Here is a 247,231-nt window from a genome sequence, read left to right as displayed (position 1 = left end):
ATGCAAAGTTGTTTGCAAATGAGCGAACGGGGAATCCTGGGGCACGCCAGGCATTTTATTTCCAGCTTTTGTTCAAAACGTGGCTGTGATAGCAGAAGAAATATGGTCAGCCATCTAGCCCCGCTTTTTTCCCCCCCCCACAACAATGAAATGTCACCCACCGATTGTATGGAGTTAAATCAGCATTATCTGCACATCTCCCCGGCACTGTCACTCAAAGGAAGCCCGGGTAAGCCACACTGTGACACCAGCATCCTGTGTGTTTCATTCGGGCCCATCAGTCCATTTGTTGCTTAAAGCCAAAGGGCATGGATTGAGTGAAAGCGGGTTATAAATTACGTTTTTATTTTAGCCTGACTGTATATTGGTCATTGTGATTCAAAGCTGTATCTGTATATATATTGCTGCGCTAATATGTTTACCGTACACTATAGATTGATTTGTTGACTTGGAAATCTTAATGCATATTTTTCATGCTATTGCACTGATAAAATCCATGCCGCATGGAATACTGATAGCTTTGTATATACAAGGAAAGGTTTCAGATATTCACTAAGACCTGTATTGATTCACAGCTTAGTGTAAACAGCAATAAACAGATGGTGTAGGTAATCCGCTAAGCTTTAAAACAGGCGTTGTTCGATTCTTGCTTAAGGGAAAAAAATAACTCAAAGTCTCTAGAAATAACATTGTGAAGTAGTGGTTGGCTTGTGTGGACATAACGTACTGAACTGTTTATTACATTGTACGTGGTTGCATAATTGTTTTTACAAAATAACAGTACTGTACACAGTACAGACTTGGTGAAAATGATGTGCAGTGTATCGTGCTTAAATGTAGTGTACTGTAGAACTGCATACATAAAATTATCCGTGTTGAAATCGGGGGACCATATCGTGCTTCCTGTAATCCGCATTTCACCGCGGAAGTTAGTTCTGTCATACGCTAACATTTCATAGATTACGGGGGAAACGGGATACATGACTAATAGCGAAATTAATCTGCAATAAGTTCACAGATGATTAATTATTCTAAACCCAAATGGTGCAAATTTGCCGTAAGGGTCTATGTTGAAGAATGTTGAATTATTTTAAACTGGATATCCATGTAAAAAAATGCACCATTATTTTCTACTGAACAATTGTTTGCTGATGCAGGTCCACGTTAGTCCTGCCCACGTTGGGAGTCTGTAGAATCGCGGTGTGCCGCGGATTACGGGAGCAGATGCAAACCCCAAAACAATCCACGAATTAATATCAAGTATTGCGGTTTGTTTGATCGATAATTATTTGATTGCTGTTGTATGGCGACACTCCTCTTATCTTTGGCGGTGTGGCGGCGCTCTGAGCATAAACTAATCGCAGAATTCTGCAGACATGTATTGTCTTGTCTGTGCAGCTACTCACGGCTAAATGTGATTAGGATCAATTTACCACCACTTTTGAGTCACTCCTATCCGCATACATTCATGGATAATAGTCTGAGTTTGGCGGTTTTGCAGGGCCACTTTAAGTGTTGTATAATCCGCAGATAAGCGCAATTGGATGAATTTAGGGCTTGCACGTGACTCATCCGCAGATACCTGCGGACCTTCAGAAGATAGTTCTGATACTCTGGTTACTCTTGCCCACAGATAAACAATGCCAAAAGGAGGATTCGATGCAGATAAATTGGACTTTTGCACTGTTCAATCAGGACAACGGATAATGGCAATTGTGGGTAATAAAATAAGTTTGGTTTACACTTTACAGGATGCTGTGCTCACTCTGAACTCAAACAATCTGGCCATAGGGTTGCCACAATTTTCCACAGAACAAACCCAGACATATTTCTCAATCGGCCTGGGTCTATCAGAACTGTGCAATAAACTGCAATAAAGTTCAACACAATACCGGTACCAGATCTCAGTAGATATCAACCCCTGCCACCCGAGCACAGATGCCACTTTCCAGACAGGTGGCAAACTCGTTATTTTAACGACGACAATGGCCATCACCTGTGAATTGTATGCTTTTATGCCACGATAAATAGCATCTCAAATTACTTTTTATTGGTGAGATTGTTATATTACCTTTTAAAAAATCGACATTGGAAATGGTTTGTGTTGTCATCCCATGACGCATAAAGCAATCCAATATTATGTAGGTCTGCACGCATGAGATCGTGTACTGTACAGTACTGCAGTCGGTCAACAGTAACCCACTCCTCTGAACCCTGACTTTGCAGTTCACATCCAATCACCCACTTGCAGGGCCATGGGTGGAAAAAACCAGATTTTTCCAGCGGCAGGCATCGGGTTTTTCCTTTAATACAATTAAACCCGATTTCGGGGAATTAAAACCTGGTTTAATGAATACGAAACTCTGATCCCAGGCTTAGGCTGCTTCCTCGTCGGTGCTGCTATCGTACTCGGGGGGCCGTCGGGCACGGGGTAGTCGTAGAATGCGGCGGGCAGGTTGGTCTTGATGAACACGAGCTTCTCCTGCACAATCGTGGGCGCCAGTGAGTTCCTTGGCTTGGAATGGATGAAGCCCATCGTTGAGAAGTTGGCGAAGTGCGGTTCTGCAATTAGAACCAATTAAACCGGATTTCTTCCAATCTCAGATGATTGGGTGTAATATAAAAAAGACAATTAAACCCGATTGTAAAAAACCCGACTGTGCCACCCTTGTGCTGGGCCACATCCCTGTCCCCGTGGCTTAAATCAGCGCGTGTGCAGGTGCCAGTTGGATTCTTACATCGGAGGATCGTGAGATATGTATATATGTATGTATGTTGAACGTATTTCGCACCGTACGGAGCCAATCGTGCTCATCGGAGATGGCAACAACTTGCAAAGGACCTTCATCCAGCAGTGGATTGATCACGGCTGCTGATAATGGCAATGCCGATTTCACCATTCACCACTGCTCTACGCCGAACCCCCTGGCTATGGCGTTCACAGCCAGCCATTCATTTTGTGAGAGCGCGGAGTTGGGAAGCGATGAGAGCAAAGATGAGGCCTCCCACTTCCGACCTAATCAATGGGCAGACGACTCACAGAGACGGGGGGGGGGGCATCTCCTCTGCAAGAGAAAGGAGGGCCCTCTCCGGGAGAGAATTTTGTATGAAGTGGGTGGGAGAGCATTATCGGGCTTTGAGTCGGGTTGAGGGACAATCTCCAATCACAAATGGGCCACGAATGGCGCTTCAGCTGCGGCACAAGGCGAGCCCTCCGCACGGAGGAAATGGAGGATCGGGCCATGTCGTTGTTGATGGCGAATGCATCGGTTTTGAAGTACTGTAATCAATATGCAATGGAAAAATATGTAAGTGGATAATTGAATTTTTTTCATTAAAGCTAAGATATAAATACAAGTGATTGAAGTCGGATACGATCTGTACGTTTACATTATACGTGCATAAGAATGGAGGATGCTGCTGTGGTTTATTTTAGTAACACATGTCGCCGGTTTTGATCTCCAGACATTTGAAATAATGAGATGATATTCTTGGTTAATTCGGTAAAGTCACGTAGAAGGGAAATAATAAAATAATAAAAATAAAACAATAAAATTCTCACGACGTTTCGATTGCAACACAAGCAATCATCAACAGGTGTCGTGAGAATTTTATTGTTTTATTCTTATTATTTTATTATTTTCCTTCTACGTGACTTTACCGAAAGAACCAAGAATATGAATCCCTGCAGTGACGAAAGCTTTAAATCGAAATATAATTAGATGATTCATAAGAACTCACCCGGCAGTATAAATGGGACGACTGGCCGATCTTGAGGTCTTGGCTTTCAAGTTTATTTTGTTTTTAACCAGGTGAGAACTCAGGAGACCAGGATAGTATCGTTTGCGAGAGTGGCCTGATGAAGTATTCTGCCAGTAGGGCACTCGATATAGAATCCCAATTGAGCATTTTTTATAAGAATTTGACGCATTTGCACCCTGACGCCAGCACACAAAAGGCCATCTCCTGCGAATGACGTCAGGGAATCTTCAACACGACAATGTGAAGCAGACAGTGCGCAGTATCAGTTGTGGTAAAATTATTACGGTGGTAGGATGCCACGGTGGCGAAGTGTTAACTATCTCGCCCTGGTATACAGGAAATCGTGGGGTCTTATCCTGACCCTGTCGCCTGTATATTTGCAGTTTGCGTTTAGAGTATTTGGCCACGAGAAATGTCCACGTGATAAGCCATTAAGTTGAGCTATCATTTGATGGCCAGGTCGCTTCTGGAAAAAAAATAGATACATACAATAGCTCAGTGGGCCTTACCTGGTTCAAAAAAAATGTTTTGGTTTAATTGCAATCAGAGCGGCCTCCGGATTCGAACCGTGAAGCTGATTGCGATCAGCTGGAACGAACACGCTGCCCCACCGCTGGGACCACATCATCGCCACCCGGGTGACGTGGGACGAGCGGTGGAGGGCGGGCAGCAGTGGCGCTAAGCGAGGCACGTTTCGAGGGCTGCGCCTTCATCGCCCTTTCCCCGCTTTGTGCTGCATTAGCTTTTGTTGCAACTGAACAGGTGACGGCAATGAACTCAGTTGTGGTGAAAATGTAACTCCAGCGCAGGACAACAACGGTGACCTTAACTGTGGATGTTTCCAACAATCATTGCGCACATTTTATTGCGTCAAATAAAATGCTCGCGGAATGTAGACTCATTTTAAAGCATCCCATCGCCTTAATGCACTCCGGCAATTATATAATCGTGTAATATAACATTTATGTTGAAACCAGGAATATAATGCGTCGCATTCTTAACGTGGTTTACGTGCCCTTGTGGAGTGTATATTTTAAGCTGTCGTTGAAAAAGTAACATTTTTTACGGTTTATTAACCTCACATATTTAGTCATTAATACAGTACACATGATTTACGTTTCCCCCGTTTAAGTCGTTTTGCAAATACGTCGTCACTTTACTTGACACCGCCACCTGATTTGCGTCGCCTCCACCACCAAACCCTTCGATTTTCGTCGTCGCACATGTCAGGAACACATCTCCGACGTAAACCGGGGTATTGCGGTATTAAGCAATGGACACGATTACATCCCCCACCACCAGATTTGAAGCTTTCGTGACTGCAAGGATTCATATTCTTAGGTTTTGTCGGTAAAGTCACGTAGCTATCGTGCTGTGACTGTTCCACCTGAAGACGGAAGCTTGTGTTGCTTCCGAAACGTCGTGATTTTTATTTCTTTTTTATTTTACTTTTATGAATTTTTATTTTTTACCTCCGTGACTTTACCAAAAAAACCTAAAAATATCCCCCACCACCCCCATCCATCCCTTCCTCTGCCCACCACGCACTTGAAATGGGTGCTTACACGGTGCGTGTGGGTCCTCCCACCTCTTCAAAGACGTCTGGCCATCACGAGTAAGACAAATACCCGCTAAGGGGCCCCTCTAGAGCTCCCTCAAGTAGAGGTCCTTTCCACCAGCATTGACGCGAGCAAGCAGATTGCAGGGCTGCGCGCCTGTACCATTCCCACTGCCGTATTCATTGAGAAATATGACTTTGGTAGAGGTACGTGCGTGTCTTGGAACGGGACACAGATTCTGCACGTGCTCTGTTTTATTTTCCAGGCTAAAGCACGTGGCATTTGAAGCAGAGTCGTGCGCTCCATTGTAAAATCGTTAATGGGAATGCGAAGACGTTTTTTTTTTCAAATCTGGTGCCAAAAGCCCCTCGACCACAATCCACAATGCAATAGCCCCATCTAATGGCTCTCGCTCTTAATGCACCGAGTACGGTCTTAATCTGGGCCCTCTGCCTGCAGCCGATGCCCTATCGCTGTCAAACCTCGTAGCCGTCATCACTCTCTGTCACAGCCTTCTTCATCGCAAGGGGTCACTTGGCGGCACCTGGTGGCCTTAATGCACCCCCCCACCCTCCTCGCCCGCACCCCCGAACAATACACAAAATGTGAATACACCCTCCCATCATCATCATCGTCGTCGTGCCGCTGCTGCTGTCAAAACCCCAGTGGTTTCACACCGATACTGTGTTATGGTCGAAAGTGCCACCCTCCGCCGGCCCTCTCCTCTGCAAATGAGTGAAGAGCACTGCGAGATCGCGCTCCACGCCGTTACCAGAGCGCGCACACGACCATCGCTCGCCGCGGTTGGCTACGTACGGCGCGAAAGAAGTTCAGCGTCGCTGCTGTGTGCGCCTTTACGACTCGGGGGGGGGGGGTGGGTGGGTTGGTGGTGGTGGAGCCTTGAACCTCGCTGGCAGTCAACGACTGTCGTAACAGGCGCGATAATGTCAATCGGCAGAGCAAACATTTACATTTTGCTTTTAAGCATGCGGGCAATAACGGTGTCTCTTATCTAAACACATAACCCGAGCGATGTGCAAAGATGACTCTTGCAGTAAACTCGCCTCCTTTACGGGCTAAGTTATTGTGCGGTGCACTTTTAAAGGCTGAGGCTGCGCCCACCCTTCCTCCACGTGTCACCAGGTGGAGAGATTCTACGGCTGAAACCGCGTCGGTCTGACTTCAGACACAATGATTTGGTGACGCTGCGTTGGCAGTGCTGCACAAACAACAACAACAACATCTCAACACATCCGTCAATAGCACTTTGGTCTTTAAAGAAAACGTAAGTGTATCATGGGCGACGTTTCGGGCAGTGACCCTTCTTCAGAGCAAATAAAGCGGCCGGAGAGATGAAGCCAAATGTCTCCTGTAGGGGCTAAAATCGTTTTTTGTTGCTCCAATACCGGTAACCGAGTGAAAAAAAGACGGTAAGATAGCGGTTACCGGTTTGCAGCACGCGCGCCTAAAGCAACGCGCTATAACGTGCTTTTTGCCGCGTTCACCGAGAAACGGAGGGAGTTGAGCGCAGTGCCACGCATGGCTCGAACACTGGACTCGCAGCCCACACGGGTCGCCGGCTTGATCTCTACCTCCCGGCGCGGCAGTCGGAACAATGGGGCACTTTGTTTTAAATCCCTTCCACCCCTCGCGCCCGCACCCCCCCTCCGCCTCCCCCTCCCACCGTCCACCCAGCAGTGCCACTTGGTAACTCCACAGTCCGTGCGTGGTGGGCCAAATCGTGGGTACCCTCCCCCCTCCACCACCTCCTCTCTTCCAAGACGTCTGGGCCAGCGTGTAAAAGTAGGCCAAATGTCCTCTATTGCGGTAATCTCGAGCTCCCTTGAGACGGTGGCCCTTCTGGCAGCAGTGGCGTCAGCGATTGGTTGCAGGGCTGCGCCTGTATCTCCACGGACGTATGCGGCATTGTGCCGTGCTGATCACGGTCATCCCCCGGATCATGGAGATCATTCGGTACGGAACTTCCCCCAGCCAGGATGGCCATAGAATTTTGATGCGACTTGAATCTTGTCTTGTAATAGCTTTGCCGCACTCAGCTTTTAAGTCTCATTGTTGAGGCTCATCTATTACAGGGAATGAAAAATGATTTTCTCCATGGCTCTGTCACCGCGAATCAATGAAAGATAAAATTGCCTTTTATCAGCAGCTGCTTTAGATTATGCATCTTCTGATGGGCAAAGCCACGGAAATTGAGCTGAATTACTTTTTATCAAAATGTCCAACGAGTTGGAAGAGCGTATTAATTTACATCACACCTTTCATGCACTCATATACCAACAACCACCTATGTCCGTGAGACTCGTATTGTGCTACATTTGAACGTCTCAAACCAATGGGATAAATTAATTATGGCTATACGACGAAAAAAAATGCGTGGAGCGGAGGCAGCGCAGTTGTTAGTGCACCGCACTATGAACCCAGCGACCCGAGTTCCATTCCCAGCCGCGGCTAACATCGGGTGTCGATTGAAATCTGAACCGACGCTGGCAGATCTTGCCCTCACCCACCCACAGTGCCCTGCATGGTTAAAGGACTGTTGAGCAGCCTTCACGAACGATACGACGGCGGTGTCGGGAGACCACTATCCAGCAGTGGATTGTCAAAGCGGCTATGAATCGTTTTAATTACGAGAAAGATATACGTTAGTCTTTGAATAATGGATAGGACGTGGATCAATACAGTGACACCAACCATTTGTCCACGTTGATGTGGGAGGCGTCTTATAGCTGATCCGAATATCTGCGCCAGCCTGTGAATGGAACTCCAGATACCTGTTGTGGTTACAAATAAAGACAGAGGTGTGGGGCAAGGAGGGTGTGTGTGTGTGTGTGGCGCTGCTGGGCCAGAGTCGTGGACAATTAAAATAAAATATAACTGACCCCCCCACAATGACAAAACATCCCAATTGTCTCTTAGGACAATTTGGACTAATACTTGTTTGCGCCGCATAATGATACTGGGAATGCACATGTTTATATCGCATACACTACGATTAAAGTAATAATATATCTTTTTTATAACGTCATTCATTCGAATTGCATCTCAAAACGCTGAAGAATGTGTAACACACGCACACACTTTTAGCAGCACAGATGTGTATGAAACCATACACAGACCAGGCGTCCACAATTTCCCAAGCTCAGTGTTCCGATATTTGGATGTTTGTCCAACTCCACGAAAGATTATACAGGATAATATCCAGCTGTGATCATAGCCAATCACATGGTGTCAATGAGCGTATAAATGTGTCCGCTAGTGTGTTCCAACAGACGGTGAAGCTTGAGTGGCCTTCGACTATCACAGCCGAGATGGTGGCGAAAACCTCGGACTCTTAGACACCGATGTGATGTGGTTCACCAACGGCAAGAGTGGACACGTGGAGGCTTAGAGGGATGAGGCTCACATTAATATGATCCTCACATTACCCAAGTGCCCGTGTAGAATTTCATTGGCATAGCTCACACCGGCGCCTCATTACAGTTATTTAACAATGTCTATAATGCGGCACCTGCATGGAGGGATGCTGTCGTGGTGTCGTGGTTAGGACACCGGACTTTGAATACAGAAGTTGCCAGGTTGATTCGATCTCCCGGTGTGGCAGTTGAGACAATGGGCACGTTTATACCCCCCCCCCCAGCCTCTATCCACCCAGTTCGCCGATTGGTTGGTGGCGTGTGGTGTGGTAAAGTGTGGGTACTCTGACCTTCTCTAACATATCTGGCTAGCGTGGAATAGAAAAGGCCAAATGCCCTCAAACGGGGCTGCCAGGAACTCCATCGAGTGAAGGCCCTTCCACCCAGCAGTGACGTCAGCAGGTAATTGCAGGGACCGCACCTTTACCTTTACACATTGACAGACTCTCTGTGCGTGCTGTAGGACGCGAGCGATGTTCAAAGTTAATTTATAAACGCACCGTGGAGCCTTGCGCAGGCAACGTTGTGATTCATAATAGAAATGTGGGTCAGATCACGTCAGAAAAATGCCAATGTGTCGTATACCCAATTCCCGCACCTCCGATTAGCACGGTTGGCTACGCTACGCGAACGAAGTTCAACATACACACATACCCTCCTTTGCCCAACCCAGACAAATAAATAAAATTGTCACGTGAACAAATGGGCCCATTTATATTGCTGGAGTGCACCGGTGTGTGTGTGTGTGTGCGTTGAAGAGTGATCCACAAATTGAACAATTCGGTACGACGTTTCGCAGCATCAGACGATTGCCAGAATTGAAGTTCTCCAGTCTAAAACCGCTGCTCTGCCGTTAGCAAGCACATATGACCCAATGGCCCTGCAACGACAATGCTCAATTTGAGTTGAGACAACAGGTTGGGCGCTTTATGTATTCAGGCAGCTTCCAACCAACGATCCCTACAAGCCATGGACAAAACCGGCCCCTCTACTTGTAAACACCGCAGCAGGGATGCAAGCTTAATTGCCAACAATCCTGGTTAAGATGCGTTCCTCGTTTCACTGCCGTTGCCCAACGATGCACAACAATATTATATCCTCTAACCCAGCGGTCCCCAACCTTTTTGGCACCAGGGACCGGTTTCGTGGAAGACAATTTTTTCACGGACCAGGGTGGGGGGGGTTCATCATTGGGTCGTTCCCCCTTTTCAAAGAAGCTCTCCAGCGACGTTTGTTTTTGACTCATGTTGGCTACTAGGGGTTAGCAGCTTGTGGTCTTACCAAAACTGTGACTGAGACAAGTGCGCAGTGCGGGAAAAAGGCGCGGACGGAAGTGGTCAATAAAATAATGGGCGGGCCACACGCGGACTCACCGCTCTCACCTCCTGCTGCTGTGCGGCCCGGTTCCTAACAGGCCACGCGGACCGATACCGGTCGGCGGCCCGGGGGTTGGGGACCCCTGCTCTAATCGGCCGAGTGGCTCAACAGTTGAGCGAGATGGCTGCCACTTGGGAGGCTACGAAGTTTAAATCTCGGGCTGGGTTTTGACTCAGCCCATCGTTCCCCTCCGGAGTCGGTAAAATAACGACCATTTTTGTTGGGGGACATCAACAGTGATTGCCCTGGAGAATAAACTCGTCGCCGGCATAGCAATGTGGAATTTCCACCATTGACTCAGTGCTGTAAACGGGAGATAAACACTGCCTCAATGCTCATTTGAGCAGGGAATCACTTCGAATCTTTGTTTTGTATGTTTATTTTCTCAATGGTAATGTTTATTTATTTTTTACTTAGTTTTTTTTTATCAAACTTAATTTTTTGTATCTACTTATAGTTTAAAAAAATAACACTTGACAAAAAATTTGGAATCGAACGCATCCGAGAGTGCGCCTGCCGGGGAGATGGAGCGATGAAATCTAGCTGATTGTACGGATGCTGGGTAGATTATGACATTCACTGCGGGATCGTGAACAGGTGGCGGCAGATGGGGGGAGGTATTCATCCAGCAGTGGATTGACCAGGGTTGATGATGACGGTGGTGGTGATGATGATGTTGATCAGCAATAATCATCGATCAGTGCAAATAGCCACAAACATAAACTGGGTCACAAAAATTGCAAAACACAATTGCATTGACCTAAAGCTGCACTTTATTTTAAGCATCTGCTGAAATACAAGTCCAGTACAGCGGACGCGCACATTTGAAGCAACATTTTTAAAAGGATGGGGCCCGGTTGAATTTACCAAACGAGGCATTTCTCGCCAAATGCATTATTTTTTTTTATCACAATCCGGCCATGCGCGCTCCTCCACTGAACCTATTTTGCTTACAAAGTCACAATTCAAATGGCGCATGCTGGCACTCGGAGTGAGCATGCCTTTCTGGCATCCAGCAGAGCCCAATGAAGCGCTTCGTGCTCGTCGCTTTGGAGATTTTGCTTTATCCATACTTTGACGTTGCGGAGATTTGCAAAAAAAAAATTATAATGTATCAGCCGGAATAAAAAATAATCTTCCGATTCCTTACTCTCTAGCTCCCTCTGATTCTCTTTCTCCCCTCACTGCCCAGAATATCCCCCAGCCGTGCCGCTTGCGTGGCTGTAAATGAGCCAATCTGGGTAATGTGGCAGATATCTGCAGAATGCCATGAATCCGCCCGGGGAAAGGGTAGTTTATCAACCCCGCGTGTATCCTCCACTGTCTGCTGCTGTTTAATCACGAGTCCCCGAGGCCCCAATCACGCAGCAGAGATGAGCAGAGACTAATTTAACTTGGCAAAGCCAAATCCCTTCCTGCCAACCTTGCAGCCGGATTTGTTAATGACAATGACGCTTTGTTAGCTTTGTTAATTAAGCTGTTAAAACATGTGAGGAACAGCATTGAGGGAGGGTAAGGTTTTTTTCCTTCCTTGATTCATACGATTTTTTTTTTGCTGGAGCAATTTCAAGGCTGATTTTTTTTTTTTACGAGTGAGGCTGTTTTGCATAATAACTCTGATCAGCAAATATTAGGCAAAATGTTAATTGCTTGCTGATGAAGGCATCGTAATTAACCAAGGTTGAGTAATTAACCAGCCTCGCTAATTAGTGTTCCTTCTTTTAGAATGACTTCTGACATGTTTGGTTTTTCCACTTCGAGCCTTGGCCATCTGTCTCTTTAAGACTTTAACACAACCGCGCGAATATATTTTCTTTGGCGTGCATTTTTTCGTTTTCTCCTTTTAAACCGGCACTGATGCCAACTTTTGCTCATCTGCATTTCAAAAGAAAAAGTTCCTTCGTGGGTCTTTAGAAGCAATAAAAAAAGTTAAACACGTAAAACGTAAATAAATAAATAAACACATTTCAATAAGTGTTCTTCCAAAAGTGCATTACAACGATGTTACATTGCCACACGTGGACGACTTAAAGGACGTTATGACTGACCTTTAACCTTCTCTTTAAATATATGAAGTTGCTACTACGACGACTACCACTGCTATGTGACGCACAGCAGTGAAATAATTTACACGCAGATATACACCCGTGTTGATAATGAGCATCGCAGCATCTCTCTGCTATGTATGCCACTTATCATCAGATGCGCTTCTGCGGCCATCTGGAACGCCCTTCGTTCCCATATTGGGAAGCCACTGGAGCTATGCACTTTTAAATCTAGGCTCAAATCCCATTTCGTTTCAACTGCTTTTTGTGTTTAGTTTGTTGTCCTTCCCCCCACACTTCTGATTATCACGGATTGGCTACGTTGGGGGCGAAAGCAGTTCAACATTTATACATTCTACCTTACGGGTGGATGTATTGGAATGGGTTTCATCGATGTATGACACGTCGTCTTTCGCGACTAATGCAATCGATAATAAAGGTTTTTTGGGGTTAAATCGCAAAAATGTAAAAGTGTCGTTAACCCCACCACCACCCAACGCGGCCAATTAGTAAGGTTTGTCACGTGAACAAATCGTGCCAATTAGATACGACTTCGCTGGCTGTAATCACCAGTGGAACGTCGTTGTAAATGCTGTGGGTTTACTCTCCAACACACCGGTGGTGCTGAAGTTGTAAACCATTGGCACGTTTGGCTTCGGTGACAACCCTTACTAACTGACTGTGTCGGATGCTGGTGGCGGGTTAACGACACATTCACATTTACGAGATCCCCCCCCCCACCCCCTTTATTATGCATCATCGATGCATGGTGGCAATGGCGAAGAAGGAATCCGTCGCACAAAGCCGGACAACCCCCCCGCCCCCCCCCCCCCCCCCCGGGGTGGGTTCGTGCCACGGCCGCCGTGCGCCGCTGCGTGACGCAAAGGCTCCGCTTGACAAATCTCAGCCTGTCCGAGGCTGAGAATAAAATTTTTTGTGTGTGTGCTCGAGTGACATCCCGCCTCTGTCCCCGTTGCGGACACGGTCACTCTTCCCCTTTTGTGTCGGCTCGCACCGCGGTTCGCTTCTGTCGGCGGGGAGGGAGAGGGCGGACACCCCGACAACGCGCGTTTCATTTCCATTGACTGCCCTGCCCGTACTCTCTGCCTTTCGTGCGCATCATACGAGGGCTGTCCATGAGGGTGCAATGTCCGTGAATGTACAATTTATGCATTAAGTAGTTATATAACCGGAGAGCGGTTGGAGCGATGTCGATAAGACTTTGCAAAGACAACGATTCCCCGTTTTGCCTTAACAGACTGTTTGGGGGCAAGGACTGTGAGCGACCACCTATGAAGGTGGGCGGAGCACACGAGGTGGTGGGGTGGTCAGCACCACGCCCGGCTGCCTTTGTCTCCCTAGTGCTGGTGCGTTTAATACACTTGTGCACTCACTTAAGGCTGAGTTTGACCTTTCGTGAGGCCCAGGACCGGTGGAAATATTCGCCGCTGATATCGCTGGTTACCGGGGAATCGAACTGGGGTCGCCGGGTTCGTAGCCTGATGCGTTTACCGCTACACTACCGCTCCCCACAGTCGCCGCACCGCCCCCCCCCCCCACACACACACACAGATTATGTGAGGACCCCCACGTGTTCTCCGTGGCGTTGGTGACACGCGTCGTGGGGAGAGTTTGGGGGGAGTGTACGGAATGTTGACCGTGCCGAATGCTTCTGCGAGATCCACTCATAAACGCATCGTTATTATTTGAACACGGAGGCTTTCGCGACCGATATTATCCACAATAGAGTGTTTTTTGGGTTAAGTCGCGTACATATAAAGTGTGTCATTAAGCCCGCCACCACCTGTCGCAGCCAATTAGCAAGGGTTGTCACGTAAAGAAGACATGCCAATTTACGACCGAAACAGGAGAAGGATTTCTCCACAACTCTGGCTGTCGCCTGATGAGGCTGGTTGTAATGACCGGCGAAACGTTACGGTTTTCGAATGGTAAACACTGTGGGTTTTACTCTCCAACATACAACCCGGTGGTGCTGAACTAGTAATGAATCGGCACGTTTTAGTTTACGTGACAAACCTTCCTAATTGGCCGTGTCGGGTGGTGGCGGGTTTAACGACACACTTATTTTTACGCGATCTAACCCCCAAAAACCCTCCTTTGTGCATTGTTATTAGTTGGCGACGCCACTCCGTTGGCGGTGGTGCACAAAAATAACGAAGAAAATAAAACCAAAAGTAATGAAAAAAAATTCTTCACGCACGTTAATTATATGTGAGGCTGTGGTACTTTAAAATGAAACAGTTTGTAATAGGCGACTTTCCGGGCAAAGGCCCCATCTTGGACATTTCAGAATGCGTAATGAATCACGGCCGTTGCCTCAAACGTCGACTATGACGTGCTTTTCTTTTTAATGCAAAGTTATTGACGAATGTGTTTACGGTTTTTTTTTTAAGCCCACTTCAATTTTTTGTTCATACAAACAAAGATAAACTTGATATCGTGAGTCATATTTTCCCAAAATTTCCACTCCGCGGCTCAAACCTCGAATTATAATTCTTTAAATTTCTCGACGATAACTTTTAGGAGCTGCCCGTAACATGTGTTCCAAGCAGTTGCTTCACCCAAACGAAAAACATTCAATAAAGTGCACACGCGTATATATTGTACACAAATGTGTTACTTTCTAGATGAGTTTATACGAATAGTGACTTGCTGTCTGCCGTGTGATTTTCGCGACATCGTCCTCGCAGCCACACGGACTACATCTTACACCGTGACCATTATAAAGCTTCTCAGGCTGTGCTAATGAGCCTCTAATTAGTTACATGGCAATAGCCATCAGCTGCATCGTGCCCGTGGCACAGAGTCCCCTAATCCCCTGCGCTTAGATCCAGACAGTGACGAATACAAATTGGCAAGTGGTCCGCGCAGCCATGTGACGACAGGGTCTCATGCAGCCGTTTTTTGCAGATAAACACGTTTGGCTGTATTCGACCTCAATCCTTTATAATGATAAATGACTTGCTCTGATAATGACCTAAAGGACTCACACTGCACCGTGTATGTTATCAAAGAAAGATGCGGGGTAATTGTGTTCTGTGGCAATAACGCGCACCCACTGCATTACTCGGGCTATTTTGTACTTTTTCATGCATTCATGTCAGGTTGTGTATGTCGTTTTAATGACTCTAATGAGCGTAATTACTTGTTTTGTTTGCAGGGAGGAGGTTTGCTGCCAACTCTAAATTACGTTATGCCTCTTGTAACCACAACAACTGGCAAAATGTCGGTTCAAAGAGCCACTCTTACAGATGCTCAACCACGCACAGTTTGGACTATATCAGATCATCGTTATGATGATGGTGATCATCATCATAAGCCATGACCATTCCACTGCTGGATAAAAGCGTGCCCAAAGCCGTCGCCATCTCTCACGACGCTGCGACGTAATACTCCACTTCGCTCCTGCACACACGAGGTGGTATCCACGCTCATGATACTTTTAATACAGATCGTGAGGTTTTTTTTTTCTCTTGCCAATTGTTAACCTTCAATTTAAGGACAGGGGCCGTTGAAATAAACGTTACTGTCGACCAAAAAAATAAAGAGAGAGGTCGGTTGAGGATGGGAACAGAGGTCTCTAATTGTGCAAAAAAAAATATAAAAGACTCTGTCACATGACCCATCTGACCCAGAGGTCAAAACCTTTCCCATGGTTTACAGCGCAAAGCCTGCCCACGGGACAAAGGCATCATTGTGGCACGTCTGCCATCTGTCCACAGTCGCAGCTCGCTCCAACGCGGGTTCCTGGACCTCGCCACACCTGCAGACACCCACTGATTTGCGAGGCTCCTTCTGTTTAACAGGAATGGACTTTAAATAACAACGTGTCTGTTGGCCTGGCGAGAATGTCTCACTGTCGTTAATAAATCCCCCCCAGCCCCCGAATGTGGTGCACGTGGAGGCAGAAAGACACGAGAGGGCCTTTTGTGAGCACGTGGAAAATAATGCATTCTGTGTTTACCAAAAAACATTTCTTGAATTTTTTCGTTTTTTGTTATTTCTCTGAAATACAGCAGATGTGTTTTGGACCCTGTGCGAATGAAGTTATTCCCGTTTGCTGCTGGACTGCACGCAAGTTTCATGCAGGTGTGGCGAAGAGTATGAGTAATGGCCAAGCCAAATGTAATAATAGTGGCTTCACTACCCTTCTTCCTCACTCACTCACACTCTCCCTTCCGAGTGAAAAAAACCTACAATAAAAATTGTGATGTTCTCTCTCCCTCTCTCTGTTGAAAATGTTTTTTTTTAAATGGCTGTAAAGGGAATTAAACCTACATAGTCTGCCGCAAAATAAATGGAAAAGTATCAGTGCATGCAGGCCACCCGTCCGGGATGGTAATCTGGCGAGCGCAGAAGGCAGAGCGTGAGCGGATTATTCCTTCGCAGAGTCCCTCGATTGATTTGGCACAAAGACGGGGGGAGGGCGGTCTGTGGGAGGTGTGTGACAAGTTGGAGGTTGGTTGGAAGGCTGGGCCCGGGGGTGGCGGTGGTGGTGGTGGTTACGGTGGCTGGGCCGGCATGACTGGCAGCTGGCCCCCAGAGACACGCTGTACCCTAATGCGTGTAATCGGGGACAAACACAGCAATTAATTTGCGCGCTGGCTGTGCGAGCGACTTCTCCCAGTGGAATGGGCGGCCAGGCAGATGGCACCGGGCACCATAAACGCCTCCACCGCCACTAAACTGCTCTTTTTGGGGGGGGTGGGGGTAGGGATGATTTCTATTTTCCGGGGTCTTTTATTTGACATTGTTGGCGATATAAATATATTTACTTTGAATAGCATGTATATGGAATAAAACATATATGATGGCGACGACGACGACGATGATTATGTGATGATATGATAATTATTTGTTATTATTTTCATCGTGGGGGGACACGGATGCAGGATTGACCCGAGCCCCATTTCACTCGAAATGATCATTCCGAAATATGCAGTCCAAAAAAAATTCGCACGCCAAAACTTTTGCACAGTCACGAAGGCATTGCTGCGCTGCCAAGGGCTACTGAAGAGACGAGCCTTTGAGACTCGCGCAGTTTTTTGGGGGCTTTGTTAAACTAGACATTACGTTATTCACATATTGTTTGTTTATACCTTACTCCATGCAGGATTAAAAAAATAATCCTAAATGCATCCCTCGCCACCTGTCTCAATTCTTGACTTCACCGCCCTTATCTGTATTTGTCAGGCCTTTGTTAATCCACTGCTGGATGAGGGGGGCTTCCCATACCATGTCGGCCATCGTGGGGATTGCCTGGCCATACTTCACCGCACTGGTTAGTGAGGGTTTGTGAAAGGGGGGAGGGTGGGGGGGGGGGGTGCAGGAGGAATGGTTCAGCGATCACTCGCCACTGACGTTAACCGTGGATGGGAATCAAACTGAGAATCGGTCCAGATATCATCATGGTGTGCACACACACAAACATGTACAGGGTTCCCTCGCTTTATGCGGTATGTATGTATGCGTTTTGAGCTTCATTCGCATCGTACGTAGTAGTAGATGTGTTACAAAACAAGCCAAGTAGCGCGCACAATACACGGATTACACACACAGTACACAGAGGACACACACAGTACACAGAGTAAAACACAGTACACACACAGTACAAACAGTACACACAACAAGTATACCCACAATCCACACACAGGGTACATACAAAGTACACACACAGTACACAGGGCACACACACACAGTACAGACACACGCAGTACACAGGGCACACACACAGTACACACACCGTACACACACAACGTTGCCTGACGTCCGACCGCATAGCCGCGCGTATAATAATAATATGGGTAGAAATAAAGTTCGCCGCATATACTGCATGCGAAATCGCCCGAACCGAAGCCGCATCGATCTCGCTGGGAACTTGTGTTGTTCAAGATGTGGTGTTGCATTCTCCTGTTCTCGGCGCAGCAGCTCCAGGGAGCTTAGCTCGGATTGATGGACGCGTGACAATCACTCCCCGTGGTAGGCTTGGGTTCGGGGACTCAATGGGGAGGAGATACGGAAAGTTGTTCCGTGGCCTTGACCTTTCTCTCTTTCCTCCAGGTGCGCTCGCCTCCGGAGGATTAGATGATGATGATGATGCTTCCTCCCGTGCCGTTGAACTGAACCCTCCCATCGATGCGCTTCGTTCTCTTGAGAGAAGCATGCGGGCAAAGTCCCAGCGTGGACACGGCGTCGGCGAACGGGGGCAAAAGTGTCAACTGCATGGCCCCAGCATCACCCTCGACGGTGGCTTAAGACGAAACGTGGGTGCGGTGATTTGCGTGTAACGGTCAAGCGCGTGAGATGACGCTTCGAAATGCACGCGTGGTTTATGGTTTATATATCGACGGGCATTTTTGTTTTAATTTATCTGCATTATTTTACACTGTCATCCTCCTAAGGGGGCCATCCATTTAGTGGGTACGCAAAAATCTGCCAAAACTTGACCCCCCCCCCTCTCCCTGTACGTACGCGGACTTCTTACACCCCCCCTCCCACCTGCGTACGTACGCTTGACGCACACCCCGCCCCCCCTCCGAATCCTATAGAACAGCCGATATTTAATCCACGCAAAAACGATCAAGGATGAATACTTTGAATGTATTTAAATAAACAGATAGTCCACCCCCGGCTGAATTAAATAATTAAAGTCGCGTAACTTGGCCACTGATGTTGCTGAGCTGCGTGATAGCTGCAGTCAGGGGCACGGTGGCACACGAGTGACACCTCTCCCACAGTCCCACTTCTCCCGGTAGTACTTGGTCTGACAGCTGAAGAAACTGAACTGTGGCTCATTTGAAGGTCAATGTCGACAAATTATTATCGAGGCTTCACCTCCCCCCCGTTTCCTATGCGTACATTGTCAGTAGACCCCCCCCCCCCTCCATACGCAAGCGGACGCATTTGGGTTAACCCCCCCTCCCCCCTCCATACGTACGTACTGAATAGATGGCCCCTGATGACCTCTTTGTCATCATATTTCACGAGCCATTAATGTCAGTTTAACACGTAGCCTTTTGCGACCAATACCATCCGTAATATAGTTTTTTTTTAGGTTAGATCGCGTAAATATAAATGTATCGTGAAACCCGTAATGACCCAACACAGCCAATTAGTAAGGTTTGTCACGTAAACAGAACATGCCAAATCGTTATTAGTACAGCACACCAGTGTGTTGGAAAGGAAATCCACAATGTTGTGGATTTGCGATCTAACCCCCTCCACAAAAAAATACCTATATTATGGGCCATATATGTAGATGTGTGTACATATATACGTGTACATTTTTAGAAAATGTTTTATTTACTTCTACCGAGTACGTCACACAGGGATGTACCATTCCGGCCGTGGTGCTGACCACCCACCCCCTCGTGCGCTGCGCCGGCCTTCATAGGTGCTCGCTAACAGCACTTGCCCCTAGCAGTCTGTTAAGGCTATATGGGGGATCTTTGTCTGATCCACTTGATCTTCTCTCTGTTTCTCAGTTAAATTCCCAGCGTGCGTCTCTCCAAGCGTCTTTGCACACTTTTCAACGTATTTATTTTCTTGTATTCGATGTCATATAGCAGCGTATAGCGTACTTTTTCCCTAGATATAAATATATCGGCCAACGTTCAAAATTATTAACCATTTTAAACTCTTTGTTGATCCACCCGTGAGTAAAAGGCCTCCTCTCATGGTGGGGGTGGGGGGCTTTGTCATACTTCACCACAACGGTCGCACGGCTTACGAAATTGGGAGAGGTCCACTACTGATCAGATACAAAGTGCCAATGATGTGTTAGCCGTGGTCGGAAAATTTAACTCAGGTGGCCATATACGACTAAACTAAAACTAACTAAGCTTTTTTATTTTACCAGCTAGGGGCCCACTGAGCCATATAGCTGTTTTTCAGAAGGGGCCTGGTCACAAATGATAGCTCAGCGAAGTGGCTTATCTAGTGGACATTTATAGCCGCCAAATACTCTAAACGCATGTTGATTATAAATGGGGAGGGAAAAACCGGAGGTCCCGGATAAAAAAAACCCACGCGACCACGGGAAAAGAGAGAATACGAACTCCAAATATGCAGGCGTCAGGGTCAGGACCGAACCCACGACCTTCTGCATACCAAGCGAGGTAGTGAACATTCATAGCGCAGCGTGTGAACCGCCGTGTCGTTACTCCCACCGCTACCGCTCCAGCACAATCCGGCTGCGAAGACCAAATGCCGATTCCTGCACCGTCCGAGTATTGAACACAGACCGCGCGCGCCGTGTCTACTTGAAGTGTTTCACACAGAAACGTGGCTTTGTCTTCGCCCCGTCTTAACCGGGGCACCACTCACGCCAACCACGGGGGTATGCTTGATCACGGCGAGTCGATGGCCACAGAGTGCAACTCCCCCCCCACCACTCCCCCCTCCTGTTCGCAGAAAGAAGGGTCCACGTCGACATTTGAAGCTGTGAACGGGCCAGAGGCCACAGTGGTGACCATCGGTCACTACCCAGCACCATGGCCCACAAAAAGCACCACCCGTGAACAGTCCCATTGTAGAGGGGGGGGGGGGCAGCAGTGGGGCAGAGCGACCCGATAACCCCCCCCCCCCTTCAGAACCCCCCCCCCCCCCGTGACCCTTCCCCTGGCCACCCGTCCCAATTCTCTCTCTGGCCCTTTGTGCGGCCTCTGTTCCTGTGAATACATAATGGAGTAGTGGGGACTTCATTTTATGCGCCGGGTGGATTTGCATTTGCATGGGACGATCCGAACGAGGAGAGAGTTAGTGGGGGGAACGGATGGGGTTGTTTGTGTGCATGAGAGTTGTAGAAGCGAGAGGAGGAGGAGGTGATGGTGGTTGTTGGGGAGGAGGAGTAGGAGGAGTAGTGGACAGTTGTTGTTGGGGTGGGTGGATCGGCGTGCTGGCGTGCTGCGGAGAGGCGGTTTGGAGGTTTTGGGCTGGAAGTGACCCGTGAAGGTGGCCCGTTAGTGGGAGGCCTCCACTCCGTCATTCATGGCCCCCAGCATCACTGCCCCTGGTAACTGTTATTTGTCACTGAAACCACCACTTATCGCGGCTCCTCCCGAGTCCCAACCACCACCACCCCCCCACGCCACCGCATGCGTGACAATTACACGCGAATTAAACGGCCGCGGCAGGAGCGCGCGCCTCTCACGAGACACTCCGTCGGTTCATTAGAAGGCCGTGAATTTATTGAAATGGCCATCATCTGCATACACGGAAGAACCCCCCCCCCCCCCACACACACACAATGCCGCATGCGAAGCGAGTGCCGACCGCAGTGGAGATGTATGCAGAGAGCGGGAGGGGGGGGGGTGATGTTTTTGTTTGTTGTTGTTGTTGTTGTTGGCGTGAGTCCGAGATATTTTTTTGATGCACGATCAACAATGCCAGAGCAGGTGTGGGTGGTTGGGGGGGCGCCGCGGATTGGCCACAAAAAAAAAACGAAATAAGGCGACCGACAAAACAAAAAACACCAAAAAAAAGTCTTGGGCAGAGAGGAAAATGACTGATGTTCGTCTTTATGCACATTTCATCTTTGAAGTTTAGTTTGCAGCCGCTAATCTTTGAAAATGAAAGGCGGTTGGCTCATACAATTTTTTCACCACCCTCCCCCCCCCCCCCCAATGCTTAAAAAAAAGGGAATTTTTCAGTCGAGTGATTTCTTAGTCTCGGCAAAGGAGATAACTTCACTTGTGTTTGATTCCGTCATAAAAGCAAATCCTTTTTATATGAAGATTTCGGCTGCCCTGCTGGCCTCGGTCGACTCAGATACTCTTGCAAGTTCTCCGAGATGAAACGGCCGCAATAGTTTCCGGTCAAAGCCCCCTTCCTTTATCGCCTTGCCACCAATGGGAGGGGGGTAGGGGGGGGGGGAGACGGACTCCCGACTCCTAGCGATGCGGGCAGGGGGCTTCGGGAACGAGGAAGGGGACGGTGGAGACGGTGGGGGGAGTAAGGAGAAGGAGGTTTGCCGAGGCGTGAATTGAAAGTGGGGCGCCTTAGAAACGCGGCCGCTGCTCCCGTGGCTTTGCCGTGGGTCCAGGGGAAGAGTCGGAGACGACGAGAGGGGAGGTTGGGTTAGAGGAGCTGTGTGGAATCGAGGCATTGGTGCTGTGTGTAGGGGGGTGTAGAGAGGGCTGGGGGGGGGGGGAATTGGGGGAGGAGACCTGGCCGCTTTTATGTGGCAGCTGTCAGCACATTTGCAATGCTGATCGCACTGCATGAAGGGGTCAGAGACTGAACACGCACAAATTAGGTTAATCCCCGATGAAATCAGAGCGCAGTTTTGGAGGGTTCGGCGGTCGACAAAAAGGGCCGTCCGCCTCGAGTCACCGTGACCACGGGCACGGATCAGAGTCGAAGTTGTCGTCGTCCGCACGGCCACCCGCTCTGCCCGGTCTCACGACTTGTGTGGGCCCCCTTTTGGCACAAACCGCCGGCCTAGCGAATCTCGATCTAATACCACCGCCACTACTAACTACACTACTACCACCGCTAACAATAATAATACAAAATGTAACACCGGCTTGTTTTGAGTAAAGTGAAAAATCAACAACGAAAAACAACGGCAACATGAAATGATGAATCGTGATACTGAGTTGGCGGTGACCTTTCTTGCAGGGGTCACGGAGAGCTGCGATGAAGGAGGGGTGCCGTTGCCCGAAACGTCGCCAGTTACTTACGCGTCGTTCTTTTTCTCCTTTGATCGGGGGGGGGGGGGGGGTGATGTTGTTGATGAGTGCGTTGAGTGTCGAGGTTGTTTTGAGCGAGTTGGTTTAAATGATCAGCACCAGAGTGTAGCTGCGACATTGCGCGCTATGAGCGTAGGTGCTTGCTAACAGCACTTGCGCGAACAGTTTGTTGAATGCGACATGGGGGGGATCTTAGTTTTTGTGACGAGCCAAAAGTTGTCCCTTAGTTTATAGTAAACACATTTAGCTTGTGAACCTTTTTCAAGGCGGCTATCGTTATTTAAAACAAAACAAAAATCCAACGGGAAGTGAACTGCTTGTAGAAAGTAGGAGCCTCATTTAACACGACGTAATTTTTTCCCCAAAATTTATTTTTACGCATTCAATCATTCCCATTATGATGATGTATTTTTTTGGAAATCAGGCGTTACATTCTTTGGTTCTTTTCGGTTAAATCACGTCTAAAAGTAAAATAAAATAATAAATAACATATTACGACGTTTCGATTGCAACACAAGCAATCATCATCAGGCATAAAAGAAACAGCAACAAAAAATCTAACTAGAAAACTCTAGACAGACATGTATGTCTGTCTAGAGTTTTCTAGCTAGATTTTTTCTCTAGACAGAGATGTATGTCTGTCTAGAGTTTTCTAGTTAGATTTTTTGTTGCCGTTTCTTTTATGCCTGATGATGATTGCTTGTGTTGCAATCGAAACGTCGTAATATGTTATTTATTATTTTATTTTACTTTTAGACGTGACTTAACCGAAAAGAACCAAAGAATAATTCCTGCAGTCACGAAAGCTCCTAAATCAGGCGTTACATGTTTGTATCTACACACATGATCTTTTAATCAGTACAGTGGGTTCGCGAACTGTGCTGTGTAACCAGTGGCGTGCGTGTGATTCCGGCACACGGTCAACATCAGTGTCGAGTGATATCTGAACTGATGATGTGGATAACCCCCTTCACCAGTCCACACTCACCACCGGTGTGGAGAAGTATGCACAAACAACTCCCGTGACTGACACCTTCATCCAACAAGCGGATGCGCTTCAGCGGCCGTCTGGAACGTTCTTCCTTCCGATATTGGGAAGCCACTGGAGCTATCCACTTCTAAATCATCTAGATTGACAAACGCATTTATTTTAAACTGCTTTTTTGTGTTTAATTTGTTGTCTTTCCCACGCACGGTTGGCTACGTACGGTGAGATAGAAGTTCAACATACGTACATTTGCAAACAGCTCCACATTATATTTTAAACAGTTGTACAGTGCGCGAACCACTCTAATTACCACCGCTCTCCCCAAAACAATATCATTAACATACCGTCAATAATAAAAAAAAAACACAATATCTGTTCAATATTTTAACCTAACACGTTCTATACTATATATATACATGTGCGTTCATTCAGTATGTATCGAATACTACGCGTGATGCACACAATTGTAATAACAATAATGAGAGTAGCGTTACATTACAATCTTTTCAAACATAGGCATATATATAGTGAGTGTGTGTGTCTTTAAAAAGAGAATCCATTAGGTTGATTTTTTCCTCCATGAAGCCCACCTCCGTGGCCCGGGTCAATAGTGGGCCAGATCGCTTATCATCATCACCCCAGCCCCATTATTTCTCCCGGGCAGCCTCCCTGCCATCCCGGGGTACCATTTAGCCACTGTGACAGATGCACCTAAGAACCGGCACATCTGTATTTCAAAGTGGGCCCCCCCCCCCATGCCCACAGAGACGGCACCAGCAGCTTTGTGCACAGCTCCCAGGCCACCGTTCACCCCCACAACCCCTGACAACCCAGAGCCCCCCATCCCTCCAAACCATGCCCCCCCCCCTCTCCTCTTACCCCTACTGGTGTTTGATATGCTATGGCCAATTAGAGGTAATGAGGAGTGGACCGATTCGGCCGTGCTGGAGACCCCGCGTGTGTGTGTGTGCCTGGCCGTGAGACGCGCTGCATGCAAATGAAGAGCGATTTTTTTCTCCCTCTCTCTCTCTTTCTTTTTGTTTTGCAGTCGCCGAGCGCTCCGCTTGTGGCTGGGAGCTGCATCAGCTTGCAAAAAGTGCAATGGCTCACACACGAGACAATGGGGAAGGGGGGGGGGGGCGTTTGCACTGACGGCCACGTTGAGTTGTCCGTCGCTTGGACTTTGTCGAATTGCCCCGCGTTGTTAGCCATGGTCTGCAGCATTGTGCAACACCGTTAGCCATGGTCTATCCGCTGCTGGACGATAAAGGCTTCTTCCAAGTCGTCGCCATCTGTACGGGCTCCACGGTGGAACGATTCAGTCCAGCGAGGTAGCATGCCCCTCACACGAGATTATTTCCCATCGCTCCATATCCTCGGCTGGTGGATGGGACGACTTTGTGGAATCCGTTCCATTCGTTGGCTCGCGACTCCGTCCATATTCTTGACCAGCTGCCATCTCTGCAGATATGTGGTCCACAATATAAAGAGATGCCATTCACGATTTGTAGTTATCCAAAGATTTAAAACATTCAGAGGTTTTTGTTTTTACATCCATTACCTATAATGGTTACGTTCCCATTGGAACCTCCTTTGCCAGTAGCAAAATATGATAATTGTTTTTTTACCCTTTTATCTGGCAACAAAACTGACACCTTTTTTACAAGGCGTCATGCTTGCATTGACCACAATACCTGCGGTCGGAATGCAAACAAAACACACAACTCTGATAATGTATGCACTGTTCTTGAAGTTGATTGGTCCACACCCGAGACAGCTTTTCTTAGAGCCTAGTCTCACATGGTGTTGGACCAGATGACGCCAAAAGGCGCACGTTCCAATAAAAATATAAATACGCTTCTGAGCTTGTGTGTGAATCTCTGTCAGCGGTGACGAAGCCGTTATTGGCACAACTCCGCCAGAAGCCAGCCAACCTGAGTTCGATTCCCGGCCACGGCCATAACCCGTGGCGATTGGGGGTGTAAAAAAAATCGTAGAACCGGTCCTGAGCCTTGCCAGCTTCACCAAACTCCACGGTGAAGTATTGCCAAATGAATCCCCACACACACTCATGGGGATTCATTTGACTATACTTCACCACGGTTGGACGGACAGTGCGGGGTTTGGTGAAGCTGGCAAGGCTCAGGACCGGTTCTACGATTTAATTTTTCCCCAATCGCCACGGATTATGGCCGTGATCGGGAATCGAACTCAGGTGGCCGGGCTTCTGTCGGAGTTGTGCCAATATCAGCTTCGTCACCGCTGCAGGGGGGGCTGGTGCTGTTGGGGCCGGCTGGGTGGGTGGATGAACACATCTGTCTATACCTATACCTGTGTTAGTGTGTACCCGCAGTCATTAAAGGAGGCAATTAACTCGACTGCTCGTTGTGCAGGAGGCAGCAAAGCCCCGCGTAGTTCTATGACCACCAGCCCCCCACCACCACCACAAAATTAATTACACGGACACACACGGCAGGCTCGCGGAAATATCGTGCTATAGGAGCATAGCAGGCAGGTATGTAGGAGGCAGCGTACCAGCGCCAGATGCGAGATAACATTGAGCCTGCTTCCACGAACAATCCTTTACACAGGGAAATTGATCTGTCATTCAAATGACTCCAAAATGTCACGCTATCACCCTGCTGGCGAGGGAAGGGAGGGCCGAGATGGGCTGGTGTGGGCTGTTCGGGCAGACACTGCTTGTTAAACATTCCCAGCGACTCGCGATAACAATTCTAATTTGCCGGGAGGAACTTCACCGGAGCGATTTCTCGCTTTGACATTTAATGAATTGGATTTCACAGATCACTGGCCTCATTTCCATCCAGCCCTCGGCAATGCGCCGTCTCGGATGCAATTTGATGTCCGGCCGGAGGTGGTAACTCGGTATTTTTTTGGCCTCGGCTGATAGCAGAATTAGGGATGAAACATTTCAAACGGAGAAGAATATCAAAGTGTGCCTCCGGCTAGGGCTGCTATCTCTTACACCCGTATAATTTCGTTTTTCAGCTTGCGGGATATATTTTTTTTTTAATCGCTGAATTGGTTTGGTCTTCAGGAAGATTAAAATACGGCTTGTTTGTCGCAGTGCTTAGATATACGCGCTCGTGGATGGAGAGGAACTTGGAGCTGACTATTATAGTTTTTTTTTACTTAAGTTTTACCGTCCTTATCAACCACTAACACTGAATATTATCTAAAGGCTCAGCTCAATCGCAGTTTAAAGTTGTCAGGACATTAATGGTAATCCGTGACGACTCAGCCCCTGATGGCAACACGGCAGAGAGGCAGAACGACGGGGCCTATGAAGTTGGGGAGTTTAAAAAGTGGCGAAATTTCTCCACGTGACTTTATTTCACTTAAAATGAGAATGCATTGGTGTGATTGATTTTATTTATATTGCAAATGGTGTACAGCTCAAAAAATATGATTTGCTTTTATTCCTCCCGTTAAGTGGGTATGTTGTTAGTGGTGGGTATATTGTCAGTAAATGAATTGTCAGTAAGCAGTGAGTATATAGTCATTATATATTCTCAGTGAGTATATAGTCAGTATATATAGTCAATTAGTGTATAGACAGTGTGTAGTGTATAGACAGTGTGTAGTGTATAGACAGTGAGTAGTATATAGACAGTGTGTAGTGTATAGACAGTGTGTAGTGTATAGACAGTGAGTAGTGTATAGACAGTGTGTAGTATATAGACAGTGAGTAGTATATAGACAGTGTGTAGTGTATAGACAGTGAGTAGTGTATAGACAGCATGTAGTATATAGACAGTGTGTAGTATATAGACAGTGTGTAGTGTATATACAGTGTGTAGTGTATATACAGTGTGTAGTATAGACAGTGAGTAGTGAATAGACAGTGTGTCGTATATAGACAGTGTATAGTGTATAGACAGTGTGTAGTATATAGACAGTGAGTAGTGTGTAGACAGTGTGTAGTGTATAGACAGTGAGTAGTGTATAGACAGTGAGTAGTGTATAGACAGTGTGTAGTGTATAGACAGTGTATAGTATATAGACAGTGAGTAGTATATAGACAGTGTGTAGTGTATAGACAGTGTATAGTGTATAGACAGTGTGTAGTATATAGACAGTGTGTAGTGTATAGACAGTGAGTAGTGTATAGACAGTGTGTAGTGTATAGACAGTGTGTAGTATATAGACAGTGTGTAGTGTATAGACAGTGTGTAGTGTATAGACAGTGAGTAGTGAATAGACAGTGTGTCGTATATAGACAGTGTATAGTGTATAGACAGTGTGTAGTATATAGACAGTGAGTAGTGTGTAGACAGTGTGTAGTGTATAGACAGTGAGTAGTGTATAGACAGTGTGTAGTGTATAGACAGTGTGTAGTATATAGACAGTGAGTAGTGTATAGACAGTGTGTAGTGTATAGACAATGAGTAGTGTATAGACAGTGTGTAGTGTATAGACAGTGTGTAGTATATAGACAGTGTGTAGTGTATAGACAGTGAGTAGTGTATAGACAGTGTGTAGTGTATAGACAGTGAGTAGTGTATAGACAGTGTGTAGTGTATAGACAGTGAGTAGTGTATAGACAATGAGTAGTATATAGACAGTGTGTAGTGTATAGACAGTGTGTAGTGTATAGACAGTGAGTAGTGTATAGACAGTGTGTAGTGTATAGACAGTGTGTAGTGTATAGACAGTGTGTAGTATATACACAGTGTGTAGTATATAGACAATGAGTAGTATATAGGCAATGAGTAGTGTATAGACAGTGTGTAGTGTATAGACAGTGAGTAGTGTATAGACAGCAGAGGTGTGGACTCGAGTCATGTGACTTGGACTCGAGTCAGACTCGAGTCATGAATTTGATGACTTGCGACTCGACTTGGACTTGCATAACAATGACTTTGTCCCACCTATGAGATGTGGACTCGAGTCATGTGACTTGGACTCGAGTCAGACTCGAGTCATGAATTTGATGACTTGCGACTCGACTTGGACTTGCATAACAATGACTTTGTCCCACCTATGAGATGTGGACTCGAGTCATGTGACTTGGACTCGAGTCAGACTCGAGTCATGAATTTGATGACTTGCGACTCGACTTGGACTTGCATAACAATGACTTTGTCCCACCTATGAGATGTGGACTCGAGTCATGTGACTTGGACTCGAGTCAGACTCGAGTCATGAATTTGATGACTTGCGACTCGACTTGGACTTGCATAACAATGACTTTGTCCCACCTCTGGTATATAGACAGTGTGTAGTATATAGACAATGAGTAGTATATAGGCAATGAGTAGTGTATAGACAGTGTGTAGTGTATAGACAGTGAGTAGTGTATAGACAGTGTGTAGTGTATAGACAGTGTTTAGTGTATAGACAGCAGAGGTGGGACAAAGTCATTGTTATGCAAGTCCAAGTCGAGTCGCAAGTCATCAAATTCATGACTCGAGTCTGACTCGAGTCCAAGTCACATGACTCGAGTCCACATCTCATAGGTGGGACAAAGTCATTGTTATGCAAGTCCAAGTCGAGTCGCAAGTCATCAAATTCATGACTCGAGTCTGACTCGAGTCCAAGTCACATGACTCGAGTCCACACCTATGATAGACAGTGTGTAGTGTATAGACAGTGTGTAGTGTATAGACAGTGTGTAGTATATAGACAGTGAGTAGTATATAGACAGTGTGTAGTAAGTGGTTCACATCTGTGTGGTCAAAGTGTAGTCGGCGTTGATTGAACCCATTCGAGTGTTGCGGTGTGAGTCGTCGTGGTGTTCCCCGTCATTATCTGATTGAGCTTCGTTAATATCCCAATAAAATTCTGGACACACACCGCTAGCCCCCCCTCATCCTTCTCGCCCCCTCCTCTCTCTTGAATTAGCATGCAGAAAATGCGCCCACGAGTAGGGAGAGAGAAAGATCGCGCATTTAAGTATCGCGTTTATCCAAAAACGCGTTTTCACCGTGTCACATAATGCAAGAAAAATTACGGGTTTTCAGAGTTTAATGGCCCATGCTAAATGGCAGCATTACAATAACACCACCCACCCCCATCACCACCACCACCCCAACCGCGTGGGCCCGACTGGCCACCCACCACCACGCCAACCACGTGGGTCCCACTGGCCACCACCACCGCCACCAAAACGTCTCGACATTTGCCGCAGTGCAAACAGCGGCGCCCTAACGAAGCGGGCCAGCAAGCAAACCCTGTCGAGGGAGAAGAAGAAAAAACACACGGAGTAATCAAAATCTGTGGCCGACGCCTCTGGCTCGCAGGCTTTAGTGTTCCAGGAATCGTCCTGCTAAAAAAAAGCAGCCGCGTCGGATGTTCGTGCGTGCGTGTTCGCGCGCACAAATATTTGCTGTACTGAAGATTTTATGATGTGGCAGTGCCATGCAGAGCGAGGGAAGGTGGTGGTGGTGGTGTTGGTGGTGGTGGGGGCGGCAGGGAACCCTGGCAAGGGCACCTCTCGTTTTATCGTTCTGCATTTATTCAGCTACATTGGCTATTTTGTGGCCGCTTGTAAAAAAAAAGGAACATTGCCCGGGAAAAAAAAAGAAAGAGAGGCAGGTATCTTCAAAAGGGCAATTTCCTGGGCTCAGGAGCACTTAGCTAAAGGGAAAGAAAGTCCTCACCGCACCTCTCCTGCTTCCCAGCCCACTCTCGCAAACCTGCCAGCTGCAGCGAGTTCATTGCAAGGGCCCTGTAATGCGTGCACACACACGCAGAGCAAATACAGGCTGGCTCGTGGAGTATTCGTTCTTGTCGATCGGCAGGATGCTCGTGATGGGGTCAAGTGTGTTGTACACTCCTACCTCTTCCCGGAGATCTGGCCAGCGTGGAAGGCTCTCCAGAGATCCATCTCGTGGATGCCCTTCTGCCAAGCAGTGGCGTGAACAGTTCGTGGCTGCACCTTGACCCTGTTTAGTAGCATATTGGAAGTGGCACAATGTCAGGGTTTGTTGGTCGTTTTGGTAAGAATGTGGCAGCAACATTTATAGATTTCGTTTGTTGGTCGTGAAGGTTGTTTAGAAAACCCAAATGCATGCCCTTGATTGTTAAGATGCTCAAGCTATTGTTTATACACGAGTTAACTGATTAACCTGCTTGAAAACCTTCCCGTCACAATAATCGGCCAATGGCTGAAGGTCTTAAGATTCTGCGGCCCTCTTTGCAAGCTCATGCATACCCTAGTACGATTGGGATGTGGTTTTAGCTACAGTCACTCAATCCATCCTCCCTATCCTCGAGGCTTTAAAGAATGCCACCTATTACACATATGTTCTATTTAGTGCAGTATTATGCGTTGCAATATTGTTATCAATCTCGCTGACGCAATTCTCAACAACCAAAGATACTCCAACTTTTCACCGAGTGATATTACCCACGCAATATTATGAATAATATTATTATCATCCTCAATATTAAGCCTTTTCGACATTCTTGATTATTTCTTGCAGCGCCCCTTTCGCTCTTGACCTCGGGGTTGAACGATACCGATGTTTACAAAGGCCTTGACCCCCCTACCCCCCTTCGGAGTTCGAACACTGTGAATTTCGGACGCACACGAAACGCGCTCGGCTTGAGACCGTGTGCAGGTCAAGAGGGGGGGGGGGGGTGCTTGAGTTTTTCGCCACGCTGACGCAAAGCCAAGGAGGCAGGAACCCCCCTCTTGTCCTAATCTCATAATGGGTGGCGTTCAAATTGCTTGACTGGACTCTTCACAGTTACTTAAATCTCGGTAACGATGGGAATGAAAAAAATATGAAAATATTTATTCCCACCTGCGATGGAAATATTCTCAGAACCGATGGGAATGAATACGTGTGAAGGAGGTGCTACTTTTTCTACCGCGTTTTTATTTAGTACCTTCCATGAAAATAAGTGGGAAGTTTTTTTTAGATATATATTTAGTTGATTATTTTTTGTTCACGCAAAATGGCGGATGTACAGTGTGCATGGATTGGCCCCAGTCGTGTTAATAAAAAAAAATATCGTCGCAAAAACATATATATATATCGCCTTCTCTTGCAAAAAAATTACTACAGCGAGTCAAAATATTGATCTACATTTTGGCCAATAGTCGCCATATTTTTATATAAATAAAAACGTAAGTTAAATTAGATTTATCTCTGATTCATCCCAACCATGTACACGTTACAAAGTTACCCATTCGGGTGCCGCGCAGAGCAATGCAACCGTTGAGCTCCAAGAATGGCCCACGGAATTGGCTATTATAGAGCGACCTCCGAGATAATTTCAATTTAACCGATGAGAGGCGGCCAGGTGGATAAGGATTTACATGTATAGGGCGCTTTCTTTAAATCACCTCAGCAACTCAAAGCACCTCAGGTCACTTGCTCCAATGCTGTAGTCTCGGCAAGGGACCCCCCAGTGGTAGCCGTCCCTGTGTTCACAAGTTGTGCTGTGGTACCGGCGCGCAAATAACCGTGAGTCTGCCAGCGGTGGAAGATGTTGCTACGCGAGCTTCCTCAGATCAGTAATTAGGAAATAGTTTATAAAGTTGGTTTATAAAATTTGGAGCATGACTGTTAACACCACGTCACACAGCACGCTGGGACAGCTATCATACTAAAAAACAATCGTTATTAACATTTATTATTTCAGTTTTAAAAAATTAAATATTTCAGTTTAATTAGCACGTGAAAAAAATGTTAATTTCAGGGCATATAAATGGTGCACGTCTGGTTTGGATGACGTAGTTCCGTGACGTCTTCTTTGCAGGGCCATTCTCATACATACGACGGTGACGTGACAACGATTGCACAATCGTACGTATGTTGAACTTCTTTCACACCGTACGTAGCCCACCGTGCGAACTGGAGTCATAATTGCGACTGTACGGTTCAATCAGCCGAAGAGCACCAAGATTGCTGACTACCATAGCCAGCACTTTGGTCATCAAGCAAGCAAAGGAACATTCGTAGGCAGCTTGTTTATTTATCGATGGTTAACAGTGATGTACTGAGAATAAAAACATGTGTGTATATTTTTTCTATCATTCCCCCCCCCCCCCGCCAGTGACGATTGTGCTGTCGCCTCGTGTGACAAAAGAACCCATTCGGATACCTCGCAGAGCAACCCTTGAGTTCAGAAAATTGGCCCACGGAATTGGCTATCACGGAGCCACCTCCGAGATCCCTTCGAGCGACCTTCCCAAAGAAAAAAGAAAAAAACCAAATCAATTCTGGGTGAGACTGTGAGTCATACATCCAGCGTTCTTTCTTTCCCCCCATTTTCTTCACTTCAGTCTGGTGGCCTTTGACCCCGGCACAATGTGAGCGTACTCGAGACGCGCAATCCCCCCCCCTCAGCCTCCTCTCCCACACACACAGACACCTGCTTCGTTTCGCCAGACCGGGAGGTTCGGCCGCATTGTAGGCGAATTTTCTATACTTGTGCCAATGCCGGCCGGCCGAACGGCCCTCCGTCAAATCTCGCCGGACAAAGACGCGGTGGACGAGCCAAAGGAAGGAAACAGCCACGCAGCCTCCGCCGCCGCCGCCGCCACCGCACGGGCAGTGAAGTGGCGCTTAACCGAGCGTCTCGTTTGCGGTGTGGCATTATTATTATTATTAACCTTGCACTCGTATCAAGACCAGGGCCAATGGGTGGCTTTTATAATGACTGACCTGTTTTAATAACATGCTGTTTGTGAATTAATGCGGGATGAATGTCTATGCCGTGCATATTTATTGCTGTTTTATTTTGATGGTTTAACTGCTCTTCGTGTTTACGTTATTTCGGCTGAAGACGTTTCTGGCGAACGGCAATTAACGCGAGCCAAGAATTTGGAAGACGAATTTCTACAGCTGCAATGCTTGCTTGTATAGTAACGGTGTTGTTGAGCAATTGTGTAAATATTGACAGTGAATACTCTGGATAATTCGTCTACGTTCGACGGATACCTATGGTACTTTACACATTGCCATGGCTGGGTTTTGAATGATTATTATATCTGTCTTCAGAAGTATAAGCTATGATTTATCTGATTAGCATAGTTGGCTACATGTGGTGCGAAAGAAGTTCAACGTACATACATACATCCACTGCTGAATTAAGGGATTCCTATGCCATCGCCATCCCTCATGGGTCCTGTGATGCCACAAATACGCAGTGGACATGCTTTAGAACGCGTCCCATCCTTTAGCTTTGATTCATCACTCAGCCTCGCCCATCGGCCATCATCTCTGAGAGCGACGTTTCCTGCCCAAGTCCAATTTACTTTCCTTAGCGGCCAAAATTACATTTCTAATTTGCAACTAAAGTTGGTTATTTAATGAAATAAGATTAGTAAATTTTCAGAATTTACTAACAACTAAAAATATTTGGAATTGTAATTAAAATGCAATATTTCTGGTATACTCCATATATTTAGCTTTTTGGACTGGCTTCAACATCATTATTATGATTATTAAACGTATGTGTCATGGTATGAACTGTGAATGCAGGTTAAAAGGTTTTCAGCGGGCGTGCGGTCGTGTATACAATAGCATAAATCCCACTAAAAATTCCCCCAAAACAATTATTATCAGCAATAACCACTTCCTCCGAGGCATTTATGGATTTTATTTGGGCTTGTGAATGAATGTATGTATGAGTTTGCGCTCCCAATTTCTCCGGTAATTCTTCGTGGGCTATTGTGACGGGGGTGTCAGAGAAGGAATCAGGTGGTCAATAAGTATGACCAATCCAAATCCCGCTCGACGACACACCGGGCCTAAAATGTCAATTGCCAGCGATGTGTCACGCCGCCGTATATTGTTTATAGCCCGTTGCGCAAATGACTGTGTATTTTAACGCACGCGGGACTTATGCATTATTCATGCGTGAAACAACTAAATAGTAATTTTAACCATCTCGCTGTTCAATCTCACCTTGGAGTTTCATTGGGGGGGGCGGGGAAGGGGTTCCTTTTTTTTCTTTCTCCAGCCTTTTACTAGCATCGTCGGCAAGGTGTAATTCACACGCGTTACAACACTCACAGATAGCGGCGACGCACGAGGCTGCTTCTTGTTTGCCCAGCGAGTATGGCGTGACCCCAGCATGTCGATGCGGGTCACGGAACCGCGCCCGCGTGTTTGCCTGTCATCATTTGGTCACTCATCATCACAACCATCACGGTGGGGAAGGAAGGGTTGGGGTGGGGGGGGGAGTTTGCAGTCAACGGAAGATCCCCCTAATACACTGTTGACCCGTGTGACTTTCAGACTGGTGCTGTAGTCAAGCTGACGTGACAGTGAGTGGCTCCCAATAGAAGAAGGTGTGTTTGGCTGTGGGCCCACATAATGAAAAATACGGAAAGGTTTCCAGATAAAGTGTGGCATTTTTTATTTGCACGGTTCAACGTGACGGATGAGTAAATAAACAAATAAAACCATGCCCCCCCCTCCACACCGTGTCGTTTAAATCATTGCCAGAGTATGGAGAAAGTGCATATGCCACAACGGTGGATTTTCAAATTGACCGCAGTATATAGTGTAGTCAAAACCCACTCCCTATCTCTGCCACTACTGCCATCATCATCATCACTGCTCGTGTATTACGAATAAATACGAAAGCAAAATGTGCTGTATTATTATAAAAACAAATTTTCGAGAGAAACACAAAATATTATTTTGGTAGTGTCATATTCATGTCAGGATTACGTGGCAATAAAAACAAGAGCAAGAATAAAGATCTGCATAAATGTGTGGGCCCATAATCCTGACTGCGATTTAATCTGAGTGTGGATGAAGGAGGTTTGGGGGGTGGGGGTCATTGTTTTGTTTGGCGTGGTGATGAGGTTTGAATGCAGCCGTAACATCGTTCACACTCTCGCTGTAAAGACGGCGAACCCCGGTCCCCTTCAGGACCACGTCTGCGATGGCAGCCGGAGAAGGAAGGCCAGGCAGGCTCCGGCAGGGTGAAGGATAATTAGCACAGTTGGTGCATTCCTTGCAATCTCACACCCACCGATTATATACCGCCCCAGCAAGCGCAGGCCAACCAACACTCATTATAAAGCTCCACACCAAGTCAGTGGCAGGGGTGACGGGAACAGGAGGGATTGATACGCTTTATATACACACACACACACAAATATATATATATAAAAACATCGCTGGATGACTTCTGTTCATATTTCTCACGCCTAACACAAAGACAAATATCCCCCGAATAGCCTGGACAGACTGCTGGGGCAAGTGCTGTTAGCGAACAGCACCTATGAAGGCTGGCAAGGCACCACGAGGAAGGTGGTGGTTGGCCAGCAGAACGCCCGGCCGCCTTTGTCTCCCACGTGGCGATGTTTACACATCGCACCGGGCACTCATTTGAGGCTGAGTCGACCATAAGGGGAGGCCCAGGACCGGTTCAGATAATCGTCACCGGTGTTGGTCCGTGAGCGAAAATTGAACTCGGGTCGCCTAGTTAATCGCTACACTACCGCTCCACACACACACCACACACCATACACACCACACACACCACACACAACACCACACATAACACCACACACCACACACAGACCACACACACCACACAGACCACACACACCACGCACACACCACACACACACCACACACACCACGCACACACCACACACACCACACACACACCACGCACACACCACACGCACCACACACACAAACCACGCACACACCACACCACACAAACACCACACACACCACGCACACCCCACACCACACACCACATACACCACAAACCAGACACACACCACACACACACCACAACAGACACACCACACATACCACGCACACACCACACCACACACCCCACACCACACACCCAACACACCACACACACCACACCACAACAGACACACCACACCACACACACCACACGTGCGCGCGCAGTCATTCATTCCCATCCCATCACGCGGCATTTACGACCACAGAGAGGCAGAGTATGTTAATCACCACCCGCCCCCGCCCCCGTTCGAGCCATGAACGTCGTCTTCCACCCAGAAAAAAAAACTCCGTCGTTCATTAGGGCTGAATGGTCATTGCCGGTGGTCCGTTTGCGAGCCCTAACGAGATAATGACAAAGCTGGCGCATGCGAATCAGTTAGGCGAAGGAGGGGGGGGGGTGACAGTAAAAGGCGAGAAGGGCGGTGTGGGTGGTGGTGGTGTTGGTGGGCAGGTCACGGCTGGGGAGATTATTCGGTAATCAACAAGGCCGCCCCCTTTCCCGCCCCCAAGACTAATTACAAGCCACTGAGACATCAATCAAAAAGCTTCGCTCGAAGGGCGCGCGGCCGAGTTGCGCGCGTTTAAGCGGAATAAGCTGTCGGCAGACTGCACACTTTTACGCTTGTTTTTCTTGCAATTTGTTATCGAGTGTCATTTTGAGGTTGTTGCGTTTTTGTGTGTGTGTGTGAAAGCATCAGCATCTATAGGCAGTGGGAGGGAGAGATCGTGGAGAGGGAGAGAGAAAAAAACCAATAAAACATCAGCAGCGTTTTTCCTGCGTGTGTGTGGCTTTTTTTTATTCTTCCATCCTCAAAAAGCCATTAAAAGTGAATGTGAAATGAGTGGGGCCGAACCCTCTGCCGAGTAAAATACATCCATTCCATGCTAACGGTGATGCTATTTTCACGTTCGGAATATTTTGACAACTCGCTGACGCCTCACCTCGTTGGTAATCATTACGCTGCTGCTGCTGTTGCTGCTGCTACTACTACTGATGAGGATTGCGGTTACAAGAAACACCATTCAAATAGTCTTAATAGGGCACACGTAACAATGTGAATAACATCTCATTATATGCAATTATATCTAGATTTTTAAAGACCGTGCAAAAAAAAAACGAATGTGTCAAAATTACAATATTCACAAAAAAAATTGTTGGGTGGATTTTTGAGCCATGCAGTTAAATGCACAAAATGATACAAAAGTGTGATTTTATCATTATTAGCGGCTGTGAATGCACAAAAGTTGCAGGTGAATTGCGCGAGGCTGTGGGACTCTCACATTTGGGTTCTATCCCAGACACCGCAGCATGGACGAAAAGATCGGTTATTGATTGAAAGGTAGCAGCGGTTCACAGCTCCCATAAAACGGCCCTGGTGGCCAATTACGCGACACGCCGTTGTATAAGAGGGCAGGCAGCCCCAATACTTTGTTGACAAAGGGCAGTTGGCCATATGCTGTCGGTCATAAAAGGAGATCGATACACTCAGCAATAATTTAACGAATTTTTAAAAAAATATATAATCTTTCTAAGTCAGCCTTAATAGCAAGCGCTACGTGGAAAATGTCTTCCCCTTGCCAAAATCTCAATGCAAATGCGCGGCGATGTTTATGTGTTCGCTGCTCCGCCTGATAAGCAGTGAAAATCGAGCCTAGGGAAGCCCGGCATTATTGACTGCAGTCTGTTGTCATGTTCCCTGAGGATTAATTATCGGGCAGCTTATATAATCACACGCCCGCCCGCGTGGCATGTATAAACACGGCCGGCTGAAACTTGTTTTAGCTGTCAATCTCTGTACATGAGCGTGGTGGTGGTGGAGGAGGATGGGGGAGGGGGTAGTGGATTTAAGCGGTGTGTGTGTGTGTGCACACACACAACGCTGGTTGAGACACAGTTAATCTGGACAAGGATAATGAATACATGTTGGGTAATTGATAACCGTCTAGGAGCAGAATCGCCGAGGCACGGTCCAGTGTTAGTCGCGGCGCTGTGCAATGACAGGGAGACAATGGGAAACCCCAGGAACTGTGCTCATTGTTAACAATGAGCACATTACAGCCGGCGCTATTCGTGGCGGTGAGGTGGGGGAGGCAGCAATTAAAATAAAGCAATGTCGTGTATGAATAGTGTGCACGGTCTATTTGAGAAATGTAACAGAGAGAGAGGGAAAGCAAGCGGCTCTGGGCAGCAGGGAACGGAAGGGAACGGGTTCTAATGGAATGGCTGTCAGTGTAAGAGATGCCACGCAAAGAGAGACACGGGGTCGATACGTGTGCGTGTGATTTATTGAACCAGAATTCATTCGGCGAGGTTTTTCTTCCAATGGTTGAGTAAAAACACCTTGCCCGCCGATGATGAGAAGTGATGATGCATGTTGAATTTCTTTCGCACCGTACGTAACCAACCGTGCTAATTCCGAGGATAATTAAATGAGTGGTAATGGTGACTGTTAAGGGTTGATGGTGATAGAGACGACACGATCTCCATCATGGAGTTGTGCAGAAACATGATATTGTCAGCATTGACAATTCTACTGTGGCCATCGCAAAACAATGTTTACTTTTAATGGAATCGAATGTCAACGTTCCTGTCACTAATTGGGAGTGATGGCAAACATACATAAATTCATGTAAAAAAATGTTTGGTTAAGCGATGTAAAAGATGTCAGACAACTGTCAATCATATAAATGAGTAATATTTGAGAATAGGTTTTCCCCTTTTTTCTGGCAACAAACAGTTGTGTTAATATGTTAAAGCACCAAACTGAAACCTTTTACAAGGAATCATGTCTGCATTAACCACAATGCTTGTGGTCAGAATGCAAACAAAAAACACACTGATAATAAATGCATTGTCTTTGAAACTGATTGGTCCACACCACGCCATTTGGTGTCCTCTGGTCTTACACCGTTTTGAGACTAGGCTCAAAAGAAAGCTGTCTCTGGTGTGGACCAATCAGTTTCAAAGACAATGCATATATTATCAGAGTGTGTTTTTTGTTTGCATTCTGACCACAAGTATTGTGGTTAATGCAGACATGATTCATTGTAAAAGGTTTCAGTTTGGTATTTTAACATCTTAACACCTGTTTTGTTGCCAGAAAAAAGGGGAAAACCTATTCTTATATTTTGGTACTGGCAAAGGAGGTCCCATGATGAGTAATAGTTGTTAATGAATCACTGTGTAGATTTTCTATAATATTAGCTCGTTTTCACGGGTTACCTGGCCACACATGATAGCTCATCGAAGTGGCTTCATCATCACACGCGGGAATTTATAGTAAGCAGCCAAATGACCTAAGCGCGTGTTTCTAAATGTGGAGGTCAAAACCGGAGGTGACCCTGAGAACAATCCACGCGACCACGGTGAGAGAGAACATGCCTAACTCCAAATACACGACAGGCAATCGTCAGGGTCCGGGATCGAACCCACGTCCGTCCTTCCTGCATTGCAAGCGAGGGAGGTAACATTTCCCTCGCCACCATTATTTCGCACAGCTGATTTTGCAGGTTTCAGTCATCGGCGAAGACGTCATTCGCGAGTGTATGTCGCCCTCTCCTGGCCAGCGCCTCTCTGCTTCACAGCGGACGCTAAACATCTCGTGAATAATATTATTCCCCTTCTTCTTCTTCGGAAAAGGCAATGCGTGTCGGCGTCATGAACCACATTTTTAGCAAAATAAAAAAAGAAAATGAAACCACGCTCGATTGAGAAAACATCATTATCGGCTTGAATTGCAAGAAAAAAAAAAGAACAGGTTCCTCCTGAGAAGAAAAAAAGCATTGCGACCTCAGTGAGGTGAGCCTTTTTCAGCTTAAATAGACGCTCCAAGCCTAGGACGTGTCATTCAGACTCTGTCTAATCGAAAGACCTGTTCTTCACCTGAGGACGGCTGCTTGCGTTGTGGCCGAAACGTCGTGATAATTAATTTAATATGTGTTGTTTTTATTATTTTATTATTTCCATTCTATGTGACTATACCGAAAGAACCAAGAAGAAGATAAATAATTGTTCTTCGAATCAATCCAGTAGGTAACGGAGGACATCCTACGGAAAGTGAACCTGGATTGTTAAGCAGTGCCGTGGCGTTGCTGGCTTGGGTGGCGGTGCAAATCGTAAAATGGGGCCTCCTGTCCACCTTCCTCTCTCTTAGTAGCTCCTCACCTGGGCCCTGACGGCCCGTGGGTCCCAGTGCAGCTGCACCGCCTGTATCCCCGATAGCTACGCCACTGGGTTATCGAATTTACTTACCCATGTACCTCCCTGCCTCTGTCAGCACTCCCACACCGATACCGCGGTCAACTGTTTCCACATTCACTCAATCTTCTCCCAATCAAATGCAAATCAGGCCGCTGCACATGGCACGCATCTGAATATTGGCAAAACGTAAAAAAAAATACCGTGATTGACGGAGCATGAGAAATACAATTTCAGAAACCGTGCATGAAGTCCAAAGCGAATTCTTTTTTTTTACAAAAATGTCCTAGACCCGACTGTAGTCGTGGGGATAAAAGGGTGGAGTGCTAATTGAGATCGACACTGCGGAGTGTGCGCACGCCGTTCCACGCGACGCGAGCGGCGTTCATCGCTTAGCGCGTCGCGTGGGACGTCTTTAACAATCCTTCGGGCGCGTGCAATCAGAGGTGCTCGCGCACAACACTTGCCCTCAAAAGCCTCTTGAGGCTATACGAGAGGGTTTTTGCCTTTGTGTGCAAACATTCCGCGGAGTCCTATCTCGATACCATACCGCGCTAGTGCGTACTTAGTCGCTGATCAACATTAGCATACACGCGTTTAAGTGAACGTTAAAGCCTCGCTGTAACTGAATCTTTTCATTATGGCCCCTTGTCCGTCTTGTTAGTTCAGCCATGGCCGATTCCTTCACCACTTTCCTTTATCCAAATTGTTGCTAAATACTGATGCGCATATGTACATAAAAAAAAAAACTTAGCATCCAAGCAATGACATGCGATGACAACGTGGGCTAACCTGTGCAGCGTCAATCCCCTCCTGGAACAAATATCATTGCTATATTTTGAGTGGAAGAAGCGCCTGTGGTATTGTTGGACGCGGAGGAAGAGGGGAGGGTATCTCAGTTTAACACGTGTAGGCTTTCACGACCAATATTCATAATCAACGTTTTTGGGTTAGATCGCGTTATTTATAAATGTGTCCTAACCCTCCAACACCCGACACGGCAAATCAGCAAAAAATTGTCACGTTAACAAAAGACAAATAGTTCACTGCTTGTGGTTGTGAAACCACAATATTTACAATTTTTGATTACTGAAAATTTTTTGAGTACTCAAAAATTGTAAATGTTGTGGTTTCACGCTTCAACACACCGGTGGGCTAAAGCAGTGAACTATTTGTCTTTTGTCAACGTGACACTTTTTTTGCTGATTGGCCGTGTCGGGTGGTGGAGGGTTACGACACATTTATAAATAACGCGATCTAACCCAAAAACGTTGATTATGAAGGGGGGTATCTGTTGCGAATATCGGATAAGGTTTGGCTTTTTTAATCCCCCACTCCCCTCGCCCCCCACATCGACCAACTCGTACCAGCCCGTCTGGCACAAGTGGTTCTCTCTCAGTTGCGCGACGACTCTCTCACGGTACATTTAAAGAAGCTCGTTGCGACCTGTAAATTGCTGCTTCACTGGATTGACTCTTTAGGAGTGACTTCTTTTTTTATTTTTACCCGCTGTCACGCTAAACTTTGTTCGTACGAATGCGTTTTTTTTGCATCGCCTGCAATTGAAGCAGTTTAATGCAATTCACTCCGATAAGCTTTCACATCAAACTGCCGTTACCTCCCAGAATAAAGGCGACTCACATTTTATCAGCTCGGTTTTATCAGTCGGGATGATGAGCGCAGCAGCCTTTTTTATTTTAGCAATTACATTTTCACTCGCGCGCTCTCCCACACTCTGTCCCTCTCTCTCTCCACAAGGGAGCTTGGCTTTTTGTCTGTGGAGGATGCTTTATCAATGTCGTGTCAGTGTTTGTGGGGGGGGTGGAAAGTCTGAAGGTCAGCCTGATAGAGCCGCACATATAACCATTGTGACCTGTTAGTCCCACGATTGCTCCATCTTCACTCTCATAAAGTCATAAAAAGCTCTTCAAGAACACTTGAAACACAGGACCTGCTCTGTCCTCCATTTTAATTCTTCACCTACGATGAGGTCAAAGGTCAAGCGTGAGAGTGAAACGCGACTGGTTAATGCCGCCTATGGATTAGATCGCTACACGATTTTATGAAATCACAAAATAGGGCTTTCAAAATGTTTTTTTCTTTACCATTTGCATTTGGTGCTTCAGTAGTAGCTGAAGGTTCAAATCAAAGAAGGAACGCTTATTCCTAGAGGATTAGAAATGGGAAGTTGGGTTTGTAGTTATTTTCTATATGAAGATGTTTTGTTAGACGTAATCTATAACATAAAAGGGAACGCTTTGTTTAATTATATGGGTAAATCAGACAAATGCCTCTCGTTTTAATTTGTAATGTCTTTGACCAGATGAGAACCAACGTTATTCATGAGATGTTTTACATCATAAACAATAATTTTAACAATTGCCATTCGTTTTCATAAACAATACTGGATGGCGTACAGTCTCTGGTTCCACATTAAAAGTTATGATGTCACACCGTTTGTAAAGCCCACCTCATAGCCAACAGCGTACATTGGTAACTGAGTTATCATTTAACTTACCTATTGAACTACAGACTTGATGCAAACCGATCCCGTGAGCAGTTAGGTTTAACCGTTTGACTTTTCATTCCATAAAAAATAATCGCACCAGGTGTGACGAAAGACATAGATATACAAGTCAGCGCATCTGTTCCAAAAAAGTAATAAACGCACAGGCCTAACATCGGATGGCAATTATGATGTTATTGAAGGATCTATTTTTTTCACGTAAAAATGCTGGCAATTAAATTGGTGGCATTAAAAACAAAAGCAATGTCGTGTCACGTGACAACCGTTATTGAAATTATTTTCGCAATTGTGAATTTAAAAGTAACATAAAAAAATAAATCAGCGTTAGAGTACCCTGATGGATGCTTTGTGTTGTGTTTAGTAGCATCGCACGTACACGCAATTTTTTTTGTTATCTTTTGTAAATCGGATAGAAAAAAATGCTTCTGACAAATATGTGGTAAAAAGAAATACATGCATTTAGTGGCCGTAATGCCCAATGGATGTCCTTCGTAAATATTTTGGTACAGTATAAGCACCCATTGTATGTTTAACTTATTTTGCACCGTACGTAGTCAACCTTGCTAATCGGAGATGCAAATAAAATCTAAACACACTCTACAACGCTGCCTTAAAAATAAACATACAGCGTGGCCCAAAAGTCAGGACACATGGGGTTATTGCATTTATTGTAAAACTGACATTACGAAATGTTAATAGTTAGATTTAATTTAATATTTTATCTCTTATTATCGATGTTTCTTCTTCTTCCTGTGGGCTCACCTGAAATCCGTCCTTTTACAAAACTCGACCAAGAACCCGAAATGAATTGAAACAAAACAATTGGTGGATATTCAACAATTACACCTGTAAACTTAAAAAGTCCTCATTTTCATTTCAAAAGATAATTTATGCATCGTGCATTACTGTTAATGGAAGTCAGTTTGAACATTTGTTAAAATAAAGTTAATTACCTTATGTGAATAAATATAATAACCCTGGGCCACCCTGTATATTCGGAGACGTTTCGGGCCCACGGCCCTTCTTCAACAGCAGCCCATCGCGAATGAGACCACCCACCCGCAGAGTGTGCGATGGACATTTGTAATGAGATTATCACCCCACTAGGCATTCTAAACCACTTCAGATATGGGCTAACGACCACGGGTCACAGCCCATGACCTTTGAGTTGGTGGGGATTTTTCTCGGCTCAATCCCCTTTTACAAACCTGCTTCAATCTCACGAGATGGCCCCGTCACAAATGTGTGTTCAGCCTACGGAGGGGCAAACACAGAGAGACCCCCCCCCACTCCATCCCTACTGCCGGCCAGACAGAGGGACAAACCTTCCCCAACCGTTTTGCTGACATCAACTTGCATTTTCCCCGGAGCGATGGCTGTTCTACCGTGGCGTCTGTTTGCAAAGGTGCCAGGCAAGCGGAGATCCCTCTCTTCAGAAGACATCTGCCTCTTCACGATAGTGCACTGGCCTGGCCCATCATCATCATCATCAATGAGGGGTGTTGTACCCGCGGATTAAAATATTTACCCACTTGATCTCTCGCAGCCAGCTCGAGGCGGGCACGGTGCTCCCATTGGCACACTTGTTAAAGTGCAAAGATCTACGTTGTAAACCTCTATATATATTTATCCAGTACGTTTGCATGAAACGGATCTGTGGGAAGCGTGCGTGACTGTTACAAAGAGCATCATCATTATATGGCCTCTGATAAGTTTCGCAATCACCTCTTATAAAAGCCACTTGCAAAAACGTGTTTTTGTTCCCTCGTGAAAACCTCTTGTGCTGATAAAGGACCAGAGCTATGGGGCGATAAGACATTATCCACGAAGCAAAGTTTTAAGTTAATGACTGTTGTACTGCCACCACAATATAGTTCGTGGTTCACGTTAATCGATCGCTCTTCTCACAACAGCAACGGCATTGCAAAGAATAATAACTCTATCGATGTTGAATGTGTACAAAACTGAAAACTAAATGTAAAGCAGGCTAAAATAGACATATGGTGGGGGGTAGCGGTGGCACAGTGGTTAGCACACTGCACCAGAGGTGGGACAAAGTCATTGTTATGCAAGTCCAAGTCGAGTCGCAAGTCATCAAATTCATGACTCGAGTCTGACTCGAGTCCAAGTCACATGACTCGAGTCCACATCTCATAGGTGGGACAAAGTCATTGTTATGCAAGTCCAAGTCGAGTCGCAAGTCATCAAATTCATGACTCGAGTCTGACTCGAGTCCAAGTCACATGACTCGAGTCCACATCTCATAGGTGGGACAAAGTCATTGTTATGCAAGTCCAAGTCGAGTCGCAAGTCATCAAATTCATGACTCGAGTCTGACTCGAGTCCAAGTCACATGACTCGAGTCCACATCTCATAGGTGGGACAAAGTCATTGTTATGCAAGTCCAAGTCGAGTCGCAAGTCATCAAATTCATGACTCGAGTCTGACTCGAGTCCAAGTCACATGACTCGAGTCCACACCTCTGCACTGCACGGTGTGCTAACTACCTAAGTTCAATTCCTGACCATGGCTGACATCAGTAGCGAGTGATATCTGAGCCAGACCTGGGAACCCACAGGGCCGAAGCCAACTCCCACTCCACCGACCCACCGCACAGACCAGCGTTGCAAAGGGAGGTTCAGCAGCAACCCCTATGACTGACACTGCATTGAGAAGGTTTCATCCAGCAGTGGATTGAGAGAGGGATGCACATTATTATTGCTTCATTATTCTTTACTTGAAGAGGCATCGACAGGAGATACAATAGAGTATTGTATGTCTGTATCCGGTGGTGATTTCCGGTCCAACTTAACATTGTTCATCTTCCGTTTGAAGCCCTGGTGCAGTGGTGGAAATTACACGTTCCTGGGGCAGAGGCGAGTCTATCCATAGAATAACTACGGTTTGACTTTATCTAGTAGTGGTGATGATGATCAAATCATGAATAGTACTAACATGCTCAGATATCAATACTTTTTTTTAACAGTGTATATGCTGTAAATTGCATTTCAATTTAACGTTGTAACATTCCAACCCAAAGCAACCTAATAATGTGGACGGTCATCTCAGCTGTCTTCAAAACGCATTCTCTCGTAACGTGATAATAATTGACAGCACTTCAATTGCCAATCCACTGATGGATGAAGGCATCCCCAAGCCGTGTCTGTCGGTCGTGGGGGTTGTTTGACCATACTTCACCACGTTGGTCAGTACGAGTTGGAGAAGAGTCTGGGGGTGCGGGGGGTAGGGGTTGGTTCAGCTATCACTCAGCACAGATGTTATCTGTGACCAGGAACAAAACGCAGGTCTCCAACTACACAGTGCAGTGTGCTAAGCACTGCGCCACTGCTCCCCCACCAACGTGATCACTGTTTTGTACTGTCCATGTATTCGATATGCGGATCTCTGCTGCCCCCCTATGGCTCATATCTTTCACTGCACGTGTGTGAGTGCCAAACTAAACAATTTTTTATTTTATTTTAACAAGTTAAAGGCGCAACTGAGCTATGTAGCTCTTTTTCAGAAGCGACCTGGCCACAAGTGATAGGCCAACGAAGTGGCTTAGCATCACGTGGACATTTATAGCAGCCAAATACTCTCAACGCACGTTTCTACTCACAACACAACAACTCTGGGCCTAGAGACGGTAAATCGTCGAATCACAAATTAATTACGGGAACGTAAGCACCAACTGCTTTGTTTCCTCAAACCCTATGTGTTTATTAACATAAAAACAATTACGACGTAGAATCAGAGAGATGCAACGCTGCAGTCAAAGTTTAAGAACCACTGGCACACAGAGTATAAATGGACACGTTATAGGACAGATGCACAACACATTGCAGGACGTTTGACGTCATAGGGTCGTGCCATTGAGATGCAAACGAGGGCCCGGAAACAATGGAAACCATCAGTGGGCACTTGCCACGCTCAGCTGTTTTCATTGACAAGTTAACTGATGTTTGTGTCACATATAAACCCCAAGTCGTTTCGCAATTGCTAAAATGCACGGGCATGAGACCTAACACTGGCGTAAGGTGAATTGCAGAGTAAACATCACCCCCTGAAGGAGCTGGTCACGGTTCATTGAAATCGACAGTGATTTTAGCGCCCCGATTGATGCAATTTCAAAAGGCTGTAGACCCTTTTGGCATGGTGGGCTAAGCAGTTCAGTTGCAACTCGCGTTGGATGGGTCACGATCGAAGTCTGAGCTCAGCTCCATTTGACCGGTTCAGGAAAACCCGGCCAGCCTGGTTAAAAGTGCTCGTACTGTACTACATTGCGACTGAATTTTTTTTTTTAAACAAATATTTAGGTGGCTCAGAGGTCAGACGGCTCGGAGCTGGTACAGATGGACTCCTGGGTTTGAATCCGAACCAGGGTGCTCGTGACGAATCAAACCGGGTGCTCGGGTGTAGGGAATTGACGGTCTCAACCTCAGCCCGTAATGGATAAAATTGAAGGTCTGAGAATTCAAAACACTGCATCGGTTTGACCTTGAAAAAAACATTTACTCCGTAGCAGGATTGGCGGGGAGACTGCCCTCTAGTGATGGGGAGATGTCGCGTGAGTGAACCTCAGAAGTAGAGCTATGATATCTGCTTCTGTGGCCCATTCCCGAGCACGTGGTGATTCGCCGGTCTGCGATTGTTCCGAATGTGCTCTTCATCTGACGACAACACGCCGATAACGCAACAATGATAAGACGAGGGAACGCTGGAGAACGCCTTGAAATTTGCCAAGATTAAATACGCTATTTGCTCGCTGAAACATTATGTTCCAACATCAGAATCAATCGTGCAGTGACTCAAATGAAAATTTTAAAGACATACCGTATCGCCATATGCATATCTTTCATGGTGGAGCAATGTTATCAGTTCCTGTGCAGGAGTGAGATGGATTGAAGCACCAGTGGATTGTGAGAGATGCCTACAGCATGCAGAGGCCTTCATCCAGCAGTGGATAAACAATGGGTGATAATGATTTGCATGCATTGCTCCTCGGCATTTGCATGAATGTGTGCCAGCAAGCGTAGTGCATTTGGTTTTAAAGGTTGCGAGGACTCATCCTGATAAGCCTGATGAAGGGTTTGCAAAAGCAGAGGTTAAAAAGTGTTTCTAAACATTGCTTAGCAATGAAAGGGCAACGCTGATTTAATGTTACCTAAGAAGCCTTCAGCTAGCTTCTACTGTACTTTTAATTTTCTAGAATTGATGCTCTATGCGGTGTATTGGTCAGCACACTGGACTTGCAATCTAAAGTTCGCCTGTTTGATTTCCCGGCACGGCGGCTGAAACGAACACTTTTCTTAAATACGTCGTCTGTCCACCCAGCACGGTAAGCTGGTACAACTACAGTCGATGGACAGATCACTTGAGGTGGGGTCAAGTGTGGGTATCCCCAACTATTGCCTGGCCAGCGTGGTCTAGTCGGCTTAAATACCCTCCCGATGGAGTGTCTAGAGGTCATTCAAGTTAAGACCCTTCTGCCAGGAAGGCAGAAGGAATCACAGGGTTGCACTTTTTTCCCCTTTATCTTAATAAAGCAGTTTACATGTGTGTGTGTGTGTGATCAAAGGTGTGAGCTGCATCCCAATGCCCTCCCGAGCCTGGAGGCAAAATACAACGGGGGGCTTGGAGTGTGTTTGCCTGCCAGGGGTAAGCAGATCAGGGCATCAATAAATGATGGAGGAGATGAAATGACAGGTCGTGGATCGAATTTCAGAACACATGGGTGCATTGTGTATAAATAAACTAACACAGGAGGGTTGGCAAACGCAGAGGGCTGCACAAGTACGGTGCATCAAGTACATGTGCAGCCCTTTTGTCAATCACCTGCTGGAATAGAGGCTCCCCACGCCGTGGGGGTCATGGGGGACACATTGGAACTTCACAAGCGGGTTGGTGGTGCAGGTTGGTTCAAGGTCGGGGAGCATAGTCCCGGGGACAAATAAGTAAGTATAACAGTTAATTTTGATCGAGCCCCAGTTGTGTGTGGTGGCCGCTCGTCTAAACACTATCCAGGCTGGACACCCGAGTTTAAGCTTCCAATATCTGATGTAAGATCGGGTTCGTTCAAGGGAACTTCGGGCATAGGCATGGTGTAAGTACTTACGCAATGTTTTGACTTGCCCTCGCTCCAGATACACCAATGTTATCGTACACCCGCTTGGCATTTGATATTTCAAACAATATCATGAGCTGCTTTGTTGAACGTCAGTATCATCAGCCCTGATATATCCGCTGCAGGATGAAGGCCTCCCCACGCTGACGCATCCCCTTACAGGGTCTTGCGATGCCACAACCAATCTAATCCCATCGCTATACATCTCTACGGCCGGTGGTGGTCTTCTCGGGCGTGTTCACTCAGTTTGGCTGGCATTTTGTCACCAGTTATCCACAAATCCATCAGCCACAATGCAGGGGGTCGGCACACCAAAATAACACGAAGTGACATTTAGTCGAATTCGGTAAAAAAAAAACCTCAATATCTCAAGAGCCGCAATGCACTGCGTGGTGAATACGAGAGGGTGGTTCCTTCACGAATGACGTCACAAAGCAGCCGTCATTATTGAGCCACCGCATGCGGATCCGGAGCCCGCAGGTTGCCGATCCCTGCTCAAAAGCGGTGTCCTGCGTTAGGGGCCGTCCATAAATGACGTCACGTACCTAGGGCGGGGGGGGGGGTCAGACATTTGTGACGATGTGTGACGAGGGGGGGGGATTTGAGAAATGTGACGTCACATCAAAATGCGCAACTTTAAATAAATATAGACAACACGTTCCACTTAATAAAATCTACTTTTTTAAAAATGTTTTCTCCTACAACATCAGAGTGCAGTGCCACATTAAATACGCACTACAATGACAGTAGTTTAAAGCGATTTGAAGCATGTTTTATTTTGTTTGGGGGGAAAGAGCTTTGTGACGTCATATTTGAGGGGGGGTCTGACTTTTTGTAACGCCGTGTGACGAAGGGGGGGGGGTCAAAATCGTCAAAAATCGTGTGATGTCATTTATGGACGGCCCCTTAGCAAAATAAATGTATTTACAATGAATACGGTGCCTCTAATGAACTTTTTTTCTGATTAACGTATGCTTTGTCCAGACCTTATCTGGCCTGTAATTCTTCAAATTTGTCTCCCTTTTTGAACAAAAAAAACGATAAATTTTACGACGTTAAGGCATTTAAATTTTGTCATTATTAACGACATTTGCCTTATTATTTGGTTCTTTCAGTTAAGTCACGTCTAAAGATACAATAATAAATTAAATAATAGAATACGACGTTTCTTGCTGTGCCATCGTACTTGCAGCACCACGTTTTGTTGACCACTCATTGATATGCTAATTTTTTTCTCTAACCCCCCTCCCTCTCTCTGCCTCCGCCCCCCCTCTGTCTATTTAAGGCCACCCCACAGAGACGATCACCCCTCTCTGTTACCTGTGTTGCTCTCGCTATGTATGTATCTTGGTGATATCTGTCTGCTAATATGTCTGTCTATAGTTTTCTGGTTAGATATTATGTCGCTATTTCATTATACCTGATGATGATTGCTTGTGTTGCAATCGAAACGTCGTATTCTATTATTTAATTTAATTTATTATTTTATCTTTAGACGTGACTTAACCGAAAGAACCAAATAATAGTTCCTGCAGTCACGAAAGTTCTAAAATTAAGACATTTGCCTTTTGCCCGTCAAAGGACGGGTGTATTGCAGTAAATCTGAGACTTGCAAGCGAAAAGCAGACCGCGACGTGATATATTAATTGCATCAAATCGCGTGCCATTGGTAAGGCCGCGGTGACACAGACCTATTTCATTTGAAGGTTATAATCCATTGTTCATCATGACGTCCTTTTTACTTCGATGTCTCAACAGCGTGACGGAGATCACGTGACGTGAGGGTTCTGCCTTTGTAGTGAGGGTTGTAAGTTGACGCCGAGGAGGGGAAGACGTCACATCTTCATGATTATTAATGAGGGGGGGGGGGTGCTACATGTGGAGTGACGTCAGCCGCTCATGATTATTAATGAGGGGGGGGGGGGGTCCACGTGGAGGACGTCACCTGTTCATGATTATTAATTAGGGGAGCTGGCCGACGTGGAGTGACGTCACGCGCAGGACACACAGACATTCTTGGCTCATTATCGTAAATATTTGCAGTTCCGTGTGCGGCCAAAAGATGACAGTAAAATACCACTATCAGCATGGAAATCCGCTTTGAGCACATCATTACACAGTAACGCAATATTGTCACAAAGCATAATCACGCGTCTCGAAATCAATTTATATACGGCTGGCTGGGCTTTGTGGGTCGCTAATTCGTAAGGTTTGGTGCAACACTTGCCATTTGAAGGTCAACAGATTAATTTAAGTACAGTACCGTATATATACTTACACAATAGTGTGCATAGTGCTGTATATATACGGTACTGTACTTTTCACTCATTTCATCCTACGTACAAATACCATCACGACACAATTTTAATGAATGTGCAAGTTTAAATTCCTTAACATTTTCATTTTTCAAAATGCTGAAACATTGAATCAACCACCCACTTCGATGGCAATGTTGCATATCCAATACATTAAAGTCTGGAGTAAATGTATTATAAACGATAACTTCTGTACTATTGAGTTATTTCATTCTTAAAAGCTTGAGTTTATGATGTCTAGAAATGTAGCGAATGATGTCAGGATTATACTCTACATTTCTTTCGTTATTAACCAATACCTTTGTTTTTTTATATTCTTTGGGTCTTTCGGTAAAGCCACACCTTTGTTATGGCAGATTTGCCTGAATGCATCAGTGTCCAGATAAATATGTACACAAGCCCAAGTGGAATCGCTTTTACAGGATGGAATCCGGCTTTTGAACCACTGGTCATGTTAATTTGATATTAATTCTTAACGATAAGTTGAGATGCTACACGCATTTTTGGGGAACTGCAGTGAGTATGCTCTTTGAAATCGTTTGTATAAATTTGTAATCAATAGATCACTAAAAAACACGGCATAAATTTTTATATACGATCCAATATTGTAGATGTAGGTTAATCGTGACTTGGTCATGAGATATTGCCCGTCATTTACCCCCCTCCCCGCCTGGTCAGCTACAGTCTCCACACTTGCAGAGTGTGGCATGCCCCATCGTTTCATGGCAACAATTTGGGTGGTTTTTCGCAGTGGTGACGAGGAGCCATGTGAAGGGGAAACGATTGATAGCACAAGGACAGGATGCCAGAAGGAAAGTGGGCTGTGGTGCATGCATGACCCCATAACGCAGGCGTGGTGACCCAACCCATTTCCTTAGGGGCTGTCCATAAATGACGTCACGCGATTTTGGACGATTTTTTACCCCCCCTCCCCTTCGTCACACAGCGTCACAAAAAGTCAGACCCGCCCTCAAATATGACGTCACAAAGCTCTGCCCCCCCCCCCCTCAAATAAAACATGCTTAAAATCGCTTTAAACTATTGTCATTGTAGTGCGTATTTAACGTGGCGCTGCACTCTGATGATGTAGGAGAAAACATTTATCAAAAAGTCTATTTAATTAAGTAGAACGTGTTGTCTATATTTATTTAAAGTTGCGCATTTTGATGTGACGTCACATTTCTCAACCCCCCCCCCCAGGTGTGTGACGTAATTTATGGACGGCCCCTTACCGAGTACCGAATAGGACTTTAAAACACGTTTGGCGGGCCAACAACAAACAGCCGCCATTCCCCAACTAAGTGACAGCGACGCCGCCGCGGCACATTGTGACAGGCTAGGTGCACCTTGAGACCTCTCATGAAATCACAGGTCAGATCCAGGTGAAATGTGTTGTCCGAGTGTGCCAACTCGCTGCGTTTTAGCCGCACAACGTTCCGTCCGAAGTCGTCCTGGGGTCGTTCCTCCTGCCCTCTGATGTTTGCTGGAGGGAAACGTCCTCTACCGACTGCTCAGTAATCACGAGCCTACTCCACGATAGGCCCTACCTTGACACTGCTGGCACTCGTCATTGGCAAGTCCATCCAGCTCCACAATCCTTGTGTAATACTGCGTCTGTCGATTTCGTCTCCAGCCCGTGCCGAGCCCGTTTAAGCCCCCTCTTATCCGGCCAAACAGAAGATGTTTGGGCATGCGGTGGCTGGGTCTCAGTCGATTACGTTACTGCCAGAGGCCATTTCAGTTGCAAACGTGACTGAGCGAGCGAAAATGTGCATCGTAGAGTCGTTGATCATTAAGGGTTTTTTTTGGGTTTGATCGCGTAAATATATAAATGTGTCGTTAAACCCGCCACCACCCGACACAGCCAACTAGTAAGGGTTGTCCCGTAAACAGAACGTGCCAATTCGTCACTAGTACAGCAGTCAACCGGTGTGTTGCCAGGTCAGAAATAGTCCCCTCTTGTACCAGATTAGCGCGGCTAAGATGTTTGCAGTGACGGATGATGTACATTTGCTGGTCGTTTCGAAGTGATTGAGGTCCTCTCGAGTGGCCACGAATGTTATGAAACACAGTCGCGGCTCCGTGGCGCCCGCGTGCCGCACAGCCCTCATCTAACAAGACGAAATCCGCGTGCCACACATTCCCCCATCTTAACCTCCCATCACTCTCCATCGCATACTCAGCACAAGACAAAGATCCCCCGTACAGCCATTACGGGCTGTTGGGGCAAGTGCTGTTAGCGAGCATCCGTGAAGGCCGGGACGACATACCGGGGGGCAGGTGGCCAGCACCACGCCCGACCGCCTTTGTCTACCCAGTGGCGATGTTTAAACGCCGCACCAGGTACTCATTCGAGGCTGAGTCGACCTAGGGGAGATCTAGGATGGGTTCAGATAATCGTCACCGGTGTAGACCGAACCCGTAGCTCAGGGCACTAATCGCTACGCCACCGCTCTTTACTCAGCACACACACAAGACTGGAGTTTTTCTCCTGTTAAATCGTATTTTTCGAGGGTCCTTTGAAGGTCCAGTTAAACGAAACGATGACGCAGGTCGCCTCAATATAGCCAACGATCACTGGGTGGCATCACAGCACCCAAGCTCTGCGAACCCGGAAAGGGATGATGCAAACGAGAGCAGCCTCTAAGCACAGACGTTGTCATCCATTCCGTATACACCGTTGGAGCAGAAATCCTTTTAAGGTCAACATTGCACGCACTGGGAAGGTTGGGATCAGAATTCAGCCCGCACCGCATTTTCTCTCCAGCCCTGTGCTGGTGTAAACTCTGCTGAGTGGCCCATAAGTCAAGGACACATTGGGTTGATTTGATTAATGTTAAAACTGGCGTAAAAATTTTTGTATTGCTTTTTCTTTAATACTAAGGGGCCGTCCATAAATGACGTCACGCACCTAGGGGGGGGGGTCAGACATTTGTGACGATGTGTGACGATGGGGGGGGGGGGGGGGTTAAGAAATGTGACATCACATGAAAATGCACAACTTTAAATAAATATAGACAACACATTCTCCTTAATTAAATAGACAGTTTTTAATAAATGTTTCTCCTACAACATCAGAGTGCAGCGCCATATTAAATACGCACTACAATGACAATAGTTTAAAGCGATTTGAGGCATATTTTATTTTTGGGGGGGGCGGGGGCAGAGCTTTGTGACGTCATATTTGAGGGGGGTCTGACTTTTTGTGACGCCATGTGACGGCCAGGAAAGTCACGGGAAAAAAAATGCTCGCGAACGACGCATTTAAGCAAGCACCCGATGCTCCATTTTGAAGTTTTAAAATGAAACAGCTTTGAATTGTATTATGTTTTGAATTAGATTATTTTATTTCTTCATTAAAAGCTTATATAATTTTACATCTAGAAAACTTCATTGAAAACGACATTTCGTGTGAATTTTCTCTCGTCGTTAAGTAGATGGCCTTGCTGGGGGTTCGGTTCGATGCGGACTTTCACCTCTTTGGGATTACGGGATCGAGATAAGGCGACACAGAGCTGCTGGCCGTGCGAGAAGACCGCCGCCGTCTGCAGATCGATTCCAACGTGATCGAACGTCTGTCCCTGCGCCTCCGTCGTTCATGCAGGGGGCGCGTAGGTTTTGCAGCGCCCCCTGCATGAAAACGACGGAAAGTGCAGGGTTCATCACAGATAGATAAAGTTGTGCGCTTATATAAGAGTATCATAGCAATTATCATTATTTATATATTTTCTTATTCTCCATTTTCAGATGACATTTAAACGTGAAAAGAACATTGCCTCAAGACGAACGAGTTCAATTAGTTTTTTTTTACGTACGCTAAAGAAGGCAGCTGTAATCTTACAAAAGAAAGTCCTACATTCATTAAAATATATATAAAATGCATGCTTGCGTTAATTTTAATGGGTGTCAGATTGAAAATTGAGAAAAAAATAACCAAATGTGATTTGTTAACAAAAAATAAATATAACCCTTTGTGTCCTGACTTCTGGGCCACTCCCTGCATGCACCGCACGAGGGCGGTCCCCGTTGCTCGTTGCACAGAAGTTCGGGATTCGATTCTAGACGTCGCCCTGATTGATTCTGCAGGTGCGTCAACCACAAATAGGCACTGCCGTCTGCTGCACGGTGGACGTTCAGATCGCCTGACGTCGTCATTCGCAGGAGTAGGCCACGTTTTTGGTGTGCTGGCGTCAAGACGTCCACATGTGCGTACTCGCACAAATGATTCGTGCAGGATGACACTTGTACGGAGAGCAATCATCGCCTCCCCGCTGGCACGCTAGCGCACACTCTTGCAAATGAGGTCTCTCGTGTATTCTTCAGTTCTCATTTGGCTAAATAAAATACAAATTTGAATTCAAAGATTTAGAATTCTGACAGGAAAGATTTTGAATTCTGAAAGCAATTGCCACTGGTGTGGTTGGTTCATGGCCAAGGGGCCGTCCATAAATGACGTCATGCACCTAGGGGGGGGGGGTCAGACATTTGTGACGATGTGTGACGAGGGGGGGGGGGTGAGAATTGTGACGTCACATAAAAATGCGCAACTTTAAATGTAGACAACACATTCTACTTAATTAAATTTACTTTTTAGTAAATGTTTTCTCCTACAACATGAGAGTGCAGCGCCACATTAAACACGCACTACAATGACAATAGTTTCAAGCCTTGTGAAGCATGTTTTATTTTGGGGGGGGGGTGCAGAGCTATGTGACGTCATATTTGAGGAGGGGTCTGACTTTTTGTGACGCCGTGTGACGAAGGGGGGGAGGGTCAAAAAGCGTCAAAAATCGCGTGACGTCATTTATGGACGGCCCCCAACACAACATCGCCTCGTAGCAGTCGATAGCACCTGTTATGCACGATTAGTAGTCGCTCATCTAAGCACCATCCTGGCATTCAGGCTTAACCCTGCCGGGTTCGCGTGCGAATACCTCGTGGCGGCGTGAACACGCAACAGCAGCCACCATTCGCCACTATTCGTGGCGTGTTAACACACGAGCTGTGGTGACGTCACAGTCACTTAAAGTAACTGTGACGTCACCACAGGTCGTACCAGGCTCGGTGCACTTTTGAGGCCACGTGAGGTGTCCAAGGTTCGCTGGCACGTCACGGGTGGGTTTATAGGGGGGGGGGTAGGGGAATGGGGGGGAAGTCGGCAATGTTGACCAGAAGCACCAAACAAAGTTTCACGACTTTGTCACGCACGTGCTGCTGTGTGCTTGCACGTTGCCATTCGGTAAAGTCATGTAGAAGGGAAATAATAAAAATAAAACACTATTATTTCCCTTCTTATTCTTGGTTCTTTCGGTAAAGTCACGTAGAAGGGAAATAATAAAATAATAAAAATAAAACACTATTATTTCCCTTCAAACGTGACTTTACCGAAAGAAACAAGAATATGAATCGCTGCAGTCACCAAAGCTTTAAATCGAAACAGAACACATGCTTATAGCACGCCACGTGACCGCGAGGGGGGGCGGGGCAGTGAATTAGGGGGTGGAGCTAACTCCCCCCCTGATACAACCCCGCCCCCTTTCATTCAGACCACGCCCACAAAATATCCGTCCGTTTTCAAATCGAAACCGCGTGCCCCTTCGATCTGTCTTCATCTTTCATTTGGGCATTTTGGGGGGATTGCAACAGATTACAAATTGATGTCGACATCTTGATATCCATTCGACTGCTTCAGGAGTAGCCGCGTGGATTTGTTTCATATCGCCGTTGAAAAATCTGATTGGGTGGTCGTTCACTGCACACTATACACGGCTAACAACACTCTGCCTAACATGCCTTGCAGTCACGAAAGCTTCAAATCTAGAATTAATGCCTCTCTCTCTCTGCCACGTGTCTCCGTGTGTTAACACGCTGCACGCTGGTCGCCGATGTGTCTACACTATACGCTACAGGACTTCATGAGACCTCCTTTGCCAGTATTACATTATGATAATATGGTTTTCCCCTTTCTGGCAAAGGAGGTCTAATGATGTAGATGCTCACCCCGAGCCCTCATTACTTTGATAGTGAATTGTCTTTGAGATGTACGCCTTTTAGCATCCTCTGGTCTAGCACCAATTCAAGTTCAAGTTCATTTATTAGGTATAGCCCTGTGAGCCATTCGGCTTTTGACTCGGGTGCAACTGCAACAAACAAAAAACAAACTCATGAACAAGAAAACATCTTAAAGTGAATATGTGACTAAGTGCAAACAGAAAATCCAAGAAAAGACAGCAAAATATTGCAGAAAAAACACCGTACACCAACGCTGTGTGCAAAAATTGAGACCAGGCTCAAAAGAAAGCCGTCTCTGGTGTGGACCAATCAGTTTCAAGGACAATTAATATATTAACATGATTCCTTGTACAAAGGCTTCAGTTTTGTCGCCAGAAAAAAAGGGGAAAAATCCTGTTATTATAATAATAATGTTAATAGGTTAAAACCAAACTGAAACCTTTACAAGGAATCATGTGTGCATTAACCAAAAAACATACTTCGATCATATGTGCATTGTCTTTGCAACTTATTGATCCACAGCTTTCTTTAGAGCTTAGTCTCAAACGTTGTTAGACCAGAGGACGCCAAAAGGCGAACAGCACAAAGACAACGCTACTATCAGGACATTGAGAGCTCGGGGTGAGCGGCTACATCATGATATCTCCTTTGCCAGTATTACTACTACACTATACACTACACAATTATACACAACAATACACTACGTTATACACTATAGTGACTATACCATACGCACTACTACACTATAAACTACACAACTATACACAACACTACATACTGCACTACACAACTATACACGACTATACACTACTACAATATACACTACGTTATACACTACACTATAATGGTAACTCAGCCCTTCGTTTTAAGGAGACTACGCCCAGTTTGTTGTTGGTCGAAGCCCCGCACTGTTTCCACAGAAACCTCGCCCCGTGCCATTGTGGCAATAGATAATATAATAAAACAACTTAAACAAATTTCGTAAAAAAAGGCTGCCTTGAAAATTAACCTATATACGTAGTCGGCTACGTTACGGGGCAAACAACCAACCCTTATTTTTTCCCAGAACATCGGCCAATTATATAATTTTCATTTTAAGGCCACACATTGGTTGACGTCATTATTGAGGTGTATTTTGTTGTTCCAGGGACTCCTCTATTTACAAACGAGTTAGGTTCCAGAGGTCTGTTCGTAAGTAGATTTGTTCGTAAAGTTCAACTACTCCTAAACACGGGACTGGTTTCAAAATAGTTGTATAATCATCCGTAGAAATCGATGCCACCGGTTCTTCACGTTCTGCAGATACAGATACCACCACCGCCGCCATTGATTGCGCGTCGGTTGAACTTACGTACATCGAATGTTGTTAAGTAAAGGGGTCCCTGCACTTGTGTAAGTTCTTAAGTCAACAGTTCGTAAGTAGAGGAGTCCCTGCACTTGTTAAAATTCGTAAGTTGGATGTTCGTAAGTAGAGGAGTTCCTGCACTTGTATAAGTTCGTAAGTTGGATGTTCGTAAGTGGAGGAGTACCTGTACTTGTGCTAGTTCGTAAGTTGGACGTTCGTAAGTGGAGGAGTCCCTGCACTTGTGTAAGTTCGTAATTCGGATCTCTGTTAGTAAAGCAGCCCCTGCACTTATGCAAGTTCGTAAGTCGAGTGTTCGTAAGTCGAAGAGTCCGTATAATCGTGCTTGTTGCACCACTGTCAACGCTTCAGCAGCAGCAGCGTGCGGCATCATCAGATGAAAGCGTTCCGTGCAGGCCACAGCGCGTCGCCATGGAAACCAACCCTCTCAAAGCCCTCATTTACATAAACCCCGCCCAGTATTTCAAAGACTCCGCCCCCTCGACGGCGAGGCCACGCCCCTCGCCCCTCCCACTTCTTCCTCTCCCGTGGCACTCCACTCCTCCTACTCCCTCCGAGGTCCGTCCCCTGCGTCTCCCCCGTGTTGTTACCCGGCTCGGTAGGGCCCGGCTGGGCTTTGCCGGAGCCGCTGTCCTCGCCGTGTGCCGCTGCCTAGGACGGGCAAGCAGACAGGGGGTGGTGGTGGGGGACACGACAGACGGGACAGACGGGACAGACGAGGCAGGCAAGATCGACACTCGCGTAAGCTGCGAGAGACGCGCACGCACTCAGGCAGGCAGGAACACAAGGGCAAGGCAGTGGTGGCGTAGGGGGTTTCGGGGTAAGATTTTGACACAGAGAAACACACACACACGCTAACAGACAGGCAGGCAACACTCACTTCGTCAGATAGATTGACGACATTCGGCAAGGCAGTTGTTGGCACGCACGCACACGCACCCAACCAAGCAGGCACAGGGGCAACACAGAAGCGTTCGGCAACCGGACAGGCAGGCAGGAAAGCAGGCAGGTTTTTACACCAGGCACACCCGTGCACAGGCAAGCAGACAGGAAGACAGAGAGAGAGAGAGGGATAGGTCGTAAGAAGGACGGGAAGACGTGGTTCGACAGGCAGGCAAGATCGTTTAGAGAAGGGAATCAAGTGCGTGGGACAATCAGACAGGTAAGCAGGTAGTGCACTGTACAGGCAGGCAGCTATCCCACACGCAGGGGCTCAAGCAGAGGCACAGGTGAGCAAGCAGGCGATCGTACAGGGCACTCACAAGTCGACAGGTATCTTGAGGTGGGTAGATAAGGCACTGGGACACACATACAGTAACTGGGACACACAGCCGGGTACTGGGACACACAGACAGACACTGGGTCACAGAGACAGGTACTGGGACACACAGACAGACACTGGGACACACAGCCAGACACTGGGACACACAGACACTGGGACACACAGACAGACACTGGGACACATAGACAGGCACTGGGACACACAGACAGACACTGGGACACACAGCCAGACACTGGGACACACAGATACTGGGACACACAGACAGACACTGGGACACACAGACAGGCACTGGGGCACAGACAGGCACTGGGACACACAGACAGGCACTGGGACACACAGACAGACACTGGGACACACAGACAGACACTGGGACACAGACAGACACTGGGACACACAGACACTGGGACACACAGACAGACACTGGGACACACAGACGGGCACTGGGACACACAGACAGACACTGGGACACACAGACAGACACTGGGACACACAGACGGGTACTGGGACACACAGACAGGCACTGGGACACACAGACAGGCACTGGGACACACAGACAGACACTGGGACACACAGACAGGCACTGGGACACACAGACAGACACTGGGACACACAGACAGGCACTGGGACACACAGACAGAAACTGGGACACACAGACAGAAACTGGGACACACAGACAGACACTGGGACACAGACGGGCACTGGGACACACAGACAGGAACTGGGACACACAGCCAGGTACTGGGACACACAGACAGACACTGGGACACACAGACAGACACTGGGACACACAGACAGACACTGGGACACACAGACAGGCACTGGGACACACAGACAGAAACTGGGACACACAGGCACTTGGAGAAAGGCAGAGAGAGGAAGTATAACACGCCATGGAGTTTGGCAATATCACTGCGGTTGCTTAAGCCTTTATACAGTAGTCGTGTGTAGTGTTATACATCGGTGCAAATACACAGCAGCAGTTGAGTAAAATATAGCTTGTCAGAACACTGCACCCGCTGCTCTTGTGCAATGCCACCGTCACAACACAATACTCTCGTGGTAAATGTAGTAAGCAGTTGTTCGCGTACTATTGGAATTTAGCGAATTGTCATTTTAAGCACACTGAGTTCCATTGGGGAATATCTTCGTGTTGTAACGGAGGTAGTGCGTGAATACACGGGTAGTCGCACAGCTGCCGTGGGAGATCGACAAAGTCGCACACGGACAGACGGCGGCTCAAAGGACCAGAGAGAGATTTTAAGAAAGGAGAGAGAATTCTGTGAGCACGCAGATATACAGCCACTGTAGGGAAACGTGGCAGGCAGAGGGTGCACACACACACACAACTGCAAGGCAGAGCCATCATGTTCTCCAAGAAGACTCATGGCGATGCCAAGAAGTCTGCACAGAAGCTGCTGGACATCAAGAAGGACGCGATGACCCGACTCAAGCACCTGCGGGTCGTGTTGGCAGGTGAGGAGAGTTTCCAGTGGTCCAGACCACGTGCATGGGCCAGACCATGTGTATTACAAAGGTGAGGTTCAGTAGTTCATGGACATACGTTGAGTAGTCCAGTCCATGTTTATTCCATTGGTATGTCTAGCAGGCCAATCTATTATTACAAAGGTAAATCCAGTAGTCCGGTCCATGTTTATTCCTTTGGTATGTCTAGTAGTTAAACATATAGTACGTAGGTAAATGCAGTAATCTAGGCCATGTGTATTACGGTGATGTCTAATAGTCTAATATATATTACATAGGTATAGGTAATATAGTCGTCCAGTCCATATTTATTTCATTGGTTAGTCCAGTTCATGTGCAGGACACAGTTACCTCCTACTCCTTTACATGTGTAGTCTCGTTGAGATGAACTTACATTGAAATGCTTAATAAATAGTCTTGGTTATTTCGGTAAAGTCACGTAGATAGGAGAAAAAAATGAAATAAAAATAATTAAATACAAATAAAAAATTGCAAATAATAAAAGCAAAAAAAAAACTATGTAAAAAAATGGTAAAATTAAATAATACATTTAAAATAATAAAAGCAAAAAGCCCACGACGTTTCGATCGCAACACAAGCAGTCTTCATCAGGCGGAGATGAAGACCGTCAGTGGACATAACCTAACTTATGTTCATTGGCAGATACACTGGCCATTATACTGAGCAGTACACATGGTGGTATACTGCCAGGAAGCATTAAAGCAGGTATATTGACAGGTACACTGACCTATATCCTAACTCGTAGACTGGTCAGTATCGAGTACTAGCAGGTACATTGATTGATAGGTACATTGGCCAGTTTTCTGGCAGGTAGACTGGCCGGTATGCTGTGACTGGTAACTTGATGCTTTTTGGCAGCTACAGTGACCAGTGTATGTGAAGGAACACACGACAGTCCTGTATACTTGCAGTATTCCAACAGATATTCTAACAGGTACACTTTCTTATATACTGATAGATATACTAAATTGCTGGTACTTTTACCGGCAGGTATACTGCGAGGTACACGTGTTTGCATACTGTTTGTTATACTGGCGGTACATTGCCAGATGTTCACACCTACCTGCATCTACATCATGGGACCTCCTTTGCCAGTACCAAAATATGAGAATAGGTTTTCCCCTTTTTTCTGGCAACAAAACAGGTGTTAGAATGTTAAAACACCAAACTGAAACCATTAATAAGAAATCATATCTGCATTAACCACAATACTTGCGGTCAGAATGCAAACAAAAACATACTCTGATAATATATGAATTGTCTTTGAAACTGATTGGTCCACACCAGAGATAATGCATATATTATCATATATTACATCTTATCATATATTATTGGAGTTTGTTTGCATTCTGACCACAAGTATTGTGGTTAATGCAGACATGATTCCCTGTAAAAGGTTTCAGTTTGGTGTTTTAACATCTTAACACCTGTTTTGTTGCCAGAAAAAAGGGGAAAACCTATTCTCATATTTTGGTACTGGCAATGAGGTCCCATGATGTAGATCCTCACCCCGAGCTCTCATTACTCTGATAGTGCATTGTCTTTGAGCTGCACGCCTTTTGGCATCCTCTGGTCTAACCGTTTGAGACTAGGCTCGAAAGAAAGCTGTCTCTGGTGTGGACCAATCAGTTTCAAAGACAATGCATATATTAGTAGAGTATGTTTTTTGTTTGCATTCTGACCGCAAGTATTGTGGTTAATACAGACATGATTCCTTATTAATGGTTTTACTTTGGTGTTTTAACATCTTAATACCTGTTTTGTTGCCAGAAAAAAGGGAAAAACCTATTCTCACCTCCTCTTTGGTTCTTTCGGTAAAGTCACGTAGTTAGAAATAAAACAAATCACGAAGTTTCGATCGCTTGTGTTGCCACCCATCCACTATGCGGTCATAGTGGATGGGTGGCTGGGTCCACAGTTCAACCAGGCAGGTGCAGAGGGGGTGGTCAGCAATCACATGTTAAAGGTGAGAAGTTAGGGGTTACACGGTTGGTCAGTTTACCGGAATAAGTTGACTTATTCCAAGTTGACTTCTTTTAAGTTGACTTATTCTGGTAAGTTGTGTGACTTCTCTGCATAATTTTGGCTCCGTACCATTGTGCGTCTTCTCTACTGCAGGCCCCAAGTGGTTATTGTGCTTGTTGACAAGCGGTCGGTTTTACACAGAGTCGACAGCTCAACTCCTGCCTCCTCCTCCGCTTGTAATTCATCCTGGGATATACAAAAGCTTGTCCCGTCTACTCTATAGTGAATTTACAGTTGCAGTCACCCGTGATTAACCTGGGGGTTTCGAGTGTATAGTGAGCGGATGGTCTCAGCCTGATCATGAATGGGCTCGACGAAAAAAAAAACAACCTTAAATTTTTTTGCCACTCAATTTGGGATGTTTTCCCAGCTCCCGATAACAATTAAACAAAATCTTAGTTTGACTGCCGTGGGAAGAACCACCTCTGCAGCAGGACCTGTGAGTACCGGACTTTAGGTCATGACACCATCAAGTCCAGAAGGTAGGATGCAATTCAAGGAACCTCAAAAAATGATATCCTGTTTCCAAATCGTATTTCAGTGGTATTGATCACTGCGAAAAAACACTAGTTTATGAAATTGGGCAAGCAAAGGACCACAGATATTGGGGCAATTGGTGGTGCCGGTTCTGGCCATGTTTCCGCTTTCTGTGGTTTCCCATGAAATCTGCATGCGTTAAAAAAAAGTCTACATCTTCTTGACATGCAATTTTTTTTTATGAATGACGTTAAATTAGCATAGTTTGAAAGACGAAGTGCATTGCATAAAAGAGAATGCCTTCGAGATGACGCAGCAAATTCCCTACACCAATGTTGAGCAGTGTGGGATGCTGCCGTGGTCTAATGGTTGGCAGACTGAATGAACAATCCAGAGGTTTGCCAGTTCAATCTCCCGGCACGGCAGTTGAAGCGATGGGAAAGTGTATTTCATCCCCTCCAGGCGCTGACCTCCCCAGAAGTTAGTCAATTGGCAGGTCACGTGTGTGAGTTACAGCAACGGTTATCCTACATTTTCCAAGGCTTCTGGCCAGCATAGAAGAGTAGGCCAAATACAGCCCTCTCTAGAGTTCCCTCTCTAAAGTTTTCTTTAGAACAGACCCTTCTGCCAGCAGTGGTGTCCATAAGCTATTGCAGTGCTGCACCTTTGAACCTTTATATTGTGTAGTGTGTTTACAGTGCATATGCATTTTTAAATGTATTCGTGGTTCAGCTCGCTTATTCATGGAATGTCCTCTCACGCATTTAGATGAAATGATAGGTGCTGTCGAGGGGACAACACAGTTGTGTAACAGCGCAGGGTACATTTTTACAAAGATCTGCTGTAGCACCACAAGTTGGATTAGGGTTCGGATTGATTGGCAAGTGTACGGCAATGTTGCTGGCAAGCAAGTTGCTCCTGCTGCCAGTTCGAAATTAGGCATGATTGCATGCCTCTTAAAAATATGATCGGCAATTTCGTGGGTGCTCATTCAACCCAAGGGCATCGCCCTATGCTTCCCAATGCTATTGCAGTAGGTGTTTTTACATTCGTACGCATTGCGTAACAATGCCATTCATAACGCCAGAATTATAGCCACAAAGTGATGTGCTACTGAACCGTGCAAAATTCATTTTATTTGGTTATGCCTCCTTGGTAGGAAGTATGTGTTTTTTTTTGTAAGTTCGAGATTGTTAATCTGTTATCTAAAATGTAATTCCGTTTAATAAGTAACACATAATTATAACGGAAGACGCTGTCCCTTGGAATGTTAAGATTTTTGCAAGCGCTAAACCATTAACTTCTGCATTGATTTTAACATTGGCAAGGTAATACAGCACTCTCGGTCTTTACACATTAATCAGAATGGCTTACTTGTTCGCCGCGGCTCACCGTGGCCAATATAGTTTAGTTCACATAGCCTGTATATATAAAGAACCGTAGTGGTCTGCTGGTGAGGGTATATAAGGAGGTTGACTATGAACTTCAGACTGTGGCGTGAAGTAAATCAGTCTGGGTTTTGTGGTCCAGAATTCCAATTCAACGTGGCCTGGCAGGAGTTTTGTGGCAAACAACAATCCATTGACAACAACGTTGTGGGACATAATTCACGTATTGCTTAAACATCACGTGCCTTTGTCCTCTGCTCTTTGTGGTTAGCGTGAAATATAATTTGCCTACACATTTCCTGATCCCCAGTCAACAAGGCATATGTGGTTGTGGTGAAGAGAAAAAAAAAGCCCTAATGCTTTTGCAGTAACTTTTATTGCATTAGGGCAGTTTGCCAAATGGCTATAATTTGAATAGTTTTGTTGTTTATGTGCTTGTTTAATTACGCCTTACATGGCTCATAGCAAGCTGAAATAAGTTTATATATGATAATCATATGCCGCGTAATTTGATGGACCACTGATTAAATGGGATTATTCAAACACCGCTTGCCTTATCAGTAGACCGCACTCTAGGAGTTCGTTAATGAAACCAGACGAAGTTATACCCTCCTTAAATGTGGTTCTCCATGCTCAATACCGTACTCAAAACAGGGATTCAATTTTCCAACGTCTCAATTTAGCGGTGTATCTTTCTCGTGGAGGGGAGCAGTAGCGCAGTGGTTTAACGCACTGCGATGAACTCGACAACCCGAGTTCGATATCCGACCATGGCTAACACTGGGGGCTGTAAGTGATATCTGAAACAGTCCAAGGTGCTTTATATTCACGAACCCGTTTTGAGCATCATGGCGAAGTATTGTAAAACAACAACCCCCCCATTACAGTCATGGCATGGGGTGGCATTCACACAGCAGTGGATTGACAAAGGACTGTAAATAAAAATAAAATTACCCTTCCAATGTGTTCTCATGTGTGTTGCTGTGCGGCGAGAAATTAGTGTAATTACCCAGCATACGGAGTATTTGTTGAACTGTGGATATTTAATTTCAAAATCTTTACACAATATTCATTAGTCATAGCCCCCCCAAACACTGCAACTTGAAATGCGGCCAATCTCGGAAGCTGAGCAGGACCGCAAGCCTGCTTACACGTGGATGGGTGGCTTTTGGGGCTCGATAGGTATTGTGGGCATGGTGCAGCAAGGTGGCCAGGGAGTTGTGCGTGTTGCCCTCATTGTGTGCGTTGGGTCTTATCCGGGTTCTCTTATTTCCTCCCACATAAAGCCAAACACTCATTAATGTCATTGGCCAAACATCCCAATGCAGAACGCTCGTGAGAGAGTCTGGATACTCAGTGTGGCTCTCACAGGTAAATAAGTGGTAGTATTTTGCTGCGGAGTTTGAGATGTTTAATATACAGAGACATGAGCTAAACTTTGTACATCTGCTCAGCATCGTATACCCTGTAACTAATTCATCTTGTCGTATGCGTCTATAACTATAAAATCCCTCTTTTGAGTACTGTATTGAGCATAGAGAAGCCCATTTAAAGAGGGTATAACTTCATGCTGTGAATTCTGACGATCAACAGTAGGCATAACATCTGGCCGGCTACCATTTCTAATTCATACTGGAGTACATTCTCCCACGTGTATTGATAGCAAACAATATACAGCACTTTGCAGCAACTACCTACAAGCAAACCAACATTAAATTCATGCACTTGGCATTGAATTAATATGGTTGTTATATGAAGCCGCAATAAAGATGTTTGCAATACCTATTGCACCTGGGCATCCTGGGGAAAGCGGGCAGCATTATCATATTATAAGGAGAAGTAAATAATAATTTGCAGAGGACTGTAGAATAGCAAATGTATTGAGCCTGGACTTGAAGCAGGGACAGTGAGTGAGCTGGCAGAAACAGATGGCTGGAGGAACCAGACTGTGTAGGGGCAGCAGGTGAGAAGGATTGATGTCCCACTGAGTGAAGGATGACCGGGAGCTTTAGCATTCGGTGAGTGTGCACAGAGCAGAGGTCGCAAACGGGTTTTGATTCCTTACCCGTACCCGGCCGCACCAGGGTCGCAAACGGGTACCCGTACCCGGCCGGGTACGGGTAGCTGGGTATCGGGTAGGGTACGGGTATCGGGTACCCGGTTGCGACCTTTGGCGCAGAGGGGAGTAGCATGAGACGAGAGACGGGAGCTAGCCAGGGGTATGTTTGTGGATGACCTTGACGACGGTGAGTTGCGATTTTGAAATCGATTCGGGTTTGGTTTGGGGAGCCGTTGGGAAGGAGGGATCACTAGATAGGGGCGATGCCGTCATATTAATGGGTGCAGAGGCAAAAGTCTGGCAAGTGATTTTTGAAATTACGTGGAGTTTGGAGATGAGGGATTTATTTGGAGGATACTGTAAGGGAAGGACAGAGTTGCAGAAGGTGTGGATGGGGGTCTCGGTGGGAGTTGGTGCCAGGAAGTAGCGGTTGTGGGAGATTCTTTGCAGATGGAGGTAAGAGGCCCCTTGCAGAGTCGATGTATTTTGGAACAGAGAAAGAGTTCTGGATCGGTGACAACTCTTGAGGTTTTGCACCCTCTTTGCCAGTGTAATGTTAGATCAGAAGGCGCACGCTCATACATGAGTCTTTACGGGGAGTGGACTTTTGCCCATGAGGAGCCCTTCCGTTTTGCCAACATTTAGCTGGAGAAAGTAAGAGCCTTTCCAAGGCGAGACCTCGTCAAAGATGCGACAGTGGAAAGTGATTGTGGGTTTAAAGTATTTTGAGATCTATTGCAAATGTGAATATGTCAGCACATAACTTGTATTGTAGACATGTTTTTATTTAAATGCAACTTGACTCCTTTCACGGTTTCTGGGCATGCGTGTTATTTGTCCAGATTTCTGCCAAGAAGCGTCACCGCTAATGCAGCTGTGTTTAGTATCTTGCTCAAGAGGACAGTTTTGTATGCATGAATAACAATCGCTGGTTATGGCTTGTGATCAGAGAGCCGTCTTGATGTTTATTAATACCATTTGTGGTGCAGTGCGCAGTGTTTCGTGTATCGGCGAGCGTCATTGTAATTTATTGTATAAAAAAGCACGTGGTTTGCATATGCATATTATTGCATTTGTGTTGTTTTGCATATGCAAAATTGGCTTCACTCAAAATACAACGCCGGTTGTTAAAAGCAAATCTCATTCAAGTAAAGCTTTAATGGGGCTCTTATAGAGCCATATTAGCGAGTGGGCGGCAGGGTCGTGCAGTGGTAACCCTCGAGCCGAGAAGCCAGAAGGACCTGGGTTCAATTCCCGACTCGGGTGCCTTTCTGCGTGGAGTTTGTTTATTTTCTCCCCATATTTTTTTCCGCATGAGTTTCCTCTGGTTTCTTTGGATTTCTCCCATAGGTAAAAGCATACCTTGTAATGAAGAACTGCTTTTTGTGTTCAGTGTGTTGTACTCTCCCCCCACCTCCAATTAGCACGGTTGCCTACGTGCGGTGCGAAAGAAGTTCAATATACATACATTTATACAAAATTGGTGTTAGCCAAACATCCCAATGCAGCATCCTCCTTGAAATGAGTCTTCAGATTTAGTGTGGGGGTTCTGAGTTAAACAAATGAAAATAAAAATAATCACATAGGTTTTTTTAATGTTTCATTGTTATGAAGGGAAAACATGCTTCTGTCAAGTTTGTTGTAATTAATGTAATTCCTCAATAGGATAGCTCAGATACTCTGCGGCAATGAATGTCACATTGTGCAAAACTTTTGGCTCTCTTGTTTGTAATCTATCTTTTTTTTTACTTGGCAAGGTACGCGCACGTCTTTGACTCGCTGTTATTTTGGATGCCCAAAAATTATTGTTATTCAAACCAACCCATTTTGAAAACTAAACTTTTTGTTTTACCAGGTAAGGCCCACTGAGCTACATAGATCTTTTTCAGAAGCGATCTGGCCACAAATGATAGCCCAATGAAGTGGCTTATCATGTGGAAATGTATATCAGCCAAATACTCTAAGCGCTTGCTTTCTAAATGTGGAGGAAAGAATCGGAGCACCAGGAGAAGAATCCACGCGGCCACGTGAAGAACATGCAAACTCCAAATATGCAGACGTCAGTGTCGGGATCGAACCCACGACCTCCTGTATACTGGGCGTGGCAGTTAACATCTCGCTACCGTGCCACTCGTACATATGGTTTGGTATTTATCACGTGCATGCGGTTTGGTGTGAACCAAAATCAATCCATATACTGTAGTGTAGCCCTAATCAAGGACTATTCCATGCAGCTTTAATATCACAAGGACAAAGCAGCAAGTCTATTTATCATCATCATCATCACCAGCAGCAGCAGCAGCCATGCTGTAGCCAATGCTCGATATCTCATCACCACTCCATATGATCTTGCGAAGCCTCGGTTCATCTCGCTCCCACGCATGACCCAATCTTTCTTCGCTCTCTCTGGCGCTCATCCTCGCAGGCGCCAGATCTCTTCTCCTCCCTCCTCCTCCCTCCTCCTCCCCTGGCTGCAGCCCCCCCCCCCCACCTGCTAGCGGCGTCCACCGGTGATGTTTCCCTGCCTTGGGCCACTTTCCTATACAGTCGCGACAATGTCACAACACGGCTTGCTCGCAACAACATTATAGGGTGTTAAAATCAAAAAGCTTTGATTGGAGAAACGAAGGCAGGATTGTCAAATGGCGAAAGTATTAATCATCTCAAGATTTCTGATGACAGTCACTCAACCGGCCAATGGAAATTAATGACGGGATATTATTGAAGAACCGCACGATGAAGGATGCAAGAAATTGCAGATTCCCAGCATGCATCTCAACAACGCTTATTTTTGTTTATAAAAAAAAGTAACGAATTATTCTCGATACAAATCATGACTCCCGAGTCATGACGGTCATGGAATCGCAGGAAGGGGAGAGGAGGCGGGGGGGTGAATCATTACACGTCTCGGAAACACTGGTGCAGGATGTGGAGGAAGTTCATACACGGACACATGCCCTGTGAAAGTGGGGATGCAATAGATTCAGTAAAACCACTGTAAACACCCGAGAGTTAAAGTAATTCCCCGTATTATTGTACACGCACGGATCCTTTTGTCGATCCACAGCTGCATGAGGGCCTCCTCATGCCGTGCGGGTCATGGGGATTGTTTGACCATACTTCACCACAGCTGGTCATTGCGGGCTCGTGAAGGCGAGGAGCGTAGACGTATGAGCATTTGAGTACAGGGCGACAATGGATTTTGCTGTACTAGCTCGGATGCCCACCACACAGCCCCGCAGCCTATAACATGTGTGATGCATAGTGGTCACCCATCCGAGCACAATGTAGGCTCAAGCGTGCTTAAATGCCGAGATTTGATGAGACGCATTCCGAGTGATTTGGCCATACATTAATTAACAACCTTGATTTATTTTGCTTTGCATTCGACAGTCAATTAAGATCGGAATTGAATTCAAGTGAACATCAACCTCTTAAAAATTGACAGCGCTGTTTTGATTTTAAAACACCTTTATGAGGGTGCAAGTGTTTAGTTTGATGTAACACTTACAATTAAACTGTATCATTGATGTGAAACCGCAGCATTATTATCTTGTTCCCAGAGCACGGTAATGAGCCGTTAATGCTTGCATCTTCTCCGTAAGGCTTTGCGACAGTCTTAAATAATTACTGCAGTGCTGTGTTAATGTTCATGACTTGAAGGTAAAATCAAGCAATTGCCAGAGAGAGAGAGAACAAACGTCATGTTAAATTGTTAGTTCCCTCCGTGCATCATGAGGAAAGTGGATATAGCGCGCACTGCCAAACGCAGTGCCAAGACCGAATTTCTGTCCTACGCGGCTTTCCATCCATCCTACTGCAATTTGACCTCTATTTGCATCTTTGATCCTGCGCAAGCTGAATACACGAGTTGGCTTAGAGGACAGCGCGTGTCACGTGGGCGAATGTGGCTCACGGCCAGATGGGTTTACTTCCCTTTCCTTCCATTTCCTTCCCTTTCCTTCCCCTTCCTTCCCCGCTTCTGTCTTCCTGCCACGACTCAAGGAAAGCTGCTGGGGACAAGTGCCCGCATGTCCCGTGCCCACGTTGGGAGAACCGGGGGTGGAGGCATGCTGGTGGCATAGGCCCAAACATGCCCTCTGTTTTAACGCTGTGCCTTTGTAGTTGTACGGGCGCCATGATGCATCCAAGCAAGTACTTTGATTTTTAAAAAATTTTCTTTTTGAATCCTTCAAACGTAGAACTGCCTTGACGGTGCACAGAGGCTTGAGGGCTGTGTTGACTGGATAGGGGCATCCATATCGGTCAGATACTCGGCGAGAGACGAGACAAAATGATCAAACCATTTCAAAAGTCCTGGTTATGAGATATAATTTGCATTGGGAATGGTACAATGTGAGCTGCGCTGATTCTGAGTGTAATGGTTACAATTTGTAAGCGAGCGCTGGTCTTGATAGAGTGTAGGTCACTGTGTGCTACTATTTTTGTGGTCGCTGTGCTGGCAAATCTGTAAGTCTTCCCGGGACATTCAAGGTCCACCTAGTTTTTTGTCAGTTGCATAATAATACAGCACTCAAGATAATGCATTTACATGTTGTTTTCTCCTTCATCAATATTGGGACATTCTTATTCCCATGACATGCCTTGGTTTTTCTGTATCTCACCATCCCAATAAGAGGTGGAAATACTAAAGAAGAGGGCTACGTTTGCCCTGTGCTGCGATCGACTTGCAGACATTATTGATCCAATGTCAGATCGCATGCCAGTGTTCTTAGCATTAAAAATGACCAAATATCCTGTTCTCAATGCTGCTTAATCCAATACCGTAAAAAAACAGCAGTCGTATAAGTCAATTCCAGTGCTGCAAGGAGGCTTCGCACACCTTTCAGACATGTGTGGGTCGTCATTTGACCATTATATATAAAAAAAAGGAGGAACACTTTCTATAAATCCTATAACGTGCATGCAGCATTATGGGTCATTTGATGACACATGACCACGATGCTCAGTGTGGATTGGCGATGGGATGGGGGAGAGGGGTTCTCGACACCGGTTGAGATATCACTCACTACCGATGTTAGCTGCGGCTGGGATTCGAACTCGGGTCGTTGTGTTCAGAGCGTGTACGTGGAACTTCTTTCGCACCTTACGTAACCAGCCGTGCTAATCGGAGGTGGTGCATTCACCGCCACGCCAGCGTTGGACCCGATACTGTCGTGTAGGAATTGAATACGATTAGCAATGGACTTGTTAATATTTTACTCTAATGAAAATGCTGTACTTTTGTTTATGTAGTGGAGTGATTAATATTTAAAACTGTGCATAGTGAAGATTATGGTGCATATTGAATTATATTATTTATGTTCACCCGCAAGTTGAAACTACAGTGCTGCATTGTTTCTTAAATTCTATTGTTATACTTTGTTCAACGTGACCATTTCTGCCAATAACGTTCATTTCCGCTCACATGACACCAGATACAATTGTGGATTGTGAATCGTCGATTGACTTTTTTTTAGTCTTTAAAGTTACACAATTACATAAGTGACCATGTTGTTTGCCTTTGAGTAGTTTACGTTGGTGGAGTCGTTGGCATGCTGCGCTCTAAACTCTGACCTCAGTTTAGATCCTGCCCATGGCTAACGTCACCCTTGGCGATATCTCAACCGCTCCTGTGTTTCCCCCCCACTATCTCCCCCCCCCACTATCTCCCCCCACTATCTCCCCCCCCCCCACTATATCCCCCCCCCTCCTTCACCAACCAGTGTGGTGAAGTATGGCCAAAAAAACCCCACGACCAAAATGGCGTGGGGAAACCTTCACGTAGCAGTGGCTTGACAATGAATATAATTCACATAAAAAATACGATATGTCATAGATTATACCACTTCACGCATTCATATTGCCCAATAAACTATGGCAGTGCGGTTATTTACAAGCATCAGTTTTGACTGCATTATATATTTTTATTAAAATGCATCTTCTCATTTTGTCAGTGGAATATTGATTGGATATTGAATGTCAGCTTGAAACGCATTACGTTCGCGTTAATCACGCCTGTGCATAAAACAATATTAAACATTGACTGATGCATAAAATGCAATCACAATGCTTTTTTTTTTTTTAAGAAATCATGTTAACAATGTAAATACAATTCCTGTAACGGTTCACAGCCCCAACGATTTGGTGCTACACGTGCGTTACGTTACTGGCTCATGAATCAATTCCAGAGTCGTTTTTTTTTGGAAACATGGTAGCATCTCGAGTGGCTGCAGAGGTCACATTAATTGCGTGCAGCAAATACAAATTACCAATAATCGATTCTCACACTCGCGCTTCGACGTTTAATTATGCCGTGAGCGTAATAATCGGTTCGAATCGATGAATCGACGCATCATTGGAGCCCTTGAAAATGCACCGTTTACATTCTCAGCATGTATGTACCTTGAACTTGTTTCATAATTGTCCTGAACATCATCGTCATCATTTACGATTTATACCGCGCCTTCCCATGCCCAGAACAAAGGGGGCGTTTGAGATGATATCACGAGAAACACTCGGTAAGGAAGTGATTGCAGACTAAATACAAACACACTGTTACAAAACCAATGCAGTATAGACAAAACACACAAACACACAAACCAAAATAAACTAAACTAAGACGGTAAACTGTGCCCGAGACTATTCTCCATTGTGTCCACTTCATAAGAGCGATTCGTACACTGCCTTAAAATAACGTCTTGAACCTTGTCTTAAATCAATTCATTTCGTCATATGTCTGAGTAATCCTTTCAACAACTTCAGTGCCAAGGTACTTCATAGTCATAACTGTGTTCTAGAGCCGATTGTTGAACTCTGGCTTCCAGTGCTTATTCATTTCTTAGGTGCCAAACGTACCTTTGTCATCGCTGCCTTAATGCAATGCATAGCACTGCGGCATTGTCTCGCTCAGTCAGGCGTCGCACGCAGTGGCAGCTAAACGCCGGTGCTCCGGTCGGGGGTCGGGTCACCAAAACCTAAAGCGTGCAACGTTACGTACGCCCAGATCAAGTGAGAAAGGGTCGTATAACAACCCAACCCACGTCCTTGCGAAGTGTAGTCGGCCCAGTTCATTTCAATGCTGCGTTACTCTTAATGTTGTTCTTACGGCAGTGCGAGGTCACACATCCGATCATCGCAGTGTCCGCTCTGTCCAGTAGATCACAAATTCAACCTTTTTCTCACATGGCAATGCCTTCTTGATATCGCGCATATTTGCGGGCTTGCATAACACATTGAAGCACTTTTCCTACATTTAAAGCCCCCCCCCCGCCTAACAGAGGTCGCAACCGGGTACCCGATACCCGTACCCTACCCGATACCCGGCTACCCGTACCCGGCCGGGTACGGGTACCCGTTTGCGACCCTGGTGCGGCCGGGTACGGGTACGGGTAGACCGTGAGTCACTGGTGAGTAACTGTTTGTCACTCATTTCCCAACGTCTTGTCTCTTCTCACAATTCAAGTTCCTAGAATCAACCCACCTACGCCTGCAACATGGTTTCATCCCAGAGGTCGCAATCAGGTACCCGATACCCGTACCCTACCCGTACCCGGCCGGGTACAGGTAGGGTACGGGTACGGCCGGGTACGGATACCCGTTTGCGACCCTGGTGCAGCCGGGTACGGGTACGGGTAAGGAATCAAAACCCGTTTGCGACCTCTGCCGCCTAAGCACAATCTCACGCTCCCAAGCTCTGCAGTCCACTTTATATGAAGGTGTTATCGGCGAATTGATGAGTGGTTTACGTGTGGGATAATACCTGGGGCCCGGAGAAATCCAACTCGCGCAAGGGGGCGACGCTATCCATACAGAAGGGACAGGTGGAGTCCACACTTGCTGCACTGCCTTCTCGCGAGCCGGAGAGCATTGCTAGCAGCTCGACGCCCACACTAAAGGAGTCTCACGACCTTTTTGTGATCCACCAACCTTCGCCTCCGCAGTGCCGGACTACAGGCGTGCATGACCACCCCTGCCTGCTCAGAAGAGTGATGTTCAGTCGAACATTTTTGTAAAAAAAAAAGTCTACATTCGAGCTGAATTCAAATATGACATGCGTTCGATTGCTGCCCACGGCTAACATCAGTTGCGAGTGATATTCCGACCCAGGTCCTCTGCACCCTTTCACCAACTCGCACTAGCCAGCGTGGTGAAATATAGTCAGACCACCTCTGTGACCGATACAATGTGTAGAGACCTCACACCAGCAGTGAATTGCTAAGTGGGGCTTCAATTCATTATAATTTTGTACGATTATGTTTTTCTTCTGTTAATATTAGGATAATGATTTAAGCATTTGTGTGTTACTTGACACCGCTTCTGAGTCACGCAAGTCATGGTTGTGTGAGCTTGTGATAGGATGTCTCCGAGTCTAATGCGTGCTTTTTCAAGATAACCGGGCTGAAAACAAAGTAGAGTTTTAATCAGTACAGGGCGGCACTCAGGAAACACGGCTTTTTGTGGGGAAGATTTTCCACTTCATACACTGGTTCCTCCCAATTTTTATTTGAATGCACGTATTGTTGGACTTCAGAACAAATATAGGTCTGACAAATGAGATCAGTGGCCATGAATTCAAAGTCTTAACTTTTGTAAGTGAGCAAAATACAATCAACTCCACTTCATACGAACTCGTACGACCCCGATGAATTCAATAGCGCTATGTATAGAGCGGTGGCACGGCGGTTAACGCACTCTGCTGTGCGTGCGGCGTCCTAAGTTTAATTCCCATGCAGGGCTACCATCAGCGGCGAGTGATACCTGAACTGGTCCTCTTAAGTCGATCGGCGTGTTGCGTGTGGCGGGGGTAAAGTGTGGCTGCTCCCACCTCGGCCAAGACACGTGGCCAGCAGAGAAGAGTAGGCCAACTACCCTCGAGAGGGGTCTCTCCTTCAATGTCCATACGTCATTACCCGTGAAGTAGTCTTGACTATTATAGGGTATTATTTTCACTTGAAGTAGATTGCATGATTTTAAATGGAAAGGGTGTTGTCGTGGATCTCTGGTACTATCAGCACTTGTGGGATTGTGCGCGTGTGTGTTCTTTAGATAAAGATTTGGGCAGCTTTCTTTCCTCGGCCACGGCCCGGGAGTAATTGTCCCGAGCTCGTGGATCGCAGTGTTTGTTTTGGCAGTTGCTGTGCGTCCTGTTGTGTGGGAGGTGTGGATCTTGCTGCTGCTGCTGCTCCTCGTGATTGGCAGCTCAGGCAGGCGTGGTTGTTTCCTTCAATGCTTTTTTTCTTCAATGCACGCCCTATCGGGTGAAGGACCTCTCGGTTACGTTGCTTGGAATGTTCACAACAACAAAAAATCGGCATGTTAATTTTACAATTGACGATGCCTTTTCATCACCATCATCAGCCACGATCAATCCCACTCCTGGATGAATGCCTTCCCAAATCATTGGCACCTATCGCCATCCTGCACTGCAGCAAGCGGATTTCAAAAGGCAAAAATGTGTACGTGCGCACTCAGCTCTTGAGCTGGTGGTCTCGACAAGGCTGGGAACGTTGCACATGCAATGTTGGTGGTCGTGTGACGTGCATTGCAAGGCATGATGGGAGTCCTGCCTTCCTGCTGTTAGTGAGCAGCACACCTTTGTGTGTTTAAAAATGTGTTTGTTTCCAGCCTGCACGCATTTCCATGTAACAATCCACCCAAAAATTGCAAACAAGCTGAAATCATTGCTCTATCTCTGCGTTGGATGTCCTCTAAGATGCGTTCAATTCCTTTTCTTAACCGATGGCCACCTTCTCTTTCTGACTGCAATGCTTTTTTATGACTAAAAAAAATTCCAGGACGGGGGTTACTGTAAGGTCTGGTTGTGAACACAAATGTTCCAAGAATAAAAAAAAGAAAGCCGCCTCTTACGTTTGTAATGCATCATTTAGGACGAGACTTATGCAGAGAATTTTTGGAATGTCATTGTGCTTACCCCTTGTGTATACATGCGTCGAATATGAACGCTCGCCACTACAAGTTTGGGCAAAGCAGCCTTTTATTTAACAAGTGAGATGCACGGACGACAGCAATCACACGAAGGCCATCATCCCAAAATTCCCCACCGTCATGCAGGGCCAATGCGGGCCCCAGATCCCTAAAAGGCTTGTTGTGCCTGACCTTGGAGTTTTACTAATGTTTATCATAATTTGTAAAAAAAAATAATATGCACACGCGTGTATATTTTGTAACGCTTTCCAAAACACGTTTGTCATCTTGAGCGTTTAATTAGCAGGACGGAAATTGACATTTGCGTATTTACAAATGCCATTGTCCTATTTGCTGTAGATTGTGTCTCCGACCTTTGCGGAAACCCTTTGATTTATCAAGTTTTTAATACGGTGAGTCCCCAATAGCAAAAAAAACACTTTATACTGGAGTTTAGTTCATATTGGATCGTCTGTACGCAAGTTCTAGAGCTCTCTCCCCTCATTACAGACGGACAGGGATAACCCATTAATACCTTCAGCCTTTGTTTGAAAGCGTTAACAAAACTCACGGTGAAAAATTGATGAATCCTTTTTCAACAAGACCCAACTAAGGGCAATCTGCATTCATAAAAAAATCGAAGTAAACATTGACATCTACCGCATAAAGTGAGGGAAACCTGTAATCGCATGACTGTAGCCGTAGAATGTTGAATATAATTGTTTATTTGATGCACTTTCACTTGACGCCAAAAACACCGGCGTCAACGACTGCCTGACAGCTTTAGATACGATGGTTATCCTAGTCCACCCACACGCAATGTTCCACTAAAGGGTACGTGCCTCTCACCCTTTAGTCACATCAGGCTTGCTCATCGTTGGGATGGCACACAGCAATGTCACGCCTGGAAGAAGGAGCTGAGAAGATGTCACTACAAAGAGACATAATTGCTTCTCCAGTGTCCTATGAAAGATAATGACTCAGACTTTTTAATGCTATCTTAATTACAGCTACCGGCTTAAGGGAAGCCGCGTATTACTTTTGTCACGTGTATGCTAATAATGTGAATAATAATATAATAATTTAACGCCCGCATGTTGCAATGGTTTGAAATCCAGCGGTCGTTGGTTTGACTGCAATCAAAGGTCGCTGATTCAGATTAATTTTTCTGGTGCGGCAGTTGAAGCAATTGGGGGGCTCGTTTCCTGATTGCCTCCGCCTCTGTCCACCACGGTCGTGTGTGTCTACACCGCGGTCAGCCGGCAGGTTGCGTGCGGTGGGGTAAAGTGCGGGTACTCGCACGCTCCGTCGGCAGTGGCTCGAACGCAACATTTTACAGGGCCTTAACCTTTACCCTTCCGAGTGCCCTCGCATTTTGAATAGACGCACACAGTGACACACGCCTTCCCCTCTGCAACACTTGTGGTGCCCATATTGGGGGAGGTTTTACCGTGAATGTGTGAACTTTTTCTTTGGCAAAAGGAATGCTGTTTATCTTTTTTAAAATTGTATTTATATTTTTTGTCTTAGAGTGATAGTTGATCTGCTTGGCAACTAAATGTAGCCCTGGTGCACATTTCATACATGTACAGCCACAAATATTTGCTCTGAGTGAGCCACGAAGGATGTGCAAACCTCGCTGCCGTTGTGTTCACTCAACTCACAGTGGATGACATGTAAGTTCAGAAAGGAACCGTGGGACCCATCCAAAGCAAACATGGTGACTTCGGTTAAACATAACTGAAACTCTCATGAAGGTTTGTTGTTAACGTTATTCCGAATTAATGTAAGTGCTGTCCTAGGAAACCAATTTGCGAATGCTAAACATGAATTATAACCTGTAAGTGACGAGGAACCCCATCAAAATGGAAATCCTAATTATTGTATGTTTTGCACAGTTTAAATTACTGCACAACCTAGTGACTACATTAATAAACAGACTACACTTCAGTTTTATATCTGTCCTCCCACCAAAAAAATGTCAAGTTTTTTTAACACACCCACCAGCCACTACAGCCTTTTGACGGTGCATAATTTCAGCAGCATTGGTTCAACAGAAGCAAACCTTGGATCAGTCTAATCAGCAGCGTCACGCTTGCTGGACCCAGATAGTTGTAGGCAAGGACCCTCTTGCAAGCTATGGGTTCTCGTTCGACGTAACACACAGCGATCGTGCACGCTGTTGTAAAAACGTTCTTGTCTCCACAAAGATGCTAATGGTTATTTTGTTTTATGTATTTAAAAATTAAGTGGTGACTTCTAGTTTAACCATTAACCATCTGTTAAAATGTCTCTTTTTAAGTTACTGGTTTAAAATTTGCCAACAACTGAGCAAATTGAGAAACTGTATTGAGATATGGCTATGTCAGTCTATTAATAAAAGAGTGTACTTCATAATACAGCGATATAAAGGCATATTTTGAGGTTTAATTAATTTAAAGTTGAACGTGAATGCTTGCTAGAGTTACAGAGTAATCTCGAGTGCAATTGCTTACTGTTTAATAAGTTTACCATCATTGAAATTAATCTGTAATGGAAATTTTAAGTGCCTACACTTTACTTTGTCTTTGGCATACCCATTAATTTCCTTTCATGTGTTGAGTTATTTGATGATGTGGTTTTGCATTCAACTAGGACCGGTATCTAATAGAGACAAAGAGTCCTTGCTTTTAAACATCTGGCAATTGCCCAGCGTTTGTTTTAGCAAGCCTGACTGCTGATGAGAGACTGAATGTCGAATCGTGTCCAGAGTTTTGCTTGTGCTGGACCAATGCTTCTGAAACTATACACTCCCACAAGGCTGTGTGGGTGATGGGATGGGTAGAAAAAAAAGTAACGTTTTTTTACATGGCGTGACAGATAAGGGAAGGAGGAGACATTGTGTGCTTATGCATTTCATTCCCTTTCATATAATGCTCAACATGTGCCAACTGGTGTCTTTGTTCGTCTGTTTGTTATTTGTAGAAAACACTGACACGGCGGATTTGAAGTTGTTCTTCGACACCAACTATTCCCAAATCTACTTTGTGTTCTTCGAGAACTTTGTCAGCATCGAGGCCAACCTGAAGCAGAAAGGTAAGGGGGAGCATTCCAGTGACACGGGCCAAGGTCATTATCGTACACATTCTTAGTGGACAAAAACCATCTCATTCCAGGCATACCAGCAGTCTTACAGTCTGATCTCACCCAGCAGGCTTCTTGCGTGCGTACAGCAGGGACCGAATTAATCTTCGGTAAATGTATCGCATCGTGTTCGGTGATGGATGCTGCCGCCACGGTGGTGTAATGGTTAGCGCGCCGGACTTGCAATCCAGAGGTCACTACTTCTATTCTATCTCCCGGCGCGGCAGTTACATTGGTGAGCTTCTTGAATTTCAACCCGCCCCCCACTATGCTACTGTCCATCCAGCAGTGTAAATTAATTAACCAACTAGACTTTTTCTTTGACCAGGTAAGGCCAACTGAGATATACAGCTCTTTTTCATAAGTGGCTTGGCCACAAATGATGGCGCAACAAAGTGGCTTATCATGCGTAAATCTATAGCAGCCAAAACTTTAAACGCACGTTGATTCTAAATGTGGAGGGAAAACCCGGAGTACCCGGTGAAGAATCTACATGGCCACGGGGAGAACATGCAAACTCCAAATATACAGGTGTCAGTGTCAGGATCGAACCCACAACTTTCTGTATACCAGGCGAGGGAGTTAACATCTCTCCTCCGTGGCACAAATAGGTACCACCACAGTCGATCGGAAGGTCGATTGTGGTGGGGCAAAGTGTGGGCACTCCCATCTCTTCCAAGGCATCTGGCCAGAATGGAAGAGTAGGCCAAATACCCTCTAGGTGCTCTCTAGAGCTCCATCTCGTGGAGGGCCTCTTGCCTTGAGTGGCTTGAGCCAGCAATTGCAGGGCTGCACCTTTATCTCTGTGATTATAGTTAATGACAAAGGAAAACAAAAGTGCATTATTTTGTTGGGTAATTTGTTGAGAATGCCTGATTGAAACTTCGATTGAAATGTAATTTGCCTGTTCTATTTGCAAAGAGAAAACAATAATTAAAAACGGTAATTAAAGCTAAATAATAAATTGTAGCCTCTGAGCGATGAGCTTCATGTATAATATTTCAGGATTGGGTAATTTATAAGCAATTGATTTTGAAGTGTACATTTGGAAAGCTTTTAATTAATTAACATGTAAACTGCATGAGCGTATTCAAGTTAACTGCATAGCTGTATACATGATTGACAATCGGCAATGTAATTGTCAATCATTCACATAGCTTTTACCATTAACGCTTGGTTATCTGTGGGCAGATTATCCAGGTTGTGTATTCACCGTACTTGCAATGAAAGAAATACAAATGATAAAATAGCGAATTCAAAGGTGAACTCTTAATTTTTACACGAGCTGCTTCTAACCAATTACTGTAAAAAGCAATCAAAACATGACACATTTTGTGAAAAATAAATGAATTCATAACCAAATTGGCAAATGTTTTTTCACAATCTGTTGTTGTATTATCCCCGTGACCCCCTCCTCCCGCCCTCATCCAATTACCCCAGATAATTGATTTTTTTGTAGATATAACATAGTTGACATTGCTTCTTATTGATCAATAACAAATGATGTTAACATTGCCATTTTCACAGCCAAGTTGTGTTTTTTGCATCGATTGAAGTCATCGCGGGCATTCACTTTCCCATTAAATGTAACCACGCTCTTTGCTGTAACTTCCCGTGCCGGTATTTGTGTTTAATCTCGTTTGTGGTTTCCCCTTTTCAGCACACAAGTCTCAGAGGGAAGAGTTGGAGTCGATTCTCTTCATATTCGAAGTAAGTTGTTATCCACTTGATACAGCTATCGTGCTGTGACTGTTCCACCTGAAGACGGAAGCTTGTGTTGCCTCCGAAACGTCATGATTTTGATTTTATTTTTATTTTACTTTTATTAATTAAAAAATTTTACCTACGTGACTTTACCGAAAAAACCTAAGAATATGAATCCTTGCAGTCACGAAAGCTTCAAATCTAGAATTGTTATCCAGTGTTCACAATATCCAGCGGGGGAAAAAGAGCACGTCTTCCCGAATAAAAACACGTGTTTTGAGAGTTGGACAACATTGCCTTGTATCGTCTGTCTGCCCAACAGCAGTCCCATTTTGCAACAAATAATAATGACTGCAGTTACTCTTCCCCCCCCCCTCCATTGCATTACACCATATAACCGTTCGAGTGTGAAATACATACTTAATAAGGCAATTATGCATCATCTGAGCAGCGTGAGTGAACATAATGAGTCGTATCTCTCACACATTAACAACGGTTGCATGTTTTGTTTGACCAAGTTATTATTTTAAAAACGTAAATGGCTTCCAGGTCACTTGACTTTTTGCAACAAAACGGGCGCTCACGGTTTTACGGGTGCCTTTTTTTACTGTCCTTACATGTGCAGCGGCGTCATGCAAAACATAACCATTACTTAAATTACTCATTAATATACACTACTGTGTGCGTGTTTTTTGTTGTCAAAGTACCAATCGCCCAAGATGAGCTTTTCGAAGCGGTCTCAAAAAATTCTTAATCTGGATTTCTGTCATAACCCCCGATAACTTTTACGGACTATTGGGGCATCTTCTAATTTGGTTGATAGTCGCACAAATCGCTGTATATTACAATATCACTTGCATCCAGCCGGAGAGGTGAAACCAACATTGAAAGGTGGCAACACCCCCTGTTTGTCGTGATACAGCCGGCCTCGGTGCACACGTGTGTGCCGTACTCTGCCCGGGGAGTCCATTTTACACACAAGTGAGATAATCCTGCCACATGACCGGTGGCCATCTATTATTTACCGAAGGCATATTTCCTGACCCATGTGTAAATAATTACGAGCTCCCTCATTGTCACAAGAAAGCTATGGGAGGCTTGCATTTGTTTGCATTCTCTGTTTTTTTTTCCTGGCCTCTCATACAGTGGGTGCCTTGGGGGAAGCTCTGAACTCTCTTTTGCATGTTTGTAATCAAGGGTGCAGCAGATGTTTAAAAACTACAGTTCGAGAGATTAATGTTAATACTTCACCATAGCGTGCTTTACCAAGAGTGCATATTTTTTAAATAATTTTTTTAGTTTCCCCAAAATCAAGATGCCATTTCCCTTTTGAGTTACAGCGGAGGCCTGAATGTGTGTAGGCAGTGGTGTAGCTAACATGTGTGTGTGCAGGCGGTGCAACTGCACCGGGGGGGGGGGGGGCCAGGTAACCGGGTTGTACCAAGAGGGGCGGGGGGGGGGTGCCGCCATTTCATTTTCTTGCACCACGACCCGTGATGAATATGCTACGCCACTGGGTGCAAGTAACCATGGGAGTTGATGCCCACAGTGAATTCCTTCTTGCTGTAATGCACATTATTATTAGAGGTGGTTGCGTGGCTCGGGAGGGCTAATGACCTTGTCAGAGTCAGTGCAATGCTGATCCGGCACCACTGAAACCCTGGGTTTTGAGTCCCATGTGACTGTCCAATATTTAAGTGGTGTATCCTTTGCATTTGGCTTGATGAGCTCGACCTTTTCACCGATGATTTCACCCCCAATTTTGAGAGTGTAAAATTGGCCGATTGATGCATGGGGAGCCATTCATGTGCACAGGTTAAGGGCCCAGTCCCGCCTTGAAGATGTCGTTTTGTGATCGCAGAAGAGATTTGGATATCAACATCAGAAGTAGTTCTGTAAAGTTGACATCACAAGTAACTCTGGGATGTCTGAACCAATGGTTTGGCTTCGGACGGTGTAGAACGCTGCTAGAATCGCAATTTAAGTTCCGCGAATGTTTGCAAACACATTGTAGAAGAGTGGTGTTATACAAGCAATAACAAAAGCAGGATAAAACATCTAATATGCCCTCTGCAACAATTGTGAATAGGCGAAGAGCTAAAGCCTTGCAATAGCTTGCCCATGACACTTCTGGAAGAAGGGGTCTCATCTGGAGAGAGCTTTAAACAGCCCCTCTAGAAGATAATGTGGGCTACTCTTCCGCAGTGGCCACATCTTGGAAGAGGTGGTAGTACCCACACTTTACCCCACCGCACAAGACCTGCCCATCGACTCTGTGGTATTCCCATTCACACTGTTGGATGTACACAGTCGGGGGAGGGGGGGGGGTTTAAGAAGCTTTTCACCATTGTGGCGTCTGGATTGTGAGTGCGGTGTGCTGCTAACCACTGCACCATGGCAGCATCCCTTGATGACTCCACTTCAGTGTTAAAATATCCCTGGGTTTGATCTTCCACGAAGCTCATGGACCACCCTAAACCACATCCACTGCGCAGACCATGGCAGATGCGAATATCTGAACGCACAAATGTAAAATAAAATAAAACTCTCCGGTGTACGACTGTGGTCGTCCAGAACACACCGTACAACTTATAGCGACGCAATGCTCCGATCCACAAATACGAAGCAAACATCACAGCGATACAAGTCCGCTGCTCCCGATGCGGTTATCTGGTGTGACCACCTGAATGTGAAATTGAAAGTTGTTGCTCTGCATCTGCCATCGGCCGTACAAAAGAAGAAGAATGTTCAAATGTGGCTTGCGCGAGCGAGTGGCTTGAACGTGATCTTAATGGCGCGCGTCAAGAGGGAGAGGTCAAATTGTTATTTTTCAATCCAGTCTCGAGGTTGGATCGGCCACATTGAGAGCTAACGTCGAGCCAGCGTATTGCGAACGTTCCTTCCAATTTCATTCCGTCAAAAGGACTGAAAGTGTCTTAGGAGAAAAACAGAACCCCCCTCTGCGTTCGCACATTAACAGGAGCAGAATTGCCAAAAAAATCCTGGCACCACTTCAGCAATGTTGCGCTGGTGTGTGTGTGTATTTTTTTCCCTGAGTTAAATGCGTTGGCTTGCATGATTTAAGTGATACGGGCCAGAGGGCAGCAACATTTCTCACAAGAAACTGAGCTTGTTGTGCTTCCAAATTTTTTGGAACATCCAGATTTAAAATATAGTTCACAGGGGCATAGAGAATTCTGGCAGAATTCTGTGCGTTATTCCGCTGTGGTGCACTGTTTTCTGGCAAACTTTATTGCTTCACAGACAATTGATATAATGCTTAAAACATTATATTCAACGTGGTATGAAGATTGATTAATTCACTTTTATGTGTCACCTTTGCCATCGTCATCATCATCGTCTTCACGATCGTGGTGCCAGCTTCACTAGTATTACCCTCATCACTATCGTTTCCATGGCTATTGTTGTACTGTACTACGCTCCCAACGGTTATGCTCCCTGCCATAAATCTACCTTCGCAGACCAACGTGCTGAAGTATGGTAAAATAGCCCCCAATACTCGCCTGCATGGGTTGAGGAGGCCCTTATCCAGCAGTGCGTTGACAAAACTGGCTGTGCACGTCCTTGTGATAGGTAAATATGATATCCTTTTCAAAACCAGATGAAGCAGTTTAAGCCAAACGCCGTCGTACGTTGATGTCAGATTCAGTCGTGCACAGTCTTAAGCCGCCGGCAAGGAGCTTTATCAGTCAGAATTTAATCAATTCTTGGGCACGTGCAAATAATATGTTTTGTAAACCCTGGCAAATCTTGTCGGGTGTTGTAGGGTTACAGACAAGAATTTTGGCATTAAACTACGTCGTGGCCTAACCCCAGAAATTAATTTGGATCAAGACAGCGTCTCGCCAAAGTCACATTAATTCTGTAACAATTTTTGTAACAGTGGAATCCTTTTACTGGTAGCAACCTCCTGGTTACACCAGCCCACAGGGGATTATTGTGTCCGTCCGTCGTGCATCCAAAAATGGGAGGGGTGGGGCTGGGTGGAGAGGGGAGGGTGGGGAGGGGCTGGGTGGGGAGGGTGGGGAGGGGCTGGTCACCCCGTGGTGCCCTTATAAAACTCAACGTTTAACCTACTCACGCCGGCTTGTGCCAGCCCTCACAGTCGGCCATATTTGCGGAATACACCACGCCGCCGTTGACCCTGGCCATTGACCGAGCAACCCAACGTTCCTACCAGCTCCCTCGGCAGGAATGTGTTTAGTTTCATATCGCATTGGGTCATGCAAATTTCACATCTGGACGCTGAGGAACCACAGACAAGATGGAAGAAGGCAACCGCGCGGTGAATTCGTGACAACAATTGCCAAAGCTCTGCAGTTTTATCTGTATATATTACAGTGATTTTAGCCAGCTAATGAGTATTTACACTTGTGGGGGGGGGGGGGGGACCAGAGCGGCGGGAGAATACCAACGCATGCGAGGGAGCAACACTCTATCACATACAGAAGGACAGTGCAGTGCCTCGATGGCAACGGGAAAGAGAGTTTTGGTGGCATTTGTGCGGTCCGCCAACCCTCGCCTCCACAGTGCTGGAGATTACAGACAAGCGTAGCCACCGCCGGCCCGCCATCGCCAGCAAATGACCCCTCTGCCTTTTCTCCCCGTGTGACTTTTTCCACGTCATGTGACCTTGGGAACGCTCCCTCGTTGATACAGAGCTTACGTGAATAGCCCGGGAAAGATGCTATATTAAATTATCTCACACAACATATGCCAGCTCTAATTCATCAAAGAATGTCACTGTTGGCACATGAACCATGAAATGTCAGCAGAAGCAGGCAGCCTGTTTGTTTGCTTTTGTGTCAGGGAAAACGAAAATGTAGTGAATCATAGAATTTTGATGTTGACGGATATAATTTACAAACCATAATGGCGTGTAACCCCCCCCCCCTCCACCGACACAAAATAATAAATAGCTGGCGTTGTGCAACGTTGCAAGCAGTTTGCTTCATTAATCAGCGGGCACCCCTTTTGAATAGCAAAATGTGCTGCTGAAATAAATCCAAAGTGGCTAAGTATAGGTCTGATTCTGTGAGCGTGACCTTGAAATGCACGTTATGTAAATGCGTCAAATGCGCATTCCCTAACAACCGAGACCCCCCCCTCCCCGCGATACAAAGGGCAGTCGGGGTGAAGTAACAGGCGCAATTGCCGTATCACCGAAATCATCATCGAGTCTTATTTTCTTATTTGCCGTCCGAAACGGTGGCGGTGGTGATTTCCAAAAAACAATGGAATCTCTCCGTTATGCCACGCAGTGAAATCTACGATCTCCTGGTATGGGGAAGTTGAAGCTTTTAGCGGCTTTGCCCTTGGTCTGTCACAGGAGGATTAATGGTGAGACACCGCTTTCTTACTTAAGATGTCTCTTCGTAGTCGTAGTAGTAATAATAAGGGGGTCTCCTTTGAGCCAGCATGACGTGGTTGCGTTCTGCCCCGTTTTCGATCCATTAAAAAGTAGTGCGCGGTTCAAAGTACGTCGCTCTTGTGCACGGTGACCGCCTCGGTGTGTTTTTGTGGCGGTCCTATGAAAGGCTTCGTGTGTACGAGGGGTACACCAGCAAGGGTGCAGGTGTCATTGGCAAGACCACGATCGTTCTAGTCGTTCTCCAAGCCATGAAAAAAAAATCACATCACCGAGTACGAAGGGCATGTTTACAACATTGTGATGCATTTTACTTAAATGTCAACTTCCCGGTCACGGTGACGTCTAATGAAGGTATGTATACGTCAGAGGTATGTGTTAGTCTAGTCTTGATGAGTATGCGTTCATAAGAACAAGCTCGCTCAGGAGTTGATATACATTGATAACACTATGGAACATAATTTTTGTTCCTGGGTACTAAGTGTTATTTTTTAATTGCGTATGCCTCAAAAGTATCGAAAATGCCTATTATTCCCCACAAACGTTGCTTTTGTGACCAGGACTTTATGTGAACGTTTGACACAAATACAAACATTTTCTCATTGAAAATAGGTCAATTTCAAAGTATCACTGTCTTGTTCACAAAAGCAAAGTTTGTTGGGGAATCATAGCCATTTTCTGGTCTTTTGAGGCATAAGCAATTAGGAAATAACACTTACTACCCAGGGACAACATTTTTTTTTCTGTTACACAGTTTAATTATCGTCATTAGCCTTGATCGATCTCCTGCTGGATGAAGGCTCCCCCAAGCTGTCACAATCTCACAACACTGGCAATGGAGGAATTTCTAAAAAAATTACAAATGAACACTCTTTTTAGAAATATCATAATTCCTACACCGATTCCCCTGTCATCAGTACTGGTGGCCGGCAAGGAAAAACATGTGGACCTACAAACTGAGATGTCTATTGACCAGAGGGCAAAGCATCGTCGTGTTTTCTAAGATCACATTTCGTGTGTATTTCGGAGTAGATTGTGGCCATATCACGTGTTAGCACACGATTTTGGACTTACTGATATTTAGACATCCTTGTAAAGGAGCTTTGTTGCTCATCGGATTCCTCCAGTATAAATAAATATTCTGATTCTGACAAATATATTTGAAGTCATTATTCATAATCAACGTTTTTGGGTTAGATCGCGTTATTTATAAATGTGTCGTAACCCTCCACCACCCGACACGGCCAATCAGCAAAAAAGTGTCACGTTGACAAAATCCAAATAGTTAACTACTTTCGCCCACCGGTGTGTTGAAGCGTGAAACCACAACATTAAACATTTTATAGTATGACGTTTCGCTGGTAATTGCATCCAGCATCATCGGGCAATTCGCCAGAATGGTGAGGCTCTGCTCTTGCTCCCGGTGGAGGGTTACGACACATTTACAAATAACACGATCTAACCCAAAAACGTTGATTATGAATAATATTGGTCGCGAAAGCCTACACGTGTTAAACTGAAGTCATCACGTCGTTCTGTCGCGAGAGGACATGAGAACGTTTTCAGATGGACTAGTGATGTTGGTTTCGGTATTGTCAGTTCCAGACCCCGAACAATCCCCACTTCTTATGACCACAGTACAGTTAGGTGTGTGTGTCATCAGACCCACCTTTAAACCGCGGGGAGGTTAATAATTGATCTTCTTAGAACAGTTCCTGTGTGTTATCAGAGCCATACATGTTGCCTGCCTTCAAAGTGTTTGATGAATACGGCGATCGCAACCTCTGCGGTTGTTCCTGCTAGGAGACCGCTACGCTCCATGTACTCATTTAAAAACGTGCTGCATGAGTGACGGTGCCGAAATTGAACCGCGGTTTTTCGTGAAAATATTGGTTTTATTGACCGATGCAGTTGTAAGCAACTCCAACTGTCCTGTGGAGTAGTTGGGGAAGAAAATATATTGATGTTAAATGCCAACGGACTTCTGATGTAAAGTTTGGTGAACGGAGAATTGGAAAACCTCAACAGAAAGAATTGACGACTTAGCTTTGGATTATTTTGATGTGCAGTCGTCGTACACTTAACTCTTACTTGAACACAGTTTTTTTTTACTTGCGGCCCATGGGCCACTTTGGGCCCAAGGAGGCTCTAGCAGTGGCCTGCTGAGCTGTGGCCCACCAAGATGTACGAATCACCGAGACGTAGAGAGATTCAGATGTGGTGAGATGAAAGTGAGATGAACAAGAGAGCTGTAAACGAGAGGTGCGGGTTCGTGCTCTCGTCTAAAGGCGCGATGATGTCACAACGCCATGTGGCGTCATAACATTTGATGTCACGGCACCCGCCAGCAACATGTGAATTTTATTTTGTGGCCCACCAGAAAATGCCATTTTTATATGACATACACCACAGCATTTGTTGTTTTCAGTTGAATTTTCATCAAGATTGAGATAGTACCGCGTGTCGTTTGGTACGATGTCCGCCCGGGAGAGTTTCAGTTCTTGAAGAGGCTGCCAGCGCGTGGAGTGGCAACGTCCGACGTTTCGCTCCACGTCCCGCGAGCAAAACGTCGCCCGTTGTACCGAGCAACACAGCACAACGGCGAAGTCGACGCCGTGGTTTCCGTCGAGTATTAAGTGTTGTAAGAGCAGAGCCCGAGGTGTGTGTGTGCGCGTGCAACTGTCGCCTAAATTATCGCCATATGCGCCTACATGGTGTATATAAAGCTGTCTGCACTGTGTGTTTCATTGGACGGAGAAGTGGTCTTGGCAACAGCTGATATTGAATGTCTTTTGCGTTCCAGAAAATACTGCAACTCCTGCCCGAGAGAATCCAGAACAAATGGCAGTTTCACAGCATAGGTAAATATACGGCGTTCCGGGGCACCAACTCTTGCGGTGGCGTGAACGCGTTTAAAGGTGCAGGCGAGGCATTTAAAAACTCGGGGGTGGGGTGGGGGGGATGGCAACGGGGGGCGCGGAGGGGGGGTTGCCCGGCATGGACGACACGACACAGCCAATGTGAAGCAAGGTTTAAAATAAATCATAGACGCTAAATACAGCGAGTAACGGTGCGATCTGTTTTTGTCTGTCTGGTGCGTTCCGCTCGGGCTCTCGCCCCCCACCGCCTGTGCATATGATGGAACGGTTGTGACGCCAGCAAATTAATTCGGCTAATTCTGGCTTTTTAGCTCAGCCCCCCTTCCCGACTGCCGCGTACGGTATCATCTGGAGCTCGCAAATCCCATCAGCCGGTGTGTGTATGTAATGAGCGATCGTTACGAACGTGTGGAATACTGCACTCACGCCGCCATAGAAATATCGAATTTCCCCCACTGCCTCAGGGCTGTGAACGGGGAGATGAGCAACGCCCCAATGCTCATTTGCGAAAGAAGTCCATGACATTTTTGTGAAAGTCATTTATAATTGGAGGTGGGGGGGGGGCAAAGCATTTCGCCAGGGTGGCTAAGACCCCTCGAGCTTCCTCCTCCCCCACCCTCACCCAATGCTGTGGGGGTTGTCGTGTCGACTCCCCCTTTGATCCCTTATCTCACCGGGACGTCTGCAAAGCCCCGCAAGGAATCCCGAATATGTGTGTATGTTTTAATCCGATTTAAAGCTGCTAATGTGATTTAATGCCGGAGTCGCAACGCCTCCTCGGAGTCCGAACTGGAAACACATTTCTGTACGCTGACCTTACCGCGCCCTTGATCTGGTGCAGGGTTAAAAATGTTTAAGCGGCTGCTAACGGCTTGGAGTAATTAGTCAAAAGGGAAACTGAAGAGCAGTGCAGATTTGATGACGCGCGCGCACGGCGTTGCTCTCTGATGCGTTTTCGGGCCGTACCACGCTGCGCGGTACTGCAGCGATGTCTGGACGTTTCGCTTCGTGGGCTGGGACCTTCCTCGGGAACTGAACACTGCTGATGAGTGGTCACGTTCGGCTCCTGAGGAATCTGCCGGCACGCGGAGCGAAGCGATGGACGCCGACATGCCATGTGGCACGCGGCGCGACCAGCAATCGCATCGGAGAGCCACCACGAGCAGCAGGGTGGCGCGGTGATAGCGTGTACAGTTGGTAACCACCGGGGCCTCGCAGCAAGAAGGCCTTGGGTTCGACTCCCAACTCAGGCACCTTTCTGTGTGGAGTGCGTACATTCTCTGCATGGGTTTCCTCCGTTCTCTCCAGTTTCCTCCCGTAGGTAAAATAAAAACATAAACGGTGTAACTGGTAGGTGCCAAAACATCAAAATGCTGACAAAGTCACCTGCAAACTATTCAAATGGGATCGCACACACAGCAACATTGCCCCCTACTGCAAAGATTTGGCAAGGTCTTCCTGAGACTCATTGAGGCTTCGCTGGGTGAACAAGCATTGACAATGGATAATCAAACAATAAATACCACTACAATGAAAAACTACTGGTAGTTTCACAAGCACACACACTATTGCTACAGATTTGGAAAGGTTAATTCAGATATACACATCGCGTTCAAATATTCATAACGTCTAACAGCACAGCAATGTGTTATCTGAACAATATGACCAACAACGACAAAATAGGAAAGTGTTAGATTTTGCGACCGTCAATTTGAGTTTGTGTGCATGTGAACAAGTGCTGCAAATGCTCACAATTGGACAATTTCACAGCCATGTATTGTTACTATGTCACTTGCTGAGTTATCGATTACAGATTTCAAATTGACAAAATACGTTGTGGTTTAAGCACAAGTGATAAGTGGTGTTTAAGAAATATATTAATCGTTCCGGATGTGTACATTTACCAGTTTTTATTTCTATTAAAATTTTCTCCTGCTTCCCATTTTGTGTAATTTCTCTCCTTTTGCCGACAGGGTTAATCTTAAAGAAGCTACTGCACACCGGAAATTCCATCAAGGTATTGCAATACATACAGCAGCACAGCATCAGCAATCCCTGCATGCTTTGCATCGCAGTGATGACATGGCTATCGTTTCATTGTAATGCATGGACGTTGCTAACAAATTGCTCGCCCTTTTGTTCAGCGTTACAATACTTTTTTTCAATTATCATTTTTGTAAACTAGCGGTCCCAGGTGGCTATAGCGGTCACGCAAACCGACGTCATGCACATGATACCACGAATCAAAGACGTCCTTTCTTACATTTGCGATTCGATGCATGTACCCTGAGCTTAAGAATGAATGTGATTTGACGAATTGATGCATTTCTACACCCCTCCAATAGATCAGAGCTCTTTTATAATGACGATTGCCTTGGGCAATTTTAATTTTGATTGGCAACTCATTTTCATAAAATTAACGAGGTTGGACAAATCATGCTTACGGATGAATTCTGTAACACTTTCCAACATGTTTGTTCTTTGGGATATGTATTTAGCAGTCATCAAACTGACAGGGAGTAATTGTCAGGAGAAAGAGCATTTCAATATTCTTAAAATGTCCTTTTCTGTTCTGGGTTTGAGTCACCAAGTGATCAATTTGGGCCAATTTTATATGGGATATGTTCCTAATGTGACAGCTCATTTTTACAGGAAGGTTTAATTTACATTGGATACTTATTACAAATACTATCGTGTGCCCATGCTACGGACGAGGCAAACAGAGGGACAAGGCAAACGGAGGGACAGACAGACGGACAGAGATAAATCGATAAATGCTTTCAATCTTCGTTGGAAAGCACAATACAATTTTTTTTTTAAACAAACACGACTTTGTAATGACGCAATATCTGGCCGTTCCTGTAGGGATATTTCTTGTCATTGTTTTCAAGTCAATGAAAATATTTGCTTCTAATAATTCCAAACAATGCAAAGGCAATTGTGCTGTTTAATGTTTTACTTAACCCGTGGGGTATTGTGCCTGGGAAGAGCGATTTAGAGAAAGAATTTGGGTTTAATTCAAGGCTACATTCCAACCTTTCACTCCCTTGACACATTCCACTCAGTTGGTGTAGATATACCGTGATCTTGCTTCATAAGTTCAACGAACGTTAAATCAAAGCTCGAACGCGACACTCGATTTAACAAAAAAAAGTAGTCTCCTTTGGCTGGATTGTATTCCGTAGTTAAGAATATATATTTTTATGATGATGTCCACTTCTAAAAATATTCTTTCGAACAAATCTATAGAACACTAATTACTTAATAAATACATAATATTTTAATTGATTTTAAAAATATATGTTGTTTCGTTGTAATTTACTACTGAATAATAATGAGCAGGCTTGGGGGCAGGAGGCATCGGTGGGAAGCGATGATGGCCGGTGGTCGAGACTAACGATGGAGTGGCAGCAGAAGGGAGGCCATGCGCCTGAGCGGTCACCAGTCCGTGGAGATGGAGTGATGGAATCGGCTCGTGCGCAAGAGTTGCGATGCAAATTTCGATTTAAAGCTTTCGTGACTGCAGGGATTCATCTAGTTGGTTATTTCGGTAAAGTCACGTAGAATGGAAATAATAAAATAATAAAAATAAAACATAATAAAATAATTCTCACGACGTTTCGGCCACAACGCAAGCAGCCGTCCTCAGGTGTAAAACAGGTCTGTCGAGAAGACAGAGTCATTTCAGACTCATTTCAGACTCTGTCTTCTCGACAGACCTGTTCTACATCTGAGGACGGCTGCTTCCGTTGTGGCCGAAACGTCGTGAGAATTATTTTATTATGTTTTATTTTTATTATTTTATTTTTTCCATTCTACGTGACTTTACCGAAAGAACCAAGAAAAAGTTGTGATGCAGTTTTTGCATCGCAAGGACCGCGCGACAGTTGGAGAAGACGGAGACCTTCATCTAGCAGTGGATAGACCCCCCCTCCCCCATGGCCGACGAGAATGGCTGAGAACGGTAGCTCGTGCGTAGTGACTTTTTTTGTGTGTTTAGTTTGTTGTCCTTCCGCCGCACCTCCGATTAGCACGGTTGGCTCCGTGCGGCGCGAAAGAACTTCAGTTCGACGTGGGGCAGAGGTGTAATGACTCCGGTGAATGCAGCGACCTCTCTGAATATACCCGACGTGATTCCTGCGACCGATGTCCAATCGGCGGCAGTACATACGCTGCAGCGCTGCAAATTTATTTTACAGTTTTTCAATTCTGATCAAAGGGCTTCTGAGAGAATGAGTGAACACTCTACAACATAGCAGCACGAGTGCGAAGAGGCATGCATGTCGAGCAGTTTGAATGATTTGATTTCAAATGGCACCGTGTACACTGATAGGCTTCCAATCTCACCTTGAACAAGTTATTGCTTTTTACAGGTATTATAATAAATGAAAAGTCCGTGTTTTTTTTTTTGTTACGATTGAGAAAGGATTTGGTAGATAAGCAAGCTGGGCGGTGTGGATGGGGACGTGTGGAGCACTGCTGCAATTTCATTTTTGAAGTATGATGTTTCCGGCAATCATTCATCATACAAAGCTTGGATTTCCCTCGACCGTTACTGCGTACCAGTGTTGGAGTCGTAGCTTGTGTTTGCAGCTATCTGTTTTTTTTACTTTTTAATTTACAAAATATCCGGCCCCAGCTCACAGTGACAAGCGATATCCAAACGAGTCCAGGTAACACCGTCCAACCCATACTGACCAAAGTGATGAAGTATGGTCAGACAACTCCTCCCCGTGCCCGACACCGCATGGGGAGGCCTTCTCCGGTTTTTCCCTCCGCATTTAGAAACGCGCGTTTGGAGTATTTGACTGCTATACATTTACACATGATACGCCGCATCGGTGAGCTATCGTGTGTGGCCAGGTCGCTTCTGAAAAAGAGCTATATTGCTCAGTGGGCCTTACCAGGTAAAATTTAAAAAAATCTTTTTTTAAGTTGATGATTTGGGGTTGTTTGAACATACTTCACGCTGGTCAGTGTGGGGTGTTGAAGGGTACTGCCCGGTTCAGATATCACTCACCGCTAATATTAGCACTGGCTGGGGATGCAACTCGGGTAGAAGGGTTCATATCGCAGCGTTTAACTACTATATGCCACCACTCCACCCCATTATATTAAATATTCTAAGCATTCTCATGGAACATTTTAGAGTGGACAATTGCCCAATGCTCCTGGCCCGAGTGAGAGCAGTTACACATCACTGCTCAGGTCATGGATTCGAGGACGTTAGGTCAACAGTTTTCGCATGTGGAGAATACGACGATGATGATGATGATCTCAAGCCCAGTTACGAAGGACTGCTCATCCGCACCTCCGATTAACACGGTTGGCTACGTACAGTGCGAAAGAAGTTCAACGAACATACATACATACATAAACCCAGCATTGGGAACAATACGGCATTGCCACACAACAGTCTTCTCCCCGAGCTCTGACGACTTTGCGAGCAGATATCTAGAGCAAACCACTTGCTCATTCTCGCAGCTCAAACATTCAGCATGCATCGGTAGTTGCCTTAAAGATCGGACCCATTGAAGACTATCGGGCAGAGGCCAAGGTATTGTTTGTTTTTGTATATAATGCCACTCTTGACACGTCGTCCTCTTCATTACGGCTGACCTAATCCAAAGTGCTTAATGACGACCCAGGAATGCAATGTCACGTATTCTGCCTATTGTTTGTTTCCTTTTAGTAAAACGGTCCAGGGTCACGGAGGGCCAGGTCGTGCCATGGCTGATGCCTCGTTTGCTGACAGCGATGCCATTTGTGTGTCATTCTTTGTCATGAAGGCGAAACCCTCCAGTGCACGTAGAGATTAAACAAAGGGTGCATGTATACATGCATTATTTTGGTGCAATAAACCAAGGCGGCTCGCAGGAGATGTTGTACCCTTGTGGTCGTAATCCATCAGTTCCTAAACAGGCCTGAATGTTTATTCACGAGGAGAGTTGAATATAAATATGCAATCATAATGTGTAGCCCTTTGTCAGTCCACTGATGGATGGAGACCTCCGTATATTTTTTTCTGTTGTGCGGTTCGTTGGACCATACTTCACCACGCCGGTCGGTGGGAGATTGGTGAAGGCGGGGAAGGCGCAAGGACTGGTTCGGATATCGCTCGCTACCAACTTTAAACCCCGACAGGGGAATCGAGCTCAGGTCGCCGGCTTTGTAACCCATTGCGCCGACCACTGCGCCACCACTCCCTCCGAGATTTGTTTAAATTCCTTAAACCGGTTGTGGCAATGAAGACTGTTGTGCACGTTCTGGTGTACAGTATTCTCAATCAAACTGGCTATCCTGTAGGGCCCACCCATGTAGATGTTGGCTGTCAGCCAGCAGCAGAAAATACAGGGATTTGTGCAGTAAATTAACGCTGCGCACTAATCAGAGTAACGTGCCGCCTTAAAATGTATTGGTGGTTTCACACGTAACAGCGCACGCTCGGGATTATATGAAGGCTATTTTTCATGCACGCGGTAAAATAATTCAGTTGTGGCCACCCGTGGGTTGTTGATGGATGTGGTGGCCACCAGCACATTGAGGCAGCAGCCCATTTCACACCCTGGACTCAACGTGTGTTACCACTCGTACTGGGTAAGTGAATATGCATCGTTATCTGCTGTATCCCAAAAAACTCAATGTATTTGTACACACTCTGTAATGTCACTTGCTTCAACAATGCCCACATCTTAAGGGTTTCTACATTTTTTCCTCGAGGAAGTATCCAAATGTCCCAATTCAGGAGGCTGCAAAAAATAAAAGTCTTGAGCAAGGCTTTGCCTGCTTCTTCTTCAAGATTACTTATCCTTTTCCTTCGTCGGGGGCGCGACCGTTTCCTTCACCCGATATTTCTTTCCTGTGGGCTCGCCACTTCTGTCTCTGCCCGCCGCTGCGTCTTTCAACGGCGACAGCTTCCGTCCGGTCCGGTGTTTGACGTTTTGACATCCACTCAAATCATGGGTAGTCCTCTTCTCCTAGCACAGGGGTGGCCAAGCTGTCACGGACCAAGAGCCAAAAGTTCCCGTGAGTTTTGTAAAGAGCCAGGTGGATATGTATAAGTGTATATATATTGACAGTTTTCGGCACAGCACAGGAGGCATTCATGCGTCTTTGCTGCCGTAATAGTACGTTCTACGGTTATGCCCCCTTCGATAGAAGCCGCATGTGGTGGATTAAAGAGCCGCATGCGGCTCTGGAGACGCCGTTTAGCCACCGCTGGCCTCGCGCATTCCGGCGGTTCCCTCCTTCGCCCGATGCGTTGCAGCCGGTCACCGTTCTTGCTGTGGTGACTTGTCTATAACATCGCCTTGAGCCAACTCGGTGACCTTCTTCATTCTGTGTCTGTGTTTATTCTTCCCAGGGACTTCCTTGTTTTGTTGCACGCTTTTTTTTAATTGAAAGAATACTTCTAGAAGGTTTTTATTTTGAGGCTTTTTGTGGACCAAGGGAGGAATATTCAAGAAACTTTTGTAATGTCTCCTTGAGGCTGCTTGTGGTCAGGACAAAGTGACTTTGCCATATTCCGGATTTCTGAGATGAACAAATTAATAACAGATGCTCATTTGGCTTTAATTCTGGTAGAAAGCAATGGAATGTTTTTACAGTTACATATTTTGAACTATATATCTTAATATATAAAAGGCAAAGTTGTGCTTATGTGTGTCTGTTCAAAATGTTTAGTGTATTTCCCGACATGCAACAAACTTGAAATTTGCCATGTGGGTACTTTCCAGACTGTACACCATGCAAAAATTTTAAAAATACACTTTTTTTGGGGGGGGGGGGTGGGTAGTTCAGTGATGCATATATTTTTTGCATGGCAAGTGAGCTGTGACGTCAAATCTGTCACGTGACCCGCGCATGTGGAAGCGTAACGCATTGTCGTGTCGTGGTTAGCGCGCTGCGCTACGAACCCGGCCACCCGAGTTCAATTCCCGCTCACGGCCACCGCCGGTGACGATTATTTGAACCGGTCCTGGGCCTCCCCTAGGTCGACTCAGCCTCAAACGAGTAAGTCGTGTGGTGTGTCAACATCGCCACTGGGGAGACAAAGGCGGCCCGGTCGTGGTGAATCCAAGCCCCGGGCAAAGCCGGGTAGTAAAGCTAGTATCTTAATAAAAATGAAACTTGTTTGGAATAAAAAAAAATCTGCTTAATAATCAGTAATAATTATAATATATTTATCCAGACCACACAAATCTTAGCAGTAACAACTTGTGGCCTATCAACAGCTGGGCACAATTTGTTTTCTGGGTGTAATAACAATAATATTGTTTTGAGTTTTGATCTTAGAACAAGTCATCATTTTGCTTCAATAATTTTTTTAAATGTATTACTCACCCCCCCTACCCCCCCCCCCCCGAAGAATTATCTGCAGTCAATTTGCTTCATGTCCTATTATTTGGCTGTCATAGCGCATTGTTAGATCAACAGGACTTTGTTTTCACTGTTAGCCCAGGAATGTCTTGACATACGCGAGTATTTTGTTTGACATTCTTGCCTGTTTTTACAGCACTTCGCCAAACTTGAATACACACGGAAGAGTTTTCTATTCAATAGAGCGCCGTTTAAAGCTTTAAGGTGATTTGGCACTTGTGAGGCCAAACCGCAATGCGAGTTTGTTTTCACTCCGATAAATACGTGTAGCGTGTATGCTGCTGCAGCTACGCAACTATAAATTTAGAACTATAACTATGCTTATTTTATATCAGGTGAGGCCCACTGAGTTTTATATAGCCTTTTTCAGATGTGACCTGGCCACAAATGATAGCTCAACAAAGTGGAAATTTATCAGAGCCAAATACTCGAAATGCGTGTTTCTCAATGTGGGGGGAAAAGCCAGAGAACCCGGAAAAATTCCACGTGACCACGTTGAGAACTTGCAAACTTCAAATATACAGCAAGGGTTGGAGTCGGGGTCGAACCCACGACCGTATACCAGGCGAGGTAGTTAATATCTCGCCACCGTGGGTCCCTTTCACAATCTTTCAATAACAGATGCTCCTTTGGCTTTGGGTGCAGTTGTGTACGGCATGGACAAGCCGCTGCAGCCCCCGAGTGCGAGTGTCGTGATTTTTGTCGTGTTGATGGTGCAGCACTGAGTGTGCTTTGCAGAGGCGAAGGCAATTCAAACATTTATTGACCATTCCAACGTCGTGACCCTCGGCGTGAAAGCGTGTCTCACGCCAAGTTTGACGACCCCTTGTGTATTTTAAAACTCGCCATTCCCAGCTTCGTTGACTTAAAGAGAAACCCCTTCCTCGAGTCGCGTAGAAAGTTTTGGAATTTGAATTAGCAAACACATTTTACAACCGCTCACGAATCACTGGGGGATTACATCTCTTGACTTACATTCCCCCCCCCCCGCGCGGCGGTGACCGATTTTAGAATGGTATTTTTACTCTTGAAAATGTCCACTCTTGGCTTTGTGTTATTTGCTTGCCTGGGTGGAACCATCATTGGTAGTTCATGCAAACTGAGAAACTCGAGTGAGTTCTGTGATTGGTAGTCTTGGGGAAAGGAGATATAAATTTGAAACCCTGTGTATTTATGAATGACAGTTAATTCAATTCTACAAATACTCAAAGACCTGACTTTAGTAAGCTCTGCAGCACAGTATCAATAAACCCCAGCAAACGGTAAGACTCGTGCCAAAAAACGGATCACTTTAGCGAGGAGCGCTATTTCCATTATTTACAGCCTCGTTCCCTTTCGCCCATTTTTCATTGCATTCTTCTGCAACAATCAATAACAGTGAACCCGACGAGTGTTCTGAAGATGCATGTGGCGAGACCACTGTTATTCAAATTCCATGCGAGATGGAGCACCATGGCACACGCTTTTTGAAAGCTAGCGTTTTTGAAGATACGCCCCGAAGACAACATGTGCGTGTGGTATGCGCGGCGCCTCTGGTTCTGGCTTCCGGGGTCAGTTGCGGTGGCAGACACGAGCAGCTGGTTGTCGTCCGATTTCAATCGCAATATCTCGGCCATGAATATGATTTAGGTTCAATCGGCCGAGTTTTGCCGCACTCTTTGTACACCGTTAGGCTTTTCCCCTCCGTGTTAGTTATCGTTCATCGTGCTCGTGGGTCGTATCTCTCGGCTGACGTATCTCTTTCTCCTTCGGGCACATCGGCGTGCCCGCTTCTCGTGATCAATTTCAGCTGTCTAAAAGTTCTCCGTCTCATTCGTACTTTTCTTATTTCTTTTTGACCTTGATCTGCCTTTGCGCAGGCAGTAGTGCAGTGGTGACACCTGTGCCTCTCAGTAAAAAAATCCTGGGTTCGATTCCCGATGCGTGCACCTTTCTGTGTGGCATTTGTATGTTTTCCCCGTGGACTGCATGGGTGTACTCCGGTTTCTTCCCATAGCTGAAACAAAAATAACCCATTGGGTATAATTGGTATTGGCCACAACATCCCCGATGCTGTTAAACGACTCGCATTATTACTTGCAAATGACTCAATGGGAATCGTACATTGCAACATCGCCCCCCTTACCGCGAGAACCTTCCCCGTCGTGTCAACTGCCGCGCCGGCCGGGAGGTCGAACCGGCGACCACTGGACCCGCGAGTGCAGCACGCCGACTTGTTACACCGCGTCCTCCGTCTCGCCGAACCTCAACTGGGCGCTCGGTTGCCTCCGCTCGCCCCGACGGTCTGCGCGGGAAAACCGATCGCGCGACAAGGGTGACCGCTGTCCCTCTGCGCGTGTGTGTCCCCGCCGAACAGCTCCGTCGAGAGGGCGTTCGACTCTTCCTGCTGTGGATGCAGGCGCTGCAGCACAACTGCTCGGACGAGCTGCTGCTCATGTACGCGTGCCTCATTCCGGGCTTCCCCTTGCCCGCCGGCGAGCAGGGCGGCCGCTCGCTCGACAGCCTCATCAACCCCTGCCTGGCGACGGCAGAAGGTGCTGCTTCTCTTCTTTCCGCAAGCCTGCTCTGGCCGCTCTCGCCTGCTTTCCTAGGTAGCCGCTGCACTGAGAGACACTGGGTACAGTCGTCGCGGTTTTGTGCGAGGCTACGGGCGGGCGGCCACGAGCATTTGTTTGGCTCCTTCCTCCCCCACCTCCACGTTGCTTTTATTTTGTCAGAAGTTAATTTGTTTTGCCGTTTAATGATGATGATAATTGTAATGATAATCTTATTTATATCATGAAGCGCCTTTCGTCAAAGATCTCAAAGCGCTGTACAAGACACGGCAAGATGCTCGACGTGCCAGTGGCTCGCTGAACGAACAACTGAGGAGTGGCAAAAATAATGAAAAAACTAATTTCTAAAAGCCATTTAGCGAAAATAAATAATGGTGTATTAGTACGTTTTAAGGCTCCGACATCCCTCTTCAGAGTTCAATGCTTGTGTGTATGTTTGTTGAAGTAAATTAATTTGCGCCTGTCGTTATATTTCCATATTTTGCTCTCCTTGTACTTAATGTAACAAGCTCAGGAGAGCCTCCTCGCCTATGAATATTTTATTTCTCCTTAATTTGTTGCCACAATAATTAGGGAGTGTTTCATGTTTAAATCTGCACAGCTTAACTGTCAATCCGTAGGGTGGCAGAGTGGCAGGGTGTCTCAGTGGTGCAACACCAGTGGCTCACTCAAAGAAGGGTCTGAGTACAATGCCTGACTCAGGCAACTTTCTATGCGAAGTTGGTATGTTATCCCCCTATTGTGCAGGAGTTTCCTCCGGGGTTCCTCAGCTTCCCCCCCCATCGTTAAAAAACAAACAAACCATACAATATCACTGGCATTGGCCATACACCCTAATGCTGACAAATTATCTGCAAATTACTCAAATGAGATCACACAACAGCAGCAGCAACACCCCCCCCCCCCCCCGACTGCGAAAACTTAGCAAGGCCCCTCCCGAGGCTTTCCTGGCTAAACAAGCCTACTCATAAAACAATAACGGCAATAGTCACAATGGGCGGGGGGGGGTTAGTAACAGTAACAGGTTGACGTTGACCCCATGGCATCGCACTTCTCTGCTGTTCAGGGCCGGTGTGTGCAGAGGAGATCACTCCTCTGGTGTCTCCGCAGTCCAATGAGCAGATACCGGAGGACCTCACCTGTTACCTGCTGGAAGTGATGCTGAAATACATGGTAATCCAGGTGGAGTATTTTTGTTTACTAACTCACACTAACAAAACCTCAGTGGGTGGATCCCTTGTTGTGGATGGATTTTTTTTTTAGATATACATGAAAATTAAACATTTAATGAATTTACGATGCAATATCATTAGGATTTTTATAGCGTCCATATGCCTTTGTTGCTAGAAGGGAAAGTGCGTGGAGGTGGGAGTCGAGTGAGACGAGAGGGGAGAGGTGGGGGAGAGTGCGGGGAGGTGGAAGAGTGAGTTGTAAATTTCCATACCACTTGAACAATTTAGCATTGAGAATTGGAAGGTACACATATTTAGTATCGGTCGCTGGTGTTCTCTGCTTTACCTGGCGTTACTGCCCATTAAGCATCATCGTGAATTGTATCGCTGACATTTTTTTCTGTGGGGTGTGATCAATTTGGGACACGTACCCTTTGTTTAAGTTCTATTTATAGTCAAACAGGTGTTGAAACATTGTTTTGACTGTGGCCAGCAAGCCCATGTTGTATAAACCTTGGGGCGAGTGTTAGCAGGGTGCGTGTGTGTGCACGTGTGTTTGTCCTCCAGAGGAGTGGGGAGCAGTGGTGCAGCGGTTAGCGCGTTGCGTTTTGAACCCAGCGAACCGAGTTTGATTCCCGTTCACGGTCAACGCCAGTGACTATTATTTCAACCGGTTCTGGACTTCCCCTAGGTCGACTCAGCCTCAAATACGTACTTGGTACGGTGTGTGAACATCGCCATTGGGGAGACAAAGGCGGTCGGGCATGGTGCTGCCCCCCCACCCCCTCGTGTACCGTGCTGGCGTTTATAGGTGCTCACTAACAGCACTCGCCCCAACATTATTTTAAGGCTACAAAGGGGATCTTTGTCTTTGTTTCGTCCTCTACTCCCTGTCCCGGGGTGTGTGTGTGTGAATTAACAAACCTTGCCTTACTCTTTGGTTCTTTCGGTAAAGTCACATAGGAATAAAATAAAATAAATCGCGACGTTTCGATCATGTGCTCTCCCGCCCTCCTCTCTCTCTCTTTCCCCATGGGCCAGAGAGCAAAGATTTTTTTACAAAAGTGAGGGCACAGCCCAGTGGTGTTTGAGCAACACTGCATTGTGCACGTGTGCAGCTTGTACAACAGCAACTAACATGCCCCCACTGAAAGAGAACTGTTTCGAGTGAAAACAAACGTTGGTCTCGATCGCAAATCAACCACTTTCTCACTGACGTGTTTTGTTTGCTGTGGTAATAACGTTCTGTGTTGGACGTTCCTATAACGTGCATGTCAGCTTTTCTTCCGATGACGTACACGTCATCTGAACGTGTACGTGCTTAGAACGTAATTGTAAGAATAAAATTATGGCGTACACGTACGGTCATCCGAGTCGGAAAGGGTTAATGTTTGTTGTTATATTCGATCGTCGTTTGTACAGGCCAGAGGCTTGGAGTGGAAGAACAAGGAAAACCATGAGAAGGGGTTTGCCTTCCTGCTCAACATCTTCAAGAAGTACTACCTCCCTTTCATCTTCCCCTCCTTCTGCAAGGAGACCAGCTTGTACAGTCCCAACCTAGGTATGGTACTTTTGTATGTTATGTGTTTCATGCGCACGTACGTTTTTTTTTTTACTGAAAATCACAAACAATTAATTACGCAAGGAAAACAGATTTTAATTTCAACCAGCCACCCAAATATGCTGTGGAAGTGACTGTTCGTCCCACCCTCTTGCCAGCCAGCAAAGCTTGCTCAGCCTCATAGAGGGTGGCCTGACTACTTTCTTTTAAGAATGTTTTTTACGTCATCACCTTTGGCCAAATTTAGCGAAGGATTCTCACCACCATTATCTGCCTGAGCTATAAAAAGGAGCACTTAATGTGTGGGTGTGGCGCCTAAAGTACAGAGTTTGGTATTTAGCATAAGGGGTGTGAGCCATACCTTTTGGGGCTGGGTGGATAATCTTTGGGGAGTGGTGTTACCCTCATTTCTACACTCCCAGACATGAGCTTACATTGTTGTATACAGATTTTTCTCAGCCACAAGAGACCAGGAGTGAATCATTTGTATGACGGTTTTTTTTTCCTACATTACAGTGGCATGTGTAACGATATACCAGATGTGCTTTGTAACCCATAATTTAAACGGTGGTGGAGATGTTAACTTCCTCGCCTGGTATACAAGAGGTCGTGGGTTCAAGCCCGACCCTGATGCCTGTATATATGGTTTTTGCATGTTCTCCACTTGGTAGCGTGGATTTTTCTCCGGGTCCTCTGGTTTTTTCCCTCCATATTTAGAACCAACATACTTTTAGAGTAATTGCCTGCTGCTATGAATGTTTCCGTGATGATAAGCCACTTCATGGAGCTATCGTTTGTGGCCAATTCGCTTCTGAAAAACAGCTATATAGCTCAGTGGGCCTTAACTGGTAAAATAAAAAATATAGTTTGGTAGTTGAAAAGAAAACAATAGCTTTTTCCACTGGAGAACCTGACCTCTGCCGCCTATGTCGCATGCAATGGACGGGTCGAGTCGAGTGTGTACCTCTGACACCACAAACGACCAAGATTATTAACCCCGCCCCTGATCGACCCCATTTTATCCGGAGTCAGATTCAGTGTGCGGTCAGAGTTTCACGGATTGGTTCTGGCTCGGCCCAGCAGATAGCCTGTGAAAAAACCCACCCGTACCGCGAGGGTTCCACTCCCGGGCACGGCTCTGACGTCGCAATGAAACGTGGGTGGATGTTCCATAATCACGAGGGCAGAGAGTTGCTACACTGAGTGCTCTTGTGACTCGGGCTTTGCAAACGGGTGGCCTTCCCGCGTAGCCCCACTCGCCTGCTTTGCTCCGTCATTGCCCCCTGCAGAGGTGCCGCTGCTGCGGGCGAAGCCGCAGTACGTGCAGGTGGGCCGTGATGCGCAGTTCAACGAGCCGAGCTACAGCACGCGTGAGCCCTTGCTGTCCGCCCGCGTGGTTCTTATCAAGTGGCTCGTCAACTTCTGGCTGGAGGTGAAGCCGTCGCTGCTGTGTCCCGCCGTGCCGGAGGCCGAGGGCGAGTCCGTGCCAAAAATCATCCAGGTGTGAGAAGCGTGTAGAGCGAAGCGGATGTTTGTTTTTATTTGTCGAGGGTTAAAACCGTCATAATCGTCACAATGATGATCATCGTATGAATGTTAAATGAGTCCGCGTGAGTTTTATTCGACACTCGTTAAAGCATTGGATATTTAAGTTGCATTTGAAGGCATGCTGCACGTCTTGATTAACTCTTGTCTGGGTGTAATTCGAAACATTGGAATTTATTTGCGTGATAAAATTGACAGCGGTTTTACAGACAATCGCAGTTTGTCATTTGCGGCTACTGCCAACACGACACTTCACTTGTTGATGCGAAGGTTTCACGTTAGTCTGTCATTGGAATTAATGTCTTAATCAAGGGCAGCACATGCATGGGTAGCAGGGCTCACAATCGATAGAGCTATAGATGAGTCTATTAACCTCTCAAATCAATCCGTGTTTATTTTGTATGTTTTACAGCGGACTATGAAATGTGTGTAAATATTGATGAGCTCCGTGAGTGCCGTTAGGCAGTGGATGAGTCTGTTGCACAATGGGGTGCTTTTAATTTAGTCCCGCACCCATGCACGTTTATTGCTTGCATTGCTTTGTAGAGCACATCACCGCCGGTCGTTTTATAGTTCTCATGCAGAAGAAGCAAATCGAATAAATAAAACACTTTGCGTGCTTTATTCGCATTTGTACTCCACAAGGTGGGTGAACAGAATTCGTTCACCCACAAGCTGGCATGGCAATGGAACGATATCTTGTACGTGTCACACCCGCCTGGTTTTACGCAAACATTTGGAGGATATAGAAATCCCAAAACGATATATGAAGGTAAAGGTGCAGCCCTGCAATTACTTGCTCATATCACCCGGAGAAAAATCCACTCCAACCACGGGGAGGACATCCAAACTCGAAATATACAACAGGTCGTCAGGGTCGGGATCGAACCCAAGACCTCCTGCATACCAGGCGAGGCAGTTAACATCTCGCCGCCGCGGCGCCCCCATGCCGCACGTACGATATGCAGTGAGGACACTGCAGAGGTGTTGGGTCGGAGGGGAGAGAAAAATCTCCGCTCTCGTACCTTCCCTTGCGACAGAGGGTGGCGGCTGGCCTGGCCGGGCGAGTCGGCGGAGAGAGCTCTGCCGGCGTGAGCGGCGGCAGCGGCGGAGGCGGCGCAACAGGGACCGGTGCCGGCATCGCAGGCAAGGTGGAGACGGACAGCGCGGGCGAAGCAGAGCCCGGCAACTCGAACACGAGCACGCTGACGGAGCGCACGCCCAGCGTGTCGAGCCTGAGCAGCGCCACGGGCGCCGACGAGAGCCTCAGCGACTCGGAGGTGGCACGCAGCGTCCTCTGCTCGTCGCGCGAGAACGCCAACTTCGTCAGCGAAGTGTTCCGCCAGGTACGTTGGAGAGCATTCAGCGAAGACTTTTGCCGTGTATATATATACGCACCATTATTTAAATGTCAGCTGTCGTAGCCCATAGCATCTCACCTGTGGTTGCTTAATGTGCCCAGTGGCTGTCCAGCGCCCGACAGCACAGCCTGCGCAGCGTGGAGGGGAATGTGATAAGAGCGTGCTTTTCTGCAGCGTTAGCTTAGCCTCACTAAATAATAATACCGTGATAATGAATGTGGTAATATGCTGCTCCACATGAATTATATATTGCACGGCACATTTTAAACTAAATGCGCGTTAATGTATAAAATATTTACGCAGAATTGTTTAAGACCCCAAAGGGGCAATGATTTATGCCGCCCAAATTGCTCCAGTTTGGAGCAGTTAAGCACAAACCTAGAGTTACAGTGAGTACGGTGTTTGTTATCACTGGTATGTTATACACTGATAATATAATATCGGCTGTATACTTGCCACTTGTGCTGGGCTATGGGATTAGTTACGTATTCGATTACAGTACCGATTATAATCTGTAATTATCAGTTGAATTGATAATTATCAGTTGAATTGCAAGACTAATCTGATAGCACCAGTCCGGTTGGGGAAGAAAAACGGCTGGTCTATTTTTTCTGTATCTGTCGCTGGACGGGAGGTGATGGGTGAAGCCTGGTGACACCATTGGCATCGACATCTGCTTCACGCTGGGCATGACCTCTAGGAGGTTTCTTGCCTTCGGGAGGTTTGGCAGTGGTGGGGGGGGGGGAGTGCGGCTGATACCCGACGAATGAGTCTTTAGTCGATCGATCGACCGATTTACTCATCATCACGCTCACCGCGCCGCTCACCGCCACGCGCGTCACCCCGCCGTAGGCCTTCCTGCTGCCCTTCACCGAGGCCGCAGCCACACGCCGCGTGGTCAAGGTGTACCAGGAGTGGATCCAATCCCAGGAGAAGCCGGCGTTCATGCGTGAGCCGGCGGTCTCCGCGCAGCCCAAGGAGGATGCGGCGGCAGCGACCGGTGCGGCCGGCGCGGCCGGCGTGGCCGGGGAGGTGGAGCGATCGCCGTGCGGTGGCAACAAGACGGCGGAACGGGAGGAACAGCAGGTCGGCGACGCAGTGCCCCTCTCGCGAGTGCGGAGGCGAATGTCGCGTTTGGTTGAACCTCGAAAGATGGTCGCCGCGCCGCGGCACACTTTCAGATGCGCTTCCGCGGCCGTCCGGAACGCTCTACCTTTCGAGAATTTTGAAGCCATTGGAGCTGTGAACTTTTAAATCTATATTGAAAACTAATTTCTACGGAGCAAATTTTAATGTTTGTTGTCCTTCCCCCGCACCTCCAATTAGCACGGTTGGTTACGTACGGTGCGAAATAAGTTAAACATATATACGTATATATATACGTAACAAGCAATCATAATCAACAAATCCACTCTATTACTTGTATTTTCTCACTCTCCAGGTCAGGTTACGCATTCAGAAATGCAACTTGTATTTTACATCGCACAACAATATCTTCTCGTGTGTGTATTGCTCTTCCTCGTACCGCTATCGCTTCTCGATTTATACACAAAATAAGGAAACGGGCGTCTTAAATTGTCGCGTGGTGTGTGCCACCGCTTTGCGCGAACGTTGACCGGATACGGCGCGTGCGGCCCTGTCCGCAGGCGAAGCAGCCGCGGGCAATGGGGCACGAGCGCACCCCGAGCTGGACTCGAACGAACTCGTACCAGAACGCCATCAACCGGCTTGAGGAGGGCGGCAGCGTACACGCCGGCATGCAGCCCACTCTGCAGGTGAGGCCGTCGGCTAGGTCGATCGGCCTTTGACACGAGCTAGGCCGCATCAACGTTGTGGCCAGGACCAGTCGGTCCCTGGTTTGCACGTGTCTTGGGTTTAAAGGTAAAGGTGCAGCCCTGCAATTGCTTGCTCATGCCACTGCTAGAAGGAGGGTTTACACTAGATGGAGCTCTAGAGAGAGCCTCTTGACAGAGTATTTGGCCTACTCTTCCATGCTGGCCAAAAATCTTTGAAGATGTGGAAGTACCCGAACTTTGTCAATTACGACGACATGATAGATAGATATATTTAACCTGTTATGAACCTAGAGTTGGAATATAGATGGCAAAAGAGGTGCCACACTTCGGCTGCAGAGTCATACAAATATTTTTCTGAAGCTCACGTTGACAAAGATGTAACCATTTGAAGTGTTGTGACCCTACGCATTAATGTGACCGACACAACACGTAGTTATTTCCGCATCCGATATTACAATTCATCATAGATTTTTGGGTCAGGACACCTAATAATCCTAACAAATTTGCGTCGTTAATAACCCTCCACCACCTGACGCGGCCAAACAAATTGATGGGCCACGCGGCATGCATGCATTGACCGACGCGCCGGTGATTATTGTTTTAGTTCGCCGGTAGATCACAGAACATTCCCCGCAACCAAATATAGCAATTGGAATACGACTTTTCATTCGATGCTACATCGAACATCGTCAGGATAAGTTCCACTAAAGTGAGGGCAACGATGCCAACGGTATTCCTACGCGACGGTGGGCGAACGCTCGCATTTCTCCCCGGCTTCAGGTTTTCCTGACGCACTCGGTCAACGTGTTCCTGTTGGAGCCGTCCTGTGAGATCTCCAGGCTGATGAGCGAGCAGGTGGACTTGTGCAAGAGGGTCCTCAATATCTACCGCCACATGGTGATGTACGTCTCCATGGAGAAGAGGACCTGGTGAGTGACCTGGGCGCGATTGGTCAACGATCGATCGGTTGTTGGCCGCGTCGTGTTTGTCTACCGCTCGTCTCTCTCATACGTTGCTGCTGCGGTGCCGGTGGTGCACAAGCGAAAATAATAATGAGAAAAAACTCAACGCATACGTTGGTAACACTGCCTTAAAATTACAAATGTTTAATTTGTGATGCTTCGGGCAATGCTAGCTCCTTCATAGCGCATACATTAATTAGGTGTACCGTTGGATTTATTGATCAAAGAGTACTACTGCAATAGGTTATTAAAAGTATACGTGAAGCTTTGCTTGTTAACTTTACTTTTCAATGAGATAACAGCTAAGTAATCGTACAAATTTGCTCAAATGTGCAAAATATGCCAAACGTAATATTACGTGACTATTATTTATGTAATACTAGCTTTACTAGCCGGCTTCGCCCGAGACTTAGATTCTTGTCTTGGATTAATACACGGCCTACGCGGAGGGTGGGGGGGATGCGTGACATCAGCAGGCACACTGCGTGACGCTGCCGCATATCCATTATTGTGCCCCCCCCTCCCCCAAAATGCAAAAGTCTATTTGTATACTTTTTGCATTGTGTACAGTCTGGAAACTACCCACATGCCAAATTTGAAGTTTGTTGCATGTCGGGAAGTATGCTAAACATTTCGAACAGACACACATACTCACAAATTTCCCTTTTTTATATATATAGAAGGTTATTTATCTTGATAATAAAATCGTGGTTCTCGCTCGTATAAGTAAAGGCATTTAATAGCAGTGGGCTGATTTTTTGCTACCAATGTTCTTACCTTTGCATCTCATGTCAACGGTCGGGAGCCTTTAAGCCTCTTAAGTGGGCCCTTAAATATTGCCGTTCCCTCTGTGTTTATATATCAGGGAACAGCTTTTACAGGTTCTGCTGAGGATCACGGAGAGCATTTTTCAGTCCATTCCTCCGCAAGGATTGCGACAGCGCACCCTAGCCGGGCGGCTGGCTGGCCCAGTTTTTCAGGTATGGACGATGTAGCCCTTCCCAAGTCCCCTTACAAGGCGTTAGCTCCCACCGCAGATGCTCTGACCTTGAATGCACTGAAGCATGCGTAAAAGGCACGTAATAACGTCATCGGATTATTTTTAAGTGCTTGATATCGCCGAGCCGGAATCTAAGCGTATCGTCATCCACAACAAAGTGTCTTTTATTAATTCACATAGCTCGCCCGTTTGGCTTCTTATGCACGTTTGTGTGTTCAGGCTTGTAAATGCAGTAGCGTGCGTTCATATGTTTTTCACGAACATTGAATTAATTCTATGCAAGTTAAAAAATAACCTTCACCCACTCCCACTGACCATTGCGGTGAAGTATGGCCAAAACAACAGCCTTCACTTTCACGGCACGCGGCGGGGGGGAGGCCTTCGTACAGTCGTGGATTAACACAATTCTGCAAATTGCGGAATTAATTCAGTACAAAGTAACTCGCACAGCTGTCTGCACAATGATGCAAATGCGTAACTTCAAGGACAGAAAGGGCCCCACTGTGGTTTCAATCGCTTTTGCCCGACGCGTGTTTTTTGGGGCAGACGCTGATCGTGGCGTGGATCAAAGCGAGCTTAAGCGTGCAAGTCTCGCGGGAGCTGTGGGACCGGCTGCTGGAAGCCCTCTCGGGCCTCACGCGCTGGCCCGAGCTCGTGGCCGAGTGGGCCAAGACCATGGAGACGCTGACCAAGGTGCTGGCTCGCCAGGTCTACGGCCTCGATCTCGCCGACCTCCCGCTGGACAAACTCAGCGAGCAGAAGCTGAAGAAGCATCGGGGACGAGGTGCGGTTCCGGGGGAGAGGGGGAGGGTATTTGGGGGGGAGACCCAGGGAGGGCAGTGAATTGACCCGGAAATCAAGTTACAATCATCCTGACACGTTGGTCCGTGACGATGCTTGGAAGAGGAGAGATTTATGTGAATGATGACGATTCGGGCAGTGGCCCTCTTTTTCACAGAATCTCTCTGCTCTCAAGAAAAAGGCTCTTGCCTGAAACGGGCAGCGTCGTTGTTGACGAACGTTAAGAAATTATAGCTTGATTACACTACTACATATAACAATAAATGGTCATGTTGTGGCTCTTATGAGCAATGAGGGATACGAGATGCACATGCAGAATCCATGAATTGCTATCCCTGCTTTACCTTGTAGGTATATAGCACCTACGCTTCCAATAAATCAATTTAATATCCCTTGGTAAACACGTTTTTAGAACAAGCGAGCGGCAAAAAGCATTGAGTTGCAATTTTGTTTGCTGTATCTCGTTTGACGTGATCGTAAATGCACTCCAAAATCAGCCTGCGGTCGTTCACCGTCGACTGCTGAGAAACCACGTTTTGGAGTTCGTTTCTGGGTGTGCCAAAAAGTGTAACCTAGTAGAAGAACCGCATTATCGCGACAAACCGTTGTGTGAAAACGCATTAAGCGAGGAACTTGCATTGCATTTTATGGGCGTCGGGTTTGTTGTTGTTGTTAAGTCTTTCTATATATATGTACGTCGAACTTATCTCGCACCGTATTGTAGCCAGCCGTGCTAACCGTCGCTGGCGCCACTGCTGCCCTGTGGGTGCGCGTCATGGCAGGTGCTGGCCCCGAGGCCAAGAAGGCGACGGTCGACCGCTCCTTCTCCCGGAGTTGGAGCCGCGATCAGTTCCCGGCTGGGTTCGCTCGCCGGCGAAGCGTGACCACCAGCGGAGCGTCTCCTGGCGGGCCAGGCAAGATGAGCGGCGGCTACCACCCCAAAACCACGGGTGAGCGCCGCTAGAGGCAGCGTCCGGTATTCGCTTGCAAACTTAAGGGCCCTCTCTCTCTCTCTGTGGGAAACGTGGATGACTTGCGTAACCTTCAGTCAAAAGCACAATTGGAATAAAATAGCAAAAAGAGGCTAAACAAACTTTATAAAGTCTAACAGTGCCATGAAGTAAATTGGAAGGTCTTCTTTACAGTTATCAGAGTGAATTTTCATACTTCATAAACGTGATATTACGTGGCATCATTGTTCCCACGCATCGCCGAGCACAAAACCTCGCCTTTATTTTTAGCAGTGTGCTTTCCTGAGATGTGCTGCCTTCCTTCCTTCCGCTCCCCCCCCCCCCGACCCCTTCCCCACCTCTGCATTGATGTGCTGCTGCTGCTGTTGTGCTGTCCTGGAGGCCTGCCCAGCCGCCTCCCCGGCCTTGGAAACGGCGTGCCACCTTCACACGGCATCCGCAGCGTTAAGAGCGCTCCTGTTCTCTTCTTCACTTTCACCCCTTTCTTCCCTGACTTCTTCCGAAACCCCTTCTGCGGAAGCCTCCGAGGTACCCCACTTGTGCCGACTTTCAAATCCTCCCTTTGTTTTCCTTCCATACGCAAACCTTCTTCTTACCCTGGTGTTTGTGCCGTATATTTTTGCTCCGGGCCCTCCTGTTATTTTTTCCCCCCTCATTTAGAAACGTGCTTTTAGAGTATTTGGTTGCTGCTATAAATTTCAACGTGACGATAAGCCACTCTTCGTTGAGCTATCATTTGTGGCCAGGTCGCTTCTGAAAAAGAGCTAAATAGCTGAGTGGACCATACCTGGTAAAATAAAAATAGTTTAGTTAAGTTTCATACGAAGACAAATATATCCCCCGTGTACCCTTCTAAGACTGTTGAGGCAAGTGCTTTTAGCGAGCCCCTATGAAGGCCAGCATGGCACACGAGAGGGTGGGTGGCTCGCACCACGCCCGGGCCGCTTTTGTCTTCCTAGTGGCGATGTTTACACATTGCACCAGATACTGATTTGAGGCCGAGTCGACCTATATATATACACACACACGCATATATATTCATTTAGCGGATGAGAAATGTCAACCTTCCGCCACCACTGGTGATTCAATAAATTGCCAAGGTTTAGCGCTGCAATTTAATTCAAGAATCGGTTATGATTGTAAACAATGCAATGAATGGTAGTAGTGGTGGCACGAGACCTTAGAAAACTTAGCAAAAGTATAGGGCCCTGAACGGCTCATGGGGGCCCTGGATTTATGAAAAAAATAGGGGTACAACAAGTATACAATGGGCTAAAATTCATATCCTTGTGATAATAAAAAAGCTCAGCTTTCCCAAGTAACAATTTTACAACTATTGTAATTTTAATTTTTTATTTCACACCAAGGCTATGCTATTTAGCATCCAATGTTCATGGTCATGTGACTTAAAAACGAATTCTGCTAAGGTTCTGCAGTGTGTTGCCGCCACCACTGAATGGTGGTGCCTCTCGTGGCTGCAGGGGTTACGTGACTCATTACATAAAACATGTAGGGGTTGAAAACACCAATTATTACACACACACACAATTAGATGCATATATTGTGAGATCAAGAATTCATATTAATCAATTAATAGATGCATCCTTCCACCGCTATAATAATGCATTCACTGATTTTGTGTGATATATTTACCCAGCAGAGGGCACCACGGTTATGTCTATGGGACCCCTTTTTGCCATTTTCAAAAAGAAACCCTTGTAATAGGTGTCTATTCGGTGTTTGAACATCTTAACCTCTGTTTTATTGGCACCATGGTCACATTTGTTTTATGTATAAAAAAAAACTTTACTTTGTAATGTAATATCATCCACTCCCCTCTAACCAAAATGAGTGCATCAATACATGGAACTCGCAATTAAAACACATCTGCATTGTTTAAGCAGCTGGGTTAATCGTGGCTGCATAATGTATAGGAGCCTATAATCTTATCACCCAGAATGCACCAGATCTCGTCAGATCCCGGGAGACAAGCAGCCTGTATAGTTGCATGGACGAGCAACCACCTTGCATTCAAGGGTAAATCAGGCTACGGGGCTACGTTGCTCTCAGCAGAGGGTGGTGCAACAAAACAAAATGTTGTGCTGCGCTTCTATGCTCCCCCCATACCTGCTCTCTTCTTCCAACCCACACTAACCAGCGTGGTGAAGTTTAGTCAAACGAACCCCCACGACTCGCGCTGCATAAGGAGGCCCATACGTGTACACGGTACAGTGTGAGTAAAGATTTGCAGGTTTATGATGCTGCTTTAATTGTCTCAGCAACTCAAAACGACCTCCGTCATGATCATCTCAACAGTTTCAATGCCTTGCTTCAGTCTAGGCAAGGTGTGCACCCCCAGCGGCAGCTGTCCCCGTGCAGAACAAGGTGTACGCGGCACAGTCCTGCAAAATGGGCTTCGGCCTGCCAGTAGGGGATGGAAGTTGCCGTGTTTGTTTTTTACTTTTTCTCCCAATGAAGTCATTCATCCCGGTTGTCATGGATCGGTTTCCCTCTGCAGACGTGCCGGAGATGGAGTCTCCCGGAACCGGCACGCGCGCACGCCACCACTCGCAGGGCGAGGACCGCCTCGCCGGGCAGCTGGGCACCGTGCAGGAGAACTCGCTCGTCCGCAGCAGCAGCGCCATCAACATCGCCACGCAGGCGCACAGCACAGGTATCCGGGGGCCATGCCAGTCTGTGCATCTGCCGGTCATGCCAGTCAGTCAACCCATGGCACCTGGTTATGTCCCGTAACCTCCTGCCAGCGGGGCCTTCGACACTTGACGTGGCCTCAGAGTGCACCTAGCATGGCACAAGTGCCGTGGTGACGTTACCACCACTTAGTGGTGAACAACGTTTGTTGTTGTGTGTGCGTGTGGTGAGCGGTAGTGCAGCGGCTAGCGCTCCACTACGAACCCAGTGACCCGGGTTCAATTCCCACTCACGGTCACTACCAGTGACGATTATCTGAACCAATCCTGGGCCTCCTGGCAAGATTAATGCGGGCTGGCGTGGTGCTGACCATGCCACCTTCTGGTGCACTGGGGCAGCTTGAATGGGTGGACACTAACAGCACTTGCCCCAGCAGTCTATAAACGAAATGGGAAATCGTTGCCTTTAAGGTTTAGGATATGGGCTCGTAATCAAAGTGGTCACCCTGATTTGTCACCGAGACAGTTTTCATGGTGCCACAGGTCCCTCGGGGATGTTTTTTTATTTTTTTTATAATTCATTTCCAAACTCAACTGTCTGATGGAAATTTTACATTATAGTCATTGTGTCACATTGTTCTCAGGACAATGCCATTTTTTTGGACAATTACTCACAATTAATCTCGCAATAAAATCTGGTCTGCCTCAGTGGTTGGTTTTCACTGAGAAAACTACATCACATGCCATTTGATCTATACAAAATAACGTCTTCTATTCAGTTCATCACGTGCCTGCAGTGCAAATGTTCAGGCCTCACGTACACAACTTTGTTTGGCGACGTTGGACACTTAAATCAACGAGTGTGGATATATAACACGTGTGCGTTTTCTCTACATTCAGAACGATTCTTGATTTTGGAACGAGAGTTTTAGAGTACAATAACTTTAGAGTGCATTACTTTGCACGGTACAATAATCATCGTCAATAAAATTACATTTTATCTGTTGCTTGTTCTACCACTGAACATACTTTTTTTTATTCCCATCGACACATAAGGTGGGGTGGGGCAGGGGAAGTGGCGGCACATTTTGCCCTCTTGCCGATTATCTGTGACGCAAGCAGTTTTCCTGGCATGCTGCCTGCGCTCTTTCTAGGTCCCAATATAGCACCGCCGCCGCAAGATGAAAAGTGGAACAATGGGGCATTCTAAATCCTTAAAATGCAAAACAATGGGGGTAACAGCTGAGCTTAAGCCGAGCTTTTAATAATTGAACGGGTCACACCGGCGCACGCTCTCCCGAGCCACGGGCAGCGGCCGCGCAATGTCGAGAGGCTCCGCTGTGGCTGCGGGGAGAGACGCGCGATGCTGAGCGGCGTGCGATGCTGTTCCCAGCCCAGCAGGAGGAGAAGCATTCTCATTCGCGCTCACGGAGTGCCGAGAGCCCCAGCGGACGGGAGGCGGGCAGGGCCCGCGAGTCGGAGACAAAGAGCCTCTTGGACTGCCACCACGAGGTGAGCCAACGGAGGAGCAGAATGTTCTCATCCTGAAGGGGGTTCATTACCATTTTAAATATTCACCACACCCCCCCCACCAAATGCTGGGATGTTTCGCCAAAACTGGTGGGTGCGGCGAGTTTTTTCCCGCACTGCGCTGTGCGACCGCCACCCCCACCTCTCGCCACCCCCCCTCCCGCCACCTGGCGTTATAAATTCGATTCCCAGCCATGGTGAATGTCAGTGGTGAGAGATTTTAGAACTGGCCACATTATCGTGAGTGTGCTTTGCTGTACTTTCAGTACCCGTAAAGATTGTTTAAAAGTTCGTCGAAACTGCAGGTCCGCTCAACGCAAATCGAGCCATACATATTTTAAGCATTGCCACTTTAAAATTTATCCTGCTGATGAAGGACATACTTGCAGTTGCAGTAAAATTGTATTAAACTGTGACGTGAACTATGACAGCGATGACGTCTCACTCATCCTGTGAACCTTACTCCTTGGTTCCCCCATCCATGTTGAGGAGTCGGTCGAGCAGACTGATAATTTTCTCTCACCATGCCGTTCAACCATCACACTGCAATCATAAACATAATAACGTTTAGTATTTCTATATATCTATAGCGTTGTTCATGCAAATTGCATCTCACTATCGCTGGAGAACCAAAGACAAGCTGAAAGGTAGCCAAGCGATGAGCCGCCCATAACAATTTTCCAAGCTTTGCGTTTCTCTATATGTAAAAAAAATCTGCCAATAAATTGTAGAGGAAACCAGAGAGCCTGGAGAAAACACAAGCATGCTAGGGGGAGGGGATACACTCTATCCCATACAGAAGAAGATTATATGAGTCCATGCTTTGCTATATTGCATCTCCTGGTGGCCAGGATATTCTACCTCGACGCCCACGGCAAGGGAGTTTAAGAATGCTCTATCTGTTTGATACTGGCCGTTTGACTTCTTGGCGCCTTTGGGCCTGTGCTCGGTAACTCTGTGTAATTTTTTAAATATATAATAATAGTACGATCGCCAATTTGCGGCACCCCATCGTTTCCCCTCGCAACATTTACTACTTGCCGCGTTGTATGTCTGTGTGCATGCTCAACTTCCTTCACACCATATGTTTCCGACTGCTAATCGGAGGTGCGAAGGAAGGACAGCAAACTTAAGACAAAACGCAGTTCTAAAGAAATTAGTTTTCACTCTAGATTTTAAAGTGCACAGCTCCAGTGGCTTCCTAGTATCAGAAGGAAGAGCGTTCCAGACGGCTCCGGAAGCACGTCCAAAAGCGCGCGATGCCGTGACCGTCCTTGTTCGGTGGCTATCCAAAATCCACTGAACAAGGCGTTTACCCGGGAGAGCCTCGATGAGTCTCAGGAATCGTCTGTCAAGAGTTTTGCCGAATTCCTTCCAGATACATATGTGAGTGGTGGGGGGGGAACTGTGGCACAGTGGGTTGCGCATTGCCGTGTGAACTCGGCCACCCGAGTTCAATTCCCAGCCGCAGCTTACGTCGTTGGCGAGCGAGATACGCGTACGCCGCGTGTCCTCAACTCATCCGTCGGCTCGTGCGCACGCAGGGGAAGCCGAGTGAAGCCAGCCCCTCGCGATCGCCCGCCGCTGCTGCTGCCGGTGCCGCTGCTGGGGAGATGGGGGACGGGCACGTGGAAGGGGCAGCGTTGAGGGCGGCGGGCTACCCCCCGCCGTACGACCGCCACTCGTTCTTCGAAGAGGGAGAACACGCCGTCTCCGAGACGCTACCTCCTGACCACCTCATCCAGTTCCCTACGAAAGGTGCTTTACACCTCGACCACGTTTTGTATAGGGGTGCTGTTCACCTTCCACCCCCCGCTCCCCCTCCTCTCTTTGTTTAAAGCCCAGACTAAAGAACTCCTTCGTTTCCCTCTGCCAGCCATTGAGTGTTCGTCCGCGTCCGAGGACTCGGGGTGGTTGCGTGTGATCGCACCTCCCATTAGCACGGTTGGCTACGTACGGTGTGAGAGACGTTTAACGTACATACATCGTCGGTAAATGTTAAGTAGGTTCCCCCTTGTGGGATAAGGATTATGTGGCTGTGCGAATGGGGTCTTTCGGTTTTCAATTTTTTATCCCAATTTAACCCGATTTCATTTCACTCTTTAATACTTTGTGTACTTGGTCACCGTGGTGAGATTGTACGATTTATTTGATGTTTCCCACGTGTTATTTGACAGACACACGTGTTATTGTACAGCTGATATTGGGATGCAATATAACTACGATTTATTATTATAAGCGACAGAAGGTGAACCGTGGTTGCGCTTAACTGTACGTTGCTGAATATAAATCACTGTTGAGCCAGCCTTCTTTTAACTCACTTAATGTATGAATGTTGAACTTCTTTCGCACCGTACGTAAAGTTACTGGCATGTAACATAACAGCGTGTGAAAATATTATATGACTGAACTATATATGACATGAAAAGACACACATCGTTCAGAAATATGGCATTGACAATGGTGGGACAGAAACATAAATTCTGAGGAGTGCCCAAAGAGGCATGCAAAGATGCGTGCTCCGTATCGCACCTGCAGACAGAAGAAAGTGCACGCGGACACATCGATTGTGGAACGTAGGCAGGCTAATGACGGAATTTAGACTCTTGAGAAGAGGAAGTGGGCTTGGGCAGGACGTGTCGTGACAGCGGATGGTCAAGAATAAGGAGAGAGTCGCAGCCGAGGAACGGAGCACGCGTGATGGAATCAGCTTGTGTAGCAGGTACTCGATGGATGATGATTATTATTATTACATCGCAAGGTCATGAGAGATGGTGGAGGATTGGGGAGACCTTCATCCAGTAGTGGATTGGGCCATTGATGATGATGATCAAAGTCAACATGACTCTCTAACACTTCAGTATTTCTCAAGAGATGAAGGTTGATTCGTTTTATTTTTCCTGAATGCAGCAGGAGCACCATTGTGGTGATAACCTACTTGCATCTGTCACAGCAGTTAATGTATTATAGACACGTTCAACTCTTACTGCGTAGCACCTATGAAAAAGAAGAGTTGAATATGTAATCTAGGCAGCTAAACTAAATACAGCATGTGACTATGCAGACAATATTCATGCGTGGTACTGTTACATCGCTTTCTACTGTCCACAGGTATCTGTTTTTAAGTCCCTGGGTCTTTAGAGTTTGTGGGTCTCTTGGTCATTTATGGGTTTCTCACTCTGAGACATCTTTTAATGACGTGAAGCACACTGTAGATATAACAGAATGTCGATTGATTGATATGTATCCAGTATTTTTGGTGCCAATTTGATGTCTTTGTTTATTTTCTCCCCGTGATCCAGATTACAGCTTTGCAGGTGATGGCTCTCCCCTTGAAGTGTCCTGTGCTGGGGATGGCCTGGAGGAGGACAGAGCCAGCCTGAACACCATGAACATCGACTCAGAAACGAGCAGCCTGGGCCAGCAGAACCCAGCTGAGGCTGTGGCCTTCACGGGTATGCCGGCCCCAATCATCCATCACCATCGTTGGGCACTCCAACCTGGTATCTCTGAAAAACCTAGGGGAGGACCGATGCATTGATTCTTCGACTCATGTTGTTACTTCAATTCATTTCAAAACATGTACATGTGGTGTCCACGCCATTCTTCTAGCGCAAGGCTGCCAAGAAGGCGCTACGTTTCAGAGACGATTACCGTCTTCCGTAGTTTTACAGTGAGGGTCGATGTTGCTCCGTGGCTTTTACCCGGTTAGGTAAAGAGTGTCAGTACGTCCCACACCTTCGAAAATGCCTGTCTAGCGTGGAAGAGTAGGCCAAACTCCTTCTATGGGGACGGGGGGGGGGGGGCGACTCTCGAAAGCTCGCTCGAGTGAAGGAGGCCCGACCACTCCCGACAGTGGGCACAAGCAAGGGACTGCAGGCTCCAACTTGACTTTTGAGGACGGACTTCCCCAATGTGACGCGGTTTTACCCTTTCTGCCAATAAAACAGGTTGTAAGAGGTTCAAACGCCAAATAGATACCTTTTGCAAGGCATGAAGAAAATGCAAACAAACATGCTCTGTTAATATTTGCGCTGTCTTTGAGACTCATCTCAAGGCCATAAAGAAGGCGGTCTCTGGTGTAGTCCAATCAGTTTCAAAGACATTTCATACATTATCAGAGCATGTTTGCTTGCATTATTTGCCACAAGTACCTGTGGTTAATCCAGACTTGATGCCTTGCAAAAGGTCTCCATTTGGTGTTTGAACATCTTAATACCTCCTGTTTTATTGCCAGAAAGGGTAAAGCCTATTCCTATTTTTCATAATTTTGGACACTGGCAAAAGAATGTCCCCATAGATGTGACGTGGTTTGTCTCGCAGGCTCTGAGAGCACGTCGCTGACTAACTCGGGCTCGTGCTCACGGTCGCACACACCGTCGCCCTCCCCCGACACGGAGCCCTGCGAATCCAAGGACTCTCCCCCTGCTCTGGACGAGGGGCTCCACAATTCCGTCCTGCAGCTCAATGGAGAACTGGGTAGGCGTGCGTCGCACACGCGCGAGAGCAACGCCGGCACTCAGTCCCCGATGTCCGACGGTTTTTTTTCGCCGCACGTTCGCGTACCGGGAAGGCCGCTTCCACGAGCTGAACAACGCCGTGCGAAACGGTTTGAGCGCAACGTCGGACGTCGTGCTGAAGAGCACCCAGCGCAACACTTTGAGAGCATTTGGCTGCAATTAATTTCCACGCGGTAAGCCACTCAATTGAGCCATTATTTGTGGCCAAGTTGCTTCTGAAAAAGAGCTGTCTCCTATAGCTCAGTGGGACTTACCTGGTTAGATGAAAAGTAGTTTATTTTTAGTTTAACATGTATACTTTCGTGACCAATATTATTAAATTGTGGCAAATTTTGGCAAATCGCCCTATGAAGCTGGTTGTAATCACCAGCGAAATATCATACTCAGTTGTTAATGTTGTGAGTTTAGTCTCCAACGCACCGGTGTGCTTGAAGTAGCAACTAATTGGCACGTTTTGCTTACGTGACTAACCTTACTAATTGTCTGTGTTGGGTGGTGGTGGTGGGTTAACGACACATTTATATTCACGCGTTTGATTTTAGTCTTTCCCTGTACCTGTGCGTCTGTCTTGACTCGCTCGCGCGCGGCAGACGACAGCGAGCTGGAAGACTGCAGCGTCATCGCGGGAGGCACCATGACGGGCTGGCATGCTGACGTCGCCACCGTGCTGTGGCGGCGCATGCTGGGCGCCCTGGGAGACATCAACGCCATTCCCGACCCCGATATCCACGCCCAGGTGCTCGACTACCTGTGCGAGCTCTGGGACTCGCTGGCCAAGGCACGTAGCGACGCGTCGGCTCTTCGCGATTACTAACGATCGCCGCGCTCGCGACACACCCATCGAATTACGCGGAAGCATCGACGATTTTCTTCTGTTGGCGTATGCTGTGCATGATCGGTTCACGTGATCGTCGCCTGCAGTCACTAGAGGCGGCTGGGTACTTTGCGATGTTGAGCAAAGTGCACAACCAACTTTGGTGCGGTGATTTTCACGGGCAAGTCATTGATTGCCAGGCTGAGATCATCAATTGTCTGCACTTGAGAATTCTCAAGTGAAGCGAATTGATGGTTTCAGCCCTCGTCACCATTGATTGCACACAACAACAAAATCAATTCGGTCCCTGCACTTAATTCATCGAAATTCCAGTTCTGAGAATTAAATTACTGGATTGAATGTCACGCGACAAAACTCGCTCTCCTGCGGGGCCGAGTGGGTGTGAAAGTTTTGCTCGCTATTGTGTGGACCAGACGTCAGCTTTATAGGCACTCGCAGGTAGTTCTGTGATACCCACTTCCGCGGGCCATTCTCTAACCCGGCGGAGTTGATACTGCTCGTCTCGGGACATGATGGCGAATGCCAAGAATAGAAAATAAAAATATTGATTCTTAGGCTCATTTAATTCATCAAATCACTTTGTGAAAAAAAATATTATTTCCATGTACATTGTGCCATCGGTTCACATGATTCCTGCAGTCACTGGAGGTGCCACATTTTACTACAGTGTAAAAAAAAAACATTCTCAAATCGAATCTTGACCCCAAATAATGAAAATCATCGAATTGCAAGGGAAAAATAATTGTAGGGTTGATGCCTAACTACCCCAGCAATGGAGAAGAATCCAGTTTTTCTCAGAAAGTGAATCCGCTTGCTCTGGATCGTATCATCCACATCTGGCAAAATTGTACATTACATCTTACACATATACTGCAAAATCGGTCAATAGTTTTGTGGTTTTACAAACGAAACTAATGAATTAAAGAATAACATTTGTTGCTCAAGTCCCATACCTCTTATGTTCTAGAAATGTACGGGTTTTTTTGGGAAAAATATTTTATTCACCTAAAAACTAAGTGAAATTATTTATAACCCACGAACTTGGGTGGGGTTGAGCAGTGGTTTTGTGTACTTCACTGTGTCGCAACCTCCGATTAGCACGGTCGGCTACGTACGCTGCGAAAGAAGTTCAACATACACACATACATGTCAAGTCTATTCTTTGGTTAACACGTGAGGCGCCTTTTTGCCACAAATCTGCCACCCAAAGCGCCACCCTGGCAAACTCTTCAACCAACCCGCAATGACCAGCGTGGTGAAGTATGGTCAGTGTGGGGAGGCCTTCGTCCAGAAGTGGAGTCATACAGAGGTGTAAATTATTATCTCTTATTTCGTGACAGACCGACAAAGTTTGTTAATGTCAAATATCTTACCTTCTGGGTTTAAGTCACTGTCTGCCAGTTGCATAGCCATATAAATCTCTCCATGGTCCTGCCTCACCTTATTTTGCTGCTCTCATATCTTACTACTCTGTCCCATCCCGTCCTCTACGCTGCCAATCTCTACCGTCCCTCTCTTTGCCTCGCCTCACCCTGCGTCCAGTCACCCTCTCGTTCATTTTCACTTCTTGCTCCCCTTCGCTTGAACCAACTCCCGCTGGCAGAACTCAAAACCATCACCTTCACTAACCTGCTCCCGTTCATCCCTTAAAATCCATATCTTCTTCAGAGCATGTCCTGCTACTGCTACTCCCAGCCCACGCCCCCCAACTGCGACCAGACCTGCCCCAACCCCTATCCCTACCCCTATCACTAACCCTACCCCTCCTTAACCTCTCCCACCTCTTCCCCTAGCTGTCACCATAACTACGCCACCCCTTGAAATAATCTCACTCTTTATATTCTTGGATCTTTCAGTAAAGTCACGTAGAAGGGAAATAATAAAATAATATATAAAAACCCATTTTATTTTATTATTTCCCTTCTACGTGACTTTACCAAAAGATCCAAGAATATGAATCTCTGCAGTCACGAAAGCTTTAAATCGAAACTCACTCTTTATCTCAATCGATATCATCTTATCTGCAATTTTATAATTGTTGTAAAAAGTTTTGGAATAAAGGGCTACATGAATCTATTTAAGATACAACATTGAACCCATTCCTAAATCTTGGTGCCGAGCTGGGAAAAATTGTCTTTCTAGGCCACAAATGGCGCATAGAAATGCTTACGTATGAATAACGATGTGCGTGTAAAATGTTTTTTTCGCGCAGATACGCGACAATCTGGGGATAAGCCTGGACAACCAGTGTACGCCAGAACCTCCGGATCTGATCCCTCCTCTAACGATCCTCACCCCGTGGCTCTTCAAGGTATAGAGAGCTCCGGCGTGCGTGTCTCTCGCCCGCACGGCAGTCGTCACATGGTGCCGCCGAGTGGGACATTCTCACGCCAGGCGACGCGGACACGAGCCTGCGTGCAATTGGGTGACTCGAAAAAGATTGCTTCTAGGACTCGTCACCAGTAGCTACCTTGAGGGGATATATTAATTTACAAGCAATAGATTTCCATTTCCCATAGAATCCCTGGTGGTGGCGTTTGTATACAAGAAGGCCATGTTTACGCTTGTTGAGACCTGCGTATTGAATTAGCACAAGTGAGCCAAGGTAATTGCTATAAATGTGCCTCGTGCCTGTGTTCTTTGTTGGTGTGTGAAATTAGCACCGTGTATTTATTTTTTTTGGTCTAGAAATTCCGCATGCAAGGAAATCAGAAGTAAATAAAATGTTATCCAGTTTTTGTTTCGTTTAAATAGGCTATAATGTGTTTTGCATTTGGTTGAAACAATGGGCACACATTTCTGAAATCGCCCCCCCCCCCACACCACCTCTGCCAACCGAGCGGTATAAATAGTTACCCTGCGGTCAGTCGATCGACATGCAACGTGTGGTAGGGTAGAACGAGTGGCTGCGCCCACCTCTTCCAAACCGCATGGCCAGCTCATACTTATGTTGAACTTTTTTCGCACCGTACCTAGCCAACCGCGCCAATCGGAGTAGCGCCAAAGACGCCTTCTTGGTGGGGGCATCTCCAGAGACACTCCCACCTAGCGGAGGCCCCTTCCGGCAGCAGTGGCGCCAGCGCCGAATTGCAGGGCTGCACCTTTAACCCTTCTTTACCTTTTTAGGGCAGTCATTTGTTTTCTTTTTATTTACATGGCGGAGGGGTGAGGGGTAAAAGGTCAGCGCGGCCTGCGCAGCTGCAGCCTTTCCAACTAACGCTAATTAAGATTCGATAAACACGGTAGCTGGTGCTGGCAAGCCCAGCAGGCCCTCGCTGTGACTCAGAAGCCAGCTGCTGTAAGCCAATATGGGGGGCTACGGACGCAGGCAGCAGCCAGCACACACACACACACAATCTAATTACTCGGCCTAAATGGCAGCGATTTCCAGGCTGGAAAGACAATTTTTTTTTTGACAGACCCCCAGTGTGTACCTTCCCTATGTAATTGTATGCCAGAGCCTTGTTCTTCAGAGATGGGACCTGATAGTGTGTCACAGCTGCCATGCGTGTGTGCGCGCGTGTGTTTATGGTCTAAGGTTACCTTTCTGATGTAAAATACGTGTGAACGGTACATGGTGCAATTTAGATATTGCCTATTCAGTTTCGATGTTGCCTATTCAGTACAGTCCACCTTTAGGCGAGGAACATCACACCTTGTATCCATGCCAATGTGTGCGCGCGCGTGTCTGAGTGAATGTTCTATAATGCTGGTTCAATGTGCCCTTTGAAATGTTTTGTTGGTTACCTGTGGCACCGCCAAGGTTGCGAGATAATGTTGAAGGTTCTAAATGTTAAGAAGTGAGTTTCGCTTTGTTCGCAATCGCATTATATGTCAAAGTGGCACGTAATATAATTGTGCTAGAGTCAACAGAATATACAGTGCATGCTTGACATTCAGTCCACTCGAAACACTTATTGCGGCCAATAATGTGTTCATATAGCCATTTTGACCACTCATTTTAATCGCTGAATGTCGCATTATATTTTAAAGCGCTGCGTGATTATGATTAATACGTTTTGCATTTGTTCTCGTAACACAAAGCAACAATTGTTTTGTAACGGCTCTGGTCAATCTAGCACAGATTGTCCCGGCCCTGTGGACATCGTCATCATCGTCATCATCATCATCATCAGTCCCCTAAACCATAGGGGCAGTTGGGACGCCAATTCTGCAATGACAATCTAGCAGGGCGAGCGGCGGCGCTAATTCCAATTTAATTTCCTAGTGATGTCAGTGGGTACCCGGGGGACACAGAGTCACCTCATCATCTAGATTGTAAACTCGTTTCTTCGAGATTGAAAACCCAATTCTTCAGCACTGCTTTTTGTGTTTCGCTTGTTGTCCTTCCGCCGTACCTCCGATTAGCATGGTCGGCTACGTACGGCGCGAAAGAAAATAAAACTGCAAAACGGGGCTCTTTTTTCTTTTTTATCAGGCCACGACGCTGCCCGATCAGTACAAGCAGGGCAAGCTGCACGCCTACAGACTGATCTGTAAGATCATGATGCGGCGGCAGGAGCTGCACCCTAGCACCGACTTTCTGGTCCACTTTTATGGCGTCATCCACTCCGCACTGCTCAGCTCCGACCAGGTGAGTTGTCTGCTGCCGTGCTCACCACGTGCCTCACTGGGACGGCTGCCATCGGAGGGTGGCGGAAGGGGGGTGCCCCTTCCGCACGGCGTTAATATTGAGTGGTGGTGATGGTGGTGAGTGACTTGTGCGTCTCACCTTGTATCAACCCCCTTTCTTGGTATGCACTTGATAAATGTTGTCTCGTCCCCCAAGCTTATCCCGATTGTGATATCGGTGTCACGCCATGTGACTCAGGATCCACTGGGATATCTTGCAGAGCGGTGGAGTGTATCGCGTCGTATTGTGCGAGTAAACGGCCCCATGAAAGTGGCTATCACAGGGCTGCCTCTGAAACCTCTGGTTCACACAGGAGGGGGAAGCAGAGCAATACGTGTAAAATGAAGTCATCCTGATATTTTTCATTCTCAGAGCAGGAATTTAGCTAAATTCAGCGTGGAATCAAATTCTGTGATTTATTTTTGTGTGCGGTCATTGGTGACTGGGCCGAGACCAACTCTCTACACTTTAGAACCCTGTGTAATCACAGGCAGCCACACCTCTGATTAGCACAGTTGGCTACATACGTTGCGAAATAAGTTCAACATGCATACGACCCACCCGGCCACGTCTAAATTTTTCCCCCAATTTAAAGCATTCCTGCCATACATTATTCTCAAACTACACTTTAGCACAGTTTATTTTCACCACATTTGTTTGGGTATTATTACCCATATGGCTGGTTAGTGGATACTTAGTAAGGTTAACACTATCACTGAGGTTGCAGCGTAGGCAGGAGGCATGCGATGATATTTCTATTTATCGTGTTGAATCAATTCTTATGCTCACGGTACGCTCTTGAAGTGCATCGAATCGTGCTCACGTGTTTCCACGTGATCGACTCGCCTGACCCGTGCAGCCACTAGGGGCGCTACAGTCGTGACCCCGGATTGTGACATTTCATTCAGTCGTGATGAGGATAAAGCAATGCATGCCCAGCTGCCTCTGTCTCCGCAGTACTGACGTTTACAGCCACACAGCACCTTGTGGTAATTGAATGTTCCATGAATCGACAGGGGGGCCCAGACCAAGTTCAGATGCCTCCAGCCGCTGATATACATGGCCGGGAATCAAACCTCCGGGAACCTCTAGGCTGTAGTGCAGTTTTGCTTGACCGCTGGTTTTCCCATTGCCTCTCATTTCCGGCAGTAGATGCACCCTTGGTCTTTGACTCGTATTTACTCTTAGATGTATAGAGGCGAAAGGAATACCGGGCAAGCGTGTTTTATTTATTAATTTGTTAAATTGATGAAGTGGAAATTCCACACGCCGACTGTTTACGAATGCTTGCGATCGTTACACGTGCTCGCGCGCAGACGGTGTCGCTCGTCCGCCGCGTTATTGCTGCCGTCCCTCTCATCAGAGGATATCCTCGGATGACTTCGTGTTAATCACGTGCTGGAGTGTCCTCGTGAAGCAAAATCCATGCGCGGAGACATGTCCGACCGTTAACGAGATGTTGCCTCTCGCTCCGCGAGGAGTGCGACGGAAGAGTGCCCCTCGACGTTTGTGCTCGCGCGCAAAGTGCGTGCGCGGTAAAGTTTCGGCGCTCGCTACTATTTGGCCAGACGGCACCGGCTTCCCCTCGCTGTGTGCGGGTTTGGGTTGTGCGAGTTCGTGGATGTTGCGGCTAACCTATTTCTACCAACAAAGTCGCGATATTTGTGCGGCTTAAATTCACTCGCATGCGGCTATGCGGTCGGACGTGGAACAACATGGTGCGTCTACTGTGTGTACCATGAGTGTACTGTGCGTGCACTGTATTTGCTACTGCGTAAAGTGAGGGAAACCTGAATTCTCTTAGTAGCTGGGGTGCTGCCGTGGTGCAGCGACGAATAGCGCACTAGATTTGTGAAACAGGTCGCGGGTTCAGTCTCCCGGTGAGGCACTTGAAACAATGGTGCATATTTCTAAAATCTCCCCACCGCTTCTGGTCACCCAGCAGTAGAAATCTGTGGCACTGCGGTTTGTCGATGGGTGGCACCGCAGTTTGTCGATGGGTGGCACTGCGGTTTGACGATGGGTGTCACCGCGGTTTATCGATGGGTGGCACTGCAGTTTGACGATGGGTGGCACCGCAGTTTGTCGATGGGTGGCACTGCGGTTTGACGATCAGTGGGTCGTCGGTGGTGAGGTAAAGTGTGGGCACGCAAATCTTTGTCAAGATGAATGCCCAGCGTGGAAGAGTCGGCCACACGCCCTCTGGAGGGACTCTCTACAGCTCCCTCTAGTGGAGGTTCTTTCTGCCAACTGCGATGTGAACATGCAGTTACGGGGGCTGCACCTTTGCCTTTGTACCTTTTTAATATTTCGATTATGTCCAAATGGCATTTGTTTAAACAAAGTGGGAAATATTTTACTAAACTAGTTAAGGGTTTCCTAATTCACGTTTGTTTAATTTCAAAGGTTTTAGCAACATGCCTTGCTAACAAGTACAAACTCCAAACACTCAGCATTGAACTCATGGGTCGAGGTGCAATTCCATACGATTGCGATGGTGGAATTGTGTGTGCCAACATCCGCCTTGGGTAACTGTGTGTGTTTGTGTGTGTATATAAAGCATTTGAACTCTCATATTAATTCGGCATGTGTATTGTTTTAATGTTTACGATCGTTTGGATTCACAATCATTGTTTTTTTTACAGTCGGAGAATCACCTATTATAATTGTCTATATTATTGTCGTTATATATATAGGTTTTCTTATGGCTGCCAAGATGGACTAATACTTGTTTCTGGTTATCGACAGGGAAATATATTACATGAATGTGGTGTATAAGCGGTGAATCAAGGCACACAGTCAATTTATAATTGTATATGTATGTACGAGGTCCCTCCGAGTTGCCTTCCCATTTAGAGCAGTGTAAAGCTAGATTTGGTTAAAAAAAAAAGATCGCTGAAAACAAAAGGTGGTTTACAATATACAGCTTTCACGCCACTTATGAGAAATTTCTTCAGCTATTCTATTCACACATACGGAGAAGGGCGGTGGGGGTGAGGGTGATGAGGATTGTGGGAGTGCTAACACAATGAATAGGAGGAAATGAAGAGGAAACATATTTCATCAACCTGGCCCTTTTTTCAGCATTCACAAAGTAGTCTATTTTGCATCAAGCGCGCCGTTTGCTCTGTACGATGCAGATAAGCATTAGCGGTAAGCACGCTTTGTTGAGTTTAATCATGGGAACAGAGCATATCCTTTGACTTTTCCATAGAAGCGCAGGCACGAAGCCCTCCACGTTCCCACCGTTAACAAATCTAATGTCTGAGCGGGCTCCCAGGGTACAGATAAGGCCGTGAATACGTGGGATGCAAGGGCTCGCTTTGTGCAGGGGGGGGGGGGTGCTTTTGATCGGCCGATGACGCCCTTGGGGATAATAATTTGTTTGGCTTCACATGCCCACTCCATTGTGTAAATCGTGTATAGGCCATGATCAGATACTAATGACTGTAAATTACCCAGCAAACAAGTGCGACGAAAAGGCCCAGAGGGAGCCCCCTTTCAAATTAAAATGGCAAATTCCAAAACAGAACTTGTCGCATTCAGGCAATGAAAAATGCAATAAACATGTTGGAAGGGACGAAGCCGGTTTTCATTGTCCCCTTCCTCTTTTCCCATCGGCCCTGCTTTGTGTGCGCGTGCGCACGCACCCCAGGCTCGATCGTTGCCATTATTAAACAAATCATTTGGTGAGGCTACACTGGCAGTGGTGCGCGGGGCACAAAACAACTTTCTCGACACAATTGGTCAATAACACTGCTGCCATAGAAGGAATAGTTATGTGTGTGTATAATAGTTGACAATTTTTAGCAATGGCCCTTCTTCATAGCACTATTTAAGAATGCAAAGTCCTTCTTTGAAATTCTACTTACATATCTAATGTGTGTTACTGTATGTAACTCTTCACGCACAATAAACGTGCAACATTATTATTTTTATGTATTTATAAACAAAGATTTAGTTCAAATTAATCGAAATAAATAATGATTGAAATTGTACCATGTGTGTTGTTGAGTGCATTCTATCGTGTAGAGTATCCAATATATTATGGCCTGCCGTTACACAGCAGTTGATATCATGAGCTCGGCTCTGAGCTGCAATAGAATGCTGTGGTGCTGAAGCGATGAATTTAACCAAACTGCTCCTTTGTGACCGCAAGGATTTGAGCAGCTGGCAGAGACAGAAAACATTGCGTTTGAGCCATTGCGAGTCATGGCTTTACCGGAGAGGATTAGCCCGATGAATGTCAAAAATAGCCATTGCCAAATAGCCAATGCCAAAAATGTCCGATAATCTTGTGTAATCCAGAATGACAGTCATTTATGAATTTTCAAAAATATTAAATATAAAAAAACCCGGTAACAAACGAAGCCAAATAAAGCTGGCAAACAAATATTAATTTGAAAATAATGAAATGGGCACGTGATGATAATAATAACAATAATCAAATAAAGGATAACCACGCTGCACATTCTCTCGCCCGTTTGCCATTAACGCAACCGAAGGGAGGCTATTGCCGAATAAAGAGCTCTGGTTATTCATGTATTTATTTATTTTATTACTCGGCACTGACTCCTTTCAATTAGCGGTGTGATGCTTCCATTCAACGCGGTTCCTTGTCTCGGCGTCACTGCAGTGCACGAGTCGGTTTATGTAAAACAGGTGTGTTGGGCAGATGGCCGCTCTCGCTGCCTCTTGTATTCTTCCTGTGCTTTGTATTTTTTTTATGTGGAGGCCTCTGTAGAGAGAAGGCCGTTTTTGTGTTCGGTGGCATACCCTGATTGGGCTGCCAAAAAATACAAGTATTTCCAGCAAAGGTTCAGCAGAAAGGAAAAGAAATGCTGCTGATATGCCATCTCTGTAAAATCGCCAAGAGATCGAGGAAAACAAACGCGGATACTTTGACAGGAATTTGTCATTTGCAGCTGCGCGTTATATATTGCTCGCGTCTATTTCGCTGATGGTCGTTTATTTCCGCGCTCGCTGTTAATGCTGTGTAGTTGGCCGTTCTGTAAGCCCTTTGTGGTGAATGCTTGTGCCGCTGACCTGCATTGTGCCCTGGTCACTGGGTGGTCTTAGGTTCACTCTTCATGGGCTACTGGGCATTCCCTTAAGTGAGTGACCATCAACGTTAACATCTGAACATGACAAGCAGTTAAGTGAGCCGATAAAGAGCGAGGAAGAAAAAAAACACCTGACATGGTTAAGGCTCTGTTCACTCAATGATTGCAATAAGATTCATACAGAGACCTTCATGAAAACAATACAACCATGAGGGTCACAAGCTATTTGAAAAGCATTGTATCTCTACTCGGGGCTTCGTTTCTCACTCATTTTCCAGGCCGCTAGAGGCATACAGTGAGCCATACTTGATGTGGTATGCTGGGTGCAGATAATAATCGTCAGGGTCGCTCTGTAGACTTGGTGTAGCCACGTGACAAGCAGTAGCCACAGCCATAGTCAGAGGTACATTGGATGTGGTGTTCTGGGCACAGCAACATTGTCAGGGTCGCTGGATACCATGTGGTCCAGATGTCTTGTGACCGCCAACGAATTGATCACTTAACATTTTTTTTCTTCTGCCTATTTATGACCGCACCCCATTGCTCTACAAAAAATATGACGTTTTAAGAAAATTAAACGGGAGTCACAATACATCCGGACCACGCCGTAGAATGGGAGTTGACGGCACGTGACGAGGAGTAACCCCGGCCGCAGCGATGTGGTGTGCCGGGTGTAGAAATATTCTAGCACGGGTCAAAGCGACCCTGCGCTCAAATATTAAAATGAGGCCCTGCCTGCCACTGCTCAGAGGGACGCGTAAACATGGCTCTCGGTCGGCAGCGTCCGCCTCTGTAGCGGCAACCACGTGCTTGCACCTGCTGGAACCAAGTGGGGGGGGGGGCTTTTACCGCTGCTGTCCCTATCTGCCTCGTGTTCTGTTTGCACAATTGCCAAAGGTTTCTCTGTTTAAACAGAACGTAACCAGGGACTGTTTACCCACTTTAAAGAATCTTTTTTTTTTATAAAGCTTAGATTTATCGCCACTGTGCTCGGGGCCTCAGCTGTTCCCTGCCAGGGCTCGCTGCCACCGCCAGCGAGCTCGGTTTCCCTTCGGCAAACGGGGCGGAATGGTGGCGCAGCAGGGTCGTGAGCACACCACGCCACGAACCCGGACACATCCCGAGTTAGATTCCCGGCACAGGGGCTAACGTTGGTGGCGAGCGATATCTGAAAAGGGGTCCCGGTCCCACCCCCGCCCTTCACCGACCCGCACTTGTGTAATACATTTACGTAACGGGGAATTTATTATTTGACATTTATCTATGTTTGTGCAATGTTCTAGATTTCTCATGTGATAGGGTTGTGTTTGCCCTGATTTCTTTTCGCTTCAACGCTGTACTTTATTTGTTTTCCATTTGTCACACTCATCCCGGTCTCTGCGAGTTCTCATCAGCTTACACAAATGAACTCTCCTCGACTTACTGGCCACGCAACTTCCGTGATTGGCAGGGCAAAGGGAAGGCTTCGTCCAGCAGTGGATTAACCCAAGGGCTGTAAATTATCAGTACCTTGTACGGAATTTTCAAAACCCTCAATTTCACACGGTGGACTTGTACACTTGATGCGCATATGCAGCTCCTTGCATTATCTATTTCCGTAAACGCAGTGTGCCGACAACGAGGATATACATTCGCGAGGCCTCGTTTGATTGAGGGCTGTTTTCTTAACAAATGAGACAAGTCGCCCTCTTTTGCCCACCCTTTCCCTGCGATTTCAAATGCTGCCCTCAAAATGCGTACGACAACCAAAAACAATGGTTAGATTATGAGTAGCTGCACAAGTATGCTGACGACGGAGACGGCTCGAGATGAATCGCGGGGGCCACTGCCGTGACATAAACGCGGGCGGGTAAATAACAATAGTCGTCAAGAGAGAGCCCGGAGCACCGGGTGCTATTTGCAGAGCAGCTGTCGCAATTATTCGCTTCCCCCAAGAATACGTGCGCACGTATTCAAATGCGCGATGTCTCAAGCACGGCCCCCATACGAAGCGATTTGACTTGGGCCAAGGCAGGACAAATCTGGCCAAAAACCCACCCCCCCCCCTCGCGGACCCCCCACAACTACCCTCTCCCCCCCCCCCTTTTGTCTCTCTTTTCATCGGCTCTCCTACGTGTTTTGCGTTGCGGTTTTGTTTTCAAAAGAACAGCAGCACGGTATAGGTGTGTGCCTCACACGTAGCCATCACCAATGGCCCAATGTCGTTATCATGGAATGTGCTCATTCCATGCAGGAAGTTACATCGGAGCGTCGCGGGAAGTGCTGTAACATCTGTTTCTTTCTTCATGCCTCTGTTCATTGAGTCTCGTTTTGTTCTGGCGGCGATCGGAGTGGGTTGCCGCTTTAGATTGGGCAGCAACTCATGTGTCCGCCGTTCGGTTCAACCAGATTGTGAAAAGCAGCTCGCCAATTGGTCCCAAAAGCGAATGTTCTCCATCAATGCGTATCGTATGCCGTGGCACAAGCGGATCACAAGCGTGGATGTTGACCTAGAAAAACGGAGCCAAAGCTGAACGAGTGCATTAAAAGCCGTCGAGTGGAGACGATATGTGACTTGGGTGACACTGTTGGCCGTTAAAAAGCTAACGGGCTTGGGCAGGATGCGTCACTTGAAGGGCCGATGGCTGTTGGTCGAGACTAACGATGGAGTGGCAGCCAAAGGAGGAGCGATTGAATCATCTTTTAATAATTGAATATTCTCGCGCACAGGGGTTGGATGAATCGTGAAACCGCGAGAGTTGTCGACGGCTTGGGTGGGTGGGATCACGGCTGACGGATGATGGGTGGCGACGACGATGGTTTCGTCGCTGTTAATTTTTTTGTGTGGACCAGACTCGACGTGCCTTCTCTTTGGCCCCTCCCGCAGGACGTGCTGAGCGTGGTGATGAGGAACTGCTCGCCGCACTTCTTCTCCCTGGGGCTGCCGGGCTCCTCCATGCTGCTGTGGGACTTTTTGCTCGCTGCCAGCCGTATCGCGACCTCCCAGTCCTCCCAGGTAAACGCCTGCCTCTCTCTCATCTGCTGGATTTCAGCGCTGCTTTTTGGTGTGTTCTGTTTGTTGACCTTCCCCCACACCTCCGATGAGCACGTTCGGTGCGAAAGACTGAGATACGGTGTAAAAAAAAAAAACACGATAGAATGCACTCAACAACACCCATGGTAATTTTTTTAATAATTGTTTATTTCAATTAATTTGCACGCATACATTAAAAATCTACTAAGGTGGCTAGGCTACAGGACGTTGCAAACAAAGACTAACACAAAGATCTCCCCTGTAGCGCCTTGACAGACTGTTGGGGCAAGTGCTGTTAGTGAGCACGTATGAAGGCCGGCACGGCACAGGATATTGCACCACCCCAACCACACACGAGCCGTATGAGAAACTTGCGATCCCAGAACCCCAACGAACACTCGAGTGTCAAAAAAAATGAAAAAAGGTTCGTCTGAATGACACGTCCTGCTGATGGCAGGAATAATTCTATTCTCTCGGCATTACCCTCACCTGCACTGCAGCACTCCCTATTGTAATTGAAGTGGCAGCGTTTTGCTGTGAGACACCAATTGCTCATCTGGTAGTAGAGTGTAGCCTGCCTTCCATTATTCCACTAGTTTGCCACGACATAGCGGTGATGATGATGATGATGATTTTGTATGGCCAATGAAGAGCAACTCTTAAGAGGCTTGGTTCGACCGAATGTGAGTCATCAACCTCGAGTACGTAGTGAAGACACACATACCATGGTGTGGATCGGTGAGAAGTGCGCTGCACTGTGTGAACCCAGTGACGGGAGTGTGATTCCAGGCCACGGCTATCATCAATGGCAAAGCGATACCTGAACACATCTTACACCTCGCATAGGTCAACTCAGCATGAAATTAGTAACTGGTACATTGTGTAGGGTTGGGATTACTTATATTTTGCATAAGCAATCAATTAATATTCATTCTTAAGCTCGGGCAACGTGCATCGAAACAGGTGTAGAGTAATTATTTATATATATTTTTTCAGATGTCGGTTGTCATGGATTCTCGTGACCCATGCAAGCCACTAGAGGCGCTACCATTCACGACAGTATTTTAAAATATATATATTTTTTAAGTCGGTTGGTGACCTTGAATCGCGACAATTCATCAAAACGCTGGTGGGGGAGGGGGGGCGGAGGGGGGGGTAAGGCTCGGGGAGGTTGGGAGTGGCGGATCTTTCCAACACTTAATTTTTTATTCGCACTACAACACAACGGATTAAAACGAAGGAACGTGTATTTCCCCGCCGTGTTTTCGTTTGTCAAGGCCCCCAGGGCGGAGACGCAAAGCCTGCTCGGCTCTCTGGTGTGCTTCCCCAACCTGTATGGGGAGATGCCAGCGCTCCACCCAACCCTCCATGACATCACCCCGACCGACTGCGAGGGCCTCAAGGTATATATATTCACACTCTCGGTTTCGTTCGCAGCTCCGTGTCTTTTATTTTATTTTCGTTCGTTGGGACGTGTGGGCGTCACCGATGGACCAACATTTATTGCCCTTGCCGATCTGCCCTGAGCAGGTGCTGGCCAGTAGGCTGGAGCTCTTCTCCATGAATTGTTGCAGTCCTCGTGTTGATCGTGTTCCCTCCCCCCCCCCATCACGACGCTCTTCGCTGGAGAGTTCCACGATGTTGTCCCGGCGACGATGAGTGAGCGCCGCCGATGCGTGTGTCCCACAAGTCAGGGCTGTGTGCGGCTGTCGAAGGGGGAATTTTAGAGGCGGACACAAAACCAACCCTCTCTTGCTGCACGTAGCGTCAACCGCCGCGGCGTTTGCAGATTCCGCTGAATGCAATAACACCGGGTATTGAGGTTAACAGTAATTATTGGCGGTTGGGAGATTCATTTAACTGTCCATTAAAGTCCGAGCTGAAAATATCACCCTGTCTTTGGGCTGAAATGTTTATTCTTTTAATTGTGACGGCGAGAGAATATCTGCGTGCCGTGCAATGATATTAAATGACAATTGTTCTGTACGTAAAACAAAAAAATGTATTAAGAAACTTTAGTTCCACACTTAGTAATGTCTCCTCCCATCGTGTACTGGATGGCATTTTAGAAAATTTTTGTGGAATCTATGAAAAAGTTGTCGTTTTTTTGTTGTTGCTGCTCCATCACTTCTTTTGCCTTGTCAGCTTTTTGAAATGTTAAGAATGCTGCTGGGTTCTTCTTCCATTAGGAACAGCTCGTGAAGCTCATCCTTAATGGAGCAAAAGAGGAACCATCAGAAACGGCCAGGCAAGTGCTCATCGAGTAGCTTGTTAACGCAGGTGCCCTATCAACAACCGGCATCCTTCCGCGCACAGTCGGCAGTATCGATTTGAAAAAAACAAGATATTCTCAAAATGCCTTCTGATGTCAGTGAAGTGCCCATGCAGATCAATTTCAGTTAATGGATTATTCTATTCATGTGAGTAGTGGTGGGGGGCGGTTCCTTTTTTTGGTGTGTGAAGTGAACGAAGTTTTACTTATAAAAATAAGCAAATTGTCTTATTCGTTAAATGTAATAGCTTCAGGGGTCCATTTGGCTTATGCTTCAAACTACTTCCACGTTGTGATTTTATGCTGCTATCTATTTGAAGTACGTTTCCTGCCGTTGCTCATACTCGCTCCGCAGATGTATCGCGCTGTGCAGTTTGGGAATCTGGATATGCGAGGAGCTGGTGCATTGTACACGGCATCCACTGGTGACAGATGCCATCCATGTCATCTGTGCTACTCTGAAGGTATATACATCGTGTTGTTGTTCGATTGGCATCGAATAATTGAAATTAGTTTTGGCAACAAACAGAACGATAATTTATGCACGTGTACAGTGCTTTGTCAATCTACTGCTGGATGAAGGCCTCGCATTGCCACTGCAGATTGTGGGCAGGGAGCGTGGTTTATTCGACCAGACTTGACCACGCTGGTCAGGCTGGGAGAAATCATGTGAGGGAATAGAAGAATTGTACAACAATGTATTTTTCTGCACCGCCCTCTGCTGTGCTCCGCGTAGCTCCGCTACTGAAAATTTGAGTGTATTTTCATTAAATAATGTCGTTTTTCTGGAACTTAGTGTTCGTACGTAAAAAAAATATTGCGCAAAGGTACGTACTTATTCAATCAGTTGATTGTGAGTAGATTTGCAATTGGGTAAGCAGTAGATTCTGGGTCGTGTGCTTAAGCTGCGGCTGGTCCCTTTTGTACTTGACATGGGCTTCCTCTCAGTTTCCAACTGAACCGAAAATTGAGTGGCTGCTTCAGTACATCAACAGGTAGTCGCACGTAATGCTGGCTAACGTCCTGTGCTGTGGTCCATCTTCAAGAAGCAGCTGGCTTGCAGTAACACTTTGATTTAGCTGGTAATTGAAGGGATGCCCTTGTAACGATTTGATAACACGCATATATAGATAACAAATTGGTAAACAAAATATGTAATATATCAGTCTCTATACACAATAACATTACGGTATTGCTCACACAGCTCTTTTATGTGCAGAAAGAGATACATAGAGGAGACGTATTGTCTGCTTATCTTGTTATTTATATTCTCACATCACTCTTTATAATTTTGTGTTACATAGATAACCCATTTTGGCTTCATTGGAATTCTTTGCAATCCACTTTTGAAAGTGTTTTAATATATCATAACCCCACAGATGGACACACAAAGAATTTAATCATTTACATTTTCATCCGCGTAATCCGCCTGCTCTCAATTAAAAGCCTACTTCCAGGAGATTTTGTTTGCTAATTGGGTATTTTTCAGGACACGCCTCCATTGAGCGTCTGACGATTCACTCCCTCCTCGTGAAACTATGAATTGAGACAATTTCAGGTCAAGACTGGATTTAAAAATAAATATTATGTATTGTTTCGGGTTTATTTCGACCCAATTATACCATTTGTGTTCATTCCTTTTGCGTAATTGTAAGGTTAGATTACACTTTGCATACCGTATTCATAAATAATGAATAATTGGTTCTTGCACGCATAATTCGATAGGCGTGCCCTGAGCGAAATATTTTAGTGGGATCGTTGAATGGTTTCCAGGCTTATGAACAATGCAATCTCTAGAGGGGCCTTCTCTTGTCAAGGCCCTTACACCAGCAGTCGCATGAGCTAGTAGTTGCAGGCTTGTACCTTTACCTACCACCCAGTAATATACTGCAAAAGTAATATACTTTTTAAAGCAGTGTTGTTGACAAATGTGTCCAAGTCTTTGTTCTTGTTGCCTGCTAATGGGATGCTTGTGCGTGTCTGTATCGTCGCTTTTTTTAGTTTTCTCACAGGTCCGTGGCTCAGGTTAGCTGCGACATGCTGACCGTGCTTGCAATGTACGCCGACGATTTGCAGCAACACAGCGAAGAGCTGCCCTCTGTCATCGTGCAGGTTGGAGTCTCAAGTCGTCTATGTGCAGTGTATATTCTCAACAAAAACTGTTTGTCATTTAATTAGCTAATGCCCACTGAGCTATATAGCTCTTTTTCAGAAGCTCGCTGGCCACAAATGAAAGCTCAACGGATTTGGATTATCACGTGGAAATTTGTAGTAGCCAAATACTGTAAACTCGTGTTGCTGAATGTGGAGTGAAACACTGTATACCAGGCGAAGTAGTTCACATCTCGCCACAGTGGCGCCCATATTCAGAGGCGGAGTGAGCCATCTCAGTCATCCGAAACATTACAGAATCGATGATTTCATGGCTACATTGCTATGGCGACTGTTGAGGCTTCTCTTGGCTGCTTTTGGTGATGTGAACAGCATATGATGTATATACACACTTTTCAACGCACGTGCGTGAGTTTACATCATCAATAAAATATATGGGGTGTTATTTGGAAGGTGGTTATGGTTTTGGTAAAATATGGACTAAGTCGATTGTTTTGCGCGTACATTAAACTGAATGCACCATCGCCACCTGAGCAGAGTGGATGATTACTCGTGACACCGTGGTATTCCATGAGCATTTGTCTCCTCTCAAGAAAATTGGACAAATTATATCTCTATGAATTACAGTCCTAATTGGTTGATATGCTATGCCCAAGTGAAAAAGCCACTTTATCATTATACTAATGATTACTCACATCGTTAAAGTGTCGCAAATGTACATCCGAAATCGTGGCATTGCCCATTACGCGCAGACAATGGTCTTTGTGTGGTGATAAATTGACAGCAACATTTAAATTAAATTTGGACGTGAGTGCTCAGGGCAATGTTTTAAAATCGTTATCCTCAATGTGCAGTCAATTGCAAATTGGAGGGGCATTAAAATTTGCCAGCATTTAAAATAAAAATGTCACGATGCCCTTGCTTCCACTGCTGTACGCACGGTGGTGGGCTGGAGTAAACATGTCCTCCTGTGTCTTTGTTGTGTGTTTGCAGGCTCTGGTTTCCACGATCACGCAGCTGTTGCCCATCACTGAAACTTCTAGCCAAGAGGAGGAAAAAAAGGTAACTCGGAATACAAATTTCACTTCCTTATAAAAAATGCAATCAATTTCCGCGACGCTTTCACAAGAGGCAGAGTGTTTCATTTACAACCGAGTGTGTCTGTCTGTGTGTGTGTGGTCGACTCAGACCCAAATGAGTACCTGGTACGGTGTGTAAACATCGTCACTGGGGAGACAAAGGCAGCGGGGCGTGGTGCTGGCAAATCCACCCCTTTGCATGCCCCAACAGTCTGTTAAGGCTATACGGGGGATCTTTGTCTTTGTGTGCGTCTCTGAGACATTGGCTTTCTCATTATGAATATTCTATGCGTCTGTTTGAGTGCATAGCCCAGACAGAAAGAAGAACATTCTACCAAAATCATGTCCAGCAATTCCATTGTGATGACTTCAATTCCGTTGATGGTAATGTTAAGGTGTCTTGATGCATAGTGTTAAGGGATTTTCATTCCCATTAGTGACACCATTTCATAGGTTCACAAGGACATGCATATTTGGTTTATTGATTTTCCAGAATGACCCTGAAACAGCTGAGCCCCATCCCCTCCTCTGCAGCTATTGGAATCCTAATTGCTTTGGAGATTCTTGCAATAGCTTAGCTTAACTATCCAGCTAAAAAGCAAGTTCACACGACTGGTAACTTGGTTTGACTCAACATGTTGCAGTGGTTGTCTGGCGTTTTCCGCGTTCACTTTAGCCAAAGGAAGGTGTGAGAGGGAGAGTCAATGAGAGGGTAAATTCATTGTTCTGTGCTTGTGTCATTGTGCTGGTGCAGGCATCTCCTATTGAGACATCTGTTTATGTAATTCCACCAGGGATCGATTTACAGCTGCAGAAACTTGATTTACTACACATCTGTCGACACGACTCCCAAACACATTTGAACAGATTCGGTCTGGTCTCCGATGTGACTTGCCGTGGAGCTTTTAATATTCTCAAATGTTTTTTGTGGATTTTTTTTTTTAGCCATTGAACCCTGCTAAATATGGCCGAAAAGAAAGGAAAAACGCACCGGCAAATGACGTTTCTGCTGTTTCGACTGTCTACGGGAAAAATAGTGTCCGATTTACGACGGGCTTTCCCGGAACGCATTGTAACGTCGTAAAAGTGGAGACCGCCCGGAACCCCGTATATGATAAGCACGACTCGGGATAATAATGCTGCTGCTGCCGTGGTGCAGAGGTCGGCACCCACTGGACCTAAAATCCAAGGGTCACCAGCTCACTTCAGTCTCCCGGCGCGGCAGTTGAAAACAACGGCACGAGTTTCTTAAATCCCCACCGCCGCCCGTGTCCACCCAGCGGTGTCGATGGCTACACCCCACAGTTGGCCGATCCGCAGGTCCCGTGTGGCGGGGTACAGCGTGTGCACTCCCACGTCTTCTTGCACGACGTGTACGAGCCAGCGTGGAAGAGCAGGCCAAAGATACCCGCTAGAGGGGCTGTCTAGAGCGCCCTCGAGTGGAGGTCCTTCCTCCAGCAGTGGTGTGAGCGATTGTAATTGCAGAGCTTCGCCCTCTCCTCTTGTCTATGAGGAGCCACAATGGGTGAAAATCCTGGCAGATAAATTAAATGCTGTTGTTCTCCTTGCTCTGACACCGGTAATGTGATGTTAACACTTGTGAAATTGTCCGAGGTTTCTCTGATAAATTTACGATCTTGCCCCTATTTCAGTGGTGAGGTGTTTTGTCGCTACCATTTTTGGCTTTGGCCTGCTCGCCGCTGGGAGTTTTTAAATCAGTGGAGTCGGAGAGCGATTCTTGTTTAGCCTCGATGTCACTCATTGGTGAGAAAAAAGGCAGCGATTGCACGGCTGCGCACCTCCTTACCTTTTGTTTTACCGCGCAACCAATTAACGCACCCTCTGCCATTTTTTGTCCATTGCCTTGCTCCTCTTTTTTTTGTTTGGCATGAGCCGACCTTCCAGCGCATGGTGTCTCTGCTGCTGTGCTTGCTGGACTGGTGCATGGTGCTGACGTTGCCAGCTCTGCTGCAGCCGCCGGCTGCGTGCGGAAGAGACCCCGGCGAGAAGCGGCCCTCGCTGCTCAGCTCCGTGTTCAAGGTGCGTCGGAGGCCACCTTCACAAAGGCCGTGCCGCTCACGATGGCGTTAGGCTTCAGCAAGTCAGGCACAGGCTTTGGGCCCCAAGTATCTCAAGGGGCCCTTCCCAGATTAATACAAAAATAGATATACCCTAAATAATAGCTCGGACTCAGATTCTTACATATGTAATGTAGCTCTCAGAGACACCGTCTTATTCTTTGATATATTTTTATTATGAATGAAGTCCGCTGACAACTTAACGAGTAACCGCGAGTGACTATATACACTTGGGTAATTCAGATAACTCTATTCTGAGACAACGTAACTCCAGCCCTTGAAGACTACACGGTGATGATGAAGACGACCCGTTCCAAGGCGGCGACTGCGATTCCCGACAACAACAGCCGCGAGTTCCGGTCCGCGCCGGCTCTTATCCCTCTCACGACCCGCCCACGGCCCTATTCCCGAACTCTCGCTCACCGCACCTGGGCCTGTCTCTCTCTCTCTCTGCCCTTATTACAATTGACGACCGTTGGGTCCCGTGCTTCCCCTCACGCGACCCTGTCAACGCTTGTCCCATCAAATCATTATTAGCAACCATTTAGGTCCCACATTACCCTAACGTGTGACCCTGTCTGTTCCGTTACGTTAGTTAGTAACCATGGTCCCGGGGAGACGTACTGTCCCTCTATCACCCCGTACTGTCCCTCTATCACCCCGTACTGTCTTTACACATATAAAAAATTATCTATCGTAATAAAAACGTGGTGAAGGTACAGTCCTGCAATTGCTGGCTAATTCGACCGCTGGAGAAAGGGGCCTCCACGAGAGAGTGAGCTTTAGAGAGCCCCTCCGGGAGGGTATTTCGGCCCACTTTTGGAAGCTGGGCAGGCGTTTCGTAATTGGTGTGAGAACCCACACTTTACCCCACCATACGCCACCTGCCGATCGAGTAGTGTGAAAATAATATTAAAAGAACTTTAAAATATCGAATGAGTCTGTTGGTATAGTTATTTCGTGCAGCACGTAGATTGACTATCATATAACGTCTGGAATCGGGTGAGGCACCCAAAGATTTGTTTCTGTTTAGGGCCCCGAAATGGGCTAACTCAAGAGACACTGCCTTCTGGTGCCAATGTTCAACGTGCTCGGCTAAAAAGGGCTACGAATTAATCATACCAAAACAATTACAGCTATTATGTTTATAATATATCCTTTTTGATTTGGGTCGCTTATCCGCACACGTGGTTTTTATGCCATTTCATAGAATAAATACGCAATTTTTAGATCAAATTATGGGATTGTATAGCTGTGTGGGAGTATCCGGAGATTATTTTGTGTAATGGGAAGATGATTTTGCCGATTACACACCTGACCTTTACTGCGGTCTTCGCTTATTTTCTCCTCACAAAAGCCATCAACGATAATTCGACCGCGTGGCATTCGTCGGCAAATGATTGAAGAAAGGGAAGGAGGTGCTGGATGTGTTTTGGCCGTCTTCTTTTGAGAAGGGAACCAGGGGTGCACGCATAATAAGGATTTCAGATTATGTCCATCGCGTGCGGCTTCCCGTTCGTCCCGGGAGCTCAACCTCGAAAAAGTATTCCTGTTGCTCTCGCGCCAGAGGTCGCAAACGGGTTTTGATTCCTTACCTGTACCCGTACCCGGCCGCACCAGGGTCGCAAACGGTGTACCCGTACCCGTACCTGGCCGGGTACGGGTATCGGGTACCTGATTGCGACCTCTGTCCCGCGCGTGACGACGGGAGTCGTCGCGCCGCTCTCTGCGTGGGTGTTGGCGGTCGCGTCGCACGGCGGCTCTGAGTGCGCGACGTTTCTCCTCCGCGTCGTGACAGTAGCTTCTTCCAGAACGTCGGGCGGCATCGTGCCGAGACAAGGCGCGGTTTCCGAACCGGGCAACTGCTCGAGGAGCTCGTTGCAACTGCTCGGGGAGCTCTTTGCAACTGGCTGGTTTTTTTCGCCAGAGCAGTGTCCTTCTAAATAGTTGCAGTCAATTCCACTCGGGGGAAACTCACAAATGGGCTTTGCAGGTGCACTTGAGTAAAATGTGAAGCGTCTGTTGCCATGGAGATGCTTGTGCTGGTTTTTTTTACCAGTTGCTATAGCTGTGTTTGCTCTGCAAACTGGCATTTAAGTAATATTTTACATAAACAAGGACCAAGTGATAAATGCTGCAATGTTGAGTATAAACAAAAAAGCTTCCACTGATAGAGCTTGTAAAAAATAAAAAATCAGATATGGAGATTCGTTTTTCTGTTCCCCCGTTATTCACAATAGGCGAAAAAAAAAAACAGTCGGAGCTAATTGATTAATTCGTTCAACTGTCAGTCTTCGCCCACTAATAAGGTAGGTGCATCTTTAAACCTGAGAGGTATGCCATCTCTAATGTCCTTGTCTGTCTGCTCTTGTTTCTATAGAGAAAGTTTTTTTATTTGTTTTACCACTGCTGCTTAGTGATGCCGCCATGCCAATGATTATAATTAACATTCAGCATAACTGAGATACTCCCTTCAGTGTGCGCCACCAAGAAGAAAAGCCATTGAGATCGGCTCTGTTCCATGATTCCGCTCGTCTCCTGCGCTTTGGTCCGGGGAATGAAATGAAATATTTCAACTCTCATTGCGTGCTCTGCGTTCAGCAGCCCAGACAAAAGTAGGCTGGTGAGATGTTAACTACCTCGCCTCGTGTGCAGGAGGTCGTGCATTCGATCCCGACCCTTGACGCCTGCTGTATATTTGGAGTTTTCATAATCTGTCTTCCCGTGGTGGTGTGGATTTTTTTCCGGGTCCTCTGGTTTTTCCCTCCACATTTAGAAACATGCGCTTCGAGTATTTGTCTGCTATTTATGTCAACATAAGGCACTTCGTAGAGCTATCATTTGTGGCTAGGTCACTTCGGAAAAAGAGCTGTATAGCTCAGTGGGCCTAACCTGGTAAAAGAAATCATTAAAAATAAAGAATACGCAATTTGGCATTTTTTGCACGATAAATAATTGAGCATAATTTAAAACCTTTTGTCAGTTCTCCTTGCGGGATAAAGGCTTTCCTCCAATGTACCAGTCGTTGGGGGGGGGTGGGGGTTGGGTTGGTTTGTTCAACCCTACCTCACCGTGCTGGTTCATGTGGATTGAAGAAGGTGGAAGTTGGGGAGGGGCAGCCAGGACTGGTTCAGCTATTAATTTCCACTGATGGTAGCTGTGGGCTGGGAATCGAACTGTTACGACACTACCTCGGTGTTCAAACTACGGAACTTGTGACGGCGCAAACACACCGGAGCCGATGGGCACCGATAGAGATGGAGCGATCTGAGATGGATGGATGGGTGTTTGCATCGCAGGACCGTGAGAGATGGCGATGGCTCGCGGCAGTCTTCATCCGGCAGTCGATAGACGATGGCAGATGATGGTTTAATGTGACATTCTGTGCAAATAAAATAAGGGCATCGGTTATCGTTAACGATACGCAAATTGAAAAAATGATTTAATACAACATAACTCCTTAAATAGGATGTCCACTGAGGCAGTGGAGGCCCTCATCCAGCAGTGCATTGATAAACGGGCGATGCGCGTGCATAGCGGCACGTGGTGCTGGCCACCCGCCCTCTCGTGTGCCCTGCCGGCCTTCGTAGGTGTTCACCAATAGCACTTGCCCCCAAAAGTCTGTTGAGGCTACACGAAGGATCCTTTGATTGTGTCCGCGCGTGCTGACGTGCCGCTTTCTCCCACAGGTGCTGCACGGCTGCGTTCACGGATCGGCGGCGTTCGCTCAGCCCGGCTACGCTCCCCTGGGACCGGCAGAGGCGCCAGCCTCGGCAGGGCATGACGCTCAGGCCTCGCCGGAAGACCGCAAGGATCGCTCCGAGGGTCTGGCCGAGCAGTCTGCGTCCGTTGCCTGCGCCCCAGGTAATGATGCCGGGTGATCGTGGTAGAAGCGCGACGGCGTTCTGCCTCCGTTGGCTGAATCGCCGACAGGGGTAGGATGTCGTTAGACTTCGGAGGGAAGCTGAGCAGGCTTCAGCCTGGATTGGCTTTGATGTATGTGCATTGAACCTCTGTAGCACCGTACGTAGCCAACCGTGCTAATCGGAGGTGTGGGGGAAAGGACAACAACTAAACCCAAAAAGCCGTTTTAAGGAAATGAGTTTTCAATCTAGATTTAAAAATGCATAGCTCCCAGTGGCTTCTTAATATCGGAAGGAAGAGCTTTCCAGATGGCCGCAGAAGCTCATTTGAAAGCGCGCGATGCGGTGGATGGGCGAGCATCATGCGCGGCAGGTTGTCACAGACTGCTGCTGGGCTACATGGTGAACGGCAGACGGGCGGTAAAGCAACAACCATTGTTGTGCCGTACTTCTATGCTCCCCACCTTCACCAACCCGCGCTTGGTGTATGGTCAAATTATCTCCCGCAAAGCTTGGGAAGGTCCCCATCCAGCAGTGGATTGACCAAGGGCACCAAATGTAACACGTGTTAATGCCAATTTCTTCCTGGAAGTCTTCCTATGCTGATATCATTATCTATTTCTCTTTGGTTATAACACGTTACTCAATCATTTTTGAACACATAGCGTCCAAGAATGCATTAAACTATAGCAAAAAAATGTATGTTGCTCATAATCCCTCCGTTAAACGTGCCAACCCACAACGACTCGTGTACCAAGTTCTGGTTAAATAACTCTCATGACTAAACATCGCCTACATCTAGCGGTGGATTTAGGAAGTACTCTGTGTAATATTGTGCTCATTAGCGTATATTTCTTAAGGTTGAAGGATTCTGTACAAATGTGTGTGGAGTTGATTGAGCCAATTTAAGGCACCTTGACTTGAGCCATGTTGTTTCACAAGGCAGCAAGGATTGCAAACGTGTAACACTCTTCAGTTTGTGAGTAGATTAAGGATAGTGCCACTCTCTCCATAGTCACAATATCGGTGATATGGCCCAGTGGTAGCGTGCATTCATCATTTGTTGTAGACGTCCGTGGTTCGAGTCCGGCAGGCCATCCTGGTAAATGCTCCGGGGGTATTCATTATGCCGTCTGCTTTACGGTGGACGTTAACGATCCTGTGAGGTCGTTCGACATGAACATACCTTTGCGTGCCCGGATCAGGCTCCAGATTTACATTTGAAACAAAATGAGTTAATTGGGATGACAGGTTGCATCGTCGCTCCATACCGGAAGACTATGTTCGTCCCGTACATGGCACATGGCGCCATTGTAATAGCCCTGGACTGCGAGAATTTTGTGCGAATACCAATTGTAAATCATTATTTTTGTTATAATTAACTGAAAGTGATTGTTCTTATGAAGCAACAAAAACCTCAAATGTTTTTGTGGTGATATATTTATTACCGTCGTCATTATAACCTTGCAACTCAGATTTATTTCATGGAACTACATTGTAAGTAAGCGATATCTTCTTTGTTAGCATTTCACACTCGGCGGTCTGCTTACATGTTGTATTGTGTTCTGTAAATATCAGTGTTTTGTTTAGAATTAAATGACATGTTGCAACGTGTACGGCAATGCATTAATTAATTTGTAGGAAGATTTAGCTAATATCTTATGTCATGGTTGTACATCCACCTAATAGTCCCCAATTTCATTTTCAGGATTTTGATCTCAGTTTGTTCATCTTCAGTAACACCTCGTTATTTCGGTATTTGATCATTCATAATTGGGGATAATTCAGCACGGCTGTGCTTTTGGTACTTATACAGTATTAGTCATTCGCCATAAGCCGAATTGCCGTACCGTATGGTCCATTTTCGGCATGCACGTGGAGCGACGCCACGCGCCACAACCAAAACAAAGACTCGGTCTCGAGGCGGGCCGCGTGGTGAGCGCGAGTTCAGACACGTTGCTTTGGACTTTACCTCGTTTATGCACTTTGTGCAAGCCAACCCACTCAGACATGTCATCTATAACCCACATCAAGAAGTGGTTGAAAGGGACTGAAGTATAAATCCATTAGTCTGCAAGACACATCCAAAGTTTTGGATAGAATTGATGCAGGGTGTGTGTCAATGTGTATGGTGTGTGAAGAGTTTGGAAAATAAATTTGGAGAAAAAAATTATTGGGGCGGGAGCCACTGGGGAATGCCATTGTACATAATTATGAATATTGGATAATTCGGAAAAGCCAGAGCCCCGAATGTGTCGAATTAACAAGGGTTTTACTGTATTGTGGAAACAATGTTGCTTTAACAACAACAACAAAAACACCTCCGGTTCATATGTAATGTTATGATCATGTGAAGAATTTACCGGTGACACGGGTCAGTGAAGTGTCCCAGCGGTTGTTGCAGAGGTATGTGGTTCGACCCAGGCAGGCCTCCCCGGTCAATACTGCTAGCGTATTACCGCCTACAACGTTCGTCGTCTGCTTCACAGTGGACGTTAAAGATCCCGTAACATTTGAAGAAGTCGACCTTTGTGTGCCGCCGGCGTCAAGGTCTAAATGTGGAAAATAACTTGCAAATTAATCAATTGGGATTACACGCAGCAACATCGCCCCCTGCTGTCAAATGACTGTAGAGCGTCAGTGTAAAAATAGCGCCTTCCTTTACGAAACAATAATAATTTTATGCTATCACATGAAGCACATTTACATAACAATCGGTTCCTGAAGTGGAGATGCAATCCTTTGGCTGGGCATCTAAACATCCGAATCAGAATCTGTATTTATCCTGGAGGAATCCGATGAGCTACAGAGCTCAGCATGGGCTGGGTCAGCGAGTTACGTCAATCGACAATCTGACACGTAGTTTGATGGCATTTACAAATATTTATATACGAGTACAACAAAAAATGTGTGCAATTTTTTTCAAAATATATGTGTACAAAACATTTGTAAAATATATACGTGCAGAAAAATAATTAAAAAAATATATTGTACATCAATTTTTTAAATATATACATGGACAAAAAAATAGTAAAATAGATATGGATGAGAATAATATCACTGCAGGGGAGGGTGGAGGTGCAAAAGGCCTAAGTAAAAAAAAGCGTGTGGGATTTGGATTTATTTATTTGTTTATCCCTCGCACAAAGCTTCCCCACACAAACATCACCTGCCGCCTGCCTCTAATCCTATTTCTGGGTCAACATCAAATCCCAGACCCATAAACAAGGAACCTTTTAATGTTAAAAGGAGACCAAGCCTTGCAGTTGTGATTGCCAACGTAAACCCCACTTTCGCCATTGGCCTTTGTCTGCTCGTGATCGAGCTTCTAATTGTGAAGAAATGGATGGAAGAAGGCGGGGGGGGGGGGAAAGTGGCATTGGGCTGAAATGCAATTAAGCAACATTCACTGGATGCAGGCTCGGTTTTAAAAACCCTTTTACGGCGAGGCTAATGGTAAAGGGACGCAAAGTGGGAGACAATGCCGCGCATGGAAGGTTACCGAGAGTTTGAAAACTCGTCTCCGGTCATTAAAAGGACTTAACCTCATTCGCAGCAATGACAAGTGCTGGCGGCTGCAGGCCTGCCTTTGTGCGTGGTGTAGGTGTGCGCTGAAAGGGACGCCGAGGGAAGGCGCGCGCGCGGCGCGGTGTAAAATGCACGGCGAGTCTCTAGACGTCCACAGCTGTATGTAAAATTACCTCCCCCTTAATACCTATGCATTATCTCCGAGCTTATGACTCACCTGGAGGTTTTTGTTTTGGGGGGGCGGGGGTGGGGTTCTTTGGGCGCACAGTTGGCTTCTTTCCCATGGTGTTGTTATCCCTGTGTCTGGTGATCCCAGGATTAAAATCAACATGACTCACCGTTTTTCGCCCCCTTTGTTGTTCGTGGTCACTGCTTTGCATGTTTGCGAATGTGAAGCCGCGCGGCCGATTTAAAAAAAAAATCACGGGGAATCGCGCTTCGTTCGCATTGCCGAAAAAATAATCCCGCGTGCGTGATGTTGAATCGATAATTGCAATGTGATCAATTATTAAAATAGGTCAATCCTGGTATAAACGCTTTTGCTCGTCAGCCATGCTGCTGGGGTATTTTATTAAGTGTTTACTCACTTTTATTTTACATTTTTATTCTTAATTGCGAATGTAGACTGATGATTACTTACTTTACAGACTATGTTCACTTTGATTTGGAAAGGTTTGAATTTTCAATGTCGGAAAAAATATAGATGAATTTAGCTTTTGCAAAGGTGTAACTGTTTTTTTTTATAAACTGTCACGTACTTGAACTTGTGAGTTGTCCCCCCCTCCCTCCAATGCTGTCAAAGTATCATGCTGCACGTGATAAAATATATATGTGTGCGTGTGTTTTCTTTCTATTAAAAAAACCTTTTCACCAACACATTTTACCCTAAGATGCAGCCCTGGGTCAAAGAGAGCTGTCATCACATGTTGCAGGCTCTTGCACCGCCTTGTAGAAGACTTTTAGAATGTTTTTTTTAATATCATGGAATCAGACGGAACCACTGGACCAGTGCCTAGTATTTCAAGGGCTGGATCCCAGTGTTAATCATCAATGACAACTCATTCTTTATTTACAAATATGTTTTTTTTAAACCATCAACCAATTGGCTTTCCTGACCAATATTACCAAGCAGCATTTGTTTCGACCACCTGGGTCTCATCAGCAGTCAGACTTATTTAACAAATGCTGCCGGATTACGGGATTTTATTGGGTAGAGCACTCCATATAAACCATGGGACCCCTTTCAACGCACAAAGCAACACCGTACACGAGTAATTACGTATCGTGCAATTGTTGAGACACATTCGCATTAAAGCGGCGTCTGTCATTTATTCTCAGGCTCCGAGGGCAGCGAGCATGACCCCGTGCCCCTGGCGGCTTGGACCGTCATGGTGCACCTGCTGACTCACCTGGGCCACTACCCCATGGGCGGCGGTCCCGCACTGCTGGCCAGCCTGCTGACCGAGGGCCATGACAACCCCTGCGTGAGCGGCGCCGCCGGCGCCGGCGGCGACGACTGCATCGGCCCCGAGCTCTTCTCAAGCCCCAACCTGCAGCTCTTCGTCCTGTCGCACGCCGACAGCGGCGGCAGCGACTCCCTCCTGTCATTCGTCCAGTTGCCGCTCTCTCCGGGCAGGAGCTCGGAGCTGGCGGGGCTGCAAACCCCGGCCTGCGACGTGCGCTTCATCGCGCGCGACGTCTCCGGGAAGTACACGTGGGACAGCACGCTCCTGTACGGCGTCGCCCAGCCCGACGGCGGCCTTGCCGAAGGTGCGTTTGGAGGCGCGCCTCCTGCGGGCGGCGACTGGACCATTCGGGATCCAGCGCCTGGAGGTTCCGAAGCGAACGGTGGGCAAAGCGAGCGTGCGCCTGCGAGCGGCGGAAACCGCTTGCCGACGTACGACGCCCTGGAAGGTGGAGAAGATGCCCTGGACAGTTTGCTTCGCTACGTGGGACAGAGCAGCCCCGAGTGTTTGCCCGGACCCGGGCTGCCGCTTCACGTGCCCTCCGTCGACCCGCCCGCACCCCTCGCCGAGCCTGGGGACGAGACGCTGTTTATGGAGTGCCTGCGGAGGCAGAGCCAGGCAGAGAGGGCACACCTGGCTGGGGAGGGCCAGCTGACGGTCTCCTCTTGCTCTGCAAATGCAGCCGCTCCACAGACGGAGCCCGAGCCCACGGAGCCGTCCTCCACTTTCTACTATTGCCGCCTGCTGCTCAACGACCTTGGCCTCCTCTCGTGGGATAAGAGGTACACAGCCTGCTCCCCCACTCCCCCCCACCCCTCCCCCCCCGTCAGCCTCGTCTCTTGGAAATGCAACGGGGAATATTGAAATCGAATCAAACCGTTCGTTCAGTCTGGTTTTCACGTCAGTCGACTAGCGCAAAGCTCTCGCGGACAAAAGGCATGCGTTTCGCAGACAATTACAGTCCGCAGTAGTTCCACAGTAGGGGGCGATGTTGCTCTGTGGCTTCATCCAATCAGGTAATTTGTGAGTCATCATCAAAGTAGGGCCTTTGACGCCGGCACACGTGGCCTACTCTTTTTCGGATGACGTCTCGCGATCTTTAGCGCCCGCCGTGAAGCGGACGGCACGTGTGTTTCGGTTAAAATTCAGTAAATCGGCTCCAGTGCGCGGCATTAACCAGGGCGGCCGCCCGCCACCGAACCACAAAGGTCTGTAAGCAAGACTTTGTCACGACTCAATTCAAACATCACCACGTCAAATTCACTCGTGAAAAGTTCGAAGCCCCCTGCGAGGAGGAGGTTCATTGGCAGGAATTTAATCGATACGTTGGCCACTTCTAAAACACATTCCTGCGGAGGGAGCTGGTAGGAACGTTTGGTTGCTCGGTCAATGGCCAGGGTCAACGGCGGCGTGGTGTATTCCGCAAATATGCCCGACTGTGAGGGCGGGCACAAGCCGGCGTGAGTAGGTTAAACGTTGAGTTTTATAAGGGTACCACGGGGTGACCAGCCCCTCCCCACCCAGCCCCACCCCCTCCCACCACCCACCCAGCCCTACCCTCCCCACCCTCCCCTCTCCACCCAGCCCGACCCCTCCCATTTTTGGATGCACAACGGACGGACACAATAATCCCCTGTGGGCTGGTGGAACCAGGTGGTTCCTACCAGTATAATATATTTGTTAAAACGTGACAACCTTGTCGGGTTGTGGAGGGTTAATGATGTGAATTTTTTGGCCTTAAAACTACCACGTGGCCTAACCCTCCCAAAGAAAAACCCATGGGTCGATGTGGTAAGCGTGCTCACAATTCTTCTGAAAATAGTTCCAGGAATTGTTGCGATCTGTCGTCATGATCTTGTTGGCATGATTTGTGATCTTGATTTGATTCCAGAATCTGTTTATTTGTTGTTATTTTACCCTCCTGTTTGTATTCGTTTCTCTTTTTTTGGTCACATTTTGTTCGTCCAGTTTTCATTTGTTCCATTAGCGTAAATATAACAGTCGCGTATGTGTTGCTTGAATGGTAAATAATTCATGATCTCGTGCCCTTCTCCATGCCTGTATCGGAATTGATTTGAATCGATGAGGCCTTGCATGCCTCTCATGTAGTGATCAGGGAGGGGGCAGGGGTGGGTTGGGGGGGGGCGAGGGGGGGATGTGACATTCACTTGTGGATTCTGGACGTCTGTAACCCCATGAACCCACGGTGTATGAGTGGACCTTCACAGATGAAGCAGCACTGGGTAGTTATCTATTTTGCGAGGGGGGATTGGTGGAGGGTCATCTTGTATTTATTATTTACACCTGGTCTTTTCAGTGGGATCGGAGGCCCGCACAAGAGTCCCTAACAGCCCGCCTCTGCGCACTTGCGATAAATCGGCTCCCAAGCATGTGGCAGAAAATTGTGCTCAATATTCATCGATTTATCGATGACCTCGTGGATCATTGACGGTGTGGTTTTGATCATCGTCATCGCATTCATCCACAGGGGTGGTGCAGCGAATCTGAAAGTGAATATTGTATAAATTTGGTTTCTCTTTTGCATCTCCAAAAAGAGCAGATTTATATAAATTCTACACAGTTTAGATCGGAGTGTTTTTTTGAGTGTATTAAATTCTCAGGAACAATATATTAATGCGACGAGCATTCCTGCAGAAGATATGAGCATAGCGTCTAAGGATCTCGAAGACACCATTATGTTTGAGTGTAGGCAGTGACAAAGCGCACCATTTTGTGGTACAGTATGTCATTGTATGCTTTTTAAAGATAGCATTTGCAACAGGTAGCCCGTGTTTAAACGTTTCCATTGCACGTTTTCCTTTCACCGCATTGCATTTTGGTGGGATTCACTCTTCCATGACATCCAAAGGAGTGGGATGCGTTTTTTGCCTACGTGTAATCGCGCGGCGTGTCGTAGCGCTGCAATTAGGTACACCTGCCACTTGTAAAGAAATACACCGATAAATACTACCGTAGAAAATGTATACACATGTCAATATTTAAGGTGCCCACGTCCATATGACGCATTCAGGTTTGTAATAGGAGAATGTTAGGGCTGTGGCAATTCATGCCCATAATGAAAATTATAAGTTAAATTGTCACGATTTGCCATCGTGATTCGAATACAAAACATCGATTATTATTTTTTCTCCTTTTTTTTTACCTTCTCGTTTGTCCATAATGGAGGGGTTTTTTTTGGGTTATATCACGTAAATATATAAATGTGTCATTAAAACCCGCCACCACCCGACACAGCCAACTAGTAAGGGTTGTCATGTAAACAGAACGTGGCCAATTCGTCACTAGTACAGCACACCGGTGTGTTGGAGAGCCAAGCCACAACATTTACAATCTGAGTACGACGTTTCGACAGTAATTACAACTAGCTTCATCAGGCGACAGCCAGATTTGTGGATGATATTGGTCGCGACAGCCTACGTGTTAAACTTCTCGTTTGTATTGTGCCACATTTTTTTCCGTCTCTTCTACAGTTTTCTCCCCTCCATTCGTCAAAATGTAGCTCGAGCATTACGTCCGCGCGTGAATACAATTGTAGACAATGGGGGGAGTGTTCGTGCACGTGAGATTAAATGCTTGTATAGTGAGCCTAAGAGCCGATTGTAATTAATAAATCGACGCATCGCAATGCGAATTGTGATGCCGGTTTTCATTTGTGCGTGACTGTGTGTGTGCGCGCGCATGTGTGGTCATGTGCGTGTGTGCATTTGCAGAGGAAGCTTTGACCTGTTGAAAAAGAATGAAAAGCTTTTAAGGGAATTGAAAAACTTGGATTCTCAATACTGGTACGTTCTACATGAAGTGAAATATGCATTTAACTATACATTAATGAATTGCGTAACTAATACAAACTTGAAAAAGTGGCGGTTTTTTCTTAATGTTAGCACCACGGACAGCAACTGGAGGTTGTTCAGACGGACGATTCCATCTATGCTCGGAACGTGTCGAGCATAGATGGACTCGTCTATGCCGTCTGAACACCCGCCAGTTGCTGTCCGTGGTGCTAACGTTAAGAAAAATGCCACTTTTTTCAAATTTTCTTGCTGTGGTTTTCACACCTGATGTTGATTGCTTGTGTTGCAATCGATACGTCGTGAGAATTTTATTGTTTTATTTATTTTATTTTATTATTTCCCTTCTACTTGACTTTACCGAAAGAATCAAGAATATGAATCCCTGCAGTCACGAAAGCTTTAAATCGAAATTTAATACCAAACTGTTTAATAATACAACAAACTAATTGGTATTGCGGAAAGCGTAACGTCTATTGCATAACACTCGTCATGGAAATAACCATAAACAATCTCGGATCATTTCCAATGTAGTCCGGACTTCGTATTTATGCACACATCGTTGTGAAGTAATTTACCATTATTGAACGCGTCGCAGATCATTGAACTCATTCTCAGTTTATCAGAAAACGGTTTCGGCTGTAGATCTCTCTGCGATGTTTTCTGGTCGCACCGCGTATCGTTCGGCAAGATGCCCCGCAACATTTCGCTCAACACCTGTGAAAAAGAGCTTCATAGCTCATCGGATTTCTCCAGGATAAATAAAGATTCCGATTCTGAATGCAATTTCGCACAACCCTACGCGGTGAAATCCGAACGAACGTCGATCTCTTACAGTGCAATTGTATATTTTTTTTGTCGTTAACAAAACAAAATGGTAAGCAACGAACGAACGCAGTCCCGCAAGGCTAATCGAGCGTACACCGGTCTGTGTGTCCCCCCCCCCTTGCTCCCGCCAGCCGAGAGACGCACAAAATCGCCGTGTTGTTCGTCGCGGAGGGACAGGAAGACAAACACTCCATCCTGTCGAACGCCGGCGGGAGCCAGTCCTATGAAGACTTCCTCGCCGGACTGGGCTGGGAGGTGAGAACGGTGGGGGCTCCGCCGGCCATTGCTGTGACCTACGGTGACCCTTTGCAATGTCCGTTCCCAGCAGAGTGCCTCGGTTGCGAGCGGCAAATGAACGTCGGCCGCATCGGAGGCGCCCGCTCGTGCTGTTTGAACGAGAACTTTGCGGCAGCAACGTCGCGCTCGCGTTTTTTGTTGTTGTTTACGAAAGTTGTACGCAGCGTAAGCCGTGACGCTCTTTGCCTTTGCCTCTATTGCTCGGACTCTTAAGCACCGAAAGAGCGATGAAATAAGGTTTGCTCTAATTGGCAGTAATTTACAGTACAACCAGACGTTTTTTTATCTAGTATTCCTTGACGGTTTATTCACGATGTAGCCAATAAGCAACGAGATCAAAGCAACGCGTAACAAGTAGATAATGCACCAATATGGCACGCTGAATGATGGAAACAGGAAGGCAAAATGACAAATCAATCCTACCAAGGAATTGTTATTGATGAAGAGAGATGGCCAATTGTGAAGGACATGATACATTTTCAAGTGGGCAGCAACATGTACCATGTGAAGTATCATTGTACAAATCTATGCTTTTTGTAAGATGCTACGCTGCATTGGGCTTGTTACAGCTTGGACCCTTGGGGTTGGGATGCGGGTTACGACGCGTGAAAGAGCATTGCCTACTGCGTATGTGGATGCTCCCCGAGTTTTGAGGACCCATTTAAATTCTTAGAATTCGAGAGTCAGGGAAGAAGTGGGATGCAGGGGGGAGGGTTGTTTTTTTAATTTGTAATTTGTGTAGGTAGTTTTTGTGTGGTGGTTGCGGTGGACACTACTGTATATTTCGTGTTCAACAACCATTGAGTGTTTTTTTCCCCCCTGGTAGCTGAAATAAGTGAGCTCTCTCTCAGAGACTGAAACTTAAGTTTTTTTATGCAACGAGCCCCTTTTCCACTTAGCTCATCATGAGACCCCCCTTCTCCCAGTCATCCTCAGCATCCCCATGACGACAAGGCGAGCATCTATGTGTCAGCCGACACCACTGGCTGAGTGCTTTTTTGACAGCAGCCACCACAAGGTCTCTGCCACCTGGGTTTCATCGACCTGCGTTTCTTTATCTCCTTGGGGGGGGCAGCGGGGCGGGGGGGGGGCAGCAGGGGGGCGGTAGTGCAGACCATTGGTCGAGTAGGGACTCTGGTCGGCAGGATTCAGTCGAGGAGCAGTGTCGCTGGGGTAAAGTGTGGGCAAATACTCTCTAGGGTGGCGTGATCAAGCGATTGCAGGGCTGCACCTTTGCCATTATATCTCAGTTTTCATGTTTGAGAATGAGGCGCAATGCAAATAAAATTTATTCTCAGGAACTAAGGTTACTGAAGTTTTGCTGGAATACCACATCTTGGCATGCCGCATAGTGTTCATTAAGGCACCTTGAATTGGATTAAGAGCTTCGAATTGCCTTCTCGTCTGTCGCCAGGTGGATCTGACGAGACACTGCGGCTTTCTCGGGGGGCTACAGAGGAATGGCAGCAATGGGCTCACTGCTCCATACTACGCCACCTCCACCGTGGAGGTCATCTATCACGTGTCGACGCGCATGCCCTCCGACACGGACGACGCGCTCACGAAGAAGGTAATGGACCAGCGATGGGCTGGGCGACTTGGCACAAATGAACCACAATATCTTGCTAATTTCGTCAAGGAGCATAAACCATCACGCGAATTCCGGTCATCCTGGCTGGCCATCGAACAAAGGTGGTCACTGCAAAGCACGGCGCTTTCAGATGCGCACTTCTGCGGCTGTCTGGAACGCTCTTCCTTCCAATATTAGAAAACCACTGGAGCTGTGCGCTTTTAAATCCAGATTGAAAACTCACTTCTTTAGAATTGCTTTTTGTGTTTAGTTTGTTGTCCTATTTCCCGCACCTCCGGTTAGCAAGGTTGGCTACGCACGGTGCGACAGAAGTTCAACATGCAGAGGTCAGAGGGCTGGTTGCGAATCCAGGTGGCCGCCCACCGTGATAAAGGCAGATTCTGAAGCAAGCAGAGTTGATGGCCTCAGCTCAGTCGCCAATGACTCAATCAATAAATGTTTACTTTGTGTGCCAATATCGCCCTCAATAAAGTAGGCGTCCGTGCACAATGCAGCAGAAAGGGAACGCTGCTGGGGGCATATAGCAACAGGAATAAAAATTACTCTATCAATTGGCTGAAAACATCTTGTAATTAAAACCCATCTTGGCGAGGACCCTCTTAAAAGAGAGAGCTATGATTCGGCGTGGCTTTCCCGGATAAATAATTAAAACAAAATACGTTTTATAATACTATCAAATGCATGTTATGTATCTACTGTTAAATTAACAAAAAAACGCACTGCCAGCAGCTTGAATCGATAATCTATGTGTGAACACGACAAACATTTCCCCTAATGCACATTATTTATCATCACGCCTTTCAATATCGCTCTCCAAGAAGGGGGCTGTTACTGTAATTGCCTGGTAATTTGTTTTTGTGGAAAATAACTAACATCGACTGGTAAATCGGTAATAAATCATGTTAATTGATAATAGCGGTGTGTGAATAGTCGATTGTATGTCGACTTTGGTTGCTGACAGAATCACACGCGAGCTTTATTTTGACCTGTTATTGAAATCATTTTTGAAGTTCAACCTACTGGTTTGCAGTTGTTTAATGTGACATTTGACACGTTTAAATGCCGACACCAACATAATGAGATGCACCGCTGTGTTATGCCTTTCACAAAGGTCACACGGAAGAGAGTTGTGCATTTTTCCTCCTTTTGCGTTGTTGTCGCTCAAATCAACCGAGGTACAGAACCATTCACACCCCGCACCCACGCCGTGTCACTCGCAGGGGTTTATTGACCATACTTCACCACGCTGGTCAATATGGGTTGGTGAAGTGGGGGCGAGGCCAAGAACCGTTGTGGTAATCACTCGCCACTGATGTTTGCCGTGGCCGGCAATCGAACTAAGGTCCTCGGGTTCCGAGCACTGCTTGCTAGCCACTATACCACCACCTGCTCCATACATTGTATAGGAAGCAAACAAACATGTATATTCATCAACGTGATGTTTTATCGACGTGCGTTAAATGTTGCCCGCATCCCTTGCCGTCGCCGCCGCGTTTGTCGCCGTCCTTGCTGGTGGTCATCACAGCAACGGACCGTCTCACGCGACTCTCCCGTGTGTCGCTCGTTCACCCCCCCCGTCCCCCGTCCCCGTCCCCACCGCCCCGGGGCCATCTCCACCGTCGCCTCGCAGCTCCGCCACTTGGGCAACGACGAGGTGCACGTGGTGTGGTGCGAGCACACGCGGGAGTATCGGCGAGACATCATCCCCACCGAATTCAGAGACGTCCTCATCGTGATCTACCCACTCCGTGGCCACACGTTCAGAATATGCATCATGAAGAAGACGGAGGTATTTTAAACTGACTGCATCGTCATCATCATCATCATCATCACGATCTATGGGAAGATAGCCCCGTAGGTGTCCACTGCATATTTTGTCACTTGTTTCCACTTTCCTCTGCCTCGTACCAATACGCTCAAGTAGTGCACATCTTCCTGGCATGCAAACTCCTAATATACAAGAGGCGTCGTCGACGTCGGGATCGAACACTCGGCCTGCTGTATACCAGGCGAGGTAGTGAACATCTCGCCACCGTGGCACCCACTGGACTTGATTTCAGCCAAAAGGCGGAGAAGCAAAGGTCTCTGACCTGTCGCAGGCGATCACGCCACGGCACTTGGCTTCTCCGCGCGCACCGGCACAAAGCAATGCTCTCCGCTCGCTAACACTCACGAGCACGTCGGTTTAACACGAAGGCTTTCACGACCAATGTCATCCATGATACAGGTTGTTTTTTTGGGTCAGATCGCATAAATGTTTCAAAGTGTCGTTAAACCCGCCACCACCCGACACAGTTGGCTGTGTACGGTGCGAAAGTAGTTCAACATATGTGCGTTGACATGCTGCGTTGTTGTCTGCCGACAGAGTGACCTTTTGAAAAAGGGGTTCTAAGCTCAATGGGCTTATTCTTGGGAAATAAACGTCTCGATTCTGACGAGGGGGACCGCGATGTGATATACCACTATATGGTATGGTATTGCAATTCACGAGGTGATCATTATCGCTATATCAGCATGCCAGAAGCTAGTAATTCAGATTTTGTATTTTTTCAATTTATTACTTTGCCGTACCTCCAATAAAAGTGAGAAAAAAAAACACTTTTATATTTCTATACAACAGTTTGTTAAATATTTTGCCGAAATCAAGTGAGTGACGATAACCGTGATATAAATATGGACTATATGATTATCTTTACGTTATATCATCCAAAATATCGTAGTATCGCCACGTCTCACCGACCCTTCTCTCTGAACGCCCACAAACCAGGCTGCAAAGATGATTACTCGTGCATTGTACCGCTTAATTTGCCTGCAGATAATCACTGCAGCTTCATTCAAATAATTTAACAAGAGTCGTTTCTCCCTTGGCACCATTTATAGCTGGCGCTGGCAATATGGATCGGTCGAACATTCATACTGCTCAGTATCCGGTGGTGCAGTACCTGTGTTAATTAAACAAGAAATTAAATACCCAGTCCTTTGTGCAGCTGCTCCGCCGCGTTAATCATTAAGCAAACAAGGGACCGTATGTTGGTAGTTTGTTTTCTTGGCTTAGGATCGTTTAATGCCAATTGGCCCACACATCATTAATTCCAGGTGCTTCTTGTCACTTGTTTCGTTGGACCCCTTTTTTTGACTTTGAGTGAAAGTTCCCTTGAGCAAGACAAGTTATTGGGCAAAACATTATTATTATTTAGCAAAATTAGTGAGCAAAACAGACGTAGTTCCTAAAGGTATCTATATACTTTTTTTTATCAATTGCCTTATCCGTGTCTTCGCGGTTATAATTGCGCAGCTCTGATGCGTTTTTGGGTTGTATCCGCGTGCGGTTTGGCACGACGTTTCTGCTCCACCGTGCTGGGAGCTTCTTCAGAAACTGAAGCTGCTGTTCTTTAAGGAGCCCGAAGCTCCCGGCACGTGGGGCGGAATGTCGGACATCGCGTAGAACAACATGCAGTACAACCTGGACAACGCATCGGAGAGGGCTCTCCGTGTCTCATTCCTGTTGCGTGCTTTGTGTCGGATGACAGTTTATGGTTTGCGTGCTGTGCACTTTTAAATTTAGATTGAAAACTAATTTCTTTAGAACTGCTTTTTGTGTTTAGTTTGTTGTACTTCCCCCGCACCTCCTATTATGCACGGGTGGCTATACGGGTGGCTACATACGGTGCGAAATAAGTTCAACGTTCATGCATACAGATGTCGGTTTCATCTTCCTGGTTCTTTCGATAAAGTCATGTAGAAGGGAAATAATAAAATAATATAAGTAAAACATAATAAAATAATTATCACGACGTTTCGGCCACAACGCAAGCAGCCGTCCTCAGGTCCTCCCGACAGACCTGTTCTTCACCTGAGGACGGCTGCTTGCGTTGTGGCCGAAACGTCGTGAGAATTGTATTTTATCACGTTTTATTTTTATTATTTTATTATTTCCCTTCTACGTGACTTTACCGAAAGAACCAAGAAGATGAATCCCTGCAGTCACGAAAGCTTTAAATCGAAAGATGTCGGTTTGTCGACACGCAGGTGCCATTTTTCGGGCCCCTGTTTGACGGCGCGATCGTGGGCAAGAAGCTGCTACCGGGCCTGGTCAGAGCGACGGCCATCAATGCCAGCCGAGCACTCAAGCGACGCCTCCCTCTCTACCGGAGCTTGTATCCTTTGTCTTTTTTTTATCCTGAGAGGGGTCTTTGCAAGTGCCACAGCCAAGGGGGGCAGAGGAGCGGAAAGGTAAGGCACCTGTACCACATGAATATAATAATTTTTCGTTTGACGTTGGACTGCTCATGCTGTTTATTCTCTTTTTTATTGTCTGTTGGGGTGGGTGGGGGGATGGAGGCAGGGAGGGTTTCCATTTGCACAAGAACGGAGTAAATATTGCGGAGGACTTTGCAAGGTCCCTGCTTCGGTATTGTCTCAATTACTCGTGTGTATTTGCGTTACAGAGTTTTGCGCAAAACCTTGCACAAAGACAGCAGGTTCCTGAATGTCACCTTGGTCGGGCACTGCATCATGTGTGTCTGATTGCAGGTAGATATTGATTGTCTTCGAATTAGGTTTGCGCTGAAAAGGCTTACAGGCCAGTTTTACTGAAAGCGGCTTCAAGCTTTTAGTCTAATTGTCTAAAAGAAAAACCCTCCCCACTTAGCATTACACATATAACCCCCATTCATTCTCATAAAGATTTGTGGTAAAATGGATCATACATACACGTTGCTTCCAGTGCTAGGGAGAACTTTGACAAGTAATTACCAGCACTCGCAGACTGATTTTCAGAATGCAACTTTATAAGGTTTCTGTTACAAGCTACTATTTGTGTTAATACGTATTATATTATTTAAAACGTGCTCTACAACCATGTAGCTTCAACGGATATCGGTTTTCTTTGCTAGATAATGTTATTTATCCCTCCTTTAAGGCATGAACACTCTCGTTGGGTTTTCACCAGGTGGCAAATTGTGGTGTCATTCATTCACTCATTCATTCACTCATTCATTCGCTCATTCACTCACTCATTCATTCACTCATTCACTCACTCATTCACTCATTCATTCACTCATTCATTCACTCACTCATTCACTCATTAATTCACTCATTCATTCTACAGCAGTCTCGTTGTAAAAAAAACCCATGAATTAATATACCACATTGGTTGTAGTTTATATTTCGTTCAGAACAATTGTCCTCAAAACAACTTTGCAAGTGGATTTACACAGAGGCCAGTCTCAACGTTGCTGTGTGCCACAGAGGCAGTGTTAATTTACGACGGCTTCAGTTTAATCCGATATTTCACAAACATTTGATCCAAAGCCAGGTGCTGATCCACCCTCACTTCATTCATTGCCTCAAGCAGCCAGTGCCACGGTCCTTCCAGAGCCTTAGCCTGTGTGGGGATGGTGGCGGGGTGGGGGGGATGGGGTTGTCTTTTATAGAGTGCTGCTGACCTATGGGCAAGAGTGTAACGAGCAGGATTCGTCATAATTAACCCTCGCGGGGGGTTGGCCGCAGTGAGACCGGGAGAATTGTGAGCTCGAACGTAGAAGTGCACTTGTAATTAAGAGTTTAATTGCAAGGCAGTTCGTTTAAGGTAGTGTGACCTTTCTCATGCTTACTCACAGGGGGATGATTGCCATGCCGTATCTTGTCAAAGGGCGTAATGCTCTTGCACAACAAATTCCCTTTCCGGTGGCAATTAAAGGCGTTACTTTTTGTTGGTTGTTTAAGCCTTCGAATATCAAGCCCCTGTTTTGAATGCAAGCGCAAGATGGCCCGCGTGGCGGCACTTGAGATTTTAGCGAGCGAGGTTAAGGGACGTCTCATTCATTCCGTTTTTGTTTCACTTGTGTACAACGGTTTTGAACATTTATCTCGAGCAGGTGTTTGCATGCTAATGACTTCATGTTGTATATGTAATTGTATAGATTTATATATATGGCTAATGGTAAAAATATGGGTATTGTATATACATTTGTTTTTTTTTTGTATCACATATATTCAATATTAAGAAATTAATATTAGAGAGCACCGGTAGGATTAACTAGAATGCTACAACTAGTATTTAAAAATATTTACCTAGACTGTTTTATGTGGACAAAAAACACATCATTTTATATGCTTATATTTCGTGAATCGATCATGCTTTCGAACAGCATGTTGCAGCATAATCTGCAAAATCAAATAAATAATTAAGTCGGCACTTCATTTTATCAAACATCGAAGACGTTCATTGCAAAGCGGTATCATGCCACTTCTTGGAAAATTACTCAAAAAAACACTTTTTTTTTTCAATTACATTCTGCGGGGGGGGGGGGGGTGAGGCTATTTCGTTTTTATTCTTTTAAAGGCAAATCTCGTGTTGTGAGAATGCCGCTCAGCTCGGAGAAGCTCTGCGAGTGAGTCATTGTGGAGGACTTTCTATGAGGGTAGGAGCGCAAATTAGGGGCTAAAATTACATCGATTAAAGCGCTCTCTATTTTTTTGGGCACTTTCTGGCACTCGTTTTCCCGTGATTTCTGAGATGGGGCTCGCTCCCGTCCCGGCCAGCGGCAGCTTCTTTTTTTCTTCTCACAGCGGCTTTCTGCGGCTCCTTTTTCTCCAGTCGAGCGTGAAAATTTCAATTAGCGCAGCGCTGGTTTTGCTCGGAATTAACGGGTGCTTTCAGCTCGCTGCTACTCACACAGATGTTCTTTCAAGCCTCAACGCATCACCGGCCGGGCCTGGGGCCGGGGGTGGTGTGGGCGGCGGGGGGGGGGGGGGTTGGCGGGGTGGAGGCAGCAGTGGTAGCGGCGGGGCGTGTTACGCGGAGCGGTGGTGGTGCTGTGGATGGGTGGATTTGGAGGGTACGAGGGAAAGAGGGTGGGGGGGGGGCACTATCTGGAGCATTGTCTTGTTGGCTCTTGTTCCGTGGCAGGGATTCGTACGGCTTTTGTTGTGCCGGGCGGCGGTGCGCATGGAGATAAGAGAATGCTCGGGTATGAGCAGGCTGAGAGCAACAATGTGACGGAGGTTATCAGCTGTGCGCAGAGCCTTGTAATGTACGAGTTACCTTGAGGCTTTCTTACAAATGGGCCCGCCGAGCGCGCTTTAATAACACTAACACAAATAACACCATTGAAATGTGGGATAAATTACACCATTTAAAATATGAATTAATTAGCATTCTTCACTGACATAAAAGACTTTTGGCTATCCGCTGTATGATGTTCATCTCAAAAGCTGCTTTTGAAATCCGATGCCCAAAGCTAAATGCTTTTTGTGAGTAGAAAGCAGGATACATTGATTTTAAATGTGTGTATATATATACTTATACCTAAAGGATATGTCACGATTGCATGTCCTTGTTCAAATACTGAAGCAATTGGTGTTTATTCATCTACTTTTGTTTTATGAAGGTTTCGTTCTGTAACAATATTAAATTCTTTACAGCTTTTGTTTGTCATGCTTGCAGCATTGCTAAACATCACAACAATAGACAACATTTATGAGTGATATTTTTGTGAGGTTATTGTTAAACGTATTTCTATTTTAAATGTATTCATTTGCAAGTCCATTACGAGTGATGCGGCGGGGAGGGGTGGGGTCACCTACACCCATAAAACCCCAAGAACATTTGTCCAAACTCTGTGTGCTATCCGCCGACTCACGTTCTGGGGTCGCTGCCGTGCGTTGTTCGGCACGCGTGCCGAACAACGCACGGCAGCGACCCTATTAACGAGAGCGTGCGGAGCCGTACGCGGGCGCTACTACGAAAACCGACGCGGAAAGTACAGTGCCGGGCGTTGTTGTTATGGTGCCGCCCTCGTGTAATCCGGCACTGTGGAGGTGCAGGTTTGAGTCTCGCAGTCGTGTATAGATTGCAAGACTCAAACCCACCCCCTTCCCCCCGTGGGTTGTGAGCTTGTTAGGAGAGACAACCACAATAAGTGTGTGTGAACCTATGTGTGCAGACTTTTGAGCATCATCACCTATCCTGATTTATTCCTGTTAACTCATCTTGCAAAACCTTATAAGTGTCCCAAAGCTGGGCTCTCACGAAACGATCTTGAATCTCAGTCTGCTTATGATATTGTGTGCTTATTTTGTGACTTGTATTCTTTACAATGACGCGCATTGTTATTTTGAGACACGGCGAGGCCTCTGTGGACAACTAAATGTCATGATTATCATGATTATTAAATGCACCCCACGTACGGATCAAAAATGTTACGTCTATATGAAATGGCAGAACCAACGTGTGTGGTATGTGTACAGGATTGGAGAGGTCTCCTGCAGTGATGTCATTTTACACCTTTCCACATCAGAGGGAAAGCATTTGCAAGAGACTGACCTTAATTTCTGGGTCAGGTGGTCTTTTATTTCCTATCCACTTGTTGACGCTGTCAATTTCTTTTTTTTCCCCCCCCAAACTCGTCATGAAATGTGCTCTGGCGACAGTTTGCCTACTGGTAAGAGGCGGCATCAGCCGCTCGCTCCCCGTCAACGCGCTCCCATTTACCTACTCGTAAATGTGTTTTTTTCCTCTCTGAAAGCACTCCCGTAGCACTTGGAAGAGCAGACGGCGACTGCCTCAGACATTACTTGCTTAAGCGAGGACGTTCATTGAGCGAAAACTTGAATCTGGATTGTTTTGCAATGCAAGGCAATATCTCTCCCAACCCTTTGTACCTGCACCCTAATGCACCGTACAACTTGCGCCGTATTTCCCAGCAGTTATATTCTTTCGACATCACATCAAACCCCCGCAACCTTTCACCAGCCTGCGCTGACCAGACTGGTGACGTGTGGTCAAAAATCGCCTTGCGGGCCCACTAAGCGTGGTGAGGCCCTCATCCAGCAGTGGATTAAGAACCCAGGCCGTGCCTGTACAAAAACATTGTTTTAGCGTTGCAGTTTTTTTATTATTTTATCACTCGTTTGTTGTGACCCATGCTTTGCTAAAGCACGTCCAGCCCTCCTATTTCTAGACTCTTATGATAATCTTTCTTATTCAGAGTGCAAGAATCTGATGAGCTATGAAGATATTTTTGACAGTTGTCCAAAAGGGGGCGGATCAGCATGTTACAACAAACAGACTGGCGAAAAAGGAAGGAAGTTGCTTAAAATAAATAAATAAACGATACAAATTGCATGAGTACATAAATACCTGCCGATTTTTTGACACAAAAGGCAAGCTTGGACAAAGGCAACAAAAAACAACATTCAGAACAGTCCTAGACCACGCCAAGACAACACACACAGTAGTCCCTCAATAAAATTGCACATTAAAATTGAACGTATCGATACACAGGTAAGGATCAAAGTTTCAAATCACGTTGGCTAATGTGGTTGTATCCAGAACTAATCTTGTGGCAAAATGTCGTACTCGAATTGTAAATGTTGTGGGTTTACTCTCCAACAAACCGGTGTGCTGAACTTGTAACGAACTGGCATGTTTTGTTTTACGTGACAAACCTTACTAATTGGCTGTATCGGGTGGTGGCAGGTTTAACGACGCATTTATATTTACGCGATCCAACCCAAAACCCTCTATTATGAACTAATCTTCTCCTTCAGGATGTTTTTCGAGGGAAGATTTACGATGCTTGGAGGGAGAACACGTGTTTCTGAAGAGTCGATTTGGCACGGCACTGTAATTGACAAAATGCCGCTTCCATAAATGTACAAAAGCACCGAGCAGAGCCGCTTTTTTTGTGTCCTTCTCGAAGCTCCAGGTGGCTGAACCTCAACGTTCCCCATCAACGCCCTCCCATGCATTCTGTGCACTTCTATCCGGCATGCTGCTCTACACTGGATGGGCCGATCAATGGATTTAATTCACACACACGTTCATGCTGATAATGTTCCACTCGTTTGTGGCAAGGATTTTTTTTTATATATATGTATGTATAGGGAATGAAGAGAGATTTGGTCTGAGCCGAAAAGTAACATTTTGCGTTTGTCAGATTGAGTAAGGAAAATATCATTTGCAGAATTTGCATGAATTGATTCACAGTTTCATCGCTCGTTACGTTTGACAACCTCGAAAGACAAACGCGTGAAGGGACTGAGCAGAATAATAAGGACGCAACAAAGATAATAGAACTAGTGTCTAAAATAAGTGCATACGCACTTTCACGCTGTTTTGAAATGTCAAAACAATATCATTTAAATAACTTCTAAAAGCTGGAAAGAGTTTTTTTTGCGTCCTGAAAACCGTTATGCGTTTGGTTATTATTTAATGAGGGAAATTCTGCATCTTGCAACACGGTAATCAAAGCCAAACTTTTAATTTACCTTAGTTTTTTTATATAAACTCTGCTACACATTAGTCACTTATCCCTGACATTTGAAGCTGGAATGTCTGTTTTAATTGGAAATACATCCATAAAAATTCATCGGCATAATATACACTATTTTTGGAGTGCATTGCCACGCAGGTTTGGTTTTTGCAAAGTATATATTTAAATTTCTATAAAAATATATATATATATAACGAGGACAATTATTCACTTCCACATTTGTAAGTGAATGAAATTGTAGTTTCACTGGTCATATTCAGTCATCGGCTAGTCTTTGTTTAAGGCACTTGCCCCAACAGTCTTTTTTTGGCACGATACAAAGAATCACTGCTGTGTTGCACTGAATTTTCACAATTGGGGTCAAACTTAGATTCACGAATCAGTTCTATTTTATCCCCTTTGTTACCGTCTCATTTATATTGTTTATTATTGTTTATCTCTATCTCGTAATCTTTTAAAACCCCCCTTTAACCTAAATGCAACACTACTATATAATTTGCATACACTTTACATGCATTGTAAATAATTGATTATCTCACGTGCGCACACAACTTGGTGCATTTATCACGAGTTCAAACATTCACTTTGATTTGTGCATTGTTACTTGCCACGTCAGTGGGTACAATGCAGTGGCACCGACTACCATTCTATCCCATCGCAGAACACTGTCCTAGGTGCTGAATCTGCACCTATGGATTGTCATCTCTGTTTTGTACTGGGGGAAACATTTATATTTAGTCAATGTGTTTTAATAATTAGCATTATTGTGCAGTGGTTCCATTTCTATGCCACCCCTGATATGTTTCTTAACAAAGGCTGCATATAGTTGAATATTAAAGTGGTCATTTGTGCTTTTAGTTGCTATTTTGCAAACATGTATATGAAAGAAAAATTTTCAGAAATGTCTGATAAGGCATTTTTGTGTACTTGGAATGCAGAGTACTGAAATAGTTTTTGACTTCAGCTCTGCGTTTTGCATTCAGCAAAGTATAAAGCTGAATCTTTGTGCTCCACTTTGTACAAACATCAACAACCTTGCTAAGTGTAATGCAGGCAGAGCTGGTAGCCCAAAGCTTTAATTTTTCAAATATAATTATATATTATTTCAACCTGCTAAAATAAATGCCAGAAAAATTCCCTTGAGCAAAAACTAGGTATTCAGAATTGGTGTGTTTACATCAATTATGCATTGCAATATGAACTGATTAAATCCACATGTATTAAATTAAAGTAAAAATTGTCTGCAAATGTGTCCACCAAAAATATCTCATAGGTTTATTTTGTGCCAATACACGATTTGTAGGTTGGTGCGAATAATATCAGTGAGGTCTCTTGTTAAAATTTTTAGCTCGGGTACAAATCAACACGAAAGGGCTCTGCCGACACGACATAATAAGAAGATAAGAATGTCTCATCGGAGATGTTTCTTGTTGTGAGTGTGCTGAAAGCGACGGTCATGTGCATCTTCATGCTTTCCAAGCCAATTAGTTTCTGAGGATAATGCCCACAATTCCAAAAAGAGAGGGGGATAGAAGAAAAAAACCCCTCCAGCGGCGTTCCATTCCCAGCCACAATCCATCGCCCTTCGTTTGTCAAATGGCATTAATGGCATATACAGAGCAGCAGCCAGTAATTAATGTTTAAAGCTGTAAACAGATTTTGTGCTGCTGATGGTTATTGTGCTGCCGCTGGCTTTGTTGCTTGCTTTGACTGCCATCCACTGCTGTTACATGGCTGGAGAAAGTCATTAAAATTTCATACCAGCTGACGGCACCTTTTTCCAGGCCCCGCTTCCCCATCTGCTACTTCAGATTAGTCGGTTGGGGGAGTTGCGGAGGTTGGGAGGGGGAAGCACAGCGCTCGCTCCGTCGCTCGCTCGCTCGCTCACTCGGGCGGGCGGGCGGGTAGGGTAGGGGGGTTCGCGTGGAACATTTTTTTTCCCCCACGTCTGCTAAGCGCTCGGGACGGGCGGGCCTGGGCCCGGTGCTTCGGCTTCTCGCGGAGGGGAAGGTTTTCACATGGGAGCTGCTTCGCCCCTCGGCGTCTGACTCTGGGCTGATAACCGCGCCACAAAGGCCCGCGGCCAAGCCATGACATATGGCGGGGCCTGATTGCGGGGCTTGGGACGCCCAGCGGCTCCTCCTGCGTTGTACCCCCCGCCCCCCCCCCTTGTTCGGGGGGGGGGGTAGAAGTCGGGGTGGCGGTGGCATGGGCACGGTTTTAGAGGGGTGCACCCCCTCGTTATTGTCTCCGCGCGGGGGGACCCATTCTTTGGGAGTACGAAATGGATCGCTGTCCGTGTGAGAATGTGCACGAGGGGCTCTTCACAGTCCGCGCTTGTAGTTGGACACGGAGGACAATGGAGTGGCCGCTGGCAACATTAATTGCCTCTGTTGAGTTTTTTTTGTAGCTCTTTTTTTTCAAGGACGGCGTCCCTTTTATTCCCCCCTTTGCATCGCTACTCTTTTGCCTTGCTGGCTCCGCACATTGTCATTGAACTGAGAAATGTGAGGTCTAATATGATTTGGAGCCTCTTTCACGGATGCTGCGTATTCTTTGTAAAGCCGGGTTTTTGTTTTTTGTTCACACACATTTCAAATGTACCCGCATTAGTCTCTGTTCTTCGCGTGCGATCGCTTTCGTGCAAAAAAATAACTGAGGGCTAGTAACAAACCGAAAAAGTGTCTTTTGTTTTCACTCAATAAGTGAATATAACATGTGAAGCCATATATTATATGTATTACAGTGGTCGTCGCCCAGCAATGGGTTGATCATGGCTGATGATGACGATGAGGATGATATTACTGCAAAGAGCATAGTCAATTGACAGGGCAGGACACCTTTACAAATAACACCTCTTTATTAGGCTATCATAAATATACAAAAAATTTGAATGCTTAAAGATTACATATGTTCAATTCAAGTATTTTTTTGTGTGGTATCAATGAAAATATTACATCTAGATGTTACACCCATGTGTACTGTGTCCAGTATGAAGTACGCACACGTGCTCTCAAATGCACACGTATCACGTGGCCAAGGGCTATTTACATTCAAACGACCATAGAGTTTCACTCATCGCCTGATTATCACGCCAAATCATTTTCTAAAATTCCGCAAATCTATGTTGTGGGAGTAAAAATCGAAGGCACAGCCACTGTTGACTTCCCACAAAGGTATCTTCATTGTATCTACCTCAGAGTGGAATCAGAATCGGAATCTTTCTGAATCTTTGTTCATCCTCGGAGAAACCCAATGAGTTTTGGAGCTCTTTTTCACAGATGCCAAGTAGGGGTGGGTCAAAAAGTTACAACAATGAACAATGCACAAAACGATAGGAGTGTAAAGTATCGGAAAGGTAAGCAAATCACTAAAAGAAAATAAGTAAAGTAGAAAAAAGTATGTAACCTCAAATTGCATGAGTACAAGCTTGGGCAAGACTACAAAACAACAGCAAGAACAGTCCCAGACCACACCACGACAACACACACAGTCCCTCAAAATTGCACATAAAATTTCCACTATCGATACATGAGTAAGGACGAAAGTTACAAATCACATTTTGCAAATACAGTTGTGTCCAGCACTAACCGAAGGGTTTTAGTCAGCCGCAATCATGGATTTGAACTGACAACCCCCACATTGTGAGTCACGGCCTCTGACCTCTGACCGTTGCTCCTCACCCAGCTGGATGCAACGTCACACGCGGGGACACCACCGCCGCTCTTTGTGCACAGATACCACGGGCAACCACCTGATACCCACCGGTGCCTTGTTTGCTGAAGCCGTCGGTAACCAGCTGCAGTGTGGTGAACTGTGCGTGCTGTATGGTAGCACTGCTGACGTCTTTTTCAAGTGGTCGATAGATATTTTATTTTATTGCCCGCTTGCTTGCCCTGTATGCCATGAAAATTCTCGTTAGGTGACGTTGTCTACCGTGCCTTTTTTTTTATTACGAAAAAGAGAACGCCATTTCTCTGCCGTGTCATTTCGGTTCCCATGGAGTCCCATGTAATCCGACCGATTGCATGCGGCCTTAGAGAATGGCACGGTGTATGCTGTCAGGTGCTTTACACCCACAAAGAAAAAAGGGCCTTGAGAGGTGTTGGACGTGTGGATACACAAACACCTGTAAAGCCTTATGATGATTATTATTCGCGTTTTAAATAGCCAACCTCCTTTGGAGTGCGTGTTGAAATTAGGTTCACATCGTTGATTGCATGCGTGAATGTTTTGATAAGCGTTGCCTTATGTTACTGTGTGCTCATATTTCTTGATCGTAAAGCCTTAGCAGGCTGTTGGTGCAAGTACTGTTCATGAGTAACACCTATGAAGGCCAGCACGGCACACGAGGGGGTGGGTGGCCAGCACCATGCCCGACTGCCTTTGTCTTCCCAGTGACGATGTTTACTACACACCGTGCCAGGTAATTATTTGAGACCGAGTCAATCTAGGGAAGGCCCAGGACCATTTCAGATAATCGTCGCCGGTGTTGGTCGTGAGCGTGAATCAATCTCTGGTTGCCAGGTTCGTAGCGCAGCGCGCTAACCGCCACATAATCAGTTACTTGTTCACACACGTCAGTGTCATTGGAAATGTCAATGCACATGTTACACTGGCACTTAACAAGGAATAGGTCTTTCAAATATTTCACAGGTGTAAATGTTACATTTCATTTTTTTATTGTAGCATTTACACTTAATCTCGGGATAAACTTTTCATATCAATGTCCATCAAAGCACTGTCGCGGACTCAAAATCCTGCTTAGCTTCTGAGATTTTATCAGACGGGATGCATTCAGAGGAATTTAGTTACACGTGGTGACTGGCAGCTTGTGTATGGAATCCCACTTGCACGATTCCATGCACTTACCATAAGCTGGAATATTCAACATCGATCGATTCATGCGCGCATGACGAAACCACTATTTAACATTGAGGCGGGATTACTTGCATTCATATTGCAGTTTTTATTTCACGTTTCGTTATCTCTGCTTTTCTACATGATGATACGCATGGTTGCAGTTGAAATTAGGCAACTTCATAGTCACAATGTCATTCATTCTAACCATACAAACGGAAAATATCACGTCGAAGGTAATTTCCCATAGCTGAGCAATAAATAGCAGGGCCTGCGCTCCTCACATTTTCCCCACGTCTTCTCTAAAGCGTCTTGAGATGCGCGTCCTTAACATCACGGCACTGCCCAGTAGCCCGAGCGAACGCTTCCATCGCTTCTACGTGATATTCGAAGCCGATCATCGCTCCCTTGGCTGGCTGGCCGGCTGGCTCGCTTGCTCACATTAGCCAGCTGAGCAGTCGCACAGATCTGCACTGCCCTCTGTGTCCAATGCAGGGTGCTGGAGAAGGACTGGGCCCCGCATTGTGAATCTCTGAGTAAATTCACAGCAATTACTCTTGACATCAAACGTGGTGCTAATAACCACGTACATTATTCCCAGCTATTGTTTCTCTCTTTGTGTTTACTCAAGATGCCCCTCTAAAATGACACCTGCCACAGTGTTTTTTTTACTCTGGCTAAGCTAAGGCAATTTTTTTTTATAATCATGGTTGTAGAGCTCTCGGTTCAAAGGCCCAATCACCAAGTGACCAGCATTACAACAGCACTATTGAAGGCAAAAGAGATAAGCAGGATTACCTTTCTTAGTCAGTGTAGGTGATGGGCAGCAATGCCAAAGTGGGGGCAGTATAAAGGACTGAGTGTTGTGTCCTGTATTGTGGTGGTTTAATACAGTATGGACAAGACGAAACGGTGATTTAACAGCCGTGCTATGGTACCCTGCTTAACAGAGGCGTAACAATGCATCACTTGATCAATCAATGTCTCTCGATGATATATGCATCGAATCACTCGTGTAAGAATTTACGTATTTTCATTTGCATGTTGTGTGTGAATCCCAGCACCAACTTGTGCCGCCTACATTCACCACGCTGTCACCATCATCATCACTGTCAGCCATGATCAATCCACTGCTGGATCGCAAGCTTCCCAAGCCTCTGTCATCCTTCATTGTCCAGCAATGTCACCACATTGTAAGAAAAAAAGAGATATATTCTTGAATCGAATATTCACCCAGAGTTGCTACAATTTATTGAATCACCCAGGTGGGTGGGAGGGGAGGTGGTGGTGGAGGGGGGGGGGGATGTTAACCACTTGGCTCACAGTGTTAGTATTTAAATGCTCAATATTTGTTGTTATTGGATCACACAATTCCCTGCACAATATGGGTTTCTGTATCAGCTCTCTGGTAATATTGTACCCCACTCGGCTTTTCTGAACCTCTCCGGTGCGTTTCATGGTGTCGGACTGCGTGTTGCTCGACACGATGTCCTGACGTTTCGCTCCACGCACTGGAAGCTTCTTTAGGAAGTGAGTAATGAAGACATTTCCTGAAGAAGCTGCCGGCACGTGGGAGCGAAACGTCGGACGCCGTGCCGAGCAGCACGTGGTATGACCCAGAAAGCGCATCGGAGAGCTGTGTACAGCACAACCGTCAACAGCACCTGTAAAAAGCCGGGCTGTAATCAGAGAACAGAAATGAGAGCTTTGAAAGTAGATTTCTCTGCGAAAGATTGTAAACCTTTCAAGGCAGACATTGATAATATAATATAATCGATACTTGTGTCTATATTTCACAATGTCTGCGTGTTTCCTCGTGATTTGTAACCCGGTTTTATGTTTTACTTGTTTGGCTCATTCTGAAGTTCCTGCAAACAAGATTAAGGCTGCATTAGACACAAACTCCTAACCAAAGATCTTCCCATTGTCCAAAAAACTTTTATATATTCTTTTTTTTTTGCTGGAGAGTCTCATTCGTGGCATAGAAATTGCAATGGAATAGACGAATGAAATGGGAACGCATTACACTTCGTGGCACATCGAGGCCAAACGGAATAATAAAAAGCATCTAGTTTCAACTATAAGATGTTGCCCACCTGCTTGCAATTATTTTTGTCTGTCAAAAGTAGTAAGTGCCCTTGTTAAACAAAGTGGATGCTTTGCCAATATGATATTTTGATGTAAATGTTGTCCTGTATGAGCTTTCATTGGAAACGGGATCTTATTTCACTGCGTGTAAGTGGTAATTTGAGGGATTCGTCAAGTCCCAGATGCTTCAGAGGTGTGTGTGTGTGTGTGCGTGCGTGTGCGGCCATAAGAATTAGCATTGGCTGAAAGGAGGTTGGTAAAATTTGCAATGTGTTGAATACCTGGGATGAAAGAGAGAAGGTCGCTTGCCTCTTGATGAGGCTTTTTGAAATGCTAAACGCGCCGTGTCGTGCTGCGAATGAATAACTCACGCACATGTGTGATAACATTTTCATTTAAATTTTAATTTGTCGCAGATGCCTTCCGGTAATTTTTTTGTAACATTTTGGTCTAAGTGGTCAGTAGTCGGGCTCTTTACAAATTATGGTTGTATTTTTTCTGTATTCTTTTCCCCCCAACCATAGGCTTTCAAAAGATTTATTTTATACTGCCTAATACAATTACGGGTTTTGTGGATAAATATATAATTTAGTAGTGAGCCTAGATAGGATTGCCCTCGGAGGGAAATTAAACACTCTGCATTTTTTTTTGTAAATTGCCACTGCCTAGGATGAAATATTCTATTAGTTTTGAGACAAAAGCTGATAGATCCATTGGACGTCGACTGATATGTCACTCATTACGAGCCGTATGTGCAGGCTATTTGGAATGTGCTATGAGAGCATGTGCCCTTTTGAAAATGAAGGTATAAAGGGACCGTTCCAATCCAAAGGCATTTATAGGAATACGTTGCAGCTGTGACTCAGAAGTAGTATTGAAATAAAAACGAGAACTCTGTTTCAGGCACGTCGTTAGGAATGAAGTAGACCAAATCACGCAAACTTGCGCGACCATGACGATAGGTCTAAGGCAGTGGTTCTTAACCTGGGGTGCACGCAGCCCCTGGGGGTGCGAGACACAGACAGATTTGTGTCGAAGGTAAATCATCGAATCACAAATTGAGCACGGGCACGTAAGTACACAGCTACTTTGTTTCACCAACCCCGATCCATTCATGAACATTATACAATTATTTTACGACTGAGAAGCTAAGGGGTGCACAGCTGCAGTAAAGGTTAAGAACCACTGCTCTAAACGCACACAATTGTTTATCGATAGAGGTCCGTTTTACCCAATCCGATATTACCTTCATGAATCTTCTTGGTTCTTTCGGTAAAGTCACGTAGAAGGGAAATAATAAAATAATAAAAATAAAACATAATAAAATAATTCTCACCATTCGGGTGAGAGTGATTATGTTTTATTTTTATTATTTTATTAAATAATTCTCACCATCCAGGTGAGATTTAGAATGTTTTATTTTTATTATTTTATTATTTCCCTTCTACGTGACTTTACCGAAAGAACAAAGAAGATGAATCCCTGCAGTCACGAAAAGCTTTCAATCGAAAGATACCTTCATGAACTTGACTGTCGGCGCCAATTTCACCGATCGGCGGGTCGCTTCTGTGGGACAACGCCCGAGCACGATTCGAGCCCGAGACGCGGCGCGAGGCGCCGTATTACCACACTTGCACGCTCGCTCGTGTAATCCGTTAAAGCTTTTACCTCGTTACGGCGGGAGCACCCGTCGTCATCGCCGCCGCCGTCGCCCTCGTGGTGGTGGTGGTGGTTGTGTAATCGCAGACACACCGGCAGAGCTGGAGAGAGAGGCGAGACACCGAGAACTTTGTCAACAACCACCACCACCTGTCGATTTCTCCCTCCTGGATCGTGGAGGAATCTCACGTTACACCGGCCGTCCGACCTCAGCCGCTGGTCGGACGTTCAACTGATTGCCTTTTTGGTACTTGCAGATCCTCCTCGCCCTGAGGGTGATTGGAACGACTTTATTAAGGGGGACTGGTGGGGGGGGGGGGAGGGTGTTCAGAGGCCCGGGTAACGAGTGGCTTTTCAAATTGTGTCTACCTTCCGTGTCCATGGCTCGTTGGCTGAGTTGCTGTTCTGAAGACGTCACTTAGGAAGACGCACGCATGCACTGGATGTGACAACCAAGCTTTGAATGACCTAAATCCTGGGTGCAGGGGGGTTGCGGGGGGGGGTTGACTCTCAGCCCATCATTTCTCTGGTGACGATACAATGAGTACCACTTTGTGGGGAGGTCGCCAGTGGTTTTCCTGGGGATGGACTTGCCCCCACCATAGGAATGAGGAATTTCCACCACAGGCTTAGGACTGTATGCAGGAGCTGAGCGTCGTACTCAATGCTCATTTGAACAAAACATCGCTTAGACTTTTTCTCTGTATTGCAAACTATGATTTTTCTTATGAAAGTGTGACTCCCAAAAATAGTTGGAGTAAATGAAAACAAATTTGAGGAAAATATGTTTGCTGTTACCAGGCTCGCGACAACTGTTGTGGCAGCAGTTATTCCGGCGCTCTTGAAGAACGACCCCAGTGAGACCCTCGAATCGATCTCTGCTCCCTGACGACGCAGCGAGCGGGATCTAACGAACGGCCCCCTCTCTCGTTTGTGACCCTTCTCTTGTCCACCACGGTTGGATTCGTTTTGCGCAAGCGGTTTTTGTTCGTGCCGAACTAATGTAGCCTTCAGACGATTAGCTCACAGAACGCTTCACCATCACGAAAAAATAAATAAAACGCTCGACACAATCGTCAAGAACACTGTGGCCTTAAAATAACAAAAATATAAATAGGCGACGCTTTGGGCATTGGCCCTTCTCCAAAGCGTATAAACATCACCGTCACGTCTGTGATATCATAAAGTGTCTGCACAGCGCTAAATAGATGGTAAATAATTGGCTGTTTGAGAATTTAATATCTAGTTCCTGGCTATTGGGAAGAGTAACGGGACTGCCCTCACTGGCTCCGCCAGTGGGGGGGGGGGGGGGGGTGGCACGTGCCCCCCCAATGATCCGATCGAAATCCCTAATTTCGATCGAATCATTGGGGTTTATTAGTAATACATCGGCATTTTACGACTCCCACTGCCACTGTGTAGCATATTATGTGCCAGGGTTTCTATGAGATATTAGGACAAAAATCGGAGTAAATAATTGGCAATAGGTAACGGCAAAGCAGTTATAAGTGACTCGCATAATTGTGCGCAGTTGCGTATACAGTACACAGGCCAACACCTTCAGCGAGCATGATGACGATCACACACGGTTTGAATTCGACCCTCGATCGATGGCTGCGCCATCGCCGCACGCGTCGAATGAAAAGCAAGGGACAAGTCCTTACTAACAACTCCTATCATTTTTCATTGCTGGAGGGGTTGCCCCCTTAACCGAAAATCCTGGCTCCGCCATTGACTGTCCCATGACGTTTGAGTGGACGTGCAGTGCAGAGCACAGTGCGAGGTGTTGGGTTGTGGATGCGTTCTCTTGCAGCGTTTCATAAGGACCACTGACCTAAACCATTCGGATGTGGCCTTATTAATAAGCGATGCGCCTCCAGCAATCCTCAGGTGAACTACACCCTATTTATAGAAACTATACTTTGGTTTCAGGGCTGCCCATTGTCCTTTGCCTTTGGAGTTGCGAGTATTTTGCTTCAGGAGGAACGGTTAATGTGTTCAAATACTTTCCATTGTCCCTTTTCGACAAACGTACAAAGGAAAAAAATGGTCCGCTCTGAAAATAATTTCTATATCAAATTTCAGCGAGTGTCTTAATTGAAATGGTACTCGCCTTATTATTTTCAAAGTTGGAGTTCTGAACTGATGCTAAATGTGCCAGCATTAATATGGAAATCCATCTAGAGTCGTCTATGGCTTGAATATTCTATTAATTTTGAACACTTTTATACATGCCCTTTATGGGCCTTACTCGTTAATGGGTTGTATTCATTGTAAGAAGAAATGGCAATTAAAAGTTGGCCGTCAGTGTTGCAAAACGTTTATAATTGTTCCAACTTGTGAATACTGAGGTGTCTTTATGAAGTGTCATCACACCGAGACAGAAATTATCTTCTATTGACCATCAACAGCCATGATCAATCCACTGCTGGATGAGAGCCTCCCCATCGCTAAACTCATCGCTGCATCTCCGTGATGGGCATGCTGTCTGGCGTGTTCCCCTTCGTTCGGTTTGCCATTCCGTTTTCCGTCTCGCCCTTGCCGCGGCCATCGTAGCGAGGTGTTCCTGTAGAGGACTGCTTACATTTCTTACGTCGCTGCGATCCAACGTGTTCCTCTTTCTTTCTCTCTCTCTCTCATTGTAATTCCCAGTATTTGTCACCTGATGTGCCTTTGCATTTTTCGATTTTTATTTGTTACATTTTCTTTGGCAACGTCAGGGTTGCTTGATCCATGTTCATTGCAGGTCTTTGTGCACCGATGTACAATGATTTAATTGAACGGAGTGGTGGCGTAGCGCTTTGCGCGCTGCCTATAAACCTCGAGTTCCCCAAGTTCCACTGCATGGCTGACGTCGGTGGCGAGTGATATCTGAACCGGTCCTGGGGTCCCCCCCTCCCTATCTATCCCCCTTCCATTAACCCACCCACTTTGTTCAGCATGTCGAAGTGTGGTCAAACCGCCCCGCCCGTGACCGACATAGCATGGGGATACCTCCATCCAGCCGTTGATCCACAGCGAGCTGTAAACAAATATATGCTTATTTGATGGAAAACCCACAATAAAAAATATAAAGAATGTAAAAATTGCACATTGACATTACATTTTGTTCCCATTTTTGCACACAATGCAAAACCACTTATCGGCCTCAGTCTAGCTAAAGCACTAATTTCAAATTCGACATTTTACTTGTAAAACATTGTTACCGCGTGTTTCGTTTGTCATAGATTTTTCTCCGGGGAAAGGGAAGAAAGAAAATCTATGCGGATAATTCTTCACAGCCGCGACGGTTAGCACTCACACTGGGTCTGGAGGACTTTCTGGACCGCGTTCCAATTACTTTCATGCCGTTGTTAAGAATAACTGTTGTAATTGCCCACCTGGCTCCGCAAAGCACACACGCAGCATGAAAGCCCATGCCTTGGGTAGGGGGATGGAAGTGGGGGCCAGTTTGGGGGGGTGGGTTGGGAGGTGGTGCCCAGCAACTCAGACCCCCCCCCCCCTGCCGCAACCTCCGCCTTACTCCCCACGCTAATCACTCACCTACGTCCCCACGGCCCAATTAACGGCGGCTCTGTGGCGCTGTGACCGGCCAGACCCGGCGGCACGCCCTTCGCACCCCCCGCCCGTCCGCCCGTCCGCCTCCGTCGGCGCGGCCGGGCGCTGTAGGAATTATCCCGCAGATTGGAATCCATTAACCTTTGCCGCTCTTTGCGTGCCACGGTGAGGATGATTGGGCTGGGTGGGGGCATTGCATGGAAAGGTGCATTCTCCTGGAGGAGGGATGGTACATTTTTGGAAGATTTTTCTCGCACACTATTTTTTTTTAGTCGTTCAAGCGGTAGTCGTAGCCTATTAATAATGAATTCCTCGGAAAATGACCAAGTGCCAAAATGGACTGATGTGTGGGATTGGTAATGGATAACAGAAGCATGTTTGAGGGGGGGGGGGGTTTTGACTGGGGGGAGGAAAGATTAATCCTAAGAATATTCTCATTTGTAAAAGAAAAAATATTGTGCGTATGAGAGAATTTTAAAAATGTAAGTAATGCAAAACCACGATATATCTTACGAGCTCCGCGTAGGGGCGGATGGGGGGGGGGACCACCGCTGTAAATATTGTAACGGCAATAGTGATGCTGACCCGAGTAACAATGATGAGAATTTGTTCATCTCCCAAGGCTGTGAAAAAGCCAGATTTTTTTTTCTTCCTTTCAGTTGCCGGTGCTGTTTGCTTTCCGCTAACCGAATGTTTGCAATTTAGGATAAAAGGACACCTGCCAGTGTTTACCTGTCCTGTTAAGCAGCCAGTGCCTCGTCCGCTGTACCGTACAAAAACAGATGTTACTATTTGCCTATGCGATGGAAACATTTACTCCGATGACGCTTGTATAATTTTGAAGGCATTAAAACCCTTTGGAAACCTTCCTTTTCCATTAAAACGAATGTGGGCGGCGCTTGGTTAAATCGGTGCATTAGGACGTGTGGATGTTCTTTTTTTTGTTTTAAACGTCATATTATTTTACAATTCAGCATCATCGGCCATGGTCAATCCACTGCTGGATGACTGCCTCCTCAAGCTGCGGCTTAATGTAAATTATAGAATGTTTTTTTGCCGTGCGTGTCTTTTTGGCTTGTATAAATAGTCTGTAGAAATTTGTTTTGATTTTTTTTTCTCGATGGCAAATGAAGCCGTAACTAATTGTGTTAAATTTCAATTTGTTGATTTGTGGATTTTTTTTCTTTCTTTCGGTGTTTAATCACCAGATATTTTGGCAACATAAAGGTTTTGTTTATCGTTCATTAACATTGTAAAATTACAATTTTCTAATTTTTTGAAAACATTTACAAAGCCTTTGTTTGCAAAAGTCGGGTGCTCCCTGGTTACAGATGCACTATTTCAACAACTATTTCACGAAAGATAATTCCAACGACATTTCCTCTGTTGCAAATGCATTTAAATTGTAGGAGTGTATTGGAAACAAAAAAGGTTATGGCACTAATATAACATTTCGTGCCATTCCTAATGTTCTCCGTAATGCGGCCCACACACTGGTCAGTAACGCATGCGCTGTGCGTATTTATGAATTTTAAAAAAACACGGTACACAATAATGAATTTTTTTTGCCTATAAAGTGTAGGGTTTTTTTTGCGGTTGAATCTGCGCGCAGCAGCGCAGCTTATTTAACTACATTCACTCGCGATTGTATTGCGTGATTAAGCCCTCCCACCTCCGTACGAGAGAATAAGCTTAAGGTGGCAAGAACGTCGAATCCGTTTGGTGTGTGTGTGTACGTACGTGCGTGCGTGTGTGCGTGCGCCATTGTGCGGGCGAATTCACACTTGGGTGAGTCACTTACCAGGGCGGAAATTACCAGGCACAGCGGAGGGGAGCGAGCAGCAAAAAAAAACAGCAACGGGGAGAGAGTTAAAAAAAAACAACCACCCCCAAGACTTGTTTGCACAGGGGAGTGTGCACGCGGCACACGAGGGGGGGGGGGGTATGAGATTACTCGCAGCCCCTCGTGTCTGACAGTCTGTCCCCAGAGCTGTTCCGTTCATCCTGGCGCGTGCGCGAGAGGACGATTTGCGTGCGTGCGAGCTTTCTTGGTGTGCCGTGCCGTAGGCTTTTATATCGCAAGTTAGGAGCTCATTCGACGAGAGATCTCTCTGATCTTCGGGCTCCGTGAAGTGGGAAAGCGCGGGGAGGGCTGTCTCGCAGTTCTTACTCGTTGTTTGCTTGTATCGCGACACGTTCATCTATAATTTGATGCAAAGTAACCGGTGTTCTGTCCACACCCGTCCGCGCCCCCCCAATGTGCGTGTGTAATGCTGTATTGTTCCCTGGCATATTAATGATAACATTTGCATAGCAAAGCGGATGAGTGCTGCGAAAACGCTGTCGAGTAAAACAAAAAACAGTAAACAAAGATGACCGGTTCTTTGTCTTCTCAGTAGCCTCACGTTTCCGGATGTGAAATGTTCTAAACGTATTGTGAGAGAACGTATTGTCCAGTTATTTTATTTGACGTTCAATTGTGAACGTTTGTTATTTCAGTGAATGGGCATGATTCAGATCAATACAGTTATGAACAAAAAAGTGTTCCTATATAAATGGGACTTTGGCAGTAAACTAATTTATTTCATGCATATAGTTGTTCACAATTTTCGCAGATCCCCAGATGTTTTGTATGAAATTATTGCGGCACAAATATTTGGTGGAGAGCGCTCGCGCAGTGGTTAGGGCACTGCTATAAAAACGGGTGCCATGGTGGTGAGATGTTAACTACCTCGCCTGGCATGCAGGAGGGCATGGATTTGATCCCAATCCTGACACCTGTATATTTGGAGTTTGCATGTTCTCCCCGTGGTCGTGTGTATTTTTCACCGGCTCCAATTTTTTCATTCACATTTATAATCATGCGTTTAGAGCAGGGGTGGGGAACGTCCGGCCCGCGGGCCGTATAAGGCCCGCAAAATCATTTGGTCTGGCCCTGCCAAGGCAACCGCAGGCGGGACTCGAAATCAATAAATCTAGGAGCAAACCTGGAAAAGCAGTTGCGAGTAGCAACATCATCAATACAAGCGAACATCACACGCCTCACCAAAGAGAAGCAGTTCCAGCCATCACATTTGGGGTGAGTTAATTAAATGTTTGACCAAATATAACAGGCTAATTTTTAAGTTGATAATTTTGCATGGCCCGCGAATGATGTTATAAATATCCAAATGGCCCTTGGCAGAAAAAAGGTTCCCCACCCCTGGTTTAGAGTATTTGGGTGCTATATAAATTTCCACGCGATAAGCCACTTCGTTGAGCTATCCTTTGTGACCAGGTCGCTTCTGAAAAAGAGCTATATAGCTTAGTGGGCCTCACCTGGTAAAAACATAAATAAGCACCTGAGCTTGAGTCCAAACCACGGTCCTCCACCTCACCAACCCGCACTGGTGAAGTATAGTCAGACAACCCCTGTGACTGACGTGGCATGGGGAGGCCTTCGTTCAGCGTATTTTGGCTGGCCATCGAACAAGGATGGTCACTGAATAGCGCCCTTTCAGATGCGCTTGTGTGGCCGTCTGGAACGCTCTCCCTTTCCGATATTAGGAAGCCACTGGAGTTGTGCACTTTTAAATCATCTCGATTGAAAACGAATTTCTTTAGAACTGCCTTTTTGCGTTTAGTTTGTTGTCCTTCCCCTGCACCTCCCGGCGAGCACGGTTGGCTGCGTACGGTGCGAAAGAAGTTCAACGTACAGTACATTTAGCAGTGGATTGGAAACGTATTATTCTGAACATTTTGAGCATACCGAGGCATTCCTATATATATTGAGATGGTGACATCAATTGTTTTTAAATGGTGGAACTGCGTTTTCGCGTTGGTGTCACTGCTTTGCTGACTCGATTATTTTCTCGTGTTTATGGATGTCCCTACTTTATATTGTTCATTGCATCGTGCTTCCTGCTCGCTCCTGCAAATGGGGAAACATTAGACAGGCCTCGTTAGCCTTGGGATGCCTAACAACCTTTTTAGCTACTAGCACGATTCGGCAAATGCGCCGCCGCTGCCATCGTGTGTAAAGTAATTTTTTTATCATCGTGAGGTTCATTGTGTTTGGGCTTATTGTTTGTGGAACATTAACCGATTAACACGTGTTAGTTTTCTCCCAATATTGATTTGTTTTTTTTTCTCTTAGGCAAGATGTACCTGTGTAAACTCTGCGGCATAGGATGAATTTGTAAATGTCTTCTTTAATGTGGAATTCGATATGTAAACGTGGGATGGTTTAGTGTTTCCAAGACTCGCATTTTGTCGGTTGTGCCCTCCGACAGTAAATCATTTCGGACTGCGTGCTCAAACGCACTCGCTGGACCAGATGCAATGTGGCCTAAAGCGACATAGCAGAATAAAAGGAGCTAATAAATTAATGATTATATTTTAACGGCAGTACGCCATGAGCACTGATGTGAAAGTCTATTAATAAATAAAGTAATTGCTTAGCAAAGGAAACATGTTGATTGAATGACCTCCGTTTAAATACTGCTAAAAAAAATTTGTTCAATCACAATTTTAGAATCGCCATTAAAGCTATATGTCATTTTGTGTACAAATGCATTATGCGTTGGTGTGAAGCATCAATGGCGATTCATATATGAGCAGAACTCTTCCGTCTCCACATGTACTCGAAAACCTATATTCTAGTCCATCAACCGATTGCCAATGCAGAGCAATATGTTTAAGCCTGACTGCTGATAGAACCCAGAAAGTGAAAATCGGTCCATAGTTTGCTCGCCTAGAAAAATGCTGCTGGATAATATTTGTCTGCAAAGCCATTAGGCCGAAGGAGTAAAACATAATCGTTTTTATATGTGGAGACACAGAATGTATGCATTTACCCACAATGCTCCACAATATCGCCTAATGAGTTTGTACACATCAAGTACAGCCTTGAGGGTGATTTTAAAATTGAGATAGAAAAAACCCGAAGGTTTATATATGAAATTAAACGAATTAACGGGGGGGGGTGGGGGGGGTGGGGGGGGTTCTTCTTATTTGTGCTCCACGTGGATGGCTGTGGGGCCGGCTGGCGCCTGCGCTGCTTGCGCAGAATGGGCCTTGATGGGCTCGGGGGACACGTGGAGAAATAAGCCATTCTGTCAACGCCGAGCGTAATTAGCAAACCTCCCGAGTGCGGGACAATTGTTTTCCTTTCGCTGTTTGTTGACGCGAGCGATGGAGAAGGGTGGCACAGAGGATTCGGCTCGAGAAGAAAAAAAAACCTGACATGTAGCAAAGAGGGACTGCGGAGGCAGCAGGGAAAGCGGCGGGGGAGGCGGGATGGGGGGCGGTGGTGGTGGGGGGGGGGGTATTTTCGGGGGGGGGGGGGGGGGTGGCGGCGTGCGCCACGGCGACGGTGGCACGTGGGGGAATCGGCGGCGATTGTTCCGAGATCGCCGTGGGGACTCGGGGAGCCCCCGGCCGGCCGCGTGGCTCAGGTGGCCGCTGCGGCTGCCTCTTAAAGCGATTTGTCGCGCTCCTCCCAGAGCCAGGCCCGGCTGCCTCTGCCCGCCCGTGCGTGATACGCGACACGCGCCCGGCCCAGCGCACGCCACGTCGCCGTCAGCCGGCGCGGCTGCAGTCGTCCCAAACGAGGCCTCGGGGGAGGGGGTTTTCGTCATTGTCTGCGGGCGGAAGGCGGTAAATTAAGCGTCGCTTTATTCACGTGGCGGCCGGCCGGTACGCCGTCCGGCGGATGGACAGGCAAAGCACTTATCCTGAGCAAACAAACGGCACGGGCAACAACAACAACAAAAAAACACAGTTGCCGGTCGCTTCTTCGACTCACGGACAAAGAGCTTCCGCTGCCTCCCGAGATCTTTCCTGAGCAGTTGTATTGAGTTCAGGTTAAGCGCATCCCCCTGAGTTGCGGCCGTATTAGCAAGTCGCACGGCTTTCTTTCTGTCCCAAAATCCATACCCGTCCGATGAGTTGCAGGCGCGCGCAGCGAGAGGCCGATTACGCAAGGTCGATATTGTCTCCCGATAATCGTGCGTAAACCCAAACCCGGGTCAATTTGCTTTAAATTAGAGAAAAATCTGTTGCAAATGGGGTCAGGGATGATATCAATCAAGGAATAGCATTCACTTATGCACAAAGACAACGGTGATCATTTAGTTTTACCGCTTTGACGTTTTTTAGCAAGCGCTTATCAATGAACGCCGATGAAAACTGTCACTTCACGCACAAGCACCGTTGTGGTGTCGCTACCAAACCCAGCTGCTTTTGTCTTCTCAGCACTAATGTCGACATGTGTCGCATGCATAATGTACTCGTCTTCTAGGTATGTGTTTAAATAAGCGGTGGCGCGATGGTTAGCGCGCTATCCTTTGAACCTCGCCACCTAAGTTCGATTCCTGGCTATAATATGCGACATCTGAAACGGTCCTTACCCCACTCCACCACCCCACACCACTACCCAAACCCATCCTGACCAGCATGGAGAAGTATGTTCACACAGTTGCCATCACCAACAAATGGCTGTGATTAAGTTGTTATGAAGTGTCGTGATCTGTAAGCAAGCCAAAAATCACTGCCATTTTCGGGATATTTTACCACTACCCCGCAAAGCATACTTCAAGCGCACGCACAGAGACAAAGATCCCCCCTATAGCCTTAACATACTGTTGGGGCAAGTGCTGTTAGCGAGCACCTATCAAGGCCGGCACGGCACAAGGGGGAGTCGGTGACCTGTACAACACTCGGCCACCTTTGTCTCCCCAGTGGCGATGTTTACACACCACACCAGGTACTCATTTGAGGCTGAATCGATCTAGGAGAGGCCCAGGACCAGTTCACACACACTTATGTTGGCCATGAGCGAGAATCGAACTCAGGGCACCGGGTTCAATGCACAGTGCGCTAACCGTTGCATTACCGGCTCCCCATGAGCGCATGCACGCGCGCACACACACCCAAACGTACACGGCACGCAGAGCTGCTAATGGGACATCTTCACACGGCACACGATTATGCCGATTCCTGTTCAACCAAGCCACCCCAGTGTGCGTGGCGAGTGTCAGCACGCTTGCTTGAGGTGCCAAAAATACACGGTCAGAGCCTTGGGTGAGAGGCGCGAAACAAGAACAGAAATAAATTATCGTAGCGTGAGTCTAATTACCTCTGACTTTTCGATGACCCCGAGTGTGTAACATATGTTCGTGCATTGATGATTGAACGGCCGTTGCGTGTTTTACCACGAGTGCCTTCTGTGATACCTGGCCCTACACAATTGTACAGTTGTAATACCTCGACTTGGCACGAGCACTCTACTTGGCATAGGCTTAACCACCTGAAATAAATGCTATAAACGCAACAAATTCGTCGGTAAACACTGCCTTATTTGGAGATATATATAATAAGGCACATTTCAGGATGCGGCACTTATTCATAGCACATAGGCCAGAGAGATAAGTGGGTAATAGTTGGAGACTATACTACAAACTAAACTAAAACTAAACTTTTTATTTTACCAGGTAAGGCCCACTGAGCTATATAGATCTTTTTCAGAAGCGACCTGGCTACAAATGATAGCTCAACGAAGTGGCTTATCACGTGTACATTTATAGCAGCCAAATACTCTAAATGCATGTTAATTATAAATGCGGAGGGAAAAACCGGGGGACCGGGAGAAAAGTCCACATGACCATCGGGAGAACACGCAAACTGCAAATAAACAGGCGTCAGGGTCGGGATCGAATCCACGACCTCCTGTATACCAGGCGAGGTAGTGAACATCTCGCCACTGTGGCGTCATGGGGCCTGATGAAAACTAAATTTTCAAGCCGTTTTCTGATGACCAGCCCTCAAATTGACACGTGAAATGAATGCTGGCTGCCGTGTGTTAGTAGTTTGTGATGGAGAAGGCAGCAGGGTGTGGCTCTGACTTGACATATAACAATGAATCGAATCTTGATGAAAATCGATCCATACGCTTATGATACGGGTATCGGATCGTGCAAATTACTTGCGCACGTCATCTTATTGTGACATTTTTACTGTCTGAGTGAACCAAACTGTACAAACGATACGAATGTCAAACCGAGTAAAAAAACATTTTTTTATCGAATTGCAACCCCTGCATCATGACACAATCGAATCGCTGGATGGGGTGGGTGGGGTGGAAGGGTAATTTCGTTAACGATCAATTTCAAGCCCAGCATCCAACCGTAAATATACTAATGTCTGAAGAAGAAGAAAAACACACAATTCCAAGGTTAAGCATGCACGTGCAGGCTCGGTCAGCCGGGGTTCAGCTGGCACGTCGTGGCGTGTCCCGTCGTCTCGCTTGGCAGGTGTCATCCTCATGGGCCCTAATCGCTCGCCCCTCTTGCCATCTCTCTGCCTCCGTCCACCCGACTGTCCTCTAAACACCCCCCCCTGCCCCCGTCGGGCTCTCCGCTCATTGGCTCCTCGGCCAGCCGTGACATCTCAATCTGTCTGTGTGGCAGCCCCACAGGGACCCGCAGAGGGCCTCTGTCGCACTGTCTGTCCCGACAAGAGCAACAATGCCGACGCCTGTAATGAGACCTGCAGATGCATCGGACAAAATTCAAACCTCGCGTAAAATACACGTTTTGTCGTTGTTGTTGTCGTGAGCAAACGAATATAGATTTGTAGGAATCGTTGTGCAGCTGCGTTTGCACATTTTGTAAAGCAAAAAGCCGAGTATTTCTTGCCCAGACTATTAATAATGTATTTTTGTTGCATATTCATTCCATGCACTGATTTGCATGACGTTAAATAGTGAGCCAACACGATGTAAGAGAGTAATGCTTCTTTATCATATATCATTTGTTATTTCCAACGGAGGCAGTCTAACAAAAACATCACGAGAAAATAAAAAGGAAATGTGGTTATATTATGCTTTAAGTACGAAAGCTCTGAATCATATGTCAACACATTAAGCTTGTTGATGTTAAGCATAGCCATATCGAAACGTCAATATAATGCGCGTGAGCATGCATACATTTAATAAGCAGATCTCAATATGTTCACTCGCTTGCCTCCACAGTGAAAATTCATTCTTTCACCACAAATGGTTTAATAACCGTGTGCGTGCAATGTGTGTGCCGAGCGATAGTTTTTTTTTATTTCAGCGAGGCATCATGACGTAAATATCACGTGTAAAATTAATCAAATTTCACTTTGTCTCTTCACCTTTGCTCCCTGTGTGCGGTGCTTAAATGTACCCTCATCGTCTCTTCTAACCCATAATTTTCAGCCGTAATCACAATCAGAATATTTCTACTGGAGTAATCCGATGAGCTATGAAGCTCTTTTTTTCAGATGTCCAGGAGGTTGCGAGTCAGAAGGTTACAGCAAACGATACAAAAACAAAGCATAGGAAAGGTAAACAAATCACTTAAAGAAATATATCTAAATAAAACTAAACTAGTTTTATTTTTATCTTACCAGGTAAAGCCCACTGATCTATTAGCTTCCTTTTCAGAAGCGACCTGGCCGCAAATCATAGCGCAACGAAGTGGGCTTGTCGCGTGAAAATTTGCAGCAGAAAAACTATTTGAGTAATCGAAATGCGCGCTGCTAAATGTTGAGGGGAAACGGGCAAAACTCCAAACATGCAGGCGATGGGGCAAGGGAAAGGCGGCAGGTGGCCAGGTTTACTCTGCGCTCGGGCACTCGACGCCAAAGCTCTCCTGCTTCGCGGTGAACGTGCTGCTCCAGCGCCGTGTTCGGCAGAGGGACCCGCTGGGAAAATCTGCAGGCCCCTCCCCCCCCCCCCCCTCGTTTCACCATTCCCGCTGGGGGGCAGTGAGAGAGAGCAAGCGAGCGCACCTGTCGGCTTCCTTGACGGCACCCCCCCCTCCCCTACCGCTCACCGCTCCTTCTCAAGCTACGAAGAGCGGTCGCGGTACCTGGAGGCCATCGTGAAGCAGCAGCGGGAGGTGAGCACCTTCGAGGACCTGGCGGCGCAGGTGTACAGCCCCGCCATGTGCCGCCCGCTCTCGTGTGAAGCAGGTGAGGGCTGCAGTGGCGCGCGCACGCAGTCACCGGTCCCACAACCCCCCCCCCCCACACACACACCCACACACCCACCCACACACCCACCCACACACCCACCCACACACCCACCCACACACCCACCCACACACCACCCACACACCCACCTACACACCCACCCCGCACACCCCCCCGCACACCCCCCCGCACACCCCCCCGCACACCCACCCGCACACCCACCCACATCCCCACCCACATCCCCACCCACATACCCACCCACACACCCACACACCCCCCTGCACACCCACCCACACACCCACCCACACCCCCCCCCACACACCCACACCCACCCGCACACCCCTCGTTGCCTGAACTCGAGTCGTGCTCCGCAGAGGGAGGGGAGGGTGGGGCATTGAGAGGGTAATTAAAAACTATTTTAAAATATACTATTTTTATTTTACCAGGTAAGGCCCACTGAGCTTTATAGACTTTTTTTTCTTCCCAGAATCGACCTGGCCACAAATGGTCGCCCAACGAAGTGGCTTATCGCGTAGGCATTTATAGCAGTAGCCAAATACTCTAAACGTATGTTGATTATAAATGTGGAGGGGGAAAAAAACCGAGGACCCGGAGAAAAATCCACGCGATCACAGAGCGAGAGAGACACACAAACTCCAAATATACGCGTCAGGGTCAGGATCGAACCCATCACCTCGTGCATACCAGTCGAGGTAGTTAACATCTTGCCACCACGGGGCCCTTTCTTTACAAACTAGCTTAAACACGCCCCCCCTCCCCCCAAGGTGCACCCTACCCCTCCGCCACCCTCCCCCCCCAGCTTATATTTGTGGTATGTGTCCGATGGGGGTGTAACCCGACGCGTCCATTGCTATCAGAAGGTGCCCCTCTTCTAAGATGCGTGGTCAGCGTTGAAAGAGTAGGCCAAATACCCTCCAGAGGGGGGGGTGGGTCTCTTCAGCTTCTTCTAGTGGAGGCCCTTCCTTGTAGCAATGTTGTGAGCAAGCAGTTGCAGCGCTGCCCTTTTGCCTTTTGAGGTTCACCGTAAAGGCATGAGATCATGTGTGTAGTACTAGACGGCGTTTTTGTTAGTGTATCCACGTACTCTTTGGTTCTTTCGGTAAAGTCACGTAGGTATAAAATACAATAAATCACGACGTTTCGGGCGCAACACAAGCATCCATCATCAGCTTTCCCACCTGATGATTTTACTGAAAGAACCAAAGAGTATGGATTCCTGCAGGCAAGAAAGCTTCAAATCAAGATATCCACATGTTACATTTATCTTGATGGGGCTAACAAACAAATGTACATCGAGACAAAACAATAAAGAAATGATGCAAACGGGATGACAAAATGGAGAGGAAAAATGAATCGCTATGCCCCCCCCCCCCCCCCCCACTATGTCCGATTCTCCATGGCAGCAGCGTGGCCAGCAGCGGTGATGAGAGTGGCGGGGACCTAGCGTGGCGTCGTTCATTTCCCTCTGGCGCTACCAGCGGAAATGCCAGTGATCTGTCAGGAGAGACATCGTAATGAAAACTATTCAATAAAAACTTTTTTTTTACTGCAAGTTCAGAGAGAGAAAAAAATATGAAATTGGATTCGTGAAAACTGGGTTTGTTGAAGACGTCAAATTTAATTTTCAAAGCTATCATAATTTATCACAGTAAGTTGTGAATAAATGTAATGCATTTAAGTTTAAACATTGTTAAATATCATCACGAGGTCTTTGGCATTGCGATAAGAGAATGGCACTTTTTTTTTACCATAAGTAATTTTTGCAGGTGGTTGAAGGATAGAATCACTGGTATATCTTGTGATGCACATTATTTGCCAGCGAAGAGATGAATTAGACGTCCAAGGGCTGTAATTTTTGGGATCTTGTGTCTTTTCAGTCACTGAAGTTCACACGAGCGTGCTATAATGCGGAGTCCCTCTCTCTGATTTTGATTGAGGTTTATATTGGCTGGTTTACAGCGTGGATGACTAATCATGGGATGCAGTGGGTTGAGTGGAAATTTTGAGATGGTTGTGTCTTGTCTTTCTTTGTTTTTACTGCAAGAATCCACAAATCATTACTAATTGTTCATGAACATATAGAAATTGATTACATTTCATCTCTGATCATGTTTCGAATTCTCTGATTTTGTCCAAAGTTAACGAGAGAACCCTGTCTTCTTGGTTCTTTCGGTAAAGTCACGTAGAAGGGAAGTAATAAAATAATAAAAATAAAACATAATAAAATTATTCTCACGACGTTTGGGCCACAACGCAACCAGCCGTCCTCAGGTGAAAACCAGGTCCGTCGAGGCGACAGAGTCTGAAGATGAATCCCTGCAGTCACGAAAGCTTTAAAAAAAAAGAGAGAACCCTGGTTAACCTGTCATCGTAAGGAGCTGACCTGTGGGATTAAAATGAGCCGCAAAGATCGCCTGTTGCAACATTCTTCTAGCCAAGCGCTGAGGTTTTTTGCCCTCCCCCAGCCCGCAAGGTTACGATTAATTCGATTTATTTATTGTTCGCAAAATGAATTCGTCAACAGTCACCTACCGATGTAACGTTCTCGCATGTAAAAACAAAAATCACTTTACCGTTAAGCTTTTGCGTCTTAAAAAAAAAAGGGGCGTGACGTTCAGCAGCACGCATTTGTGCGTTGCGTCGTTTAGGTGCGGTGACGCAGTCCTTCCTGTTGTCGTTACTCTTGTGCTGGAATAAAAAACTCACGCGGTTTTGCCTGAGACGACAGCGTGTGCCGCGGCCAATGCGAGGTGCCGGCGACAGGTGGGCGTCTCAAGCGGTGCGATTTGCGTCGTCTCCCCGGTCTTGCCCTCGTCGCGGCGCTTGCCTCGTGCGGGAGTCGCTCACCACTCTTGTGACTGGGCGCTGCCGCTGTCACTCGGGTGCGATTTGTAGCTGTATTTGTTTTACGTTAAAATTTTGATTTTTCCCAGATCATTTTTCATAACGCCTTTCTCCCAAGCAGAAACAAAGGTAAGAGAAGGGGGCCGAGATGCTCGCGAAGGGCCACACACTGCCAAGCTCTCCTGTCCTTAACCGGCTTTTGTTCCAGCTTTTTGTTATTTTTAACCAGCACCACACGGAGCACTTTCCCCCTTCCTTGTTTTCAGCTGCACTAACCCGATTGGTCACTAATTAAAGCTTTCTTCGGTTTTTTTTTTACTAATACGATTCACCGCAACCCCAACAAAATAAACCTTCGTGGGGATGGGGGGTGGGGGGGAATTAAAGAAAACTAAAAGGGAAACTTGGAAGAAGAGGTTGCGCAAACTAAGAACAACCTCTGCGCGCCGGCGCTTGGAGGAGGCGCTCCGAGAGAGCCGCGTCCGTGAAAGTATCTTGAGATGAGCGGTCGATAATGCTCGCTCGGCTGGACGACGCCGCGAAGCGAGGAGCTGCTGGTTGCCAGGCATTGTGCCCCGAATGCCTCCGTTGATGCCGTTGATGCCGTTGACGCGCTCACACCTGCTGCTTGGTGCGATCGTCGTACCTCGGGCACCTCGCCTTTCAACCGCTCTTTCTCCGCGGAGGGCCACTCGGAGACGCTCATTAAAAGCTGCTTAAAATTACATAATGCTTGCGTAAATTATTCTTGCGCCCTAGATGTTCGATTAATTCGCGGTAGTTTATAAATGAACGGCAAAGAAGAAAGCGGCCGCAGAAGCTTGTAATTATCTAACCGCTAGCCTTTGAAAGCAGGCTTCATTTGTTTGTGGCCATTAAAAATGTATAACGAATATCCATAATACATTACCGCCTTGACTTCACTAATCTTGTGGTATTGTCAGAAAATTTGGTCTCGTGGCCTGATATCGAATTCTGTTTTGGCTTGTCGGTCCCCTATTTGTGCAGTGCCGTAGCGCCGGCCGTGGCATTGTTGATCCAAGTGCTTCCAGTGGGCGCAAACCAAAGCAGCAGCATCTGTGTGTTCACCGTACATGCCAAAAGCAGCCAGCAGTTGTAACTATAGTATTAATTACGTTGCATTTTTACTCTGTGTAAGCGCGAACCTCACTGTCGCCAGCACTGTACGTACGAGATTATTAACACCTGGACCGCTCTTCTCGTGCGTTTGCGCGCTCGCTCGCTCGCGTGCCTTGCAGCGAACGAGCACGACACCAGCCGAGAGGTGGACAGCCCCGCTGAGGAGGCAGACTGCGCCGAAAGCGTCTCCAAGCAGGCCCACGCGCAGCCCTTCGGCAAGCACCGACGCACGGGCAGGCTGCGCCGCATCACGGGCGCGGTCGGGAAGTCCTGACGACCCTCCACCGCTAGCCGGCACGACGCCCACGGCCGCTGGTGCCCGCACAACTGGCGTGGCCGGCTCTCCCCCTCTTGCGTTTCCGTCTGGTCTGTGCGCGGCAGGTTTGCAGTGCTGAAGGGAGCGGTGGGGGGGGGAGGAGGGGGCCCCCTCAGGGGCTCGTTTGTTGTTTTGCGTGCGCGTTAGCTTCCGTTTCTGAATGATTAAACACATGAAGTAATTTTGGTGCGTTATTTTTATTCTTCTGCGAGAGATTTCCTTTCCGAATTTCCGTTGATTGTAAGATGTACATTCCAGCAGTCTTCCTTTATTTTTTACTTTTATTAAAATAATTCGTACCAAAGCTAAGCATATATTGCCTTTTTTAAGAGTAAATTATTTTATGGTAAACAAACCACTAAAGCGTAATTAATAATGCATACTCATTCAAAGTTGGCAATTACATCATATTTATAATGTGTCGGTATAACCCATCTTCGTGATTGTCTCTAGTCAGTGCACACTGTGTATGCAGCGTTTGATAGTTGCGCTGGGGTATGTTGTTCAGCACCATGGACAATGGCACTCTTAAGGCTGGTCCTTTATAGCTGCAAGCAGTCTTTTGTTTCGCTCGTCAGTTTTATCAAATCACCCGAATCGCTTTTTTGCCTTATATATATCTCTAGTACTAAAGCAATGTGTGACTGGGCATATCACGTGTCACTTTCGTTGGGTTACGGAGTCGGCGAGAAGTAAATTAAAGATTAAAACCAATAATCATTCATCCCAAACATGTGAACCATTCACCACCGCTCAAGCTGTCACATGCAAGGCCCTGTGTCTTGTGGTCCTTGCGACACCTTGTCCGTATTTGCATTGTCCGTACAGAATGTGTCTAATTAGGGGTAAAAATAATGGAATGTGCACTTTTGAAACGAATTAACTTTTCTTTATTCGCAATATTTATTTCCTTCCGATAGTAGATTATGTTGTGTGATATACCAGAATATCAGCTACTCTCCGTACACTAAAGCAAATGAGCAGACTGTGTTTCAATTAACAAATGTCTTCATTGTTAAGATACCTAAAACTGTGTGCAAGCTCTGCAGAAGGATTTACGCACAGTATGTTTTCTAATAAATATGAAGTATCTGAAATGCAATAAAAAACCAACTTGGTCACATGACAAGCGTTACTGTGAGTCCTTGGTCTGTGTGTGAGTCAGATTTCTGGGATAGAGTCTGTTTCTTTATGGTGTCATTTGGCCATCCTCGATGTAATTTTACAATTACTTCTCTGCAGTAGCCACGGAAGGAGAACAAACATACACTTCCGTCACGTGTATTAAAACTGTTTTATTTCAAACTTAACGACGCTGGTTTTGTGTACAACTTGGTGCGTCGTGTGGAACGTAATATTTGTGGAGACAGAGTAATTACCTTTTTTTTATGGTGCCTAAACCAGTCCATACTGATTGCCAGACGAAATAGTTAATCTGCAAGTTCCTATTTTCATATCGCTCTGCCAATGTCTCATACTGCCATAATTTGCTTTGCTCTCTCATGATTTGGTTTTATATGCCAGTCAAAAATTGTCAAACTGTACAGCACAGAAAACATCGCATCAGTGGGCTTATGTGGTCATGTTAATCGAGTTTGAAATATGAGACCCGACCATATGCCTGCTCCCCCCGCCGAGACTTGGGGTATTTAAAGCTTAGGAACAAAATTGCTGTAGATTTATTTTTTGTTTCACGTATTGCGTCCACGTTTTTGTTTGTTGTATTGCGAGTTTCGCTTTGTTCATCTGCATGCATGCGGCACTGAACGCAAAACTAGTTTGCGCCGATATCTGGCTTTGCCCTCTCTCGCGGTAAAGAATTCAGTGGGCGGTGGAGGTTGCGCGGTTTTTGTCGTGTTCGATCAGCCCTTTGCGCCCACTGCGAGGACATCGTGCGAGTCCCGTGCCCGTTTCCACAAACGGTGAAATCCCAGGCCATCTGGTGCTTTTTAATCTCAAGCAAATGACGTAAAGCCTTTTTGTTGGGCGGGGGGGGGGCATGTTAGCTTACTCTTTTAATATATTTGCCAGGACATATAGGAACAAATATTCTCATTCTGAGATCTATATGGGCAAGCAGTCCCTTTTTTGTAATGAGTTTAACAACAAAAATGTCGACATAACACCGTAATTAACTTCCAACATTTGATCACGTTCACGTTCTTCGATGTCATTTCAAAATGTACCCTGTTTTGGTGGTTGGTGGTGGAAAGGTTACTGCACCACGCTATACGAACCACGTGACCTTCAATTACTGGCCACGGCTATCATCGGTGGAGAGTGATATCCGAACCGGTGCTTCTCTTTCCCTCCCCTCCTCCCCCAGGGCCCCCTATCACCAACCTGCAAAGACCGTTGTGGTGAAATATAGTGAAATCCCCTCCACCGACGCGCCGTGGAAAGCCCTTCAGCATGGATTGTCAAAAGGGCTACAACTTAAACTTTTCTGCGTTCGCTCTCCGCTCACGTGCAGATATTCTCCTTTTACGTAATAGCATTAAATCAAATCTCGTTCCAACCAAAAATCTAGCGCTTCCCCCGTCTCGCTGCGTCTCCCCATCAGCCCTCTCGCTCTACCATCCTTCCCTCCCTCCCTCTCGGGGAAGCGAGGTGTGGTGGAGGCTGCACAGTTTGGGGGTTCACCTTTGAAGGGGGGAAGGATGAGTGGCAGGAGGAAGAGAGGATGCGCTCTCTAAACGGAGAGTCCGTGCAGAGGTAACCTGCTGTTTGTAAACTATTTGTAAATAAAGAAAATCTTAACTTTGTACTTCAGGCCATCAATTGAATTTCCCTTCATAGATGAATGCCAAAGTGTAAATGCTGACGCTTTAAACACGTACGTAGTATGTGTGTGTTGTTGGGAGTCATGTTTGCAGTGCGAATGAAATCTGCGGTGAGACACGGCAACAGGACAGGAATTTATTGAATCGAAATCTATACAAACGGGTCTCAAAAACAGACATTGCTTTCCGCGATAAAACTTGTAAAACAAGAGTACAATTACTTACGTAATTAAGCGGTGACATTTCATGTACACTTTGGAAGGCTAGAATATCTAGTACACAAAAAACAGTAGCAAAACTGCGTTTTAAAAATAGGGCCTCTAATCGTGAATTGCAATAAGTAAATAGCCATTCGGCGTACAAAGTCGTGGGCCTGTGCCAAGTTGCAACGATTTGCACACGATATTTCCTAAACATGATAGATAAAACTTTATTTCCCTACTTGTACGAAGCTGCAAAAATAGTACATTCTACTTTATATTTAAGCACATCTATAGAAAAGTACATTACAAAATATTTGTTTTAATAAAATACAGTTACTACGCTTAATTTAATCCTCTCTCAGATAAATAGCAAAAAAGCGGTTCTCACCAAATATTTACACACATCGATAAAGCCACGAAAAGTAATATCGTGAAGAGCTCCCGTAACCTACATTTGGCTTTTCTATATGCTAAGGCGACAGTGTTACAAAAGCTTCGTGCTATAACTGCATCCTAATCGCTACGGGAGGGGAAAAAAAAGCTGAGTAACCTTGTGAAGTACCGTGAATGCTCCCATTACCCTTCGGCGCTTCAAGCAGAGAGTTTAATTGAGCGGAGGTCAGTCAGCGGTGTCCCCAACAACTCTTCTCGTTGTGAACATTCAGTCTCGACGAAGGCTTTCTACGACGTTTTTTTCCCCTCTCTTTTAAATCGACAAGGCACGTAACAAGCGCTCCGACGAATTTTCCTTTTTTTTTTCGCCTAGCAAGTCGGCTGCAGGGGCATGTGCAACAATATCACCTGGCGGTTCTCAGATGGGTGGCACTTGTTGATGTGGCGCGTGAGTCCCGGGGAGCTGTAGAATGTCGCGGGGCAGAACTTGCAAGGGAAGAGGTCCCGTGGGTGGAGGGCCAGCCGCTGCTCAGTCGCACCATCTCTGTCCAAGACGTAAGCCGCCTGCGCGGTGAACGCCGAGGCAATGCCACCGCCACCACCGCTGCCGACACCGCCGCTCCGAGGCAACCCGTGCTCCAGCAGGTGCTGCTCGCGGCCCTCGGGGACCGGGAACACCTCGTCGCACAGCTGGCAAGGGAACGACGAGGTGACCGCCTCGACCACGGCCGCCTCGTGCACGCTCTGCAGGTGCTTGCGCAGGTAGGCGCGCCGCCGGAACTTCTTGCTGCAGCGCGGGCACTCGTAGGGCCCGTCCTCGGAGCCGGCTTCCGAGGGCGTGGAGGCGCGACTCGGCATCTCCCGGTCGCTTGAGCCGTCGCTGTGAGCAGCGCCGGCGGCAGCAGCAGCAGCGGCAGCGGTGGTGGTGGTGGCCCCCGCAGTCGGCACCTCCGCGTCCGCTTTGCCCCCCGGCGTGGCGCTCGCTGGGCTGGGGCGCGGCTTGTGCCAGCGCCGGTGGGAAGCCAGGTTGGCCGGGCAGCTGAACACTTTGTCGCACTCGGGGCAGCGGTACTCGACTCGAACGATGCGCGAGCACCGGTGCTGCGCCAGCGCGAACGGGTCCCCGTACTCCTCCTTGCACAGCTGGCACACGTACCCTCCCCCCATGGGCCGGGAGGACCTGGGCTTCGCGTCCACGGGCTCCTCCTTGATCCGCAGCCCCAGCACGGGCGAGATGGTCACGTTGTCCTCGAAGATTAACCTGCGCGCCGCCTTGGGCTTTTTTGCGGCCACTTTGCTACTTTTGCGCTCGGCGGGTTCGGGCGAGGGCCGCTTGGCACCCGCCGTGGGTGAGCTGCTCGGGAGGCCCGACCTCGGTTTCAGCTCCACGTTGCTTGGCTGCAGAGCCGAAGGCGCGGCCAGCAGCATCTGCTCGAGGCTAGGAAAGACGCTTTGGCCGGGATAGGGCGCAGCCGACGCTGGCGAACCCAACACCGCGTCCTCTCGGCTCACGGCCCTGGTGGGACTGTAAGAGGCATAGCCAGAGTCCGGGCTGCCAAACCCCACAGATGGCTCCTGGTCACGGCCAGAGAAGGCGGAAGAGCACGGCGGTGGGTAGCTGGAGGGCAGAGGGGACACGGCCGTGCAGGTGGTGCCCAGGTTCACCGGGTAGGTGCTGTCTGGCGGGGAAAGCCACATTACAGGGCTCAAGCCATTGTCTTCACCGGCACGGGGCCGGTAAGACATGGCACTGGACCTCTTGCTCCTCTTCACTAAAAATCCTTTCGGCATCTTGGCGACGTGGTTTGTGCAAGGCACCGCTAAGGGTAAATTAAGGCACTGCTGCACCCTTCCACCCCGCCCCCCTCCCCCCCCAAAGAAAATCGCTTCGCAGTATGCAACACTCTGCGGGTTTAGCCCAAGCACTTTGGGGGCATGCAGGTGACGCTGTAGCAACGCGTGGGGAGGGGAGCAGAGGCTCGAGTCCCTCTGTGTAGTAGCATCTCTCGTGCTCATCACCTCTTATATGAGAATGCTTGTCTTTGTCTGACCACCGTCACAGATGGTAGCAAGGCAACAGCCAATGAGGACAATGAGCCTAAGCTGCATGGGTGGAGCAGATGTCAAATTTGGGTATGAGCGGGCGGGGCGTGTATACAGTTAATAGTAAATGCCTTCCGTCTATCCTAAATGACCTGGCTTCTTATTCGCGGTGCGCCTGCAATTTATTTACAGCAATTTATTCCGCGCCGAATCCCAAGACGGACGGGCGGCGTAGATAGAACGACGCTACTGAGCCTCACTGGCTGGCGAGATTGATGGTCGTATTCCAATCCACACTCGCGCTGGGGGCCACGCCTCGCAAATCACTATTAAGTCGTGAAATAAACGCGCATTATTCCACCATACAGTTGTACGCATCACTCACGGAATGTTTGCCCATGTCCCTGTGTAGTCCAGTGGCGCATACGTGGGGTGGGTTTTGTTTTTATTTTTTATAAGTAGAATTATTATCACCATCATCATCATCATCGTCGTCGTCACTTGAAGCAACCAACTTATTACTTCTGCGCAATATGTCAGTACGGCTGGAGTGCAACGTCCCCCCTCGCTCGTTCACTCGCTTGCCACGCGCCTCCCGTCACGCCGAATTCAGCACCGGAGCTGTCCGCGTGCTCGCCGCTTTGTGTGAGCAGCCCGGGGCTCCGCTGCGGCCGCGCCGCTAATCCACCGCACCGCTCCCTCCCTCCCTCTCCGCACGCACGCACCCACATCACCGGCAGGCAGGCAGGGTGTGGCGAGGGAGGAGGGAGGGAGCGAGAGATTCTCTCACGAGTCATTGTGCTCGAGCGCTGTTCGTGTTCGCCGGTGCTGGCTTGTCGAGAGAAAAAAACAATGTTTTGCGTGTGTGGCAATAAGTTCATGAGCTAAATGGCGATTTGGAGGTCTGTTAGCCGCGACGAGAGGGCTTTCAGGATAGAGTTCGTGTAGTTTTTGCTGTTCAAACATTGAAGGAGCTCAGACTACAGTGGCGTTTTCTATACGGTCCATAGTTTAGGTTGCATGGCCACAATCGCACCGTGGCTTTTGTCTTTAATTAAAATTTTATGAAGGAGATGTGCGCATCTGCTTCTTAATGTTCTGATACGACCCGGGGTTCCACCACCAGAGGGGGAATGTCAAGGCCGATGATGTTTGACTCTCGAATGAGGAGGTGTTTATTCTGAACGTCCGCGTCGCTCCACTCCCTTCGCCAGCGTTCTTCGGGTTCTGGGTTAGATTCCAGGATGGTGACAGCAGCACGATCCCAGAAGGGGGCATCGGGGACTTTGATACAGCAGCGGGGTGACGTTGTTGAGGTCTCGAGGCACTGATGATGATGTTATCATTGTGAAAATGTTATGCCTATACGATGGCCAACTTACCCCTCCTGAATAATACACACCCGTTAGGATTGCTACCGTGGTGTAACGGTTAGCGCTGTTAAACTTGAAATCCTGTGGTCGATCGGCAGGTCGCGTACGGTGACGTCAAGTGCGGATTCTTCCACCTCTTTTAAGACGTCTGGCCAGCTTGGAAGAGTAGGCCAAAACACTCCTGAGAGGGGCTCTCCAGAGCTCCCTCGAGCGGAGGCCCTCCTGCTGGCAGTGCCGTGAGAATGCCATTGCAGCGCTGCGCCTTTAACACCTATACACCCATCGGATGATGGAAGCTAAGTGGGCTTGATCGTAATCATGACTTGGATGAAAGACCTCCTGGCGATATCAGGTGTTATAGGCTTGAGCTGCAAGATAGCCTACACGTGACAGTACATTAATGGATGTGGATTCAGGAATCTCCGCTGTGCGGGGCTTTGAGTGTTAACCCCTTGTATGCGTGCGTGGTCAAGCTTCCGCCCTCTCGAGAATTCCGCTTTCTTGCAATTTTTCACTCACGATCGGAAGTGGCCAAAGAACCTCAATGCAGGCCTCTCTTGTGCAATAATAACAATAGCCATGGGACTCACGCGCGACATTTTATCCCCCCCTACCACCACCAGCGAAGACACCAATGCCACACATTATAGACTCCGGGTTGTTAAAGGTGGAATTTTAACAACAACAACAACCAATCGCGTGAATGTGCCCGCGTGTGTGTGCGTGCGCGTTTCACAGTGGGGAGCGGTGGTGGAGTGGTTAGCGCGCTGCACTACGAACCCGGCAACCCGAGTTCGATTCCCGCTCACGGCCAACACCGGTGATGATTTTCTGAACCGGTCCTGGGCCTCGCCTAGGTCTACTCAGCCTCAAACGAGTACCCGGTATGGTGTGTAAACATAGCCACTGGGGAGACAAAGGCGGTCGGGCGTGGTGCTGGCCACCCACCCCCTCGTGTACCGTGCCGGCATTCATAGGTGCTCGTTAACAGCACTTGCCCCAACAGTGTGTTAAGGCTACACGGGGGATCTTTGTCTTTGTGCGTCTCACGGTAGTCGGCGCGCGTTTTGTCGTCGGAGCCGTTGATACACAGAAGTTGATTACCGCTCTGTGTACTGTACACAAGGACGTATACCCATCTAATCCCTTAATAGTTCCATTCATGCAGCGATTGCGATCCCGATCCCCCGCGAGCGGTCCGAAATCAACACGGGAACGCACGCACGCATGAAACCTCGGTAAATTGTCGGTGATTTTTACATCGCGAATTACCCACAGCGCTCCAACTATGCGAGCTCGTTGAGGCTCTTGGTAGAAGAGACCAACGGTGTTGTGGTGGTTTCTTGTTTTACCTTTGGCTAAATCGCTCGCACGGAATGCGTCCGAGCTCGCCAGAGTTCAGCCGCTCGGCAGCGACGAGCCTGGGAGAGGCTCTTTCGACGGTTAAGGACTCGTGCGTTAAAACATGTGGCAAGGCTGCAACTGCTCCTAGGTTCATCTTCTTGGTTTTTTCGGTAAAGTCACGTAGAAGGGAAATAATAAAATAATAAAAATAAACCATATAATAAAATAATTCTCACGACGTTTCGGCCACAACGCAAGCAGACGTCCCTCAGGTGAAGAACAGGTCTGTCGGAAAGACAGCGCCTGAATGAACACCACCAGACCTGTTCTTCACCTGAGGACGGCTGCTTGCGTTGTGGCCGAAACGTCGTGAGAATTATTTTATTATGTAAAATTTATTTTATTTTATTATATCCCTTCTACGTGACTTTACCGAAAGAACCAAGAAGATGAATCCCTGCAGTCACGAAAGCTTTAAATCGAAATTTGCTCCTAGGTTGTTGTTGTTCTTGTTGTTTTTTTTGCAGAGGGCAATGCAGCATAACTATTACCGCTGTTACGCTCCCCGCATTGACCGACCCGCCACTGACCAGCGTGTCGAAGTATGGTCGATGTGCCCCCACGACCCGCACGGCGTGGTTATTAAGGGCTCCCATCATCAAGCAGCGGGAGCAACGGATTCGCCAGAAAGCCCCCGACATGTTGTGGCGGGGTCACGCTTACCAATGACATCTGATGGAGCAGGCCCAGTGTTTGTTGAGCGCGTACGGCTGCTTGATGAGGTCCAGAAGGGCGAAGCCAAAGCAAAGTTTGTGTGTTTGAACAAAATGCTTCTGGTTAAAAAAAAGTCTGGAAGGCCGATCATCTGGATAGGTTATAAGATATTTTACTGTTTTTTACCGTGGAGATACAAGACGGAAGATGATTTGTTGAATGTGATCACACGGCTTAGTGTAAAAAAAGTAATTTGTGCACATTGCCTGCATGCATTATCCTTGCAAAATAGCGTTTAAGTATATTCACGAATGGTGAAGCAAGACGGTAAATAATGGGTCGCTTTTTCGGGGAATGAAATTTTTTGGTGGTCGTTTTACAAGTCTGGGTAAAATAAAATAAAAAGGTGCGGCCAGTCCATAATTCGTCTTTTAATTCTACATCATCATTTCAGCCCCGCTGGTCCACTGCTCATGTTATGTTCACGTGAAAGTAAATCTCTGCACGACACAACCAACGCGTTCGGCCAACGGAGCACCACTTATACGACATGTTATCAATTGTTTATGGCCTATTGTGACCAAAGTGTTGTTTTAAATCGTTTAGTTTATCTCAGCGCATATCCTCGGCAGTTCTAAATGACGAGGCAGTGCATGGTAATGTATGTGTAAAGAGTGCGTCTGTTATAGATGATTCATTACACATTTACGAAAACGTTTGCTTCTCTTTTTTTGTGTCCCCTGGCTATTTAACAAGGCTGATTTACGTCTCTCCTATTCTTCAGTACGTTTATGTTGTTTTATTCCATTACAGAATCATTATCATCATCATCGCCACCACCATCATCACCATTCACCATACAGGGTCCCCCTCCCCTCCCCTTATGCTTAATGGCCATCAGACAAAGCCCCCCGTGTAGCCTCAACAGACTGTTGGGGCAAGTGCTGTTAGCGACCAGCACCTATGAAGGCCGGCGCGGCACACGAGGGGGGGGGGCGGGTGGCCAGCATCACGCCCGACCGCCTTTGTCTTCCCAGTGACGATGTTCACGCACCGCACCAGCTTACTCATTTGAAGCCGAGTCGACCTAGGGGAGGCTCAGAACCGGTTCAGATAATCGTCACCGGTGTTGGCCGTGAACGGTAATCGAACTCGGGTGGCAGCGCCGCTGAACGCGACACCACGGACATCGCACGCCGCTCCACGTCGTGCAGCAGACGACGCTGCGCCTCGCCGTGCAATTAGCATACAGCTGCAGATTACAGACGGGATTAACCAAAGCACAGTGTAAACCACTTAGTGATATTAATACCACGAAAAGCTCCAACAGTCAATCTTCATTTTAAAAGCGAATTACAACACTATGGGTCTTTTATTTGTTTTGCACCCCCCCCCCCCCAACTCCAACCATGACTGGTAAAATAAAATTAAGCGCTGTTGTTACTTAAAACCAAATTTCCAACAACAATTCTCGAAACGACTCACTGGCTACGAACTGCGCTCATGGAAATGCGTTGTTCCGAACGATGTTGGGCTTTCTGAGCGTGCTACAAAAACTAAAATATTTATCGTGCACCGTAACATACATTCACGCGCCCGTGGTTGAAACAAAATATAATTCATGCACGTCTCTGGTTGACATTCACGCAGATTGACATCGTCATGTGTGGAGATGTCTTTTGCATCGGCCCCTGGAGGGGAACGTAGGTACATGACGATAGATGCGTGAATGTTGTGGTCTACAGTCTGTGTACATGCGAGTGTGTGTGTGAGTGTGTGTGAGTGAGTGAGTGTGAGTGAGTGTGAGTTAGTGGGGAGCGGTAGTGTAGCGGTTAGCGCGCTGCGCTATGAACCCGGCGACACGGGTTCAATTCCTGCTCACGGCCAACACCAGTGACGATTATCTGAACCGGTCCCGGGCTTCCCCTAGGTCGACTCAGCCTCAAATTAGTATCTGGTGCGGTGTATAAACATCGCCACCAGGGAGACAAAGGCGGTCGGGCGTGGTGCTGGCCACCCCATCCCCTCGTGTACCATTCCGGCCTTCATAGGTGCTCGCTAACAGCACTTACCCCTACAGTCTGCTAAGGCTATACGGAGGTAAAAAAATTGAATACGACGTTTCGATCGCAACACAAGCAACCGTCATCAGGTGTGAATGCAAACTCGGAGAGAGACACACATACAGTGTTTGTCTATCTCTGTATGTATGTGTGTCTGTCACCGAGCTTGCATTCACACCTGATGATGGTTGCTTGTTTTGCAATCGAAACGTCGTATTCTATTATTTATTTTATTTCTACGTGGCTTTACCGAAAGATCCAAAGAGTAATTCCTGCAGTCACGAAAGCTTCAAATTAAATTTTATACGGATGATCTTTGTCTTTGTGTGTATGTCACATGGCACGTGTTTAACAATTATCGGGCGCGCTGGAATGAGTTCATTTGTATTTAGATACAGAGTAAATTGGTCAACGCGGAGAGAGAGAGAGACGCAGCGTGTTGGATCTGGAGGAGTGGAGTTTGGGAAACCCAGATTCTAACAGCACTTGCGCTAAGAGCACTTGCCCCGAAAAAAAATATGTTTCGAGTTATCCGGGGGGGCCTTTGTCTTTGTGCGTTTTTACACTGCTCGACTTTGGAGTTTCGTCCTGGGCGGAGTTTACCATTAAGATTTTAAAAATTGATAAACTGTATGCACCCGCGATTCCTAATGTGAGGGACAAAGCGATCCCTCAATAGAAGAAGTCAAACTCCGCCTACGAATTTCGTTTAATTTTAATGAAACGCACCACACACACACATTCAATAAAAAAACACGCAGGTTCTGTCATGCAGAAAGGCGTTTTTTTCTTTCTTACAGAATCGTGTCAACCAATCCAAGTTATAATTCATCAGAACCCAATAAATCAATGCAACGGCTCAAAAAAATGAAGTCAGTTGTTTGCCTATTTATCACAATCGCGTTGAGCCGTGACTGAGGCTGCCTGCAGGTCGGGAATGTGTCTGTCTTGTAAGCACGCGCGATCTAATTGAGTCTAATTAATCTTCTTGGTTATTTCGGTAAAGTCACGTAGAAGGGAAATAATAAAATAATAAAAATAAAACATAATAAAATAATTCTCACGACGTTTCGGCCACAACGCAAGCAGCCGTCCTCAGGTGAAGAACAGGTCTGTCAGAAAGACAGCGTCTGAATGTCTTTCCGACAGACCTGTTCTTCACCTGAGGACGGCTGCTTGCGTTGTGGCCGAAACGTCGTGAGAATTATTTTATTATGTTTTATTTTTATTATTTTATTATTTCCCTTCTACGTGACTTTACCGAAAGAACCAAGAAGATTAATCCCTGCAGTCACGAAAGCTTTAAATCGAAATTTGAGTCTAATTAAGTAAACATTTATTTTACACACTAACCAAGTCGTATCCTTGGAACCTGGAGGAACAAAACACGAGTGTTAGATAAACGCGTTTTTTTTTCTTTCTTTAAGGAAGCAGTTTATGAAACGCGGTCGGATTGCCATACAGTCTTGTTAAGGTACTTTGTTTATCTTCCTTTGAAATAATTCCCATATAAACATCATCATCATCATCATACTCTTTGGTTCTTTCGGTAAAGTCACGTAGATAGAAAAATAAAACAAATAAATACCTACGTCACTTTACCGAAAGAACCAAAAAATATGGATTCCTGCAGTCACGAAAGCTTCAAATCAAGATCATCATCATCATAGTTCAGCCCCCCATATCGTGCAAATAATCCCATATGACAAACAAACACCGCACACTCCGTCCTAAACCGACTAAATCTTGTTACGCCTTCTCGTAGAAAATAGGATGGGAGAAAAGAAAGGCTTGCTGTCTGTCTGTCTGTCGTATCAATCCGATGGGACTTTTTTTCGTTACATTTTTTCTTGTTTTTCACGGTCGCGTGAAATGAGACACGGGCAGACCTCCCTTTGACCTTGGCAGCGCGCAGCGCTCACAAAGGGCGTCGCTTCAAACGCGCCCGAGGCTTCGAGCTTTCAGGAGACTGCTAATGCACGGTGCATCTGGCTACCTGCCGCCTGGATCATATGGCCAATTACTTGCGCCTGCACAGATCAGTACAATTGTATCCAAAACTTGCTCTTAATTTTCTTCTTTTAAACTGTATAGAATTGTGGTGGTGGCGTTTTTTATTTCTGCGTAATGATATAATGGCGCTTTGGGTGGCAGATTTGTACCAGAAAGGCGCCACGTGTTCTTCAAGCGCAGCATCACTCGACATAACGCGCGTTGTTTGTCCTGTAATGCAGGCTACGTTGTAAAAAAGAATGTACTACGTAACCAAAAAAAACACGTGCAGGGTGCATATACGGCATGAGTATGTTTTTTGTAGATATGCCCAATTCAGTTGTCAATCCAGCTGCTGGATTGTGGGCCTGCCCACGCTGTGCGGATTGTGGGGTTGTTGGACCATAATTCACCGCCCTGGGCAAAGCGGATTGGCTAGACGATCGAAGTCGGAGCGCAGATTTTAATGGAACAATGGAGTTTGTTTACATTACCCTCTGTTGCCCACGATGTAGCACCCGCAGCAAAGTCCCAGGTGTGTCGCGGAATTTTCGAAAAGAACCTCAAGCCCACCCCCGCCGTTCCACCCTATTCTCTCCAATGGTCACGAACTCGCAGTACGGCAGAGACAGCCGTCAGCCACCACCCCCGGCCCTCTCAGCTCCCTCGGTCACGTAGGTGCAATTGGATAATGTGCCACGAAGATCGAGGACCTCCAAGGTGCGACAGCCGTGGAATGAAAGAGGTTGAGAAGCACTGCCAGATAGTATAACTACCATCTGTCTGATGAATGGTGGTCCTTTATCGATGCACTATCCAGGCTAAATTCTGCCGGGCCTCCGAGATCTGGCACATTTCAGGTGACTTTTCTCACATGGTTACTTATTGTATGGGATATGTTGAGATGCTTATTTTTCCTAAAACAATTAAAACGCCGTGTATATTATTTTCTCGCTTAAACTGTGATCACTGCAGAAACATGAGGTTAACGTGCCCTGTACGATTATACTTTATCAAGCACATTACACTGGGCAGAATTGATGCAACATACCACGCCATGTAATAACGTAGCAGCTTAGTCATAATTTCGTTTTCTTTTCTTGCGATAACGTAATTTTGCAGCAAAAGGTCGCTGCAAATTAAATCGGAAGTCAATCCGATATTTAATTTGTGTACCCCGAGTGAGTCGTGCTTGAACGCATCGCAGAAAGGAGTTAAAATGCTGGCAACGGTAATTGGCAAACAAAAGCCAAGGTGCGTGTTGTGTTGTGATTCGTGTTTATTGGTCGATGCACGCAGTCAATGCGGTGCTCAAATTAAAACGCCTCCACTTGTGTCCAACGTGACAGCTTGCAATTCCCGTCTGCCCATGAACGGAGCCCGCCCGCCTCTTAAATTACTTAATATTGGATTTAGACATGAACAGTGAAATTGTATGATCGGTTGTGTTGCAAGGACTGGAAATTGAAAACCACCGATATACAGGATTTTACTCCATTATAGCACATGTTTAATCAATTCTGTAACGAACGGAATGGCAGCACAAATGTATTGCCTTAAAATGTGCGTATGCATGTGATGGTTTATGCATTGTCAATGTCAGCACCATCATTTTTTTAAGTCACCAAAACAGCAATACTCTCAGAGCACTATTTCCATTAAGCACAGTATGGGTAAAAAACCCCACAGCTTTTAAAGCAAAAAAAATATAGAATGTACCCGAGATAACGTCTACCAAGACAATCATGCAAACTCCGGTCATCCTCGCAGGGGCTTTTGGCTCACCATCGAACAAAGACGGTCACCACATAGCACGCTTTCAGATGCGCTTCAGCGGCCGTCTGGAACGCTCTTCCCATATTAGGAAGCCACTGGAGCTATGCACTTTTAAATCGAGATTTAAAACTAATTTATTTGTAACTGCTTTTTGCGTTTCGATTGTTGTCTTTCCCCCGCACATCTGATTAGCACGATTGGCTACGTACGGTGCGAAATAAGTTAAACATCTTACATCCCAAAGAGATGGAGTTGTGAAATCAGCACAGAACTATATGGATTGGATTGATGCATCACAACATCGTGCGATGGATTGGGGAGGCCTTCATCCAGCAGTGGATAGACTATGGCCGATGATGACGGACACGTTTTGTCACATAGGCCATGGCATGTCCATCAGTTCAGTCATAATACCGTGACACAGAATTACATTTCAGGATGTATTTAATAACTGTTCATATATGGAAATATTTCTGTAAAAGGTCCATTGCTAAGATTCTTGAAACATTTGTCAAGAATGTTTTCTTTTATTTCAATCCACATGTCAAGGCAACTTTCAGCAGCCACTGTACAGGTACAATGCTCGTGAATGCAAAGCGACCAATTTAAATGGGCTTTTCTGAGCACATTCTCAATTAAAGCAGCGAGAGAAGGCAATTCAAGTCTGTTGTATGTTGACCATTGAGTTTGTACCCATTTACGTGCATAATAACGAGATGTTATTGGTTGCAGGGTTATATTGTGGGCAGAATAAGGCATCCACAGTTGTACTATACTTGTGTCCCAGAGTATATGCTCCCCGCTTTCACCAGTCTGCACCGGCCAGCGTGGTGAAGTATGCCCCCACGATCTGCGTGGCATGGGAATGACCTCGCATCCAGAAGTGGACTCACAAAGGGCTGTACATGTGTAGTGACAGAGCGCCGAATGCTGTCAAGCAGCAGCAACTGCGGTGGACACAGCGCACACGCCGTTGAGCATATGCAGGGGTGTGCCGGCAGGGCGGAGGAACTTGGGCAAGGGTCACGGTAGACCTCATAGGGAGGACCCTGGAACCCTCTGGTGAGTTCGAGAAGGGAGGTGCGGCTAGGGCAGAGCCAAGCCGTGCCGAGTGGAATATAAGCAGCGGAGAGCGAGAGTTCCGGGCTGACGGTTCTGGGGGGGGTGGACTCGTCTCGTCGTCGCTGTCGTCGCCGCCGCATTCGCCCGATCATTGCACGGCCAAACAGTAGTTGGCCGTCTCGGTCGATGCAGTCGGTGCAACGCGGACAGGGTCGTGTCTGGGCCGGGCTGTACGGCAGCGTAGTCATGAGAGAGGGGGCCGGAGTTGGTGGTGTGAACGAGATAGAGAAATAAAGAGAGAGACGGTACCTCCTGCAACTACCTCGTCTCCGACTGAGTGTGTGCGCTGCACACCACACGCACACACACGCCGCTAGGAAGAGGACACTACACATCTGTCAGGACAAAACATGAGGATAACTTTTTTGCACAGTCATCAACGAAGAAGCTGATAATTTCAAATCATTAAGATATATTTTAAAACTGTGATCTATGTTGGGTATTGTATTACAGAAGGGCTACCATCTATTGTGGTGGCTCTATTAAGCCATCTGATGATCCAACAATACAACTAGTAGATCTTTTACAGCGTTTGAGTAATATTCTAAATCAACAATATTTTAAAAACAGGAAAATCTCCATGAAAACAATTGACATAACCACCATTAATTACCAATGAAATATCACTCAAAATTGTCTTTTGGTAGCAAGCCTCTAGATTATGCCAGGTCGAAAGTACATGGGCAGGTGGTAGTGATTGTATTGCAGATACGAGATGAGTCGGGTCTCCACAGCTTTCTTGTAACCCAGCTTCTTGAACTGCTCATCGAGGGACTGTGGGCCACCTTCAAGCAGGGACAAGTCTCCCTGCACCAGCTGCGTGGCGAGCTCGAGCATCGAGGGCCCCGACTCCGCCTGCACACTCAGCAAAGAGCACCAAGTCAGCTTGCGGTGCCGACTGGCGATGCAAGGCCTTCGTTGAACTAAAGTCATGCGAATGTGCCACGAAAATTTGTCATTATTTTTAAAGGTAAACCCAGCGGTTTATTCATGAATGTACCAAACTCTCTTCTACGAGCGAAACACTCAGGGGTTGTTCTGAAGCATCGAATACAAAGGATGTAATAAATGTTAATCATTTATGATTTTCAAAATGTCATTTGTGCGCGTATAATCAATACCTTCATGCAAATTTAAGAAGACAACATGGATTCAAATAGTTTAACACGTAGGCTTTCACGACCAATATTATTGTGGATTTAAATAACTTGCATTGTCACTTAAAAACATAACCCTGTTCTGCTCTTGTTAAAACTTTAAACCATTTATTTTATTTAGTATTGATCTAGACAATGGGTGTTGGGTTAAAGTAGAAATACTGGCATGATCTATTGTGTCCTCACCATACTCGTACAATACAACAATCAATACAAAACTTGGCAGTAGTGGTTCAGAAAAGTGCTACTATTATAGAAAATCTTCAAGTTTTTTTTTAATAAATGGTACACATATAAAACCTTGGCCCCTATACCCTGACCATCTTTACACTATACTTAAGACAACTCATTGGCCAAATATGTAGCCACTCGTAACGTCAGCACCACGAACATAGATGGACTCGTCCATCTGACCAACTACCAAATCGCTGTCCGTGGTGCTGACGTTAAGAAAAACCGCCACTTTTTAAAACAAATTCTTGCTGTGGATTTAACACCTGATGATGATTGCTTGTGTTGCACTCGAAACGTCGTGAGAATTTTCTTTATTTCCCTTATACGTGACTTTACCGAAAGAAGCAAGAATATGAATCCCTGCAGTCACCAAAGCTTTAAATCAAACTATAATGCATTCAATCTAGTAATACGACTAAAAAAACGATACATTATCCTTATACAGCAACTGTAGGTTAGAACTAAACACAGATTTGTGAACTTTTATTGACATCATCGCATGCATTTTTGCAGGTAAGAAGAGACAGCATGACATTAAAAATAATTGCATGTTTAAATTAATGTATGTAGACTCCTCTTGTCAATTTACTACTAGATGGGGGGGGGGGGGGGGGCTTCTCCACACCGTATGGATTTTGGGAGTTATTAACCACATTTCACTACCCTGTGTGGTGTGCGTTGGTTAAGGCAGGGAGAGTAGACACGGAAGCATTGTACAATACAACAATATACAGACAGTATAGTGTTGCACTGCCCTCTGCTATCCTCAATTTAGCCCCACAGCAGCCTAAAATACCTGTCTTGTGCATTTGTTCACCCCCATCCAAACACTATTCAGGCTCAACCCTGCTAAGTTTAGAATTTCATATTTATGTAGGTTTAGACCATTTGGCTGCTATACATTTCCACGCGATAAGCTGCTTCGTTGAGCTGTCATTTGTGACCAGGTCGCTTATGATAAACAGCTATATAGCTCAGTGGGCCTTCCGTGGTAATTAAAAAAAAAGTTATAAATGGTTTATAGTTTATGTTGAACTTCTTCCCCACATACGTAGCCAACGATGCTAATCGAACAGGCACATTCTGCGTTATCTAATCATAAGCAGATGGACATAATTAACACATATGAACTGTAGATCCATACGTATGAACCACAACATTTTCACCAAAAGGCTTAAACAATACGCAATCAGTTGTTTTTACACAGCAATCGGAGACTTTGCAGTAGTTCAAGAACGCAGAAGCTGCGAAGGTAATTTTTTTTAATTCGTGAGCTGCGTAAAATCTAAAGCAAACAACCTGTGCGGTGGACACCAGCTGCCGAAGTTCCCTCTGAAGGTCTTGAAAGCGGTCATGGAAAATGGCCATGCACCAGGGCTGTCTAAAATAGCTGTGTATAGTAAAAAAAAACATAGTTAGAAAAAAACAATGTACAACTTCGACTATACTTGTTGAACATCGTGCTCTAAATTCTTGAATTATTGAGTAGCGTGGCATCAGGTAGCTGGAATTTGAACAGTGATATATCCATTGTAACAGCACGCACATCTGTGCCCCATTCTGGTAAGCGATTTGTACGTATGTTGAACTTCTTTTGCACCGTATGTAGCCAACCGTGCTAATCTGAAGTGCTGGAGAAGGACAAAATAATTCAAACAAAAAACAGTTCTAAAGAAAGGAGTTTTTAAAAAAGATTTAAAAGTGCAAAGCTGCAGTGGCTTCCTAATATCGGAACGAAAAGCATTCCAGACGGCCGCTGAAGCGCATCTGAGAGCGCGTGATGCAGTTACCATCTTTGTTCGATATACCCTACATCACAATCATCATATGCCACCCAGGCCAGAAATGAACGAAAACGCTGTTGGCCCACAGCTTTGATAGCAAAACAGCAACAACAGTCATTGCCGTGGGAAGGGTGGGGCGGGCGCCCCAGGTGGCCCTCTAATGGGTAGCTGGACATTTGGAAACGAAGGAAGTGGTGGCAGCTGGTGGTTCAAATGTTTAGTCGTTGTCGAACGGTGCCTAGCGCCACAGCAGCAAGGCGGAGGAGGGGGGGGGGCCTCTGGCAAGAGTGTCCCCATGGATGCTCCGTGTGGGTGCCAATTAATGTTTAAGAGGAGTACCTGTACAAGTCTGGGATGAGACCCTCGTCGAAGCGTGACAGCAGCTTGTTGAGTAGTTGCTCGTGTTGGCCATACAAATGTACGTAGTTGCTGCTTGGCAGGGGCTTGGCTGACAGGCACGTCAGCGTCTCTACCGTGCCATGACGACCGACGTGAAGCCGGAAGTAATCTCCGTCTTCGGGACGGCCCGTTACCAACTCTCGGCCCTGCTGACCAAAGGTACCGCATTCACGCCCAGCGGTTCTGTAGCCATGTAGCATTTACAGTGTCGCTCTTAAAACATGCGGAATACTTTTTTCACGTCGCTCTTTAATACGTGAGAAAAAAACATTTATTTTTACATTTTCACTCGAAAGATAAGTATTTTTAAAACGATATGAAGGCTTTGACTAAAGTGGTTGATGCATTCATCAGCAAATAAAAAGAACTGTCCGAACAATACTTGCATAGTCTGGTCGAGCCATTTGAGCCTCCAGTGGAATTACGACACCTGGTTTTACAATATGCAGGTATTGGTAGCCTCCGGGCAAAATCCCACCTGTGTAAACACAATAAGTAAAAACATTGATGTTTCAGTACCTCTTAATATTATCTATATATACAAACGTAGAAAAACAAAGTTACTTGAATTTTCTTGAACGTATTTATGATTTATCATCGACGTATTGCTTTGGGTAACTTGCCCTGGATATTGGGTGCCGTGAACGTAGGCACCAGGCGGTTAAGCGAGTCGGAGAGATCGTCGCTGGAAGGAGGCTCCAGTGTCGGGTCCAACAGGGGCAGCACGCCAGCTGCCAGATGGAAGCCCACCTCCTTCGAGTTGTATCCGGCATGCGCAGCGTGGTCGGCGTAGTAGCGGCGGGCGTACTTGGTGAGGGTGCCAGCGGCACGCACCGCGCCGTCGCTTGTGCAGAAGGAAGCGTCGATCACCAGTCGACCGTCGAACACCAGGCAGGAGTCATTGGCTGCCCGGAAGGCCTCATAGTCCACTCCTTTCCGGTAGAATGCAAAGAATGCCTAAAATTGACAATATACGGTAATCTGAATGCACAAATCATTTCAATACTTTCACACTGCATTTGCTGAACAATTGCATATTAAAGTGCATTATTAAGACTTACTTGGTAGTTGACATGCTTAATTAAAAAATATTTGTTGGATTCTTTCCGCTTTAAAGTGCGCTGCATACCACCAGCATATGGTTTAATTGGGGTGAATGATTAAAATAGGCGATAAAACACAACTCACGCTGCATTCCAGACTGAAAGGTTTGGTGTCAGTCGTGAAGGAGGCAGAAGTGATGAGGTCACTCTGCTGTGCATTCTCATTCCAGTGGGCAAGCAAGCAGGAGGAGTGGACCTTCACCCCGGCTTGAAGCAGGGCACCGCGGATTGCCGATTCCACCGCAAAGTTGTTGAAGCAGCAGACGGTGTAGCCGTGAGGAGGCTCAGCCAAATGAATGCGTGAACCAGCTACACAAAGCTTCAGTAGGGTCTGCACTGTTGTGTACGCATCTAGGCTGCTCCCATAAACAATGGCATTGCCTGAACGAGAATAATAATAATAATGACAGTAATGATAATGCACAGATACCCATTCCAGTAACACAATGTTTAGTTTTTTTTTTGTCTTTTCATGAATTTTATCCCATTTGTGATATCAGTGTCAGGCCATGAGATGGAAAAAATACTTTCCGATCTCTCGCACATCCAAATGTATCATGTCAGAGAGTGGCGACGGAAGTGGATATCACAAAAATACTGGGTCCTCAAGGTAGAGTACTTTCCCATCCACCATGCCCTAAAGAGTGATGTTGATCGCGTGACAGTAAAAACTATATTTGTAGTTCTTAGAGGTATAAATTAGGGAAATTAAGTTTAGAACCGAATTTATCGAAGTGGTTTATTTCTACAGTGATTACTGATCAGGCTAAGCCCATCAACACACTTCTATAATTCCAAACCTAGTTCAATCGCAGGGGGTTGCCTAGATTCCAACCAGCTAAGTGCAGTGTCAGCTCAGCGCTCCGACCACTTTGCCACCTTGCATCTTCCACAAAATGTAGTTTTCAATTTAAGGTTTCTACAAGAACCATCTGAATATGCACGTTAAACTTCCTTCGCAACGTACGTAGCCAACCGTGCTAATCGGAGGTGCGGGGGAAGGACAGTCGGAGGGGCCGTGCACGCAGGTGATATGGAGTGACTCGTGCAGCCAGCTATGGCTGCAAAGTTTGGTAGTACATGTTATGTATATCGTTTATTGTAACATTTCAATCACAGTTCATATAATCACTGTTACATTGTTTTTATAGATTTATTTTGGTGATTTCGAAAACGTTTTGGTTTAGCCATATTTGTTTGTTGTAGTACAGAGTTAGACTGATAACTTTAATATAAATTGTCTTATGGTTGTTATTGTTTGACTTGCACCCCACTGGGAGTTTTGCACACAACATTGATATACGGTGCTATTTCTGGAAGACTTTGCTGTTTTTTCCTGTATTTTTCTGTTTGCGCGTAATCACTTTAAGATGTTTCTTGTTCATGTTTTTGTTTGTTGCGGTTGCACCCGATTCAAGAGCCGAATGGCCCACAGGGCTATACCAAATAAATGAAACTGAAATGAAACTGAAAAGGTGCTGGGCATGTGTTCCTCACCTTGCCCACCAAGGAAGTTGCGTCTCAGCCATTCGAGGGCATGTTGGCAGTCGTCTTGGTCATTGAGAGTGAAGAGATTTGCGGGAACAGGTCCGCTATAGCGGCGATCAGGGCTGTTCGGCACCTCTGCATTAGTCAGGAGTTTGCTCAAGTCAGCTTCCGTTGGACACGGTACCTGGCAGCGTGACATTGTTAGGAATGAAACAATAGTCGTCATTAAAAATGTAATGTTAATTCAATTCTGCTCTGTCACAGCACGGACATAACTCCGCAACCTTGCATAAAAAAGAAAGTGTTTATTAGTAGACAACTTAAACAAAAAAAAACAAGTGAGCAACTAAACAAAACTTTCCAACAACGCAACCCTTGTAAATGACGGACAGTCCCCAACTTACAGACGGGCTCCGTTCCTGAGACCCATTCATCAGTCGGAACACAATAATGTACTGAATATATATGCACATACGGTCAGTGTTATGAAAGTGTTACGGTTCTACAAAAAAGGGAATCATTGTTAAACTCATAAATAAGAAGAAATATTGTACATATGTACATGTGTCAAACCAAACAGTTCCGCGGTTCGGTTCGCCAGTGCGAGTTTACTTTCGCAAGTCAGATGATTAAAAATAATTATCTTACGGAAACTTGTCTGTAAGTGCAGATGTTCATACGTCGGGCGTTTGTAAGTTTGGGGCTGACCGTAATATGATATTATTAAAATGTAATATTGCACATTACAATAGTGTATGCTATCACACTTTGAGCTCTATGCTTCCATAAGCTGTCCTCTTACCTCATATTGCTGGCCAGTGCACAGAATAAGGTGGTCATAGGACACATGGCCACCTCCTGTTACGACATGCTTTGCTGAGCGGTTGATGGCCGTCACTTTGCCAACCACCACAGATACACGTGAGTGGAGGGACAGCAGGGCAAGGTCGTTTGTGCTGTAACAGTGACTGCAGCAGAGTGCATGAGCATGGAGGAGCAGAAAGCACAGGAATTTTGGGGGGGGGGGGACAGGGACTGTTTTAAATATCAGTGTGTAAGAATAAATGTTTTGTTACAAATATTCCAATTGCTTTGTTATGGAAAATTCAGTAGTACATTGGAATTATGCACTACTTGCATACGTGCTATGAACGTTGGTTATTTGGAACAGATGAGTATATTTATAGAGGCCACTGTGCTCTCTTAAATACCTGCTGGCTAGAAATCCTTCTCGTATGGGACAAGGGGGCAGCTCCCCCGGGAGACCATGTGTAGATATCAAAGTCAGGTTGTTGAAACGCAAGTGTGGGCTGTGAAACCAAAAGCCACAATTGATGTTAGCGAGGATTTCATACATTAATTCATGTTTACAAATATTCTCGACGTACTATTCAGCACAGATGAAGTTGATACGGCATTAGTTATAGACTGCAGGCCTTAGGAGCCACTTCTAATCCACGTTTTGATAGGGAAAATAAAGAGGCATGGTTAATCTACCCTGAACAATTCTCAGGTGCGCCGAGTAAATCGACTGATTTGTATCGACACTTCTGTGCCCTTCAGCAGAGAATCGCTGAGATGTGGTGTCATTTGCTTCTAGAGGTTGGCTTACCAAAAAGCCAAGGTTTCCAGGAAGGAGATTCCGGTATCAGACGCTCCAACCACCACAATGCGAGCGTTCACTGTGACCTTGGGCTCCAGCGTTAGCTTTCTGTTAAAGTGGTTCAGAGCGTACTTGTCCTGCCAGGGTAGAAAGCATCGTTAATAATTGATTTACGTCTGGAAAAAAAAATACAACAAAAAACATGACAAAACATCTCTGAAGAAAACTGAAAGATTTTTCAATAAAATGTGAAATAATCACCATGGTTACATCTGCAAGCACGTGTCAAGGAGCTTGCAGTGAAACACAAGTGGGTAAAACGCATTCTCAGTTTATCAGAGCGTGAATCATACATCAACGTTCAAAATCAAATGTAGTGTAGTACGTATGTATGTTTAACTTCTTTCACATCGTACATAGCCAACCGTGCTAATCAGAGGTGCTGGGGAAAGACAACAAACTAAACACAAAAAGCACAGTTCCTATGATCACTGTTACATTGCTTTTATAGCTTTATTATGGTGATTTTGAAAACGTTTTAGTTTAGCCATATTTGTTTGTTGTAGTACAGAGTTAGACTGATAACTTTAATCTAAATTGTCTTATGGTTGTTATTGTTTGACTTGCATCTCACTGGGATTTTTTCACACAGCATTGATATGCGGTGCTTTTTCTGGAAGACTTTGCTGTTTTTTCCTGGATTTTTCTGTTTGCGCGTAATCACTTTAAGATGTTTCTTGTTCATGTTTTTGTTTTTTTTGCGGTTGCACCCGATTCAAGAGCCGAATGGCTCACAGGGCTATACCTAACAAATGAAACTGAAACAGCTATGAAGAAATGAGTTTTCAATCTCGATTTAAAAGTGCATAGCTCCAGTGGCTTCTTATTATCGGAAGGATGAGCGTACCAGACAGCCCTAGAAGTGCATCTTAATGCATGTGATGCAGTGAGCGGCTTTGTTCGATGGCCAATCTGACTGTCATACATCTGCAATGACCATGAGCACACCCAGTGCAGTACATGTGTATGATGTAATTGTTATAATTATTGCATATACCACCTTTTCGCACGCAATTATTGATTCTTTATCTTGCATACATTCGTTTAGTTCTAAATCACAGTAAAGTGTTTCTTCATGTTTCAAGCAGTGTGCACTTTATGCTTGCATGGTCTGTTATTTTCTATAGATGTTCACATATCTGACCTTTTCATGTATCCCCCGATACTTAAGTCTCCAGCGAGGCAGATATGCACAGTTGTACTGTAACTCTGAACGATTTTAGATTGTAATTTTGTACAACAAAAAAGTCAACGGTGACTCACCTGCTCCATCAATACCCTTTGAGAGGGGGAATTTTCTCCCAACTCATGCAATGGATACGAGATCTGACTTCGGGGACGGACAGGAACCAGGCAGTGCAGCACCGAGCTCAGTGTGTGATGCTTTTCTGTCCACTGGCAAAGGAAGAGGTTGAATAAGTACCACATCGCTTCATGAATGCCATTTTGAAAACTGACATTCAGAGTCAACTGTAAGCTTTGGGCACCCAAAGTATGTGAATGCAGTAAGTGGTGACACACAAGACCGGACAGAACACAGCCGATAAGTTATATTTTTCTTTCATGCAGCTGGTAAAGCACACATCCGCCTCCTGCTGGTGAGGACATAGAAAATTGCTTCCTTTTAGCATTCGTGCAACATTGGTTGTAAAATGAACAGTGGATCCTTCTTATCGAAATCACTTACGCTTTTCTTTGAGTACCCGGGGTAGACTGGGTAGTAAAGAGATGTGCAGTGGGATAGCCTCAGCACTTCCTTGAGGAAGTGTTTTGTGTAAAGGTAAGCGGCTGGGTTCAAGACGAAGTGGCAGAGGTGAGCATGCTGATCTCTTCTGTGATGGCTATAGTAGATGAAGTCTTCAATGTTGTAATGTGATCTGATGTATTCTATATCCTGTGAGATCCACAACCAATTAAACAATATAATGTTCTTCATTTTTGACAGCTCTCATTGTAATTTAGCTAGAATGAAAAGCTGTGAATATAATTAAGTGAATCTACAACATTAAAGTTTATTGTAATGTTCAAAAATTATAACCATACATTGAAAATGTAAAGATAACGTATAACTGGACTTAAAACAAGTTATTACAAGCCAATTGTGTGTAAATATAACCTATAAGTATAGTTAAATGTACAATGCCCATTGATGAGAACATGTTAATTCTTACAATTAATAAATACACACCTCTTCTGCACGGACAACAGCCACACCAACAATTTTCTCCAACATCTCAGCCACATACACGCGGATTTGGGTTCCATTCTGAATGACACAAAAATGTATTACATTCACAATGCAGTGCATTATGCCCAGCAAACCACGGCAGATTCGCTTACTATATCGCCACAATTAAAGCAACACTTATCAGCATCACCCACGTGGCAAGCTCAGACATGTAGAAGCGTTATCCCAAAGGTGTGTTTTTTTCCCCCTGACAAAGGACAGTTGCATTGAGGTGAAGCAAGCAAGTCACGATATCGCTTTGATGCAAAATGATATTTTAAAAAAACAGGATTAGGAAGGGAGCTGGATCTGTACGTCAAGCCTACCGGGTCCCGTCGCGCCTGGTTGAACTGGTTAAAGTCTGCCAGTAATAATTTGTGCTGATCCAGTGTCTCCACCAGGCTCTTCACTGCATCACTGTCATTGCTCCGGGCAGCACGCACAACCATTGACCTGCAGGTTGCAGCACATGCGATGGACAGCCACTATGCATGATCTATTTTTCAAGTGCGCATATCTTACAATCTAACATATTAATGTACAGCTCGTTGTCCATAGACTGCTGGATGAAGGCCTTCTCATGCCATGCCACTCATGGGGGTTGTTTGACCATAGATTTCACTTCGAAGAGTTTCATATTTTACAGAAGCCCAATACTGTACTCAGGGATCCGTGACATATGTGTCTGTTGAACTTCTTTCGCACCGTACGTAGACAACCGTGCTAATCAGAGGTGCGGATCAGAGGTGTGACAGTGAACTGCAAGCCTATAGGTACAGATGGGAGCACGAGACACCTCGGTTAAGCATCGCCGTGTCGCGCTTAATTTACTGGCTCTTCATGTCAATGTGATTTTCACAACGTGTGGTGTGTTTGATATCAACGGTGGAAACACGATGATGGCACCGAGTCCAGAGATGAATGAAGAGGACCCACTTGTGCAGGGCTGATCGATGGACAACGTAGAGCTCCTGTGAAAAGCCACTGACGGAGCGAGGAGTGACTCGCATCAAGCTGTGCAGCAAAGGAAACTCTGGCAGCGGGTGGGGTACGGTCATGATGCAGTAGTTCTTGTCCTAAAGGACACGCACAAGATACAATGGCCTTAACCGGTGGGCTCTCATGAAATTGTCTTTTCCGAGACCAAGGTTCTCTGCAAACCTCCCGGCTACCATCAAAGGTTTGTACACGAAGCCATACAAATATACAAACACAGACATAATTTCAACCGTGATGATGGGTACAAACTTAGTAATCATTGGAAAGATGTTATCAACCACGCAAAAAAGACTTAATTACAATTTTTTGGACCATCTTACCTGACAGGCACTATTTTACTTTACTTTACCGAGTGATAACATCCCCATTTATTTTTTAACAGTACTCTCTTCATTGTTGAGCCAGCATTGGTATAAACATGGGCATTTTCGTTCTTTTGTCAATCATGTGTATCAGACCTCCCCTCCCCCTCTCTGTCCATTGTGTTGGCGTGTGCAGTAGTTTGTCGCTTGCGCACAATCGCTTCCACGCCGTCGCCCACCCTTTTGGCCCCGCCCCCCCTCCCTCCCGATACGTTCCATTCATTGGCTACCATATTCTGATGAGCTCCCCCCTCCCTCTCCTCCCCCCTCAACTCGCTTTTAAGGGATTACATCTTGAATCATTGCCTCACTTGATGCAGCTAATCTGGCTGTGACGGTCCCACCTGATGACGGAGACTTGTGTTGCCTCCGAAACGTCGTGATTTTTTGTTTTTATTTTATTTTCATTAATTTTGATGTTTTACCTACGTGACTTTACCGAAAAAACCTAAGAATATGATTCCTTGCAGTCACGAAAGCTTCAAATCTAGAACTTAACCGGCTTGTTCGTGTGGTCTTATTTGTGATAAGGTGCGTTAATGCCCTCTGCCGGCTGTACTCATGTACTGTACTTGTTGAACTGTCACATACCGGAAAGATATTAAACACATACGGCAGAAAATCTTGGGACCTGAAATGATCGAAACAAAAATGTAATCAGTCGAGTGCAAAGTAAGCTTTGTGGACATCATTTAAATATGATATACTCACGTTAAATGTATGATTGACCAGTACGGATGATGCGTACAAAATAATGCGTGAACAAATCTGCGTGTAACTTACCTCATTTCATACTTCTCATCAATGCAAAAGAGTTGGATGCAAAATGCATTACTAGCACCCATGTAGACTGGCCTGAAAGCCGGAGCCTCAGAAACAATCACATCTGCTTTGGACGGTGGCTGCAGGATCATAGTCTTGCTGCCAATGTCCACCAAAGACTCCACTTGCTGAGACCGAGTGCCCTACGAAATGTTGTACAGCATACATAAAACAATTTAATGATCATACAATTGTGTAATATTTTACGTATTATGCATGAGTCTAAATGTGTACAGAATGATGGTGTGAGGCACCCCTTTAGTCTATTTTATTTGCCTAATTTGTATTGAAATCACTTAGCCTGTCGACCTTTCTCTGGCCTTTTTCTGTAATATTAATTAAAATTGGACAACTGCAAACGGCCAGGGGGTACCTGACAACACCCATAATCATTCCAGTTTAACCTCTGAAATAACAGCCTACAGAAAAATGTGTGTCTCTTTCACTCACGGCATTGTCAGCGCTGCTATCAGCCTCCCCTTCACTCGCCAAAGACCCGCCTGACTCAACCGCCTGCGAGTCTGCTTGATTCTCCTTGTCGCTAACCTGTGCACAATGCATCTCACTTATGAACCAATAAAGGTACAATGGCAGTTACACCATCAATATATATGCGTTTAAAAAACTCATGGCAACATTTTTTTCTCCCACAGCTCGTAGAAGTGCTCATGGTTTTAATTGTCAAATTTGTTACCTCCGGTGGCTGGGATATCTGAGGCTGCTGAGACGGCAGGGAAAAGTGTGAAGTTACAGAGTCAGGCCTGAGATCTGTCTCGTTTCTTTCGGGCTGTTCAGCATCTGTACAGTTCAAGTTAGCACGGACATAGAACAGGCATCTACATCACGGTCAAACATGAATTACTCAAAACAAACTAAGTTTGACTGATATTGAAGATAAATACGTGATGCAGATATTCACAACTGTAATCTAAAATAATAATCAGTACATTGTTGCTTTGTACCTGATTCATACTGCTTGCTTGTTTCTGAATTTGGCTCTGTTATATCATCTGGGTGAGCTTTGCAGAGTCCATGGAATGGGATCAGCTCAAAGCAATCATTTAGAAGTGCGATGTTCACTTCACTGTGTACACTCATGAAGCCGACTCCAACGCCATCCACCTGGCAAACGCAGGAAAAATGTCACAAGCAAATTTTTGAAATTATTACACTTTAAATGACAATTTGTGTTTTACAATAATTAACTTTAACCAATAGATATTCTTGCTTTCCATATTACAGTAATGCTATACCTTGCTCATATTTAACAGAGGTCATAAACATAGTGAGCATATTCCACCATCCAAAAAATATTACTTCCAAAGTTCTGATCACTTCTTCTGAGACAAAAAGTACCATATTATATAGGTCATATTATTTAAATGTGCCCAAACAAATTTGCAGACTTGAATATAATTTCATCCCATTATCAAACCGCTTTTGGATGCAGGTGTCCCCGCATTGTGTTAGACGTCAGATGTGTTTAACCATACTTCACCACGCTGGTCAGTGCAGGTTGAAGTGGGGGTTGGGGAGGGGGTGGGAGGGGGGAAGGACCGATTCAACCTATGACTTGTCACTTCTGTTATGTGGCTGAGAAATCAAACTCGGGTCTCCAGGTTCATAGTGCATTGTGTTAACCAATGCACCACCACTTCCCCCCTACCAACAAAAATCAGAAATTTAATGGCAGAGTGAACCACGCAATGGCCACATGGTGAAGTAAAATGATGCGTATATAGAGGTACCTCAGCTACGGCTGTGTGACTGTTTTGATCTTGTGCCTCAATGAGTTCAACCAAGAAGAACTCCCCATATGTGTTACGCAGTTGCAGGCTCTGCTTGCTGAATATGGGAAGGAGGTCATCGTGGTCTTCCTCCCTGCACATATCGTCCAAAGAAAACAGTTAATCTGTGATTGCATATAAAGTTTCTTCAAAGAAAGGAGAAGGATTATGCGATTGTGTGAAATTGTATTTATACTACTAATCAGAGGTGCAGGGAAGGACAACAAAAGAAACACAAAAAAGCAGTTCTCAAGAAATATTATCAATCTAGATACTGATGGTATATTTTGTTAATCTGGCAATATTATTTGTACATTGTTTGCATATGTCGGTTCATCCAAATAGATGAGAACGTGGTCTTAAAAAGTAAAACCAATCTATCTGAAGCCCCACTTTTTATCTAATGCTCTTACATTGAAATGGACGTATTCAAGTTAATAACCACGATAGTAAAAAAAGGTTTCAGAGTGTTTTTAACACGAAGGCTTTCATAACTGATGTTATGAGTTTTGGATCAGATCACATGAGTACAATGCCATGTCAAACACCCTCCTTCCCCGCAGTGTATTTGTATATATATACATTTTTCTACCATATCTTGTACTTGCATAATTGACGTATGATGCAATTACTTATTATTTCTCCTATCCTAATTAATGGGTGCTACCTGCCTTGCCTGCCGAATGTGGAGGATGGGGAAGTGATTGTGGCGGTGGCACACATAAAGCGACCCTGCAGGGTCCGACACATGTCCATGCATCTTCATTCTGGTGAATATGTTCTCCAGTACAGCACCTAAAGGAAAACACAAATATTCTGAGCTAAGAACGCACACTTAAATAGCAAATATAGGAGCTGCATGTACAAACTGATTACCCACCTGGTGATGCATTCTTCTTCAGAAGTAAAAACACAAAGTGGAGATCTGGCACAGCATTGAACACCGTTCTGCGTGAAACATGAAAGTGATAAATCAACAATATAACTTCATAAATATTAACCAAATATTGATCTTGTCCATAAATGTTTGATTGTGAGTTGGTACCTGATTATTTGTTTTGCACAGTCAGCTTCCACATCAGCCTTGGCCACAAAATAATGCATGAAGAGTGTATTCAAAGGCTGTAAACACACGAATTATTTTTTTATTAATTAGCAACATCAATAGCAAAAATATCCAGTGCATACAAATTCCAAAACTATTAATCCAGGAGTGGATTGGTCAATGCAAAATATGTATATTTTCAAATAAATGTGCATTTAACCACTGGTAAATTCAACATATTTACAGCGACCAATTATGGGGTCACTCCAATCATATGCAAACAATGCATGGTTGGAACATCAGAATCAGAATCTTTATGTCTACTGGAGGAATCCGATGAGCTGCAAAGCTCTTCTTCACAGATGTCCAGTAGCAGCGGGCCAGAAAGCTCCAAAAAACAAAACAACAAAAAACACAATAGGAGTGCAAAGTATAGGAAAGGTGAGCGAATCACTAATATACGTACAGTGCACTTGCCGCTGTCATAGTGTGTGCACATCCACGACGGCCACTCTGCTTGATCCACACACGCCGTGTTGGGGTAATCCAGAAAGGCAGCGTGTGCAATGATTTCATTCGTATCATTGCACAAGGTCACTGCAAGGTTTGCCTTCTCGCTGTTAATATATACAGTATATGTGAAAAAAAAAATATTAAGTCAGACCTAATTATTTTTACATTTGCAAAAACAACACGTAGAAAGAGGACATTGAAGCAATACAAGTTAGACATTATATTGTAGGTAACCCTTGAAAAAAGATGTCCATTGTGTTGTAAAGATTAACTTGATCTCAACTTTAAAGATATGTCCCTTATTGCGTATGCTTAACCAACTGAAATTGTTACCTATGTAAATATGATACAATGTAATGATTAGTTCAAATAGATAGTCAAGGAAATATTTGCAAGATTTAGTTATGTTGGCTGTTGGAATGTGGCATAACAATTGTAAGCACATCTAAAATTACAAGGGCTTGCCCATAACTCAGTCTGGTGGCAGCTGGATCAAAAATGCTACTTACATAGGGAATACATCCTATTTATAACCAGGCAAGTGCATCTTAAAAGTCTGTTTAATAATAGAGACCTGGGCTACAAAGAAATACATGTAATAACAGGTAAAAACAACAGTATCTAGGGCAGGGGTCGGCAACCAAAATAACAAGAAGAGCCATTTCTTTCCAATTCGGTACAAAATTCAGTATTTCAAGAGCCGCAATGCATCTGAGTACATACTGTACATACGTACATATTGTCAAGAAGCGGCCCGTAAAGAGCCGCATGCGGCTCCGGAGCCGTAGGTTGCCGACCCCTGATCTAGGGTAATAAATATAAGCAAATCGGAGAAAGAACAAAAACTCTTTACAAACATTCGTTTGAAATATGAGCATTGTTATCCCTAGCAATTCCAGAAACCACAAAACCAACAGAACATTCATATGCCAGTTATTTAACTCGGCAAACATCTTGCGCATCTGGCTATCGCCTGATGAGGCTGGTTGTAATTACCGGCGAAACATCGTACTCGAATGGTAAATGTTCTGGGTTCACTCTCCAACACACAACCGGTGTGCTGAAATAGCAACAAATTGGCATGTTTTGTTTACGTGACAAACCTTACTAAGTGGCTGTGTTAGGTGTTGGCCGGTTTAACGACACATCTATATTTACGCGATCTAATCCGTAAAAAAACCACTCTATTTGGGATCTCGCGCGTAGTTTTTGCCGGCATCAAAACAAGCCGTGTGGTTTGCTGTGGCCTCTGCCCATTTCGCCGGAGGGAGGGAGGAGGCGTTGTGTTGAGCTGGTGGCGGCTTCAAGCGACGCACATGAGGCTGACGGGGACGACACGGCCAAAGAGGTGCTCGGTGGCTGGTGAGACGAGCGACTCCAGGTGGTGCACATCCGAGGATTCCGTGCGGCGGGCACACACCCCCTCCATTGCGCCACCCGCAATCATGCCAGCCTCCATCCCAGACTCCCCCCCCCTCCTCCTCCTTCACACACAAAGACAAAGATCCCCCGTATAACCATTAACATATTATTGGGGCAAGTGTTGTTGGTGAGCACCTATGAAGGCCGGCAGGGCACACGAGGGGGTGGGTGGCCAATGACGAAGTTTACACACCCCACCAGATATTAATTTAAGGCTGAGTCGACACACACACGCTGTCACAATCAATAGTACATTATATGTTGCCACATTTTATCACCGCTATTCAATGCGTCGTTTTTTAAAAAACGCGGCGTTACACATTTAAGAAGGGGATTTCATTCCAACTCACGTGGCAATGGACGCCGTAGACTGTTTACGTTTCCACGGCAACGCAACCCTCCACCCCCCTCCCTCCCTCCCGAGGTCACGTGCTCACCTAACTACGGAACGCGTTTTGCAGTCGAACTTTTTTCTTTTTTAAAACGCCAAACGCGCCCCTGCCTACGTGTCCATGGCAACGGAGTTATCAAAGACGAACAAAGAAGGCATCCTCCGTGGAGCCTGTAACAGACTGTCGGGGGCAGGTTGCTGTTAGCGAGTTGCACCGATTAAGGGCGGCAACGGCACACGAGGGGGTTGGGTGGCTAACACCACGCCCGGCCGCCTTTGTCTCCCCCAGTAGCGATGTTCACTGCACACCGCACCAAGTACTCGTTTGAGGCCGAGCCGATCTAGGGGAAGGCCCGGGACCGGTTCGGATAATCGTCAACGGTGTGTTAGTGGCCGTGAGCGGGAATCGAACCTGGGTCGCCGGGTTCGTAGCGCTAACCGCTGCCCCACCGCTCCCCACTTGTCACACCTCACGCCCCGCCCACATCAGACGCGGCGCCATCGATTGGATCGGCCTGGTATCACGTGACGACGGCGACGTTTTGTGATTGGTCCAAAGTCTATAAGCGCCACGTGACACCGCTAGGGACGTTGCCGTGGCGACGGTTTCTACGCGTACACGGCGTGGACTTAATTTAAACCTCCGGTCGTACAAACCTTACACGAGTGGGGGTTTTAAATTATAAATACAGTATCTCATTCTATTTACGTGGTGGGCAGCAGAGGGCAGTGCAGCAAAACCCATCGTCACCAGCCGTCATGGTGAAATAACGCCCACAACCAGCACGGCGTGCGGGCAGAGGAGAGCGTCTACTCATCCAGCAGTGGATCGCTGTGCACATGCTGTTGTTACATGTCCCATGCTCCGCGGTCACGTATATTGTGCCTTGGGATCTACAGGAGTGTGCGTGTATCGTTAATGAATGATTGATTTACGTGTGAAAAAATCTACAAGAAAAAAATATCTCTGAAAAAAACGGTGAATTATTCAATAAAATGCAGTAATCACCATGGTTACATCTGCAAGCACGTGTCAAGGAGCTTGCAGTGAAACACACACAAGTGGGTGAAACGCATTCTTAGTTTATCATAGCGTGCGTCAAGGTAAGCAGACAGCAACGTTTGAAACAAAATGTAGTGTAGAGTACTGTATAGTGTAGTACATGTGTGTGTTCATATTCTTGGTTCTTTCGATAAAGTCACGTAGAAGTGAAATAAAATAATACAATAAAAATAATAAAATAAAAATTGTGGTTTTTCACAGCAAGAAAATGTTCTTGCTGTGGGTTTCACACCTGATGATGATTGCTTGTGTTGCAATCGAAACGCGATTTTATTTATTCATTTTCCCCTTCTACGTGACTTTACCAAAAGAACCAAGAATATGAATCCCTGCAGTCACGAAAGCTTTAAACCGAAATTTACATTTGTATGTTTAACTTATTTTTGGTTCTTTCGGTAAAGTCACGTAGAAGGGAAATAATAAAATAATGCAAATATAAAACACCTGATGACGATTGCTTGTGTTGCAGTCGAAACGTCGTGAGAATGTTATTGTTTTATTTTTTATTTCTCTTCTACTTGACTTTACCTAAAGAACCAAGAATATGAATCCCTGCAGTCACGAAAGCTTTAAATAAAAATGTATGTTTAACTTCTTTCGCGCCGTACGTGGCCACCTGTGCTCATCGGACGTGTGAGTGTCTGGATGGGGAGGCGCTTTGCAACGTGGTGTTTGTGTTCGAGTGACAATTCTCAGACTCTTGAGGGCTCATTGTAAGTAAATAGGTACCCGATGTGCGTGTCCGTGGCAGACAAACACGGGCTTGAAGAGCTCATTAATGGGACAAAAGAATACTTGAAGGTTCCATATTCTTAGGTTTTTTTCGGTAAAGTCACGTAGGTAAAACATTAAAATTAATAAAAGTAAAATTAAAAAAATAAAAATTACGACGTTTCGGAGGCAACACAAGCTTCCGTCTTCAGGTGGAAGCTTGTGTTGCCTCCGAAACGTCGTGATTTTTATTTATTTTACTTTTATTAATTTTAATGTTTTACCTACGTGACTTTACCGAAAAAACCTAAGAATATGAATCATTGCAGTCACGAACGCTTCAAATCTAGAATTAATACTTGAAGGTCACGTCGAACGCACCAACCACAGCAGTAGTCGGTATTGTAAACAAAATGACGGGGAAGCAGTCGCAGTGGCTTTAAGGGCATTTAAACTCTAATGTTAAAGATCTCTACTTTGGCAGACAACCACACAGCATATACACGTGTCCACAAGAATTTGTTTAAGTTGTTGGTGTAGTTAACCAATGTGCACCGTGGCTTGTGGCTTTTACCCTACAGTGTTGTTCCGTTTCGTTATCAAAAAACCCGAACAGCACAGTTCCTGCACCGAGATGAGAGGTTATTGCTATGAGTTTGTCCAGGAGCCTTGCGTTGCTACCCTGTACACACGTGGCCGTGAGTTTGAAGTGGCAGATGTGTGTCGCACTCTTGTTCCCCCGGAGTATAGGTTGAACAAAATCGTGTTTTTTAAATATTATATTGCCGCTGTATTCAGAAGCATTTTGGTTGTTGTAATGACCGAAAATTTTACCCCAAGCCAATATTCAGTCTAACGGCTAATTTGAAAATAAACAAAGGTCTCCGATTAGTAGAAATATGCCTTCATGCTGATTAGTCGGGAGGCAGACTTTTAAAGGGTTTGGAGGAATAAGGTTTGAACGAGATCGATTGGAAAACAAAGAGAGTGTCCTTTAGAGGGGAAGGACAGGGATTGACGTCACAAAGCTCTGCCCCCCCCCCCCCTCAAACCATATTTACATTTTGAAAATAAAACATGCTTCAAATCGCTTTAAACTATTGTCATTGTAGTGCGTATTTAATGTGGCGCTGCACTCTGATGTTGTAGGAGTGTTGTTATAACAATTAGTGTTGTTATAACAATTATATATTTATTTAAAGTGACGTATTTTGATGTGACGTCACATTTCTCACCTCCCCCCCTCATCACACACCGTCACAAATGTCTGACCCCCCCCTCCCCCCTATGTGCGTGACGTCATTTATGGACGGCCCCAAAGCAGCCCAAACCCCCGGGTCTGCGTGAAGGGGCAGGGCTTAAGCATAAAGAGGCGGGGCTTAAATGAAAGAGGCGGGGCCTAAAAGGGAAAGGCGCCTTGCAGCCGCGTCAGGGAGGAAAGGTTGGGGCCTGATTAGAGTGGAGTTGGGGCCTTAAAAGTAAGAGGAGGCGAATACTAAAGATGAAGAGTGGTCGGGCCCTCAAGAGAGTGAACGTCCTTGTTGAGTTACGGTGATTGAAGTTTAGAATTATACTGCAGCAGGCAATATAGATTTAGAGCTGCAGATGCAGCCACAGGCCAACTAGTTGTGGTTCAATGCTCAAACCTGATAAAGATAACCTGAGTTATCTTTATTTTTGGGCCTGAAACAGTCGTGGAAATTGCACATTTCCATGGTGGGGATTACTCTATATGCATCATTGCACAATAAGATGACCACAGACCAACAAAGGCCGTTCTCTAGAAGTTCACATTCAATATGTTCTCTACTGCCCCCTTAGTCTGGACCTCCCTCCAGCAGAGGTCGCAACCGGGTACCCGATACCCGTACCCTACCCGATACCCGGCTACCCGTACCCGGCCGGGTACGGGTACCCGTTTGCCACCCTGGTGCGGCCGGGTACGGGTAAGGAATCAAAACCCGTTTGCGACCTCTGCCCTCCAGCCATCCGTGCTACTGACTTCCTGCTCATGTCCAGACTCGAGACCTTTTACCCTTTGCCCATCTCTGCTTCCTTTCCCCAAGGTGCACGCACCACTGTTCTGCAAAGCAGCGTGCATTGCAGTTACATTTACATGCTATATACAGTACATCCGAGGTGTATTATAAAGGTAATTTCATGTACGTTTGTGGAGCTTATTTAAACAAATTAATGTTGACATTAATGTGCACATTTTTGCCATCCTTAGCTCTTTCATAAATATTTCTGATATTTCTGTACCGATTTTGCCGCTTTGCCATAACTTATCAACATAATACATTCTACAGAGGGGTTTTTAGACTTGCAACGTATCTGACCACTCTTTGCTAGGGCATATAGTAGTACATTATTACAGAGCCATTCAGCCGCTATATAGAAGTAGCAGTGCTGTAATGTATTTTATTACACTTTGTCAAACATAGGAGTGAGACAACACTAACAAATTAGACTTGTTTGGCAACGTTTGTGCGTCATTTCACATGTACCCGGTCTCCAGTATTCTCTTTGATTTCTAACCGACAGCTGTGTAATGTAATTGTCATTTTCTTATAAACATCACGTAAATTGTATATGTATAATAGTTTTGAGAAACAGAAAGCATGACAATAACATTGCAGTACATTTGTTCGGTACTGTGCTCTGCTAATGCAAATGATAATGAACATACGTTACTGGTCATGTAGTGTTTTATTGCTTAAATGGGGAAGGGGAAATCACATGTTTTAAAATCGCATAAAATACACACTTATTTGTAATGCCTAAATCTGCACTGTACTTCTAAATTCAGTTAATCGTATTAAGATAATAATCGTTATTTCAATGACAGATTGATGGGCAAAATATTACACTTAAGTATTGAGTGTAAATTTGGAGCTCCTTATTTTTTTTTATGAACACGTTTAAGATATTGACTAGTTCTCACGTGATTTGTGAATGTATTCTAGGTAAATAGAATAGCTCTAAATATATATAGCAGTTGTCTTGGAGCTCATTTGAACGGAGAACATCATCACACTGGTCATACTCCACAGGTTAAAACGTCATGATGTTTGGCCGTGTTAAGCAAAACACATTGACCGCATGTGTGCATGAATGACTGCGGTGTGAGTATAACATTCGATATTTGTTGTCTCAGACACCATTACTGGCGTTGATGGGTCTCTCGGCATAGAACAAGCCCCACTTCTGATCTCCCGCTTCGCAGCGCTCCAGCTTCTTGCTCCAGCCGTCCACGATGTACGAGTAGTCGTCTTCAGAGAATTCCTAGTGTTCAACGCATTGTGTTATACGTAGAATTCTGTATTGTGTAAAAAAAAAACGCAAGTGTGCAATTTCACGTAAACCTATACTGCTTTTGGAACACTTACGAGGCATATTGTTGAACCAACTGTCCACCACGCCAGCCCACACTCCAATTCCATGAATTGTTATAATTCAGGGGCATTTTATTGTTTCTAATTTGTTATTTTTTTTATATATATTGTCTCTTTCATGTGTTCTGCATTGTTCTCGTTTGTTTCATTCTTCTCAAGTATAATTTGCATGTGCTTTGTTTAAAACATGTTCTTGGTTACTCTCTGGGTCTCTCGGTAAAGTCACGTAGATAGAATTTTTTTTTTTAATCACGACGTTTCGATCGCAACACAAGCGATCGTCTTCAGGTGAAAAACTACAACAGGAGAACTGCTGAGGGAGGAGAAATATAGTTTTTCTGCTGTATTTTTCACCTGAAGACGATTGCTTGTGTTGCGATCGAAACGTCGTGATTTTTTTTGCATTTTTCTATCTATGTGACTTTACCGAAAGACCCAAAGAGTATGAATTCCTGCAGTCACGAAAGTTTCAAGTCAAACACGTACTTGCTTTTTACACGTGTGAGTATAATCGATTTTTATTGATTGACTGATACATGCCTAATTGTTATCATTAGAGTAAGAAATAAGAGAGTCAGACAGGACAGCTTGAGTAATTTATCCTGCCACTCTTATACATTGCTTTATTTTGGCTTTAGAGCCTTTGGCATTTACACTGAATCTTAATCGTAAACAATGTCTGGTGTGACAGGCAATTTGGAGTGAACCACAGTTCTTAAATACACTGATTGTGAATGTTACACATCTACGTTTTAGTGATATTATGCATGTCCTCATGTCTTCACGCATGCGTGCGCAGGCTTTCTGCTTGACATATCTTGTGCTAATTTGCTTCCCATATTCCACAAGTATGTGGTGTAACGTGGGCAAATTCCCCCATTTTCCGCTACTTTGTAAAATTGGAATTTTGCAATCGTGATGTAAAAACTACATGTGCTGCCGATTTGAATTCCCACAGGTTGTGACAGATAATGGGCTTAGTATCAGCAGGATAAACTAAAAATGGTGTGTAAGTTTGTAATGTGGGCCTTTTCTGCGTCTCACCTTGATAAACTCATCCTGAATGCTCTTGGTCCGTTCCAGCTCCTTGTTAAGAATGTCCACAAATTGATCCGTCCTGTCCTCAGCTCGAACATTCTGGAAACCTGCTTCTTCCAAAAACTAGGAAACACCATACAGTTTGTTTTCTTTAGGGAAGTTTTTACAGTCGCGTTTTGATCTCAGACGATAGTGACATTTCACAAAAGCATTAGTTATTTCGTTTTCATATGCAAAGCTTGGAGATGGCCCGGTGTTGCAATTGGCTGTCGCATATATGCAGAAGTTGAATTTGTGTAAGGTCCCACATGTCAGCAAAAGGTGTGCAAGGAGATAAGAGCACATTTTAAGTCCAGCTAAGCTTGTATTTTACCCTTCCCATTGTGAAATTATGATATATTATTCGTTGCTTACCTTGCCATATTTGGACACAGAGTACAGGATGTAGCCCCTTTGTTTGACATAATCCTCAAACTTCGATGTCCAGGGTTTTTCTCCACAACAGTAGTCAGTGATCAGCAACTTTCCCCCAGGTTTTAACCACCTCTGGTATAAGGGGAGAAAAACGATCAACAGAATATGACTTAACGTTATCTTTTCAATACAGACTTAACGTTATCTTTTCAATACATTTTGCGTTGAGCAGTAAAAATAAGGATTTCATATATATAAGTGAAATATATTTTATTTTTAACAATGCTTTTAATAAGAAAAATAAATTACAGAGCGTGAAAGAGGATTTTTCAAAATGTGCTCTTACATAAAACCTTTTAAAGAGGGCAAACTTGTCTGCAATGTGCAAGATGGTGTCGCGGCTATACACCACGTCAAACGATTCCTCCGGAAACTCCCGCTTGGTCGCGTCACTGATTTCAAACTGCACCTAGAAGCAGACATGAAGGGCATTTAAATGCACACGATGACAAAGAGACAACTCCAGGCCTAGCGAGACCAAGCACTGTTAACCTTTACACAAAACTTTAAAGGCTACATTTAATTAAGTACTTTGATTTTAAGAAATCACATTTTTCAAAATTTTACAATTTTCAGTACAGTAAATGCAAATCCATTAACTTGTGTTGTACAATGAGCCATTCTGTGTTGGCCAGAATTGTCATGAATGCGACGTACCAGTAATGTGCTGTCTTCTGTGGCTCTCTCCATGGCAATTTCTACCATGTTAGAGGACAGGTCCATTCCAAGCACGTCCACCTTGAAGGCCTGTGGCAGAAGGTGGTCAGTCCTTTATAACTTGTGTAGTGACATCGCGGGATGTCACTGGGTAATGCCGGCCCGAGAGAGGCACGGCGTGCGGTGTAGCGACATCGCGGACACCACGAGGATGTGGTTGCAGTACCGGCCCTAGAGGGGCTCGGTGAGCGCTGATCGATAGCGCTGGATGGCACCATGCTTGGCATGCAGTGCCAGGCCTACAGGATAGGGTGTGGAAGTGCCAGCCATAGGAACGAGGTTACTAAAGGCCGTGGCACTCTGGTTGACCCCAGAGGACACGTGACCAGTTAAGTCTACAAAGAGCCTCATGTGGGGGCTAGGGGTGGTCACGTGGTCAGGGTCGAGATCCTGCTCGAGGATTCTGGAAGGTGGTCGTGGCCCGGGGCGGAGCCAGCCACGCCGCAGAGGATATAAGCCGGGTCCCCCAGAGGGAGTGGTGCTGTTGCTCATCCTGAAGAAACCTTCGTCTACGTTCTACGTCCTACAGAGTCTCCAACACGTGGACCGGGACCCAAGCTAGGGTCCGTTGTAGCTAGTTACGGTGTGATTAGCGTAGTTAGCCTGGTGGTCACCACCATTAGTTGTTATTCTGTTAAGGGGTAACTACCCCGTGTGTTGGTGTTAATAAATGTGTTGCCTCCAAAGAGTACGTTTGCGACTCAGTTGAACTCACTACAGTTGTATTAAGAGATGCGATGGTGAGTGTTGGTTTTAAAATAAGCAAAACACATTGCTCCAAATATTGATTGAAGAATTCGTGAATGTTTAGATAGTATATGTGAATGAAAGTATATGTAAATATCAATAAAAGCAAGAGTACGATATGTAATAATAGTAAAATGTTTGTGTAAGGGTTTGCAATTAAATTGTCTGGCACTTTTTTTTCAATTCAGTTCACGCAACACAAATGGCAAATCAATACTACCAGATCCGTCTGAAAAGAGCATGGGACACAGTGAGGTTTACCTGGGCAAACAAGCAGAATAAATAATAACGGTACAAACAATATGATCAAGAGAGAAATAGGAAGGCAGCCACAAGTGTAGTCAAGGTACCTTGGCCATGTAGAAGTTACCACCTCCAATCCCACACCCAACATCCAGCACTTTCTGTCCCGCTTGTAAATCCAACAGTGATACAAACTCCTGAAACAGAAAAGCACAAACTTGAGTACTGTAATATTGTTTTAAAAACTTGGTTGCTTTTTTGTCATTTAATGCTGGAACAAGCGGACTCCACTCGCTTACAACATAAAACATGCAATTGTAGCCTGTTGCTTTGCTTTCTTATTAAAGGAGAAGAAGATTGTATGAAATGTCTGAAATGCACACCTTGGTGGTATCAGGTCCTCCAGTGCTCACGTAGCCTTCACCAAAGATCTTCTCGTAGCGGAGGATGCCTTGCCGGGAATACTGCTTCCCATCCAGGAACTGCTGGAAGGTGGCGTAACCCTGGTGGCCCGCATTTTCCCGTGAGACCTTTTCCAGCAGCCAACACACTTGGTTCTGATTCTTCTTCAGCTGCACACGAGGGTGGGTGGGGGGGCGAGCAAGCATTGTCATGCATTCATGAGGTCGTGTTGATCTTTTCAAACTCTACGTGCTACTATTATTTCCAAAGTTTTTTTCAACAAAAATTCTGGTAATCTTTTTTTCATTTAGCAAAAAGGCAAGGTCTTTTTTTTACATATCGTTATCAAATTTTATCGTGCTGCATTTCTTTGAATTATTCATTGTATATTGGATACATTACAAATTTACTTCCATAATCAACTCACCTTGATGTATGTCTGCACAGATTTGGAAATAACCAACTCAAAGCCAAAGCTCTTTTCGTTCCCATTTGCCTGCTGGAAGCCAGCTTGCATGATGTGATTGTATTGAGCAGGTTTCCTGTAAATCGTGGGATTGAAGGTTCGTTTTGAATCACCTGCAGGCACAAACCATAACAGTTATGAATTCTTCAGTGACAATTGTATGAACACGCAAGCACATTAGACATGGCGATGAAACGAGGTTACCTATGTATTGAAAAACAACTGCTGTGTAAGAACATTTAGAAGCTATAGTATCCCTAATGGGGCTTACGTTAAGTTTTGTGATTTTCACATTTTTTGTTATATTCCATAATAACTTTACCCTGGAAAATTTTAAACTTTATTTTGCATCAATAACATTCTAAGTAACATGAGTCTTAATATTGCTAATGTTTAAGCTTACATAATTGTAATATCTAGATGTACTACGCAAATGTATTTTACAATATAAAACATCAATTTTATTGACCTAATGCATTTACGGTATATTTTTATTAAAAAAAAAAGAATCAGTAATTCACTTATCGCTATTTCCATAACAGACATATGTACTGTATTTTCATACAGACACGGAGAGAATAGTATGTTACAAATTAGAAATCCACACGTCAACTGGATATGAGCAAACCATTTACAAAACAAGCCAGGTAGTAAGTCCACATGGAACATTTGTATTTCATGCATCGTGACCTGAGAGGCCCTGGGAGCCTCCGAGCTTGCTTGTGGGTCACCATCGTGCATATGGCAGCAAGATGTTAACTACCTTGCCTGGTATACAGGGAATCGTGGATTTGATCCCAACCCTACGGCTGTATATTTTGAGTTTGCATGTCTCTCTCCCCACGGTTGCGTGGACTTTTCTCCAGGTCCTCCGGGTTTTCCTTCCACATTTAGAAACATGCGTTTAAGAGTATTTGGCTTGCGATACATTTCCACATGATAAGCCACTTCGTTGAATTATCATTTGTGAATGCCAGGTTGCTTCTGAAAAAGAGCTATATAGCTTAGTGGGCCTCACCTAGTAAAATAAAACAAATAGTTGTATATTTTTTTAAAATAATACCCATACCAGACTGGTGAAAGCAGGACTCGCGAAAGAAAAGATGACCTCCAGGGCGCAACCAACGCAGCATGCTGTTCACCAGCTGTAGCAACTCCTCATCCGTTAGGTACATGAACAGCCAGTTTGAGAAAACCACATCGAAGCTGCGTGAAGAACAAGCATCACGGTGGTGAGGTCTTCACGGCCGGATCATCCAACAGTTGCGTTTGATACTCCTGATTTCAAAGGACTGGCTGTAGAATTTCCTCTTGATAAGACCATTTAAATTTTGATTTAAAGCTTTCGTGACTGCAGGGATTCATATTCTTGGTTCTTTCGGTAAAGTCACGTGACTTTACCGAAAGAACCAAGAATATAAAGACCATTTACTCAATAGGATAAAAATTCAATACACGTATTTTTTCAACAATTGCCTTCAAAGTCTTATGCTTTTATGTGTACATGTATAAGATGTCAGGGAATTTTGACGATGATGTATAAAGTGTGCCCACTTGCACATGTGTTTTCATCTCCTGTCGTAGTTCCTTTTTTAAAATGTAGTTAGAAAAAAATTAGCGGAAATTTAATGATTCATAGATTAATATAGATTTTTAAGTTCATAATACATGGACCGAGTTGTTAACGGGCAAATTGTTAAATTTATAATATAATTAGATATGGAGCCTGAAATTTAATTTGTTGGTACTTTTGCATATCATGTTTTTAGAACTTTCTAACTGCCAATTGTATATCTGATATAAAAAAATAATATTGTTTAAGTTATTTAAAACAAATAATTTTTTGTCACGGAGCCTCACTCGTGCCGTGTCAGCAGTTTGAAATGTTGACCCACCAGAAACCCAATTCGGCCATTATCTACGACTGTCTGTTGCAATTGTGTACCAATGGAAACAAAAAAAAGACACGTGGCCTTCACATTTACACTTTGTCTCACCGAGGGCGCGTTGTTACCTGCCGTACGTGCGGTTTTAAACGTGACTTCTGACCAACAACCCCCCTCCCCGCTATGCAAACAACCACACGCACGGTGCCACGTAACCAAAATGTATATTGTAATTTTGGCTGCGACTTTTTTTTTGTTTGTTACGTCGGTCTCGTAATGCGTCCCGGTCCTAAGCATACTTTACTGGCCGGCCGTGACCGGGAAGTTAACGCCCGCGGTGGGGTGGTGTGTGGCTTGTACAGAATGTCCTGGAAATGTACACAAATGTGCACGTGCGTTGCCATCGGCGACATTATTGACGTTTGCTATACAGTACTGGATATATATGCATTGCGCAAAGTCCGAAATAGAGGCCGTCTCGAATGTGTTAATGCTTCGTGCCAGAAATTAATCTTTTGCGCAAACATCATCGGGCGTTTGAGAGAAGTTTTGACATTCGTTTTGTTTGCTGTCATTCGTTACGATTGACGTGTGTGTGTGTCGCAGTTGTTTGTAATTACTGAAATATCGTCTGCTGCCTTCTGTATTCACAAAAATGTCATAAAAATTTTTTGAAGGCAAAATATGTAAAAAAAAAAGAAGACGCTTATTTGTTTTACTTTATAATTCCGGTCTTAAATCATCATTTATTTCCTGCTTCTACCCACATTTCTTTCTGGCTACAGAACAATATAATGTACTCTTAAAACGTATCTATATATGTTGAACTTATTTCGCATCGCGCGTAGCCAACCGTGCTAGTCGGAGGTGCGGTGAAAAAGACAACAAAATCTAAACGCACGAAGCAGTTCTAAAGACGTGAGTTTTCAAAAGTGCAAAGTTAGCATCGGTGATTTGTATAAACCATTTCGGACCTGTTTTCTGGGAACTGCAGCTGCGTGACGTCTGCCTGCAGGAATTTGATGTTCCCATGGTCTCTGTTCAGCTCTCGGTTTTTGTCCAGAAATGTCTGCATGAAGTCCACCGCTGTCACGTGACTCGCCTGCTTGGCCAGGTGTCCAGTGAAACGACTAGGACACGAAGAGAGACGTGGAACAACATCGGACGCTTGTGGTGAAATATACTTCGCGATTTCTCATTCGTGGATCGAGAGCGTGATGGTGAAGATACGCTCCTGTGCAACTTACCTTTTGCTTTGCAATATTTCACACGCGTTCCTTTACATATTAAGTGCGCACACATATGCTCAACATAGCATTAATGTATTAATGCCATCCAAACATATCTTGCTTGCATGCACAAACGTTTAAAGATCCTAGCTGGATAAGCTGTTGTGGAAAATTACGTTAGCAAGTGCATTTTGGGACAGACGCAGTGCACAAGTGGGCTATTAGGTCAGCTGGAAACATGCATGGCCACTTGTCTTCCCAGTGCCCTTGATTGAACACCGTACCAAGTACAGTACTTATAAAATGCATCCCTAGAGGGGTTACAGCCCCGCGACAGATGCCAATTGCGACCGGTCGGTGCCGGATCAGGAATTTGAATCCAGATCACTTTAATCATCATCCAGTTCCCTAGCCGCTATGCCACCGCTCCACAGAAATGTAGCAATGCTTGACCTTTGGCTTTATAATCTCTCTGAGTGCCTCTCTTTACAACTCTTCAAATCATTGCAGTGGACATGAGAGCCTGAGAGTTGAAGGTTAAAGAGCTTGGGGGAGGTGTTAATGTGGAGTCGAGGTGGTAAGGGGATTTCAGCAGGCCGGTGAATGTATAACGCAGAAGTTCCGTGTCACATATTTGGGGTTCTCATACTGTCCTAGAGTGCAGAAAGCCTGCACTTTGGCGATATCAGAGCAACTTAATCCACCGTTCCTTTTTTGCGCATCTAGCGCAGGGTGGAATTCCTGTTTTTGAAGCTTTCATGACTGCAAGGATTCATACTCTTATTTTTTCGGTAAAGTCACGTAGGTAAAAAAATTAAAATTAAAATTAATAAAAAATAAAATAATAAAAAATCACGACGACGGAGACTTATGTTGCCTCCGAAGCGTCGTGATTTTTTTTTCTTTTATTTTTATTAATTTTAATTTCAATTTTTTTACCTACGTGACTTTACCGAAAAAACTAAGAGTATGGAATTCCTGTGTCTGTAGCTAATCTGTAGGGGAACACACTTCTCAGATAACCTTTTGTACTCGTTCACCACGTGGCATCACCTGACCGGCAAATTTGCCTGAGCTGTGCATTTCTCGTGCGGCTGTTAAGAGAAAATTGGTCAATATCTGATAACAGCACCAAATCTGACGGACATGCGGTTGGTGGTTTCGAGTCTCGCGGCCACCTTGCCTAACACTATGGGACGTATTAACCGTATATAATACGTGCCTTCTATTTCGGAGTGTATGTTAAGTTTCGAATTTAGTTTAACCAGGTGAGAACTCAGGAGAACAGGATAGTCTCATTTGCAATAGTGAGCTGGGTCACCATAATAACAAAAGCAAAGCAAATAATTTGCAGCGATGTAGCAAATAGAAATCAGAGCGAAAACAACGTGTCGCATGAGAAATCAAAACTATTGCACGGAAATAAATGAATTGTGCTGGTAATAGTTCTTTAGTTAATTAATATGAATTCCAGATAATTAAAAAAACATACTCTTTGCGGCAGGGCAGGTGGGAAAGTACTTCCCATCTACTGCGTGGACCAGAGGCCACTTGAATGGATTTTAGATGCAACTCTGTGGTGTCTGCTTCCGTGGGCCATTCTCTAACATGAAGGGTTGTGGGGTGCAGCTGTCCAGGTCAGCATAAAGGAAGAATACTGAAGGTAGCTTTGTGACATCATGAGCCGCTCTCTATCGCGAAGGCTTGCACAGCCCTTGCAAAAGACCCAAATGGACACTACATCTGGTAACACCTATACGAATTTTGGGTTAAAATTGGGGACAGAAGATGAATACAATTTTATAAACAATCAGGTGAATTCTAGAAGTTCAGGATGACTTAACCGCAGCCACACATCTCCTATTACTATCGTCATTCTGCAGCGCCACTGCAAGGCGTCAGCAGAGCCCCCCCCCTCTGCTCTTGCTGTTCACGCACCCAATACCAGCGCCCAGTTCGAGCACTTTGGCGTCGTCGATGCTGGGCAGCAGCGAGAGAATCTCGGGCTTCTCGAACTGCGAGAGCGTGCTCGCGCTCGAGTCCAGCATCATCTCCTCCACCGTCGCGCCCTTGGAGTGAATCTTCCAGAACTCCGTCATCGTCTTGCGAACTTGCAGTCGAACCGAGACAAAGACAAAGATTTCCCCCCGTTGCGCCTTAACGGACTGTTGGGGCAAGTGCTGTGAGCGAGTAGCAAACACTATAAAGGCCGGAATGGCCAACACAACACCCGGCCGCCTCTTTGTCGCACCAGGTACTCATTTGAGGCTGAGTTGATCTAGGGGAGGCCCAGTTCAGATAATCGTCACTGGTGTTGGTCGTGAGCTGGGTTTAGTAGAGCAGTGCGCTAACCGTTTTAATGCCGCTCCCCATAAACCAAATGCACACACACATCAATTCACATTAACGCGGGCTGTCCACAATAGCAGTGACACGCCTAACTCAGTACGAGAGCGTTTGCTTCACTTTGGAGCGTAACTTCAATACACCGCACTAACCTGGCCCGCAGAAGTGGTTATCAGAGCCACCTCTGAGATACTTTCAATTGACATTTGGTTCACACAGTAGAGGGCAGCACTCTCCCACCCGCCCTACCACTGACAGTAAAGGTTCAGTGCGCGACCATCAACCCAATGCATTTCATTCAATATCATGGGACCTTTTTTGCCAGTATCAAATAATGATTGGGGTTTACCCTTTCTGGCAATAAAGCAGGTGTTAAGATGTTCAAACACCAAATAGATATTCTTAGGTTTTTTCGGTAAAGTCACGTAGGTAAAACATCAAAATTAATGAAAATGTTTTACCTACGTGACTTTACCGAAAAAACCTAAGAATATGATTCCTTGCAGTCACGAAAGCTTCAAATCTAGAACCAAATAGATACTTTTTGGGAGGAATGAAGTCTACATTAACCACACGTGCTTGTGTTGAACATGCAAACAAAACATGCTCTGATAATTCTCTTGGATTTCATAAACTTACGTACAGAACCACATTTAATGCTACATGTTTTGTGTGAAAGTTAATTTACTGGGAATGCGCTGACCATAAATGCACTTTCAAGGACCAAAACATTCTATGAAACCACTCCGCCTCCGTTTTACTCGTGACGTTCCCTTATAAAACTTATCGTTGTCACCTGTACATCAACTCATAGCTGTCTTCCCCTTTGGATATCCGGAGAGACCATCACTGGGCTGTCTTCATCCTGAAGGTTCTCTTAAACAAACCCACCAAATTAACCAAAAGGTCCGCTAAGTTCCTCTAACTCCCTCCTGTACCCTCAGAAGTGCCTCCTGGTTCCGACTAAATTTTCAATTTGCTATAACTGTTTTGGTTAAAACAAAATTCTGCGTTCCTGCTCTGCGTTTCTGAAAGAACCTGAGCTATCATCTACAGCTTAGATGCCTCCCTTTAAAAAAAATAGCATGCTAACACTGTATATTCAATGCTACATGCCTTCACCATCACGCGCTGACCAGTGCGGTGAAGTATGGTCAAATAACCTCCGTGACCCGCATGGCGGGTGGATGCCTTCATCCAGCAGTGGATTGACAAAACGCACATGTGTATGTGTTGCGTGTTACGTCGTGAGTGAAACATTCGTTGTTATATACTGGTTAAAACTTTTCACCCGATAAAGGGATTTTATAAACGTGAGCCGGTGATTCGAGTTCTCATTATCAAAAGTAGTTTCCACCACCTCCTCCTCGTCTGTGTATTTTCTATGACATTTTACACGGACTGTCTAGATGCATTACGATGTACGATTGTACTGCATACGAATGTTAAACGTGTACCGTGTTACAAAGATGCCCCACTCACTATTTTTGACCATATGTTAATGTTAACTCAAGAAGGACGTTCTGACAAACATTTCAAGTATGATTCAGTTTTTACCCAAAATTATCGTGATAACAGTCGTTGCAGTTAAGTTGTATAACTCTCTTATGTTTAAAATTAGTGTATATTAAAACTGAAAACAAACACATCGTATGCAGTATATACAATAAACTCAATTCAATATACACAACGAGATACACGCAACTTGCTCGTATGGTGTGACATGTACTCACCCTCAGCCATGGTTATTTTGTTTCTGATGGGGGGGGAATTATCGTGCCGTTCACTAAATTGTGAACACTGCGTCAGATGAAATGAATGGCTTCTCGCGTCCTGCTAAAGCTACGGCTCCTGAAGTTGTGTTCCCTCCCTCTCGGTTGCATCAATCGAATCAATAAGTTAAGTGCGCTTGGAAGAAAAAAAGTTTGAAAAAATTAAGGATGCCACCAACTCTGCGACTGAGATGGAGAGAGAGAGACGCGACTCGCTCCCCAACAACAACCGAAAACGTGTTGCCTACGGAATTAACAAATGTTCCTGTCGCAAAAGAACAATGGCCTCGTTTATATATCGGTGGTTTGGGGGCAGATATTCAGTGCTGATGGTGTACAACTCTTCGTGTCGTGGCGCTCAAAAGGGGGATTGGGTTATCTTGATATTTTGTTGGAAATGCCCCCACCCCGAGCCAATGACCTTGATCTGGCTTTAGTTTGACTATGTGCAACATGCATGGTCGCGGCGAACTTCCAGGGAGACAAGTATTTCAACCAACCCACCCTCCCCTAATCGCGACCCCGGGCTAAGTCCACACGCGGCGTGTACACCAGACATTGGCTACGCCATCGGCAAAGTGACCCTCGATTGATCAAAGGTTGGGTTTGAGCCACGTCAGCTGTTTCGGGTGCTCTGCGCGTTCAAGGGCATCCAGTACGAGCATCGAGGGTAGCGGGGGAGGGGGCAATTAGTTTCCCAGGCTGCTTAGAGCTTGCTTAACAGCAGCGTTGTACGCATCCTTTTAGAGTGAAACATTTTATTTTTTAAACAAAGTCCGTTTGTAAAAGTTAGCATCGGTCACCGTTCGGTCAGAGTCACCCATATATTCAGATTACTGGGGTGAGGTTAGCCGCGCTCACGCTCTGCCAAAAAAGCCTGCCTTGAGAACAGCCGACGATGATGCAAAAGGGACCGGTGGTGTTGGAAGGGGGGGTGGGGGAAACGAATCATCGTTTGACGGCGACATCGCTTGTTTAAGACGCGTGCCAAGCAGCCAGGAGAGAGAGAGAAAGAAAAAAGATCGCACGTGCGATATATCATTGTACACCGTTGCCTGCCGCAAACAACAAGTATGGGGCCATTCATTCAGTACCTACGCATGGAGGAGGGAGGGGGGTTAACCCAAATGTGTAGCTTGCGTATGGGGGGGGGGGGTCTACTGACAATGTACGTACGCATAGGAAATGGGGGGGGGGTGAAGCCTCGATAATAATTTGTCTACATTGGCCTTCAAATGAGTTAGATAGTCCGGCGGTGGACTATCTGTTTGCTTAAACACGTTAATATTATTAATCCTTGATCGTTTTAAATATCGGCCGTTCTATAGGATTCGGGGGGGGGGGGGGGGGTGCGTCAAGCGTACGTACGCACGCAGGTGGGGGGAGGGGGGGTGTAAAAAGTCCGCGTGCGTATAGGGAGGGGGGGGGGTCAAGTTTTGACAGATTTTTGCGTACCTACTCATTGGATGGCCCCTATACTGACAAAAATGCGCCGATGTATTACGTCATTTACTTGAAATGTTGCAACCGCTAGTGTTAAAGAGAAGCCACGGACGAATTGTGGGCGAGAGGGCACGTGTTTCCCACTCCTCCTCACGTTGGTGCTCGCTTGCCTGTCGCTGCGAGCAAAGGTATTGCAGAGGTGGGGGTTGGGGGGGGGGCTTTATCTTAAAGGGTTATTCATTATCTTGAGAACAGCTGATGATGCAAGTGCTGTAATTATGAAGCAAGATTTGGCGATGCTGTTTTGGCAGTGGTGCACAGGCACGATGAATAAAACAAAACCTTCAACAATATAGCGCTTGTTGCAATTGTAATGAAGACTTGACACACTTCTCTTGAGATGGCACTTTATTGAAGACGCGTTCACGTGACATCAGGCGGGGACCTCACTGCAACTGCCCCGAGTCTCCAGCACATCTCGCTTATATACCGACCGAGGCCACGCCCCCCTTCTCGATCATTCTCGCTGACTCTGGACGCTTGCTCCACCGGCAGACTCCACCGTATTCTTCCGTCGCCTGACCACGCTCCCTTCTCGATCATTCCCATGGCCACCAGTTCCTTCGCACTCATAACTGATACCCCCCTGTCATTACCTCCCGTGGCCACTAGTCCACTCACACCGCATGTAAGCTCTACTGTAATTACACAATGAGGGACAGTGCCCAAAAATGTTGGCAATTATATCTTAAAAAATCATGCAGTGTTATTGATACATGTGTTGACTTTCGTCCACCCTTATCATGATGATACACAATTACCCAGGATGCTGCCATCATTGGTGAGTGCAGGACACTGAGCTTGAAATCTAGTCGGCCAGTTTAAACTCTCCATCTCCCGGAAAGGGGCTTATTTAAATCCCACCCCCATCCTCTGTCCATCCAGCGGTATCACAATCGATCAGCGGATCACGGTGGAGTCTGCCAAGCATAGAAGAGACAAAATACGCTCTTGAGGGGCTCTCTAGAGCTACCGCTAGTGGAGGCCCTTTCATCAGCAGTGGCAGGAACAAGCAATTGCAGGGCTGTACATTTACCTCTTCTTATTTACACATTCACTGTATTTACTTTTACTTTATTGTGCCAATGGGTATACCATATTGCGTTTTTTTTATTATTATTATTAGCTATTACTAGGTATACTTTGACA

At 46.0% G+C, this 247,231-nt stretch overlaps 4 protein-coding genes across 17 annotated transcripts; 1 reads left to right on the top strand and 3 right to left on the bottom strand.

Moving 5' to 3' along the window:
- Window positions 1-61,738: 61,738 nt before the first annotated feature.
- LOC144933630 (ral GTPase-activating protein subunit alpha-1-like) lies at window positions 61,739-196,011 on the top strand. Of its 12 annotated transcripts, XM_078858637.1 has the most exons (42): window positions 61,739-61,872; window positions 80,743-80,853; window positions 82,562-82,611; window positions 90,798-90,855; window positions 92,847-92,890; window positions 101,609-101,843; window positions 102,874-102,989; window positions 104,402-104,540; window positions 105,830-106,041; window positions 107,126-107,431; window positions 108,299-108,532; window positions 109,093-109,221; window positions 110,023-110,171; window positions 111,070-111,184; window positions 111,751-111,988; window positions 112,788-112,955; window positions 113,358-113,504; window positions 115,495-115,650; window positions 117,021-117,139; window positions 118,702-118,915; window positions 120,460-120,612; window positions 121,481-121,636; window positions 122,268-122,455; window positions 124,725-124,823; window positions 126,951-127,106; window positions 135,075-135,203; window positions 136,499-136,624; window positions 137,411-137,469; window positions 137,849-137,957; window positions 139,495-139,605; window positions 140,599-140,667; window positions 142,578-142,724; window positions 146,452-146,626; window positions 151,492-152,401; window positions 155,351-155,422; window positions 156,388-156,511; window positions 157,968-158,123; window positions 159,775-159,933; window positions 162,174-162,301; window positions 190,443-190,567; window positions 193,522-193,561; window positions 194,692-194,830. In XM_078858637.1, exons 1-41 carry the CDS (start codon window positions 61,764-61,766, stop codon window positions 193,533-193,535), a joined length of 6,414 nt encoding a protein of 2,137 aa, XP_078714763.1. In that variant the 5' UTR covers window positions 61,739-61,763; the 3' UTR covers window positions 193,536-193,561; window positions 194,692-194,830. The 12 variants fall into 12 exon arrangements, with proteins under 12 accessions (XP_078714763.1, XP_078714767.1, XP_078714762.1 ...); XM_078858641.1 differs by lacking the exon at window positions 193,522-193,561 and having other exon boundaries at window positions 101,609-101,786; window positions 102,874-102,980; window positions 142,590-142,724; window positions 194,692-196,011; XM_078858636.1 differs by lacking the exon at window positions 193,522-193,561 and having other exon boundaries at window positions 101,609-101,786; window positions 102,874-102,980; window positions 194,692-196,011.
- A 1,782-nt stretch (window positions 196,012-197,793) lies between these two features.
- LOC144933629 (insulinoma-associated protein 1a-like) lies at window positions 197,794-200,323 on the bottom strand. Its single transcript, XM_078858629.1, has one exon. It carries the CDS (start codon window positions 200,281-200,283, stop codon window positions 198,637-198,639), a length of 1,647 nt encoding a protein of 548 aa, XP_078714755.1. The 5' UTR covers window positions 200,284-200,323; the 3' UTR covers window positions 197,794-198,636.
- Window positions 200,324-209,993: 9,670 nt separating this feature from the next.
- On the bottom strand, window positions 209,994-228,145 carry CFAP61 (cilia and flagella associated protein 61). 3 transcript variants are annotated; one of them, XM_078858626.1, is made up of 27 exons: window positions 228,050-228,145; window positions 227,594-227,761; window positions 226,231-226,381; window positions 225,765-225,841; window positions 225,600-225,667; window positions 225,387-225,514; window positions 224,681-224,809; window positions 223,895-224,054; window positions 223,627-223,730; window positions 223,383-223,478; window positions 222,894-223,075; window positions 222,702-222,741; window positions 221,686-221,825; window positions 221,076-221,202; window positions 220,711-220,788; window positions 220,210-220,416; window positions 219,786-219,917; window positions 218,472-218,599; window positions 218,071-218,169; window positions 217,662-217,827; window positions 216,869-217,043; window positions 215,457-215,752; window positions 214,892-215,225; window positions 214,655-214,746; window positions 214,209-214,414; window positions 213,385-213,475; window positions 209,994-211,549 (listed from the first exon to the last, which is right to left on the bottom strand). In XM_078858626.1, the coding sequence occupies exons 2-27, from the start codon at window positions 227,734-227,736 to the stop codon at window positions 211,349-211,351; spliced, it is 3,750 nt and encodes a 1,249-aa protein (XP_078714752.1). In that variant the 5' UTR covers window positions 227,737-227,761; window positions 228,050-228,145; the 3' UTR covers window positions 209,994-211,348. The 3 variants fall into 3 exon arrangements, with proteins under 3 accessions (XP_078714752.1, XP_078714753.1, XP_078714754.1); XM_078858627.1 differs by lacking the exon at window positions 220,711-220,788; XM_078858628.1 differs by lacking the exons at window positions 225,765-225,841; window positions 226,231-226,381; window positions 227,594-227,761; window positions 228,050-228,145 and having other exon boundaries at window positions 224,681-224,813; window positions 225,396-225,514; window positions 225,600-225,670.
- Window positions 228,146-232,947: 4,802 nt separating this feature from the next.
- On the bottom strand, window positions 232,948-242,560 carry LOC144933307 (uncharacterized). The gene is made up of 11 exons (XM_078857993.1): window positions 242,400-242,560; window positions 240,207-240,362; window positions 238,416-238,552; window positions 237,308-237,459; window positions 236,862-237,050; window positions 236,586-236,675; window positions 235,429-235,518; window positions 235,058-235,180; window positions 234,712-234,843; window positions 234,304-234,420; window positions 232,948-233,149 (listed from the first exon to the last, which is right to left on the bottom strand). Exons 1-11 carry the CDS (start codon window positions 242,558-242,560, stop codon window positions 233,018-233,020), a joined length of 1,479 nt encoding a protein of 492 aa, XP_078714119.1. The 3' UTR covers window positions 232,948-233,017.
- Window positions 242,561-247,231: the final 4,671 nt, after the last annotated feature.

The sequence above is a fragment of the Lampetra fluviatilis genome, chromosome 7, assembly GCF_964198595.1.
Source record: "Lampetra fluviatilis chromosome 7, kcLamFluv1.1, whole genome shotgun sequence".
In the NCBI taxonomy this organism is placed as follows: Eukaryota; Metazoa; Chordata; class Hyperoartia; order Petromyzontiformes; family Petromyzontidae; genus Lampetra; species Lampetra fluviatilis.
This window is presented reverse-complemented; position numbering and strand designations above follow the sequence as displayed.

Excerpts from the sequence above, each read along its gene's own strand:
- LOC144933630 (XM_078858632.1), top strand. The coding sequence starts at position 61,764 with ATGTTCTCCAAGAAGACTCATGGCGATGCCAAGAAGTCTGCACAGAAG. Across the intron at positions 142,725-146,451 it reads TGCTCAGCTCCGTGTTCAAG|GTGCTGCACGGCTGCGTTCA; the intron begins GTGCGTCGGAGG and ends TTTCTCCCACAG. Across the intron at positions 152,402-155,350 it reads CTCCTCTCGTGGGATAAGAG|AGGAAGCTTTGACCTGTTGA; the intron begins GTACACAGCCTG and ends GTGCATTTGCAG.
- LOC144933629 (XM_078858629.1), bottom strand. The coding sequence starts at position 200,283 with ATGAGCACGAGAGATGCTACTACACAGAGGGACTCGAGCCTCTGCTCC.
- CFAP61 (XM_078858626.1), bottom strand. The coding sequence starts at position 227,736 with ATGGAGGCTGGCATGATTGCGGGTGGCGCAATGGAGGGGGTGTGTGCC. Across the intron at positions 220,417-220,710 it reads CTGTTGTCCGTGCAGAAGAG|GATATAGAATACATCAGATC; the intron begins GTGTGTATTTAT and ends TGGATCTCACAG. Across the intron at positions 214,747-214,891 it reads CACGGCACCCAATATCCAGG|GTGGGATTTTGCCCGGAGGC; the intron begins GCAAGTTACCCA and ends GTGTTTACACAG.
- LOC144933307 (XM_078857993.1), bottom strand. The coding sequence starts at position 242,560 with ATGACGGAGTTCTGGAAGATTCACTCCAAGGGCGCGACGGTGGAGGAG. Across the intron at positions 235,181-235,428 it reads CAGAAGACAGCACATTACTG|GTGCAGTTTGAAATCAGTGA; the intron begins GTACGTCGCATT and ends GTCTGCTTCTAG. Across the intron at positions 234,844-235,057 it reads CCCTCTTTAAAAGGTTTTAT|AGGTGGTTAAAACCTGGGGG; the intron begins GTAAGAGCACAT and ends CCCTTATACCAG.